Raw genomic sequence first — 288,358 nt, 5'->3', positions numbered from 1 at the left:
TGTGTGTGTGTGTGTGTGTGTGTGTGTGTGTGTGTGTGTATTTGAGAGGGGGGCAGGGAAGGAGGGAGAGAGAGAGAGAGAGAGAGAGAGAGAGAGAGAGAGAGAGAGAGAGAGAGAGAGAGAGAGAGAGAGAGAGCATGAAAGGCCATGAAAAGCCAGTATCCACTTTTATGTCTTGAGATGGAGTCTCCCATTGAACCTGCAGCTTGACTAGGCTGTCTAGACGATGAGCTTCAAGAATCTACCTGCCTTTGTCTCCCAAGTACTGGAGCAAAGAAATCTCTGACTTTCACCTACATTCTGGCATTTGAAGTCAGACCTTCATGCTTGAACACTAGGCACTTTACTGACTGAGCCATCTCCTGAGCCCTCAAGAGAATCTCTGAGAGGTTGTTATGGTGCTTTCCTTGGAATGCATACTAGTCAGAATTTGTAGTTGATCACTTCAAATGTGTGGAATTTTTGTATGTAAATGATACCCTAATAAAGTGGACTTAAAAATATCTGGCACAGGACTGAAGAGATGGCCCAGTTGCCAAAAGTATTTGCTGTTCTTGCAAAGTACCCAGCTTCAGTTCCCAGCACTTACATCAGGCAGCTCACACCTATCTGTAACTCCAGTTACATGGGATCTAACCCCCCTCTTTTGGCCTCCAAAGATACCTTAACACATATGATGCACATACAGGAAAGCAAGCATGTACACATAACAAGATAAAATAAGCAAACCTTTAAAAATCCTAGTAAAATACAATACGTAAGTAAGTGCTTAGTAAACATCGCTCTGCTTTCCTGTCGGGTGGTTCTGGGGACAGTGCACATCACCTTCTCTCTGTCTTATATTGATACTGGAGCCCCAAAGCTTGTGACTGAGCCAAGTCTGAGTTTTAAAGTGTCTCTCACACTCCTGACTTTCCTGTATACTCCCGTCTAGCTTTCAACTTTAACATCTGCTGACTTGCCTTAGTCAGCTTGGGCTGCTATAAGAAATAACACTAGAATACTAAGGGTTTACATATACATGTTAATGTCAGATGCTTTGCGGGGTGGAAGACTGTCATTAGGGCACTAGCATGGATAGCTCTATGAGGGAACTCTATCTTGCTTCTATCTTGCTTGCAGTTGTTTTCTTTCTTTCTTTCTTTCTTTCTTTCTTTCTTTTTTTTTTCTTTTCTTTTTTTTTGAGACAGGGGTTCTCTGTGTAGCTTTGGCTGTTCTGGACTCACTTTGTAGACCAGGCTGGCCTCGAACTCACAGCAATCAGCCTGCCTCTGCCTCCAGAGTGCTGGGATTAAAGGTGTGCACCACCACCCCCCGGTGCAGTTGTTTTCTTGATCAGCCTTCATATAACCTTTTCATTGAGTATGTGTTGTGCCCCTTTATTACTCTTATGTGGCCACTAGTCCACTGAGATGTACATATCATCCCCATCTAGCCCCCACACTCTCCTATAATCTCAGTTTCCAAGTACAGTTGCCTGTGAGATCAGAGACCCACCAACTTTATGGAGATACCTGGGCTTGCTCAGCACCCACGCTGGTGTCTTCTTGCCTCATGCACCAGAGTTCTGTCATTCCAGTATAGGACTATACTTCCATGTCTCACTCAAATATGCATTGGGAGGATTGTTAGATACACCCAAGCTCCTTTGAACATGTAAGGTTGTAAGGTTATGCTCGAAATCATTTCTCAAGATATGCCTCTGGAATCAAGTATTGTCACTGAATTAACCCTTGGTGTCACTAGCCGGCCTTTCTGACCTTTATTCTTGCTGTATACTAAAGAAGCCATTTTCCCTCGAATCACTGTTTCAGGATGTGGTTCTAGGAGAACCTAAATTATGACAGTGATAGTGTAGACCTACACAACTGACTGTAAGTCAAGTCAAAATGGATAGAGGGGTCCAGTGGATGCACATACCACAAGTCATGAAAAGATGGATCAACTGTGGGGAGAGAAGGTTCTAGCATAGTTATCTAAGAATGCTTTTTGGAAGGAGTAGAATTTAAACTCACATTGAAGGATGTGCAATGTTGACAAGTAAGTGGGTAAGTCTAATGGGATGCAAAGCAGGCAGAAGGGGAGCAAATGTGAATAGATTTTGGACACACAATGTGGATCGATTGCAGTCAGTTTTCTCAAGAACATCATGGTTTGGCAGGAAATGGAATGATTGATAGTTGGAAGTCCTTGTCACCTGACTTCTCCAGATTCCCTAACAAATCTGTCCAGTGTCCATAGCTGGAGACAGCCCTTGGTGTGACACAGCTGTAATGAGAGGGAAGATGGAGCTTCCAGAAAGCACTTCCCCAGCTTGGTTCTAAAGTTCAGGGCCAAGCTCTCTGTCTTGTTTTGGTGGCTTTCACTAAATTCATGTTCATCATCTGATTTACAGCTTACAGTGTTAATATTTTGTACATTGGGCCAATTCTCTAGTGATTTTAATATTTCATTTGTCGACTGATTTAACTTTTAATAGTACCCAAAGCCATCTCATTACAGTACAGTGCTGAAAGAGGGCATTGTAATAGTGAGCCCGTTGTTGAAGTAAATTCAATTTGGACAGCCATAGCCCAAGGCAATAGAGAATCATAATCTCTGGAATATTTTCAATTCTATGTTCCAAACAAGTATTAGCTTATCTGTGTGCATGACTTGAGCATGATAAACACATTTCTAAAGATCTTGGAGGATCAGCAGAGGAATGGATCTGGACCAGGCCAATGGCCATAGTCACATTTGGGTACCTGTGTGCTGTGTCCCCCTGCTAACCATAGTCAGGATGCTTACAGAAAACTGAGTGTGCTGTTAATCTCTGAATCTACACTCTACAAGGCAGGGGCTTATGAAATATTTTAATTAAACTGGACCCTAACTCACCCTTCCAGGCCCATGGTGAGCTCTGTCCTTGGTGCTGAACAGTTACCCTTTTCAAGCTGTGTCTTTGGTGGCTTTTTGGAGGAAATCCTGTGTCTTGTAATGGTGGTAAACCAGGAGGAATTACAAATGCACACGAATAATATAAAAATGGCTTCTCTATAGTATTGTATCCTCGTTCTAATAAACACTGTAACAAATAGGCAACCTCTGCACAGAATGCTCTTGGGAAATCATTACATCATTCTTTTCTGAATATTGGGCCCAAGAGACTCAGTGCAGACATCAAAGGTTGTTCTCAAATGAGTGCATAATTTTAGTCCTATATTACATCTGACAATCTGTTTCTCATAAGTAATCAGTGGGGACCAGGGTGTCTGCTGGGAGAGTGTATCTTCAATATACGGCAGGGGAGCTGTTCTCAGGACACCTCAACATATAGTGGTTTAGATAGCTAGTTGTCTAAACAAGACTGGAAAATGACAACACTAATTGACATGCAACCATATATGGAGGAATCCTCACAAGGCTCCACCCTTAGATGGAGAGTTAAAGATAATTTATGGTTGGTGAAAGAGGGAGAGTCATTCTTCTCCAGGGTCAAGGCCCCTGTAGGTTATCCTAAGAGGTCAGCCCTAAACACATATGAACAACACTAATTAAATTTAGCAGGTTCCATATTATGTATATATATGTATATATATGCATGTGTATATAATTAAAAAATAAGAGGCCATGTATTTGAGGAGTCAAGGGGGCAAAGGAAGAGTTGGAGGAGGAGAGGGAGTGGAGGATGATATAAATACAGTATTCATACATGATGTTATCAAAAGGTAAATAAAAATAGGTACTTAGTAGAAGAGGTAGGAGATTTGGGACAGTATAAAATATTTTAATATAATATTTTAAAAATGCTTTGAGGTTTTTATACAGTCTATTTTGATCATCTTTGACACCCTAGTTCTCCCCTAGCTCCTCCTAGGTCTGCTTACTTCTGAACAACACCAACCTCTTAAAAAACAGCTCTGTAGTTAAGGGTCAGTTCAGTAATACCATGATTAAACAGTCACTGGAGAGGACAATTTTAATTTTGATTATTGGGTAGCAATCAGCTTTCAGACCATGCAGGTGACAGTTCTGCTCTAATGTGGTATCTGTTTCTCTGCCTCGGTCTTGGGATACATGCCAGCTTCTTGTATTAAACACTAGAATGAAAACCTCAGGTGCAAAAATACAGCCTCTCTGGGGATAGAAAACATTACATAACATTGAAATCTAAAAATATTTATTGAGATGTTTCCCTGTGCAAGGCATCTCTGAGGAGGCATTGTTAAAGCTTTTGGGGATTTTCTGAAAGGAAACAGAAGTTCTTGACACATGAGCAGTTTCAGGGAGAATGTTCTAGACCCGGGGACATCAAGGTTCAAAGTGCAGAGGGAAGTTTTAGAGTATGGGTATATGACATTACTGGAATGTTCCACCACTCTCAATTTCTGGGCTACTGGTTATCGATCCCAAGACTTTGTGTGTGCTAGGCAAACACTACCAACTTAACCACATCCTCCACCCTTATAGCGATTTCCTAATTTACATATACTAATATGCCAAACATATATTTTGATACATAAAATAAAGGTGCAAAATACATATGTATTATTTTATATACACAAATATAGAACTTTTAGAAGTTTAATTTAAAGATAACACTGATAGTGCCCTAGATTGCCTGAGTTAAAAATTATTATTTGTGCCACTTTCTTTGGTGATATTGAAGTTATTAATAATAGTATACACTAAGTAGTAAGATAGAATATGCTTCATTATTTATGAAATTTCAGTGCTTTATGCAGTGAGGTATTAGGGTTCTAAGTTTAGTTATAAAAAATATTCTTAGTTTTAATGGCTGTCAGGGTTTAAAAGAATTTCTCACAAAGAGATGTTGATGCCAACAAAATAAGGGCATTGGTGGCTGCATTTACTCAATCATGATTCTCAGTTTTCAGTGCTATCCACCAATTACGCAACGACTTCTGTTGAAATTGGGATAGTAAATTTCCATCTTCCTGACGTCAGACAGTTATTCTTGCAAACTAATTGGAAGATATTTCATCTTTACATCTTTAAACAAATGTGTCCCTAACCCATTGAAACTTCACTGTAAGACTTTTAAGTATGCTGGAAACTTCGGTTTAAGTGCGCATATGTGAATGCCATTATCCTGACTATTGTATGCACTAGCTGTATTAGCCCAAAGCATCCATCATATAGTGATAGGAATGGTTTTAAAAGTGCTCGTGAGCACACAGATCTCTTTAGAGAAGCAGACACTTTCTCACTCTTAACCTTGAAGGGTCAGATAAAGTGTGTTTATTTGAAAAAGTGTATCTAATGCTGGCACACCGGGAGAGCTATTTGTCATCACAGAAAAGGTCCCCAGATCTGACACCCTGTCTCTTTATAAAAGAGTAATACATAACCCAGCTTCAAGCACAGCAACTGTCTCAAGTACATTGCATGTTGTAGCTGAACTTCACACTCACACCCTGAATCATTATGAATTTTTGTAATAATTCTCCCATTCAAATTTCATTTTTTCCACTCTGTACTATCCTACCAATGGTACTATGGGGCACATTTACTTTTAATTTATACTTTTTGTTATAATAGCCTGATGGGATTTTATTTGTTATGCTCTCTCTTTCTGACATTACTCTAAAATCTTTGTCAAATTCTAAAGGTTATTTTTCTGTGGTGTTCTTGTAAAGCACTTATTATTGCAGAGTGAGTTATTGAGATTGTCTTCTCCAATGCAGGATCACACTAAATCAGTCACCACAGTGTTCACCACACAAAGTCAGAGGCACATGATACATAAACAGCAATATGAAAGATGCTTCCTGGATTTTCATTAAGTGAAAAGCTAAAATACATTATATAAGTAATATGAGATAACTATATTTTTAATGTCTAAAAGATATCAGAAGTCTTGCTTATTTCTTTTTTGAGTATCTTAGATGGCCACATCACATTTCTGATAGCAACAAATGCTCCGCCAGAGCTCAATGATTTTTAAAAATATAGGTAAGTCTTTATTTTCATGAAAATTATATGTTTATTATAAATATATGGAAAGTCATAGAAAGTATATGATGATAAAAGTATACCTCTGAGAAACTGTCATAAAAATCTTCATATCCATCCCCCAAACTTTTAAACATTAAAAAATATATCCAAGATCATAGTATTTGTATAATTACCTCTCAGATTTTTCACTTAATAAAGGGATCCTATACCTTCAGAAAATTTTTTTGATTGTTTGAGATAGAACCTCACTATATAGCCTAGGCTAGCCTTGAACTCACTATGTAGTCAGTCCAGTCTGATTTTGCACTTTCAGTGACTCTTCTGTCTTAGGTATCTGAGTGTTGGGATTACCAGTGTAAGATACCATGCCAAGCTATAGTTTAGAAACTCTTTGTAACATTCTGGCAATATTTGGCTAGTGTAGAGAATGTATTGTTTTGGTGTCATCTAGATCTGAGTGTGCATCCTGGCTGTTTTTCATGACCAAAGGGACATCCAGACTGACAGCTTTAACCTATTCTTGTGAAATAAGAGTAGCAATACCTCCCTTTAGAGAATAAGTCAGGTAACACATTTGAAGTGCCGAAATGTGGTCTATGATTATTAAATCATCATTTAATCATTTTGTAAGAGTCAGACACTGTAATATTTGGTGCTTCCCCTTGATTTGTAAGTAAAGCTTTATTGGAACATACCATTGCTCATTTGTCAGTGTATTGTCTGTGGCTACTTTCACACAAAAACAGGGTGGTTGTGGTATACATCCTGTGGCCCACAGAGCCTGAAATCCTACTGCTTGGCTGTAGTGGACTGAATATTTTGGTTCCCCCCAAGTTCACATGCTACATTTCCAAAACTGAAGCTAATCACATGAGTAGGTTGGGCCATGGGAAGAAACGAGGTGATGAACCGGTGCTTTCACGAATGGTTGGCATTGTCATAAAGTCACCTGGGAGCCCCCGCATTCTTTTGTTGCCCTGTGGAAAGAGCACCAGGACGATAGCTGGAAGAGAGGCCTTGCCACAGCCCGACCATAGCAGATCCCTCCAAAATGGCAAGCAACACACTTCTGCTGTTTATATGCAAACCTGCTCTGTGAAAATATGTTAAAACAGCCCCAATGGATTAAGACATTGGTCCTTAACTGGGTGTGGTTAGCTTCAATCTCAGTGCAAGTTTGACACAAGTCTCCTCTCCTCCCAAAACACTGGTCTCTGTAGGAAAAGTTTGTTGCTCTTGACTTTAAAAAGCAGCACTAGTTACTCCTTACGACTTGAAAGGCTTGGCCAGGAACCCTCTCCCCCTCAAGCCTCCACAGTGGGTAGGGCTTTGGGGCAAGCCCATCACATAAGGCCTGAACTGGGCTCTGCACATAGGCTTCTCTTACTTCCTGCCTGGAAGCTGTCCTCTTCCAGGGACATCCACGGAGATTCAGGTAATGCCATTGATTTACACCCCCTGCCCCAAGCTCTCAGCCAGTGACTGACAGGAGATGTTAAGTGAATACCTTGTCAGCGCAGATCAACTAACTCTTCCCTAGCTGACAGAGGTGCCTGGCATTAAACTTTACCCACTGTCTGGCACCTTACTCCCGTCTCTTCTCAATAGCCACTGCCTGGTCCCTGTGGTGTTTCCCAGGACCCCTTCTCGGGGAGATGATTTTGCACCCACATCTTCGCTTCAGGCCTTCCACTTGTCATTCTTGATAGCATACTTATCACCACCTGTGCTAGGATGGTGGTTAGCAGACACCAAGTGGGTCACTAATACCACATCACATCTTATCAGAGGTAATGTGACTGATCATGCACGAGAGCAGAAACAGGGAAACAGGAGTAACACTGAAATGTAACCATCTCTGGAAACTTCGAGCTGTCACTTAATTCTGTGGCACCATCCTGCCTGTGGTGGTGGCATGGGGACCTCTAGACCCAAATGCTGGAGACTACAGAAGGGAGGTATAACCCATGAGGGCCTAGGCGGGGATGAGCTTATGTAACCCAGGACTCTTCTAGCTTCTGATGAAACCAAAGTTCTTGCTGTGATTTCTTGTTTTTTTGTTTATTTTATAGAGACCTTTTTTTTTTTTTTAAGCTCCTGGAATGGCTTCACTAAGGGCCATTGATGATGGCATTATAAGCCCCAGAGGTTGGCTCCAGATGTCCTCTATATCCTTGAATCACAGCAGGAAGGGCAGATAATTACATAATTTGTCTTTGTCTTGAATTAACTAGTTGGTATGTAGGGAAGCAATATTGCATCTCCCTTTAAAGAGCTAGTCAGCTGGTCCTGAGAAAGCATAGAAATGAGCATGAGGCTTGACAGTGCTTAGGCTAAGGGCAGCTGGTCTGGCTTCTGTCTGAGCTGAGCTGTTTGATATAAACTAAGGCTGGCAGCCAAGACTGGAATTATGGAGCCATTTCCTCAGAATTGACATATTCCTCCTTGGAGGGAGGTTCCTGAGACTCAGGAAATAAATCAAATTTACAAAGTCCAGAAAGTATTCAAAACTTACAGGTCCTAGAGAGCTCCAGAAACTTAAATGGTTCACAAGGTCCCTCCCTAGGGTGATGTAAGTGACCAAAATTACTGGGGGGCGGGGCGGGTTGGGAGAAGGAGACTGCAAATCATGCAAAGAGCTCCAAGAATGCAGCTTTCCCGAGTGGTCAACCAGGCTTTGGTGGACTTTTTGGTGAAACAGCTGTCTTTGAGTTACCTACACTCCTTAAAGTAGCCTATTGTTGGGGCTGGAGAGATGGCCCAGCAGTTAAGAGCACTGACTGCTTCTCCAGAGGTCCTGAGTTCAATTCCCAGCATGGTGGCTCACAACCACCTATAATGTGATCTGATGCCCTCTTCTGGCCTGCAAGGGTACATACAGGCAGAGCAATGTATACAGAATAAATAAATAAAATTTTTTAAAAAAGTAGCCTATCGCCCGCCCACACTCTAAGTTTCCTAAGCTAGACTTCTGTAGCATCTCTTCTTTGGTTTGACGTCAGTACCCTATTCCTTGGTAAAAGGTACCCAATAGCAGGAATGGCAGAACTGAGAATTGAGCTGAACCTGTGTTTACTGACCCCTTGGCAGCCTGCCGTGTACTCCAGCCCAAACTGAGACATCGCCAATGGAGATGTACTGGCTCCACATGTACACTCCGTGGAGACGTATTGGCTCCAGATTGAGAACGGCTTTGGAGCAGCTAAGCCTGATGGTCGGTGGTCAGTGGCCATTCTTTGTTCTTCTTCTAGGACAGATGTCTTCATGGAAGGCTTCAAGGGCAGACCATATATTCTCTCGGCTGCCCTCTGGTCTGAGAGCAGAAGCCACCTAGAAAAGCTGACCACTGACTAGAATTGCAATGCTTTCAAGCGAAACTCAGGTGCCATGTCGGGACGAGAAACCACCGATTAGGTGAATCATGCTCAGTGGGAGGAGCAGAGGTTGTGGAAACCCACAAAACAGGTCCCGGATGCTGTCTGCTTCTGTGTCATGGGTGAAGGCAGAGTGCGACCATGCAGAGTAGAGGATGGGCCTTATGAATGCATGTACGAGCCATGACGGAGCTCTTTAGAGGCCAGACAGCTGGAGAAGAAGGTGGCAGGCTATCAACACTGATCCAAGCCAGATTTGGGCAAGAGACACAAACTCAAAAGTACTTGCTGTCATCTCTCCCTGGCAATTGTTTCTGCTGGTATAACTTTGGGCCAGGTCCATGTGAATCTGCTCCGTTTCTGGACCTTCTTGAGATCTAAATACTTTCTTTCTTGAACAGTGAACATTTCATTTACTTCCTGAGTCTCAAGGAACCTCCCTCCACCCCCTGCCAGGAGGAATTGATTCAGTTCAAAGGGAATAGTTACATATACACTGCTTTTGCTATGTGCTTTGGTTTACACCCACCGGGTCAGCCTAGGCACAAGCCTGGCTAGTTGCCCTCAACCAAAGCGTATTCTAATCCCACATTCATTACTGTGCTTTCTCGAGACCATATGACTGGCTCTTTAAAACACAATGCGGCTTTGTTTCCTCATTTACCAGCTCTTAAATCTGCTCATTGTAGGAAGCTATGAGTATACAGGAAAGTTAAAAGGCAAAAATTCACTCTATTCATCAAACCTGTGACAACTCTAAGCACTTTAGCATTGTTTTTGTGGCCATTTAAAAACAAATCTCATTTTGAGAGTATAATGGAGGCAACAGTGCAGGAAGCTCTGTTTTTTCCATGCCCTCCTTTTATATTATGGCACCTATGCTCCTTCACTTTGCTAAAAGCCGTTATTAAAAAGATTCAATACCAGAGAAGAGAGCCATGATTTCCTCCTTTGCATCTGGCCAGCATCCTCACCGCTATATCTCCCTAAGTCTTTATCCTCCTAGGAACCTGGTTTATGTGATAAGCCCAGGGGATGCCTGTTCTCGCTTTCTGTCTGTGGTTCCAGTGCACCGTGGATATAGACTCAGAAAGCCTAAGGGAATATTTTTGGAATTGTGGGCACCACAGAGCTCAGGTACCTGAGGGAAGCTGGAGACCATCTTTACAGCCCATCCGTCCCCATCTCTTAAGCCTAAAAAGCTCTCAGTCTGCCAGGCTTGAACTCAAGGCCAGAGGCTTGGCTTAGCTTCTATTACAAATGTCTTGAGTCATCCAGACTCTTAATAAGAAAATTGATTCAGCCCCAGGCTTAATCCCTGAGGTGCATTTTTCCCCCATGACAGCAAGTTCATGGCTCTGCAATATCTGATTTAGATGTTTTGAAAATGTATTCTTTGACAAGGCTTAATTAAAGTGGATTGCACCTAGACGGGAACACCCCTACCATTTCCATAACAAATGCTATTATTACCAGGAGCAATGTATTTTTTTGTTCTATTGATGTCTTTTATGGAGATATCATAAAAAGAGGATTATGACTCTTGTTATGAGGCAGATGGAGAAGAAGAGGCATTTTGATTACCAGAGAAGGGAATGTATTCTTTCCACACGTTACCTTAACAGCCAGTGAGGGCTGGACAGGGCGCAAAGGGGAGGGCTAGGCAAATGACTTTTTTATGGTCCCTGCTTTATTGCAGTTCTCTTTCTATGTTTTGAAACGAGATCTGTCAAATGTGAAGCTGATTTCTCACTTTGGCCCACAACCCAGGCCTCTAAAACTGATATGTCTTTCTGAAACTATTAGTAACAATGAACAAAACTTGACTAATGAGTTTCCCCATTTAGTAACTGGCAACTAGGCTTATTTTAGGAATCCATTATAATTAAGTAGCACTTTAAATATATAATGTGTTGCGAGAATCATTCACTACAAATATGCTTTGAATGGGAAGAGCTGACCATTTTTTCTTTTCACTGCCACAGATTGGGGTAGGGTGGGAAGAGCCCACTTTTATACTTAACAGGCCAATTGTGACTCCTCCCATTGTGAGCATTTTCTCTACATCTAATTATCAGTTTAAACACCATTTAAGTAACTATGTGTATTACATTGACTTTGTGGTTATAAAGTAACCGATTTAATCAGCTCCTTTTAAGTTGAAGGTTTTCCCTCCACATTTCCTATTTATGTAAATAACACAGACAAACCTCCTTGCAGAAAAGTCTCTGTTGGTTCTTGTGGTTTGGCATGTTGCCCACAGGCTCATGTTATGAATGCTGTTTACAGGCTGTTTGGGCTTAGGAGGCGGGGCATAGCTAGGTCACTAGGGGGTTGCCTTGGAAGGGTATGTCTGCCTCTGACTCAGACTGTGGTCTCTGCTTCATGGTGTGCTGCCATGTGAACACCTGCCACCTCACACTCCCTCTGCCCTCTCTAGAGCTGCCCCCTCTGACTCTGCCTTTCCCCCAAGTTCATGGTTAGCGTTTATCATCAACTTGATATCCTCAAGTCACCTGGGGAGAGAGACTCTCAACTGAAGAACTATCCAGCACAGATTGGCCTCTGGGCAGTCTCAGGGATGTTTTCCTGACTTCTGATTGATGTGTGAAGGCCCAGCCCTCTGTGGGTGGCACCATCCCTATGCAGGTGGACCCGGGCTGGAGAAAGTCAGCTGAGCATGAGCCAGTAAGCAGCTTTCCTCCGTGGTTGCTGTTTCAGTTTCTCTCCTGAGTTCACCCAGTGATGGACTGTGATCTGGAAGGAAAGGCTGAATAAATCCTTTCCTTCCTCACGTTGTGTCTGTTGGGTATTTTTTCAGAGGGGTACAAACACAGCTAATGCAGACTGTCTGATTAGCTTCTTGGAGTCAACTCACCAAGATGACTAACAGGGCTAAAGCATGTCAGCGTGTTGCCAGTGAACTTCCCCAAAAGTGTGTGCCAGTTTATACTTCATCTACAGGTATTTAGAGGATATGTTAATATCTTGTCAGTATCGACTAGGCAGAAATGCAATTGAGCCTTATTTTTTTTTTCTGTGTCCTCGGTGAGAGACTGAAGAGTTCTGAGTTGCCTCCTGTGATTGGAACAGATACTTATTAATGTGTATGTACATGTGTGTGGGCGTGTGCACATGTGTAGGTGCATGTGTGTGGGCGTGTGCACATGTGTAAGTGCATGCGTGTTGAGCCCAAGGTGTTATATTTCCTTGGGAGCGCTCTACTTTAGGTTTTTCTGAGACTGTCTCTCACAGGCCTGGAGCCCTCTGCTTGGGCAAAGCTAGCTGGCCACTGAGTCCCAGGAATGCTCCCATCTCGATCTACCTCCCCAGTGTTCTGATTACAAACGTGCCACCACACCTGACTTTCTATGTAGGTGCTGGGAATTGGACCTCATGCTCGCATGGCAAACACTTTATTGACTGCTGGGTTTGAGTAACCTTCTAGAATAATTCAAATTCTATTCTGAGCTTCCATAAAGTACAGTGCTATGGTGGCTGTTTTTCCTCTTCCTCAACCATTCATCAGAACTGCTGGTGGTGAGTGATCCCACCAATGTAAAGGGCAATTAGTCCTCTGCAATTGATTTCAATTTGAACCAAGAAATAATCCTGTAATATGCAAATCTGTGAAGCCCAAGTTAATATTTTATCTTTTCCTTCCTTCCTTCCTTCCTGCCTTCCTTCCTGCCTTCCTTCTTTCCTTCCTATTTTTTAAACTCTGCCTTCATATAGAGTCAATTATCCTGAGCAGACTATGTTTTCAGTTTGCACTAATTATCTATGAATTGGACATCCTGGAGGAAGCACTGGCTGTGTCTGTAGATGGGAGAATCAGCCAGGGAGGGGAAGCAAATCACTGTAGGGAGCAGGAACTTCAGAGACAGCCTGACAAGCCCGGAGGACCGCCAAGGCTCGTGATGGTATTTGCAGAATGAAACAGAGGGGAGGAGCAAACTACTAGAGGCAATTAATACATTTCTTTGGAAACTAATTCACGAATCTTTACCACGAACTCTGAAGTCTCATTCTTTGTTTCTGGTCCAATCTGCTTTATGTTTCACATAGTTAATTAATTAGAACAGTCATTGCACACGTTGCCAAGGGTGCACAATTTATCATGCCCTGGACGCTGAAACCATCACAGGCAAATTTTTTTTTAAGTGTCTTCTACTGGCTCCCATGGGAGGCATTGAAAGTGCCCTTTTCCTCACTCGACGCTCTTTAAAGCTAAGGGGTAGGTGGGCATTTTACTGACAGACATTGAAATGGGAAAACAGCGTGGTACATTTGAAGCCTCATAGCTGAGCTCAGATTCACACTGTGCTGCTGTGACCGGGGCTTCAGCTTTTCCCATTCAGTTACCTGCATCTGGGCTGGGACAACTGAGTTCGATGATTTCGGAGGGAGCTCAGCCACTAGGCCCAGGACTGCAGAACAACGAAGAAGGTTATGCTTTCATGTACTTCTCTGGAATTTTCCAAGCATGGGAATCTCAGAAAAAGCTACTTTGTCTCTAGCATAATTTGGGTTTCTGATGACAGTTGTAAGGACCAGATAAGTACCATCACTTTTGTCATCACTCAGGGCCTCAAAAGCACCCCGTTGACCCCCTGTCAACCTGAGGCTCTTTGCAAGGTGGGAAGCTCCTAAAGACTGTGAAGGCCCCATAAGGCTGGAGTGTGAAAACCATTTGAAATGCCTTTTATCTAATGCCACAGGGCTCAGAAATAAAGACCTCCTGCCTGCTGTGGCTTCTCCAAATATAGTCTGGGGATTTTGCTAAGTGTAACTGTCAACGTGAATATACCTCTGTGTGCCAACCTTAGGAATGCCCTACACTGAGAGATTTCCTAGCCTCGGACAGGTTTTCAGAGGAGAGGAAACAATCAGATGAGGATGTCTTTCCCTGTTTTAACTGCCTGTCTATCTAGAGCAGAAAACTTCAAAGATATTTTATTAGTTTTCAACAGTAGAGAGAGAGAGAGAGAGAGAGAGAGAGAGAGAGAGAGAGTGTGTGTGTGTGTGTGTGTGTGTGTGTGTGTGTGGTGTGTGTGTGTGTGTGTGTGTGTGTGTGTGTGTATGTGTGTGTGTGTGTGTGTGTGTGTGTGTGTGCCAGGAGTCAGTCAGTGTTAAAGGATATTGTCTTCCTTTTCCTTTGGGTTTTTGTAGCTGGGTCAGATCTAGTTCCACTTGCAGCACTGGAAATGTCTATCTGCTCTGGGACCAAATTAAACTATGAATGCCAGGATCAATGCCCAAGGATCTCATGCACATCTCTCTCTCTCTCTCTCTCTCTCTCTCTCTCTCTCTCTCTCTGTGTGTGTGTGTGTGTGTGTGTGTAGGTCCAAGTTTGATGCCAGGTGTCTTCTTCAATTGTTTCACATTAGTTTTTGAGACAGGGTCTCTCTCGGAACCTGAAGCTCACAGGCACTTGCTTGTATGACAGGCCAACAAGTCCCAGGGATTATCTTGTCTCTGCCTCAATGGCTCTGGAATGGTGGCCATGGATTTCCATTGTAAGCTGCTTACATGTGTGCTGGGGATCTGCAATCAGGACCTCCCGCTTGTGGAGCGAGCACTTTGCTGATGGAGCTGCATCTCTGGCTCCAGTGCATACGCCTTATCGAGGTTACTTATGATAATGAAGCCAAGCTCATGTTATCATTTATGTTTTATATGATCTTCCTGAGTTCTTGTGGCTTGATCCCCAGCTTTTGGTAGTATTGGGAACAGTGTGTGTGGTTTTTTAGGAGGCAGGTGTAATGGATGGGACTAGGTCATTGCTGGCGTGTCATTGAAAGACACAGTGGAACTCTGTGGGAACTCTGTCCCATCCTTTATCCTGTTGCTTCTCAATCTCTACAAAGTGAGTGGTTTTTATCTAACACATGATGTCTGTCATGTTGATCAGCCCTGCCACAGGCCACAAGTGACAGGGCCAAGTAACGATGGGGCAAAACCTTTGAAACTATTAACCATAATTAGCCTATTTACATTTTATTTTATTTTTTATTTTTATTGAAAAATAAAATCATTCATATTACATCTCAATTGCTATCCCATGCCATGCATCCTCCCATTCCTCCTTCCCTCGCGCTTTCACCCCATTCCCCTTCCCTATGACTGTGACTGATGGGGACCTCCTCCCCTTGAATATGATGCTAGGGTATCAAGTTTCTTCTTGGTAGTCTGCTATCCTTCCTTCAAGTGCCATCAGGCCTCCCCATCAAGGGGACATGGCCAAATAAGGGGCACCAGAGTTCATGTGAAAGTCAGTCCCCAGTCTCCACTTAACTGTGGAGAATATTCTGTCCCATGGCTAGGTCTGGGTAGGGGTTTGATGATGATTGCACAAATTGTCCTTGGTTGGTGCCATAGATTGAGCAGAACCCCTGGGCCCAGACCTGCCCATCATAGTGTTCTTCTTGTAGGTTCCTAGAACCCTCTGGATAAATCTATTTCCCTATCTCCTATAATTCTCTCACCTTAGGATGTCCTCACCACTATCCCATTTTCCTGATAAGTGAAGACTTTCATGAGACATGCCCCTTGGCCTAGTGTCCAGATATAAGTGAGTATATACTATTTGAGTCTCTCGGCTTCTGGGTTAGCTCACTCATTACCTATTTATATTTTAAGCTAATATTCTCAGGTATTTTGTCATAGCATTGGAAAGCTAACTAGCATATTTGAGGACATGGTTACAGAGGCAAACTGAATCATCACAGAGGACAGATTTACCCATATCTTGGTGTGTGGTCCTCAAGAGGAAAAAGGCACAATCTAGTCATCTTTTTAGTTTATCTCAAATGTGTTGAAAGAGACAGCCACAAGGTCCAAAGTGGTGAGTGGGTGCTTGTGCTGTGCTTCCGTAGTCTGTAGCTGGGGTCACAGTTCCTACCTGTGTTCTTAGTTTGAACAAAGTTTTTCAAACTCACATCAATTATTATACCAACCTTCTAAAAGTCAGCGATTTCTCTAAAACTCTAATTTCCAGTCTCTTTTTGGAAATTATCAACAACGCTGAGCCAGATTTTCCCATGGCAACGGCTGCAGAGCTGTGTGTGGGCTGCTCTCAGTACCTGGCTCTGGCACCTGCTGCTCTGGATTCAGTTTCCTTCTCAGCACTCTCCCAACATCGCTTGTTGCACACCATGCCTATGGCTGTCGTAGCTGGTGGCTCTGGCTCTAAAGCAATGCTGTGAGCACTAGTCTGGACAAGTCTTCGCCCCTCCTTGGTGTCCTTTCCCCAGAGGCAAATTGATGACTTGACTGAAGAAAGGGGCCTCAAACTCAGATGTATGATTCTAGGTGGGTAAGGAGTTTAAAAGTACTTTGTTCAGGAGTATATCAGAAGGCAGTTACATTTCTCCATGCATAGGCAATGCTAATATTCATGAAGTATTTACAAAGCCATTTGTACTGAAAGAGTAGAGCTCTGCCTTGCAGGTGCTTATGGGATCTGGGATGGTGTGTGTGTGTGTGTGTGTGTGTGTGTGTGTGTGTGTGTGTGTGTGTGTGTGTGTTTGCTGTGGATTTAGCGTCCAGCTTTTCTGGTGCCCAGGTGGTTTCAGAGACACCTGTGAGTTATACTTGTTTGGTATTGGCTGAAAATCCAGCCGAGGTTCATAGATCCTTGTTAGTCTTGTGGACCTGATTATGATCCCAAATTCAAATATCTTGTTTTTATATCCAAGTTAGGTTTGAGATGTGAGAAGAAGCCAGACCTGGGTGGCCTTGGTCCTGCCTCGGACCTGTGATTTCCCCATTCTCCTGGTCCCATTTATGTCCTTCTGTTTCTAACTCTGAAAGGGGGTGGGGTTATTTCTTCTTTTCCTAACACTCTGTGTTCTTAAGGGTCATCTTATGTTCAATGGAAATGTTAAGGAAACTCCCAGAAGAGAAGCTAGGTCTCCCTCCACCCACCTTCCGCCCATAGTAGCTCTGTAATGTGTAGGGCTCTACACAGAACAAACACAGTTTTTGTTTTTTGTTTTTTTTTGGCAAGTGATATTAGCCAGCCTTCTGTTGCCAGAAAGAAATTAACATAGGAAGACAAAAGATTTACTCATGGCTGACAATTCCAGACATTTCAGCCCACCTTCAGGTGACACTGCTGTTTTCAGGCTGTAGCCAGGCAGCCTACCATGGCTGATAGTGAATGATGGACCAAGCTTCTGGCCTCACTATGTCAGGAAGCAAAGAGTGAAGATGGAACAGGCCTTACAATTCCCTCTAAGAGCACACCCACAAGCTGGGCAGCAGTTGTGTGGAGCATGCCTTTAATCTTAGCACTCAGGAGGCAGAAACAGGTGGAGCTCTATGAGTTCAAGACCAGCCTGGTCTAGGACAGTCAGAACTGTTATGCAGAGAAACCCTGTCTCAAAAAAAAAAAAAAATCAACAAAACAAAAAGAACATACCCACAGTGACCCTAAAACCTTTTTCCAGTATTTCTACCACTGCTGGATTGTACCAAGTGGGGTGGGTGGGGGTGGGTGGGTGGGGAGCTAAGCTTCTATCACATGAGTTGTTATCTCTCGTTTTGTGGTAACAAGTGGTGAGTTCATTCCTGACACTTTGACTCTGGCTAACACTATGTTATGTGGGAATAAGCCACTTAAATAATTAATCACATGATTACTCATAAGCCTTTATATCATTTGATTATAAAGGTAAATGCCATTGTTCAATGCTCCCTTTGTTACAGTCACTATGCTGTATATTTTATTTGTTATATTCAGCCTACTTGGTATCTTTCCTTCTTTTTCACAGACACATAAACTACAGCTCAGAGGCATTATGCTACCTTTTCTAGGTTGCAGAGTTGGTAAATCCAAAGCCAAGAAGAACACCTACAGATGTTATAGACCCAAATGAAAGCACTATGGTCTCTGGTCTTAAGAACATCTCATCAAAGGGAAAGGAGCATCCATGTAGTGGTATGGGAAATTTTGGGTGTTGTCTTTGAGGGTTGCAGAATTTTCTTGACCCTTGGGTGGGCTTTTAACTCAGGAGTTTAGGGAGCTGGATGCTCACACTCACAGGACTGTCACTGAGTCAGTGGATTCTTGCAAATGTAAGAATGAAATTCACCAACCAAAGAGGGATTCAGAGAAAATTCTGATTCATAGGTGGGAGCCAAAGAAAGGGAGAGGGAAGAGCTCATGTATAGGAGGAGAGGTCCACCAAAGCAGGACACAATGATGACTGCTCTAGGGGCTGATAAGGACATATAACAAAAACCTGCGGTGAGGCATGGGGTAAGGAGAGCTGGCCAGTCCAGTTGACCCAAACACAAGGTGTTCAGGTACTGCTGCTCAGTTTCAAACAAGTCCTCATGTGCACTTTCCAGGTAAGAGTGAGAGGTGACATGGCACCATGACCCAGAACTCTCTCCTGCCACTCCTGGCCTCCAACATGGGCTATTCTCAGAACTGCTGCCTTGGGGTCAGTGTCCAGTATGGACAGTTATTACCTCCCGTCCTCATCAAAGCCACAGAATTGCAAATCATTCTTTGTCTTCATTGTTTTCACTTTAAGGGCCATTTGTGTTCCATACTTGGGCCTTTGCAGAGAAAAAAAAAACAATAAAAAATGTAGAAAATTTAAAAATCCTGTCAAACTTCATCCCTGTCAGATTCATTCTCCTGAGCTCGGGGCTCCCTGCCCTTGGCTCTCACTTGCTCTCATGCACTTGCTGACGGCTAAGGAGTTTTCACCTCACTTAGTGTCCGTCTCTCTGATGCCAGGACAATCTACTTAGCCAGAGTTAGTGTTTTGATCCCCTGTCACAGTGACTTTGAATGTAGCCCAGGCTCAGCAAATATCTGTGGAAAGAAAAAGTGACCCAATGACCCGGAATGAATCTCCAGCTAAAGGGAGCAGGTGTTGTCCGCGCCGCAGGAGAACCCCGCCCCCACCTGGTCCTCTCCAGCCTTTGCCATTTCCCAGCGGCTAACTTTTGCTTTTCTCTTTTCTGTCAGTGCATCGGAGGAGCAGTCCCTGCTCCAGGGTGCAGTCACATGGAGCCTTCCAACATCCTTTGAGGACGAAGGGATCTCATTTTCAAGGTGTCTTTTCTCGCTGCTTCAGGGGCTGAGCAGCTGATGAATTCCCTGAGAACAGTTCCTATTTTCCTTCCTGGGTGCACAGGAGAGGTGAGCAGGGCTGGTCCCTCTGTCTTTCTTATCTGCAGTGCTGTGGTTAAACATCATTGGTCTGGCCAGTTAAGGATGAAGGGCAGGGTGAGGAGAGAGAAAGCCTGATCACACACGCCACGTTCACCGATCACATCATTTATCTTCCCTAACTACTTTCTAGGTGGCAGCAATTGGTACAGAGATCAGAGGCCATTTCCTAGCTGAGCGCAGTGGAGAGAGGCCCCTCCTTAGGAGGTACATTACCAGAAAGTGGAGCTTTCTGGGCTCTGCTGAGGTCCTTTGAAAGCAAAACCACCTTTCTCCTTGTCAAAAGAACAGACTGTAAATTCTACCTATGGCCTTGCTGGTCTAAGCTACTCAAAATGTTATATACACTACTGGTTCCTTTTAAGACAGTGCTTCCTGCTGTCTCTGACATGGAGCCTGTGGCCTGCTTTTGCATCACTTTTCCCTAGCTGGGTTGCCTTGCCTGGCTTTAGTGGGAGAGGATATTCTTAGTCCTGATGCAGTTTGATGGGCCAGGGTAGGTTTACAAGGACGGCCTCCCCTTTTCTAAGGAGTAGAGGAAGGGGGAAAGGGGAAGAGGATAGGAGGATGGGACCAGGAGAAGAGGAAGGAGGGGGCCACGATCAGGATGTAAAGTGAATAAATAAATAATTAAAAAGAAAGATAGTGGTTCTCAACCTTTCCAGTGCTGTGATCCTTTAGTACAGTTCCTCATGTTGTGGTGACCTTGACCATAACATTATTTCTCTGCTACTACATAACTGTGGGTTTTCTACTGTTATGAATAAATATCTGATATGCAGGATATCTGACATGTGACCTCTGTTGGGGGGTGCAACCCACAGGTTGAGAACCACTGTTTTAAGAGCTAATCTAGCTGTGCCATCACTACTTGGAGCCCAGCCTCGGAACACTGGCTCATCTGAAGAGGGGAGGACTAATTATCCCCTTAATGTGTTAATGAATCTATCTTTTCCAGCAGCCCCTTGCTTGCTCAGACAGACACTGGAGTAACTAACACTGCAGTGTCTTCTTCTGAGTCCTGAAACTTCAACCTTTCCTTTTCTTTTTGTTTTTTTCTATCATTGCTTCTTTAAGATTCAGGCCAAAGTCTAACCACACCTTTTCTGGTGTTCTGGGCTTTTTTTCGGAAGCCACCCCCTCACCTTCTACCACACAGATGCTTGCCAACCTCCATTGCAGAAGGCATGGCCTTTTCTTTTCCTCTTTTCCATCTCCCTCCTCCGGGCTGATGCCAAGATTTACAGCTCTCCAGGCCTGTTTTTCTTCTCTGAAACGCTAATAAAATCCCCCTTGAGCTTCCCTCCGAATCTGCTTTTAAATGCTTTTATTGACAAGACTAAACCCAATAAGAAAACCTCAGTTTTTCTCAGGACAATAAGATAAAGTTTATCCCAGACTTTCCAGGCTAATCTAATCTGATTTTGCCAGGAATAAACCATTTGAATGGTGACTTAATCTAGTAATTAAAAAGATTCCATATTATCTCTATTTTCATAAAAGTAAAAGCCATTGTTCAATACTTCCCATGTAGTATTCACTTTGGAAAATATTTTACATGTTTTTTAACTTAGACTGATTTGCAGAATTAATGACTGTATTTGTCTCTCTTTTTTATATGTGCCTGCATGAGCGCGCACGTGTGTGTATGTGTGTGTGAGTGTGTGTGTGTGTGTGTGTGTGTGTGTGTACATTCAACTTTCTATGCACCTATGGAGTCCAGAGGTTGACTTTAGGTATTATTTCCCGTCATTACTCTCCATCTACATGTTGAGCCAAGGTCACTCTGAACCCAATGCTCACCATTTCACCTACACTGGCTGGCCAGCAAGGCCCACACATCTGCCTGTCTTTGTCCTGAGGTGCTGGTGCCTACCTATTTTCCATGGATTGTAGGATTCTGAACTCAGGGACTCAGACTTGCGTAGGGAACAGTTTACCCACTGAGGCATCTGCCTAGCCCCGTTTCTATCTTATAGATGTTAAAATTGTATCTCTGAGACATTGCAGAGCTCATGTGTCCAGAGCTAACAAAGGCATGTTGCTCTTTTGACCTCACAACTCAGACTCTCCTCCTGCAATTTCTACTTAGAGAGAATACGCTGAGGGCTTATACAGGCTGCTCAGTCAGTCTTGGAAACTTCTTAATGGAATCTCTCCCCTCCTCTGGACCCATCCACATGAGTTTGGGAAAGCTATGATTTTGTTGTGATGGATGAAAATGGTTTGATGATTCTGTATGCTATGTTGGTAAAAGCAGGCTCTACCTGCATCAAACATCTGTTCATCCCTCATCACAGCATTATTCTGAGACTGAATAAAAATGCAGAAGAGGGCAGATAATTTTAGCCTACAACAATTTTCAATTTTAGAACACTTTTGCAAATGATGCTGAAAGAGGTACATATTCCATGTGGAATAGACTAGGACATTTTGTTCCTACCAAACAAACCTGGGGAAAAAAAGGAGTGAGTCTAACTTTTGCTTTAAAGGCATTAAAAGGGAGCTGGTGTGTACTACTCAGGCATCAACTTTGGGTACCCTTGTACAGGAGGCTAGACACTGGAGTTAAAGAGGAAAAGAAGATGGGTCCTGCCTGGTGTCACTTAACTAGGCAAGCACTGTTACAAGAATTTCCTTCAGACTAGTTCAAGGACAGCGAGACTCTTAAAGAAAGAAAGCCTTTTTCCAGCTCTGTTACAGGGGTGTGATGGGTCCTTGGGAAGGTTGCCGCTCTTTCCGTGTCAAGGGTCTCCATAGTGTCCCCTCCTCTCTACTCCACATGCCTTCTCCTTCTGTAGTATAACCCCTATTAACCAACTAAACCGCACACTGTGGGGAGACACAGGCAATGAAAACGCTGTGAAGGAAGCTTAACATTCACCCCCAAAGGAGGGAAGCTATCCATTAACTTTCTGTGTGGCTTTGTTCATGTCTATTCTTATATTTTTTTTATATTTTATTTATTATTATGTATACCATGTTTTGCCTGCATGTACACCTGCACTCCAGAAGAGGGCACCAGATCACATTATAGATGGTTGTAAGCCACCATGTGGGTTCTGGGAATTGAACTCAGGACCTTTGGAAGAACAGACAGTGCTCTTAACTTCTGAGCCATCTCTCCAGCCCTATTCTTATATTTTTAATACCTACCCATAGTCTTCGGTTGAGCCAATGTAACTATTGGACCTCATTTCCCTCTGTTCTAAATTGAAGACTCTGGACCCCATACTGTACTGCCTTGGAGAAGTAAATGAAAGAATGCGTGCGTAAAGTGCATGGCGGGGTGCCCTGTTAATGGTGGTTGTTGTAGTTTGTATAGCTTTCTAACTTTGAAGATGCAGTCTGTGGTGTGGGGTCTTAGGTGGCTAGAGTGGAGTAAATGCTGGTCTCTGGCAGATCTGGCTTTGACTTGGTGAGCTCTATTTTTGAAAGAGCTGTAGAAGAGGAACTAGAGAGAGGATTAAGAGTGGAGCTCAGGAGAGATACTGAGAGCTGAGCTGAGGCAGGGCCTGGGCAGTAGGGCACAGAGAAAGTAGAACTGGCTGAACATGGGGTGAGTCATAGGAACCATTAGGAAGGCTCTCTTCCTCACGGCTGTATTCTTGGTTCTGACACATGCACACTACATTATAGTGACTCAACAAACAGTAGTTATGGTAAGAAATTATTGGATGCTCAAGGCCAGAACGTGGAGTGCTGTGAGAGTAAATGAAATCGAGGCAGTTGGAACGACATGATATAGAGTTGTGGGCATGACCAGATCATGGTATGACAGGGTTTAGGGTCATAGGCAAGTTAACTGATCAGGTAATACCACTGCACCTACCACCATTATCACCGCTGTCATCACTACTACCACCAACTACTAGTACCATCAGTACCATCAGCATCACCGTTACCATCACTGCTACCAATATCATCCCCTTATCATCACTAACACTGCCGTCATACCACCACCATCACTACAGCAACACCACCAAGACCACAAAACCACCACCAAGACCACAAAACCACTACTTCCATAGTCATCTCACGAATAGCTAGTATTTTTAAAAGACACTTTGGAAGAACATTCTATGCTAAGTTATTCTGTTTTATCTAATTCTTACAGTTTTCAAGCTTTGTTGCTCTTGTTACCCTTACTTAATGGGTGTGGAAATGAACATTAGGGGATTAACAACCTTTCTGAGGTTTATATGCCTAGTGCATGCAAGAAATACAATTCAGCCCAGATATGCCTGACTCTACACAGTGTTGTGTCTGTAACATATGCCACATATGCAGCCTCTTCATGTAGACAAAAGCAATGAGCCTTCCAGATGTCAGCCAAAGTCTAATGCAAATTGTATATGACACATTTTGTCTTAATCACACCAGTGACTCAGGGAGCAGATGGTAGTCATCTATAGACAGAGAAGAATGGCTTTGGCTATGGATTCATGACAGAAAGGTTCCAGCTATATCTATGCAAAGTAAGAAAGAGGTGAAGGGTAGAGGCCCTAGGTCTGCATTGTAGCACTCTCTAACTGTTGCTTTATCATGCTCAGTTATCTCCAGAATAGAATTCATGGCCAATGCTTTTGGAAGCACAAGCATATGAGTATCAGGGAAGCCTGTGTACTGCTGAGTGGGTTGAGTTAGAGTCATTGGGTAGGCTCACTAGACTATTCTTCTAAAGTCACATCATAGAGGAGTTATCTACCTATTTACCCACCCCTCACCCACCCATCTATCATCTATCCATTTGAACAGAAGATAGAATGAATGAAAATAGAATATGTTCATGAACAATCTCAGGAGACCTATTCCTTGGACAAATATATTTTGAGTATATGCTTTTACAACTCACAGAGTTAACTTGGTAAGAATTAGAATGAAAAGTGAAGAGCCAACCATTATTTGGGTATGTTAATGTGAATAGTAAAAAACCTAAAATTAATGTTATGATGATCTCATCGCATAGCATAGGTCATTACACATTTTAACTATTTGGGTTCACAAGGAAGGTACTCTTTGCTTGTCTTGTCTTAGAGATAACTTATTGATCTAGGAGCCATGAGTACAGATATGAGAACACCAAGAAACACCAATCATTTGGTGTGTGTTGGGGGGGGGGTGGGAAGGGAGATGATACAGCCACCTTCTCTTGATTGATTCTTTGTCTAGAATCTATCAGGTGGTGATTGCTTCTTTGTCTAGAATCTATCAGGTGGTGATTGGTTCTTTGGCAGTCCTCCAATCAAGAACTGGAATTTGATTCCACCATCTGAATCCAGGTGTGCTTTATGACCAATGAAATGATCTTGAAGTGTTATTATTAAAGACTCTAAGACATTGTGAGCTTATATTTTCCGAGTCTTAAAGAATCTTGAGATCTTTAAGCCATCATATGTGTAGAAGTCTGTTATCCTGAAAGTTCACAGGTACACTCTTCAATACCAGTTTATCTGAGCCCAATCTTCTAGCTACTCCACCAATGCGGAAGACACTAGAATGAAACCATCTGGCTTTTTAGACCAACCTGTCCCAAGTTGAAGTCCACTCTGCAGTTTTAGTTGATGCTACATGGAACAGAAACCTAATCCAGGTAAACAGCTCTCTTTTTTGAGGTAATAAGGGCTATATAAACTTTGGGGAGTAGGTAAGGGTTTGGGGTGTGAGTGTACAACACTGGCAGGGGCCAAGGTGCTTGGAATGCTTCGTTTGCATCAAGAGGAATTCTAGGTGCTTTCTGGGCATGTCCTTATAAGGAGAAAGGAAGTTTAACTTAAAACCTGGCCACAAGGCTACATGACTACCTCAAGGGTCACAGAGGTGGTGGTTGTAAGAATACGTGGGCTGGGACATGCAGGGCTAGAGCAAAGAGGAAGCAGTCCTGCTCCTGCAGGTCTCAAGATGAGGTTTTCTGCGTTAGACACATTTTGACCTCACTCTTGCTCTGGACTGACTCCTCTGGTTCCATGACTTTCCTGTCCCCCCATGATTTTCCAAAATTCTTATGCCATGGAGTGAAAAAAAATGCCACATTGTTTAAAACCCACTGGCTTTCAGAGTGATGTGTGCTTATAGAACACATCCTTATTCTTGCCTGAATCTAGGAGAGTTTTTAGTGTTGATCAAACAAGAAGCATGTTTCTGGAAAGGGGCAGAATGTTGAACGAACGCAGCAGAGTGTTTAGGGACAGCCGTGGCTCTGAACATGAAGCTCTGCATACTGAAGCATTATTCTCATCAGCTCAAACCTAACAAGTTATCCTAGGTGCCTATGAGCCCTTGATGCCCTAGGGGGATGGGTTCTACATGATCAGATGCTCTGGAGTTCTGGAGGAGACAGGGCCACCCTTCACACCAGGATCCTTGCTGGTCCTCTATGCTAAAGGATACAGCCTCTCCTGCTTGTCTAGGTCATGTTCAGGGTGCTGGGCATGTGATGGAATTTGCTTCTTGGTCAGAGGGACTGCCTCTAGGGTGTAGGAGTGGATGTTTGCCCTCAGCATCCTTATTAAGTAAGAGTTTTTAGAACTTGAAGGGGGCCCTCTGTTTTTTTTTAAATCCATATCAAAATAAGATGCATTTAAAGAAAAGAACTACTCATCTTTCAACATAACAGTTATAAAGAATCATGCTAAATACATTCTAATGCCGTCTCTAAGTGTGTGTTGGTTATTTACTCTGAGTCTTACATTTGGAGCTAAGAGACAACTGTATTCTAAGAGCTCACAATCCCTTATGGGATTAAGGTTTGCAGGAGAACTGAAATTCTGGGCAGTGAGTACCACATGGAGGACAATGACAGAGCCTGCAGAACGACAGGGGAAAGGGACAACTACTGGGAATGTGTTGGCGAGTTCAGACAGTATGGCATATCAGTCATTTTTCTTGCTGCTTTGATAAAAGCCCCACCTGTCAAAGAACTGGAGGAAGGAAAAGTGTTTTGGGGCTCACAGTGTGAGGGTACAGTTCCCCTCAGCAGGGAAGGTGCTGCAGCAGGAGCATGATGCAGTTGGTCACACTGCATCAGCAGCCAAGAAGCAGGGAACAGTGGATGCTGGTGTCCTTCTGTCTTTCTCTTTGTTGCTTGGTCTTGGAATGTGGCCTGTGGCATAGCACTTTCCATATTTACAGCAGGCTTTCCCACCTCAGTTAGCCTAATCTAGACCCACCCTCACAAACATGCCTGAGGGTATCTCCTGGGTACTCCCAGAGCCCAGCAAGGTGACTGTCAATATTAGTCATCCCATGTGTGACTGTGAACTCTGATGGTTACTACAAGACCTTCAGATACCGAGTGTGTGATTCAGCCTTTGATACTTCAGAGGTCATAGCTGTGGAGAGGGTGAGAAACTCAAGTTCATAGTGATCACAGTGGGCATCCTGCAACCTGGGGAATGTGTGTGCAAGATGGTGGCCCTGACAGATCCCACCGGCTGCCCCAGATATGAGTGATGGTTTCTGCTCCATTGCTTAGGGGCCTGGAGGTAACAGAGAGGGTGAAGATCATGAGTAATTGGAGGGCTTACTGCACAGTTACAGCTCTCTCTGTCTTAAATTCTTGAACATTCACGAGGGGATTTAATTTCACAAAGGAAAAAAAATGGAATCTTAAAGTAGTTAAAGGTCTAATGAAAGCCACTGTACTAGTTAATGGCTGAAGGTGGGTTCTCATTTTAGCCGAATCTAGTTCAGAGCTGCCATCTCCTCTCCTCAGAACAGAAAATGGCCTGATTTACAGACTTTTCCACTCAGCTAATCCAGGATTTGGAGGGGATTCTGAGATCGTCTCAGCCATAACTTAAAATGCCCCTGCATTTTCCGTGAGAGGGAGTCACAAAGTGACAGAAGAGATGCTGGTCACTCATCAGCAATTTTCTAGTCTTCAGACACCATTGATCGACAAAAATGACCCCGCGCTGTGCTTCCACAGCCCTCATATGGTCTGCCCACGCTCACGACCCACGCCTCCTGCTGTAAGACTGAACTTTACTGGCATCCCAAATTGTATATTCCCTTTGATGCTGGTTTTCTTATGTGGTCAAAAGGCCAGAAGAAGCACATATTCACAGGTTAAAAGTCTTCACTTCTGTGTTTTTAATGTCCATTTTTATGTTTAAAAAAATATAGCCTAGGGGTTTCTTTTTCTAACAAAAGGCCCACAGTTTGGAAATGCTGCATCCGGCAGTCTTTACCTCAGGTCTAGAGCTCTGCCCACTCAGGAGATCCAGGGACAGTCCTTCTCTTTGCTTAGAGTGGGTGAAATTGACAGAGATCAAAGCCTTCCTTCATTGTAATTCACACAAACCGGGCTTGAAAGTATCTGTGAGCACCCAGTGGAAGTGTTATTTTCCTCACCCTCTCTCTGAGGGATGTTGGAAAAGATTAAAGAGACAAAGCCCCCAAGTTTCTTTGAATTTCCTGGGAGAATGAGCAGATGTGGGACAAAGTGTTATTTATTTTGAGCAGTAGGCGAAGGTGCCTCCTAAAGTGACATGCACTGGCTTGGGTTTATTGATATTCAGCCATTGTGTGTAATGGTGACACTACAATACTCTCTCCAGGCCAATTCTAGTGCCAGCTGTCAGAGGAGGATGCACCTCTGACCCTGTTAATGTCCTGCTGGAAAAGCCTTTCAGGGCTCTGGATTGCCTGCCGTGTAGAATGCATTCTGTGTCAGGGAGCACAGACCGTCACGTGACTGAGTCTTCTCTGACGGTTGCCCACAAGTCTAGCTCTAGCTCTGGGTTTTTACGTGTCTGCCTGTATGCGCTTTTGTGCTCTACCCTCAAAGGAATCACATCTCAGTAACCCAGCACTAACCCCCATCTGCTCCCACTGCTCTATGGAGCGAGGTAGGCTGTGTACACTTGGTTCCCCATTGGATTACCATGTCTTTGATGGAGAGGGTGGAGTCTTTTTCTCTTTATGCTCTCAGCACATGGCTGGTACAGATTTGCACCAAGGAAACGTATCGGCAAACTGAACTGCTGAACTGAAGTCTGGAGGAACAGGAGGGTCCTAGCAGAGAAAACCTTGACACAAGCGCAGGATCAAACACTTAATTGGGAGGAAAGTGAAAGTTTCTTTGTGTTGTTAACAATTTGGTTGCATACATAGTGCCATTTGAATTCTAACACAATGAGCTCAGCCTGTTGATGGCTGTGTCAGCCATCATGACTGAATATTTCCTTAGGAAAACTGCTGTTCCATGTGCAAATGTGCATTCACACATGTTTGTGTGTGTGATAGAGTGTACAAGTGCATGTGTGTCTGTATGTGTGTGTGTGCAAGTGTGAATGTGAATGTGTATGTGTGTGTGTGTGTCCAAAAGACGGAGGGAGGGAGGGAAGGAAGGAGAGAGGGAGGGAGGGAGGGAGAGTGAGTGGGGAGGAGAGAGAGAGAGGAGAGAGAAGAGATGTGAGGGAAGGAGGGATGGGAAGAATTGGACATTGAGGCTAGATTTATATACACGCTTGGCAAGTGATCCAACATAGGACTATATTACCAGTCCCAGATGTATGTTTTTTGATCTTTCAAATATTGTATGACTAGATTCTTAGATGACATGAACACTCTCACCTTTTGAAGTTGTTCCTGGCACAGAGAATAAGAGAGAAAACAAAGAGACTAAGTGGCTCTAGGTGTCAGGAGTCATGCGTCTAACAGTAGTGATTGCTAGAGTAGAGATTGTGAGAATAGAAGTGTAATGTTTACTGTGATGGGGCTTGGGTGTCTAACATTATTCTATTTTGAAAACAGAAAGGGACTTAATGCAGAGTGACAGATTTCTAATTCTGTCTAATTCCACTTTTCAAGATACCTCTATATTTAAAGGGAAATAAGTTTTCATTTGGTTGGAGAGACCTCAATTGGAATAAATTCATCAAAAGGAAAGTATAAAACATATACTACTCTTGAATTCTTTGAACTAATTCCATCATCTAGAGTCATAATTCTCTGTGTCCTTCCAGGAATTTTCTCTACATGTATTGTGTATGTGTACATGCATGTGCATGACAATTTGGGGGAGTGAATCCATAAATGGCATGGCCCTATAGGAAGATATCAGTGTCACAACAGGAAACAAATGGCATTCTTGAATTAATATGACATGAAAAGTGTGTAGTTAATTACAACAGATTCATCTACAAAGATATTAAGAGAGAGCAGACTGACCCAACCTTCCCTAAGAACACCAGTTACTGGTTAGGAACATAAATAGGCAAAAACCCTATGAATGTAACATTTATATAATTCCTGATTGTTTCATGGTTCTTCTTGCTGTATGTAGTTTAGTAGTTTATCATATATATGTATAATAATATAAGTGTATATGTAAAAGTTAAAAAAAGCATTTAATGGAAAGAAAAACAAAACAAAAACAACAATAATAACAAAAACACATGTAATTTCCTATGTCTTTACTGAGTACCCCTTAGGTTTGATATTCATTTTGTTTTGTGTATGCTGTATGTATGTATGTATGTATGTATATGCTGTGTGTATGTGTTTATGTGAGCATGTACGGGTGGCTGTGCATGGGCCATAGGTGGGCATTTGTGCATCTTTCTCAATTGCTTCCACCAACCTTACTTTTGAGATGGCTCTCTCACTGGAGCTGGACATCACTGATTTGTCAAAGCTGGCAGGCTAATGAGCTCAGGGGAATCCGTATTTTCAATTAAAAACTTACCATGAAGTAAGTAAATGGCACGAAGCAGGGTTCATTTAGTTGCCTACCAAAACTGTTTAGATTAATTATGACTTTTGATATTACTAACAATTGCATGATGAGTTTTTTGTAGATACCAGTTTATCAGTAAAATTAAACCCTTGAAGCAGAATTGTTCACTTAAAGGATAATTGGATTTTAATGAGAGTAGACACTATCAGACCACCATAAACTTTTTGATATGCCCTCAGCCACCACTATGCATTTCTATTATTTATGCCATTTAAATCCATGCCATTCTGATCAATAAAACCCACAAACCATGCCTCCTTCACTGTGAGACCCATTGACCATTTTTAATACATTCATGGAAGATTTTTTCATGTCTGTGTGTAGTACATGTAATATGTTACTCGGTTTTCTCTTTGAATTCATTCATATATAAAAATGTGGTGGGAAGCTCAGCTTACTTTTACCAGATGGCTTGCCAGTCTTGAAGGCAGTATTGATTGGATCAGCTTTTATCATTGGTTTAAAATACCTCCTTTAATCTTGCATGTGCCTTCAAATGGACTTAAATTTATTTTTGAGCTCTTTGTAAAACCCTGTTGCTCTCTCTATTCCTGAACCAATACTCACTTATTTCTATTATTACAAGTTTACAATGTATTTTTAATATTGGTTTTTATGTTCCCATTATTCCCAAGAGATTTTCAAGTTCTTATTTAGTAATTCATTGACTTTTGTTCATGTATATGTGTGCATGCCGTCATAGATTTATGTGCATCATGTACATGCAGCTACCCGTGGAGGCCAGAGGGTGTTGGAGCCCTTGACATTGGAGTTCCAGGCAGTTGTGAGCCTCCCACTGTAGGTGCTAGGAACAGAACTCAGGTCCTCTGTAAGAACAGCAAACATTCTCCACCAGTGAGCCATCTCTCCCGCCCCTGAGATGTTTTTCCTAAACTGTTAAAGTGTTTTTAATAAATCGTAAACCTATCCTGTTTTATTCTAAAAATATCCTGTTGAAATGTTGATTAACTCTTGCAAATTATTTTGGAGGCAGGCACAAAGCATTGTGATACATGTTAAAAAAAAACGTGATCCAACTCTGAATACCTGTTAAAAAGATGGCATGTGTTTATATATATATATGTATGTATGTATGTATGTATGTATGTATGTATGTATATGTGTGTATGCACATATATTTGGTTTTTTGAGACAGGCTTTCTCTGTGTAGCCCTAGATGCCCTGTAACTACTTTGTAAACCAGGCTGGCCTTGAACTCACAGAGATCTTCCTCCTTCTGCCTCCCTGAGTGCTGGGATTAAAGGCATGCACCGCCACTGCCCAGTGTTTCAAAATTTAACAATAATTATGTTACAGCATGTATCACTCAGGAGAGAAAGGACATTCTAGTCTATCATGCATTGCAGTAGAGGACTCTTCCAAAACAGCACTGGGAGCAGAGCCAGGATGATTGCAGGGCTGGCTGGCTGCCAACTTACCTTCCAGATCAGTGTGAGGTCTGTCTAGAAGGACTAGGTAGGGCAGGCCACTCTTTGTCTTTCTCCAGCCTTTGGGTGTAAGGATGGAGCCCTCTCCTCACACGGACACCACACACATGTACTCCTCTCCACACAAAGAAAAGGTACATCACAGAGGATGGCAAGGTTCTATGTCTAATCTCTGTGTATGCAACATAAAGAGGAGTTATAGTACCTGATTAAACAGTACATGTGAAAAAATGCATGAAAATGATAAAAACAGTTTGGAATTGTGCAGTTACTTGCAGTGATCTACGGAAAGGACATAGGTCACAGGCAGGCACAGGTGCAGTCCCCTCAGCTGAGACTGCTGTGTTTCTTACAGATAACATACGAGAGAGTGTGCTGCCTTAGTTTCCGTATCTTCATCTGTTTGTCATCAGTTCTGAAAATTGTTTTTTAATTGAAAAACTCTGCTGAGTCCATCAATTATCCTCAGATGGAAAGAGAGCTTTATTCTCAGCTGAGCAGCATTATATCATGTTTTCTGTTCTCTGCATCTCCTCATCAGGGGATAGATGATCATTTTCCTTAACACATTGTGTCAGGACTCTCAAATATTTATGTAATTAACAACTCAAAAAACTGCAAATATCAGACCATGGTTGAAATGGACAAACATTTGCCTAATTGTTTAAAGAAGAGTACTTTATCTATTGGAGATATCACAAAGCATTAAATGGATTTGATTAGTAAAAAAAAAAATCTTAGTGTTACTAAAATGAGGTAAAGGGTCAAATGGTAAATGATAAAGTAGAACAATATTTACAATAATTTGATAAAAGATTTATATATACAGCTATGCTAAGTGTGTATGAATGTTTGCACCAACCAATAAAAAACAACAATAATGACAAAAGAAAGCAAAACTGATCAACCAAACAAAAATCCTAACACTCTAATGTCCAATGGGGTGCTAAAAACTTGAACAGGAAATTAACTGAAGCATAAACACAGATAGTCAGTCAGAAAAAAAAAAACAAAACAAGTTTAATCTTATTAAAGTCATTAAGATGATGAGGTGAATAGTTTAGTAAGCTGATAAATAAGGAAGATTAAAGGTGATGTCAAAATCCTGGCAAGAGCCATAAGCAGATTCTCTCATACATTGTTAAATTAAAACTTTTGGAAAGCAATAAGAAAGTATCTCCAGAGCCATAAAACAAGTCATTTAAAAAAGCACTATGCCTTCTATGGTGCCATCCAGAGTAAATGAGGAAAAAAAAATCAGACAAATGTTAGTTTGCGTGGAAGTCTGACTGAGTTTTTATATTTATTTTCTCCACTCAAGGACAATGATTTAATCAATACTCTCTCCCTGGTAATGTTTTCATTGCATCCTTCGTCATTACATCTCTGCTGCTCTCAACCATGTCCTCCGGGTTACAGAGCCTGAGTGCAGTCACAACTCGACCTCATGAGAACAGTACATGAGCTAGGGCTACGTTGCAAAACCCTGGAAGCCACTGCCCGCCGTGCCTGCTTTGCAGTTGGTTGTCTGTCCATTTTCCAATCCTTTACTTTTCCTTCTAGAAGGTGAAAAGCTTGATCTTGGAGGTGTGGCTTTTATGAAGTGTGCCAAGGAGGTGTAAACACCATCACAAGAGAAGGGGCTAGGAAGAACATTCTCTTTGTTCTTGTTAAAAATATCAGTTTCACATTTTGGTCTTTTAACTGAGTATTGAAACCACGTGACCAAATGTACATTTTGCCAATATTCCAAGGATGCTGATTCTACCCTCATGTGAGAAGGGATGGGTTTTTCCATGGAAGAGAATAGTGAGGAGAGCAGTTAGCCATATGGTAGGATACTTGATTGACATTTGGCTGGATGAAGACCACAGGACCTGGAGTCAGAGGCCCCAGGGAGCCACGGAATGCTTCTACTCTTGCCGGTGAGCCCCTCTTCATATGTGGCTGGGTGCACAGAATCAGCTATGCCGGTTGGGGGAAGGAGTAGGGAAACACTTAACGTATAGCTCTTCTGGATGGCCGTTTTTATTCCATAGAATGGAAACGTTTCCAGGAATACTGCAGAGATATCCATCAGAAAAAGCAAGTCAGGGAGCACCTGGGCTGTTCCTTTAAGCATGAATGAGGAAAGAGCATGCCAGAGGTTCTGCAGCAAGATGTCCTGTTGAAGGGGTGCTCTTGAACACACTTTATCTGAGTGAAAGGGAGCTTTGTTTCCCTGAGCCTCTTAAAGTGCTCTTCCGTAGTCTGTGTTAAGGTCTACACAACTCCATGTCAGAACATGACTCCTTGCTGCTGTATTTTAATGCTTTTCTTTCTTTTCCCATAGATATTCACAAATAAGGCCAAACACTGGTCTGCCCCACACCAGAGCCCTATGCAGCTTCTGTCACAGACGCAAACTATCCTTAAGAAGTTACTTTCTTCCTCAACGTGACTGAAGATATTAAGGAGCTATGGAACTGAGAAACATCCCAAACCATTGGCCCCTTAAAATATAAAAACTAGTTTGAACAGTCATTCTCCATCTTTGCTATCAGTTTCTAGAGTCACAGAGTCCACTCCTTCCCGAGAATACTATGGAAACCATGGCGAGATCTGCACACAGCTCCCAAGACGAGCCTGGCTGAAAAGCTAGAGCTGCAGACCCTCCCTGGGAAGAGCTAGCTCTGAAGGAAATCACGCTGAGGTGAGCACGAGCTTTTGTCATTTCTGAAGGACTCTTTTGTCCGTGCAACGTGGCGGTTTCCAAAGCAGCTTCCCCACTGAGCACAGTAATCAGAAGCTATTTCAGGGAACCCCGAGCGCGGCACCCAAGGGCTTTGACAAATCGGATAGGAAAAGGCTGAAGATGTGTGTCCTCACATTCTTTCTTCAGGTGGATAAGGAGATTGTATCTGGGCATTTCAAAAGTCAGAAAAAGACAACTTGAGTGCCCAGTGGGGCTGCCAGGACAATTTCACCTGTCATTTAGAGAAACAAGTCAGTTGATAATAATTCCATTGCCCAGATATCTGCTAGCCATTATTGTTATATCAACACAGCAGCTCTGAATGGCCATGAACTAGTGTAACAGGCTCCCAGGTCTTGGTAGACCCTGAGACCTTAGCATAGCTGGCACCATGTCAGAGAGACTGTTCTGATCTTAGAACCCAGCACATAGGTCCCAATACCTAACAAAACCTTCAGGGTCTGTGAAAGCGTCTGTATGAACTAGCCTTGCTTTGTGGATTCTGTAGTTTTGCTTCTTGCCAGCTAAAGTGTGTCAACTGGGATGTGGGTCTTGTGCATAAAAAGCAAAGAACGGTGAGACTTGGGGCTACATGGTTTGGCCAAGTTCTATTGGCTTCAACAGTCTCTGTGTTAGCCGGGTGTGGAGGCACACACCTGTAATCCCAGCACTCAGGGAGGCAGAGGCAGACAGATCTCTGTAAATTTGAGGACAGCCTGATCTACAAAGTGAGTCCCGGATAGTCAAGGCTGCATAGGGAAACCCTGTCTCAAACAAAAAAAACCAAACAAACAGTCAAACAAACAAGAGTCTGTGTGTTCTGAAGGACTACCTTGGTACACTAGTCCTTAGGGAGCAAAGATGAGAAGGAGGATGCGTGGGCTCAGCACTCTGACTACTCCTTGGTGGTCCTAAGCTCTATCCCTTTCCACACTGGGAAAGCATGCAATGTCATTGCTGTTCACAGCAGTTTAGGCTAAGACTAGATGAGTAGATGTTCCAAATATGAAACAAAGCAAAAAACAAAACAAAACAAAACAAAAAAACAAACAAAAACCCCAAGCTCCAAGGACTTTAAAGAACTGGCCCTGTCCACACAGATAGTAAATGGAAGAGCATATTAGTCAACTTTAGATAATTTTAGACCTTATTAACATGCCTCTTAAAATTGGAGATTAATTGCCCTCTTTTTAAATGTTAAAAGTGACCTTCTATTTCTTTTATGTATGTATTGTGTTCATTGATTCCAAATTGTGTCTCAAGAATGTGTCACTTTCCCTTGTTTTATAAATTGTTTATTAAATTCTTTTAGGAGTAAGGATAGTGTCTCAGAGGGCAAAGCCTTTGCTGTGCAAACACGAGGACCCAAGTTCAAGTCTTCAGGACCCACATCAGGAGCTTTGCACATTGCAGCACACACCTGCAACTCTGGCCTGGGAGGCAGAACCAGGAGGCTCTGTTCTTAGGGCTTGCTGTTATGTTGACTGAGCTTCAGGTATAGTGAGAAACTTTTTCTCAAAAACTAAAGTGGAGTGTGGTTAGAGAAGACATTTAGCATTGGTCCCTGGCCTCCATGTTCATCTCAATGTAGACACACACACACACACACACACATACACACACACACACACACACACACACACGTACACGCACACACACACACAATCTTGTTCTTAGGGGAAAGAGCTTCAGGTTTTCATTGATAAGATATTAACTTATATGAGTTATATGATATTAACTTATATATGACTTTTGTTCACTTTTAATAACTTCATTCAGATAAAATAATTAATTATATTATTTAAGGTATACAGCTTGATTTTTTAATGGGTCCACAACATAATTTATTAACAAAACATTCATAATCTGGAAACACTATATGCCACATACATCAAGCCAATACACTGGGCCAAATAACCAGCGGACACAGATTAAGGGACAAAATTTAAATTCAGAGCCTTGCACTGGGTGTGGTGGTACATGCATGTAGTGCCCAATACCAGGGAATCTGAGACAGGACTGAATGTGGTGGATCCCGGATTAGTGGTGCTGTGAAACTAATTAAATAAAACGTAGTGTTTCACAGGAGATCCCAGGGGTTGCTCAGAGACAGAATGGCAGAAATCTAGATTATCTGTTTAGCAACCACAGGATTGAAAGAGAAATAAGAGAAAGAGAGAGGGAGAAGGAGAGGGAGAGGGAGAGGAAGAGAGAGAGAGAGGGAGAGAGAGAGAGAGAGAGAGAGAGAGAGAGAGAGAGAGAGAGAGAGAGAAGAGATATGTCTTCAGGTTGTCTGATAAAAAGAAAACCTGGGCATACACAGTTGTCCAAGTGGGGCCCCCAACCCAGTGATAAAAAAAAAACCCAAAAACCTCCATTTATATTATAAGGCCATTTACAAAACAGTATTACATCGCTTAGGAATGCATAACCAACCAGCAAAAGAATCACCACATGGCCAGCTACATGGCTCCAGGGCTAAAGCATCACCACCAACCCGATGCTCCTGAATCTGATCCCTGGGATCCACGTGATGGAAGGAGATCATCTCACTGCCACATGTGCCTCACACACACAAAATAAATAAGAAAAACAAATTAAAAAAAATAAATATACACATATGAAAAGTGGAGGAGATAGACAGGACACTTGGGCTGTGTGGTAAATGGTGCCTGTGCTGGGTGGAGCAGGGCATTCAGGAGGCCTTTTATGGACATGGAATCTTCATTTGTGGTTCTGGTGCCTGAACCCAGGGCCTTGCCTATAGTTAAAATAAATTGTAAAAATTATAGTACAGACATTTCAATACAATGTAATTAGTGGTTCAGAGACAAACAAGAGAACCACGTGTCTTAAGATAGGGCAAAGGGTGTACCTTATGGCTTCATGAAGGAGTGTGGTCCCTATCACTGGAGATGTGTCAGAGAGGTTCAACAACAAAGCCTGCTAGGCCGCTGACCTCTGGATAGATGTATTGGCTGCCTATTATTTTTTAGAATAAATATTTATTAGAATATAAGTGTATCCAGTTCTTTAACACAAAGGTAGTCATTACATGGTTGAGATGTTACAATCTACAAGACCTGGGATGGTGAAATGGCTCAGAGGTTAGGAGCACTGGCTATTTTTTGAGAGTTCTTGAGTTCAATTCTCAGCAAGTACATGGTGGCTCATGACCATCTATAATGAGATTTGGTGCCCTCTTCTGGCCTATAGGCAAGTATACACATAATAAATAAATCTATAACAACAACAACAACAACAACAACAACAACAACAACAACAACAATAATATAAACAATCTACAAGGCCTAAATATTATTTGGACATTTTACAATTTGTTGACAACTGTTTTAAAGGTCTTTTGGCATTTGCAATGAGTTGGGCTTGATGAGCTCACGGTTTTTCCAAAGGGGGGAAGGAAAAGTTTGTAGAAACTACAGGGAAATGCAAAATCTGCACTAACGTTTCGGAATAACTTTTCTGAAATAATTTAACCTTGATTCAAACAAAAGACTGCTTACCAATCTGAGATGGAGCCCGTGGTTTTGACTTGTAAGGCCAGTCTAGTATTTGTATGACATAAAAACACTCAAGCTATTTACTAATTAGTGCATATAAAACTGACCGTAGTTCCTACCTCCTCCCCTCAGAACAGGCTGCCCAGCACTCTTACTGGCCCAGAAGACTAAACCAGAAGCTGAGCCCCAGAGACCAGCAGGCAGTTCTCAGCCGGCCCAGCACCCTACAGAACTGCCGGACACTGAAAGGTTGAGATGTACCTCTAGAGCCCCTCTCCCAGAAATCTGCATTGAAAGTGTAGAAAGAGGGGACGTCGGAAGTTACAGTTTTAAAAAGAGAGTGTGATACAGAGGGAGAGAGGAAGCTGCTCGTCTGCTCCATGGAGGGATCTGAAACTAGCCAGCAAAGCACCCAGTGGACACTTGGGCATGAGTGTGCGAATTCAATTCTAGGCCCCTGGACAGAAGAAAACAAAACAAAGCAACAGAGGTGGGGATAGTCACAGTTTTAATAGTGATGGGGTTTCAGCCAGCCCACGGCCTCCTTCTAAAGGACCTAGATCTTCCCACTGTCCTTCCATTGAGGTGATTTCAGTGTCTGTCTGGCACAGATTTCATTTGGCAAGAATAGATGTGATCCGGAAATTTAAAGGGTGATTGTTTTTAATACTCTGAGCATCTAAGACAAGACAGTGGCCTGTGCTAAAAAGAAGAAAGACCAATTCTTTCCTGTTCTGGAAGCAGGAGCCATACAGAACGTGGAGAATGGGATTCCCAGAGTCAGCTGTGATTCTGCAGTGACCTTGGCAGCCAACCTCCCAGGGGGGAGACCAAACTCCATCATGGGAAGCTGGTTCTCAGCGAAACCTCCCTAGTGGGTCACAGGCAAAAAGGTTCTTCAAGTCACTGATCCCTGCAGGCCCCAGGACCAGGAGAGCCTGTCACAGCTAAGGCTCTACTGCTCATGGTGAGAGGCACGTGTCATTAGAATGCTTCCCAAGGGACTGACAGGGGCCTAGCATGGGTCTTGGTTCGTATCCTTCTATCGGCTAACGTGAAGACTGAGAGTCTCCACTGTGCGGGCTGAAATGGTTCATAGAGCAGGCAGCCTGCTTTTGGCCACATTGGAAGGTAGAGATGGACAGCAGGGTGAGGTCTTGCCGCTCCTCAGCATGTTGGACCAGGTACATGTAGAAAAACTGCTTCGCCTCTGTGTTCTTACAGGCCACATTCTTCATTAGTGCAGGCAACAGGTCCGAGGCATTCTTCCCCCGGGCGATCATCGACACAATCCTCTTCATGACCTCTAGCTTGAGGGAACCCTTGTTGGTGTCCAACATCTCTTTCTGGTCATCATGCCTTAAATTTGGTCCCTTCAGGCTCATTCACTAAAATGGCCCAGGGACTTCAAGACAGATGAACTCCGACCTCCTGAGAGCCCATCCTGGTCGGGGGTGGAGTAGGGCAATGGCCTGCAGCGGGCATAGCAGACTCTGTGTGTTCCTCCTGAAGCGTCTTCTGATGTCTTAATATATGTATGCACTGTGAAGTGGTCATACTCAAGCTAGTTAACATATTTTATATGGTCTTTATAATTCTGCAGCAAGTATCTTCTAAACCTAGTTTCCTACCTTTGTGTCTATGTGTGTGTGTGTGTGTGTGTGTGTGTGTGTGTGTGTGTGTGTGAAGAATGTGAGTTTTGTCAATTTTTTTCTGTAGTTATTGAGATGGTTGTGTGACATTTGCCCTTCATCAGTGTAAGGTGTTGTATTACCCTCATTTGTTGTGTTCAGTTGAGCCATCCTTGCATCCCAGGAGTAATTCACTCTTGGCTTTTGCATATGATCATTTTATTTTTATTTATTTATTACATTTTTAGGTATCAATTTACTATAATTTATTCAGATTACATCCCAATTGTTATCCCCTCACTTGTATCTTCCCATTCTCACCATCCCTCCCTCTTCTGCCCTGTTCCCCTCCCCTAGACCTCTGACAGAAGGAGACCTCCTCCCCTACCATCTTACCACAGCCTATCAGGTCTCATCCTGTGTGCCTCTGGGCCTCCCCACCAAAGCAAAGTGGTTAAATTGGGGGCACTGGAGTTCACATCAGAGGCAGTCCCCACTCCCCACAACCATGAGAATGATGTGCTACTGAGTTCAGTTTGCAGAATTTAGTCAAGGAGTTTGGCATCTGTGTTCATTGGAGAGAGCCTGTGTTAGTTGGTACACGTTGGCTTTGGTGATGTTGCCCTCTTGAAATACATTTGGAAATGTCCCTTCTGTTTCCAATTGATTAATAGAGTTTAGAAAGGATTGATGCTAACCCTTTCTTAAATACCGGTAGACTTCATCAGACACACTCACTTGGCCCTGGGTCTTCATTGGGTGGACTATGATTACTTCTTCAAACTCCTCTTTTTTTTTTCTTTTAATGTTGATTCAGTTCTCTCTCCATGATTCAGTATGGGTAGGTTATGCAATGCTAGGAATTTATCCATTTCTTCTGGGTTATGCAATTTGTTGATATAAAATTGCTCATAATAGTTTTATGATTCCTTTTTCCCCATGGTGTCAGATGGAAGTACTCTTCTTTTACTTCTGGTGTTATTTATTTGAGTCTTTTTTCTTTTGTTCTTAGTTAATCTAGCTGAGGGGCTTGTCAAATTTATCTTTCCAGAAAACCAACTCTTGGTTCCATCGATTTTTTTCCTATTGTCTTTCTATTTTCAACTTCAATTATTTCTGCTCTAATCTTTATTATTTCCTTCCTCCTGCTAACTTTGGGCTTAGTTTGTGGGAGACTTCAATACTCCATTTTCAATAATGGATAGAACATCCAGACAGAAAATCAATAAGGAGACAGGAGCCTTACACAACGCTACTGACCAAATGAGCCTAATGGACACACACAACATTCTGTTTCAGTTTTTCTTCTGTGTCTCTGCTTTCCATTCAGCTCCTTAGAGGAGATCAGACAGAGAAAGGGAGATTTTCCATGTCACAACTTATGTATTAGTTTGTTAGAGCTGCCATAACAAAATACCTTGGAGTAGATGCATGACTAACAGAAATATGTTTTCTCACAATTCTAGAAGGTGTAAGTCTGAGATTAAAGAATTTCTCATGCAGTCACTTCTTGGTTACCGATGGCCACCTTCTCTCCAAGTCCCCACATGGCCCTTTTCTCTTGCTGTCTGGTACTTTTTTCTTTTATTAAGATGTCAGTCATGTTGAATTAGGGATCTCCTTTTAAGACTTTATTTAACCATCATTACTTTTTTTTTTAGAAGTCCTGTCTTATAAGATATTTACATTCTGTGATATGCTGGAGGTGATATGTTGGACTTGAACATGTAAGTTATGGAGAGATGAAATTCAGCTCAACCGATTGAACCACTTCTGTGCCCCCTCTCAAGTTGAGAGCCTCTTTTTCGAGTGTAAACAGTCTCAATGCTGACCACTCTTTGTTGGACAACTAACAAGGGGCTCATCCTTGGGATAAGCTAATTTTCCTCCCACTGTGTCATTAGTTTTGTGTTGTTTTTAAAGGCAAACACACACACATGCACATTTTCATCCTTCATGAACTTTCACTATTCCTGGAGACCTAAAGGAAGGTAGGGGTGGTGCAGGGCTACACTAGTCAAGGGAAGCTTCTGTGATGAATTGGTGTATAAGGGGGAAAGATGCTTCTGTATTTCTAGAAGCCAAAGAAAAGATAGTCCTTACAAGTCAAGTAGCTGTGAGACGTCAGCTCCTCGTCTCAAGCAGCCTCCTTACCATTGCTCAGGGAGGCCCTGTATGAGAATACAAGGTCTTGCTTTGGGTTTGTCTGTCTTCCAGGAGAAGGGTGACATCAAACTACATCAAGAACTGATACTGTATTTGACAGCTAAGGACATTTAAAACCAAACCATCCCTCTGTTATTGCCTCGTGTGGAGCTGTGTCTGGGAAAAGCCTTGCTCACAGCTCTGAGTTCAGTGAGTACAGATTTCCGCGTGGACTTGTGGCTTCATCTCTATCTCCAGTCTTCCTGACATACTTCTCACCTGAGTTCCTTTCCCTGACAGTCCTGTTTTGATGGCACACTTTAGATTTTTTTTCTTCTGCTCTTTAGTATACATGGTGCTCAGATATTAGAGTTGCTATGGCAGGACCTTGTCTTTTATGTGTTCTTATTTGCAAAGTTCAGCCTCGATGTGTGATGCCCTTCATAGACCATGAATGTTAATCAGTTTGGGCTTCAGCCACAACAGACTTTGGCCTGATAATGTCTGAACCCTGACAACCACAATGCAAAACCATTGTCCCCAACAGTCTATCATTTCTACTAATTGCTCTAATATGCTGGCTCCTCTTTTTGATTGTGTGCCCTTTAGAAGAAAACCATTGATACATTAATTATAGCTTTCATCTGGAGGTTCCAGCATTTCTAAACACTTATTTGGACTTCATGCCAAACTGGGGATAATTGCATATAAAAGGATCATGCTGGCTTAGATTCTGAGATGGGGTTTTCAGCTATCTCACCTCTGGTATAAATAGCTCAGTCACCTCATGGCTCTGTGCAGCTTGAACAAGTCCATTTTATGCTCAGTGATAACAGAGGCTAATAGATGATTGTCTGAGACCAGGTCACCTTCAAGCTTGATGGTTAAGACAAGTTTTCTAGTTCAGTGGTTCTCAACCTGTGGGTCTTGACTTCTATGGGAGTCCCATATAAGATATCCCGCATATCAGATGTTTATAATATAATTCATAACCGTAGCAACATTACGGTTATAGAGTAGCAACAAAATAATTTTATGGTTGGGGCTCACCACAACATGAAGAGCTGTATGAAAGGATCACAGCATTAAGAAGGCTGAGAACCACCATTATATTCCAAGAGTGCAGACGTGAGAGTGTAAAGTCCCATCTTAGAGATATGCCAGAGTATTCCAGGCACAGGGGCAAGCTACATGTCTTCAGGCTTTGTGCAGTAAATTCCAGAAAGATATTTTTGCCAGTGTTGGATGATAGGCTGTTGCCTAGATCAGGATAGCCCATTTGGATTCTGACAGATAGTGCCTTGTTGGGGATATTGTTCCTTAAAGTCTAGAGAATGTTGCCTGGGGTCTCTGCTGGCTGTTCATCTTGGGGGCCCTGATAGTCACTATCTTGCTCTGTGGTTGGTCCCTGTTCTTCTTTCTCTTCCTTTCCCTCCTGGCCTGTGTGTGTTTCTGCAGGTTCAATGGGGTCACAGTGTCCTTGTCTTCATAAAGATTTGTTACCTTCCCCTCTGGAACTATGGATAGAGAACTGCAAACTGAGCTATTAGTTAATGTTGTGCTAAAAAGGGAGTGTGGTCAGCCAATGCTTCCAGATTCTTTCCCTCTGGAATTTCACCACCAAGGGAGGAGCTGCTTAGAGACCCTAAGGACTTCCCCAAGCACTCTGATCGGAGTCCTGGGTGCTATAAGTTGCTTGAGATGCCTTTTCTGTTAGGCATGGTGTGCACTGTGGATTCCTACTCCAACCTCCATAACTCAAATGATCTTGAGGTTGTCATCTGAGTGGCCTTCATTTCTACCAACGCACAATGGCATTTTAACGTTCCTACATCCGATAGTTAACAGATACGGGCTCTCATTCCCAAAGTGCATTACCGAGTTCTCACCGAGTACTCATCATCATATTAGGGCATTTTACATACATGAGCTAACTGAATCTTCATGGCAGCTTTGGAGATTAGATATGAGCATCAGAGAAAGCCTGATATAATTTCACAAGAAAGCCTCAAGTCTGGGCTCCCTTCTTTAATTCAAGGTGTCTCTTAGCTGACACATCCAACCCAAGGAGTTCAACAGTGAGCATAAAATGTCTCATGAGTCATGTGAGTGTGTGTGTGTGTATGTGTGTGTGTGTGTGTGTGGTGTGTGTGGTGTGTGTGGTGTGTGTGTGTGTACGTGCACATGTGCATATACACATTTGTGAGTTTGTGCACACATGAAAAAGACTCATGTTTTTATGTCAAGGGAACGAGTTACATATCTGTTTTCAAATGGCTCAGGGCAGAATTTTGTTCTCTCGTCCCTAGTACTGGACAATTCTTCCTTGAAGAGATTACTGAAATATTTTCATTGTCTTTATTTTCTGTGTACATGCAACACTGGGATGTTTAAAAAAATTGTTACAGGATAATGGAGTGCATTTACCTGTCATTAATTATGCAGCTGATTTATTATTCTTTCGAGACTCTGACTTAGCATTTGATGTTGTAATAGTTTTACTTACCCGGGAGCTGGGGCAATGTAGCCCTGCCTTACTAATCTCCATTCTCACTAAAGCTCTGCCCTTATCGCCTTAATTCCTCCCCAGGACCTCTGAGGTAGAAATTACCACCATCTCCTTAATTTCACTTTGAAACACCGAGGCTCAGATGCATTACAATATTTGTTTCAAGTCAGCCAGAAACTTCCAGTATGAGATTGTTGACATTGTAGACCAGAGGCCCTGGTTGGCCTTGCGTATGCTCAGCTGGTGGCCAGTGGTTTTCAGGATCTCAGGAGTAGTAGACAGGGGCTCAGCAGGCCCATGTTCTCTGGTGGGGGTGTCTTGGGGACAGCCCCACATGGTCCTCAAGTTTCATTAAACCAAGCACTCTCTCTCGGGCTTGTCCTCAGTAAGAGGAAGTTTCCCTATGCCCAGAGGGTGCCACTGTGGAGACAAGGGGTGGGGAGCTGTCATAGAGATGCAAAGCTGTTCCAGAGACATGGTAAGGTGGATGGACTGGTTCTCAGCACACCCATACCCTCTCTGTCCCTCCTATGCTTTCCCAGTGTAAGCTTGCAAGGGTCTGATCACCTGTCTTTTATTATTGATGGACCAGAGTCCCAGTGACATGAGGTGACATGCTCACTGTCACTCAAGTGGTGGCAGAACAGCAGTCTGAGTGAGTCTACTCTACACAAGGTATTAGTTTGATACGTTAAATGTCTGAATGGACATTTAATTTTGTTTAAAGGGACCTTCGCCTTTTCCCATTACTGTTAGTTCATGATTACTAATAGATACTTTCCCATAGATTCACCTCACCCTGACTAATGGTAAGCTCTCCTTACACTGTTCTGGTGTCTCCCCTTCATCTTAATTTAGCTCCCACAGCTTTCCAGAATTCATGTGTAGCCTGAGTCCTTCCCTTTTGGGGTCATCACCTTTGACTCATGCCTGGTGTACTCCTAGGAAGCAGGAAGCAGTTTAGTTTCTGCCAAGATTCTTTCCTGTGCATCGGATCCCAGATGCATGTGCCAAGGTGAATAAAGTTCAGCTTTGTGGGTGAAGTAGGTCAGCGCACACACAGAGAGCTCTGTTGGGTCCCGGGGCTTCAGGGGATGCAGTCTCTGGAAAAGACCCTGCATATCACACATGGGTTTATTCCCAGGAAGTACTCTCTGCTGTTTCTAGTGATTGCCTCTGAGCATCAGCATCAGCAAGGAGTAAGTTCTGAATGCCAATTACGTACAAGGTGGAGACGTGGTAATTGTCCTAATAATGATTTGCCTATATTATTCTACATAGTCAAATCTACAGAATATCTCTGGTCCTGGTAAAATCTACCACTAGATTTGGATCAATGCTAATTCAACTGTTGCCATCCAGGTCCATCCACAGATGCAACAGTGGAATTAGCATTGATCCAAATCTAGTGGTAGATTTTACCAGGACCAGGGTTTAGAAAAAATGAAAGTTGCTGGAAACAGAAGCCAAAGCAGAAGAGTTTTGAAGCATAGGGTTCTCAGGTGTGTAAGAAATTGGAAGGACTGTAAAAGAAGACACTGAAGGTGATATTTAAGCTTCGACCTGGGGAAGAGGAATTTAATTATGTCTCTTTGTTGGATACCAAATTCTGGTGTTCCTCACCCTTTGCACTGTTGACTCTTTAGCCTAGAGAGATAGTGTAGCTAAGAACTCAGTGCAAACTACTGCCTGCAGGAAATCAGTGGATAGTGTGGGATGGTTCTCAGGATGTCTGCACGAGATGGTCTGTCAATGAAACCAGCGGCTTCTGTGGTAAAATGCTTACAAAGCTTGGTCTGCAGACTTCATGCCCCACTTCCCCATGATTCCTCAGCTAGCTAACTGGCTGGCCACTGAGCGAAGCTGCGTTGTGCATTTTTTTTTCCTAGGCTTAAGGCTGCTCTTTTTCCCTCCTCCCTTCTCTGATGAGTCTTTGGTGAATGTGTAGACTTAGAGGCTACCAAAGGTATCCTCAGGTCCCTCTTGATCACTAGATTCTGAAGAGACTCAGGATCTGCAGGGGCAAGGACACCAGGTCAGTTTTGTCCCCATCTTTTCTGGAGTATCCATCCTGAGGGGATTTGTCTCAGGAGTTTAACTTGGAATATTACATCTAAGCTGGGGATGCTTCCTAGGAAATTGGGTGAGAAAGTATTTTAAAATTAAAGAGTCATAATCTTCTGATCTACATCTCCCTTTTCATGAATAAACTGAGGTCCCTGGAGGAAGGATACTTGTTCAGGGTCACACAGTGACTTAGAGACAGTGCTGGGCCTAGAATCTGGGCCCTGAGTTCTGTCCTGTCTTGCTCTTTACACATGCTGTGTCCATTTCTTTGACTTCCCACCTCATGCATAGTGTTGCCTTTATCTGTGCCAGCTCAGATTACAATAGAGAATTTGTTTATTAAGCATAGAACCCAGAAAAAGGAAATATAGCATATCCTACAATAATTTTAAATTGGTACACAAATATAATCATGATTATTAGTAACATGCAAATGTAATTTCTGGCTTACTATCGGGTAATTATGTGAAGTTACAAATGACTCACCACTTAGTTTAATGTATAGAATATAAAAACTTTAATGATGTCATATCCATTATTACTAGTAAAATGACAATGCATAGGGTATACTAGTCCATGAATAGATGGTGATAGTGATGGCAATGATGATGATGATGATGATGATGATGATGATGATGATGATGATAGAGGTGCTAGGGACTAAAACCAGAATTCTGTGTAGGCTACGCTAATGTATCATTCAACCATAGTTCTAGCCATATCAAGAGGCTACTTTTAAATAGTTGCAAATTACATTATTATTTTTTTCTCACCGAGTTTAATTTTCCATATCTCTTCCCTTTCAAAATTTAAATGGGCATAATATATTTTATATTTAAATGTCTTTTGTTAACTGCCTTGTCATACATCCTTGTATCAAAATATGCACATAATTTGAAATGTAAAAACCAATTTTCCCTGTCTATTAAGGCTCTTTTAATGTTATCATTATTTTTCTGTATTGGATTACTATTACAATTATTTCAATATGCAATTCATTAGAAAAATACACATACTGTGAATGAGTGTATCTATTAAATATAAAACATAATTGTGATTGGTACCTATACCTCAGAAAGATGGGAGGAGGAGGAGGGGGTTTAGGATGCCAGGACTCAGAGACCTGTGAACATTAGTGGAAAGTGTTGGAAAGCTGGTCATGTACTCTAGAGACCATGCCAACTGGCAAGCTTTGAGATGGGAAAGGGGGCGTGTCCTTCTTTTGTACTGAGGGAGAAGAATGGGCATGGAAGAGAAGGTGGGAAATGACAGCAGCATTATGCCACCTCTACCCTAGGATATTTTCTGTAGAAAAATTGCAAGCAAAGTAGTTATAAGTTCAGAACTAAGAAATGGGCATAACTGATTCTGTTCCCCATGCCCTGGGTGCTCTGGAAATATCTGGTGTTTCGCCAGAATTACCTGTTGTAAATCATCAGGGTGAGAAAGCACATGGGTGTGGTTCAAGCACATCACTGCCTCCTGAAAAGAGAGGTGCCATGCAGCCTGTGTTCATTGCTTGCTGCTTCCAGCACTCTATGGAGCAGTCGTGTCTTCTCTTCCTCACAATTTTTTTTCTGTATCAGGATCATTTAATTGATGGGAGTGCTTTATGTATCACTGTCTGCACTGAGCACCATAGACAAGAAGAGGGAACACTGGCCTCTGCCCAACCCCCACACTCCTAGTCAGAAATGTCCAAAAATGGACCAAGTCCACAACCATAATCAGATGTGGTCAGGACCTTACAGGAGCATAGCAGGAGGAGGTTATATACAATGGAGGAATCAAAAGGTCTTCCTGCTGGGCCTGTCACTTAAATTAGGAAAGACTACATCTAGAAAGATGCACAGACCAATCTGGGTTGCTCTTGAGTTGGTGTCCGGATCCATTGGTCACCGATGGAGACTTATCCCACAGTGACACTGAGGATGCTATTAACAGGTAGGTGATGAGGTTTCTGATACAAATACATGTGTTTTAAGGGAAGCACATCTTAAAGCTATTAAGCAAGATTTGGAGGTCTGGGAGGAGTACAGCCCTTTGCTTTATAGGGCAATTGCCTGTAATGTGCAAGAACAGCACCACCTTCCTTTTAGATGTTTACTTTATATTTTTAACACATATAACCACCCCGAGAAGCAAGTTTGTATAAAAGAAGACACTGAGTTCCTTGCAAGGTTACATCCCTCACCTCAGGATCACAGCTAGTAGTTGGGTAGATGTGATTTCACAACTACACATGTCCATTAGGAGTCCTATGATCCTGGAAGCAGCTGTCACTCATGACCTCCTCCCCTGTTTATGTCCGTGAGAGTCAGTGTGTTCACAAAGTCTATGTGCACTCTACCTTGCCAGCTCCCTGCATGCCATTCAGCTAAGATCACTATTTGGCAGCTATTTTTATGGTGGTAGTGATGGCATAGAGGTTGGTGCTTGGATGACAGAGAGCTTTATACTGGTCGGGCCTCTGTCTTGGGTACACAAGCAGGTGTACGGCACATTCACTGTTCAACCATGCCAATAATTACTGAGAGAATTCTCAACAATTCTTTTGGTCACTCATTTCTTCAACAAAAATTTACTAAGCCCTGGTTATAGGTAGGCAGGTCTTTCTAGACATGGGGGATACAAGGAGAAAAAGCCTAGTGTGTACTCTGAGGGCACTTTTGCTGTGAGGTTCTATTGATGTGAAAAGATACCATGGCCATGGCAATATTTATTTAAAAAAAAACATTTAATTGAGGCTTGCTTATAATTTCAGAGGTATAGTACTCCCATTGTCTGCCAGAGATTGTGTGCAGCCCCCCTTCACCATTTTGATCTTAGTCAGATCTAGCCCATTCTGGGGGCTTATTCACATTCATGGACTTAGCTGTGACATTGCTAATGTGTTTGATAATGGAATGGCCCTTATGGCCTTGATGGATTTTATATGATATATGTCATATGAGACTGCTCTCTTATAGTTTTAGTGTGTGTATGTGTGGGCATGCACACATGTACATGTGTGTGGAGGTGGAAGTCCAGCCTCAATATGTGAGCACCTCAGTTTTTAAGGGTCAGTCTGGTCTGGACCCCACTTATTGGGGTAGGCTGGCTTCCCTGTGAACCCATGGGATCCACTTATCTCCCCACTGTGGCAATGGGATTACAAGCGCACACGCCACAGTGACTTCATTATGTGGGGCCAGGGCCAAAGTCATTCCCTCACGCTTACATGACATGTGCCTTACTGACTGAGCTATCTTCCAAGTCCTTATTCCCATTTAAAACCAGAAAAAGCCTGGAGTCTGAAGCTCCGTGGGTTTTAAATAAAACATTATGGACCTGGAGCAGGTACTGTTTTGTTAGAGGAAGGTTTCAGAGGAGACCTGCTACAGGTCCATAATCTGATAGATATCAGAGATTGGATTTGGGGAGAGGAGAACAAAGTAGTAGGATCTGGTGGTGGTCCCTTAATATAATTCCAGGATAAGGTTCCTAGGCTGAAATGCATCCAAGCCATAGACAGCCTGAGTGACAGAAGAAAGCTAGATTTTCCGATAAATCACAGATGACACTACATAGACCCAGACAGGAGAATTTACCTTAAGTCACACATCCAGTTAGAACTGAAGATGGGCTGAAACTCCTCTTGTAAGGTTTCCTGGGTCAGGGTTCCTAAGGCCTTTCCAGCTGTGCAGCTGTGGCTGAAATAAGCTGTCTGGGACGGTTACGAGCACACATCACAGTTAGTGTATGGAGAATACAAGTGTGTGAGTGCCTGTGCACACACTCACATGCACAAAGCTACGATCTGGCTGTGCATGCGTGTGTGTGTGTGTGTATGTGTGTGTGTGTGTGTGTGTGTGTGTGTGTGTGTGTGTTGTTTGCTTGTGTCTCCCTCTGTCAGTTTCCTAGGCTCCTGCTTGGCTGCCCAGTGCTGTTGTTAACTTGTTCACAAGCCCCCCCCCCCCCGCCCCCATGTTCCTTTGGCTGAGCTGCTGAAGGCAAGGGTGCATGACTGGCCTGTAGCTCCCATGATGGAGGCATCGGGCATACTTGTCTCTGACATCAGGCCCCAAAGCACTCATGGATCTGTCAGACTCTCCTGGATGCTCCCCACCCCTACTGACTGGCAATTCAATGCCACTTGAGAGGAAAAAAAAAATAGCTGTGAGTTTTCTTTTTTTAGCTGAACAAGCCTGTGTTGCTGACATCGTAGGAGGAAGGTTGGAACCCCTGCATTCCAACAAACCTCTCCTTTTCTTGTCAGATCACACAGGGGCCACATGTGAAGCTACTGAGCACTGGTTGGGCAAGAGGGAAATCTCTGGCTGTTGGAGATTTGAGGGACCCCAGCAGGAAAGACCCAAGGAAGATAATGACAGAGAATAGATGTAGTCTCTATGGGGGGGGCCAAGAATGTGGCAGGAGGGAGCAGCAGTGGCTCTGTAGATGGTTGCCTTGGCAGCAGGTAAGATCTGAGCTCTTGGTAAGCTGATGACATCCCGAGGGAGCTGTGGTGTGTGTCACCTCCTCGGTTTACCTGCAAAACATCTGCACCTGGTTGACTCCCCAATTAAAGATTCTGCCCGTATGGTTTCTCAGTCTGGACCCAGATCCATGTGTTTGGGTTGGGTTACTCTCCTGTGTTTCCCCTAGGCTCACTGTTTTCTTCCTGCCACATGTTTACCAGTGCGTTGTATATTTACCTGCAAAGGATAACAGTGAGCTCATTGAGGAGGGTAAAATTCCTTGTCCAATTAAGTCTTAATGAGCAGGCCAGTACCTAAGTAGTGTGAGGCTGAGATTCTCTGTCAGTGGGAGATCTTAGGAGGACAAGGAATGGAGGAGACGAGCTGTGCATGTTAGCCAGCTGCCACTGTCACAAAATACCTGAGGGAAAGGTATTACAAGGAGAGGTTTATTCTGGCATAGGCTTTCAGTCGGTTGTTGGCTTTAATCATTGTTTCTGGGTCTCTCGTGAGGCAGAAAATTATGATGGAAGAGTCTGGCAGGGAAAAGCTGCTCACTTTGTGGTAGATGGAAGCATGTACACACACACACACACACACACACACACACACACACACACACACACACACACACGTATATATATATGCAACCCTCATCCCTACAAAGGTACATACTCGGTTCGATATACCTTGGGTAATCTACCCCTTCTAACAAGTACTCACTTTCTAGAGCTCTGCCACCTGCTAATAATGCTGCTAGTGAGTGAACAAGACCTCTGGTCTTTTTCCCTTCCACTTTCCGTTCCTCCCTCCGTCCCTCTTTACTGTTCTTCTTTCCCTGTCTCCTCTCTCTGTCCGTTCTTCTATCCTTTTCTCCCCTCCTTTCCCTATTCATGTCTGCTCCCTCTTCTCTTCTCTTCTCTTCTGTTCTCTTCTGTTCTCTTCTCTTCTCTTCTCTTCTCTTCTGTTCTCTTCTGTTCTCTTCTCTTCTTTCTCTTCTTTCTCTTCTCTTCTCTTCTCTTCTCTTCTCTTCTCTTCTCTTCTTCTCCCCTCCCCTCCCCTCCCCTCCTCTTTTGTCCCCTCTCTTCTCCTTCCTTCTCATCCCCTTACCCCTCCCCTCATTCCTTATTTTCTCTGCTCCCCTTCTCTTTCCTAGTCTCCTTCACCTTCCCTTGTCTTCGGTCCCTTATCCACCTCTTCTGTACAACTGACTAAAATGAAATCACTTTCAGTGTTAAAGTGGTGAAAATAAGTATAATAAAAATAGAACGCCTTCCCATTTCCACATCATAAGAATTCTTGTGGTTCAGAAGGGGATTTTTATTTCTGTTTCCCTTCAAATTATCCTCATTATAAGTATTGCCAGAGCCTATGAGTGAAGCAATGTTCAGGGTGTGTTGGATTTAAACGGCAGCCCTTTAAATTCTATAACTGTCCATATACAGTGCTTAAGATGGTTTGTGGTGTTAGATGTACGGTGAGAGCTTTAAACGTGTTTTTTTTTAAGTCTTGGGATTTATGTGAATTTCAAGAAGACATTTCAGTTGAGTTTTTAGCCCACTCAAATTAAGCCTCAAGATCTAAAATAAACATTAGCTGGAAAAATATGTCAAATTGAGCTTCATTAAGAATGCAGAGGTCTGGAAGGAATGGAACCTTACAATAGAAAAAAGCTGGGCCTAGTGAAAATCCGTGACTGTCTCTGAAGCCCAGAGAGGCTGCATAAATAGAAACCAGAGGAAAATCCATGGGAGACAGAGCCTGCTGGCAGGAGAGGCATGAACCTGTCCTTACCCAGGCAGGCAGGTGTGAGTGGGCGCAGTTCAGGTAGAGGGCCTAATAAACTGGTGGAGGTTGAGTGTGGGCTAATGGGGCAAGAAGCCCCTGGAGTTGCTGAAAGGTGTTAGGACAGATTCCTTGAGTGCCATGGACGCAGTTGGGATGTGGAGACAGGAGGAAGGCTGAAGGACACAATTCCACTCTACCTGTATCCCCACTGCAGATCAGTGCAGATCTTCAAGGCTGTGCAGTTGTTTCTCTCGCCACAGCACAGGTGACAGTCCCTGCTGCAGCTGAAGGAAAGCTGGAGGAATGCTGTTCCTGGAGGATGGGAGGACCATGCTCTGATGCGAAGAGAGTGTGTTACAGGGTCCCAGGCTTGGATGCAGATGGAGACGAAGGATTCTCTCTGTATTACAGTGTCTGATGTGATGTCACGAAGCAGGTGTGTGTGTGGGGAGGGGGAGATAAAGCAGATAAATTCAGAAAGTTTGCCGGGCGGATGGCACGAAGCCTGGATTTTAGAAAAGGCAGCAACAGAATGCCTTCACACTGCTGCTCTGGGCAGTGAGTGTAGAGCTCACAGGGGATGTGTATATGAGGGGGCAAATATGCACTTGAGATGGTTAGTCCTGGTTATCCACTTGACATACGGTGGGAGAGGGACTCTCATTTAAGATTGCCTCCATCAGGGCTGGCCTGTAGGCATGTCTGTGGGGACATTTTCTTGATTGGCAGTTGATGTAAGAGGGCCCGGCTCACTGTGGGTGCTATCTCCTTGTCTAAGTTAGGGTTTCTATTACTGCAATGAAATATAATGACCCAAAAGCAATTTGGAGAGCAAGGGGTTTATTCAGCTTAGGCTTCAGCATTGCTATTCAGCACCAAAGGAAGCCAGGACAGCAACTCAAGCAGGGCAGGAACCTGGAGGCAGGAGCTGATGCAGAGGCCATGGAGGGGTGCTCCTCACTGGCTTGCTCTCCATGGTTTGCTCAGCTTGCTTCCTTATAGAACCCTGGATCACCAGGCCAGGGATGGCACCACCCACCGTGGTCTTGGCTCTCCTCCATTGATCACTAATTGAGAAAATGCCCTTACAGCTGGGTCTCATGGAGGTATTTCCTAAATGGAAGCTCCTTCATCTCTGATGACTCTAGCTTGTGTTAAGTTGACACACAAAACCAGCCAGTATGCTCTCCTATGCTGGTGGGCCTGGAGTTTACAAAAAAGGTAGAAGGTACATAAATGTGACTCTGAAAGCAAGCAAGTAAGCAGCATCCCCCTACGGTCTCTGCTTGAGTTTCTGCCTCAAGTTCCTACCTTGCTTCCTCAAGATCAGTGGTGCTCACCTTTCCTGATGCTGTTACCCTTTAATACAGTTCCTCATGCTGTGATGATGCCCAGAGATAAAATTATTTTGTTGCTACTTCATAACTATAATTTTGTTATTGTTATAAATCATAATGTAAATATCTGATATGCAGGATATGTGACATGGGAATCCGCAAAGGGGGTCAGGATTCACAAGTTGAGAACCACTGCCCTAGATCATGAACTGTGACCTGTAAGTCAAAACAAACCCATCCTTCTTCCAAGTTGCTTTTGGCGACTGTTTTGTCATAGCCACAGAGTAGCAAACTTGGTCAGCACTCTTACACTGTACATCATGAGAAGAGGGTTTCCCTCTGCTAGAGGAAGAAGATAGGTAAAAGAAGGGAGGTTGGATTGGACTAAGAGATTGTTTTCTTTATTTTGATATGTAGCTATCTGTACACATGTAAATGTGCATTACTACATAGATGCAGAAAGGCAGGTGTCTATACTAAAAAAATATGTTCTGGAGCCCACTAAAATGCCAAGTAGACATTGGGACTGTTCTGAATGGGCATTTAAAAATTATTAAAATTTTTACATATACATTTATATTATTACACATATATACAATAAACTACCTATAGCAAGAAGAATCATGAAACAATCAGGGATTATGTATATATATGTTACATTCATAGTGTTTTGGCTATTTATATTTGGCAGCCTTGAAGAAAACATCTTTCCTATCTTGGTGAGTCTAAAATTCTGGATGTAAATCAATATCTAGAATATCTCATCATTATCAACTTAAAACATCTATCTAGACCTAAAAACATCTTAACTCCTAAACAACTAAGCTTAATTGTAAAACTAAACTATCTGGTCTCCAACTCCATCAGAGACTTGAGAAAGAATAAAATTAATTACCTAAGTATACAGGGAATGCAAGTTAGAAGCTTCCCAAATGAAAACATGACAGAGATGGTTGGCTGCCTGAACAGTCACCCAAAATTCTCTTTATATAAGGTTGGAGCATTATCTTCAGCCTTTTGGCCTAATGTATCTGACAGACATATCTGTAAGGCAGAAACTATTGAGGACTAGCTCAGCCTGTCTTGGCAGAGTTTGGCCATTGACTCTTCCTGCATCCAAGCTTGCTCATTTTTAGGCAGAACTCAGTTTGTGGTAGAAATGAGGACATTTTACCCAGTGGCTTGTTTGTCACATTTAAAGCCATGTCCATAAGGAGATTCTTTGGTGCTCATCATCTTCATTGAGGTAGGCTGGGTATTGCCAGGAGTTAACCTGTCTTATTATCAAAGAACATTTAAATAATGAAAACATCTTTAAATGTTATATTCTATATGTCTCTGTGGGTTTTTAAAACCTTATTTAACTATTTTACCTTATCTGTCATAGAATCATACACACCTGTTACACCTAGGATGTATATTCTTGTGATTAAAAATAGACTAGTAATAGATATGACCATGATTTGATCAACTAACAATTAACTTTTATTCTTAATTATCATAAACAGCCTACAATAGCACTTTCAAAGTATTGGAAGTAAACCTTGTATTATAATTGAGGTGTTTGGGTACAATACTGAAAATTACAGTAGAAATATATATGATATGTGTGAAGAATAATCTTAAATTTGAATTCTCTACCAATATATCTAAAATTAAACTGATACTGCATCTATATAGAAAATTCTATACCAGTGAATTAAAAACCTTGTGATTAACAATTAAGGCATTAAGTTGAGGAGTAGATTCACTAATCTACTTTTAGTTCTATCTTCCCTATATATTTCTATATTCCCCTTTCTTTCTTTTCGACCCCTATCTCCAAACCTAAGAATGAAAGATAAAGGAAAATGGAGACATCCCTGAGTCTAACCTAGTTTTCTCTCTAAATAATACTAACAATAACTTATAGCCAACTCCTAATGAAAATAAACATCTATCACCCAAGAAAGCAACCCAAAACCTACCCAACCCCCTTAAGGGAAATGGGATGTCATTCTCTAAAGGTTTCTTCTGTCTGATTTGGGACAAATAATAACTTTGTAGGGGCCTAAATAAAATTGGGGAAAATGGTTAAACAAGCAAGGAATTGCATTCGTAGTCCGGTTGAGAAATTCTACGCTTAATTAGAATCCTGTGTAGGACAGTCTGAAATGCTGGACTAATTGGGATTGGAAGCTTTCTTTAAAGCTGTCCTGGGAGTTGTCCTGTTCTGATGAGGCACAGTAACCGAAGCACTTGGTGCTGGAACATGAAGGATGCAGCATGTCAGTGTCCAGCATGCTGAGAGCAATGAATCTTGTCAGTTCTGATCCAGTGTCTGTGTCCAGCTCTTTTGTTCTGCAAACATAAAATTTCTCACAAGCATTATGTAGTCCTAAAATTATGAATGCATAAGGTATGCGCAATGCACAGAACAATTAAGTCTGGTTCTCTGCTCTTTGTACGTGCAGAAAAAAAGACATCTGTAAATCTTCATTCATGCCACATGAAGAATGGCATCTAGTAATAATTCACAGGGATTCTGTAGCCAACAAGAAGCATTGTCTATGCATAGACACTGAATGTGGAATTTTTAATAGTGATGTACAAGGTATGAGTGTTCTTACTGAACAAATCTAACAAGATCCATAGGATTTAAACATCAAAAGGGAGGAGGGAAAAGTGCATCAAACATCAAGGATGAGGTGGCACCAAGGATAGGGTAGCTCAAGCTTTGCTGAGTTTGGGGCCCTAGTCTGGAAGAGGGTGGAGAGAAGTCCGGCTTGTTTTTGGTTCAGGGGATTGTATATGGGAGACTTGATGATAACCTTCAGCCAAGCAAAATGAGCCAGGGAGAGAAAGGCAAACTATACAATCACACAAATATGATAATAAACAAGTTCCAGAATTCCTGGTATCTAAGGGCTGAGATGTAAGTGGGTGGGGAAAGGAGAGATGTGGCCAAACACAAACTCTCTGTTACAGGATGGATACATTTTGAGGGTATACGATATAGTTTAGTGTTCATGGATAGAATGCTATATTGTGAAGTTGAAATTTACCAATTTGCTTCTTAAACCACACTCCTACCACATGTGCACAGAGGTGACCTGTGAGGTAATATATATGTTCACTAACTTGGTCATGGCAATGATTTAATCACGCTGGGTAGCATAACTATACACACTTTTATTAATCAGTTTAACAGAAAATAACTCCCACCTCCACCCCCACTGGGGCTGCAATCTCATCTCCATCACCAAAGCTGCACCTCCCTCTGAAAAGAACTTGCTGCTTGAGCTACCACAGGTGCAAAGACTTGTGCTTCTGAGTGGAATGTGTGTGGCTTGTTAGAGGAGCCACATAGGCAAAGCCATTTCTAACCTTCAGGACCTTTGTACTCATATCAAAATCACCTGTCGTAGAGTCGTTCCATGCGGATTTCCTGAGCTAAAGCAGATGACATGGTGTGAGTTGAGTAAATCTCAGCGTAGACCTTCAAGAAATAGCCCGTATTTTCTCTAGCATCTTGGTTAGTCTTTTTTGTCAACTTGACACAGTTAAAGTCGTCTGGGAAGAGGAACCTCAACTGAGAAAATGTCTCCAGCACACTGTCCTGTAGGAAAGTCGGGGGGGGGGGCGTTTTCTCAATTGATGACTGATGTGGGAAGTCCCCGCCCACTGTGGGTGGTGCCATCTCTGGGTTGTATAAGAGAGCAGGCTGAGCAACAAACCATGGGGAGCTAGTAAGCAGCCTTCTCCCATGACCTCTGCTTCAGTTCCTGCTTCCAGGTAGGTTTGTGCCTTAAGTCCTTTCTCTGACTGTCCTTCATGACATGACAAGGACTTATAAATTGAAATGAACCCTTCCCTCCACAAGTTGCTTTTGGTCGTGGTCATTATTATAGCCATTGAAATATATCTAATAGACCTCATCTTGGAGGGATAGGAAAACCCATGGGCGTGAAACCCATCCATGGAAGGGGGGCAGAGCCCAGGCCCTTCTATTCCAAGTTGAGAAAGGCATTTCTGAGTGCACAGAGGGATGAGGGAAGCATCTGTCTGTGGTTTTAGGCAGCAGAATAAAATATACACAGGCTATTCCAATTACACTGTGCCCAGTGTGCTACCACGGGCTGGAAATTATGCACAAACTAGTCAGAATGACCTTCCACTTTGCATCCTCAGCGCTGTGCTCAGACCTCACTATTAGTGTCTCTCACACACTGGGAGTGCTTTATTTTCTCAATCACTGCCTGTTGGTCTCTGAGCTCAGGATCATAACATATGGTATTTTTAGCTCCCAACACAGTGCCCAACATAATGTTGGCAGTCAATCAGAACTCCGTGGATTGATTTGTCTAATTTGAATGCTCCAGGAAATTTGGAAAATACATGATTGAGATCCTGATATTTACTTTGGGAGAAGATAATATTTAGAAATTGATCAGTCTTTGCTAATCGTGCAAAACAGGCCCTTCCTTTGAAATCTGATTTCGATACACCGTCCCTCAGGGAGATCCTATTAGCATATGACATTTCATTGCTGTGTGTCAGCCTTTCCCCAATTATGCCTCTGTGCTAGCAAATCCATTTATGTTTCTTTCCAAATAGAAGGCTCCATGCTCAAAGCATTGTTTCTGTGTGGGGAAGATCAAACTGTCCTCTAGTGAAAGGTGATTGCCAGACTGAACAAAAGTGTAAGACATTCGTGGTGGCTAATTTCATGTTAACTTGACACAGGCTGGAGTCATCAGAGAGGCGAGAGTCCCAGCTGAGAAAATGCCTCCACAAAAATGGGGCTGTAGGCAAGCCTGTAGAGCATTTTCTTCATTAGTGACTTATGTGGGAGAGCCCAGCCCATTGTAGGTGGTGCCACCCCTGGGCTGATGGGCCTGCATTCTATAAGATAGCAGGATGAGCCAGCTAGAAGTAACAAGCCAGTAAGCAGCACCCCTCCACCTCCTTTGCACCAATTCCTGCCTCAAAGTTCCTGCCCTGTTTGAATTCCTGTCCTGACCACCTTCAGTGATAGACTGTGGATGTCGAAGCATAAGACAAATAAACCCTTTCCTCCCCAACTCACTTTGGTCATGGTGTTTCATCATAGCAATAGTGACCCTAAATAAGACAGATAGTGTAGCCCATTGTTAATTTATAGTATTCAGCCCATTAAACCTTCTCAGAACTGTGCAGTGTGAAATGATACAGGTGACTGTGCCCACTGTGCAGATGAGAAAACTGAGCCTCATGTAAGTGAATGACTGGCTGACTACTGAACTAGAACAAATCCTGTGAGTCCAAATGAGAGGTTCCTTCATATCCCTTGGCAACATTAGGGAATAACCCGGCTCTTCTAGGCATTTTCACTCCTTGGATGCCCTTGTCAGTATGCTTTGCTGCCTTTATTTTTCTGACTCATGGAAACCCTCATTAATACAGCCTCACCATTATTCTTCTGAATGTGCGGTGTCAATTGGCTTGAATATAGCTGAAATAATTGGACTGTGGGGGGTTCCAGGCTGGGAGTTTATTGTTAAGTCAGCTGTCACCAGCTCTTCATCAACTGGAGGGAAATCAGCCATACAAAGAACTGTCCCTCCCCCTCCCCTGTCCTGTGCAGCGTCAGCATGTTAACAGGTGGTCTTAAGGAATACCGATTCTGTCCCCTGGATTCCCAAGAACGAGAAACGTCTTCTGGGTCAGCACAACCATGGACTTGTTTGATCTCTGTGTTGCAGCCAAGGCTGCTATTCTTTGCTCAGCCTAAGCCATCTGTGAGGATTAATCTTAATAAGGTCTAGAATCTCCCAAGAGTCCAACCTCTTACTCTATTTGTGAGGAATTTTCCAGATTGGCTTCTTTGAGATGGGAAGACCCATTGTGGTGGTCTGAAAAAAAATGGCCCCTCTAAGCTCATAGAGAGTGGCACTGTTAGGAAGTGTGGCCTTGTTGGAGTAGGTATAGCCTTATTGGAGGAAGTGTGCCACTTGGGGGTGTCTCAGATGCTCAAGCTAGGCCCAGTGTGGCTCACTTCCTCTTTGCCCTGTCTATCAATCCAGATGTAGAACTCTCAGCTCCCTCTCCAGCACCCTGTGTGCCTGTGTGTTGCCATGCTACCTTCCATGATGATAATGGACTAAGCCTCTGTCTGTGCTTTAAGCCAGCCCCAACTAAATGTTTTCCTCATAAGAGTTGCCATGACCATGGTGTCTCTTCACGGCAATGAAACTGTAACTAAGGCACCCATCTCGAAGGAGAGTGGCACAATCCATGGGCTGAGGTTCTGGACTGAATGAAGAGGAGACAGAAAACTGTATCCATGTTCCCATGTTTCATGATTACCATGGGGTCAGCTGCCTCAAGCTTTTGATGTCCTGTCTTCCTGACATAATAGACTCAAAGGGTGAGCCTCCCCCAACCCTTCCTTGATTAAGTTGCTTGTATTAGGTATTTGTCAAAAACGTTAGAAAAATAACTAATGTATGTTTATTATAAGAGGCCCATGTTTCCAAAATCATTACTGAAAGAAAATACATTGATTGCATTGTTCGTTCATTCATTCATTCATTCATTCATTCATTCAACCAGTCTTCATTGTTTCTGTGCTTGGTAGCAGGGACCTGCCACTGCTTGTGGATAGAAAGGTAAATGAGGATTTCTGTCTGATTAGGTCAAGTTTACAGATAATACACAGAGGTACACACTAGATTGTAGGGATTTTTAAAATCCAGGGAGCCCTGACAGCCTGGGATGGGGTGGAGTCAGATGGTTATCTTCCAACTGAGTCCATGGAACTAAGTGTGAAAGACCTGGCTGGCCAGTAGGGGGCCACCAGGCTCTTAATGAGCCAGATTTAGAACCCGGGTTTTCATAGTTCCTGAGGATTTTAGAATCCTTTACACCTTCCTAGGGGGCTAGCAGAAATCCTTGTGTGAATAAGAACTTGAGGCAGGGGTTTTGGGTCTGAAGAAAGACTTGTGGCTACAGTCTCTACAGGCCCTGTGGGATACTGAGGAACATTTAGCAGAGTATGACATGGGAGAAATTCTAATCTGTGCAGCTATGCAGTCATAGAAAGCAGGATTTGGAGTGAGGCATAGACACTTGTGTCCAAGGAAACATTCTAGGCAAGTAGAGAGAGTAGGACCAAGAGCCAGATCACCAGATGTGCCAGAGCCTAAGACACAAGGATGTCCAGGCCTGATTTTTGCTGCCCACGGATTCTGTGGTCTTGAACACAATATGGCACTTGTTTTTAACATTCTATCTGTCTGTCTGTCTGTCTATCTATCTATCTATCTGTTTATCTATTTATTTATTTATATCAATGTAGCCCGGTGATTCCTTTATAACTGTCCTCGCATAGCACTGAGATCAACCCGTTACAAAATGAGGATGGAAGATGTGCGTATAGCAGGGCACTGAAAGGTTGGATTGACTATCATTACTTAAAGTGGAGGTTGGCAGGCTAGGGCCTGGAGACTAAATGCAGCTGTTGCCTGCTTTCTTAAATCCACAGCCATACTCCTGGTATGTGCATTGCCCATAGCTGCTGTCCTTCTGCAGTGATGGAACTGGTACGGCACCAGAGACTCCACAGCCCTTCACAGCTGAAATACTTGTTATGCAGCCTTTTATGGATGAAGTTTGCTTTCTGGTTTAAGTCATGGACTGTGCCATGTTTAATTATTATATGGTGAAGGAAGATTCCAGAATATTCTTCATTAGGATCAACCCCTGCAGGGCTCCCTCTTTTAGCCATGGATTGGGAGGATCTCTTAAAAGAAAGGACCCCATGGCTTTGCAGCCCTGCCAAACTCTTCTCCTGTGCAGAGTTCCCAAGGACCTCCAGTCTGGGTCTTGCTTCTTCAGAAGGAATGCAAACAGGCGCATAGCCATGGGGCTTGCTTTGAAGCACTCAGACATTTTGCTCCCTTTTTTCTCTCTTCTTAGCTGGTAGTAATTTTAACCTCATTGTTGGTCATTTCACTCATTTCCCAATTTCCTGGAGTAATTTTGTTTCTCGCAGCAATTTTCTTCTCTCTATTCCAATTAACAACCTGTGTAATAATAAATGGAAACTAAACCAAATTATGGTCATTACTGCCCCAGTTTTCATCTCCAGCCAGCAATGACATTGTCATTTCTTTGGTTCAAATCTCTTGGCATTTTCTAGCCTCCAAGGATAGCAATTACACATTTATAGTCAGAAAAGAGCAGAGGGGAAACCCGCCTCCCAGGTTTGCCTCTTACCCCGCCGTTCCTCTTTCCTACAAAGGAAACCAATTTGGACTAAGTTTTTATGTGAAGCTTCCAGCAGTCCTTAGCTCCAGAAATATCAGGAAGATTTAGACGTGGTACGTGCTATTAAATATTGTCTGTGTTTAAAGCAAACAGTGAAACGTGAAGCCCAGGCACAAATCACCTTTATTTCTCACCTCATTTTCACTCACTAAAATAAAGCCTGCTCCCAAGCCAGTGGTGGAATGCACTCTGGAGCGGAAAGATGCCCTTACTGTCCATATCTATTTATAGTAGACGTGGTGGCGGGAGGTGGTGGTGGGAGGAAAGAGATTTGGTGCTGTCAGAGCCCATGAAAGTGAGACTCTCTGTGTGCACATGCATGTATGCACGTGTGTGTGTGTGTGTGTGTGTGTGTGTGAGAGAGAGAGAGAGAGAGAGAGAGAGAGAGAGAGAGAGAGAGAGAGAGAGAGAGAGAGAGAGAGAGAGAGCGCTCAGCCCAGATATGCCTGCACTGTTACTGAGTCACTTAGGAACTTCCACTGAACAACTGGAGACAGGGGAAGGGGTCTTCCTCCTCTGCTCAGGACTTATTTGTTCTTCATCCCTGTGTGGGGTCAGAGCAACCTACCCACTCTGGGTTTCCCTGCTGCATGTGGTCAGGTAGGCTGTCTCAGCCTTTGCCTGGCTTTACCCACTGAGGTGCACTAAGCCCTTCAGTCTGGATCGGTTCTCTTTCTAACAGCTGCTATCTCCCCAAGGGACTGGCTGTTTCCACGGCATCCCACTGGCCCTATCACTGGTTTTTGTTGTGAAATCATGTCTGTGGGAAAAGCCAAGGATGCAGGAATGAGTGTGCTAGCGCCAAATGTTTCAGTGGCCCAGTCTTTGTCAAGATCGGTGTCCTGTTTATGGCACCTCGCCTCATTCTCTCTGAAGATGGGACCTAGATGTCCCCAATTACACCTGCTCACTTCCTAAGTCCCACCACCTCCCACCATGAGAATTAGCCTCTCCTTTATTTCCCCATTCACATCTCTCTTTGCTAGCCAATCCTGACCGTCCCTCAGGTGGGCCAGCTGTCCAATGGCATGGGATCTGCTCTCTGCTTGGAGACCATAGGTGGCTCAGTTAGGCCCATTCAGAGGGCTGAGAATCCTGGAATAAGGAGCCTGGCCTTATGCAAGGGGAAACTCCTGCCAGAGAATTTTGGGTAGGCGTTGCCAAAGCAAGGTCAGGCTTTGGACCATGTAATCTGACAGTGCTGTGGAAGTTAGATCCCAGAAACAGTAAAAGCAAACAAGGAAGTGAGTTAGGCTTTAGACATAGTACCACCTCGAGTTTAGTCTTCAGCTCAGTAGGTAGGTACCACCTAACCCACCACAGGGCTTAGACATCATGGGGAGGGGGGGGGATGCTTCAGTCTACTGTCAAAGGGTGATTGATGGAAGCTGCAATGCTGGGATCACAGAAGCCCAAGGATGGGTTTCAGCTCTCTAGCTGAGGCCTGCCTGATGAGTCACCAGTGCTAAGCCTTTCTATCACCCAGTTCAGTGATTCTCAACCTTTCTAATGCTATGACCCTGTAATACAGTCCCTCAAGTTTGGTGAACCCCTACAATAAAGTTACTTTCATTACTACTTCATAAATATAATTTTGCTACTGTTATAAATTGTAATGTAAACGTCTGTATTCTCCTATGGTTTTAGGTGACCCTTGGGGAAAGCACCATTCGAGCCTCTTAATGGGGTCATGACCCACAGGTTGAGAACCTCTGACCTAAGCAGTAGTACAAAATCACCCCAGGTGGTTTTCCAGTCAGATTCCATCGACTTCCTTCACCAGAGCACTGGATGCTTGTCCCCCATTCTCAGCGACAGGGATGAGTCATGTATGTCCAATTCCATACACACATGCCTAAAACTCCTGGAGACCCTGTGGGAACCAGAGGGCCCTCCCCCACTATGAATCATTTTAACCTCTGAGTGACCAAGGGATAATCATTGGAACATTTGAGCCTCTTTTCCCACCCATACCAACATGTCCTTGTTGGATGATGACAAGAATCCGATGAGATGCGTTTCATGCTTTACCACAGCACAGTCCAGGCTGGCAATAAGTGTGACCACATAGCACAGGGCACAGGGTGGAGGTGGGGCAGTTGAGAGCAAGAGGGCTCTCCATTGCCTACCAGCGTCCTCCTCCCTGCAGGAACTCCATGCCCCATGAGACTTCTGGGAACAGTTGAGTGGAGTCAGTAGAGGCTAATCCCTTCCTCATTCCACCATTGTGTCTGCCTTCCTCTTCTGTCCCTGGATCTGCCTTTTCCTACTGAGACGGAGAAGATGGATTGCCCTCTTGAAGACTCATCAGTCACTTCACCACCCTCCTGACCTGTGACAAGATTTAAGCTGTCACCTAATTTGCTTCCCATTAAGTGCAGGCACCTCTTCACCCTTCACCTTTGGCAGAGCTTGGGGTAGGAATGAGGAAAGAAGTCAGGAGCCAGGGAATCACCAGCTTTCAGGGATGCCCTGTGAGAGTTCCTGCCCTCTAGCGGCTATGCAGAGATTCTCAACCTGGGGTCAAACGACCCGGCACAGGAGCTGCCTAAGGGAAAACACAGGTATTATATTACAGTTCACAACAGTAGAAAAATTGGTTACGAAGTAGCAATGAAAATAATTTTATGATTGGGGGTCACCACAGCATAAAGACCTGCACTGAAGGATCACAGCGTTAGGAAGGTTGAGAGCCACCAAACTAATTAGACTTACTTGGGGCAGGGCCTGGGTTACTCTACCGACCACCACTCAGAAAAGGCCATTTGGCTAAGAGAGCTGAGGAGAGTCCTCTGGGAGTCACTGGACCTGTGAAGTCCTAGCTTCCTGGAAATCTTTCTGTCCGGTTCCCTTGAAATGCTTATCTGAAAGATCCTGGCCTGTGCACAGACTATCGAGCAGTCTTCACTCCCCACCCGCTGGGCTCCTGGGATAGGATTCGAAGTAATCAGCCTTTGCATTTCCAGAAGCCCTAAATCCTCTTTGACCTGCAGAGATTAGCCTGTGAAAAATTGCCTGTAACTATTTCTTCCAGTTCTTTCCTGGCTCACTCATTTCTGTGGGGATGCTGGACCACATGTTCTGGGATGACTGCTCCTGAGAGGCTGCTAGTCTGGGCAGCAGAGGACTGGCCTCAGTAGTTACCTCCCCTTGTTTACTCGGCCCCAATTGTAGTGGCTAGGAAAACATTATCCTTGTGATGGACGTGGCCTCAGAAGATTATACCATGATTTCTATTTACAGATTAGGAAACAAAATTTCTCCCTAAAATTTAAAACGTTATTGGAGTGTGTGTGTGTGTGTGTGTGTGTGTGTGTGTGTGTGTGTGTGTGATGCATACACACATGGGGGCAAGTGCCTTTACCTACTCAGCCATCTCAGCATCCCAGGAAACCAAATCTCAAGCTTAAGTAAGTGACTTATGAAAGATATTTGTCCAATAAGAGCCAGAAGCTGTGAGAAAATTTAGGTCTTCTTGCTCCCGTGCTGCCTGTAGTGACAGAGATTAGTTGTTGCTACAGATGTGTAGTTCTAGGGTATTTCATAGAAGCAGGATTGTTTGTAGAGCCAGAGTAGAGCAGTTTACCATGAGATCCAAGAAATCGAGCTGCAAAGTGAGTCCTCAGCACTTGTTCACAGGACCTGGTCTTTCTGTTGACTTTGCCTAAGTAAGCTGTGAGCTCCTACACGTACAGCTGGGGAAGAGCTGGCCTCTTTCCAATCTCACATCCTCATCTTCTTCTCAGGCCAGGCAGTTGGTATGGTTGTGGACCTTCTGAGACTAGCCATGAAGACTTCACATGGAGACCCTTGCTTGGTTGCAACGGGGTGTTGCAGCATGGTCTTTATCAGCTTGGTGGGTGTCATTCAGTTACCACCTGATTGTCTGAGATCGGAAGGAGTTTCAGGAACTCTGTATGGTGGTTTGCATTAGAATGGCTCACAGAAACTCCTATTTTTGAAGCTTGGTCTTCAGTTGGTGGAATTGTTTGAGAAGGATTATGAGGTGTAGCCTTGTTGGAGGAGGTGTGTCTCTGGAGGTAGGCTTTGAGGTTTCAAAAGCCCATGTCATTCCCAGTCTCAGTCTCTCTCTTTCTCTGTCTCTTTCTCTCTCTGTCTCTCTCTCTGCCTTGTGGTTGTGGATCAAGATGTAATTGTTCACTTACTACTCCAGTGCCATGCCCGCCTACCTGTTGCCATGTTCCCCATAGACTCTAACCTTCTGGAAACATAAGTCTTTCTCTTATTTATTTTTAAATTGCTAGGTTACTATGAAAAGACACTATGAACATGGTAACTTATAGAATAAAAGATTTATTGGAGGCTTTCTTCTTGATTTGCAAGCATAGGGCAAGTAGGTAGAAACAGTGAGAGAGCAAAAGAGAAAAAGAAACTGGAAATGGCATGGGCTTTTGAAACATCAAAGCATGACCCCAGTGACATACATCTTCTAGAAAGGCTGCTTCTATCCTTCCCAACCAGTCCTAACAAGTAGGGACCAAGTATTCAAATGTATGAACCTTTGGGGAATTGTTCTCATTGAAACCACCACAGACCAGAAATTAAAGGCTTTGGTCATGGCAATAGAAAATTAACTAAGACACCCATTCTCTGTTTCCTGTGTTGACCCAGATGCAGCTAGATTACCAAGGCCTTTGGCCAGAGGTCACACAGCATGATAAGGAGTCTCAGAGCATGAGACGTCAAGAGTCAATGTGTGGTACATGAGAGATGACAATGAAATGCACAGCGGCTGAGCTAGTCTGGGGTGATGTCTTCCAATCCTGAGCAATTCATGGTACGAATGAGGTACTTGCTCTCAGCTGATAGATAGGTGGAGTTCTCTTCACTTAAGAAAATAGCCAATGCCATTCACCTACCACTCTAAACTGTTTGCTTTATACCTGTTTGTCACACTTGTGTGGCTTTCTGAGAACTATGCGAACTGGGACATTTCTGAACCTTATGTTACTGTGTGGTATCCAAGCCAAAGTTGGACCCAAGCCACAGTTCATGGAGGGCTCTTAGGCTAACAGTTACCCAAGTTGCAGGTGCATCTGACTGCAGATCCACATGGCTTTACTGTCACAAATCCCACCACTTCAAACCAAGTTTTCATCATCCCTACAGAAGAAAGGCAGAAATAATTGTTTTTTGTTTGTACATAAACAAGTCTAACAAGTCATCGTCATGCCTAAAGATGATCAAAGTGTGAACAGCCACACAGAGTAGAGGGAAGATGATGGTGTTTGAAGTAGATAATCATAGACAAGAGGGCTGCTTTGTTCTCTAGATTTTTCTGACATTCACTGTGTCTATCTGTTTTAGATGCTTTATTCCAAATTCCACATAATAATCCACCTGATGTTAGTAGAAGGTCCATTGAGAGGTAAAACTTTCAGGGTTTTAGATAAACTACCAATCTTTGGCCAGAGAGCCAGTAAATAAACAGTAGAATTCCCTGAACATGCTTTCAAGGGTGGAGACATGGTAGAGATGGGAAGATGTAGAAAAGGGTGAGCGTTGAACTTCTTGTGCCTAGAAATGTCTTGTTCTGTCTTCTGAGCGTCCTTAAATGAAACACCAGAACAGAGACCAGGGACTGCTGTTTGTTTTTTATTGATTGATTGATTGATATGTCTTTATATTGAGAATGTCACTAAGTTGCCAGTCTGATCCTGTACTTGCCCTACAGCCAAGGCATTCTTCCCCAGCTTCCCACGTAGCTAAGATTACAAGCCTATCCCACCAGGCCTTAATAAGGACTTTAAGGTTATCGAAGGAAGAAGAGGCTACATTTTCATAGCTTGTTCTCCTTCTGTGATGAACACCATGTCTCAAAGCAACTTGGAGAGCAGAGGGTTTATTTTACTTACACTTTCACATCACAATGGGCTTACATCTAGTTGACAAAACTGCCTGTACTCAAGATTAGCAGAGAACATCTCATAAGGTCGATTATGTGTGAGGAGCACTCAGGAGGCATTTCTTCATGCGTTACAGAGAAATATTGGCATTAGTGTCATTTGGTGTTGATAGTTGGAACATCGGGTTGATTAACTGTGCTTCTTTCCCATGACCCCACCCATGAGCCGATCCCATTCCCTTCCCTGAGTCTTTTTTCTTCTTTCCTTGTATTCCCAGCCTGTAGGCATCTTCAGGAAGTATTCCAATCATCTTTGTGCTCAGGCCTCCTCGTGGCCAGTTGGCAGCTTCTACATCAGCCAGCTGTGCGTTCTTGAGTAACTCATTAGCCCGCTGTGATTCAGGGATCTATGTTTTCTTTTCTTTTTTAAAAATGTATTTTATTAATTTATTCATATTACATCTCAATGGTTATCCCATCCCTTGTATCCTCCCATTCCTCCCTCCTATTTTCCCCTTACTCCCCTCCCCTAGGACTGACAGAGGGGGACCTCCTCCCCCTGTTTATGCTCCTAGGGTATCAAGTCTCTTCTTGGTAGCCTGCTGCCTTCCTCTGAGTGTCGCCAGGCCTCCCCATGCAGGTTCTATGTTTTCAAGTCAAGGTTGGCAGTGTCAATAGGAACCTTGCCCTGTCTACCTAAAATGCTGTTTTGGTTTCCCGAGTGTAAGAGAGGAGAGAGGGTTTGGTGAGCTGTGTGTTGGTAACCAGCTGTCACTCTGCTTTCTCCCTTGTGCTTCAGATCCTCCCTTGTGCCTGGAGTAGGTGTGGTGTTAATGATTTTGAGACTCCTTGTAGCTCTCTGTGTGGGGAAGGCATGCCATCAAGATCTAGTGAACAGGGGCTCCATTTCTGGAGTCAGACTTGGGCTGCCAAAGTCAACAGTCCTATTGGTTGTACGACCTTGAGGAGCTACTTAATCTTTCAGGGCTCCAGTCTCTCCATTACAGTGAGGGAAGGAAAAATGAATGTTTGAGAAAGCAGTTCACGGAATTAATGAGGCCATGAATATAACGTGACTAATATACCTCCTGGTGTTATCACTCAGTAAATGTCTCTGTCCTTGCATTGTATTTGGAAGTTCTGATAAAAAAAAATCACCTGGTATTTGCCTCATTTTAGTGACACTATTAGGTACTAAAGGATGTAAGAATAAATGAGTCTCAAGGTCAATGGCAATTAAAAAATGAGAATTAAAATAAGTTATTAAAATATAGCATATCAGAAAAATATCAACACTGTGAATTCTTTCAAAGGGTAATGGGGTTGCCTTTCTTATTGTTAGTGGGAACACAAGTTGGATATTTGGAGGGAAAGTTCATAATTTCTTTCTTTAAATCTTCTTTTTGGAATTTTGAGAAATAACCTTCCTAAGTAGCCTACACAGTCCTCTAGTCACCATCTTCCTGCCTCAGAGTCCTATGTGCTAGTATTACATGTGTTGCCTATAATTTCTACTTGAATTTAAAATGTGAATGCACTTTGAATCTAGCAGTCCCACTCTCAGTATCTGCCCTAAGGAAAACATTTGCATATGCAAATTCTGAGACATTTACAGAAGTTTCCATTGCAGTATTGCTTATGAATAAAACACTGGAAAGATAAACCCTAAATATTTATCAGCAAGCTGGGGCAATACATGGCCCAATTATACTATGAAAGACCATGAATCAATTAAAATGAAGGGATATCTGTGATTACTGACATGAGATCTCACAATAATTGTATTAAGCATAGAAATAAAATATTGTATGTAACATTTATAATCCTCCCAAAAAGAAAAAAAAAAGGACAAATCCTCTTGATTTTGGGTTTCTAAGTGAAACAGAGAGAAAAGCTCGATGAATACTGTGAAACTGACAACATTTTCCCCCGAGGAGTGACTGGAGTTGCAGAGGTCAAGGGGGCTTTTAAAGTACTTTCTTACCATTGCCTTAACTTTTAACAAATTCTTACATTCATATATTATTTGAGTAATAGTAAAATAATGATAAATAAGTAAGCTCTCAGGAATTCTGCTGTAATTATCAATGTGACTAGAGCAAGGATTTGTATCTTGAAGCTGTTTTGACATTCTTTTTTTAAATTTAATTTTATTAATTTATTCATATTACATCTCAATGGCTATCCCCTCCCTTGTATCCTTCCATTCCTCCCTCCCTCCCATTTTCCCCTTACTCTCCTCCCCTATGACTGTGACTGAGGGGGCCTTCCTCCCCCTTTATATGCTCATAGGGTATCAAGTTTCTTCTTGATAGCTTGCTATCCTTCCTCTGAGTGCCACGAGGTCTCCCCATTGAGGGGACATGGTCAAATATGAGGCACCAGAGTACGTGTGAAAGTCAGACCCCACTCTCCACTCAACTGTGGAGAATGTCCTGTCCATCGGCGAGATCTGAGTAGGGGTTTGAAGTGTACCGCCTGTATTGTCCTTGGCTGGTGCCATAGTTTGAGCGGGACCCCTGGGCCCAAGTCTGCCTGTCATAATTTTCTTCTTGTAGATTTCTAGGATCCTCTGGATCCTTCAACTTTGCCATTCTCCCATGCTTCTCCCATCTAGAGTCCCAATAGGATATTCTCCCCTCTGTCCCAGTTTCCTGGTTAGTGAAGACTTTCATGGGACATGCCTCTTGGGCTAGTATGCAGATATAAGTGAGTATATACCATTTAACTCTTTCTGCTTCTGGGTTAACTCACTCATTATGATCATTTCTAGTTCAGTCCATTTGTCCACAAATTTTGGGAACACCTTGTTTTTAATAGCTGAGTAGTATTCCATAGTGTAAATGTACCACAGTTTCTTTATCCATTCTTCTACTGAGGAACACTTAGGCTGTTTCCATGTTCTGGCTATTATGAATAAGGCTGCTATGAACATGGTTGAGCAAATTTTCTTGTTGTGTGCTGGATCATCTTCTGGGTGTATTCCAAGGAGTGGAATAGCTGCGTCTTGCAGAAGCCCTATTCCCAGTTTTCTGAGATAACACCAGATAGATTTCCAAAGTGGCTGTACTAGTTTGCATTCCCACCAGCAATGAAGGAGTGTTCCTCTCTCTCTACATCCTTGCCAGCATGTGGTGTCACTTGAATTTTTGATCTTAGCCATTCTAATGGGTATAAGATGGAATCTCAGAGTTGTTTTGATTTGCATTTTCCTGATGACTAAGGCGGTTGAGCATTTCTTTAAGTGTTTCTCAGCCATTTGATATTCCTCTGTTGAGAATTCTCTGTTTAGTTCCCAGCCCCATTTCTCAATTGGGTTATTTGGTTTGGTGGTGTTTAATTTCTTGAGTTCTTTATATATTTTGGATATTAGACCTTTGTCAGATGTAGGGTTGGTGAAGATCTTTTCCCAGTCTGTAGGCTGTTGTTTTGTTCTGTTGACAGTGTCTCCTGCCTTACAGAAGCGTCTCAGCCTCATGAGGTCCCATTTATTAATTGTTGACATTAAGGCCTGTGTGTTAGTGTTCTGTTCAGGAAGTTGTCTCCTGTGCCAATGTGTTCCAGCCTCTGTTTTGACATTCTGCAGTGGAACTTTTTCTCCTTCACTTGTTATGGTTTGCAGAAGTTCGTGCTGCTGTAACAAAGTGCCAGGGACTGAGTAGCTTATAAACAACAGGGATTTAGTTCCCAGGAGGTTGGAAGTTTAAGATTAAGGTGCTAATATGCTTGGGTTCTCCTGAGAGTTCTCTTTAGGGTTCAGAGTTCCAACTCATGGTGAATGAGACAAGAGAACGAAGCTTCTCTCGTTGCTTCCTATAAAGATTCTAGTTTCGTTTTCAGGCTCCTTTGCCATGAACTAAATGGCTCCCAAGGCTCTACCTTCAAACATGATCATATTCAAGGTTAGAAGTTAACATACATAATTGGGGGCATCTCACTCCCAGCCCAACAGATTCATGTCCCCCTTGCACCCAAAACATATCCATTCTGTCCCAACAGTTCTGAAAAATCTTACTCTCTTCCCCTATCAACTCTGAAACCTAACATTCAAATTCTTATTTAAATACCACCTCCATCAGTTAACGGTGAGACTCAAAGTACAATCAATCCAGAGGTCAAATTGCTCTTTGACTGTGAATCTGCCAAAGCAAACTGACAGTGTGCTTCCCACAGGCAATGGTGGGATAGAGGTGTGATAGGCATTTTTCAATCCAAAAGTAGAAATGGACAAGTAGGAAGTAGGAAGCAGCCATTACTCCCAAGTCAGCCTAACCCTTACCAGGGCAGAGCCAGTAAACTTTGTGTTTTAGAAACAATTATCTTCAGATTAGAATTGAACCATCAGGTCCACTGAGGCAATCCACCCACCAAAGCTCTGGCAAGCAGAAGTCCAGTGCCTAGGATTTAGCTGGGTAGTGTGGAGTCCCCAAGATTTTGGGCAGCCTGGTGTCTGTGACTTTGGGTAGAGGCTGATCTGTTACAAGTGGTATGATGGCTTCCCACCGCCTACTGATCAAAGGGGGGCAGCTCTGATGCCCTCTAAGCTGCCTCTAAAAATTCTTCCCATCTGGAAGAACAGTTTTTTCGTAGATGAAGGAGATCTGTGCTGTCTGACATGAAAGCTTTTCTGTAGTTCTCTTCTTCAAGCCCTTCAATTTAAACTTGAAAAGGTCCTGATGGAGTACATGATGAAGAACGTGGTCCCACCCAAGAGACTCTTCTTGACAAATGTTCTCCAAGCCATAGGCTTATCACTGTCAACCACACCTTTTCACATTTTCCTATATGGATAGGCTGAGAATTTCCCAAATATTAAAGTCTAGCTCCTTTCAGTTAGAAATTCTGTCTTCAGGTTACTTTTCTTGATTTTATTATAAGCAAAAAGGAAAAGCCAGGCCCATTATTGCAATATTACCAGTATTCAGAGGACTCACACAGCCCAAAGTTGCCATGTTTCTTGCGTCTCTGCATTGAGGCTGGCACATTGGCGATTAGACTGGTGAGATGACTTTGTCTAACGACCTACAGACTGTCTGTCAATCCAAGTACAATGCTTAAGTTGCATCAGGGTTGAGAAGCCATTACTTCAACCAAGCTAGAGGTGTAAGTCAGCAGCTGAGCTCTCAGACCATATCCTCAGGGTACTGGGCTCCCTATTCTGAGAGTCAAATGCTGTCTTTGGAAGCATAAGTCCCACAATGAAAGTATGGTAGCATCAGTGAGAAACACTTTTTGGGGGGCTGCAGGGATTACTCAGTAGTTAAGAGCACTGGCTTCTCTTTCAGAGGACCATGGTTCGATTTCTAGGACCCACATTGTGGCTAACACCCAACTGTCACTACAATTCTGGGAGGGGGTGTGTCCTGGAGCCGTCTGACCCCTCCCCCCATTTTGGCCTCTGATAGTACCAGGCACATACATAGTGTACATACATGAAGGCAAAACACTCAATACACCTAAAGATAATAAAATAAAAATAGAAATAATCACTCAGCATGAGGAATTGTACTAAAGGGTTGCAGCATTAGGAAGGTTGAGAACCACTGCTCTAGAGGAACAGAATCAAGAGAACAAAGACCTATCTATCTATGTATCTATGTATCTATGTATCTATGTATCTATGTATCTATGTATCTATGTATCTATGTATCTATGTATCTATGTATCTATCTATCTATCTATCTATCTATCTATCTATCTACCTATCTACCTATCTATCCATCTATCTATCCATGCATCCTACTATCTTGTCTGCCTGTCTGTCTATCTCTATTAAAAGTGGTTTAGTAAATAATCTTATGCAATGTGGTCAAAACAATCTAACAACAGGTGCTGGTGGTCTACCTGAGGGGCCGACAAAGCTTTGTTCTTGAGGCCAGGTGCCTTGGCAGTCCTAATCTAGAGCATTTCTGGAGAGCCATTTATTCTCACTCCAGTATAAGACTAGAAAAGCTGGTTACAGCATCAGCAAGAGAGTCTGCATACTGAACTGCCATATGTTATAGGAAACTGAACTCTGATCCTCTGGAAGAGTAGCCTGCATTCATAACCATTGAGCCAGCTCTCCTGCCATGAAACATAATTTGTAACAAAAGGTTTCCAGCTATGCTTAGAGAAGAAAGCATTTCCCGAGAATCATCATTTCTTTTACTAGCAAGGCTGCTGCAGAGTCCCTCCCTCCTCCTCCTCACTCTACACTCCCCCCACCCCACCTTGTGTATCCTCTTTAAACTATCTGTTACTGAAGGTGCAGGACAGTTTTGCCACAGCCCTCTCTTGTCTCAAGTCGTGGCTCTGAGCCCATGAACTCTCGTTCCCTCACAATGGGAGGAGAGCACATCATAGCTGGGACTGAGCCTTCAGGGTAGACGCTAGGCTCATTCTTTTGGTCTGTTTTCAGTTTTCTTTGACTCTGAACTTGTGTTTTGCTGTTGTCACCTGCCTCAGGTTGGTGACCCTCCAAAAATCCTGTATACTCTACAGTCTATGCATGGAGTTTATCCAGTGGAATAAATTCTATGTACATCTTAGAGGGAAAAAAGTATGTTTAAAAAGATCAATTTCCAAATTCTCCCACAGGATGGTTTTTCTGGAGACAATAGACAGCTGCTTAAATTAATTAAGAGCAAAAACCGCACAAGGATGAGTCTGTTCCCTGTTGGGCCTTGGAGTCTGGGAGGCAAAATTATTTTTTCCATGCTAAAAAGGTTCCTTTTCAGAAGACTAAATTACTAACTTTTAAAAAGAAAGGATCCCTTTGAGCAATGTCATCCTTGAACCTTTAACTCTCACTTGAGAGAAGAGTGAACAGTTTAGACTTGTGAGTCAGCACCACGGGCACCTGACGTTCCCATTCTCCTGTCTCTATTTGCTAGAACACTCTGGTTGGCATCATGCAGTCTGCCAGGTGGTTGGTGACAACCTGACCGGAAGACAGATCTGGGCTTTGCCCAATCCCCTCCATCCCTAACTCTGTGTGTGGAGTTGGTAGATTGCTGGCCTCTCCAGTCTTCATCTGACGTGTACAAAATTGTAGAGCAAACAGGACGGTGGCTCGTTCCCTGCCCTCAGTGTGCCATTCCTTCCCGAATGGCGCCTCCCTCATTCTTGTCCTGCTTCTGTACTGCCTCCACTGTCTGTTCCCCACACCTCAGAGCTACATTTTGTCATAATCCATCAGCAGAATGCATAGGTACAAAAAGCCAGAATCATCTCGATGATGACATCTACTCCCTGACTCCCTGCCACACACACATCATGCCTCTATACACTGGGGAATTGGTTTTGAGGTCTAACAATGGGCTCCTTGAGATTATTTTCTCCCTGTCTCCAGAGTTTGCTGAAATTGCCCTAGTTCATCTTGTGCATTTTCTCTCTCTCACTTACCCTCTTTTAGCCTTCTTAGCCTAAGTTCATCTTTTCTTCTGTTGCTGATAAGCTTTATCTATACAGTAAGGAGAATGAAGGTGAGCCCGTTCGAAGGCAGAGGTCTAAAATCAGGTGACCATTTACAACTCACTTTGCTAAAGGATTTACCATGGTTCTATGGGTGGTCACGCTTTTAGTAGAACATGTTTATAATTTCCCACCTATTGGAACTTGCTTCCACAGGCCAGACTTAGCCGTCTTCAGAGATCTCTACAACCTTTAAGAGAAATATTTAGACCGTCAGTTCTTTATTATGAATACTTTGTGGAGCTGAGGAAAGAGCAACAAACATTCATTTCCTTATCCAGGGGTTGTGTCCCGAGCATGCACTTTATACCAGGCTCTGGGTGTTGGATTCAAACTAGACCACATCGAATCTCCCAGAAACCCGAGACTCATAAGGGAATCAATTCTCTCTAGGTGTCATGGTCCTGTGCTGAGAATTTAGTTTAAAACTAATTTTGTATCCAAAGGTCGAGAAAGTGAGCTCCTCTCTGCTGAGCCGGTTGGGTTGTGGGCTTGGGAATGATAAGAACTGAGCAATGACATAAAGTAGGAAACATCAGGTAGTGATACTGAGGGGACACTAAGCCAGCCTGAGCATGGCAAACATGGCTCAGGCAGGACTTGTCCTTCTCCCCCCTACCCCCCCTTGCTAAAACCCATTAGATTATAGTCCTGAAGCTAGCCACTGAGGTCTGTTCCTCAGGCTGACTACCAAATTCTAGAAATCAAAATCCCCGTTTGGCTCACCTAATTAACATGCCCAATTAAAATGAAACACCTCCTCCTAACACAGGACTTCCCCCTTTACCTTTATAAATTGTCGTTTGCCTATGGGCATGTCTGTCTCCTCTCTGTCCAGAGGCAGTCCTTTGTCCCCCCCTTTAGGACAAATATCCCATCCCATTCTCCCTTGTCCCCTATGTCCTGTCTTTGTCCCCTATGCTTGCCTTTGTGCCTCTGGGGCAGATAGATCTCCTTTGTGCTGAGAACTTGGTGTTGAGGTGTCTTGTGCCAATATGGGCCCTTTTATATAATGGGTGAAATGTTACCCAGTATTCTGAGTGATGGGAGAACCATTGGGGTCTCCCTTGGAGCAGAACCCACCTCAAGGAAGGGATTACAGGTGAGAGGAAGAGCCAGGACCATAAGGTAGACCCAGTTCATGTCATCTGATCAGGTCCCAAGAAGCTGTGGCATAGAAAGATGAGGTCACGCGAGCATGACATTCTGTATATATTATGTCATGTGGAACCTCCTGTGGGCTAGAGAAAGGAATTTGGAGTTTAGTTGAGGTTCCAATGGAATAAAACTTCTCAAAAGTTTTAAACGGGGAAGTGATTTTAAAAAGAAAGAAGGCTCAGTTTTGTAGTTTCTTCATATTTTGGTATTAAAGTTGGTCTGGCTGCACAAAATGAACTCAGAGCTCTGTAAACATTTTAGAACAATAGTTCTCAAATTGTTTCATGGGTCAGAATCACCTGGAAAGCCAGAGAAGACCACGGAGACCCAGGCTCACTGGAGTAGGCAAGGGTGGGGCCTCTGTTCTTTTCTGTTTCTTTTCTCCGACTTTCCTAGATGATTCTTATTCATAGCCAAGTTTGAAAATCACTGGGTCAGAAAGCAATGCAATTATTTGCTATTTAAAGGTTGGATGAAATGCAGCTGTGAGCACTTCAGTTTCTGATGACTCTCCAACGCTGGGCCTTTAATTATCTTTCTAGTGTCTTCTGTGGCAATCGATCTATTCAACACAACCAAAACAACAACAGCAACAACAAAACCCAACTGCATTCATGAATATAAATGCAGAAGTGGTAAATATGTCAGCCTGTTCCAACAATGCATCCAAAGGATAATAAGTGATGATTGGCACAGAGAATGGGGAAAACCCTTGAAGAGCAAAGTCCTGAGTCTTGTATGTTGTTGACATGGACACAGCCATGACTCCAGGGTCTCTAACCCATGGGAACTGGCAATGTTGGTCCCCATTTGGGTCAGACTCTGAAAGGCAAAACTACCTCAGTCCAAGTACCAGTTTTAATGATGATTGATTACTGTGTACAAAAAAACAGACAAAACAAAATACCCCCCCCCCCCAAAAAAAACTAGCAACCAAAGCTTTCTTCTTCTCCTGGGTGTTTATGGCCTATTGCTCACCTATACAGACCTCTCACAGAGACTACCTAACCTGACCTCGCCCCCATATTATGTAGTAAATACACTGAGGTTCCTAGTGCCAAGTGTAGTACCAGGGTGGCTCCATCAAAGCGTACAACACAATTTTTGTATATATGTGCCTGTCCTTTCTTCAAACCCTTGCCACCCCTATTCAGGGTTACTGGACCCAAGCTGCAGGGAATGTAGCAGAAATGGGGAGTTGCTTACCATTAAACAAAGGCATAATGCCAGTTAAATACGTAAACATTCATTTGCTAACGAAACCAAGGTAGAACACCCATGCACCCCAGCAAATGCTGAGAAAACTTTGATGAATTCAGTGTCAGTCCCTAATAACAATGCCCCCAAATGACCTAAAAGCTACAGAGGCCCAAATATAATAGTTAAACAATACTAACAACTGAAAATCAATGCTAAGCACTAAGTGGGGAAAAGGGACAGTTAAAATTGGGAGCTGAACAAGGTGCCGTGGCCCAGAGATGAGGTGTTATCCCAGTACGCAGAATCCTGTGGCAGGAAGATGATAAAGTTGAAGACAGCCTGGGTTATACAAGGAGACTCTGACTCACAGAAACGATCAAGAACTATGTGGAAAATGTCCTTTTCTTGTAATCAGAGGGACCTGAGTGAAGGTGAGACATTGTGGAATGAAATAATTGCTCTAAGTCTTTGATGCTAAAACCGTATTTTAGATGATGATATACTTTATTTGCAGTGTTTGGTACTGAACCTAAGGCCCTTGTTTGCTAAGCAAGCACTCTGCCACTGAGGTGTCCCTCAGCCTCATAATGTTCCAGTATATATCTGAAAACCCAGAAGACTTTGATAAAGCCACTAAAGTCAATAGATTAGGGTGCTGGATGTGGTGACATACCTGTAACCCTAGCCCTCAGGAAGTCAAATCAAGAGAATCTCCAAGTGCTTGTGGCCAGCCTGGATTCCATGTATCAGGCCAGTCTGTATAATGTAACAAGCACCCTGACTCTAATAAGCAAAACCCCGAACAAAAACAGATTGTGATAAAGTCTTCCTGTCATAAATGTTTAATGTGTAAGTTAATTATATATTTTAGGCTGTGAAGCACAAGCCTTGAAACTAGGAACAGGAGAGGGGCACAGAGGTTGATGAGAATGGGAGGAGTCATAGGCAGATAAGACATACTTTACCCACACCCAGTTCACTATGCAGGCAGACGCTGACAGGTACCCAGGCATATGGCGGGCACACAGGCCACCCACAAGCAGGCACAGGCACAGGCACAGGCACACACGGAGATTTGCATATAGATGCTGGCTTGGGGAAGGTACTGGAGGGAGGTAAAGGCACTTATTTCTGACCTCAAGCCATGTTCATACAAAACCCCATAAAAGCAGCATTAATTTACATGACATATTACATCAACGTTTGCCGTGTGTTCCTGCATATTTAATGTTAGCCACCTTAAGCTGACTCATAGTCCCCTCCATCTTCATTGTCAGACATGTTTTAGCTGCCTCATACTGGATTCCCATATTAGCATCATGTTGTCTAAATATAAACTGTCTGGCTTTCTGTTCACACTTAATATGCCACACTTTTTGGAAGGAAGGGACTGAAAGGCAATAATAAAGTTTCTGTGAAAGAATGAAAGATGGAGAGAAAATGTCCAAGAGATGTAATGAAGAAGAAGAAGTAGAGATTTCCCTCAGTAGATGTCATTAACCATAAAACTATCACAGCCAAGTCAGTAGGTCACTAGTTTATGGATGTACAAGCAGATCAGGGGAAAACAAAACATAAAACTCATTTCCAATGCATACAGGACTTTATGATTTAGGATTTGATACTGGAACAGCCAAGTTCCTTCACCAGAAGGAAAATCAGAATTGTATCTAACTTAAACCCATTTTAGTCTGTTTCACATATAATCAAACACTGTAGATGAGTTAAAATACTGTGTGCAGATAAATCTACAATGGTAAAGCTGGGACTTTTTAAAGGAGCCACCAAATCTTTACAAGCAGGAAAATAATTACTAAAACAAAAGGCCTAACTTTTTAATTAAGGGAAAAGTAAGAAGCCTACAACTTGCTTCTTGGCAAGTGAAATGGAAATTACAATCACAATAAGATATATTCTTATGCATAGTGGTTGGTGTCTCAGACTGTCTCAGTTGGGTATAGGCCCATTGAAGTGTTGGTAGGCAAAGATAGTCGAGTGACAAACAGACCAACTCAGGATTGAGTCTGCATCTGAGTGTATTTTGGAGACAAGCAAGCCAGGTTTATATACACATTTTAAAACGGGGCATTTATTCATGGTTACATTATTTTTCCATACAACTTAAAATACAGAATGTAGTGTAATTATGTTATCATCAATCTTGAACGATCATTCATAAGTCATTAGATTGGTATCAGTGCATGCGTCCTCTTTGTCAAAGGTCACTGCTCTCTCATTATGTCAAACATCTGTGAGTCAAGACAATTTTTTTTTCTTAGCTTATCCACCGTTATCTGGAGCTTTACTCAAATTTTTATTTGTAAATCATAATATGAATTATGATTAATTCTTAGCCATGTTTTCATTAGCAAGTGGAATGGAACTTAGTGGTAAACTTGACTGAATGACTCTTGGTTGCAGTTTCAAGTAAAGGGTTACCTAGTAACACAGTTACATCTGAAAAGTTTTTTGATAAAAAATAAAAACAAAGATGGAAAGAGAAAACAGTCAGAATGTTCCCTCACAATGAGTGAAGAGAAAAAAAGGAGGAAGACTGTAATTAGCTACTCCTGGCAAGAACATCAGACCCGTTTTCAGGAGGCTCTCTCTATGAGTAGAGGTTGTCGCCCCGGTTCTGTGGTAACGTTTGTCACACAGACTCCACTGGAGGGGTCCTGACAGATCGGCAACACTTAAATTACTAAGGCACCAGCCAAGTACAATACAGGCAGTAAACTTTAAACCCCTACCCAGATCTAGCCAATGGACAGGACATTCTCCACAGTTGAGTGGAGAGTGGGATATGACTTTCACATGAACTCTGGTGCCTCATATTTGACCATGTCCCCTGGAGGGGGAGACCTGGCGGCCCTCAGAGGAAGGACAGCAGGTTACCAAGAAGAGACTTGATACCCTATGAGCATATAAAGGGGGAGGAAATCCCCCTCAGGAACAGTCATAGGGGAGGGGAATAAGGGGGAAAATGGGAGGGAGGGAAGAATGGGAGGATACAAGGGATGGGATAACCATTGAGATGTAACAAGAATAAATTAATTAAAAAAATTTTAAAAACTATCTATTGTATACACACATGTATGGGAGACTCTCTCTTTCTACTCTTCGTGCTCCGAGGATCTAGCTCCAGCATGAGGCTTCATGGCAAGCAACTTTCCCACTGAACCATTTCACCTTGCTTGTCCTGACTGACCAAGTTTAAAGGCAAATGAAGAAATATAAAGCCAACAGGCACTGGGATGAAAGGATGGCAGCGCTTTCTGTTTCAGCTCTGAGAAATGCCATCACAATGGCTTTCTACAGCAGTGAGCTGGCCCCTGCCACAGCACAGTGGTTTACTTCCCTTACTCTGTGGTGCAATGATGCTCAGCGGGGGTGGGGTGGGGGTGCATATTTAAGCTGTATACCTGCCTATTCCATTTAGAAATTAGTTTTGGGGAACCTGAGCCATCAAGGTCACAGAGAAGACCATAGAAATGCAGCTTTTCTAAAAGGAAATAAAGTTTTCTTTCTCTGGACTCAAGAGAACCCCTGGACAGACTCTGTGGTTCTCGGAACTGATTTCCAACGGCTGTGTTTTGCCAGAAGCTTTAGCGTGGTTCAGCAACCCAAAGCTGACTCACCATGTGCCTCTCTAGGCCAAGAAGTTCACATCTGTTGCCTCAAAGATGACTCTATGTCCTGTCAATTTTTTGGCTAAGGAGGGTGAATATTTAAATCATCTCCAGGAGGGGTGTTTAATGGCTCTCCTAACCAGACTGGTTATAGACTGCAACTGCCCTCCACCTCTGCCTGAAAGCAGGCTGTTCGTCTTTCATAGACCACCTGTCCCTTCCTCTCCAAACCCTCTTCCCTCATACAGAATCAACTAATCCAGCTAACAACATATAAGAGTGCCAATCCTCCTACAAGGAAGGCCCTGGAGGTGGCGTAATGATTTATCCTCAGTGTTTGTTCCCCATTTTGGTCCTCCTTTCAGAGCACACATCTTGGGTCATGCCTTGATCTTCCCATTAGGCTCTGCATCCCATATTCCAGAGTCACCACTCTTGGGCTTTTGTCTGTGCTGAGCAAGTGCTGGGTAAGTGGCAGTTGGCTTTAATCTGTGGGAGACTAAACTCGTTTTTCTGCTTCAGAGTCCCACATTTTCACTTAGCTGCCTTGTGATGCTCTCTCCCTGGCGCGTGTCAACTACTTTTGTCTTAGATGTCTGAACATGAAGGAGACATCATCTAGCAGTTATTTTACTGATGAAAGCTGCTTCTCATCTCCTGGCTCGGAGGACTTGAAGCCAAAATGGCTGCATTCTGTCTACCTCTTTTGAACGTGCTGTTCGGAAGAGAGCACTCTCTTTGCTCTGCACTCCATATCAGACTCCCTGACTCCTTACTTTACTGTATTCTCCTGCCCTGCCCTCTTCCTCTCAAGGCCAGCTTCCCTCCAGATGCTGCACACTTCCCCTGGGTCCTTGCTTCATCCATACTCTCTCCTCTTGCTTTCATCTTTATTCCCATCTCAAAGCAAGGACCTTTGAACTGCGCTACTCCTTGGTCTCCTGTTGCACACTTGTCAGAAGAGTGCCTCGGAGTGTTTCCATCCGTTGTTTCTCATTTCACCCTTTACAACAAGGTCCATTTGCTTGTGGCGTCTACACACTTGCTCCAGGAAATATTACTGCCAGTTTGTGACCCTCAAAACTAGTCTTTATTCATGCAGATCTGATAGCCTTTACTCTCTGTGGAAATTACTCTCCTGGGAACATCCCCAGCATCGATGGGGTGAAGAGCATGAACTTAGGGGTGAGATACAAGGCAGCCCTCTGTTCGGTTCTCTGATGGTAACTGTTAGGACATTGGCTGGCCTTCTTTTTAAGCCGTTATTTTCTCCTCTGTAAAAAGGGGGAGACAACAGTACAGATGATATGGGATCTGCTGTATTTCAGGCTGTTGTTGAAGGCATTGCAGACTTGGTAGATTCTAAGCAGCAGAATTGATTTTTCAGAGATCTGTGAATTGGTATGCAAGACCCAGCTGCAAATACCCTCAGGCCCTGGTGAGTGTCACTTCTTGTCAGATTATGGACTTCTTGAATCACCACATGGTAGAAAGAGCGTTAGCCTAGCTAGTTCTCTGGTGCATGGTTGCGGGGTGTGTGTGTGTGTGTGTCTGTGTTTGTGTATGCTTGCAGAGGCTAGAGTTGTCATTAGGTGTCTTCCTCAACCACCCTTTACCTAATATTTTTGAGGTAATATCTATCACTGAGTATAGAGCTCATGGAGTTGGCCAGCTAGACCCAGCGATCTGCCAGTCTCTACACCCCATGTTGGAATTAGTGGCGTGCACCACCACACCCATCTTTTCTCCAGGGTCCCGGGGATCTGACCTCTGGACTTCATATTTACCTAGCAGGCACTTTACCAAGAGAGCATTCCCCTAGCTCCAGTGGCCTCTTTCTATAAGACTCTACCCTCATGACCCAATCATCTCTCAAAACCACTACCTCCAAATATTGTTACCTCACAGGTATATTTCAATGTGAGCATTCTGCAGAATATTCAAACGCTCACCACATAATAGTCACGAGGTAAAAGTGAAATGATGTGCTAATTTGCCTGTTTCAGAGACCTTCTGCCACACTATTGTCTCTTGATTTCTGTACCTCTGGCTCTCTTTGTCTCTCTGACCATAGCTCCTTTTCCTCTGGTCACTGTCTACCTGAGTGTCTCAGTGACAATGTATAAAGGGATATGAAGAAAGGATTTTGAACTTTATATCAGGGATCTGATGAGCAGCTGTGAATACAAAACATTTAATACGTAATCTCATGAATTTTGTTTTAATTATTTACCTCATGTATAATTATCTTTAAAAAGAGTGCTTCTAGTATTTCAACATTATACCCCAATTCATGGCATTTTGCAACAATTTCTAATGATTTTGCAACAATGTCTGTATCAGGACTCTGATTGTAGAGAACTCTTTAATCTGTTGCCAATTTGACTATTTACTTATTATGCATTCAGGGTAAATGTAAATTGTCTTATGTTCCTTGAGAGGAATTAGACATGGCTTGATACATTAATGAAATCATTACCATTTCATTAGACTGCTTGCTTTGAAGTGGACCATTCTGTAGCTTATTGTTATGCAGAAAGAGCATTTCTTTACCTGCATAATCACACCTGATGGATAAATTTACAATATGCAAAACTGCAAGTTTTTGCATGAAATACTTTCCTGGATATGCATGAAATGTCATGAAAAATGGCTAAGAAGAAGGTTTAAATGAAGAGAAAAATATTATGCTAAGCACATTTTTATTTGACTAAAAGAAAAGATTTGTTACCTGGATCTTAGAAATCTAGTTTCTCTTACTTGGATGCTTGGAAATTATTATACAAAGGAATAATTTTCAGACTTTCATCTATAGGTTCAAAGATCAGAAATATTCTTGCACAGTAATTGATAGTACCAGGTCATTGATTAAAACCTAAATAAAAAATCAAAATCAAATCAAAACAAAAGAAAACAGACAAACAAACAAAAAAAAAAAACCACCACCACCAACAAAAAGTAGTTAAGTGTATATATAACTCGATTCTTTTATTTTTACATTAAGGTAAATCACTTAGCTTTTCTAGAACTAAAAGTATGGTGTTACGTTTGGCAAACAATTTTCTTTAGGTAATTATAGCTGTTGATAATTGATTTGAAAGTCCCAGGACAAAGTGAAAATTATTTACTAGATTTTAGCATCTCATGGTCATACAGCCCAGGACATAGATGAGGAGCTAGTGCTGCATCCCATCACGGTGATAGAAATTGCACATGGGAATAAGCTTAGATCATGGGTCACATGGCTCAGCATCTATGTGTGATCTCATTGCTACTGGTCCACTTAGAATCATGTTTGATTTCCTGTCTGAAACAGGGATAATTTAGTCCCCCATCTAGAGCTCCAAAGCATTGTCACAGTATCAAAGATTATGTTAACTGTGAGTGTTTCTTATAAAATTATGATTTACCATAAAACATAGCAGGGAGTCTTTATGGAGAAACCAGGCTGGGCCAGAACAGGGGTGAGGTAGCTCCCCTTGAGGGTCACACAACTAGCCACCAGGACTAGGTTGAAACATTTTCATGTTCTTTACTCTCTCGTTAGGAGGCAGGTCTTGACGTTGTAAGTGGAGGAACCTAACAGCTACTGTTGGATGCAGGGAAATGGGATCCTCTCAGGAGCTCATGGACTCATAAGGTCCCTAACCCAAGGGTGTTCACTCATTCATTCTTTCCTTTGTTGGGCTTGAGAGTTGAACACATCACTTGGGTTCACCTGCTCTGTAGCCTTCTGTTCTCATATCTTCCTTTATCTCTTCCTCTTTCCTCTAGTAGTCTTTAAACTTAAACTGGTGAACCCTTTTCTAATAGGTGCTTCTTTGCCTGTGTAGAGTTTTCCATCATTATAATTAAATGCCTGACACAAGGTACTTAGGAAGTAAAGAAAGGGCTATTTTGGCTCATAGTTCTGAAGGCCAGGTGGTGGTAAGCATAGCTATTTCATCACATCATGATGGGAGCATGTTAGAGCCAGCAGTTACATCTCTAGCATAGGATGGTAGGACAGGGGCAGAGAGAGAATGGAGGATTGATGGATGGATGGAGGGGGGAGAGAGAGAGAGAGACAGAGAAAGAGAGTCAAAGAGACGGAGGGAGAGAGACAAAGACAGAGAGATAGACAGAGACACAGAGAAACAGCAAGAGAGACACACATAGAGAGACATATACACACAGAGATAGAAAAAGAAACATAGAAAGGACAGAGAGAGACAGAGAGGGACATAGACACAGAGAGGGACGTAGACACTGAGAGATACAGAGAGAGACACACAGAGAAACTAAGAATGAGAAAATGAGGAGGAAAGGGGAAAAAGGGAGGAGAGGAGAGAGACCTTATACCAGATTCTTCAAGGGCACACCTTCAACAGCTTTAGGAAACTTAAACTTCCTAGGAATCTCCTAATACTCCCACCTTGGACATCAGATCTCTATATATGAGGACCCATTGATAGCATACAGGAAGGAAACAAACCTGAGACGGAAGATATCTGCAACTTAATGACATCCCCTGTGTAGATTATTTAAAAATAGTACTTGGGATGTTTAGGGATTTATTGAGAGAAGACATTCATCTTTTTTTTTTCTATATTTTCAGACCATTTTGAAACAAGGGATATGCTTTAACTTTCTGATATTTGTGACATTTTCCAGTTACCAAAGGTCATTCTTATTAGTTTGAGGATGATGTTGGGCTCAGAACTCAGTTCAATGCAAAAAAAACTCTAGTCAAGCCCTTAGCTAAAATGTTTCTGGGATGAATGAATGGACCAGAAAGAAGCCACTGGGAAAGAGCGATTATGTCATAGATTTGTCTTGGTATTGGGAAAACTGGGAGAGTACTGGAGTTGTATCATGATTTCCCACTGACTTAGCCTCCAGTGGAATGGGTGTTAGAATTCTACAGCTCAGACCCATGGAGCACTATCTGTTCTACACACACACACACACATACACACACATACACACACACACACACATATACACACACACACTGTGTTCCTGTGGTAAGGAAGCAGGAGATGAGAGACCCATAGAGAGTCTTTAGTGGATGAAAATTGTTTTACTGTTTTCACTTCTGCTGATTGTCATTGTGACTCTAATTGTAAGAGTTTACCCTAGATGTTAGAGAGTTTGTCAGTGGGATTCAGAACTAGAGCATCTTTTGCTCAGTGTCATCTTACTGAGGTGGAGGGACCAAATGCTGTCATGTCAAACTTCCTGTTATGCTGTTAATACTATTAAAACATTATTTGTGAATGATGTAAATCAGGGATTATCACCCACTGTTTACAGAGGTAGAAAGCAAAATTCGGGTTTAATATGGCCTGACAAAGTCATGCTGTATAGTGTATCATAGAGCTGGGGTTTAAACTCACATGAAACTTAAAGCGCAAGATCCTTTAATCTGCAACACGTCTTTGTCAGTTGATGGTCTTCAGGTCTTACTGTTATCACTTTGAGAGTCATTCTTGCTATCTAGAATTGGGTTGATTTTTTGTTTGTTTGTTTGTTTGTTTCTACTGAGGGGAAATAGTCATTATTGCCCCTTAGACAGTCTGATGAGATTAGAAGCTCAGAATGTCTGGGTTGAAACCCAAGCCCTTAGCACAGATGCTTTACATTAAGAAGATCTACTGATTCCTGGCAAAACCTATAACTGACAAAAAAAAAAAAAAAAAAAAACCCACACACAGCAAGGAAAATGACTGTAAGCTTAAAAAGAAGTCTTTCATCTCTCAGAAATAAACAGCATATTTTTGAACATCAGAGTAACAAAGATGGGGAAATTATAAGATATGCCCAATTTTGAAAATCATTAAAATATTAAAAGAGGAAAATCAAAACCATCGATAGAATTGGCTTCCGACCTTTCGAACAGCGTGAAACTGAGTGAGTCTCAGCATCTGCTGCTGGCTTCTAAGTGGAATTGCCCATTATGTAGGAAGGAGGATCGTGGCAGTGCTCAGAGACTGGCCTCAGATAATTGGCTTGCCTAGTGGATCCTGATAACTTAGTTTTAAAATTGGTCCAAATTCTATGAAGATGAAAAACAGGCCATGTATTGAAAATGCCCTTGGAAGAAAAAGTAGACCTAAATGATAAATGGTCCTGTGTTCCTGCTTGGCATCTCACCCAGGGTTCCCCTGGGGTGGTTGAGAATTCCTGACCAGCTTAATGTCTGCTTTAATGATGATAAAGAAGGAGTGAATGGCATTTAATGATGTTTTAAATAGATCCTAAATGGAAGCTCATGGCCAACACCAAGACACGGGGAAAACACAAGTGAATGTCAGAGGCAGGGCAATAACCAGTAGCTACCCTCCTGTGACAGAAGCATTAATACAACTCGGGAGGCACACACAGATCTGAGAGCATCTGTTGGCGTGTCCCAATGACCAGGTGGCACCTTTGGACAGCTGAATGTGCAAAGAAAGTGCCTAGAGAGCTGGAAGGGACATTCAGGAGGTTGTGTTTTATTCATGGTAATAGTGGCTATTTAAAGAAAGTTGTATTTTATAGGAAGAAAATAGATGAAGAACTGGCATTTGGGTTATTGCCAAACAGAAACTTATAATTCCCCTTATTATATCCATGATTCCTGTTCTTGTCGTAGGATAGATTTTAAAAGCATAGATGTCTTTTATAGCTAGACCCCATATTATTTTATATCATTTCCTTGTCATACTATCTATATTATTATACATACCTTAGAATACTTATAAAACCTTAAATGTGATAAAACATGGTAAGCCATGCCTTGTCTAGATGCTTTTTAGAATCAATGGTCATTGAAATGTCATGATAAACATTGTGGTGGTTTGAATAACAATTTCCCCCAATAGATTCATATATTTAAGTGCTTAGGGAGTGGCGCTACTTGAAAGGATTTGTGGTTCTCGATCTATCTAATGCTGTGACCCATTAGTACATTTTTCAGCTTGTAATGACACACAACCATAAAATTATTTTTGTTGATACTTTGTAACTCTAATTATTGCTACTGTTATGAACCATAATGTAAACATCTGATATATAGGATATCTGATATGCGACTTTCAAAGGGTTTGTGACCTACAGGTTGAGAACACCTGGATTAAGAGGTATGGAGGACATGGGACACTGAGGATGGGCTTTGGGGTTTCGGATGCTCGAGCCAGGCCCAGTGCTGCTCTCTGTTCTCGCTGCCTGTGGATCTAGATGTAGAACTCTCAGCTCCTTCTTCAGCACCATGTCTGCCTGCACGCTGCCATGATTCCTGCCATGCTGATAATGAACTAAACATCTGAAAGTGCCATCCCGCCCCAATTAACATTTTCTGTGGACGTTGTGTCTCTTCACAGCCATGGAACAATGGCTAAGACAAGCATCTTAGTGCACAGAACTTACTTCCTTGAAGACCTGTTACTCTGCAGAGGCAGAATTCTGCATTGAAGAGTATAAGACTGATGCACGTTGACACTGTTCCTCCAAAAGACAGCCTTTTTCTGGTGTAACATGTGCACATCTGGAATTAACTTCAAACCAGTCCAAGTAACCATTTCATCCTCCATATGCTGTCACTATTATTCCGAAAACTGTCACCCTCATTAACTTTCTCAGATTCATGTAGTTGGACAGCGAAGGCTCCCCTGAGGGTCTAGATGGCAGACACAGCATGGCTGCGTTGTCTATCTTTCCTTTACATTTTACATAGACAGTAGAGGAAGGATGAGCCCTTTATTGAGTTGTTCCTTTCTGGGCTACTTTTGCCAGTCATTTAGCCCAGTCTCTGGAGTACTGATGTAAGTCTACTGCAGTCATACTCACCTGTTAGAGCAGATGTGCGTATACAAAACAATGCGTGAAACAAATGCTTCTAAGTAAATGTCTCTATAGCTTGAAACAAGAGGCTCACTAAAGTAGGTAAAGGTACCGAAGCCAAGGACAGAACAATGGCTCCTAGGGGCTCAGGACAGGTGATAGTGGGAGATGTAACACTTTGGTCTAGTGAGACTAACACATTCTACAGATGTGCTGTGCAGCATTTTGTCTAGCAGTGCTTGCTTCACAACCTGTTAAAGGGCAGACATGACGTTAAGCATCCTACTACCATAGAATTAAATACAAAAATCTTAATTCTCATGATTTTTTAAATAAGCACAGAAAATTAGATTTGTCCAAATTTCATACCATAGATGATAGCATGTTTAAGAACACTGTCACTAGTTTGGCATCGGGTAATGTCTTAGTGCCAGGTGATTTCCTCACTGAGGCATCAGTATCCTTACTGTCTCATCAAAATCATTTTAGTATTGGAGATAAAGACTTCATTGTACACCACAAGCCGCTCAACATCATGGTCCTTAAAAACACTACTCTAAGCGATAAAAACAACTCGTCTCCTCACTCACAGTTTGACATGTAACATTGCCACATGCTGGTTTTGGGACTTCATTCAAGGATTCTTGTTTAAGGCATTGAAATAAATATAAAACTGAAGACAAGCTGCTAGTAAAACACAGAGAATGTGGCTGGTAGGCAGCAACTTTTCCTCACTTTGAAGAGAAGAGATTTTCAAAACTCTTTAAAAAGTATAAATGGTATACATTAGCAGGCTTAAAAATCACTTATTTTGAAAACTTGACATTACTGCAGAAAATTTAAGTGTAAAAAGATCACAAAAGCCTATGCTGGGCTAAATGAACTGGAGAGTAAAGAAACTGTTTTATATGTTGGAAGAGTCTAAGTTTATTCATGACCGGAGGCCAGGAATCCAATTTGTGAAGATAACATGAGACTGTTTATATGAATTCTTAGCTCTAAAACATACTGTTAAATGTTACAGATCTTGGTGACCTAAAAAGAATTTAAAGTATGTTCCAATTTTTTAAGTAATATTTAAAAAATAGATGTCTGGATATAAGTGGAAATTTCTCAACTTGATTTATCTTTCACAAGTCACAAGAGGAAATCTGATTTTCTGATACCGTGTCCTATAATTTTTTTTTTGTTCAGGCATGGGAGAGAATTCTAATTAAAATTAATCCAGTCACGAACTTGAAATATCAGATGCTATAATGTGATTTGCTTCTTAACAGCCAAGACTATCTTGCCATAAATATTTTACACCTGGTTGGTTAAAATCTAATTCAAAAAAATGACAGTGTAGCAATGGCTTCTAGGAAGCTAAAGTCTCAGATTCCATCAAAGGAGAATAGAATGTAATGTTGGTGAGGGAGGTTAGGGGGCTCTGTGACCCTCCTTTTGAGGCCACACACAGTGGCTTCTCTTTAGGGAGAGAGAAAGAAACCTCCACCAGCCTTTTCATATAAAAAGATACAATTCACCAGGGCCTCATTCTGGTATCTGATTCTTTCTTTGTAGCAGTGATAGCTGGAAGATGCAGAATGGATATTCTAATACGTTCTATTTTCTCGACACTGGCATATAAGTTCTGTGAATGCAGGAAATGGTCAAGTATGTTTGCCTTGCATTCACAGCATTTAGGACTGTTCTAGGCATGCACAATAGGAAGGTACTCCCCACGTGCTTGCTGAATGAGTGAGGAAAAGAGAGTAACACAGGGCTAGGAAAACAAACCCCATGGCCTTTCTATGAATATAGACCTTCTTTGATCATTCAACAGGCACAAAATAGTGTGCCCTTCTATCCAAACTTATTTTTCTTATTACCAATGGTCATATCTCAAAAGCTCAGTTAAAATGTACATTGTCTAAATGTCTGCCTTGAGCTCTATTCTGCAAATCAATCCCCCCCCCTCTCTGAATAGCTTGAGCCTATAAAAGATACTTTATAGTACATCTGTGCAACACACATTCACACATGTGCGCGTGCACGCACACACACACACACACACACACACACACACACACACACCCCTTACATGTAAAGTAGACTATTCTTTTGTTTAACATTGCAACATGGCATATTTCCACATCACAATAAAACTATTATAACTATATTAAAACTATATTGGTACTCTAACTATATCCTTCTAAAGTCCTCTAAGATAAGAATTGCTTGAGTTGTGTTGTCATGTTTCCTAATATGTCCAATATTCTCCATCTTATATTGTAGATATTCTGTAAAGGGTTTTGTGACAAGTAGTCAGATTATGGCATGTGCAAGTGCTAGCTGAAGCAAGCTCTGGCAAGTGGATCAAGAGCACAGTGAGAAGAAGGACCCTTCAAAATCTGTTAAGAGAGCAGACCTTATGTTAAGTATTCTTACTGTCATAAAAGAAAATACAAAAGTTAATTCTTTCCCTTGAGCAAGCATTCCTTTTACTTTCATGTCACATTGCCCTCTTTCTCCTCTGCTCCTGCCTCTTCACAGTCCCCTTCTACTCTCATGCCCTTCCCACATTTATATATGTTTAAACTTAGGCCCTCCCTTCACATAGGAAGCAATGCGTTTTTTTTCTGAGTCTGACCAGTTTCACTCAATGCTTTAGTTCTTCTCATTTTCTTGTAAATGCCATGACTTAGTTTTTCTTTAAGGCTGAATAAAGTTCCATTATGTGTATATTCTGTAAATGTTTTCATTTCCTCAGATGGAGGGATGCAATGAGAGCTGTACCCAAGCTTTACTAATCCATGGCTAGGGTTAAGCCCAGAGCAATTCTTTTTAACTAACCCTAGGCCTAGGCCTGGAAGCTTCTAGCTACCTTACATTCTAATCTTCCGCAAGCCTGCACCTTGAAGGCTTCAGCTTCCATCCTCTGTCTGCTTATCTAGCTGAATGTTTTCAACTTCCAAGACTTACTGCTGGATAAGTTCACCCTTTCTAGCTCTTTTTGAACTCTGGGTGGCTGGTTCAACTCAGCTCTTCTGGCTTAAGCTCCTCTGAAAGCTGATTGATTCAATCTAGTTTCTCTCAGTTTCTGACCGAATTGCTCAGCTTGGAAAAACTGCCTCTGAACCCCATGAACTGAACTGCATTGACTGCATGAACTGAATGGAACTGCACTCAGCCTAACACCATCAAACTGCATGGCACTGTACTGTAGTGTCTCCATGAACTTCCTGTACTCCTGTACTGTACCCACCTCCACAGCACCACACGTTCTGTGCTGCTCTTCAGTAGCCTCTCTCTCATAGAGTTGAGCGTTATCCTATCTCTGACTCATTCTATCAAATCTTTCTCTGATTTATCACCTTTTTTGTCCCTCAAATGGACATCATTGTTTTGGATTAAAGGTGTGTAGTAAAGGCATGTCTGTCTTTAAGCCAGAGGGATTAAAGGTGTGCATTCCAGCTTTGAATGTGATCACTTACTTGCCAGTGTAGCCATGTTCCTGGGTTAACCTTTCTCTATAATATGCCATATGTTTTCATTGTTTGTTTATCTCTTGCTCAACTCCTAAGGTGCTTGTGTATTCTGGCTACTGTGAATAGTGTCAGAGTAGACACAGATGTACAAATACCTGTGCGGCACACTGACTTAGAATCCATTAGTTGTTTTCTTCAGCGTTGAGCTGGATGATATTGTTCTAATTTCATTTTTTTTTCTGAGGAATCTACATGCTGATTTCCTCAGTGGTGGCACAGTCCACATTCCCACCTAGCTTGGATTTTAATGGCATGTCAAGCTCCATGTACTGAAGGCTTGTTTGCCGGCTGATGGCACTTTTGTGTGGTGGTGGAGGAAAATTTAGGGGTTGGACCTAGTTAAAGGGACTAGGTCATTGGAAGAGTACTTTGCCTCAAGTTATATTGGGAGATTTCTCTATCACTTCCCTCATCCTCTCCTCTCCCCACCCTCCATCCTCCCCCTCTTTCCATTCTTTTCCTCCTCACTGACTGGCTTCTGGCTGCCGTTAGGTGTGCTCACCATGATACTTGACCTTGCTGAAGATCCAAAACAAGGAAGTCAAGGAACCGAGAAGTCTCTGACACCATTAGCCAAAATAAACATTTCTAGTCCTTACGGTGTTAGCTTTAGGTATTTTGTCACAATGGATGAAAGCTGACTGGCATAGTTCACGTATTTATAAAACAGCAAAGCCAGATGTTAGTGGCACACATCTTTAATCCCAACATTTGGGAGGTAGAGGCAGGCAGAACTCTGTGAGTTCAAGGCCAGCCTGGTCTACAAAGGGAGTCCAGGACAGTCAAAGGCTACACAGAGAAACCCTGTCTCAATAAACCTACATACATACATACATACATACATGAATACATAAATAAAACAGTGAAAGAAATTGTCACTCTGTGGGACCCTGCTGAGAGTTAAACGGGACCTCTGCTCACTTTTGTCATTGGGATGTGGCCTTTTCAGATGCCTCATACATTCCATACATTTTTCATCTTCATGGGGTATTTTCACCCTAGAGGATTAGAAATTCCACTTATTTATTATCTGTCACACCGCTACTTTAATATTTGTCACCAGCTCCCTTACAATCTCTTTGTGACATTCATTATAATCATAATACCTGAGAACAGCTACGCCCAAAAGAGGCAAGTGGGACAAGCACCATAGGAAACACTCAACTTTGGTTTAAGTTATCACAGTTGTGACTATTGGTGATTATGTCCTTGGGAGCTCACAGGGTTGCACACAAGTGTATATGGTCTCTTTGGGTGCCCACTGGGAGCATCCACCCAGCCTCCTGTCTTCTCTATGACATTGACTCCATTGGAATCTCTTTCCTTGGCTGGGTTAAGTACCAAATTATCTGAAGCACAGGATCAAGAAAAGAAGTTATGCTTGGAAGAGGATGCGGGCAGTAAAGCACTTCCTAAGTATGAGGATCTGAGTCCATGCCCTCAGACTCCACGGGAGGCTGGGCCCTGTGGAGTGCAGTTATGACCCCAGAGGTCCTACAGTGGTGAGACGGGAAGCTGAGACGGGCAAATCCCTGGAAGTTAATGGGTCAGCTAGGCTGGTGTAGGCAGTGGCAAACTATAGATCTGTTTCAACATGGAAGGTGAAGACTGATATCCAAGGCTGTCATCTGACTTTAACGTGTGCACTGTGGTATACACTCCCATAAACACATACACACACACACACACACACACACACACACACACACACACACACACACAGACACACACAGACACACAGACAGACACAGCCACACAGACACACAGACAGACAAATACAGAGACAGAGAGGGAGAGCACAAAATTCCATTCTGGCACAACTATTCAATTTCCAGGAGCAATAAAGGATGGAAAGAAAAAAAAAAAAAAAAAAAAGAAGAGGGACCACATGTGTTGTTGTTTGTTGTTGTTTTCTTTCTCAGAAGACTCAGCAGCATGGGGGGTGGTAATACGGGCCAAGCAATGTTTAAGTCTGCCTTTTGCACAGTCAGAAGTTGATAAGGTTTGTGCAATGACTTCATGTGGCTCTCAAGGGCTTTTCCTGTTTTCAGTTAAAGTATGGGGATCTTTGGCCAGACCTCAGTTGCTAGGCCCAGGCAGAGGTGTTACTTTAAGAGAGTTTGCTCCCAGTTCAATTGAAGGCACCTGGGTCCCTTGTTGTCCAATCTTGCTGTCCAAGTGAAAGAAATAGGTTGTGATGTTAGCTGTTCATGAGAACACATTCGTAGTGTAATAAGAGCCATGATCCTCACTCACAGTTCAGCCAGTAGGCCATGCACCACTGTGGCATCACTGGCACAGGCTTATGTTTATGCATTATTAGTTCTTTCCAGATGAGAAATTTGCGACTCAAGGCATTTAGGACATTTGTGGTGGTGCACACAGGCAGTACGTGATGGACATGAGAGATGAACTCAGCCTTCTGGCTCCCAGCCTGATGATTTAATGAAGAGATAAAAATGATTTTTAACATTACGTCAACTCAAGCCATCCTGTATCTGCTTACTTGGCAGTTAACAGCTAAGTTTGTAAATGGACTGCTCTGAGGTGCCCCAGGACAAGGCTACCTGCAGGATAATGGCTTCTCTGCAATTGTACTTAGGAGATTCGTTTGCAAGCTTTTTCTTCCATAGAAAGCACGGTAAATTTGAGAACTTTTGTGTCATTATAAAAATAGCATTCTTGGAGCCTTTAAAAAAATAGGTAGCTGCCTCTCTCTTCACAGGTGTGTGTGCTTACATATATGTGGTAGTGTATGTGGAGACCAGAGGACAGCGTTTACTGTTTTCCACTGTGACATTTTGTATTTCCTTTTCTGACAGGCTGTCTCACTGCAGCTAGTGTTTGCCAATGGATTAACTCCACTTGTTTGTTGTCTCTGGAGATTCTCTGGACTCTGCCTGCCCCACCCTCCATCCAGCACAAGTGTCACAGATGCTTATTACCACTCCCCCACCCCTGGTTTTTAGTGGGTGCTGGGGTTCAAACTTAGCTCTGCAGGATTGCACAGCATGCCTTGTCTGCATAGCCATTTCTATAGCCCTCTCTTCCCAAATTTTCAGATACCTAATAGAAACTTGGAAGGGGGATGGTGGTTGAGTGACCCAGAGAGGGTCACATTTTGGGAACAGACAATTGTGGTCTTGGGGGGGACATCTCAGCTCCAAGAGCCAAGGAGAAAAGTGGCTCACCCAGCAACCCAACTTCGATGGCTCACTGCCATTTGCCTACTCAGAGACAGCTCCACAATAGCTAGTGTACTATGATTATCCTGAAAGATCATCAGATTTGGAAAAGCCAGCCTGCTCGTGGGATGTGCATCCTATGAGGACAGCTTCCGCTTGCTGTCTTCCTGTAAATGGAAGTGTGTTTTGCTTCAAAGATGTGAGGGTAAAATTTTAATAGAATAAAAGGCAGGGAAGTCTCCAGGATGGTTCCCATAGCAACTCTCTCTCTCTCTCTCTCTCTCTCTCTCTCTCTCTCTCTCTCTCTCTCTCTCTGTGTGTGTGTGTACATGCTTGGGTGTGCATTTAAATTATACATTGTCAGAGAAAAAGTAGCAGCTCCTTTCAGCACACAAGTCTAAAGTGTGAAACTGACACAGGGAGAGTCATGAGTGACAGAGAGAGTCAAAAAGATAACTACACGTCTTTTTTTTTTTTTTTGGTTGTGTGCACTTTTCCCTCACTGTTGGAGTGTGAGCTGTATTCTTTTAACTCTCCTCTTTCCTTGACCTCACATAGGGAAGATGGCATATTGTCCAAAGACATGAAGGACAGAACAACTGGGCTTAGGAGGCAAAATTGTACAGCAGGTCTCTATCACACTGGCATTTGCTCCTAGAGCTTTTTCAGCCACACGCTCACTAGGGGGCAACGGGGCCTGACTTTGTCTACAGATAGACCAGGGCAGCCCCCCACTTCCCGCAGCTTGTAGTTGCTACTTCTGTGTATGTGGGCATCTCATCCTTTATCTGTCTACAGCTTCTGTATTCTTTTCTCTTTCAAAAATTCTGAGGAAAAGTAATGCTACTGCCTAATGTAATACTGTGTTAGGAAGAAAAGTTCAGGTATCAGAGTCTTTCTTCCTTCTCAGGAGCAAGTAGCATTGGACCAGAGGCCACTATGACCTGTAAGGTAAGATGTTGTCATGTCATGGTAGGGACAGTTCCTGATAGGCCACAAGTGTCCAAGTGTCCTTACCAAAGGAAAAAAGGCCCTTATGTGAGGTGATGGGTGTGCCATGTAGCATGGCCATGGCAATCATTGCCGTATACCATGGGGCATTGTGCTGTACACTTCAAGTGTGTACATTTCTATCAGTTTTAGATCAACGTCGGGGCAGGGTTAGGATGATGCTGAGCTCAACAGAATCTGATGACATTCTCTTGGCTGTAGGCCAAGGTCATGTGCCAGGCTAGAAAGAGAAGAAAAGCAACTTAAAAAAATTATGTCCTTTGGCACCATGCTATTTTCATAAAACAGAAGGATGAAACTTCTGTTATAGTCTGAAGTTGGGATGTCAGAGATAAGAGCACAGGCTTGTTCATTTCTAAATCAGCCTTAATGTTTTTTTCCTGTTACTTGGAAAGCTGTTTCCCACATGATTCTGATGGGCTGCTTGGGATGGAGAGCAGAGACTGTTATGAGTATGTCCATGCTGGAGAGAGATCGGAGGTGGCTGTGACTTTTTTCTCCAAGTCCTTGAAACACTTTGTACTTGGCTTATCCAAGGAGTGCTCTCTCTTAAAAGTGGCATCTGTTGTCATACTCCTTAGAAGGCGGGGGGGGGGGGGGCTCTGAGGTGCCCAGCAGACAGGTCCTTCTTACAATATTAACTTCAGTCCTGACAAGCCAAGGATTCCAACATTGTTCTTAGCACTTGGGAGGCAGGGTGGGCCTGTCATGGCAAAGAAACAGCCATATCTCCTGACAGCTTGGAGCAATTAATGGTAGAAGTGTTTCCCTCTGGGTTGTAATGAGCAGGTGGGCAATGCAGGAACAGATGTCCCCTCACTGGGCAAAGAGTTTGACCTTGGAGTACAACCTGGTGCTGAGTGCAGTCTCGGGTGAAGACCACCTGGATTGAATCTGGAATCCACACACATGACCCTAGACAAGTTATAACGGTCCCTTGGCCTTCGTTTGCTCATTTGTAAATTAGAATGAGAATGGTGCTTAAGTTAAAGAATCCTCGGGATGCTATAAGCTGACACACAGGAGTCTTCAAAAACAGTCACATATGTCAGTAAGTGCTGTCATTGTAGATATCCCAATGAACCTAATCAGTACAGACTGCCAGTGGGCCACTTTACTCTCCTATGTGTACAGACCTCACGGAAAATGTATTGGAGTTCTAATGCATGCCAAACACATGCTGTTGGCATTATACGTTTTAACTGCAGATGAGAAGAGTGGGGGACATCACTGAGTCTGTTCATGGGATAGGCCAGTCTTGGTAGGTTTAGAGCCTGGGGGTGGGTCGGATATAAGGCATTACTGAGTGTACCTGGGTGGTGTGGGAGAGAGTAGAATGATATGGGTTATAACTGTGGGCTGCCAGGTTGGGCTCTAAAGAGGAAATGGAAGTTGCCCAGATAGGCAAGCTCAGGTAGGAACAGCTAAACAGCAGGGGGGATGGTAAGAGACAATGAGTTCAGGCTCAGGTGTGCATCTTTCAATTGCTAGGAGACACACCCTGTGTGAGGCTGGGCATCATGCAGACTTGAGTTGGGCAGAGGCAGGAGCCTCTCTGGCATGATGATGTGGAGGCAGAGTGATCACAAGTGTGGATGATTCTAGCTTGGTAAATAGGCTTTAGAACACACACAAAGTGCTCCAGACCTGGCCGTCTCTCAGAAACTGCTGGGCCCTGACAGTGAAGGTTCCTCTGACACACTTAGCCTACTTGGTGAGAGTCTGGGGTTCAAAATAAGAGCCAGGCACTTTGGATGAGTCCCCATGATTGTGCAGTGGTGCAGGCCTGAGTTCTAGGGATGGGATGTGGTCCTCACTGTAGACAAAGCAGCTCCCCACACAGTGCTCACTACATGCTCAGACAATGCCAGGCTCTCAGGGCTGAAGAGTACCCCACCTCTACTGAAAGCTGAGAATGTCCTCCTCTGCCCTGGCAGAGATTTGTCCCAGGTGGGACAGATGAATGTTTAGAACTGAGGAGATAAGATATGATGAAGAACAGACGTCATCTAAGGAATGCAGATGCTAGAGGCTGTAGGGCAGCAGCTCCCAGTCTTCCTAATACTGCGACTCTTTACTATACTTTCTCATGTTGTGCTGACCCCCAGCTTATAAAATTATGTTTGTTGCTACTTCATAAGCATAATTTTGTTAGTGTTATGAATTGTAATATAAACATCTGATATACAGAACATCTGACATATGACCCCTGTGAAAGAATCATTCAACCCCCAAAGGGGTCATGACACACAGGTTGAGAACCAATACTGTATGTTGTACTCTCAGAGCTTGGAGCAAATGGCCAGTTTGTGACTCCTCAGAAACATTACTGGAAGAGAGGAGAATACCAGCCACATGAAAATCTTCTTGCTCTAGATGGGGAAGATGGAATCCTACACATTCTGTGTTCTCTTCTCACCAAGTCTCTCTGATTTCTCGTTTTGACTTTCCTGGAGTAATGAACGCTTGCACTGGGTGTCATGCAAGTCCTCTACCACTGTGCTACAGCCTCGGCTCTGCCTCTCTGATCTTTTATTAGCTTCAGGAAGCAGACACCTGCTAGGCTTTGAGGACATCTGAGGAATTCAGTGGGATAAAGCTAGCACCGAATACAATTGTACTTCTTAAAATACCTTTTATTTAATCACTATCATTTATGAGGCCAGACACATTTTCTTGCTGTATTGCATTGCACTCACTGTCTACAGTGGGTGGTTAGGAGACTGCTCTTCTTCAGGCCACCATGGCTACCAGACTGGACAATCCTGAAGGGCTGATGGAGAGTGTGCAGATGGGGAGGAGGGCTGCCTGATGCCGTCTCACACACAGTTCCCAGGCCTGATGTCAGGTCCTCCACTACCAGGTGCAGAGCTTGCTGCCTTCATCCGTTTTATCCCCAAATCCCCTTTGGCTCTGCATATGAAGTTTTATATTCTGTGGATCATCAAAGTTTAAAATATCAATAAATAAAGAGTCTGGTCTCCAAACAACACCTATCAAAGTTCTGTTTATTCTATTGAGAATTCAGCCAGTTCCATCAATCAAACATTGTCTTTAGAAACCCTGACTTCTTTCCCTTGGCAGGAGCCATGCCCTCTGTCCTCTGAGTACTGAGCTTACAGATGGGGTGCCAAGACCAAGTGTGTCACTGTTGGAGGTAAGAACTCTGCTTCCCATGCTTGCATAGCAGGTACTTTAACCATCGAGCCATCTCTCCAGGCCTCAAATTCTGATTTTTGAAAATCTTTTAGGCATTCATCTATTACTGTGTGTTTGTATGTGCATACTGCATGTGCAGGTGTAGGTGCACATACCTTGGCATACATGTGGAGATCAGAGGACATTTTTAGGAGCCTGTTTTTTTTTTCTCTCTCTCTCCACTGTGTAGGTTTCAGTGATTAAACTTAGGCCATCAGGCCTGGTGGCTTAACTGTATTTCTGTGCATGTTTTCCTCTTTGACCTGAGTATGATATTTATAGAGCTCTAAGGACATGTCTCACTCATTTTTTAATGCTCTACCCTTTGGAACAATAGGTGAGAAACACAGCTTTTGCTCAGCTCGAGTTGAATTCTATACAATATTACCTCATTGATAAATTTATTTATTTGACTTGACTCGAGATGTTTGGGAACTTGGGAATATGCAGTATAATGGAGTATTGAAAATATTGATTTAGGAGGGTTTATGTTGGGTTTAGTTTTATTTTTTTGCAGAGTGACTGGGTTTTTAGTAAATATGCTGGCCATAAGGAATAAAGAGAAAATACAGTTTGACTGTGTTTTGACAACTACAAAGGAGAAGAACTTGCCAACTCTTTGAAAGCGGATGTTTTCTGATACAGAATTACTTGGAACATTTAGAAAAGAGATTAAAGTGAGTTGACTGTTTTTTGTCATAGTGTGGCATTGTTCTACATAGTGTCAATGTCTTCATATGCCCAGTGAGAGCATGAGAGTGTAGCATTACCTTAGAAAAGAACAGAGGTGTGGCAGAAGTAGAGAATGAGAACGAAAACACCCTACAGATGGACGGCAAGGCTGCTGACTCACTCTTGTGTACGTAGGAAATGGAAATATAAGTGGAACACACGTGATGAAAGTTGAGGTCTACACTACTCTAATTTGTGACTTGAGTAGTTTGACTTCTTCCAGAGCCAGGTTTATCATCTGTGACAAGGAGAAACTGCTTTCATGGGGATATTTCAAGTGAGCTATGGAAGGATGGGGCATATAAAATGTCGCCAGGGACATATGACATAGAGCATGTACTCAGTAGAGAGATACTCCCTTCTTACCACTTCCTACGCTGTGGAAAGCTCAGGAGCACCCATAAATAGTGAGGGAGTCTCTCTAAGAAGCCTTACAAAATAATCTTTTCTGAGGAGTGAATGCACACTTGTTAGTTTACTCAGGAACAGAGTTCATAGACATGAATATGAAGTCGGTTCATTGCCAGCTGTTGGGAATTGCTGTCTCTGTTGAAGGGGGAGGACGGAACTGAGATGCTGAAGTTCACGTTGTTATTGATCTAGAATGGTGCATTGTGTTGGGGCCTCTTTCCCTTCCATACTGTGCAGAAACCAGTGACCACAAAGGCCATCTGACTAGTTCAGAACCAATAGTGATTGTTGGTCTACGGTCATCTGGAGAGTGTTCACTTCAAACATACATAATGGATTGATGACATGTGAGAGGTGTATAATATTTGGGCTCTAGGGACTCATAAGAATGTGTAACCCATACCTCTGTGATCTGCGTGTTATCATAGGGTATCTGTAGATGTGGGCCACTGCATTTCAGATGGCATCATGTCACAGTGTGAAAGGCTGGACACCCTGATTCCAGCAAAGAAAATATTTGGATTTACGGCTGATTCCACGCAAACTGGGCTCAAAGTTCTGGCTCATCTGAAACTGAGGAAGTCTCGTTTTCATTTTTGAAGCACTGTAAGGTCTAGGTTTTTCATTATCCGAGGTTGAGTAGAGATGCAAACTGTGCTGGCATGGTAGGCAATGCAGGATGTGTGGCCACACTGGTCAGCTCAACTGTGCAGAGGATGCTTTGCACCACACAGCATTGCCTGGTGTCAGCTCCATCATTTGAAAAGACTTGAGCATCAGGTGAGTTCCCACCCTGACTTGGTGATTGCATTTAGTTGGCATTAAGAGTTTAATTCGCTAAAGACTCCTTTAAGATCCATGAGGACCTGTGAGGGAAAAATAGAAACACTCCCACTTGTATAATGATTTACAGTTTACACAGCATTTTCACACAAATTGTATCATCAATCTGGACCTCCTCCCTAAACTTCAAAACTCCAAATTTAAGCTCGCTGCTTCAGATGTAACCTGGCCAATGCTCGATTTGTTGTGCTGCTATGTGCCCCAGCGCCACACTTCTTCTAGGAGGCCTCTCTCATCAACCCATGGTTCCCACAGAAGATAACCTCTGGAGGTCAAGGATTAAGGATACCTTGAAAAAACCTTGCAGACAGATCTGGGATTCATTCTCTTCTGTATTCTGAAGGCCAGAAGAGGAGGAACTGCAGGGTATTTGTTTATTGTAAACTTAGTAAATCCAGATCAAAAGGTGCCTTCCAGACTCTAAGATACGTACTAACCACACAGAGAGCTTGTAAAAGTAGGAGTCTCCTACTGGGAGGGCTTTGTGAGGTCTGAAGACCTTGATAGTATAAAGAAATCTGCCATGCCATCCAACGTTCATTGCTCCCCTATAAAGCCAGGGAAGAAAGCACTAATGGTGGTTTATACTTCTTGGGTTGACAAAGACCTTTAACATAATCTCATTGGTTCTTACAACCCCAGCAGGAGGCACCTATTTGTCTCCAGATAACCAGCCTTCTCCAGGTGATCTTCATAGAGCTGAGTCATTGTAGAGGTAGGATCTTAGTTTTAATTACTTTAATATATTCCCCTGCCCCTGGATGATAGAGAAAGTCCAAAGCTGGGGAACAGAGGTTCTGAGTTCTAGTCCTAGCCCTGGCAATTGTTTAGGGTGTTTCTTGCTGTTAAAGAGCATTCCTTTCCCTAGGTCATGTCCCTTGTCAGACTTTTATCCTTTTGCTCAGTGGTTCTCAACCTTCCTAATGCTGGGACTCTTTCATAGAGTTCACATTGTTTTAACCCCCGACCATAAACTTATTTCATTGCTACTTCATAACAGTAATTTTGCTACCGTCATGAATCTTAACATAGATATCCTGTATGAGACACGTATGAAAGAGCCATTTGATACCCAAAGGGGCTGCAACTCACAGGTTGGGAAGCCCTGCTCTAGCTCTTCTCTGCCTTGATCCAGATGGAGGAAGGATGAGCATGTCTCATCCTTTGCCTGACCCTTTCTCTACCTATCAGATTCCCACTCACTCTCTCAGTCCAGGCTCAGCTGCCCCTGGTCTGTTAGGCAGTCTTACCTTCTCCCACATTCCGCCCTCTGTAGTCATCATTCGTGTCTATTTATTCCGTTGCATCTTGAAAGAAGTGTAGGAAAATTAAAAGCAGGATACACAACTGGGATATTTATAGTTAGTGGTAATTGCAGTTATCTAAGCATTGAGTTTTTACAGTCATACATCACACAGTGATGCTTTGGTTAATGATGGACTAGCTGCGGCATAGGCATAGTAGTTCTGTAATACTATGTGGTCTTGTGACATTATGGCTACCTTAATGTGTATAAGTATTCTTTGTGATGTTTGCAAATTGATATTTTTTAACATGTTTGGTACAGATCCTCCATATATCCTATTATAATTATATTTTATACTCCTTGCAAGATGTTAAATTGTTTATGCATTTCGTCCTTTAAGTTTTTCCAAGAAACAAGTATTCTTGTTATATTAACAATTTAGGGATTATAAAAAATTAACTAATTAGGCTCTTAATTAAATTAAAATCATCAAAAGATAAGGAATAATGGAAAAAGAAAAATTACCTGTAATATTATCACAGAAACATAACTGGATAGAATTCTGATGTGCTTCTTTCTGGTCTGTCTGATGCACACAATGCTGTTAAAGCAGATTGTAAGGTGTTCTCTATACTTTATGCACCTGCTTTCATTTGGAACTCTGTCATATGCATTCCATCTTATTCTGTGATTGCATCTGTGAGCATCCTTTTTAGTTGCAATGTTATATGCTGTCAAGTGTATAGACCACATTTTGCATATGCACTACCTGGCTGTGGTGCATGGAGGTTGCCTTCAGTTTTTCTCCACATTGAGTGGATGATAAGGTGAAGTAAGGTGCTAAAAATATGTTTAAATGAATTTAGGGATACTTCTTTGAGCCAGTATCACTGTCTTTTGAGGCTTCCTCCACCCTCTACACAACTTATGCTATTTGTCCTGCTATATTTGGGATTAACCACACATTGCCTCATTTAAAAACCAAGCCTTATGCAGTTTTAAATTCTGGTTATTTCAGTCAGTTAAGGGGCATGTCCCACGAAAGCCTTCACTTACCGGGAAACTGAGACAGAGGGGAGGACATTCTATTGGGACTCTAGATGAGAGAAGCATGGGAGAATGGCAAAGTAGAAGGATCCAGAGGGTCCTAGAAGCCTACAAGTAAAACATTATGATAGGCAGATTTGGGCCCAGGGGTCCCGCTCAAACTATGGCACCAGCCAAGGACAATACAGGTGGTAAACCTTAAACCCCTACCCAGATCTAGCCAATGGACAGAACATTCTCCACAGTAGAGTGGAGAGTGGGATATTACTTTCTCACATACTCTGGTGCCTCACCTTTGACCATGTCCCCTGGAGGGGGAGACCTGGTGGCACTCAGAGGAAGGACAGCAGGTTACCAAGAAGAGACTTGATACCCTATGAGCATATACAGGGGGAGGTAATCCCCCTCAGGAACAGTAATAGGGGAGGGGAATAAGGGGGAAAATGGGAGGGAGGGAAGAATGGGAGGGTACAAGGGATGGGATAACCATTGAGATGTAACAAGAATAAATTAATAAAGGAAAAAAAATGCCCCTTTACATTAGTTCTCAAACTACTAGGAGTTTGAGGAAGCATCAAAGGTCATTGTAGCTTAAAGGGTTATCTGTATCTTAAAAGGATTTCCTTTGAACTATGCCCCTTGGGTGACTGTCTTAGCCAGCTTTAATTGTCAAAGTAACACAGCCCAGAGTCACCTGAGCATAAGCCTAGATGGAGAAAGTGCCTAGATCAGGTTGGGAGCCTGTGGACCTGTCTGTGGGACATTGTCTTAATGCACAAAAGCCCACAGTAAGAAGCACTTTTACTGAGCAAGTAAAGAAAGAAAGAAAAAAAAAGAAAAAGAAAAAGAAAAAGAAAGCCACGTAGCTGAGAGCAAGCCAGCAAGTACAATCTTCCACATATTTTTGGCTTCAGTCATTCCCCCACAATGAACTGTAACTTGGAAATGTAAGCCAAATAAATCCTTTCCTCCCCTAAGTTGCCTTTTGTCATTTGTTGTGACAGCAACAGAATGGAGCATTAGCAGTGACTGGTCTATATCTCTACATACATACATACATACATACATACATACATACATACATACATAGGACTCTGGTTCTGCAGGATGCCAGTACACCATTTAATGACTTCCCAGTGAGCAAGAGCTCAGCTGAATGTACTGATCTCTGAGAGCTCAAACATCTCTGACCATGTGACTTTAAAATTCTTTTCTTTAAAAAAATGATGTGTTATGTCTGATTTACAACTAGACAAATGTAGGCAGAACCAGCTTCTGCTGTCTTGCTATATTCACGATCTTATTACCTGCTTCTTAGCACACGATAGCTTTTACAGTGGTTTTATTGTGGATGTTGAGGTCCCACTACATACATCCATGTGCAATGCTTTACCTCAAATTTCATCTCTAGACGGCTATATTAATTGGATTGTGATTACATTATTTGGTGTACATATATTTATTCCTTTTTGAGATAATTTTGTAGAGTAAACTTAAAGGAAAGAAGTGAATGGGTCAAATGGGCTAAAACATTTATATGTTACATGTTGTGAAATTTTTCTTAAGGAGGGTTGAAAATTGAGTGTTGTATCAGTATCTGGAAATCACACTGGCTTGGGAAATTTCATGCAAATAGTGAGCTGGATAAAGCTTTGAGAAGTTTTTATTAACTAATAATTACAAATGTGTACCCTGTGTTTTTAATTTATACTTTATAACCAAATAGGCTAAATATTAAAAAAATATTTACCAATTGTCTTTTTTCTTCTATTAAGTTAGCTCCTTGTCTTTCTTTACCTAACTGCTCCCTTAATTTCTCTGCTTTTTAATTCTTATTTTTTTGTAATTTTCTTCTGTTTGTATCTTGGTGGTCACAAAAAAGTTTTTCAAGGCTCCTACTTGGATCAAGAAGGAAATGGCATTAAGTCATCTTAAACAATAGTATGTGTGGTAAGTCAGAGATGTCTCCATTGACAAGAAGATGCTTTCAGTAGCTAGGGTGTCTGTCTGATATAAATTTCAAGGTTAAGTTGTATACATAGGCAGGTATAGTCTCTCCATTTAATTGAAAATAGAAATTTCTTACAAATGGATGTGGACCACTTTAGTATGACTGGGCTAAAATCAAGAGGAGAATTGGTATAACTCTTAGAAAAAGTTTCTTGTCCTCTCACCTAATTCTGGAGGAAAATTCAGCGGGAGAGAGGGGAGGTGGGAGGATGATACATTATCTGTTTCTATAGCAATGCTTTCATCATGATGTGTGCCAACACCTTTGGCCCAGACCTGCTTCAGAGCCATAATGAACAAGCCTGGACATACAGATACTCAATGTAAATCTTTTGTCACATTAATTGACTGGTTACATTCTAACTACTGTAGAGAATAGGAAGCCAGGCTTAGGAGGAAGAGGAAAGGAGGGTAGGTTGGGAAACCACTTAAAATTTCATCCAAATTGAGTACTAATTTCAGGTATCAACTGTAAAAAAAATGCATAGAAACAAAGAATGCCAAAATCTATTCAAACAGTTTCCAATGCTGGTATTTGGATGAACTGCAACTCTTTCTTAGCTCCATGTGTTCACGAAAACCTTTGCATAGTGAGTTTGTGGCTAGGAAGGCTTTCCTCTTTATCTGCTCTTTTCCTGTTTCCATTTTTGTAAATGTCCCATCTTTAAATATCAAGTAAAATATTATATTAAAACTCTGGGAATCAATTTCCTTCCCTAGTTGTTTATTTATTTATTCTTATTTACCCACAGTAAATTTCTCAAAAGAGAAGTATATAATGTGAGGCAGCCTTCACTTCTACAGTCCTGGATGTTTATGATATGTATTATATTTATCATAAAATAAATGCTAAATCTGTGTAATGTAGCATTTGACAAATGCCACCCAATTCAGTGACAATCTAGCACACAAAGCTCACAAAATCTGAATAAAAGTAAAACAACAACCAGCAATATCTGATGAGACACATCTATAAAATCAATAATATTACTATAAGGACATAGATATTATTGCTTGAAATTTTTGCTTTCATAAATAAAGAGCTTGCTGCTATGCAGCAATTGAAGCTGGTCTATGTAAAGTCAATTTTTTCTAAATAATCAAGTATGCATGTTTGTCAAAGTTATGGTTATCTTAGATGTGTGCACTACTTCACAGGATATAATATTTAATGGGATACATTATAATAATAAAAGTAACAATATTTATTATTAATATTTTATTCTGAGCTGGTTGGAATATAGAAGTTTGGCTATTTGAAAATTCTGTCATATCTATTTTTAGATCTCTACTTATAAAATAATTAGGTAATTAACTTTCTGGGAATAAACTAATGGCTCCTTACTAATGGTTTCAGTGTTTATTTTAGGTATTTCAGAATTTTTAATTAAAAATCATGCATCACTTAAAGCTGAGTAAGTTCTATGTTATGGAATTTGAGATCTCATGCATTGACTTAACGGTGGCTTATTTTATTTGTATATGGTATGAGAAGATTCACACTTTATTGCATGGATTTTATATTAACATAGTCTCCATTTGAAACCCAGATGGCCAACAAGTCTTGTGGGAATAGTTTGCATCAGCTTCACTGGGAAAGCCTGTGTCAAAAATAAGGTGGATAACGATTGAGAAAGACATATGACAATGTCTGGTCTCCACGTCCGAACAAATAAATGTACGGGTGAGTGGTGGGTGAGTGCCCCCCCCTCCACATGCAGGTGCACATACAACAATCTGTACATGTATGCACACATACAGAAATGATAGGAAATGGCAGCCTTTTAAAACAGATTAGTATAAGGAAGAATTCCTGATGGTCTAGACTCTGCAGCTGTGGGCTAGATTCAGGGGCGTGAACTTGAAGTTAGACACTGTGATGTATTTTGTGCCAGAGAAGCATGTTAGTAACAATTTCTTCACATATGCATGAAGACTAGCACATAGGAAAGGTCTTGGCGCAAACATCCGTATGTTAGGGTCCTTTGAATAATCAAGAAGTGATGGGGAAATTTAATTCTGCACAAAAACCTGGTTTTCTTTCCACTGTTTGAAGGTGTTACATTGCAAATGAGACGCTATACAGTGTATCCTTATGGGAGGAGGACTCAGCGTGTTAGATTAATTTTTTAACAACATTCTACTTGGTCGTGTTAAATGCATTTTCTCTTTGAACTGTTGTGAATTTAATGGGCCATTCTCTGTGTTGGTGGGAGATATTATTATGGGAATTACAATGGAGCATTTCAATCCATATATTTTTAGAGAGTTGAATACAGCTTTTCCCCCATTATGCTGCCCCAAGATATACCCATGGGGGATTTAAATCTCTGAAAATGAGCAATGCTATTCTGCACTGGAATATTTGATAGATAACTCCTAGCTAGAACAAATACTTTAAATAGTATTTAATAAAGCAATTAACACCTATAATTTGCTTGTGAATTCTACCCAAATGTCTAGTACTTAAAATTAACTTCAACCACCCCATGGGCTAAGCTTAGTTTCACTTATACTTACCTGAGAATAGCATAGGATCTTGTAAACATGTCAGAAATGTATTAGATTACTGTTAAACTTAAATATGCCCTTGGATATCATATACAGAACTATACTAGTTTTGCAAATTCTTTCAGAATTAATAATACAAAATTTAAATTCTACTCCAGGTTTCAGTACCACATAGTGTTAACCTGAAGTTAACCTGAAGGGATTCAGAAGTTCAAAATGGAAACCCTTGATATCATAATTATTTAACAGGCTATCTTATTTACTTTTTTGTTGCCATAACAAAACATCATAACCAAGGCAACTTATGGAGGCTTTAATTTGGCTTATAGTCCCAGAAGGTCAGAGTCTATGATGGCAGAACAAAGGAGCAGCTGAGAGGTCACATCTTGAGGTAAAAGAGAGAGAGAGAGAGAGAGAGAGAGAGAGAGAGAGAGAGAGAGAGAGAGAGAGAGAGAGAGAGAGAGAGAGAGAGAGAGGCAGGCAGAGAGAGACAGAGAGGCAGAGAGAGGCAGAGAGAGACAGACAGAGATAGAGATCTAATCAGGAATCTCATGACTCTTTTGAAACCTCAAAGGCTGCCCACAATGACACCTCTTCCAGCTACATCTCCTAATTCTTCACAAACTGTTTCGTCAACTTGGACAGAGTATTCAAACACAGGAGCCTATGACTGCCATTCTCCTTAAACCACCACACAGACGCTCATTGAATTAGGCACTGTACTGGTTTCAATCGTAAATGAATAATTTCGACACCAAGTTTTTAATATAGGTGTGTCTGTATCTATTCCACAGATTTCTCAGTTGAAACAGCATTAGTTGCTTCCTTAGTCTGAGTTTTGGGAGACTCAGAGCAAAATAATTTATCCTTATTCTTCCTTTGTCTTCCAAATGGCACCCTTTCTCAGCTTTTCAGCGGTGCTGATTTTATTTATCCCATTCTGGCATGTTACTGGAAGCCTTATTTTCTGTCATCTTTACCTTTTATAGCAGTGCACATATTTCTAGCACCCCGTTTATTTCTATTGACTGTTCTTTTTCAGGCTGCTAAAGATATCTTTAACTATTTCAACCTGACCTGTAGTTGCCTATGTTTTTCCTTCATTATAGGTGGTATTGGCAGTGTTTCTGGCATGGCAGTCCCATCTTTTATTGTTGGAGCTTAGGATCCAGCCTAGGGCCTTACACATACTAGGCAAATTCTCTACCACTGAGCTAATCTCTCCTCTTTCTTTGTTTCCTATTTGATTACAAGATCAAAGAAATCCAGCTTCAAACCCAGGCCTTTTCTTCTTGGTTCTGACATCCCTTTTCAATCAGTAATGCTCTGTACCCTTACCAAGCATGGAGCCTTCTCTGCTCTTTACTGTGTGCACTTAGCCTTCGCCTCTGATGAAACTGAACCTTTGAGTTGTCGTATTCCACAGCGAGGCTCCAAGGCTTCACTCTTATATCACAGTCTACAACAATTTCATGACATTTTCTACCACGCCAAGTCTCTGAAGATGGACCATTCTTAACATCATAGGTGTGCTATTCATTATTTTGATCAGAAAGTCCACACTCCCTCCATGATCTAGGCTCACAGTCTGAGTCTTAAACCCTGAACACAAACACACACCAGGGCAGCAAGATAGATGGAAGTGAGGAGATAGCCACATCCCTATGTGTGAACTTTAATATATCTATGGCTAGTCAACATGGAATGGAAAATGCCCAAGTCGATGGTTATGTTCGCTCTGCTGGGGTTGAGGGATAGAAGTGAAGAACAAGGATGGAAGCAGAGTGGGGGAGATGGAATTATTGATCGATCAGACTTTACACTAGGGCCTGTCTGTAATTCAGACTTATAGTCACCACCCCTCGAGGCACATTCTATTTCTAAACAAGGTTATTTCTGGGACTTTTCAATTCTACTTCAGTTCCTTCATTTCCTATGTAAGGCAATGGGCTTCTGAAAGAATTCAGTTATTTTCCTGCTAACTAAAATGTTCTTTCCCTCATTTCACCTTCCATGATTTTGCCCACTAGTTGAGATGCAAAGGGCGCATCCTCAAGCAGTGGTAAGCCATGGAACAGTGCCATGGTCCTGGTGCCTGGCGGGAGGCCATAGACAGAGCCAAGTCAGGGGAAAGGTAGAAATGTAGACCAAGGATCACAATGTGCAGTCTAACTGGAGAGGAGATGAGGAGTGACAGGAAACCAGGTGCATATCGGGCTTGGACAGAAGGTTCTGGATGGCTGACAAAAACACTGGCTCCTAGAGCACAGCGTAGCTGTATTTTGAGCTCATGACAGGATTGGTGCTGGCAGATGCCCTGTGAAGGCCAAACCCCCACCAGGTGAAAGGTTCATGTTCTTGAGTCACGGACTTCAGTAGCAGCAGGTGCCATGTCTGTTGCTATCTTGTTGTCAGAATCAAGGGAAGTCAATGTGCCTGTGGCTGTGAGCTCATGTTTAAACCCATCAAGAATTGACATCCAACACCTCTGTCCCTCCTCCATGAAGCCCTAACATGAGCAGAGTCTTCCTTTCCTCAAAGCCACATTAGCTTCTTGTGTCTCCTCTAACCACAGAATTTAAGGGCACATCATAATTTTTCCCTCAAGTTTTCTTGCCTTTGAAAACCCAAACCGAATGCATTTAACCTTTCCTCATTATGCATGTATTTGTTCAGTGCATGTGTGCTTTTGGTTAAGCCATGCTCTATAGCTGGGTAACGGAGGCATCACTGAACCTGGAGATCACTGCTTTGATTAGAGTAGTTGGCCAGTAAGCTCTTGGAACACTGGAGTTATAGGCAGTACCCTTGGTTGTGGCATTTATGTGGGTGTTTGGGATCCAGATTCAGATTCTTGCAATGGTGTTCCAAGCATTTTTACCAACTGAGCCATCTCTGCAGACCCCTATCCCAGTTTTCATTTTCATCCAAGCAATCCTTACTCATTGGTTAAAATAAGACATGGCAAAGACAACATTGAGAGAATGGGCATGTGAACATGTATGCCCTCTCTCTCTCTCTCTCTCTCTCTCTCTCTCTCCCTCTCCCCCCCCCCCCGTCTCTCTCCCTCCCTCCCTCCCACTCTCCCCCTCTCTCCCTTCTCTCTCTTCTCGTGCTCACTTCTCTCTCTCTCAGTGCTAGTTATAGTTCTAAGTGTTTTACATATGTTAACTCATTTAATAATGACAGCTTACTATTATTGATTATCTTCCAGATAGGACACTGGGTTTGGAGAAGATTGTTTGCATATAAAAGTTTGAAGATACTGCAGTGGTAGTGTTGAAATGTGGACAGGCAATATAGCATGGAGATTGTGTGTCACTGTGTTTGGACTTACAGCATAAGCAACACCCTCCCTGCACCGGGGCCACCATCTCTTTCATCCTGAAACCTAATTCCTTTCCCCAGAAACTCTGGGTTTTTTTCTATGTGTATTTTTTCCTGCTTCTATATTTCTAAGTAATGTATAGTCATAGATATTTGTAGTTTGTTTTCTTTCTTAGCTTTTGATAATATCTACTGAATGCCTGTATGTGAGCTGATAATAGTTTTGATATTGCACATGCTATCTTTGTTTCCTCATTCATGTTCTCCATTTTGTCTCTGAATTGCTTATCCATCAGCATTGGCCTTATTTTAATTATGCAAATTTTATGGTAAACTAGGTTACTTATATCCATTGTATTTTCTTTCTTATTCAGTTTTTATTTCTTGGGATGAATAAATTGTCCATTTTTATTTATTTGCTTGTATCTGAAACTATTTTCCCTTTTCAGTTTTAGAGGCTATCAGATACTTTTTTCCTATAGATGTTCAAGTATGTGAGATAATGCACCCAGCACACATTTCTACAGAGCTTTCTCTGACAGAGGAAATCCTCACAGTCTCACTGCTGGATAGAGCAGTCCAGCGCTGATACCAGGACTGTCCTTTTTTGGTCTTGTTTCCTAGATCTCATGTCTTCCTTCTCCAACTGACTCCTTGCTGTGTTATATAAGTGTTCTTTCCCATCACTGCATCATAAACCATCTCAAAGATCATTGGCTTGAGGCAATTTCTCTTCTCTACTGTTCAGTAGCTTCACTGGGTCTTTCTGTGCCGTGGGAGAAAGCCTAGTGACTGGGGTACCGTGAAACTGGCAGTCATCATGAGCCTTGCTGGCTTCTCAGAGTGAGGATGGCTCCCTCACACAGCTGGAGGACAAAGCTGACTGTTGAATGGGAGCTCAGCTTGGGCAGTCAACCAAAGCACCTACATATGGACTCGCCATGCAGTGTGGGGTTTTTACAGAATAGATTGGTAAGAAATATATAAATTGTTGAGGTAGAATCCAAAGAATGAGCTTTTAAAGGTGCCCAGAAGTTGTCTGCAAGGTTTCTCATTATTAGCCATGGGTGGCTTCCAATCTCTCTTTGCCTGCATTTTTCTACTAGAGAAATTGCAGCTATGGTTTGGATTTGGAATATACTCCAAATGCTCATGTGTTCAAGCTTGGTCTCCAACCTGTGGTGCTAATGAGAGGTTCTAGAAATTTTAAGAAGTGGGAGGTCTGATGTCACTGGGGCATGCCATCTAGAGGGATTTGCAACATTGGCTCACCTGTATATATGTTTTCTCTCCCTGTCTTCCTTTTACATTCTTCTTGAAAGCCAGAATGACGTAAGCAGCTTTATCCACCACACATTCCTACTGTGATATATTATCTTATCACAGGCACAAAGGCAACTGAGATCTCCAAACCCTGGGTCCAAATAAACCTTCCTTCTCTCACAATTGAATGGTTTCCTGTTGTTTGTTGTTGTTATTGTTGTAATAACATTAATGCAGTGAAAGAGAAGTACAGCCTCCATGGAAAGTCAGAATGTGTATATACGGATAGAAAGTCTGGTTGGAAACCATCTGTGAGACCAGCTGCCACGGTTGCCTATGTTGCTGTCATAGGTGAACTGCAGCACTCCTTCGCTTTAACACAATGATAGTTTTATTTCCCACGTGAGTTTTTCTTCTCATTCTTTCCAGTGTTCATCTTCACATCCTCCCAAGGACACTGGAATCCTATGTTTTAAGATGGAGGATGGAGAGAGAGAAAGGATGTGGGCTACAAGAGAAATCTTTGCTTGCTATTATTTTTGGACAAGAAATACCACACATCACTATACTTTCATCCTATTCTCCAGGAGCAGGTAAATGGCCAAACCTAGACAGAAAGGGGTCTAAGAAAAATAATTTGTGTGTGGAGAATAGCTGCTGAAGACACGTCTTATAGATAGAAGAGACATTATGGCTTTCTGTGGCTAGCTAGTTGTATCTACTATTCCCCTCCAGTTCCTATTTGTTGGCAAATTTACCAAAGCCAGTGCTTGGAAACTTTTCCGAGCTTATTCCACCAACCTGCTTTCTTGTTAAACATGGCCCAGGAGTATTAGTAGCTGTCCAGGGTGAGACAGCTGGAATGGTGCTGTGGCTTCCTTCTCCTTGACCTCTCATGCCACATCCTTGCATTCTCTCTGACTACTGTCTTACCATTTCTTCAGGGGACACATTTGAGGTTTCCTCACTGTGGTATGTGGGTAACATGGTTATCTTCTGGTTGCCCAGGTCTGACAAGAGGTCCCTGGGGAGATTCTCTCAGCGAGCTTCTATGCTAGAGCCTCCTGGCTAACTCTGGCCTGACTAGCAATTTTCCCAAGTCCTTACCTCTTTAGAGTTTTATTCTGCAGCTCTAATGCATATTCCTGCTGCTACTGCAGACATCACTTTTCCCTTGGTTTCGTATGTTTCGGTTTGGGGATAGTTTGCATGCTGGCATCCCTTCTTCCAATCCATTTGTAGTTATGGGTTTATAGGTTTTTATTCCTTCCAGATCTTTTGTCAGAGCTTGGGGAGGAACTACAGGGCTTCTCATAGTTTAGGGTCCCCACAGTTACCAAGCTGGTTATGTCTATGAGATAACATGGTAGGCTTAGGAGTCTTCCTATGAACTGAAGTCCAAGCCGGCAGTGACTTCAATGGCATCTGTACCATGGACTGTGAGTATCTTTCTTCTATCTGTATATATTTTCCAATGTTTTGCTGAAGCCAGTTCGAGGTTGCTGGATAAGAGGTCTTGCCTGAGTGGCAGGTTACAGGATTTGTGCTAACTGGTCATGGGTAGACTCTTAGCAGAAAAGGTCAAACCCTTTGGAATCATAAAGATGAAGTTGTGAATTTCCCCGGAATAAGCCTCAGTTTCCTTATCTGTAAAATATTAATGGTACCTCTACTGCAAAAGCTATTGGGAGGATTTAAGGTAATGGTGAGAGAAAGTGGTCTTATCATGAAGTGTAGTAAGTTATAACTGATTTGATTTCTACTTAAGTATGTCCCTGACTATCAGTGCAATCTGAAAGTTTCTAGAGCTACTGGCAATTTTTTTTTTTTGCCAGTCAAACATCAGGACAGTATCAGACAATGGCTATTTAAAGAAAAAACCTCATTTAAATACTTGAGAGGAGCTGGCTCCTTATCTTTCCCATAAATCTTATTTGCTTCTCATAATGCAGAAATGAGTTCCAGGCTTGGAGATGGCAATATCAGGACAATATTTTATGGTGTTATTGCATTTTGTATCCAAACATGCCCTAAGGATTTTATAAGCAAAAATGAAATTTCTTCACATCCCTCTGGCACAGGCATTTCATTACTAAATTTATAGACAGATAAACAGTGACTCACAAAAATGAAAACTTTCTCCCCCAACCTTGGCTGTGACTAATGGGATCTTGCAAAAAAAAAAAAATCAGCTCTCTGCACACACCTGTGAACCTCATATTCAAGTTTTGTAACAGGAATCCCCCCTGTACCTTGAGAACTGTGAGAAAGGGAAATTAAAGAGGAGACTTTTCATAAAGATGCTGGATATGGGGTTGTATTGGAGTGTGGTGAGGGGAGAAGGAAGGTGGAAGGAGCATCACTGAAATGCCATGTACTGAAGACTGGATTTTATTGGCAAATGAAGGAATGACTTGGAGTGTACCCAAGAAGAGAACCCTGCCTCCACTTGCTGTATGAATTGACAACTTTGCTCAACTTCCCTGAACTTTAGTTCCCTTATCCATTTGTCTTTGGTTCTTCTGATTACTAAATGCAGTTCTGATCTTTCCATTCAATTGGCAAAGTGTTAACTGTCTACATACAACTTGCCAGCCATACCTAAGGCTATCACTCTACTGATCCCCGCCCCCTTACTTTTGTTTTTGTTTTTGTTTTGTTATCCAGAAAAGATATTTCTTTTAACATCCTCCATAGATCTTGTATTGGAACATATAGAATTCTTTGAGATTAGCCTCTCCTATATGAAATTTGATTGTTTTCAATAAATATCGATCAATTGTTTTATGGACGTAGTTTTACTAGGCAGGATCAATGGAGGTTTCAAAGATAAATATGCAGCTGTGGCTCTTCTGAAGCCAGCATTCAGCACTAAAGACAGCTGAGGAGGAAGAACCTCCCCACATATCTTCTGGGAACACGTGTTCTCTCTGAAAGAGCTCTCAAACTTCTACAGTGGGAAGATCAGGAAAAGACCCTGCCTGGAATGTCCTCCCACATTGCATCAAGGAGATTCTTTTCAGACTGAGCAGCAGCCAAAGGGGTGTTGGAACTTTGGTAAAAGATGAATGGAAGAGAAAAAGATGTAGGTGGAGGGTTGGGGTAGCCTGCCACATGAGGCGTGATGTAGGCATGGACACGTGTGAAAGTAACAAATGTCTGGTTAAAACTAAGAGCAGTTGGCAGTTAAGGAAAAACACTTGTGGGGTTTTGTTTGTTTGTTTTGTTTTGTTTATCTTTTTGGACACAAGGTCTCTGTCCTAGAACTTTTACATAGACCAGGCTGATCTCGAACTTAAGAGATCCCCCTGCCTCTGCCTCCCAAGTGTTGAAAGTGTGTGCAACCACCACCTTGGAGAACCACCTATGTTTTTAATGTTTCACTATCCCCTTAAAGAGAAGCAAAATAAAAAAATACATACCAAAGGCTCCTACAATTCTGTAACTTACTCTTTCTGAGCTCTGCAAGCCAAAAGTAAAGTTACCAACCTGTAATACTGCAGGTGCTACTTGCCATGGGGGTTCAGAAACACCTCCTGGCCTCCTCAACTTCTGGAGCAGCGGCTTTCAACCTTCTTAGAACTGTGACTCTTTAATATAGTTCCTCATGTTCTGATGATCCCCAAGCATAAAAATATTTCATTGCTACTTTATAGATGTGACTTTGCTACTGGTATGAATCATAATGTAAATATCTAATATGCAGGATATCTGATATGTGACCCACGTGAAAGGGTTGTTTGACCCTCAAAGGGGTCACAACCCACAAATTGAGAACCACTGTTTTGGAAGCTCTCCCTGTTCCTTGACTACTGTTGATATAGATATACCTGTGACCCCTGCCTTTATCCTTATATGGCCTGCTCTGTCAATGTCTTTCCCTCCTCTTTCTCTCACATAAGATTACTTGTCTTGACTTAGAGCTTACCAAATATTCCAGGATGATGTCATCTAGAGTAATCCACAAAGGCATCATATCTATAAAATTATATTTTCAGGTAAAGCCATATAGGTTTGAAAGTTTGGATTATAGATATTTTGGGGGTAGGTGGGTGGGTGGAGGGAAAATGGAAGCCATGTTAGATGTGTCTATACGATATACACACATCAAATGATACCAGCCCCATGGTACACAACCTTGTAGGTCTCACTTGAATGCTTGGAATCCTTATGAACTCCATGAACTCTATATTCCGCACTTGTTCCTGTGTGTCTGCACTTTGGTGGATGTTATCAATCTGTACATGTTAGTACTTAGACTTGAGGAGATCTATTATGCAAATATGCAGATGTATAAAGATCTTTCTCTATGCTGCTGCTTGTTCTTTGACACCATAACCTAAACGGTCTGGTAACCATCCTCAGATTCTTCTATCTCCATACTCAGCCAAACTACCATTCCTGCATGGGCTCTTTCTTTCTGTAGTTTGAAAAGTATGTCTAGAAAAAAAAACTAACAAAATCAAGATGCTTCCCCTGTGTTCTGTATATCAACTTACACTTACAGCCTTCTAGATTTGAATGTGCTACCTTTATTGTAGGGCACAATGACCCAGAGATAAGGAGGTAGTGACATCATATCAGTGCAAGTATGCCAGTTTTTATTGCTGACAAGCCTCTAACTTCTTCTTTTAATTATCGTAGTCCATGGGCCAATGAGATGGCTCAGCAGGTAAAGGCAAGTCTGACAACTAGAGTTCCATCCTGGTACCCTCATGTGGAATGAGAAAAGTGACTCTCACAGGTTGACCTTTGACCCCCACATGTATACTTTGGCACGTGAGCATCCCTCCTCCAATAAATGTGATAAAACTTAAAACATATCATTCAGTGCTGATTATTATCCTATATCTGTGAAGAGTTTCTTTCATACACCTTTCCTGTTTTTATAGTTGCATGCAGCAGGAGAGCTAGTTAGTATAAAGTTATTTCATTATTGTCAGTAAGAAGTTTCTTTGTAAGCATGCATATCTATACCCATGCATATATGTGCATAAATTAAGGAGGATCTTGGAATGAAAAACTCAAAAAAAGCTTTTCGTTTGCTTATTTTCCCATGCTGTGAAAGAACAGTCTCTAATTTGGAGGTATGAGATCCGTCTCACTTTCTCTTGGGAGTTTATGGATATCAATTATCTGTATCTATGGACTTAGGCTTTGAGCTCAAAGAGGTTGATGGCACTGGTCTAAGACATTCAGAGATGTCATAGTGTCTATAAAGGGTCCACAAAGGAGCATTCGTGTGTGGTGCTGCACTTCATTTGTCACCTGGAAAAGAGAGGCTGTGCTCACAGGTCTGTGAATACAATGATAAAGCCACTAAGTCGGGAGGGATGAGGTAATCTGCAGAGGGCTAAAGATGACACTTGAGGCCCATCTTTAATTCTTGAAAAGCTATCACATGGAAGAAGGGCTGTGGTTCTTTTGAGTGAACCACATGGTAGGCGTAAGCTTGATAGGGGCTATTGAGAGAAGAAGAATTTGTTGAGCTGCAAAACCAGCTTTCTACTAAGTAAAGCTCTCTGAAGATAAGCAGTGATGGCATATCAGAAGATGTGTTGCTTTTGGATTGTTTTCAAGCAACCACGGACAACCCCAGATTTTGCTGCTTAAAACAGTACCCTTATTACCGCAGATTTGTGGTAGGCAGAATCCCAGGCAGATTCAGCAGGTCCGTTCTGATGCAGGTTTACAAGGCAGAAAGCAAAGTGCTCTTTTACCTGTGGAGACACAGGGGAGATGCATGTTCCAGCACATTAGGTCGTTGGCAGCAGTCAGTTTTGTGAGGTTGTAGCACTAACCCCTGGCTCCTGCTGACTGCTTACCCAGCCTGTGTTTGGTTACTGAAGGTCACCTGCATTGTGGTCACCTGCGTTGTGGTCACCTGCACTATTGTCTCCACCCTCTTGAGGACCAGCATTAGAGGGTAGAATACTTCTTGTGCTCTGAATTTCACTCGTTCTTCCTTCTGACGTCAGCTGGAAGAAATTCTTTAGGAAGTTTTAAAGAACTAGATTCAATACATTTAGGTAACCAACGCTTTGAATGATCAACTGTGTGACACAACAACACAATAGAAGGCGTGTTTGCTCCTCACATTGACAGGCTCCAGGGGCTGAGGAAGTTCTGTCTACGTCCTGATGCATCCCAGCAGTGAGGGGCTGATCATGCAATACCAGATCTCCACGCTTCTCCACAAAGAAAGGCCCTAAGTAGGTGAACTTCACGGCTCAAAGTAAACATTGAATTATATCAGTATTTTATTTTATTTAAATGGGATTCCAAAATTTCATACTGAAACTAGGATGGCAAATAGGAACACTTTGGGAGACACTGTATAAAGTAGTAAATTTAACTGCTCTCAGGTAGCATTGGCTAACTCCCCTATAGTGCAGCAAGTAGTTTTGGTTGGTAATCCCGGCTCTATGCATTTTTTTTTGTTTATTTTACAAGAAAAAGGATTTCTCTTGTTGCACCTTACTACTGTTCCTTCTGCCCCTCATCTGAGATCCTGCCTGTGCTGCCTGTGCTGGTCTGAATGTAAATGGTCCCGATAGGCCCACAGGGAGTGGCCCTGTTAGAAAGTGTTGCCTTGTTGGAGTAGGTGAGGCTTTGTTCGAGGAAGTGTGTCACTTGGGGTAGGCTTTGAGGTCTCCAGTGCTCAAGCCAGGTCCAGTGTCTCTTCCTGCTGCCCGCCAATTCAGTAGAACTCTTACCTATCTCTCTAGCACCATGGCAACCTGCATGCTGCCATGCTTTCCACCATGATGACAATGGACTAATTCATCAATTAAGCCAGCCCTAATTAAGTGTTCCTTATAAGAGTTTCCATGGTCCTGGTATCTCTTCAAAGCAATAGAAACCCTAACTATGATACTGCCCCCACCTTTCTTTGTACCAGGGATGCTCACTAACTTGTGGCTTGGACCTTAAATGCACCCCAAATGCCACAAGCTGAAGGTTTGGTTACAAGCCTTGAGAGTGACAGGGAGATGATGGAACCTTTAACATGTGGGGTCCATCTTAAAGTTAAGTCAATGGAAGGCAAGAGATCTTAGGAGGCTTACCTTTTCTGCCATTTCTTGCTTCCTGGCCACCTTGAGGTAAGCAGCCTTACTCTGTTTATATTCGTAATCCCATCACAGCCTTTAAAGTAGTGGAGCTCACTGCTGATGCCCTCAAAACTGTGAGCCAAAAAAAAAAATCTTGAAGATTTGTATCTTATCCGTTTTTTGTTACAACAATGAAAATACTGACACAATGTCAACTTTGATCTACCCATTAGTGTCTTTCCACCTTTCTGTGCGAAGTTCTTTTCTAGATAATTTTATGTTTCCAAGGAGAAGAAAGACAGGGCACTCTCACATAAGAAGCTCAGTGTGCAGTCGGGATAACAATTTATTTATGAATAGTTATTTTTAAAAACTGCAAGTAGCATTAAAGTTCATCAATTATAGGACTACATGGGCAAGATATCTTATAATTAAAAGGAGATGGAAGATTTGCTTTCCTGCCCGTACCCCCTGGGGGCAGTTAGATTCTGTTCTGGATCTTGAAGTATAAGAAGGCTTGAGGCATGAGATGAGGTAAGGAGGGCATGGTAGTTAGAGGCAGTTGTGGATAAAACCAGAGAAACAGGCTGGAGTTTTGTAGGGACTTGAACGAGCAAGCTTGCACCTGAATCAGGAGACAGCTGGAAGCACCGTGCTAAATGTGCATAATGATGGTGGTACCTCCTCCAAAAAGAAAAAAAACAAAACAACTTTGCAGAAACAAGGAAATTCAAATGTTCATAAAGAGCATATGCACAGTGCTGTAACGACACACACTAAACTTTAACAACAGATAATAAACTAAAAATATTCCCAGGGAAGATAGCAGGCCTAGCCTTCTTCCGTTTGCTCATTTCCTTCGCCTTTGTTTCTCATTGATATCGTTCTGTCCTAAATCTGCTTTTCCTGTTTGCCAACGAAGCTTGCGTGACGCTGTGAAAGTCATGGGTATGTTTTTCAATTCTCCTCTTTTGTGTTTTCTTAGCTGCCTTCCCCGCATCTCTCAAAAGCATATTGTGAGTCTCATGGAATGCACACATTCAAAGGCAGCTTGAATAGTCTGTTAAAATCAAGTTGGTTGTGAAGGGTTATTTTGTCAGTAACTGTAGAAAGCACATGGTTCAGGGTTGGTGAGCTAAAGCATGCTGCCTCTGGGCACAGCCAAGGGCTTAGGGGACAGCTATTGTAATCTTTTGTGTAGACCTCTCATCAAGTTGGGTTTCTGGAAATCAAGGCCCTCTGCAGTCCAGCACCCACTGCCTGCCTCCCTCGTTTGAGGGTTCTTTTCAGGCGACTTACTGATAATACTGCCATCTTTAGAATTGCAGTGACTTGGACTTACTTCTGGTTACATAGTATGCCAGCTTAGGGACACCCTTATGCTCCAACTTCTTTTAGTCTTTTAGGACCACTTAAGGAACAAACATCACTCATGCCTGGTTCCTGATTCCATTTGTGTTCATCGCTTTTGAAATGAATATCAATTTTCACTTTTTAAACCCATCATTTGTGGTGCTGCTTTTTTTTTGTTTTTGTTTTTTAAAAATTACTGCTGCTTTTTTTTTTTGCTTTGTTTTGTTTTTTAAAATCAGACTGGCTGCAGTATTTGGCAAAGGGCAATTGACATTTTTCTGTGTACAGATACCTGCATTTGGTATGGTGAAAAAAAGATGAAGTATCTGGAATATGTCTGTTTCAAATTTGCATGAGTGACTACATTAACTCTGGAGTCTGCCATATCTGGTTAATGCAGCCATCACTGAAGACTAAAATTTTAATGTCATGCAGTATGTTTTTTCATAAACAAATGATTGCATACTGTATGTTGTCATTGTCAAAGACCCAAATGCATTCCTTCAAATGTCTCATTGAATTCTACATCCATCCGAGGATACAAAATCTACACTAGAGAGCTATGAACTTCTCAGGGACAATGCTCATAGGAGATGCATATTAAGGTACCAGGCTGTTGAGAATATGATTTAGTAGGTATAAATATTTTTATTCCCTCAGATGAGCAGATAAGATGAGAAATATTACCAAGACTTTCTTGCACTTTCTGGTTTCCCACTGGCTGATTCAACTCAGCTGTTCTGGTCCAAACTTCTCTTCAAGCTGACTGATTCAAACCTGCTTCTCTTGGATTCTGAGTGAATTGCTCTGCCTGGCCTCAAACTAATTTTGGCAATATATTTTAACCTTCTGGCTCCTTCTCATTCTCTGGCTCACTCTGTCTTCACATGTGCCTAGCTTGTTCTGTCTGGGTAAAACTGCCTCTTCCCTTTCCATGTGCTGCTCTTAAGTATCCTCTTTTTCATGTCCATTTCTTGTCTGACTTGGGCATATCTTATCTCTGACTCATTCTGTCAAATCTTCCTCTGATTCATTACCTTGTCTGGCCCTCAATTAGACATCACTTTCATACATGGCTGCTTCCTTCTATAAACTAGCCTTATATCCATTGTTTGGGATTAAAAGTGTGTATTAAAGGTGTGTCTGTATTCCAGCCAGATCACATAAATCTACAAGGACTTTATATATGATCCCTTGCCAGAGCAGCCATGTTGCTGGATTAATGTGGAGAGCCACAGATAGCAGCTCCCCCTGCTGCTTCCCCGGCGCAATGCACCCTTGAGTGAGCCCCTTATGCGCATGTCTGAAGGCATAGCGTGAGGTGGCGTGAATCCACACGCACCAATCAAGAGTGACAACGTGGCAGTCTCTGATAGGACCACGCACACTATAAAGGTTCTGTGGGAGCTTTTCCCGGGGTCACTCCGGTAGTCAAGTTTCCTGAATAAACTGTTGCAAGAAGAGTTCCCGGTGTTGGTGTCTTTCCTGCTGGTCGGGGGTGGCATCGACAGATTAAAATTCCTCTATTAGTAGAGACCCAAATTACTGACTCTTCTGAAAACCTATTTTAAGCATTCACTTTGAGTGACATTTTATGTTGGGGAAAGTTACATTGTTAAGAGTCTGTGGTCTTGCCTGGAGCTCTTCTCATGTTGTCAATAGCTGTTGCCCTTCCTGGGGCTTTGTTTCTTTACCTTTTCCCATCTTTATTTTATAAAGATGTATAACTTACCTTACTTTTGTACATGGGGCAAGGAGATATGAATTGGGTACGTTGTTTTACTAGTTTTTGCAACTCTTTTTTTGATAAGACTGTTACTTTCTCATTGAATTTTAAGGCAGCTTAATTTTATTGAGATATGATTTCCATACTGATCTGTTCACTCATTAAGTAGATGATCAGATATGCGAGTATAACCCCAGATTTGTTCAATTATCATCACAATCAATCTTAGAACATTTTGTTACTCCAGAAGGAAACCCTAAACCTGCTAAATAATTACCTCAGAGTCCCAATACTTGTAGTGCTAGGAAACCACAAATCTACACTCTGTCTCTATAGATGTCCCTATTATTTGACATTCCATGTAAATGACATTATGCACCATAGTCTTTAACCCTTTATTTCTTTCATCTAATATATTTTTGAGATTTATACATATTGTACTGTAAGCCAGCATTACATTCTTCTTTTATATATACGATAGTTAATTTGTGGCTATGCCACATTTCACTCATGCACTTGTTTGCGGACAGATATTTAAGTAATTTCTTCTTCCTGACTATTGTGAATCATACTTTCATGTTTTAGTATAAGTTTTTATGTGTGTATGTTTTGTTTTCCTTCCATGTGTACTTAGCCATGTAATTGTTTATATTTAAACAATTGAGAGTCTGCCAAAACAACTTCCCCAAGTAGATGCATCACTGTGTATCTCACCAGCAGTGGATGAGGACTCCAGCTTCTCCTTGTCCTTGCCAAGACTTATTATTGTCAGCTGTTTTAAAGTTACACTAATTCCAGAAGGTATGAAGATCTCTTTGTGCTTTTGATTTGCATTTCTCAAATGACTCAAGTTGTTAAGTATCTTTTTTTGGGTTTCCATTTGTCATTTGTGTATCTTTTGTGAATGAATGGCTCTTCAAGTCCCTTGGCATTTATAAAATGTCTTTGAATTATGGAGTTATAAGTGTTATATATTCCCACTCTTGAATTTGGATTGGACATTAATTTTGATGTCCCCTGATATTATGGCCTTGACATGGGATAAATCAGGGTCCTCTCTGGGGCTCTTAATTTCATTGATAAAGTGATTTAAGAATGAAATTAAATGGAAACACTAGGGTAGTTTTATTAGAATTTACAAGAAAAAACTGGCAAGGCAGTCAAGATGAAAACTTCAGCAGCTTCACAGAGGATGAGAGAAAGGGAAGGGAGAGAAGGGAAAAAGCTATGCCATTTAAGCTGGCACAGAGGTCAGTGCATGACAAAGAGTGAAGCTTTAGAGAAAGAGTAAAGAAGCCCAAAATGTTGGGGGTGGGGGATGCCAAACTGGCAATGAAAGCATTCTTAGCAAAGGTAGAAAAAAAAAATGAAAGAAACAGTTATGTTTTTCTGAATAATTACAACCATACTTGGCTATGGATTATAAGCTACTGCAAGGGGAGGGGGTTCTGGAAGGGAAAGTACAGGACAGTGTCTCATTAAAGGAATAAATCAGCCACCTATCCCATTAGCATGGCCTCAGGTGAGCCCCCCTTTCTAGGTGTGATCACTCAGCTGAAGTGACTGTGCCAGCTCAGCTGGAGCATTAGGTGTTTGCCCAGCCAGTGGTCCAATTCTCATGACCAGGAGGAGCTTCTTCAAATCTAACAGTTTGAAAATGTTTCCTAAATGGTCACATTTTGGAAATTTGATCATCCGATTCATTCAGAAGTGGAGTCTTTGGGGATTCGTGAGGATCAGATGAGGTAACAAGGGCATGGCCCCTAGTTGATGCAATGGCCACTCTATGTGAAGAAGAGTCAGAGCTCAGAGCTAGCATCTGTGATGTTTTGTCAAATGGCTGCCGCACCATGGCCTTGGACTTTCAACTTGCTGGAAGCATGGGTCAAATACTGTCTCTTTTACCCACATGGAGGACTGAACCCAGGGCCTCACACATTTAGGGGAAAGACTATTTTTATAGATGGCCCTGACTTGGGTATCATGATACAGTAACAGAAAAGAGACTAAGTCATAATCCATCCACCAAGAGTGTGTGAATGCCTTTATTACTCACACAATTGAATCTTTTGGCGAGAGTAGGAATGTCTTCCCAGAGAATTCAAAACGTCTTAGAGAATAGGTAAAATCAATTGGTTTGTCTTTTATTGTGGTTAGAAGTGGAGGTAGGGGAAGCGTTTCTATGTATCTGCCAGGGCCTTGTTTGTTTTAACTCTTGTCAGTGGCAGAGAAGGGAAGGAAGGAAGGAAGTGGCCTAGAATGGGGAAGGAGGAATGTTAGCGCTCAGAGTTGTTAGTGGCCAAAGGTAAAAAACAGTCAGTGTGGGAACTTCCTCACAACCAAAAATTGTGTGACTGTATGTGACTGTGAGATCACTGCTTGGGATATATCTGAAGGACTCAGAAGAGCATGCGCTAGAGAGACAAGAATGCTAGCATCAGGTGTGGTAGTGCATGCCAGAACTGGCCCTCATAAAGCTGAGGCAGGTGGATTACACTAAGTTTAAGGCCAACCTTGGCTACATAGTAAGTTGTAGGCCTTCCTGGGAGAAAGAGTGGGCCATTGTTCCAAAAATAAAATAAAACAAGAGGTACTTTTCATATCTATATTCATTACTATAGTATTCACAATAGCGGTTATAAAATCAACCTATGTGTCCAACAACAGATTCTTCAGTAAGGAAAATATAGCATATATAAATAGTGGAACTTTATCAGCTATAATGAAGACAAAATTATGTCATTTTAAGGAAAAATGGATAAAACTTGAGATCATCATATTAAGTAATATAGACTTTTAGAAAGTAACATATTTTCTATTATGTGTAGAATATAAAAAAAATAAAGACATGAAAGTAAAAGGGTGGTTTTAAAAAAAAAAGGTGGTTTAAGAGAAAAAGAGACATGAAAAGGTGATGTGAGGAGGCATGATCAAATCACGAGATGTCCATGTCTGAAAAGTCACCATGAAACCTACTGCTTGATACAATTTGTTAACTTAAAAACATAAAAAAAGATAAAAAAAATAGTCACTCTTTTTACTGCCTTGATCCAGTTCCTTAACAAATGGATGATGGATAAGTATTTTTCTCATTCCCATGAATTATATTTACCTTTTCATTATGCTATCTGCAGCATAGAACTTTAAAAATTTTCAGTCCGGCTAATCTTCTGTTCTTTTGATCTTTTGTAGTTTTAGTGTATCAAAAAGACCCTTCCAGAGCCCAAGATCAGAAAGATTTGCTCCCATGTTTGCTGTGCTCAAATAGATATACAATTTTAATTTTGCCTTGAAGTATATGATTAATTTTAAATTTTGCAATGTTAATACTCTTCGCAGAAGTGATATTGTACTTGGTCAAATATTGGTTGCTACAGTCATTTGCTCTCTTTTTATGGGTTTTCTATTCCGTTTCCTTGATCTTCCTTTCAACCTTTATGGTAGTAGTATCTTGTGCCAGTTATTACAGCTTTAACAAAAAATGTCTCAGGCCAACAGGATGGCTCTCCTTAACTGAGTCTGATCCTAAGCTCTCATGACGGAGAGAATCTGACTTCAGAGATTGCCTTCTCATTGCTCCTTGAGTATGGCCTCTATGACATATGATATATGAATGTGCCCGCTCTCCCTCCCACTGCTTATAAAGACTACAGGCCTTGAAACCAGGCAGTATCATTCCTACAACACTGTTATCTTTGTAAGCTGTTCAGTATTTCTGTACCTTCATTTTAACCAGAATATTGTAAATTTCTACAAAAAAGTCTTGTTGCCATTTTATTGGAGTTATTTTGAATACACATTCTATTTTAGTGGAGAACCGACATCTTGGTCTTCAGTATTGCAAGCCAACTGCATGGTGTATTTCTCCATTATTACTTCTTATATAACCTCAAGAATGTCTGGTAATTTTCCCAGAATTGGTCTTGCCAATTTTTTTTTGGCATATCTAATATTAAGTACACATTTTTTATATTACTATAAATTGTATTCAGGGAATCTGTTTATAATTCATTACTGCTAGTATAAAATATAATTGATATTCATCTTCTGATTTGTTTCCTTGTGTTTCCATTACATATTAGTTTTAGTCAGTTTGCTGTAGATCTCCTTAGTTTGTCTATATGTTCATGAGTACCATAATGTTTTTTAAAAGCATTTTTTATTGTATTTTTTAAAATATAAATATATATTATTACACATAACCAGAACAAACTACATATAGGACTAGGAACCATGAAACAATCAGGAATTATATAAACATTATATTCATAGTGATTTGGCTACTTGTATTTGGCAACCTTGTAGAAAACATCTTTCCTATCTTGATGAATCTAGAATTCTGAATGAAAATCAATATCTCTCATCTCTCATCTCTGTCAACTTAAAACATCTATCTAGACCTAAAAATATCTTAACCCCCAAACAACTAAGCTGAATTGTAAGACTAAACTATCTGGACTTCAATCCCATCAGAGACTTGAGGAGGAATAAAACTTAATTACCTGAGTGAATTGGAAATGGAGATTTGCCAATTCCAAAATGAGAAGATGACAGAGACAGTTTGCTGCCTGAACAGTCACCCAACATTCTCTAAAATGCTGGAGCATCCTATTCAGCCTTCTGGCCTAATATATCTGACAGATATATCTGTGAGGTGGGAACTGTTGAGGAATTGCTTACTCTGTCTTGTCAGAGTTTGGCCATCGACTCTCCCTGCATCCAAGCTTGCCTATTTTTAGGCAGAATTCTGTCTGTAGTAGAAATGAGGACATTTTCCCCAGTGGCTTGTTTGCCACATTTGAAGGCATCTCTATAAGGAGGTTTTTTGATGCTTATCATCTTCTTTGAGGTAGTCTGGGTGTTTCCAGGAGTTAACCAGTCTTGTCAAAAAATAATAAAAACATTTTAAATGCCGTATTCTGTAGGTTTTTAAGGCTTGTGAATATATATATATATATATATATATATATATTAAACCTAGGATATATGTTCTTGTGATAAAAATAGACTAGCAATGAACATGACCATGATTTGATCAACTAACAATTAGCTTGTATTACTTTTTAAAAAAGATTTTATTTATTTATTATTTATCCAGTACTATGCTCCCATATATGCCTGCAGGCCAGAAGAGGGCACCAGATCTGATAACAGATGGTTGTGAACCACCATGTGGTTGCTGGGAATTGAACTCAGGACTTTTGGAAGAGCAGACAGTGCTCTTAACCTCTGAGCCATCTCTCCAGCCCCTAGCTTGTATTACTTAATTATACTAAACAGCCTATAATACCACTTTCAAGGTATTGGAAGTAAGCCTTGTATTATAATTGAGTTGGATGGGTACAATACCTTGTATTAGAGTGGAAATATATATGCTGTGTGTGAAGGATAATCTTAAATTTGAATTCTATTCCAATATATCAAAATTCAACTTATTTTGCATCAATATACAAACTTCTGTACCAATGAATTAAAAATAACCTTATTTGTGAGTAACAAGGCCTTAAGTTAAGGAGTGGATTCAATAATCTACTTTTTGTCCTATCATCTCTATATATTTCTATATCCCCCTTCTTTCTTTTCAACCCCTATCTCCATGTTTACAAAAGAAAGATAAAGGAAAAGAGAGACATCCCTGAGCCCAACATTATTTTCTCTCTGAATAATACCAATAATAACTTATAACCAACTCAGTTATAATAAGTATCTGTATCCCAAGAGAGCAAAGAAAAACCTACCCAACCCCCATTAGGGGAAATGGGGTGTCATTCTCTTAAGGGTTCTTCCGGCTGAATTGGGACAAATAATACCTTTGTAAGGGCCCAAATAAAATTGGGAAAATCGTTAAACAAGCCAGGGATAGCATTTGTGGCCCAGTTTTTAAATGTTGAGAAATTCCAGGCTTAATAAGAGTCCTGTGTGAGACAGTCTGAAATGCTGGACCAATGGGATGAGAAGCTTTCTTCAAAGCTGTCCTGGGAGCTGTCCTGTTCTGACAAGTAACAGCAACTGAAGAACCTAGTATGCTTTAATTCATGGTGGTCTGATAAGATGCAGGGGATTATTTCTCTCTTTTTGTATCTGTTGAGGTTTGCTTTGTGACCAAGTATATGGTCAGTTTTGGAGAAGGTTTCATGAGGAGCTGAGAAGAAAGTGAATTCTTTCATGTTTGGATGAAAAGTCTGTATATATCAGTTAGGTCTGTTTGATTTATCACATCTTTTTGTTTCATTGCTTCCCCATTTAGTTTCCACTGTGATGACCTATCTATTAGGGTTTGATGTATGGTTAAGCTTTAATAATGTTTCTTTTTTGAATGTTGATGCTCCTGTATTTGGGGAATAAATGTTTAGAATTGAGACATCATCTTGGTGTGTTTTCCCTTTGATGAGTATGAAGTGTCCTTCCCCATCTCATGATTAGTTTTGGTTGAAAGTCTATTTTATTAGCTACTAGAATGAAAACTCCAGCTTGTTTCTTGGTTCAGTTTGCTTGGAGTACCTTTTTCCATCCATTTACTTTAAGGTAATGCTTATCTTTATTGCTGAGGTGTGTTTTTACATGCAGCAGATTGATGGGTCCTGTGTTTGCATCCATTCTATTAGCCTGTGCCTCTTCATTGGGGAGTTCAGGCCATTGGTGTTGAGAGGTATTAATGACCAGTGGTTATTGGTTCCTATTATTTTGATGTTGGTAGTTATTTGTGTGTGTGTGTGTTTGTATGTGTGTATGTGTGTGTGTGTGTGTGTGTGTGCTCACACCCACATGTGTGTGAGCTTCCTTTCTTTTGTTTTTGTGGATGTGGGGTGGATTTATTTTTTTTATTTTCCTGTATAAAGTTACGCTCCTTTGGTTGGAGTTTTGCTTCTAGTATCATCTGTTGAGCTGGATTTGTGGTTAAGTATTATTTGAACTAGGTTTTGTCATGGAATATCTTGTTTTCTCCATTTATGGAGATTGAAAGTTTTGCTGGCTATAGTAGTCTAGGTTGGCATCTGTGGTCTTGTAGTATCTGCATCACATCTGTACAGATCCTTCTGGATTTCATAGTCTCCCATGAGAAGTCAGGTGTAATTCTAATAGGCTTGCCTTTATATGTGACTTGGCCTTTTTCTCTTGCAGCTTTTAATATTCTTTCTTTGTTTTGTACATTTAATGCTTTGATTATTATGTAGTGGGAGGATTTTTTTCTGGTCTAATCTATTTGGGGTTCTGTAGGCTTCTCATATATTTATGGGCATTTCTTTAAGTTAGGGATGTTTTCTTCCATGATTTTGTTGAAAATATTTTCTGGGTCTTGCAGTTGGGAGTCTTCTTTTTCCTCGATCCTTATGATTCTTAGGTTTGTTTTTTCATAGTGTCCCAGATTTTTGGATAGTCTGTGTCTGGAGTTTTTTAGATTTAACATTTTTCTTTAGATACTGTATTCATTTCTTCAGGCATATTTTCTATCCCTAATAGTCTTTCTTCCATCTCTTGAATTCTGTTGGTAATGCTTGCATCTGTAGATCCTGTCCTCTTCTCTAGGGTTTCCAATTCCAGGATTATGTCAGATTGTAGTTTCTTCATAGCTTCTATCTCCATTTTTAGGTCTTGAAATCTTTTATTCATTTCCTTGTCTTGTTTGATTGTAGTTTCTTTAAGTGATTTGTTCAATTCTTTAATCTCTTCTTTGTGTATTCATATCCTAGTTTGAGGTATTTGTTTTCCTGCTTTAAGGCTACTATCACTTTCATGACCTCAGATTTGAAGCCCTTCTCTTGTGCATCAGCTGTGATAGTATCTCCAGGGCTGGTTTCTGGTGGTATCACACGATCCTGGGCATCGTTGCTTGTGCTCTTATGGTAACCTCTTCCCATTGTGATATTTCTGGTTGGAGCATGTGCCCAGTGCTTTCTTGGACCCTGGAACTTTCTATGATTTGCTGAGTGACCTGAGGTCAGATCCTCTAGTGTTCCCCACTATGGTATCTGCTCAGTGCTGGAATGCACAGATGCTGGTGTTTTTGAGGTCCCTGGCTTGCTATGAGCTCTGGGGAGTTCAAGAGCTACATGCTAGCCAGGCATTTGATGGTAGCGTGGAAGCCTAGGGGCTGCTTAGACCACTCCTGGAGCTTTTTGTGGCATTTCTAGGTGACCTGAGGTCAGATCCACTTATGTTCCTCACTGTGGTGACTGCTCAGTCCTAGAACCCACAGATATTGGTGTTTTTATGAGCCAAGGCCCACTCTGCTCCCTGGGATTTCAGAAGCTGCCCACCAGCCAGGCTGCACACCAGTTTCTTTGGGGGATGTGGGATTTTCCTTTGGGTGGCTGGAGGCTGGACCCAACAATGCTCCACACAATTTGGAGCCCTCTCCCCTGTGGGGCACCAGTACTAGTGTTTTGTGGTTCTCTGATTGGTCCTTAGGTTGCTGAATAGTCACTGCTGTCATGCTGATCAAAGAAGGTGTGTGTTAGGTATCACCATCTTGGATCTCTCTATAGATGACTTTTGTTTTTTTTTTTTAATTTTTATTAATATATCATCATTCTAGGGCTTTAAATATGATGCAAAATAGAATGGACATCCCTTTGTTGCTATGGAGAAGCCTTTCTACAGTATTTCATTGTTATATATGAATGTTGTGGGTTTTTGCAGAGAGGTTCATGTCATTCATTTTTATTCCAATTTTTCTCAATATCTTTATCTATCATCGATGAGACAATCATATTACTGTGGTCATATCATAAAATCTATTTATTTATTTCCAAAGGTTGGCCTAAATATGCCTTGAAGGTTCATTGTACTGACTTCTTAGAGTAGATGTAAACAAACCACCACAAAATACAAGTCTGAAAAACAAAACAAAAAAACAACAGATACCCACTTCTTCCAACTCTGGATGCTAAAAGTCTGTATTCTTAATTGTCCCTGGCTATGCTACAGGGAAGGGAGCTCTTTTCTCTTACTGTCTTTATTTTTTAATTTATTATAATTTATTCAGATTGCATCCCGATTGTTATCCCCTTGGTTGTATCTTCCCATTCCCACCTTCCCTCCCTCTTGTGCCCTATTCTCCTCCCCTAGATCTCTGACAGAAGAGTACCTCCTCCCTCACTGTATGACTGCAACCTATCAGGTCTCATCCATATTGCATGCTTCCCCTTTCTCTGTGTGCCCACTGGGATTCCCCACCAAGGGAAACTGATCAAATTGGGGGCACCACTCCCCCACAACTGTAGAGAATGATCTGTCCATTAGCTATATCTAAACAGGGGGTCTAGGTTCATTGAATGCCTTGTCCTTCGTTGATGCAAACAATTTGTGAAGGCCCTTCTAGGTCCAGATCCACCAGCCTTGATGGTCTCCCAAAGGGGCTCCTGAACAAATTGTGTCCTTCCATTTCCCCATTCTTCCATATAACTCTTAGTGCTCCACCCAGAATCCAGTAGGGGGTCTCGGCATCTGTTCCGATCCCCCACTGGATGGAGTCTCTCAGAGCACATCTATGTTGGGCTAATATCCACTTATAAGTGAGTATATACCATGTGTGTCTTTCTGGGTCTGGATTAACTCACTCAGGATCATCATTTCTACTTCCATCCATTTGCCTAAAAAAAAATCAAGATTTCCTTGTTTTTAATAGCTGAGTAGTATTCCATTGTGTAAATGTAGCACAGTTTTTTTTTATCTATTCATAAGTTGAGGGACATCTAGGTTGTTTCCAGATTCTAGCTATTACAAATAAAGCTTTATGAACATTGTTGAACAAATGTCTTTGCATGGTAGAACATCTTTTGGGTATATGCCCAAGAGTGATATAGCTGGGTCTTGATGTAGCATTGTTCCCAATCTTCTGAGAAAGGGCCAGATGTATTTCCAAAGTGCTTGTATACATTTGCACTCCCACCAGCAATAGAGGAGGGTTTGCCTTTCTTCGTATCCCCACTGGCATGTGCTGTCAATTGAATTTTTGATCTTAGCCATTCGGATAGGCATAGGATGGAATCTCAAAGTGGATTTGATTTGTATTTCACTGATAACTAAGGACACTGAGCATTTCTTTAGGTGTTTCTCAGCCATTTGATGTTCCTCTGTTAAGAACTAGCTGTTTAGATCTGTACCACATTTTTAATTGGATTATGTGGCTTCATGGTATTTAATTTCTTGGGTTCTTTATATATTTTGGATATTAGCCCTTTGTCAGATAAAGGGTTGGTAAAGATATTTTCCAAGTCTATAGGCTACCACTTTGTTCTGTTGACAGTGTCCTTTGCTTTACAGAAGCTTTTTGGTTTTGTGAGGTCCTGTTTATTAATAGTTGATCTTAGAGGCTGAGCTATTGGCATTCTAATCAGTAAGTTATCTCCTGTGCCAATTAGTTAAAAGCTCTTCTCCACTTTTCCTTCTAACAGATTTAATGTGTCTGGGTTTATGTTGAGGTCTTTAATTTATTTGGTATTTAGTTTTATGCAGGGTGATAACTATGGATCTATTTGCAATTTTCTACATGTAGACATCCAGTTAGACCAGTACCATAAATTGAAGACGCTATCTTTTTTCCATTGTGTGGATTTGACATCTTTGTCAAAATTTAAGTGTCCATGGGTGTGTGGGTTTACTTCTCGGCCTTTTATTTGATTCCATTGATCAACCAGCTTATTTCTTTGCTGGTACCATGCTATTTTTTTTTTTTTTATTACTGTTGCCCTATAGTACAGCTAGAGATCAGGGATGGAATTCCTCTGAAAGATCTTTTATGGTACAGGATTTTTTTAGTTATTCTGGGTCTTTTGTTTTTCCATATGAAGTTAAGAATTTATCTTGCATGGTTTGTAAAGAATTGTGTGAGTATTTTGATAGGAATTGCATTGAATCTATAGATTGCCTTTGTTTAGATGGTCATTTTTACTATGTTGATCTTCCAGATCCACAAACATGGGAGGTCTTTCCATCTTCTGTATCTTCTTCAATCTCGTTCTTTAGAGACATGAAGTTTTTTTCATACAGGTCTTTCATTTTCTTGGTTAGAGTTACACCAAGATACTGTATATTATTTGTGACTACTGTGAAGGGTGCAGTTTCCCTTATTTCTTTCTCAGCCTCTTTGTCATTTGTATACAGGACGGCTACTGATTTAAAAAAAAATCAATCTTGCAACTGGCCACTTTGCCGAATGTGTTTATCAGCTGTTGGAGTTCTCTGGTGGAAATTTTGGAGTCTTCAAGACTTTAAACATGAATGGTTGTTGGCTTTTAAAAATTTTTTTTTTTTTTGGCATCAGAAGAGATGGTCAGCCTATTGAGTGTTTTTGCATCAACATTCATAAGAGAAATTGGTCTGAAATTCTCTTTCTTTGTTGGGTCTTTGTGTGGTTTAGTTATCAAGGTGACTGTAACCACATAGAATGAGTTTGGTAATGTTCCTTCATTTTCTATTTTGTGGAATAATTTGAATAGTCTTAGTATTAACTCTTCTTTGAAAGTCTGGTAGAATTCTGCACTGAAATCATCCGGTCATGGAATTTTTTTGTTTTGTTTTGCTTTTTTTTTTTTTTTTTTTTTGTTTGGGAGACTTTTGGTGACTGCTTCTATTTCCTTAGGGTTATAGGCCTAGTTAATTTGTTTACCTGATCTTCATTCAACTACGTTAAGTTGAATCCATCATGAAAATTGCCCGTTTTCAATTTTTATGGCATATAGGCTTTTAAAGTAAGACCTAATGATTCTTTGGATTACCTTGGTATCTGTTGTTATATCTCCATTTTTATTTCTTATTTTCTTCATTTGGATAGCGTTTCTCTGCCTTTTAGTAAGTTTGGCTATAGGTTTGTCTATCTTGTTGATTTTCTCAAAGAAATAGCTCTTATTTTGTTGATTCTTTGAGTTGTTCTTTTTCTTTCTAATTTATTAATTTCAACCCTGAGTTTGATTATTTTAAATCTTCTACTCCTGTTGGGTGTGTCTGCTTCTTTTTTCTTTTCCCTTGGGCTTCCAGATGTGTCCTTAAGTTGCTTGTATGAGATGTTTTCAATCTCTTTATGAAGGCACTTAGTGCTATGGACTTTCCTCTTATCACTGTTTTCATTGTGTCCCGTAAGTTTGGAAATGTTCTACCTTCATTTTCACTGAATTTTAGGATGTCCCTAATTTCTTTCTTTCTTTCTTCTCTGACCTGTTTACCAATAAGTAGAGAGTTAGTCAGTTTCCATGTGTGTACAGGCTTTTTGGTATTTCTGATATTGTTGAATTTTATATGTTATTAGGTTCAAATATTTAATTTTACAGAGTGATGTTCTTGTTTCATGATGATGAATGTGATTTTAAAATTCTAGGGATTTATGGTTCATGGAGAAAACAAAAGATGATTAACAATGTCCAGCTTTAATCCATAGTAGTCTGATAGGATACAAGGTATTATTTCAGTCTTCTCATATCTGTTGAGGCTTGCTTTGTGACCTATTATATGATCAGTTTTGGAGAAGGTTCTGTGAGGTGATGAGAAGAAAGTATTTCCTTTTCCATGTGGGTGCGAAGTTCTGTAGATATCTATTTAGGTCCATTTGATTCATGACATTTGTTGGTATCATTATTTCTCAGTTTAGCTTCTGTTTTGTTGAGTTATCTTGGTGAGAAGAGGTATGAAAGTCTCCCACTATTAATGTGTGGAGATCGATGTATGGTTTAAGCTTTATTAATGTTTCTTTTATAAATGTGGGTGCCCTTGTATTTCGGGCATAGATGTTCAGAACTGTGATTTTTATCTTGGTTGATTTTTCCTTTGAGTGTGCTTTCTCATCTCTTTTGATTAATTCTGGTTGAAAATCAGACCCAGGAACTTTTCATGGATTATTTGGGTGACCTGAGGTCAGATCCATTTGTGTTCCAGTCCATGGGGTAGCCTCTGGGATAGAAAACCCAGACACTGTGTTTTGAATTCCCCAGTTCTGTCTGATACCTAGTGTACTGGTGAGTGGCTAGAGTTTGGAAAGTGTGCATATGCCCACAGGGACCTAGAGATTTTTTCTGAGGATTATCCGGGTGGCCTGACATCAGACCCACTCTTGCTCCACATAGTGTGGACCTCTTTTACCTGAGAATCACCAGCATTGTGTTTTGTAGTTCTTAGGTGGTCCCCAGGTCACTGTGCAGTCACTGTTTTTCTGATCAGACATGATGTGTTTTCAGCACTGTCATCTTGGAAACTTTTTCTTCCTCTCTTCTTTCTGATTATTATCAACCTGAGCCTTCTTTGGCTTAGTGTGTGTAAACCTAGTCTCTGCCTCTGTCATCATATGGTGCTTTCCTTGTCTGTCTTCCTCCTGTTGAAATGCCACCCTCCCCACAACTCCTTTGAGACAGGGTCTTATTTTGTAGCCCTGGCTAGCCCAGAACTCACTGTGTAGACTAAGCTGACCTTGAACTCACAGAGCTTTATTGCCTCTGCTTCCTGATTTTTGGATTAAAGTTCTGTATTACCACACCTGGAAAAATGTTCATTTTTTATAAAGACACTAAACTCGCCCTAACCCACTACAACTACATCTAAACATGGCCATATCTGAAGAGATTTATTTCTAAATAAAATCATATCCCAGATGTCAGGGTTTCAAACACATCTTATTTGTAGACAAAAATATTACCTTTGTAGTCAAAATGTAGTAATTAAAAATATGTTGTTCAATCAATTTGTTAAAAAATCATTTCAAATATTGCATTTTGATCATGAAATACATTATACAGTTTTTGCAATAGTGTCTTTCAAAATCAGGACAGTGTTGGACTTGGAGAATGATTGTGAAGTACCCACTTCTATCTGCTGGGATCTATTTGGTTGGATTAGCAATATTTCTTGCTTAAATATTTGACAGAATTCTCTAGTGAGGCCATTTACTCTGAAGTTTTCTTCCTGCAAAGGTTGTTAACTATAAATGCACTTGCTTTAATAGGTATCGAGTCATTTGGTTCATTTCTTCTTGAGTGAACTTTGGTGGTGTATGTCCTTCAAGGACATTTTGCCCATTTCATCTCAATGGTTGAATTTATTGGCATGCAATCATTTTATATTCTTTCATTCTTTTAACATCTGTGGAGTCTATAGTGATCCTGGTTAGTGGTAATTTATGATTTATTTTTAAATCAAATCCATTCTGGATAGCAATAGTTTACCTGTTTACTAACACTATAATTGGATTAATTTTAGCTTTATATAGAAGATATATAAATCTTATAAAATCCCTTACTCCAAAATATTTTTAAATCTATTTTTTAAAATAACTGCTACTTAATAGTGTGTGTTTGTGTTTGTGTGTGTGTGTGTTCATGAATGTGCTTAGAGAGTCAGAGGACAAGTTGTAGGATTCAGTTCTTTCCTTCTGCCATGTTCTACCATACCAGGAATGGAATTCATGTCCTCAGGCTTCTGGGTAAAAAACATTACCTGCTAAGTCATCTCACCAGCTCATGGCTTTTTATAAACCAACAAATCTGGGTAGAGGTGTCAATTTTATTGATATTTTAGTTACCTGGATTTGTTATATATTTTTTAATTGTATTTGTCTCCATTGTGATTTTAAATTGTCTGCCTGTTTCTTTTTATGGTTAATTTGCTTATCATTTGTTAGTTTAAGATGAAGTCTAAGAGAAAGGATTTGAGGCTGTGTTCTTTCCTGACACAGGTGTTGAACATTGTGTATTCGGTACTTTTTAATTTCCCTTTTGATTTTTTTTTTTGAGACAGGTTTTCTCTGTTTAGCCTTGGCTGTCCTGTACTTGCTCTGTAGACCAGGCTGGCCTCAAACTCACAGTAATCCACCGGCCTCTGCCCACTCAAGTGCTGGGATTAAAGGCATGTGCCACCATGCCTGGCCCTCCTTTTTGATTTTTTATTCAAAGTATAGAATATTTAGGAATACCTTAATACCTGAGAGTTTCTAAATGTCTCCCCATTATTAATTCTAATTTTGGAAAGGTTAGAGTGAATTATCAACTTGGCAGAATCCAGAATAAAGTGGGAGATGAGTCTCTACACACACCTGTTGAGATTATCTTTTTTTTATTGTTACTTTTAGATTATATGCTTTTTTTTATTAATTTATTCTTGTTACACCTCAATGGTTATCCCATCCTTGCATCCTCCCATTCTTCCCTCCCTCCCATTTTCCCCTTATTCCCCTCCCCTATGACTGTTCCTGAGGGGGATTACCTCCCCCTGTATATGTTTATAGGGTATCAAGTCTCTTCTTGGTAACCTGCTGTCCTTCCTCTGAGTGCCACCAGGTCTCCCCCTCCAGGGGACATGGTCAAATGTGAGGCACCAGAGTATGTGAGAAAGTAATATCCATTAATTGAGACTCATATATAGTCTGTGGGTGGCACTGTCCCTTGGCTGGAATCCTGGGCTACATAAGTGGAGATGTGGAGCTGAGCAGCAGCAGGCATTTCCCAGTCTCTGCTTCCTCACTGTCAGTGTCACAGGTCCGACTGTTTCACTTTCCTACTGCTGTCACTTCCCTACCCTGGTGGACTGCGGGGTTAAATTGTAGGCACAAATAAGCCCTTTCTCTCTTAAAATTCCCATGTTAGGTTATGAGGAACCATGACAGCAAGGAGAGATTTATTTATTCATTTATTTAAGCTCTCAGTGCCAGCTCTACTTCATTACCTGCTTGGGCTCATTTGCTAGAGAAGAATATTAAAGAAGAAAGAGTGCATGGCAAACAAAAAGCATAGTGTAAGGTCCAAAGGAGGGCTGGCCTGTAACTCTTAAAGGCCACACTGAGTAGGTAAATGCAAAGTTTTTACTGAGGCTTAAGGCCATGTTCGCCGTGAATCCCTATAATTTTTTAAAGACAACTGTATACTCACAATAGAAAAAATAGTGTCTTATTTAGAGTTTCTATTATAGAGTATCTTTGATAAAACACCTCAATTTAAAAAAATAACTTGGAGAGGGAAGGGTTTATTTTACCTTACAGTTTCACATCACAGCCCATCATAGAAGAAAGCCAGGGCAGGAACCTGGAAACAGGAATGAAGCAAACTCCATGGATGGGCACTGCTTATTGACTTGCTCCTTCTGGCTTGCTTATACAACCCAGAACCATCTGCCCAGTGGTAGCACCACTTACAGTGAACTAGGCCCTCCAACATCAGTCATTAATGGAGAAAATTCCCCCACAGGTCTTCTCTCAGTTGAGGTTCTTTCTTCCCAAATGACTATCTTGTGGTCACATTAACAAAAAATTAGTGGGGACAAACAGTACAGAGTAAACAGTTCCATTCCAAAGGGGATGAATGGGAGAATAGCAAGTGAATTTGGATCAGAGCAAGACTAGAATTTATCATGGCAAACACTGAATGTTGTAGCTCTGTGTCTAGTATCCAACTGTATATGATACTTTTTCAGCTCTCTCAGATTAAGGAATCCTTGCCACTATGGTCTTACTGGCTATATATAGCTCACGTGGTCTGTCTTTTGAGCTGGCTCTACTTGATGCCTTCAGCTTACTTTGGCAGATATTCCATGTTCCCATTATCTCTATCACCATGGAATGTCCATTCAAATATAGACTTCACCTTCAAAGCGTCTTGCATAACCCTGAAAGGTCTTAGAGAAGTTGGAATATCACTTTGCTATACATTGACCTGTGATTCCTTCCTTAAAAACAATGAATGTGAGACTCCAGTTATGTAACCTGCCAAACCAACAGCTAAGGCAGTGGTCTACTGTCAGCTCTAATTGTTGCCAGGTTCTCTTGGAGCTTGACTGCAGAACCCATCTGGCTTTCCCCTCCCACATGGGGGTGTGTGGAGATATTCTTTTATCAAGGGAAACATTTCAGGTGACTTCACAGTTTTACAAGCTGGAACCTGTGCGAAGTACAGTCCCGCTAGTTGCTGACATTCCCTCAAAGTGTTTGTACGATGGCCCCAGTGAAAAATGGTTGGCTTCTCTTTAAGGAGACATGCCTCTTTAATTGCTCTGGTTTCTTAGTCTAAAGTTTTAAATGTATTCTTTATCTGATGAAACTACATTTGCCCATCCCTTTGTTCTACTGTTTGTGATTCTCACTGGAAACATGGCTAAAAGCAATCAGCAATCGCAATGCCACAGCCTGAACAAATTTCAGTCTTGAAATCTCTGCTGCCAAATTAATTAGTCCATTACATTTGACTTCAGTGTCATTCACATCTTGGTAATATGAGCAAAATATTATCAAATTTTTGCCAGAATGTGGCATATGTTGCCTCTAGTCAAATTCTCAGTACAGTCAGTCTTTTCATGTGACTAACTGCCATTCTATTGGTGATCTGCTTTTTAAAGCCCCTATTGGCATCAGCCGTTAGACTTTGCTTATAGTATTCTAGGGCTTCTTTACCCTAAAGCTCCAGATTCTTCTAAACGCCCCTATACATAAGGCCTAGGAACCACACAGCTAGTTTTAGTCATAGAAATGACCTACTCTCACTATCATTTTTTTTCTGTCTGTATTGTATTTGTATTGATACAGCAATTTCTTTCTCATCGCAATGATCCAAATACTTGATACATGAGACTTAAAGGGGGCGGGGCTGATTTATTTTGAGTCATGAGTTAAGAAGTCTCAATCCCACATGGTGGGGAGTTTGTGGCAGAGCAGAACACTTGAAATCTCAATGGCAAGGAGGCAGAGAGAATTAACCAGGAAATGTCTATGCACAACATAACCCTAGTGATCCATTTCCAGTGATCTATTAGGTGCCATGTTCCAAAGTTCCCAGAATCCTCTGAACAAGGAAGACCAAACAGTCAAAACATCAACTTATAGAGGAAATTTTAGATCCTAATAATTACAGTTGGAGAATATACTTTCTAAGACTGGAATTCTTTTAACATTATTGGGAAAGATTGAGGACTTACAGCATGGACTATTATGTTCTATGTATGTCCACTTGAAAAATATGTGCACTGTGCTATTGTGGAATGCACAGTCCATAATGTAAAACAAATTACTTGGAGTTACTTTCAAGTCTTATGTTTCCTTTTCATATTCTAGATTCTTTTCTGCTTACTTGTTTATTGTCTATTATTAATACAAATGTTTTGAAACACCCCACTGTGATGTGTTTGTCTGTTGTCCTTATAAATCAGGGAGTTTTCCCTTCATGTATTTTTTTCTTGTGTTATTAAGGGTACAGTGTAATATCGCTGTGTTTTTTTGATGAACTGAACCATGTGTATGCATATGCATTCATGCATATATGTTTGTCATTTTCTATCATTACTATAGTTATGCTGTTGAGGATTTTTCTGTAACATTCAATTTGTGTTAATTCCACAAAGTGTACATTATTTAACTCAGATGTTAAGATTTTCACTTTTAAAAGTTTTATTTTAAGCTATTGACATTATTCTTATATCTAGTCTTTCAGATATATGAAGTATAGTTTAACAACAACAGCAACAACAACAATAATAATAATAATAATAATAATAATAATAATAATAATAATAATAATCTAACATCTTTCAGTTCTAGGGAGTTTTATCATTGGTTTATTATATGGGTGATAATTCTTTGAATGTCTGGTAACCTTTGATTTGATGCCAAGCATTGTGAATTTTCCCTTAGTGAATGTTGAATTCTTTGTACCTATAAATATTATTGACTTTTTTTTCTGTTGGAGTCAGTTGAGTTGCTTGGAAGCAGTTTGACTCCTTTTGTGTTGGTCTTGCTTTTAAGATTTGTTTGCTAGGACAGAGCAGTTTTTAGTTTAGGGCCAATTATTCTCCACTCCTAAGACATGACCTTCCAAGGACTTTACTCAATGTTCCATGAATTATGAGGCATTTCTGTCTGGCTGGTAAGAATCAGGTAGAAGGACTCTCAGGATCAGCACATTGCCATCCAAACAGGATTTACTAGTGTTAAACTGCCAGAAATAGTACAAGGAGCAAGGGAAACAGCATATGGAGTGAAGACCTGGGTAGGCGATTATGCAAATTTACAAGAGTCCTGCCTCAGTGGAATCATACAGGATGGGTTTAATTCCTTTATGAACGTGTATGATAGGAAACATGAGATACTGTCCACCATGAGAGCCCCTTAGACACTCAGCATCCAAGGGTCATATCAACATCTTTGGCTTGCACAAAGCATACTTCAAGGTTCCCACAAGGAAAGCAAATGTTCAGCATAAACCATTGTTCTCTCTCTCTCTCTCCCTCTCCCTCTCCCTCTCTCCCTCTCCCTCTCCCTCTCAGGAAGAAAATTAAAACTGTGTGACTTGAGAAAGTACAGAATGACCCTGAGTAGTGCAGCACTGACATAATTTTTCCCACTCAACTGTGGTACAAAAGTGAAAAGTGTTCAATAGAAACCATACTGGAAATTTGAATTTCAATCTTTCCCTGTCTACAATGTATAATAAAGCATTCTCCCATGATGCTGGTAGAAGGGAGAAGCTGAGGACATGAAATCAGTGGCCATGAGAGAAACATCTGATGTTTTTCAGCACACCATGTTGCTAAGATAAGATTTGGTAGGTAGCTTGATTTTGAACATTTTCAACTCATTATGTACTTTTGGTTTGTATCTCACTACAAACTGAGAAACATCTGAGTATTCTACTATAGGGATGCACATATTTTATTATGTAAAGGACTATGTAAAATAAACTTATATGCCAAAACACTCCCTGCATCAATTACTTAACATTGTTGTAATAACAGCAAAATAGTTGGGCTTATTTGCTATTATATATTAAAATGATTAGTTATGCTTTTTTGTCATTTTATTGATATTTTTATTTTATCATTTTACATGCTGATTGCAGCCCCCTCCCTCCTCTCCTCCAGGTCCCACCCCCCCACCCTCTTCCTCCCATTTCCTCCTCCACCTTTCCTCAGAAAAGAGGAGCCTCTCTTCTTACTAACCTGCCCCAGCACATTAAGTCATATCAGAACTAAGCACATTCTCTTCCATTGAGGCCAGACAAAGCAGCCCAGCTAGAGGAAAGTGATCCAAAAACAGGAAACAGAGTCCATGCCAGAGGTATCCCTGCTCTTCTTGGTAGGGGACCCACATGAAAACCAAGATTCCCATCAGTTCCATATTTGTCAGAAGCCTAGGTCCTCTATGACTACTTTTTGTTTGGTGCTTCAGTCTCTGTAAGGCCCCATGGACCTAGGTTAGTTGACTCTGTTGGTCTTCTTGTAGAATTCTTGTCCCCTCTGGGTTCCTCTATGCCTCACCCAACTCTTCCACAAGACTCCTGGAGTTCTGCCTAATGTTTGCCCATGGGTCTCAGTATTGGTTTCTGCTATGGGGTGGAGCCTCTCCGACGACGGTTATGCTAGGTTCTTGCCTGCAAGCATAGCAGAGTATTATTAATAGTACTAGAGAATGGCTATCACCCATGGGTGGTTCTCAGGTTAGGCCAGTCATTGATTGGTCCTTCCCTCAGTCTCTGCTCCATCTTTATCCCTGCATATCTTATAGGCAGGGTAAACTTTGAGTCAAAGGTTTTGTGGGTGGGTTGGTGTCCACCTCCCTCCACTGAAAGTCCTGCCTGGCTAGAAGGGGGCCACTTCATTCTCTGTATCCTCTGCTTCTAGGAGTCTCAGCTAGAGTCACCCACATATCTTCCTAGGAGCCACCCTGTCACAGGCCTCTATCTTGTCCCAGAGATGCCCCTCCCTCAGTTTCCCTTCACTCTCCCAGATATCTTGCCTCCTACCTTTACTCTCCCCACATCTGATCCCCACCCTTGCTCCCCTCCCCACATCCACCAAGTTCTCTCTCTTCATTCCAATGTCTGTTGTATTTCCCCTTCTGAGTGAGATTTAAGCATCCTTCCTTGGCCTCTCCTTGTTACTTAGGTTCTTTGGGTCTATGGATTGTAATGTGCTTGTCCTGTACTATATGGCTAATATCCTTGTATAAGTGAGTTGCCTTGACACCTAAACCATATAAAGATTCAACTAAGAAAGAAAATTTTAGAACAATATCCCTCATGTACATTGATGAAAAATACTCAATAAAATACTCATAAACAGAATCTAATACATCACAAACATCTACCATGATCAAGCAGACATTATCTTGGGGATGCAGGGGTGGTTCAACATACAAAAATCTACCAATGTAGTCCACTATATAAACAAACTGAAAGAAAAAACACAGAATCATGTCATTAAATACTGAAAAGGCCTTACAAAACCCTACACCCCTTCATGATAAAAGTCTTAGAGACATCATATATACAAGGTAAACATAATAAAGGCAATATACAGCAAACTGATATCTAACATCAAATTAAATGGAAAGCAACTTAGAGCATTTCTGCTAAAATCAGGGACAAGACAAGGCTGTCCCCTCTCCATATCTATACAACATAGTACTTGAAGTTCTAGCTAGAGCAATAAGATAACTAAAGGAGACCAAGGGTATAAAAATTGGAAAGGAGAAAGTCAAGGTATCATTATTCATAGATGATATGGTAGTATACATAAGTGATCCCCAAAATTCTACCAGGGTGCTCTGTCATCTGACAAACACCTTCAGCAAAGTGGCTGGATTCAAGATTAATTTTTAAAAATCACTAGCCTTTCTTTATACAAATGATAAATGAGCTGAGAAGGAAATCAGAAAAGCAACAACCTTCACGATTGCCAGAAATAACGTAAATATCTCTTTCTGTAATTCTAACTAAGAAATGAAATACCTGTATGACAAGAAGTTCAAGTCTCTCAAAGAAATTGGAGAAGATATCAAAAGAAGGAAAGATCTCCCATACTCATGTATTGGTGAGATCAATATAGTAAAAATGGCCATTTTACCAAAAACAATCTACAGAACTAGTGCAGTCCCAATCAAAACTCTAACACAATTCTTTATAGATCTTGAAAGAGAAAATTTCAATCTCATATGGAAAAATTAAAAACTCAAGATAGCTAAAACAATCTTATACAATCAAAGAATTTCTGGAGGATTCACCCACCATCTCTGATTTCAAGTTGTACTACAAAGCAATAGTAATAAAAACTGCATGGTATTGGCATAAAAATAGAAAAGTTGATCAATGTAATCTAACTGAAGATCCAGCAATAAACCCACACACCTAAGGACACTTGGTATTTGGCAAAGAATCCAAAATCATATGATGGAAAAAAGAAAGCATCTTCAACAAATGGTGCTTGTCCAACTGGATGTCTACCTGTAGAATAATGCAAATAGATCCATATCTATCACCCTGTACAAAACTCAAGTCCAAGCGGATCACGACCTTTACATAAAACCAGATACACTAAATCTAATAGAAGAGAAAATGGGAGAATAGTCTTAAACTCATTGGCACAGGAGATAACTTCCTGAACAGAATCCTAACAACTTAGGCACTAAGATCAGCAATTAATAAACGGGACCTCATGAAACTGAAAAGCTTCTGTAAGGCAAAGAACACTGTTAACAGAACAAAACAGAAGCCTAGAGATTGGGAAAAGATCCTTACTAACCCCACATCAGACAGAAGGCAAAAGACATAAGGAATGCAAGAAATTAAACAGCAACCAAATAATCAAGTTAAAAATGGGGGTACAGAACTAAACAGAAAATTCCCAACAGAGGAATCTCTAATGGCCAAGAAGCACTTAAAGAAATGTTCAATGTTCCTAGTCATCAGGGGAATGCAAATCAAAATGACTCTGAAATTCTGTCTTACACCTATCAGAATGGCTATGATAAAACACTCAAGTGACAGCATATTCTGGGGAAGATGTGGAGCAAGGGGAACGCCTCTCCATTGCTGGTGGGAGTGCAAACTTATATAGTATGCATTTTGAGCATGTATGTATTGTACTTTGATAAAATTCACCTGTCCATTGTCTTCCCTTTCTCCTCTTCCCTCTCTTGCTGGCCGCATTCCTCTCCCGAATAGTTCCCTTTTACGTTACATTTCATTTTGTTTCTTAAATCACACAATTATTAGGCACAGTTTTCTTTTGCAGTAGCAAATGACAAACGCTCTCAGTTTATGTACCCAAAATGCCAGTGTTCTCTGATGCAAGCTTATTTTAATACTTGTAGAAAAAGAAGGGGTGGGTTTGCTGCCAAGGTGGGGCATTGATGTCTAATGGCCCACTACCTACATTTTCATTATGAAAACAGCTTCTCCACTCTATTTTGATATGTTTATTTTGTGCACAACTTTAAGCTTGAGAAAAAGTGAGAGATGATTTATCAACTTCCTGTTAAAGTATGAAGAGGGAATTGTGGAAGGAAAGAGAAGAACGTATGCCTCTTGTCAGCCTTGACTTCACAATAATCATCTCACCGGAGAACACACAGGGGTAGCTTGGGGGAGGTACACTCATGCATTCTACCTTTCAGGAGTCTTGTAGCTGCTGAAAGTTCTTCAAGGGGCTTGTGGGTGACTCTGATCAGATCTTCGGAGTAAACAACAACCTTTCTCTGTTGAGTGACTTGGTCAGTGGTAGTTGGTATAACATCTTTTTCCATGAGTTTTTTTTTTTTTGCTGGAGGCTATTCTTACTTTTCAATGCATATTGTCAACTCCTCCTAGGTAAATAAATGCACACATGCATGTACCTCCCTTTCACCCTAGATCAGCTTCTAGAGAAAACTTGGAGTTGATACTGCTTCCTTTCAAGGTAAAGAACAATATCATTCTCATCTGTAATTCTGAGATTTAGGGGACCACAGACATAGTTATAGACACAGAATTTTGTCTATTTAGCCTTTCTATATTTTGGTTTCCTTAAATTTAGAATAGGAATCCTAACAGAGCCTAATTTGGGAACAGTTGAAGATGCAATCATTGTTATTATCTGGGTTTCATTCCCGCTTTTCTACTTTCCTCTTCAGTTTCACTTCTTCAAGACTGGCACGAAGTTTTATTCTTTCAATAATCTTTTATGGAAAATCAGTGTTCATCCTGAGTGAGGTAATCCAGAGCCATTTATAAGTGGATATTATTTATATAATACAGGATAACTATACTATATTATACTATACTATACTATACTATACTATACTATACTATACTATACTATAATCCACAGACCTAAAGAAGCTAAATAACAAGGAGGACCCTAGGGAGGATGCTTGATTCATGTTTAGAAAGACAAATATAATAGACACTGGGAGGTGTTAAAGAGAAGCAGCAGGATGGGAACCTACCATAGATGGCTGTTGAAAGACTCCACCCAGAAGGGGATCAAAGCAGATGCTAAGACTCACAGCCAAACTTTGGGCAGAGCTCTGGGAGTCCAACGGAAGAATAGAGAGATAAGACCTGGAGGGGACAGGAGCTCCACAAGGAGATGATCAAGGTCCACAAATCTGGACCCAGGGGTCCTGCAGAAACTGATGTACCAACCAAGGACCATGCATGGAGAAAACCTAGACCCCCTGTTCAGATGTAGCTAATGGGCAGCTCAGTCTCCATGTGGGCCCCCTAGTAAGGGGAGCAGGGGCTATCTCTGACATGGACTCTGGTGCCTGTTCTTGATCACATCTCCCAAGTAGGCCATCTTACCAGACCACAGAGGAAGAGGATGCAGGCAGTCATAATCAGTGGTCAGATGGTAGGGGAGGACGCTCCCCCTTTCAGAATACTAGGGGAGGGGATGGAGGGTGGGAACAGAAGATGAGGGAGAGGGTTACAATTGGGATGTACTGTGAATAAATTATAAAGAAAATCAGTGTTCGATGATAGTCATATTATAAGAACTCAACTCCTCCAAAAAAATTGTCTCCCTCAAAGGAATTTTGAACCAGCTGTTGGGAAATCATTCTTCCATCTTGTTGTCCTCAGTGTTGATGGGTGATGGCTTCCTTATGTGCGTGGGAGTTCTAAAACTTTTTTCCCTTTTGGAAATCAAACGTTGCACTCAAGTGCTGCACACCGATCAGTTTCTGCAGCTTGAAAACTGGACCACTAGTTGTCAACATCCTGTTGCCGCAAACACAGCAAATTATACTGGCAAATGTCGCTTAGGAGCTGGATTGGAAAAAAAAATTTGGAACTCACTTAAGTCATCTTAGCTTCCATAGAGCCTGGGGCAGATATTTGGCCACGGAGTGATTGTCTAATGAGTGTTCTCTGAATAAACAACTCAGCACTTACGTTCATCTGTTTTATTTATTTCTCAAAATGAGCCAAAGGTTAAAGATCCATCCATTACGCTGGGACTCATGCATGGCTTATTTATTCAACTCGAAGGGCAGAAATAGCATATGGTTGGTGTATGGGTTTTCTTATTACAATCTCTTGCTTTTAATCAGACTTCTCTTTTTGCTCTGGAACTCAGACTTTTATATCTCAAGAGTTGGGGTACTCATAGTGCCTGTCTCCTTGGCTTGTTGTGAGCATTAAATAAACCCACCCATGGCGTGTGGTGGGTTAGCACAATACGAAGTATACAGAAAGTGCTCTGTAAGTGTAGCTCTTACTATTTGTCCAGTGACCATTTCTGAATTGAGTGTCAACATGGCTCATAAAGTGGACCAGGTGCTAGAAAATGTGGAGATGAATGCATGCATAGGCCCTGGCTGTATGGCTCTGAAGGCCTTCTGTGGTAAGCTGTGAAGAAGATGGCAGTAAGTGCTCCATGGAAGCTGCGCTGCAGCTGTGCTGAGAGCAGTGGGAGAGCACAGAAGGGAAATCTTATTCAAATGTTAAGAGTCTCAAATTAACAAAAGCCCTTGAAATTTCCCCGTGAATCTCTTACATTTACAGAAATGTTCCATATGGCAGATGATGATCTATAAATTATATCCATTTCTTTAAAAAAGTACAATTAAGCCCTACTGAGTATTGTAAGATTAAAAAAAATACCCTGCATTTCAAGTGCACTGACCTTGGAGCTACCAACCAAACAGACTTTTCAGGGATACCAAGGAAAGAACAGTTCATGAAACATTTTTTTCCCTAAGGAAACTGGTATGCATTCCAGTGTGAACAAATAAATGTTTTGGTAAAAATCAAAGGTAACAGAAACATTAACAGCCTAAGGGGACTTGGAGAATGCTTCTTGGGAAGATTTTATTTGAACTTTGTATTGATTGTCTTTGAACTGAGTACGAGGGGTTGAGTTAGATCTCACCAGACAGGAAAGCACACTGGAGGGAAAGGAGCAAGCACACAGCGTCCCAGAGTCCCAGAAGAGCAAAATGTCTTGAGGGAATTTGAAATCCTGCAATTTGACTGCAGGTTAGGGATTGCAATAGGAAGTGGTGAACACTGTTTAGACATGGAGTCTGAACAACAGGCCTTATAGAATCTTGGGAGGCTTGAACTGTCATCAAGAGATGATGGGAAGGGTAGTAAGAAGGGGAGAGCCTTGAATGCCGTAATAATTTGGAAAGATTTGCTCCGGTTGACAAGGGATCAAAACTGAAATGTGACACACTTACAACAGCCAAGGGAAAGAGATGAGCTTTAGAGAAGCCAAGTGCCGTGGGGATGGACACTTACTGGATTTGATGCCACCAGACAGTTGCTACGATGATTCCCTACTGTTTTAAGATGCTGTGTGGCACATCCTAACTTACCTGGTGCATTGCAAACCTTGCCTGCACAGCACTAGGGCAGTTCAGTTAGAGCAGGTAGGAATTATGTTATACCCTGAAAATGAAGTGGCAGTTTTACTAAGGGACAGTGGCTCATTCAAGGCCACAGGGTAACTGGTGGAGAATGTGGGAACAGGGATGGGAGCATGGCTATCTGGACTTCCAACCTGATGTTCTTTGTCACATAGCCACACGGTTCTTCCCAAACTTTTCCTGCATCATGAAAGACGGGCACAACAATCCTGAATTTAGACTACGCAAGCCTCATCAGTGTCACTCTAGCCTGTCTGCTCTCCCCTGAGCCCCTCATCTTTCTCCCTGATCCATGTTCTTTACCTTTTGATTCCTGATGTTCTGGTTGTCTTGTTTGTTTTTCTAGAACCCCAGTATCTATGTATCTAGCAGAGTCTCATTGTCTCACGTTTTTCTTTATACAAGAGCCTGTCTTGAAGGACAGGGCAGACAGCCTGTCTGTCCTATTATGTATCATGAACCTCTCTCCACAATTGTCTATTTGATCAAATGCAAAGCTCTCTGGGAGCAGTTCTCAACATGTGGGTTGCAACCATTTTGGGGGTTGAACAAACCTTTCACAAGGGTCTCATGCCAGACATCCTCAATATCAGATATTTACAGTAAGATACATAACAGTACCAAAATCACAGCTATGAAGGAGCAACAAAAATAATTTTATGATTGGGGGGGTCACCATGACATGGGGAACTATATTAGAGGTTGCAGCTTTAGGGAGATTGAGAACCACTGCTTTATAAAAACTGTTTTTTCTTTTAAAATACATTTTATTAATTGTTATCCCATCCCTTGTATCCTCCTATTCCTCCCTCCCTCCCTCCCATTTCTCCCTTATTCCCCCTGTATATGCTCATAGGGTATCAAGTCTCTTCTTGGTAGCCTGCTTTTACATATAAGCCCTTGTACGAATAACTAAAGCAGAGGCCCATGTCTATTGCTCCTTAAAGGATTCTGTCCTCTTTCAGGTCCTCACTGCTCATATTTCATTTACATAATTGAAGTTCAGGATGTAGTGACAGAAGATTAGTGTATCATTGCCATATGGTCTGGTCTCAACTCCTTCTCTCTTGCTTTATACTGCTTGGCAGGTTTCTCGGTAATTCCCTTTTTGCAAGCACATCAGCTTCTGTGTCCCTTTGTCTTTTGTGACATAGCCTTTGCTGCCTTAGTCTTCAAGTATCAAAAGAAAAACTCGAGGTTTCTGTGTCCAACCACATTTAAGAGAAAACAAAGCCTCTGTAAGTGAAAATGGTTTTCCAAGGATACCTGTCTATGGCAGTTTGAACAAGATGCCCCCCAAAACCTGGGCATTTGAATACGTGGTTTTCAATTGGTAGCTATTTGGGAAGGTCTGGGAGGTGTGGCTTTGCTGGAGGAAGTGTGTCACTGTGGGTGGTCTCTGAGGTTTCAAATGACTCACACTATTTTGAATTACCTCCTTTGTCTTTCTGTTTATGGATCAAGATGTGAGTTCTCAACTGTTGCTCCAGATGGGTACCCCAAGTCTACTATCACAGACTCTAAGTCCCTAGAACTGTAAGCCCAAAATAAACCCTTCCATCTATAAATTACCTCGGCCATGCCATTTACTCATACAATATAAAAAGAAACTAAGCCATTTGACTACAGTTTTGCTCCTTCTCCTGTACCTTAACCTTTCCTTATATTTTTTTTCCAGCCTCTAGCTCTACATATAAAACATCAAGTTAAATTAAATGAGACTTAGAGGCAGTGATGAGAAGTAGAAAGCATGGGTTCTGATTCCACAGCCTGGCTGGGTACAAAGTTCAAGACTCATGTAAAGTTAAAAGAAAGGCAAGCTCACTATATGAAAGAGATTGTTTACAAGAATAACATTGTGATGGGCAGATCTGGGCCCAGGGGTCCTACTCAAACTATGGCACCAGCCAAGGACAATACTTGCAGTAAACTTCGAACCCCTACCCAGATCTACCCAATGGACTGGACATTCTTTACAGTTGAGTAGAGCGTGGGGACTGACTTTCATAAGGTACTCTGGTGCCCCATATTTGACCACGTCCTCTGGATGGGGAGGCCTGGTGGCACTCACAGAAAAGATAGCAGGCTGCCAAGAAGAGACTTGATACCCTATGAGCATATATAAGAGGGAGAGCTCCCCCTCAGTCACAGTCATAGGGGAAGAGAGTAAGGGGAAAATGGGAGGGAGGGAGGAATGGGAGGATACAAGGGATGGGATAACAATTGAGATGTAATATGAATAAATCAATAAATTTTTAAAAAAGAAATATTGGGGGAGGGCAGAGATGAGGCACAGGTGTGCAGATTAGATAGCTCCAGAGGTAGCTAGCAGCAGACTCCAGAGCCAGCGTGACATTGGGTTCAGTCCCAAATTTGACACCTTAAAGACAGGGGAACTTGGCATTTCCCTGATTCTTCTGAGATTAAAGTTGTTCAGTGTCAAGGCAATGAAATAACAGATGTTTTAGAACTCAATTCACTCTCAATAACCAGTAGCTAGAAATATTCCTTGGTAGATAGGATGAAAGCGATATAGAAAGTAGAACCAAATGTTATAGAAAGAAAGGAGGGTTGGAATTGTTGACAAGGAGGAAGGCTAGAACCAAAGGGACAATATGATGGAGCATAGGAGGGGAGCAAAGAAGGAGGCAGTATGGCAATGGAGAAGAGTTTAGTAAGAGTCATGGAGCCTGGATAGAAGACATGCAAGGCACGTTAGAGAAGGCTTGGAACTTTACCTGAGAAAAGCTTCAGATTAAATTCAACAGATTATATAAAGCTCAAGACAGAGGGGCCCCAGAGACACCTAGCTCCAGAAACCAAAGGGAGGTTTGTGTTACCTGGGTTTGATGCCAAGGTCATAGATTTTGCTTGGCCTATTCCCGGCCTTAGCAAACTTAAATAAATTTCTTCCCTTGGAATTTCCTTTCAAAATCTAATGTTTATACTGAATAGTCAAGAAATAAGATTACTGTTTTAAAAGTGTATATGATCTCAGATTACAGCTATATCTTAGGTAAGCACCAATAAGATCTCCTATATTATCCAGAGAAACAAGACTCAAAATAGCCCCTTTGCCAAATGGCCATAGAAGCTAGTGCGAGGCTCCCTGGCCAGCTCTCTTCTGATCATTACCATATAGTTGAAAGTGATGCTCACCTTTCAGAAGTCTCCAGAGATTTAATTTAGGGCCTCTGCTCCTTATTACTTTAGATTTCTTTGATTTCATCAGCAAAGTACAGCAGACTAGGACCTCAGACAAAAGCAGCTTAAAGCCTCCAGGTTCCATATGCTGAAAGTCTGAGATGAAGATGTTTCCAGAGTGATCTTTTCTAAAGGCTGTGAAGAAGAGAATGTTCTGGACCACTTCTAGACTTATGGGTTATGATTTTTTCTCTGTGAGCATCTGTGTTCAAGTTTCTCCCCTTGATAAGGGCATTAGCCATAGGCTTATAGATAATTCTAAAGAATGCACTGTAACGTGGTTTTATATATATATATATATATATATATATATATATATATATAATATCTGCAAATGAAATCATATTTTGAAATACCAAGACAAGAATACAGGATTCAGCATATGAAATTAAGTTAATACTGTTCAGTCTAGGAAAATCTTCAATATTTTATTACTTATTAAGGGCCAAAAGAATGTTTCCAGAGGCGTGGCCAGCATCTTATTAGATGGTACCATGGTGCCCAGAGTAGGCAGGAGTGCTCCCCCTCCCCACCACCTCCAGGCTTAATTCATTCAGATGTAATCTACTGCAGTAAAGTATTTAGCTCATAGTGTTCCTACTCCTGATATTCAACTTGTGCTTTCTCAGTATCTATTTTTACAGTGATTACAGATTCATGAGATAATTTCAGCTTTTATATCGACCAACACAGTGTTGGCATGTACTATGCACATCCACATTCATCACGATATTGAATCAGGACAGGGGATGTTGGTCCTGTTTTATTTGTGGAAGCTCTATATTTTATGGAGGTAACAATTTGTCACTATGACTCTTGTCTCTCAGGTAAGTGTCCTTAACTGTCCAGTCCATGGAACAATACCAATTACTGTGAAGCATTACTTCCGATACCTGTTTCTTCCCAGTACATCTGCCTTGTCCCGACTTCAGTCTGCCCACTTCCACCATCTTATCTGCACCAGTGCTCTTGCTGGCATTCACTCTTGTGCTGGTCTCCCCTTTCCTCCATCACCTTTATCCACTTGCAGGGTTTCTTTGATGCTGGCCTAAAACCTGCATATGGTGAAGGTGAAGGTGAAGAAACTTGTGAGACCTTCAGCCAGGACTTCCTATATCTTCTGCACATCTAGGTGGGATGGGATATCCAGATCCCAGAGAAAGTTGGAGGCAGCCAAGTGCATGTGCCTTAATGTGCCACTCCAGGGGCCAGAGAATGGTCACCAGGTTGGTAGTTCCATGGTTAGAAGACAACTTTGCTTGAACCTGGAAAAGCAGGGGGGAATTGTGTCAGTGAGGAGACTCCTGCTGAGATACATGGCTTACTCAATGCTCTCTCTCTCTCTCTCTCTCTCTCTCTCTCTCTCTCTCTCTCTCTCTCTCTCTCTCTCTGCTTTACCTAAAGTTCACTAAGGCAGCAACTCACTGTCCCATCTTTGTGTGTCCTTCTAATGACCCCATCTTCAAACACGCATTCTTGTTTGAACACAGTCTCTATTTCCACTTTGGGCCTGTCATTTATCTTCCTTTCATGGGCATATTTATCCTACTGTGGCCCAGATGACCTCTTTACCAGCATGTCTCCTTGCTCTAGTTTCTTCTCACTGCAGCCACTTCTAGTGAATGGATCAAGTATGGCTCATATATTGCTCCAGCTTTACCCCCAGCTCCAAGGTTTTTTCAGCAGGAAGACTGACAATGTGGAGTGTTTTCGTTTACCTCTGTCATTAGTCTGTATGGTGTCATTTGCCCTGAACATTCTTTCTAAGCCTGTGCTTCCTCTCTCTGTGCTCCATTTTTCTGGTGAACCATTGCTTCCCCTATCATGTAGCTTGGTGGCTGTATCTGATACCTCCAGGCAGGTGAGTTCTGCCTCATCCTCATACATCTGTTTCATTCACTGATCACTTGTTCACTTGCCCCCTGCTCTCCTGTGGTCAGGATTCCTGAGCCTGGCATATAGTTGCCACTTTGAAGATGTTGCAGGCATTGGTGAAGTCCATGACAGGCACTCTGTTGGATGTCACTTTCCCTAAACTTGATAATGTTTGCTTGTGAGATGATTATCCTAAAGTACAATAGTCTTGAAAGCATACATTACTAGTATTGTCAAGAACAGTGCGGTGTAAAAAGCATCACTAACCTAGCCTAACTGAACTGCCTTCCCCTCTATCTCTAGAGGAGTTATATCTATATATTTCTAGAACTCTGATGTCATCTCTGATTCCATCAGCCTCTGCTTTTCTGATTCCAAGTCTTTTTCTAGGCAGACCCTGAATTATTTCTAGATTCTTCTTACTGATGAGAGTCTGGAATTAAGTAGGTGCTTAAATATATTTTTGCATGATTTAATTTCTGAAGATCCAGAGGGAGAGGAAAAAGAAGACTTTCCATATCTGCTGTCTGAAGAAATGAAGAAGACAGGAATATGCTAGGATCTTGTACAGTCTTTCTCCTGACATCACATGTCTACACTGTCAACACCAGTGGCTGGCAGTTACACTTCTAGAGCTATTTATAAAATAGGATGGTAGCTCCATTAACGTTGTGTGTGTGTGTGTGTGTGTGTGTGTGCGTGTGTGTGTGTGTTGGGCATCAGGTCGCAGGACCAAGGCTTGATATTGGTGAATGACTTTTGATTGAGCTGAAAAAGGAAAGTGGGAGGTTTGTGGAGAGACAGGAAGCACAATTTTGGGTGAAGGAAGATGAAATAGTTAAATGATGTCATGGATGTTTCACACCCCCCCCCCCCACCTTACCAATGACATGGAGACATTTTTTCCCTTAACTGGATTTCATAGACATCTAGAATATTTCAGGACTGAGAAGAGTCACAAAAAGAAGATCAAGGGCTCTGTTGTCAAACTGTCTCGGCTCAAAAGCAGCCCCAAGAGATGTAAAACTCACCAGCGACTTTCCTCCTACTTTAAGGGCCATTATTTAGTGGCCTAACTTCCTTGGGTGCATGGGATTCATAATTGCCTCACTGCCTGGCTTTAAGGAGGATATATGACAATATCAAGCAGTGATTCTATTCTCTGGCATAAAGGTAGGCTTTGATGAAAGAGATTTCTCCCTGTCTAATGCGGACATCACAGTTGATATATGAAACAAAGAAACATTAAACTTTGGGGAAAATTTAAATCCACTGGTTGCTGAGCTGGATAGCTCAAAGATCACAGGTCTTTGAACTCGGCTGTCAAGAACTGCTAAGCTAATCACACTTAGGTCGTCAAACTGATGCCAAGTTTGAGTTGGATTCACAATCATTCTTCATAGGAAATAATCACCATGACTGCCCAGGGAATACTCAACAGATAAATTTCATGCAGGAGCTAGGTGCTGGGGTACCCACAGGAGCTGGGGCAGTGAGTATACAGGGAAGGTAAAACATGGCTTTGTCTTCTTCCAGGCAGCTTTTGTTGTTTGTCTTAATTTTTGTGTGTACATTGTGTATGTTTGAGGGCCCATACACATCTCCATGTGTGCAAATAGAAATCAGAGGAAAACATTGAGTGCCCTGAGCTGTCACTCTTAACATTATTATCTTAAGGGAGGGTTTCCTCCTGACCTGGAGCTAGGCTGGAAACTCATAAGCCTTAGTGATTTTCACCCCTAGCAAATATCTGATCCTGATAGTGTTGGAGTATATAAGTATGCACACATCTGTGCTAAGCTTTCACATGGGTTCTGGGGAATTTGAACTGAATTCCTTTTCTAGCAAGTGCTATTACTTACTGAGACATCTCCCCATCTGTGAGGCCCTGGGATTTTAAAGCTGGAGAGGGTTGGTAGATGTGTTGTGGTTTATGCTATTTCTGGGTGACTTTTCTCCCTTGGATACTTATGTCCTAGTATAACGATGACTTAGAAACATATTCTACCTATATTTCCTCCACATTTTTTATTGTCTTCCCATTCCTTTTTCTTTAATGTAGTTAACATTGAGCAGAAAACTTGGACCCATCAATGGAGGCCAAGTGGTATGGCTTTAAGTATGAAATCAGATGAAATCAAGATAATGACTTTGCAGTGTGAATAAAGGATCTTGAGGATGATTCCTTTATCATACAAGAACCCTAATCAAAGATAAATAATTCTTTTCCATGCCTGCAGGAATCTTATGCAGGAGGTGGAATTGGGTAGCTTCCTCTTCAAGTATTATGGAAACAAACACCTAAAATTATCTGTGTTTAATATAATTAATGACATCCATTAGGCATTGTATTCAAGAGGTGTGTTTATTCATTAGGACAGTAGTTAAAGAACATTGAGTGAACTGCTCTACCACTCTTTTATTACTGCCCTGAGGCTAGGCAGGTGGCCAAGAAGTCCTAGCAACTCTTCATCCCAGTAAATATCTCCCCCTCTTAGAGTGTTGGGGTATCAAAACATGTGAGGACCCATGCCACACTTTTACATGGGTTGTGGGGATTTGAACTAAAATTCTTCATGCTTGTACAGCAAGTACTCTTACCACTGGGCCATTTCCCTATCTGCCAGCCAGAGTAGGGGTTGTTTGTCTCCCGGAAAGAGGTTTCACACAGTTCTGAAAACTAGTCCACTTTGCAGGAGACACTGGAGCTGAGGCCATAAGGATGAGCCAGACCACACCTTGACCAGGACTGAAGATAGTTCTACCTGTTGCTTTTTATTTAAACTAAAGCCCAGTTTGGACCCCCAAGATTGACTTTGTTCCTCTTTCCAATGGTCTCACACTGAGGAAATTTTCCTCTACTGTTCACTTCCTTCTTTGCTTCACCGGCCTGTTGGGGATGGGTTTCCTGTCCTCTGATGCTAGGGCGGCCAGAGCCAGGGCTCTGACCACTGATAACAGTCACTCCAGCTGAGGATACAGGAGATAAAAATTGGCCAGGCAGTTTTAGGGCAGGAGCCCTGAAAGGGAACAGTTCTAATTCTGGTTCTTGGCCGAGAGCTGTAAATGTCCTTGTATCTTGTATCTGCCTTAGCTCAGATGTCAGGTGGACACTCTGATATCCAATTCCTGGTCTGTGTTTTTGTTTCTGTTTCTGTTTGTTTATTTTTTGTTTTGTCTTCTAACCAGTCTAGCTGGTCAGTTATTGGGGGGCCGAGGGAGGTCGCAACCTGTGGATAAAGTAATAGGCGAGAGAGAGGCGTGGCTCAAGGAAACAGTAGCTTGTCAAGAGCCGTTTATTGAAGGTGAGGGCAGGCTTTTTAAAACCTGCTTTAGGGAGGGCGGGGGTAAGCGAGGAGAGTAATGGAAAAGTACAAAATCTTCTGGGGTTGAGCCCCGGGAACATCTGCAGGGGGAGGGGTTTTCCTAGGTGGGGCAAAGCAGGATGTCTCTGTGGTTATCTCAGGATCGGATCGCTCTCTTCTCAGGGCTAAGCCGGATGCCTTGCATGCCTAATGAGTGGCCAAGCAGGATGTTTGCTGCAGATGCTGAATGGGTGGGGGTCGGCCACGGGCCGTTTGGTCCCTGGCAGTCTTCCTTCCCCTTAGGCCACCAAATAAGCACCTCTGTCTAGCCACTATATATAAACATGTTACCAGAACTGAGGCACCTGAGCACCTTATAGGTCGATGGACTAACTCTCGCCATGCACCAACCCACTTTCTGCCATAGTCTTATAAAAGTCCCTAGACTAACAGCTTGGCAGTACCCCATTTTGGAGGGTCCTCTCCTAATGCACAGGAGCTTTGATTTCTTTCTCTTAAGCTCCTACCTATAATCCTGTAATGGAATGAGTTTCATTCTTTCATTTTTTTTTAAAGACAAATGACCCAAAAAACATTGGCCCAAGTTGGCTTAGTGGCCATTATCTCTCTGGCATCCTAGCACCCTAAGTTATGCTCATTTGAGGCAAGAAAGAAAGCCCCTGTCATCGTGGGAGATTCCAGTTTTTCTTGTGCACCAAAAAGGATGGCTTTTTATTATGTCACATATGGCATTTTTGAGTCCTCGTTGAAGTACAAGCTTTTTTAGCCTGTGAATAGTGAGGGCTTCTTTTTAATGTTGTATGTGTTCTACATACAACTTCATGAATTTTACATACATTCACAGTTTGTTCTACATACAACGTCATGAATTTTACATACATACGCAGGCTATTCTACACACACAACCTCATGCATTTTAAATCTATACCTAAGGGTATGCAATTTTAGTTTCATAATGAGTCATACATCATGTTTAGACATCCTGGAGTGCCTCTGCACTTACAGCAGTGCTGGCATCTAGCTGACTAGTGACATGATGAGCCATAGGTTATTGTCAGATATTTGTGCCTCTGACATATGTGCGCTTGGGCAGGTCACTACTTCAGTTTCTACAGATGTTAAATTGGGGTAGAGATTAGTAATCAGTAATCATATAAAGGTGCTTTGAACAACAGTTGTGTACAAGGAGCTATGCTAATTACTAGGTGGGATGATGTATCAATAAATGTAGATGAGCCCAAATAGTTTCTTTCAAATAGTGATTCTGTGAATTTCAGGGCTTGGCACTGCAATGAAATCATTTAGCTTTTAGCTTTTAAGAATTAAGGTCTATAGCTTGTTTCACAATACATACAATCATTATTTTATAATGTTTGTAGCCTCTGGGAGTAAGTCTAGCATTAATATAGAAACACATATGAAGTCACCAAGACGTTATATTGTTAGTGGCCCTTTTAGCTCTGCTCATGCGTGGAAGTGAGGAAATAAGTATCTCTCTGACACAGGTGTAGTCAGGCTTGCTGCCAGCCTATCTGGTGGCCCTTCATTCTGAGGCTTTCAGTGAGTCACTGAGACACTCTGATCAGGAACATGACTAGGAGCCTTGCTTCTGAACAGTTCACTTGATAACTTATGCATGCATTGCAAAGTTTGGAGGGTGAATATGCTAATAGCCTCATGCTGAGAATGAGTAAAGAGGGAACATGTTGTTCATTAAGCATCATAAAACCATAAGGAGACTCAGTCACCTTTGTGCTCCTTTGCTGGAGGAGCATTCTGAAAAGGTAGCTCTGTGGGGGAGGCCTTCCCATTCAATATGAAGTTTGCTTGGGGTTGCAACCCACAGGGCCAAACCTCTAACCACATCATCAGCATACATAAAAAAATCATTTCCCCTTTAGATTTAGGTTCAACTATCACAAGTTGAGCCCCTACTCTATGCCTGAGCCAGGCCTTGCTATGCTGTGTTCTCTATCACTTTCTCTGGTCCTCGGCTTCTCTGTGTGTTGACCTTCTACACAGCACAGATGGGACCCACAGTCCCATCAACATCACAGCAACTCTTGACACTAGTAAAAATGGTACTGAATGAGGCAGTCAAAACATTGCGGCGTTAGCTACAATTTCAGAGTAACTTTTGTAAAAACTACCTCTGCTTTCACCTCAGAGTCTATATTGTAAAATAAGAGATTTGGAACAGAATTTCTTGAGCCATCGTGTCCCAATTTGATGCTCAATGTTTCATGGCTTGGAATATCTGAGAAGCTGCTGGATAGGCTCCCGGTTAGCCTGAGAGAAATAACAAAGTTGCCAAGCTCATAAAAGAAGCATTGTAGCTCATCCACCAGCCAGCAGAGCCTGTCCCACTGTGGCTGTGGATTTTATGTTTGCACACTGAAAAGCAAGTCCAGAATGCAGAGAAGAAGCAAAGGCGCTGAAGGGAACAGAGATGCTAGATCTGGAGTCAGACAGTAGTATTTAGCTCAAAACAGGAGGCCAGTTCCCAACCCAAAGCAGCAGAAAGCAGCAACAATCGATCTTCCATCACTATAACAGTACGTATCCAAATTAAGCTTCATCTTCTTGGGGGACTGGGTGATGCCCAGTAGGGCCACAAACAGAAACCACTGGGCATAAGGAAGCATGTCTGAGCCTAGCTGAAAACCATACGTCTGCTCTCCCTTCCTCCTTCCCGGTATGTGCAAGGAAGCCCAGGGCTGATGGCCAGAAGGATGTATTGAAAGCTTTTTTAAGTGCCTGGCATTTCAATGAGGTGTGTGTGTGTGTGTGTGTGTGTGTGTGTGTGTGTGTGTGTGTGTGTTTTGAAAAGTCCATGGGAGCACATGTGGGAGGAGTAGCAACCTTTTCTGAAGCCTGCAGAGGATCATAGGTGCACGCTCTGCCAAGATGAACAGTTTGAGAGGAGGCTCGTCATCCTCCAAGAGGCTTCAGAGCACTCTTGCAAATTCAACTCATTTGCGAGTCCTACAGATGGAAGGATTGTCCACAGAGTGCAATCATCTAGCAGTGAACTGAGACTTCCTTTGGCTTTCACTTGACTGTTGACTGACTCCATTCACTCGAAGGTTTTGCATGTCACTAGGTAACAAAAGCGCCTTCTTTTCCCTGACTTTTCATTCTTTTGAGGAAGGTTTGTTCTAGGAGAACAAATATTGTGACCTTTTGTTCCCAAATGAATATCCAGTGATTGTAAACATGCCTGGCACATAGTAGGTTCTTAATATTTAGGCTAAGCTTGATACAGTAATATAAGTAGACGATTCATCCAATGCCTGAGGAATTTGAGCTGTAGTACATATTTATTGAAGATGGTAAAGACTCAGGCAGGCTTGAGAGCTACTTTGGGCCTGGCTAGATAAGTTTATTGTTTAGTTCTTTTCTCTCTCTCTGTGTGCATATGTATATGTATATTCATATGTATATGTATATATACACACATATACATACAGCCTATATATGTAAAACACACACACACACACACACACACACATACACACACACATACACACACATATATATGTCTGTATATATATGTAGACTGTGAACTGCTGGATGGGTCATCAGGCAACCATATCTCATGAGTGAGAGCTTCTGGGCAGTAACATCTTGAAGACAGAATGTCATCTTTTATGGATGTCCCAGGAGTACCTCCCTGGACATGTGAAAGAAGAGTGTGGGTACCAGAAAAAAATTGAGCTAGAGTGGAGATTGCAAATTTAGTTTCCTGTATGCTGGTCCCATGAGCTGTTACTTGGCTACCACAGGGGTAATGCCCATGGCCTGAGGGTGTGGTGAAAGTGAGGTATATTTATTTAGTCAGAGATCCTTTAGAGTTTTTTCTTTAAATATAGAACCAGTTGCCTGTAAGTTTCCTTCCTAGTCCTCTGTCCCGTACTGAAGCTAACTTTCTGGCAGTTTACAATAATGTTTTATGTTGACATCTAGAATTTGAGGGCCAATGAGGTCTTTGACATAATTTCTAGAATTGATTCTTGACATTTTGTACATCTTGGGGTTAATTTAAAATATCACAAAGGCTATTTCTCAGGAAATTGCACTTACCTTCTTACAATGAAATGCCTGCAAGAAGGCTGGTAGAGTATGCTGTTTCTATGAGGTCCACTGTAGAAGTTCACCTTGGTCGGTGGACTTTAAGCCAAGATGACAGGGCTAATCACACTTGGAGCATTGTGGCTAAGAATATGTGGAGTCAGAGGTGCATTTAGGGAGAGAAGTCCACGAAGCCTGGAAGCACGAGGCTTTACATCCAAGTCTTGGCTCTGCCTTTCTTAGCTGTGATCTTGGACTGCTGAAGAAAGGTTTTACACAGTAGGCAATGAGTGAATTATTAAAACATTATAAAGGATGTGTTTTCATGTCTTCTTAAAATAGAGATATGAAAAGATGAGCCATGAAACATTGGAAATAGCTAAGGAATCACTGCATGTTAATGGAGAGGAAGTTTAATGCCATGATCCAACAGCCTTGTTCTGAACCCGTGGCTATGATGGCACTGGGCTGACAAGGCATAGCCCTGCCTTCTACTTGAGGACAGCCAAATGGTGTTCCCCACCCTTCAAGGACTCCTAGATGACTACCCTCTGCTTATTACGGGACAGTGTGAGATGAGGCTATGAAACCAAGCCTGCCTAACAGGTACTGTGGCTTTAGGGGACTCAGGAGCCTGCTGGGATGCATTATGTAATATCTTCAAATAGCAGTGAGAGGCAAGACCTAGAGGGCTCAAGAGGCCACATGGGGTCATTCCAGGTTGAGGTGGAATTTCTGCTTGTACTGCTCTGATGGGGTAGAAGCTTCTATTGAACTACAGTGTCTTAATCTCTAAATCACCCCAGTGGCTCCAACAGTGCCAGCTGCAGGAGAAAGGTCTCAGCATTAATAGCTCAGGGCATTTAAACACGAAGAACCATAGCTTCTTTGTGGAATACAGTTCACCACAGTGGCCCCATTGTGTTAATGTTAAAGAAGGTGACCCAGGAACAGCCAGCCGCTTTGTGGCTTTGCCCAGGGCGGGGCAGGGTGGAGGCTCGAGGAGGTGATAGTCTTCCTCCTGTCATGGCAGGTGTGAGGTTAGGCAGTAGCCAGGGCAGCGTGGAACCTCCTCCTCGTGCTCTTTACATACTGTACGTAAATCAGTTAATCTCCTAGAGAAACATTTTGCCGCCTATTCCTCTCCTTATTAATTGTCTTATTGAATGGAGATTTTTGGCATGAAGCTGATCAGATTTCAAATTTCGGAAAGCTATTAGTGGAGCAAGTGTTATGAAGCTATTTAATTTCCTTAAAGCACAGTTTTCTCCTGGGCATAATAACCCACACTTCAAAGGGTTGTAGCGGAAATCAAATGAGAATGCATGTGGGAGAGCGTCTCCATGAACAGCAGTGATAATCTGCGTGTATGTGTGTGTGCTTCCTCCTCAGAAGTTTCATGCTGCATTTTAAATTTATGTTTCTTATGAATATTTATCAATAATAATTATTATAGAAATGCTAGGGACCTGGTGTGTGTGTGTGTGTGTGTGTGTGTGTGTGTGTGTGTGTGTGTGTGTGTGTGTGTAATGCTTTCAGTGTCAGAACATCATTTATATCGCTGTCGAAATTACTAAGGACAACTCTGTGAGGTAATTGGGATATTGACAGAGAGAAAAACCACCCAAATCACACTTCCAGCAATTGGCAAAGAGGGTTTTCATCTCAGAAAGAGTGTGTTGGTTCGCTGTTTGTCAATTTGACACAAGATATAGTCATTTGGGAACAAAGGGTCTTAATTGAGAAAATGCCTCATAAGATTGGCATGCAGGCAAGTCTGTCAGGTATTTTCTTGGGTAGTGATTGATGTGGAGGGGCCCAGTGCACTGTGGGTGGTACCCCTGGGCAGGTGTTCTGAACGTATAAGAAAGCAGAACTGATCAAGCCAGCGAGAGCATAGCAGCAAGCAGTGTTCCTCTGTGGCTTCCCTTTCCGTCCTGCCTCCAGGTTTCTGCCTTGAGTTCTTAGCCTGATTCCCTCAGTGATGGGCAGGAAAGCAGAAGCTGAAATACGTGTTTCCATTCCCCAAGTTGCTTTTGGTCTTGGTGTTTTATCACAACAACAGATACCCTAACTGTGACAAGTTGATGTTTTCAGCCAGTTTTGTTCACAACTCATCAGAACTAATCAAGTGTTTGCTACCCCGTGTGGCATGTGAATCTTCAAACCTGGGCCTCTCAGCGTCCTCTGCTCTTCTTTCACTACCTCCCTACCACGTTCCTCTGTTACCTTGCTTTCCTTCCCTTAAGGTGACAAGTCTGCCGGATCTCAGGGATTTTCTTTTCTTTTCTTTCTTTTAAGTCAGCAGCAGCCTTTTCTAGAAGGCACACTCACACATTCCATAAGACCTTGTTTACTGGTATTATGTTAAAGTTTTTGCAACCAGCACTAAAGCATATTTCTCAGAAGTCTCTGGGAATTGTCTTTGGGTGTTTATGGAATACATACACCCTCCACCCAGCTGGCTCTACTCCCACTTTTGGGGAGAGGTTGAGTTTTGGTAGAGCAGGGCACTAGATTCAACAGCTCAAGAGAGACAGACAACTCACTCCAATACAGTCTTCCTTCTTTTGTTATTTTCCAGCATTTCTCCTGCCCCCATTCATCATTCCTCCCATTTGTACATGTCCTAATGCTGTTGGTAAAAGATGAGAGGCATGGGTCTGGGGAGATGGCTCTCTCTGTAAAGCTCCCTGTCACCCCAGTATTCCTACCATGAGACAGAGGCAGAGACAGTGGAATTCCCAGGAGCTTGCCGAAGAGCCAGGCTGGTATGCACAGTGGCCAACAAGAGACCCTGGCTCAAAACAAGTGGGGTAGTCAGGATCGACACCCAGGGCAATCCTTTAAGCACCAAATAGTTGCTGTGGTGTGTGTGACACACAGGCACACACACACACACACACACACACACACACACACACACACACACACACACAAACAAGAGGCAGGCAAGAATATGCTTATCTGGCTGGGTATTAGTGACTTTGATTGGGACTAGCAGTGGGACAGAAAGCAGTGGTGGAGCTGCACTGAGCTGAGCTGAGCTGTCACCTCCACATCCCCTGTCCCATGCCTCCACTGAGCTGAACGGATTCCTCATGCTTTTGTAGCAAAATCCATTCACAAAGCCCCAGAGAAACCCAGTGTGGTCATCTTAAACACACTGCAGTGTCTACATCACTGACAGGTCCAGCCTGTGTGCTTTCTGATGGTATGTGACTTTCATTGTTATTCTCTGTAGCAGAAGTAAGATTTTGTTGGCCTTGGGTCGGGTTGTGCTGTGGCATTTTCTTTTTGTCCACAGTTCTGCCCTGGGTTTGCCTGATCCATGTTTTATGCAGAGATAGTTAGGGACTCACTTTTATTTTTGGTTCATCTGTAGATGTTTTGGCTTTTCATATTCTTTTGGTAGACTCTCAAACTATTTTCCAGCAGGAAATAATTTCAGGCTGGTGTTATCTCAGAACAATTTGGAAAAAGAGATGGAAGGTTGTACCTGTGCCATTCATTTTGGCTTCTTTGTTCCAGCAAGGTTGAATTGGCTACTGATGAACTGAGAACAGACTCCCACTTCATTTCCTCCTTTAGTTTGGCACTCAGGGATGGGTGAAGACAAGTCTAGCTATAGAGGCATGCAAGCACAAGGAAGAGTCTGGACAGAGCAGATGCTCTGTGTCTGAACACCTGTGCAAGATCTCCTGCTACAGAATTCTGAATTATCAGTAGCAAAGCATGTGGTGGGGCCTAACCACTTATAATGGACATTTAAACAAAGCACTACTGAATGGAAACTGCTGATAGGCCGAAGTATCAGGGAAACTATAGCAATTTATGTAGTGAGTCTGCACTGTTCTTTATTCATAAGTGTAATAAAAAACTAAGAATTATGAGGTATTTGAAATCACCCAATAGCATGAAGAACTAGAGAGTAAATACAGGTGACCAAGATACATATAAACAAACAAAAATTTATTTTCTTTAGATTTGAGAACTTGCTTTATCAGCTAGAGTATAATATAAAAATTAGCACATTATTGAATTAACTTTGGATAGGGGAAATTTTTTAAAAACACAGTTCTGAAATTGTAACATCTGTGGGCATCTAAAGAGGCACATGAAGAAAACCAAATACTAATTCCAAGAACAAAGTCAGACAGAAGAGATGGAAAAGAGGTAAATTCAAAAACATGAAGGATAGCTTTAGGGCTTTGACATCCACGTAACCAGAATTCTAGAAGGAGAAAACAAAAGTAATACAGGAAATGAACTCATCAAAATAAAAGTGGGAGATATTCTTCTGAGCTGATAAAGCTGTTTCTTCGTGTGTTAAGGCTTATTCAGGGCCAAGAGGATTTGTGAAAACCAGTAATTACATCCTGAGCTACTGGATATACTGGATATATATATATATTTCAGATCATAGGATAGAAAGAAGCACTAACAGCTCTGAGAGAGACAGAAGCATATGGTACCCACAAAGAGACAAGCAGTCTATCAGCATGAGTTGTTGGCGTGAGCAGCTCAGGTGCCTCACGTGCTGTAGGATGTCTGTAACATCCGGAGAGGACTTGTTCAAATCTAGATGCGTAGTCAAGCTAAGGACAAAATAAAACACTTCTAGACAAACATTTGAAGTTTAATTTACACACACACATACATGCACATACACGTACATGCGCACACACGCACACGCACACACACACACGAGAAAGACTAAACCAAGCCCAGGCTGGAAAGAATCCTGTGAAGACTAGCTGGTCTCTGGAAAGGGCATGACTACGTGCTGTGGAAGGATGGAGACAACATGTGGTAAGAGTTGTGTTAGAAATGGCAAAGTTCTCTTGTATAGCAAGAAGCATTTTTTGTTTTCCTTTGAGAGTCCAATTGCATTCTTTTTCTTTTTCCTGAGGCTGAGGCTGTGTAGCTTTGGCTGTCCTGGACTTGCTTTGTTGGTCAGGCTGGCATTGAACTCACAGAGATCTACATGCCTCTGCCTCTTGAGTGCTGGGATTACGCATGTATGCCACTGCACTGACTCCAATTACACTCTTGGCTCTGTGTTTGAATGAGCCTTCATACTAATATGGAAGACTCTAACTGTATGAAGAGGAACTACAAATGACAAAACCTGGAAAAGTATAAATAATAACCAGTAAAGGAAGGAGCGAGAGGAAGGAGATGATGCTGATATTTGAATAATGTGATGATGCCTTCATCATTTATATACATATATTAGGCTAGAAATTCAAAGATTCCTTTGTGCTATTCACAGAGGAGGAAAAAAGAGATTCGAGTATATCAGGTCACCAAAATGTAACCACAGCTGTTAATAATGGTCATTTATGGGACTATGCATTGAGAGCATGGGCTGGATTTTATTCTTCATTTTGCCTTGAAAGTATACACATTATCATAATGCAACATGACCCAGCCTTTTCCTCTAACACTACAAGTTGAAGTTTAAATCAAGTTTGCTCTGGCAATCTCCCAAGTACATGCTCCTCAGATACAGCATGATTTTGTTTCCTAGTAAAATGGCAGACTGGGGTCTGGTGGGGTGAGAATCTAAAGTTAGATTTAACTTCCAAATGAGTGAACGTGTAGAGGAACACACAGAAAGGTCCTTTAGAGCCAAGTGTGTTTCTTTCTAGAAGCTAAAATTGCCAATAAAAGGATGGTGTGGGGCCTTTTCTTTCTGTTGATTTTAGATGTTTTGTTTTATTATTGTGGCTGTTTCATTCATTTATATAATGCATTTTTGTCATTTTCATCCTGATTCTTCCCTGTCAGTGAAACCTTTATTCCCACCAAGTATCCCTCCTGTTTTCATCTGTTTTGTGTGTGTGACTCACTGTGTTAATTGGTTTCTTGCTTAAATGTGGGTTCAAGGAAATTTACTGGCACTCAGGCAGCATATCAGCGGCTACAGCACTGAAGAAAGTGACACCTTGTTCCCCAACAACCACCACTTTTCATTTTTACTTTTCTGTGTAGACCAGGCTGGCCTTGGACTCTTGGCAATGCTTGCCCAGCCCTTGGATTATGGTTGTAAAGCATTACAACTGGCAGGATTTCCCATATTGGATTGAAAATAATTGCAGAGCAGACTCATGTAATAAACTCATGATTATGATGGTGGAGGAGCTGACAACACAGATCAGGTACAATCCCCTCTTCCTAATTAATTCCCATTGGATATATTAAAGCTGGCCACCCTTGAGGATGGGTGCTCAACCTAGATTTGCTAATTCTGTACACAGGCTAGAAAGATAAAAAATTTCAATCAATCAAACAATCAATCAAACAAACAGCCCTTCTTTTGTTTTCTTTCTCTTTTTAAATCAGAGTATTTTATTCAGGATGCCAACCCCCCACCCCCACCCCCACCCCCAAAAAGAAGAATTACCAAACTAATGATTATCTATGTAGTTTGCATATAGTACAGGAGATTAATCTTTGTTAACTACTTGTTTAATGTTATAGTTAATAATTAGTTACCTTGTCACCCTGGACCATTCATCATCTTATTGAGCTTAAGGTTTATACTGTTAAGCATAGTTGTTTATCTTTTCTTAGCATGGCTTAGGTTAAAGGAAGCATAGGCAGCTCTTAAAAGAATGGTTGATGTTTGAAGAGTAAAATATATAAAATATTTTGTTCCTTACAGTGTGGATTAGGAGAAGATAATTGGATTCAAAAGAACAGCAGTCTAGGAACCAGTTGCAGGTCCCAGATTGTTTGTTACAGCCATATTTACCTGGAAAATACCTTCTGAACTTTCTATTAAATGACAATGTTGAACTAGAAGACCTCAAAAATTTACCCCGACTTTACCACTGTAACTGTAAATGATAAACCAGGAATAAAGTTCATTCATAGATAAGTCCTTTTTTTCCCATACAAAATAGCTTGCAGGTAGCTGTCTGCCTTAACAATAGCAGTAAACTGCTACTTCCATGCCTACAACATCTTCAGCCCCCAACTAAACATGCCCTCCTCCCACTTTCTTTCATGATCAGAAGTTACTATGGAAACTACACTGACAGTAGTTATTGTAAGGAGCCTTTAACGTTTAAAAAAAAAGGGATTTAGAAGACACACCAACAAAAAAGGAGGCGGAGAAATAAACAATGGCTTTTCTGCAGCTGCCTTCACCTTCAGCAAGTCTTGCCACAAGCCAGGCATGAAACATTCCTACAGTTTCTTTCAGGTGGATTAGGCATTCAGGTCAGGCAATGGCAGTCGTAGGGAGCTAGGGCATGTTCTGGTCATGCTCGTTTTATGCAGACTGGGGCAAATAGCTTTGGCACTTCTTAGCGTGAGTCCAGACTGTACGTGACAGGCAAAAACCCAGAAGGATACAATGGAGAAAGCTGGGAGCCTGGCTCCCAGGCTCTTCTGGCTTAGTCATCAGCAGTACCCAATACATGAAGCATTTCAAAACAAAACAAAACAAAAGGCTGATATTGAGGGAGTATTTGCTATTTCTCTGTTGGTTGGTCTTGCTTATTTTTCACCAGATGACAAAATAGTCTTTAAAAGGCATTGAAAGAGTAGCCTGGAGGATTTCAAGGACCAGTTTTGAAGGTTCTTCCAAGACAGCTCCTGACAGGGCACTGATGGTCAAAGACAGGAATGTAGAGCACGCGTGGTCTTTATCCAGAAGGGGCTGAGAGGAATTCGGGGGTGATGTGAAGGACCCAAATGCCTGAGACATCTTTCTGCCAGAGTCCTGAAAATAGAAAGGCATAATTTAGGCCTGGGATATCTCCTGAAAGCCAGCATGTTAATGTTTTGGCTCCCAGCATGGTACCACTTTGTTATAGGACTGAGAGAATCTCCATCCTACTTTCTGTTAGAAAGTATAGATACCCAGTGGTAAAGCTTAGAAGACACAAAGAGAAATTAACAGTCCATCTTCCCCTACCCTTTGTCTTGGTTTCTCTGTTATCATCATTACCACCATCAAGTTATTTGAACTATGCATGAGTAGTATTAGGAAAAGAGGTTATTTCATCTTTCAACTAGGCCTGGTGGTATAAGTCCTTAATTCCAGCTACTTTAAAGGCTGAGGCAGTAAGATCACATCCTAGAGGCTTTCCTGGGCAACAGGAGGAGCTCAAGGCCAATGTAAGCCATTTAATTAAACCCTATCTCAAATTAAAATAAAATAAAATACTGCTGGGAGGTAGCTCAGTGGTAGAGTGTTTCTTAGCAGCCATAAGACTCCTAGTTTTAATCTCCAAAGAAATAGCAAGAAGGAATATTTCTCCAGACGGTAGGTCAATAAAATTATCCATTGTTATCCGGAGTCAGTTTGTTTTTCTCCCAAGTCAGTGCTCAACCAGATGTCCAGTGTTGACAGCACAGCCTGTATTCAGGTTTATTTGTCCATTCAGAAGTCAGTGCCAAGAAGCACATGTGATCCTCTGGTGACTACAGGGCTTTAGTTGGCTTGTAAACAGGACAGAATCAAGACAGTACAATCAGTAGAATTTAATCTCACTACATTTTGCTCCTCAGCTGTGTCCTGAACTCAGTATCCTTTGATGGCACTGCTACACCATCTTTTGTAGTTGTTCTCAGGTGTAATAGCAGCTTAGTTTGTGGTACTGAGAAGCCCAGTATAATGTTAGCCAAGATATGTATCTTTCTTTTTAAATTTTCATTATTATTATTATTATTAATTTATTCAGATTACATCTAAATTTTTATCCCCTTGCTTGTCTCCTCCCATTCCTCCCTCCCTCCCATTTTCACCCTATTCCCATCCCCTAGGTCTGTGACAGAAGGGGACCTCCTCCCCCACCATATGATCACAGCCTATGAAGTCTCATCTTGGTAGCCTTCCTATTCTTTCTCTGAGTGCTACCAGGCCTCCCCAGCAAGGGGAAGTAGTCAAATATGGGGCGCCAGAGTTCATGTCAGAGTCAGTCCCTGCTCTCCATATGACTGTGGATAATGCCCTGTCCCTTGGCTAGATCCGAGTAGGGGGTTTAATATTTACTGCATGTGTTATCTTTGGTTGGTGCAGTAGCTTAAGCAGACCCCCCCCCCCCGGGTCCAGATCTACCCACCATGATGTTCTTTTTGTAGGTGTCTAGGACACTCTGGATCCTTCTATTTCCTATTCTCCCATACTTCTCTCACCAGGGGTCCAAATAAGAGGTCCCTGTATCTATCCCAATCTCCCAGTAAGTGTAGACTTTCAGAGGACATTCCTGTTGGGCTAGTGTCCAATTATAAGCGAATAAATACTATGTGAGTCTTTCTAAGTGTGGGTTAACTCATTCAGGATGATCATTTACAGTTCCATCCATTTGCCCACAAAATTTTGGATTTTCTTATTTTTAATAGCGCAGTAGTATTCCATAGTGTAAATATACCACATTTTCTTTATCCATTCTTTGACTGAGGGACATTTCGGTTGTTTCTAGATTCTGGCTATGACGAATAAGGGTGCTATGAACATGGTTGAGCATATATCTTTGTGTGGTGGAACATCTTCTGGGTATATTCCAAGGAGTGGAATAACTTGGTCTTGAGGAAGCCCTATTCCCAGTATTCTGAGAAAGTGCCAGATTGATTTCCAAAGGGTTGTACAAGTTTGCACTCTCACCAGCAATGAAGGAGTGTTCTCCTTTCTCCACATCCTTGCCAGCATATGCTATCACTGGAGTTTTTGATCTTGGCCATTCGGATGGGTGTAAGATGGAATCTCATGGTTGTTTTGCATTTCTCTGATGACTAAGGACATTGAGCATTTCTTTAAGTGTTTCTCAGTCATTCAATATTCCTCTGTTGAGAATTTTCTGTTAATTCTGACCACATTTCTTGATTGGGTTATTTCATTTGGTGGTGTCTTTCATCCTAGTCCATGCTTGTCTTCAACCCTAGTTCAGGATGGCTCTAGGACAGCATGTAGATGAGCACACAATGGCTTTTCCTCCTCCTTCTCCATCTTGTTCTTGTGAGCCTGTTTTCTTGCTTTTTTGATGTTTCCACCCTTTCAGGATTTAGGTAGGGAACAGGACATGGAAAAGAACCTAGTCTTCACTTGACTGATATAGTCTGGAATGCACAGCCTATATACTTGGTGACAGATTTATTCTTGGGTCTATTCTGAAATCTCCCCACCTTTCCTCTGTTCTTCCTTCAATTGATCGATGTGTTCTCAGGCTAACATCTGTGTCTCCCTCTCAGCTAACATCTGTATCTCCTACTGTTTGGCCCACAAAGCTCTGTCTTCTTCAAATCCCTTGCCCTTCCAGGAACAACTTGGGCATTGGAAAACCTCCTCCCAACTCTCCTCTAGGTAGAAGAGATGCTTCTGATGAAACCTTCTGTATTCAAGTCTGTGCCAGCCACACTTCTTGAGGACTGAAGGGAATAACCTGTCCTCCTGTCCCACTGTCCTTCGGGCTCAGTTGCTAAGATTCTTAGGATGTTCCTTAACTTTAGTTTTACAAAGCTCCTTTCAATAGATGCTTAGAACGAAGCTGTGCAGTTCTAACATAAGGCTGCTGAGTAACTGCAACATAAGAAAAGATTCACTAAAACTTTGCTTTCCTCAGCTTCAGGTTGGGGTGGGGAGCAATCTCTGCTGGAAGAGGAAGTAGAAACGTCTCAGCCCTCACTCTGAGCAAGTTTGTTAGACCTTCTCGTGTTCTATTATAGAAATGAAGCAGGCAATAGAGTGAGACGTGATGAGCTAAATTTGCTGTCCTTCAGGAACGTCAGAGCATAGCCCAGAGCTTCTGCGTGGACTGTGCAGGTGTCCCCTATTGTTCTCAGCGCAAGAAGTTCAGCAGAAGCTTTAGAACAAACAAATGCTGCTTAGCATCTGATTTTCAGAGAGCTGGGAGAAAATATCATTTGCCTTTCACATGAAATCTTTGCCATAATAGGGAAGATTTTTGGCCATGCAGGTGTAGCGGGACACTTTAGCCTGGAGTTCTGGCACCACTGACAAGTAGAGGCGACCGGGTAGGTTGTCTTCAGCACATCCATGGATGTTCTGATCCAGTGGGTTTGGGATGGGCCAGAAATCTGGCCACTGGATAGGAATCACCTCTTCTTTTTATTCTAAAGTAGAACCTCTAAATATAATAGGACAGGCAATTCTCATGTGTGTGTGTGTGTGTGTGTGTGTGTGTGTGTGTGTGTGTGTGTGTGATATGTATGTGTACACCCATGTGAAGGTCATGGATCAACTTCATGTATCTTTCTTCAGGGATGCTGACATCTTATTTATTTATTTGACAGGGTTTTTCTGGTGTACAGCTATTCAGCCACACTAAGATGGCTGGCAAAAGAGCCCCAGGGATCTGCTTCTCTTTACTTCCCAGAACTGAGAGGACCATGCCCTGGGATTTGCATGAATGTTCTATGGACTGAATTCAAGTCTTCAGGCTCATGGGCCTGGCCCTTTACAGACTTCCCCCACAGCAGGCAGTTCTGGTGCTGTCCAGCCTTCAGTGGTGGCAGGAGTCCAAGTTAGTCCTATTCTGTGCTGAAAATAAAATGCCAGGTTGAGAAAAGACTGCTTAGCTGGAGCCACATCTTTCATCTGGTTCTCCCCAGGATTAAGCTCCAATCCTGGTCTCTGTTGTTCCCTGAAGTCATCAAGAGCTTGGTCACAAGTGAGTGACCGAGTTCTATGCAGACCCATGCTTTTCTTGGACTTACAGCCTCTGTCTCTTCAGGAGATTGAAAGTGAGGATAAGAAAGGGGTTTATGAATGTACAGCAACTGATATTCCAGCCTGTGTGTTCAGAAGCCAAGGATCTTTTATTACCTGGCACAAAACATTGTTGCCCTTTGGTACTAATTAACTGTAGCATTCCTAAAACTTTATGTAGTCTAACAGTTGATGTCATTGTGAAATATATGGTCTTTGAAATCAAAACTAGAACTAAAAACTTTAAAAAGTAAGAAATAAAATAAAACATACAGCAAATAAAAGAATCCCCCAGATGACTAACTTCTTAGATTGGTTTGTTTTTAATGTCAAAATGTTAGGGTACTAAAAATACAATTCAGAAAATTTCTCATCATTTACTAAAGGGCACTATCAATACAGTTATATGGTATAACTACTTTTTCTGGTATTATTTGCCCAAAGCTTCCCATACCTGTGACATAAACTTTTTAACAATATTTAATTTCTGTAGTTTTCTTGCCATGGAGAAAAGCTTTTTGTTTGCCATTCATGTGCTCTTGAGAGATGATCTTCCAGAAAGAAAAAGTCATTTTGGAATTCCAGGCAGGATGTATTTACTGAACCTGTATGTGGGATCAAAGCAGAGTGTTTGGGTCATTAACTCTTCAGGACAAGTTGCTAGGGAGAATAGGGAAACATAAATGATTTCCTACAGAAAAAGACTCCTCATTTGCATGATTCTAAAATAGTGCAATACTAACAACGGCAAGACTGAGATTTCTTGAAAACATAAATAATGGGGAAAATTCACTAATTGAATTTAAAACAGCAAATACAAAAATATGAATAAAGAATTGAAATTTAGATTAAGAACCCACAGAAGAAACCCATAATCTTGTTAATAATAAATGTCACTCTGTAACACTTATGACACAATTAACAATAATAATAACAACAACACTAATAATAATAATAATAACGACAACAACAATAACTTACAACTGAATAAAAGGTAGACAAAGGACTTATTTATATAGATGTTTCTCCAAAGAAGATGTATCAATGTCTAAAAGCACATGGAAGTGGATACTAATACGCCTTAGTGAGGTTTCATGGCCACTGTGAGGCATTTCTTATCATTAAGTTTTCTATCATCATCATCATCATCATCATCATCATCATCATCATCAGAAAATGTGCTGATAAGGATATGATGTCTCTTCCAAAAAGTCTGTAGCCTTCCTATACACAAATGACAAGCTTGCCGAGAAAGAAATTAGGAAAGCCACACCCTTCACATTAGCCACAAGCAATATAAAATATTTAGGAATTACTTTAACGAAGCAAGTGAAGGACTTGTTTGAAAAAAATGTCAAAACTCTTAAGAAAGAGATTGAAGATGACATGAGAAGATGGAATGATCTTCCTTGCTCATGGATCGGGAGAATTAACATAGTAAAAATGGCCATCCTACCAAAAGCAATCTACAGATTCAATGCAATTCCTATCAAAATACCTATACAATTTTTTAAAGACATTGAAAGTTCAGTTCTGAACTTTATATGGAAAAACAAAAAACCCAGAATAGCTAAAACAATCTTGTACAATAAAAGATGCTCCGGAGGAGTCTCCATACCTGATCTCAAATTGTACTATAAAGCAATAGTAATTAAAACAGCATGGTACTGGCACAGCAACAGGCTGGTTGATCAGTGGAATCGAATTGAAGACTCAGATATGAATCCACACACATATGGTCACTTGATTTTTTGACAAAGAAGCCAAATCCATTCAATGGAAAAAGGATAGCATCTTCAACAAATGGTGCTGGTCTAACTGGATGTCTATGTGTAAAAAAATGAAACTGGACCCATATTTGTCACCTTGTACAAAACTCAAATCCAAGTGGATTAAAGACCTCAACATAAAACCAGAGACACTAAGTCACTTAGAAGAAAAAGTGGGGAAGAGCCTGGAACATATTGGCACAGGAGACAACTTCCTGAACAGAACACCAACGGCCCAGGCATTAATGTCAACAATTAATAAATAGGACCTCATGAGGCTGAGAAGCTTCTGTAAGGCAGGAGACACTGTCAAGAGAACAAAGCGACAGCCTACAAACTGGGAAAAGATCTTCACCAACCCTACATCTGACAAAGGTCTAAAATCCAAAATATACAAAGAACTCAAGAAATTAAACACCACCAAACCAAATAACCCAATTGAGAAATGGGGCTTGGAATTAAACAGAGAATTCTCAACAGAGGAATATCAAATGGCTGAGAAACACTTAAAGAAATGCTCAACCTCCTTAGTCATCAGGGAAATGCAAATCAAAACAACTCTGAGATTCTATCTTACACCCATCAGAATGGCTAAGATCAAAAATTCAAGCGACACCACATGCTGGCGAGGATGTGGGGAGAGAGGAACACTCCTTCATTGCTAGTGGGAATGCAAACTAGTACAGCCACTTTGGAAATCTATCTGGTGCTATCTCAGAAAAATGGGAATAGGGCTTCCTCAAGACCCAGCTATTCCACTCCTTGGGATATATCCAGAAGATGCTCCAGCACACAACAAGAAAATTTGCTCAACCATGTTCATAGCAGCCTTATTCATAATAGCCAGAACATGGAAACAGCCTAAGTGTCCCTCAGTAGAAGAATGGATAAAGAAACTGTGGCACATATACACTATGGAATACTGTTCAGCTATTAAAAACAAGGAATTCCTGAAATTTGTGGATAAGTGGATTGAGCTAGAAGTGATCATATTGAGTGAGTTAACCCAGAAGCAGAAAGACTCAAATGGTATATACTCACTTACATCTGCATATTAGCCCAAGGGGCATGTCCCACGAAAGCCTTCACTTACCAGGAAACTGGGACAGAGGGGAGGACATTCTATTGGGACTCTAGATGAGAGAAGCATGGGAGAATGTCAAAGTAGAAGGATCCAGAGAGTCCTAGAAACCTACAAGTAGAACATTATGATAGGCAGATTTGGGCCCAGGGTTCCCGCTCAAACTAAGGCATCAGGCAAGGACAATAGAGGCCGTAAACTTTAAACCCTTACCCAGATCTAGCCAATGGTCAGAACATTCTTAACAGTAGAGTGGAGAGTGGGATATGACTTTCTCACGTTCTCTGGTGCCTCACCTTTGACCATGTCCCCTGGAGGGGGAGACCTGGTGGCACTCAGAGGAAGGACAGCAGGTTACCAAGAAGAGACTCTATACCCTATGAGCATATACAGGGGGAGGTAATCCCCCTCAGGAACACTCATAGGGGAGGGGAATAAGGGGAAAATGGGAGGGAGGGAAGAATGGGAGGATACAAGGGATGGGATAACCACTGAGATGTAACAAGAATAAGTTAATAAAAAATAAATTTAAAAAAAGGATATGATGAAGTTGGACCATTGGTTCATTGCTAGTAACAATACAACACAAAACAATACAGCCACTATGGAACATGGCATGTCATACCTCATAAAGTAAAATAGAATTAACATAGATTAGTAATACTGCCTTCAGATATAAAAAGAAGTGAAATCAAGGATCCAAGTGTACAACATCTGCAGTAACATTATTCCCAGTAGCCCCAATTGGAAAAAAGGAACTGACAAGTAAACTGTGATAGACACATACAATGGACTACTCTTCAGTATGAGCAAGGAAGACTATCTTGAGACCTGCTCAACATGGCTCAACTTTAAAGACATCCTCTTAAGTGAAATAAGCCAACCACAAGTATTGTATAATTCTCTGTAATAACCAGGATTCTGCAAAGAAATAAAACCAACAGGATATAGACTTTTATAGGAAGAGATTTATTTTAACAAGTTGTCTGATAAAGGCATGGCCAGTGGAGGATATAGCCCTATAGGAGAGGACAAGAGGATGAAGACCTTGTATTGCAGCAGATGACATTCAAAGGCTGTTTTCAAGGGGAACCCAGAAAGAGCAGATTTATAGATGATGTACAAGCAGTCTTCTGGAGGTAGATCTCCATCCAGCCCAGCCCGGGGGAGATCAGCCTTTTCTTTTACTCAGGACTTCATTTCATTGAACAAAGGTCACCCACAATGTAGAGGGCAGAGTGTTTTACATTCAAATTAACATTTGCTTAAATATTTGGGCACTATTACTGTGGTCTACTCAGTTAAAAATATACTGCTAACTATCACATGCTGAGTTCAGTCATCTTTCTGTTAAAATGCCTGAGATAATCAACAGAAAAAGCAGAAAGATTCACTTTGTGTCATCTTCTGAGCTTTCATTTCATCATCACTCAGCTCTCTTGTGTTCTGTCTATGGTGCCCTAAACATCATGGTGGAAGCATATGACTGATAAGGCTGTATCACCTGTACCAGTCATGGAGCAAAGAGAGAGTGAGAGTTGAGGTTTCATTATAACTTTCAAGGATACACTCCTAGGAACCTTACTTCCTTCTGCTAGGTCCACCTCACTATATATAGCTCGCAGATTCAGCTATCCCATATGACTGTCAAAACACAGAAATCCTGTCTCTGACTTCATAGTCCTAGGGTTACAGCCAAATGTCACCACAATTAGCCTTTTTAAACGAGTGCTGAAGATCCAAATACAGTTCTTCATGCTTACACAACAATCATTTTAGCAACCTAGCCATTTCCCAGTTTTGATGTTCTTTTTAACCTACCTCGTTGCTGTTTAAACGGCCTTACATCCTCCTGGAAAGCCCAAGACAAAGCATCTGTTGTGTGGAGGAGGAGCCATGGTAGGCCTAGGCCTGTGTAGGGTTAGCTGAGCTCACTGTAAGCGCTCTGTGGCCTCCTGGTTCAGCCTCTGTATAAAGAATGCATTCCAAATGCAAAATATGGCTCTACCATTCTCTTTCTAAAAATTTGCAGTTGTCACGTTACTGGTAGATTCTCACACACACTGAAGTTTCAGATTTTCTATACTAGGAGACAATGGGTACATCCCAGAACTGACAGGATCAGGAGAAGCAGCAAGTAAGTATGATGAAGGCTTTGTGAGCTCTAGTCAATGGACTCTATGCCCTTAGTCCTGAAACTCTAGATGGACATTAATGTGGGAAGCATGATCAAAATGGAGGATGGAAAGTTTTAATGAATAAATTCAATTCCATAGTATCCGTTTATCTCAACTTTTCAGTTCAATTTTTTTCGATAGTGTGAAAAACTGGAATGATACACATGTCTTGCCCTTTTGCAGTTCACCATCTAAGTTCAAAGTCAAGAACATATACCATAAAACTGTGTATCAGGAATCTATTAACCTGTGGATCCCAGAGGAAGGAGTGATTAAAGCATTGCATATGAGTGGGTCTTGGAAAATATTTAGTTGACCCAGTCATGTTGAAGAATAAATTCTATTTTGCCATTCTAAAGAGATGGACCTGCTGGAGTCAAGAAGATATGAAAGCCCACAAGGTGTTTTTATATGCTTTCTAAATATGAATATACCATAATTTTATAGGCATATTTAATATTTTAAAATAAGGCTCAATGAAATAATTCAATTAATAGATGAGCTAATGAGAATAGAAAGCCTAGTAGTCTTGGCAAATATCAATATGAAAAAGGAAGTTCTAGGGCTTATAAATATCCCTCACTGAAAAATTTCTAGAATAATACCTCTCTTATACACAAAACTTATACATGTATACATATATAGCTACATACATACATATATGTGTATACCTCCTTGTGAAATTAACTGAGATCATCTTTTTTAGAATTCTGCACATTTAAGTGGGGAGTAAAGATGTGAGGAAATTTCCTAGATATGTGCTTGAAATAAAATTAGTAAGACCAAATTGTTGTTTTTTGATCCATGTAACTCAGGATACCAGGCTTTAAGTTAGGAAACAGAACTTGTTCAATCCATTTGTCCACAAATTTTGGGAGTTCCTTGTTTTTAATAGCTGAGTAGTATTCCATAGTGTAAATGTACCACAGTTTCTTTATCTATTCTTCTACTGAAAGACACTTAGGCTGTTTCCATATTCTGGCTATTATGAATAAGGCTGCTATGAACATGGTTGAGCAAATGTTCTTGCTGTGTGCTGGAGCATCTTGAACTAGAAATGATCATAATGAGTGAGTTAACCCAGAAGCAGAAAGAGTCAAATGCTATATACTCATTTATATCTGGACACTAGCCCAAGGGGCATGTCCCATGATAGTCTTCACTTACCAGGAAAGTGGGACAGAGGGAGGACATCCTATTATGACTCTAAGTGGGAGAAGCAAGGGAGAGTGGGGAAATAGAAGGATCCAGAGGGTCCTAGATGCCTACGAGAAAAGCATTATGATGGGTAGATCTGGACCTAGGGGTCCTGCTCAAACTATGGCACCAGCCAAGGAAAATACATGCAGTAAACTTCAAACCCCTACCCAGATCTAGCCAACGGACAGGACATTCTTTAACGTTGAGTGGAGAGTGGGGACTAACTTCCACATGAACTCTGGTGCCCCATATTTGACCATGTCCCCTGGATTGGGAGGCCTGGTGGCACTCAAAGGAAGGATAGCAGGCTACCAAGAAAAGACTTGATATCCTATGAGCATATACAGGGGCAGGAGGTCCCCCTCAGTCACAGTCATAGGGGAGAGGAATAGGGGGAAAGCAGGAGGAAGGGAAGAATGGGAGGATACAAGGGATGGGATAACAATTGAGATGTAATGTTAATAAATTAATAAAATATATTTAAAAATTAAAAAAGAAAACAAAACTTGGTGAACTTTTTTTTGAAAATGCACTATTTTTTATTAAGTACCAGGGCACTGAGAGTTGATTTAGAGAAATCTCTTTCATAGTGGAATTTTAATCAGATCTAAGGAAGAAGGTAATGATGACATTTGCAGGCAGCATGGAACTAGAGATTGCCATAGTAAGAAAAATAAACCAGATTTGGGAAGATAATGACTACATCTTTTTTTACATGTCCAATTTAGACTTTAATATACATCTATAGATATAGATATATGTCACATGAACCTGGGAAGGGACCATAAAGAAGAGGAAGAAGTCTATAGGGAGGGCAATGATATATATGATATCGTATATATGATATATTATATCATATACATATATGTTGTATATATAAATAAAACAGGAAGGCTGTGTGGGAGAGAAAGCATGTGGCAGAGGACAGTAGGGATGAATAAGAGCAGAATATAATAAAATATATTGTATATACTATATAGAGTATAGTATATATAAATATATATAACGCATTAAAATGAACAATGGGGAACTAATCACTTTATATGTTAACAAAATAATTGAATATAAGCAAAACTGGAAAAAGAGAAAAGGCAGAAAGAATCTCCTTACCATTATATAGATTTTGCATATGCCTTTATTGTCCAATTTGTGACAGATTCTAGCCAGGTGCCTGGGTTATTGGGTTAAAGTGGGACAGCAGGGACATCTCACTATCTGATAGTCATAACTGCCTCTTGAACGTGCCCTTCATGAGTCTAATGGCTCTCTACTGGAGAAGTTAACCGTATTAGCAAGGTGGACTATTTAGAGAAAAGATACCCGCAGCTCTGAACCGCGCAAACATGAAGCAGGGGCTCTGGCAACTCTCCTGAAAAGGCCTGCCGATGGTGGAGTTAATAGGCCTTTATTTGAGAAAAGGAAAATTGAAGCTCACAGGAGGTCATTTTTCTGGTCAAACGGAACCCCATAGGTACTGGTCTTTACAGATAATCAAGGAGTATTATTGTATATGAGATACGATGGGACGTCAGAGATCAGACGCAGAGTGTCTCAGCGGCACCTGGGAGAGCATTGGGATCTGCCTTAAATATGCTCAGATTTCACTACTGAAGTCTGATAAATTAACTCACACTAGGAAGTCTTTTTCCATATATTTCAAGAGCCGAGCATAGGCAGGGCCTGTGGCTCTGTGGCTTCAGCTGTGAGGCATTCATAGGAAAAAGGAATATAAAACAACTTCTTCCTAGCCATTTTCCCCAATGTAGAATTTCAAATGAGCCCCAGATAGACGCTTGCATATTCCTGAATATATTTATGGGACGTTGAAATCGTTTCCATCATCTCAATGGCAGTAATTTGCGTTTAACATTTTCTAAAGTTTTAACGGAAAAAAAAAAGCTGTGCGGGGGTGGGGGTGGTGGGGAGACTCTGGAAGGACTCTACTGAATCCTCTTGTTCTTAGGCTGATTTTAGTGTGTGCCATTCAAAAATCCCCTCTTAAATTTCAAAATCCCCTCTTAAATCTCCCAATTGTTTCATCCTATACATTTGAGTACAGAGTCTTGGAAATATCAGAAGAAAAATGCAATGTAGCTTAAGTGTGGCCATTTAACTGTGTGTCAGAGAGCAATGCGAAAATGATTGTATCTGTGAGGAAGAGTGCAGGCAAGGAGAGAGATGGGGAGGAGAGAGGTTTGGAAGTGTGGTGATGGGCTACATTCTCCCTAGCTACAGACCAAAGTTCTTCATTAACGCTTGTGAGCTATTTGGTCATAGCAGAGAGAAAAATAATGCATGCAATATTATCTGCTCACATGTAGAGTAGCCTTGGATTCTTTCCACTCCTGTCTGTTTAAGGGCTATACAATATAACCTAGACATTGCTGACACCATTTCTACATCGGCCTGCCCCCTCGCATCCTCTTGCCTCTGTCAAAAATGTTGCTATTCCTGGCAGTAACTTCTTCCTGCCACTCCTTTCTGGTTACATCCTGGCATTTCTTATCCCCACTGGGACTGATTTCCCATCAATCATCATGCAGGTGCCTCTGTCACTTCATGTTTCTCTCGTCTACACTTCTCCTCCAGCCATACTAGGCCCCTAAGGAGGTTTTTCTCACATGTCACCCCTCCAATTTTCCCCCTTTCTAATTCTACATCCTACTGTTAGCACAGAGAACTTTCAAAGAAAAAGGCAAAACCAAACCAAACCAATGATGGACTATTGTTTGACTACTGTGGTATTGCAATACTTGTGTTTAGGTACCACTAAGTTTACTTAAAATTTGGACCAAAACACAAAGGCAATTTTATTACAACATATCCTTACCACTGTTCTGTGTTACATTACTTATTCTTGTCAGTCTCCTGTGATATATATATATATATATATATATATATATATATATATATATATATATGGATTCAAGGGGAGCCTGTAATGTTGGTAAACTGTCCCAAAGGAGAGAAAATGATAACAATCTAAGCTCCATCATCTAGAGGCCGCATCTCTACAGCACACTGTCCATAGCTGGTTCTTGAAGTTGGAATGTAGTTTGTAAGAGAAAGTACATGAGTTGGGTACCATCCTTCCTTAGAAGGCTAGGACTGGAACTTGGGTGTGGCATGTTATAAAATAGAGATCACATTTGTATTTGGCTCATACATCTGATTAATTTGGAAGGGAACAATAATGCAAGTCCCTTAGTGGAGCTCCCTGCCTCTATCTCTGCTATCTCTTCAGGTTTATGCATTTTTGAACTCAAGGTTACATGTCTAAAATAGGATAAGATACTAACCCATATTCCTCATCCTGCCTTGATGTAGTGCTTTTTTTGGGTCATGTGACTTGGAGAGCAGAGTGATGTTCATCTTCTCATTGTCCCCAGCACCTAACGAGGACTGAGTCTCATTGTGGCATGTAAACTCTAAGGGTGCCCTCTGGTCATGCCTACTTTCTGGTATTCCTACCAGATGTAATCCTTGACTTTGCTTCGAGCTGACATAGAGTGGAAAAGGTGGTGAGATGGCCATCTTGTGATTAGGTTCCAAAAGGTTGCAATTTTCACCTGGATTGTCGATGCTCTTCTGCTGTGGTACAGCAAGTTGACAGGGTGATTAGGCAGAGGAGAGACTGGCCTCTGGCTAAAAGTCAGAAAGAAGCTGAGACCTCCAGTCTGAAGAACTCTTAAAAAACAGCTTTAAGAGTGATGTCTGTAGTATAGTATCCCCCGGTGAAGTCTTCAGGTGGGGCCCAGCACAATGATGCTCACGAGCCACCTTGAAGCTGAGGAAGCAAATAAGTCACCCTTGATCCTAAGTCAGCAAGTCTGCAGTATTCATGTCGCCTTAAGCTGATACATGCAAGGGAGAAATATTAGTTTTAAAACTGCTGCTTTTTTTTTTTCTCTGTAGATCAAACTCATAAGAAGGCTTGGTCCAGCCAACATATGGTTTACTTCCAGCAGGAACATGAAAAAGCGCATGCACTGTTTTGGTTTCCTGTGTTATTCATGGTTGACAAGGAGGGGTGTTACAATCTGGCCCACCTTCTGGACAGAGACTTGAGAACAGGCTGGGAAGAGAACCACAAACACTGTGTGTGTCTCTCTCTCTGTGTGTGTGTGTGTGTGTGTGTGTGTGTGTGTGTGTGTGTGCTGTGTGCATTGGATGCGACAATTGTAAGGAGATAACCTCAGACTCAGACTGAAGGCTCAGCTAGATTTGGACACACAAGGCATCTGTTGAGGCAACAGAGAAGAGCCAATATATTATCAAATGGATTGTAGCAGCTAGCCATCCCATGGCAGACCATCTGCCAGATAGGATTGCTGAGCAACGTTACAGTGGTGACTGAAAAAAGTCAGCTTATACAAATCTTACTGTGTGTGCGCACGCGCGCATGAGTGTGCATGTGTGTGTGCATGTATGTGTGCATGTGCGCATGTGCGTGCATGTGTATGTGCATGTGTATGCATGTGTGTTTTGTGTATTAAACTGAGAGCAATCAAAGCTAGATATTCAGATATGCTTCAGAGTACTGTCACTGGGATTTATGAAAGATGAGATGTGATTTATTTTGGTACTGACAAAGGGATCTCTCTTTTTTTTTTTTAGAGGAAAGTACAAAAATTTTTCTGTATATTTGTAGTATGCTTATTTTAAAGCCTTTAAAATGTCATGGAGTATTCTTTCTTGGTAGCAGTTGAATCCTGAAGTGTTTCCTTCACACACTAGTGATGGACCAACTTAGCAATCAAGGACCATCTTCTTGTATAGATGGGAGGGAAAAACCCAGAACAGAGAGTCCTGGATATTCTCTTTATCATTAATCTTTATTTGATCCTATGGCAAACTCCAGTTCCAGGATTTGTACTTTACACATAGAAATACAAATCTCAAAGGCGTTCTATGACTAGTGCCCAGTCACACAGTTCATGAAGGAGGAGCAGAGCCTGCAGTCAAGGGTACTCCTTCTTACAAGATCATTCTGGCCTTAAACCTCCGGTCAATATATCCTCCCCATGTCACACTTCTAAGTAGCACTATAGATAGTTAGTTTTTTCATCAGAAACCTTTGATAGCAAAGTAGATATATAAAAATGGGAAGGCATGAAGCTAAACCCCCTCCAGACTCCTTCCTCTCCTGCTTTTGCCGCTGGAGGGTCGGTCCTATCACCACCAGAAGGAATTGGCCCTCATCTTCCTTTCCACTGTGTCCACAAGGAGAACTCCTTATACCAGTGAGATTTTGATATATAACAAATGCCCCATAACCAGGTTTCTCAAAACAAAACATAACATAACATGCCAAATAACGACCAGGTAAATAGAAAGGCCCAGAAGGTAAAGAGTGAAATGTCCCTGACCTTCTAGGTATTTATAACCAATTGCTTATTTAGTGCCTCCAGCTTGATGCATAGACATTAATACTCAAATCACTTCTATTCTGTGTGTCCAGAGTAAATATAGTATGATGTTAAGCTGTTCACCTTCTGAACCCTTAAAGAAATGTGCTGTTACCCACCATTCCTCAAGCCAGAAGCAACTCTTGCATTGGTGATCAGGTTTCCAATGCATATTTTGTTGGAGATACAGCCAAACCATAGCATTATATCTTTGCTTAATATCCATTAGTGGCTTCCCACAGCTCATAATGTAGAAGCCAATCTTAGCTTAGTTGCTATGGTTTTTAGTGTTTTCAGTTTTCCCGCTTTGCTTTACCTGACAGTCTGGGTAGTTTAATATTGATCATCAACTTAGCAGATCTAGAATCAGCCAGCAAACAAACTGGGACCGTAGCTATGATACAGATTCTATGTTAGACTAATTGAGATAAGAAGAACCCTTACATAGGAATAACACCATTCCATGTAATATTCTGCCCTTCTGGCCTGAATAAAAGGAAGGAAGCTGGCTGAGTACCAGGACTGATTCCTCTCTCTGTTCACTGGAGATACACTGTGACCAGCTGCCGGCCACTCCTGTCTCTATGCCTTCCCCTAACATGATGAACTGTACCTTTAAACCATGAGTCTAAATAACCCTTTCCTTCCCGAAGTTTCTTTGGCTAGATATTTTGTCATAACATCAAGACAAGTAACTAATGCAGACTCTACTGCCCACCTGTTTTACCTGTGAGTCCTGGTAAACTAGGTCCCCGGACCTCTTGGGTCAGGGTTTGGGAATTAGATTCTTCCTCATGATCAAGGTCTTCTCTTTTCCTGCTTAAAATGTACTCATCTCTAAAGACTGTCATCTTGGAGTGCCCTTCCAGGGACTCTCTTTGTTCACCTTTCAGCATCACCCTCTGAATTCTAAGTACCCGCCAGATGTAGGTATATCCAGCACAGGCTTATAGCCTTCTTCCCTCCTTCACAGGCCCCTTCCCTAACAACAGTGAGTACTAATGTTAGTCACAACTCTTGGCTTCTAAAAGACTCACTAAATACTTGTGACGTGATGAGTGACTACACAATAACGAATTCCAGCACCTGTGAGCGCTCGTCTTCACCCACATGAGTGTGACTCAGTCTCTCATAAACAGGTTTTGTCAAAGGTCTAACATTCTTTTTCTCAACTCTTCCTTGATTATTTCATACCCATATTAACCTGATTTCAGAAGAAACTGTTTTGCTCAATTCTATTTTCAAGACATACATTTATAGGGGCAGGAAATGAGAAATTGCTCTTTCAAATGCTCTTGGGAAATACCAGCCTGTTTCTATCATGTTATTTGAAATAAAATAGCTGCAGACCATGATATAGAACGGGCAGAAAATAAAACAGTGAGTCAAACCATTATTTCAACTGAAAATCCTCATGTGGTAAGTGAATACTGCAGGACCCTTGTATTAGCTCAATGAAAGGATTTCTAATGAAAATATAAGTACATGAAGAGAAATTCCAGTCTAAAACAGAGAATGCAGAACTGGCAGAGGATAAGTTGGGATGTATGGTAGGTGATGGGAAAGATATAAACCAGAAAACTAAGAATGCTGTGGCCATTTGTAATGTCTAATTCTATCAGTCAACTTGGTGTGACCAAAGACCAGATAGGAAGAAGGTTTCAATGGGGGATTATGTACACAATGGTTTGCCCTGTGGACATGCTTGTGGAGAATTGTCTTGATTGTTAATTGATGTGGGTAGACCCAATCCACTGTGAGTGGCACCATTTTCTAGGCAGAGATCTTCAACTGTTTAAGAGTAGAGAAAGGGAGGGGAACAGAAAGCATGCATAAATTCATTTCTCTCTGTTCTAGATACTTCAAGTTTTTGATGCCTTGATCTCTCTGCAATTATTGTTTCTAAGTTATAATTATAAAGTAAAAAATCTTTCTTGTTTAAGGTATCTTTTGTACATTTGATTGCAGCAACATAAACAAAACTAGAGTATCTTTCAAATTTTTTTTTCTAAATTACTGGGTCATTTGGCATGATCTGTTGGTGGGACTCTTTGTTTCTACCTTCTGTTTGTATGCATGTACTGGAATAGATTTCCCCAAACCATAATACTTTGTACCTTTGTGATGATGTAATAAAGGGTGACATTTAGGGTTGTAATTTCCTACACTTCACTGTCTTGACTAGTGCTGCTTCACAAGCAGAGTTGTAATGGATTTTGGTAACGGGTGTGTCTATTTGCACTGTCGTAAGCACTCTCCAAGCAATGTGCTCATTTAATGCTCGTGATACTCTGTGAACTAGGTACCATGGTTCTTTCCATTCTAGAAGAGGAAGTGGGGGCTCTGTGAGCTTGGGCACCATATTCAGAGACATACACATAGGAGGATCCCCACGTGGGATTTGAATCAAAGTCTCGCTATTGAATTTGGATGCTTAAACAATTAGACTCCAGAAGGGCACTTTGCAGCATTCTTACTGAATGGCATCAATGGGACTTTAATTGTTTCCTTTAGTGGCTAACAATTTTCTTCTATTTTTATAACAGAAGCAGCTTTGGCCCAGAGGTCACAGGGAAAAGCTGTCTGTGGTGGAGCTGGGCTATGATGCTTTGTGACTCTCTCTCTCTCTCTCTCTCTCTCTCTCTCTCTCTCTCTCTCGTCTATATATTGCACTGTCCCATCACTGTAACACCTATGTGACTCTGAGTCAGTGACTTCCAAACTATTCTGTGCAAAGAACTACCATGTTCATTTGTCTCTTGTGCATTCATACCACCTGGGTAGATTTCCACGGTAGACAGGAAGTGCTACTTTCTTGTCTTATGGGAGAAAACTCTTAAGCTCACTGTAGGAGTGACTTGTTCAAGGTCAAATAAACTGGGGATGAGACAAAGGCACATTTTCTACTTCAAGACCAATGCAATTTCCACTTCTTCTCAGCTCCTTCAGGGCTGCTGAGTGACAGCTGTGTTGAGTGATCTTGAAAAGCTCGTAGATGGTTGGAAGCTTTGATTTCCACAGCATCTTGAAAGCTAAATGGGAGGGGAAGGTTCAGAAAGGCAACTTTGAGTTTCTTTGTTCAAAGGAAGGGAGAGAGAGACAGGCTTTCAATCCTCGAGTGATTGACTTGGCAGAAGAGCAGTTGATTTTGCTCAACTTTTTCAAAGTTGTTATCCAGCCAAGCCATTCTGGGTAATCCACTGACTTAGCCTCCTGTCCCCTGCCGCATGCTGGGTAGGTAAATTACCAATGAGTATTGGGATCCTTATCTCTTGATTCTTCACTATGTCCAATACAATTTTGAAGTCTCTTATAATGTCAAAAGCCTGCCTTTGCAAATGGTAATAAACAGTTGGCCCCACTGAAGACAAATCCAATTAAATTTGCTGAAGAGCCATAAATTAAAAAGTAGGGGGAAATCAGATGTAAAATCCCCGGACTCAGATTCTAGCCACTATAAACCAAGTTTCCATTTGGCAACCAAATAATTTACTCCAAAAGGCAGCTTACATTCTAACCAACCCAAAAAGCACAAAACCAAATTATGTTGTTCTGGGCCCCTCCCTCTGTTTGTCTCTCCCCTATACCCTCTCTCCTTTACTAGGAGCCAGGAAATCCACTTGAACTTATTGAGAAACTGTGAGTCTATAGGAATAGACTGTAGGAAATATATCCTCTTCTATCACAGTTGAATGAATTTATGTTATAGATTCACAGGGCAAGATGAAGCTCTGGGAAACAAAAAATCCTCACTTTATACAAGACTTTGAGGATCAGAGCAGAAGAGTATTTTTATGGAGGAGGAAGAGGCCAGGAAAATTAGGTTTAAATTATGCTTCACCCTAGTGTGTGTGTGTGTGTGTGTGTGTGTGTGTGTGTGTGTGTGTGTGTGCACGTGCGTGTGCATGTGTGCACATACAGAGCAGTAAAGGATATTGGATTACCATAAAGCTGGGGTTATAAGCAGTTGTGAACCCACTCATAAGGATGCTGGGAACAGAACTGAAGTCCTTTGGAAGGACAGAAGGTTATCTTAGCTAATTAGGGAGCGTGCATGGGACTGACCTAGGCCCTCCTCTGAGACTCCTCTAACAGACGGAACAGCAGCTGCCTCTGACTCTGTGGCCTGCCTTTGGGACGCTTTCCTCCTACAGGGTTTGCTTGTCTAGCTTTAGTAGAAGTGGAGGTGCTTAGTCTTACTGCAACTTGATATCCCATGACTGGTTGACATCCATCCAGGTCACCCTTGGCCCTTTTGTATAGAGAAATGGAGGAGTGTGTGCTGATGGAGGCTGGGAAGAGGAGAGGGAGGGGAAATGGAGGTTGGGATGTAAAATAAATAAAATTTTAAAAAATTATGAGACAATAGAAAATTAAGGGTTTAATTTGTCCCATGGTTTGAGGGGACAGTTCACTGTGCTTGGGAATTCATGGTGGCAGGACATTAAGGCTGCACAGCTGGCCACATTGGATCCATTCAGAAAGCGGAGAGGGGAAAATGCTGGTACTCAGTACACAGTCTCCTTTTTATTCACCCAAGGGCCCCAGTCAGTAGAATAGTGCTACCCACAATTAGGTTGAATTTTCTTACGTCAATTAATGCAGTTTAGAAAGCCTCTCACAGCTTTGCCTTGAGATTTGCTTCCTCAATGATCTTCAGTTTCATTCAGTTGACAAATGACACAAACCATCACTTACTAATGGCTTAGAGCACTTGGTCATGTTGGTGCCTCAGCCCTATCTCTTTAAGATGGAAAGAAAGTCATACACTTAAAAGACACATAGCAATCGGTATATTTTTTCCAGTGGGCAATGTCAGGTAGAAAGAGTGTGCTAGCCCTGGGCACGAACTCCCAAGCTTCTGGCATAATCAAAACTTTGTTCGTGCTTTATATCCCCTACAAGCAGCCAGCTTCATCTTTCTCCTCTGCTTTTTGCCTTTGCCAAAATCTTTCCAGTCTAGTCATTTTTCCCTCTTTTGCAGAACAGTTAAGGCATATAAAATTTTTCTGTTTTTTTTTTTTCCAATATGAATCTCAGGTGAAGCCCCAATTCTCCTATGCAAATGAAGCAGAGCTCTTCCCCTAACCTGATTGCCTGTGGAGATTCGCAGTCTCTAGGGCAACCAAGCACCAGAAAGGCCTCCAGTACAAGTCTCAGGCAAATGCACCTGTTTTTAATTAGTGGGAACAGAAACAATTCTGCCAACATCAAACAATGCAGAGTAGATCATTTTTTTGAGTAAGCCAACACTTCCAAAGGACATGGGAAAGACCCAAGATCAACTGGACTGTCTGCTGCTGCTGGACATCCAGATACCACCATCACATTTCCTATAAACACCTCTGTCCTGCTTTTTAAAAAAGATTTATTTTAATTATTTATTTTATTTTGAGACAGGAATTCTCTGTCAGCCTTGGCTGTCCTGGACTCACTATGTAGACCAGGCTGGCCTTGAACTCACAGCGATACACCTGCCTCTGCCTCCCAAGTTCTAGGATTAAAGGCATGTACCACCATGCCTAGATTATTTTCGTTATTTTGAGAGAGAGAGAGAGAGAGAGAGAGAGAGAGAGAGAGAGAGAGAGAGAGAGAGAGAGACACAGAGAGAGAGAGAGAGACAGAGAGAGATGAGAGAGAGACAGAGACAGAGAGATGAGAGAAAGAGAGCCAGAGGACAGAGGGACAGACAGACAGAGAGACATACAGAGACAGAGACAGATTGGGTTGTGATTGTATTTAGCCAGCTCCTGCAGATGGACTGTCACCAAAAGCAGCTCATAAAATATAGTACTTCTCCCTTGTCCCTGGAAGAAAGTCACTCAGGAGACACTAAGACACTTAGAAGGCTTGGTTTATTTTCATATTTATATTCATTCATGAGCATGCTTACCGAAACTGCTTTTCATTGAGCTTGGTCCTTGCCATTGGCTCAAACTTCCTTTCCCATCTCTTTTCTTTGCCTTTTCCTATATGTTGATTTCTTCACCGTGTGACTGTGTAGTTGTTTGATCCTCTGAAATAAATGCAATATTATTTTCCTCAGAACAGCTAATTTACTTCTGGGTGGGGGCAGATTTTCCCTTCAGATTTTCTCATTGTTTAAGTCCTACCTACTAATTCCAATCCGGGTCACTTTCTACGTTACCTCCTACTGCTCATCCTGAAGTTGCATTTCCTTCATAGCCTTTTAGAGGTCTGATGATTTTGATACCTTGAGTCTTCTTCTAATTATTAACTACTCGGGGCAGATTGAAGCAATATTGCCAGGTTACTAGTAATGCTGCAGTGGACCACCTTTCTGACCATTTTTCATGGACTGGTAGAATCCCTTCCCACAACCCTCCTCTCCTCCCCTCTCTTTCTGTCAGTGCACATCTGTACATATGTATACTGCACATACTTGTATCATTCCCCATTTTACCCTCTTGTCTTTTCCTCTTATATCTAGTATACAAAAAAAAAAAATCAAACAAAGAAAGTTAGAGAAGATAGAGGAGAGAAAGATAGAAGAGAGGAAGAACCTGCCGATGGATGAATCGACACCCACCTTGCAGAATAAAGTAAACTGAAGTTTAGAAAGTGCCTTATGGGGCTGGAGAGATGGCTCAGATGTTAAGAGCACTGACTGCTCTTTCGGGGGTCATGAGCTCAATTCCCAGCAACCACATGGTGGCTTACAAGCATCTATAATGTGATCTGATGTCCCTCTTCTGGTGTGAAGGTGTACACGCAGGCAGAGCACTGTATATGTAATAATAATAAAGAAATATATCTTTAAAAAAAAGAAAGTGCCTTATGTTGCAACCTGAAGGACTCACTAGGTCCTCTAGCACCGCGGAAGGTCGCGACCCTACATCCAGACCAGTCTCACCTGTGTTCCCAGCGTGTTGCTGCATCACTTCAGGGCTGCTCTTCTGTGGGCTTGCTCTTCCCCAGAACCTTAAGCCTGTCCTGTGAGACATTGTTTAAGGAGCCAAAGCAAAGGGAGAGATATCTAACTCTGCTCTGATTTTTTGGTGGAGACACAGTTTCCGAGGCTTGGGGCTTCCTATTTAAACATGATGACTCAGTTTTAAGGCCCGGTCCTTCTCTAGGTTTCTACTGCTATTAAATATTTTGCAAGAATTGTATTACTCCCTAAGAATCTAAGTTATTTCCTCTCATTTTTCCTGTAAAGGATGAGTTCAATATTTCATGTATTCTCATTTATTGTTAATTCTCCTCCTGCTCATCTATTAGAAGGAACTTGTGTGTGTGTGTGTGTTTTATTTTTTTCTTCCCTAAAATGTTTATAAAACTCTCCCCAGATTATTAACCACTTAAAAAGTCATCTTTCCTTGTTTTACTACCCGAATCTATCTGGTTTGGCCTTTTAGCAGAGAAATAATCAAAACCTTTTATTCAGATCCTCCTTCCATGCTAAATTTCTTTAACCTTACAATTTTCTATTTCTCTGTTGAAGTTACAATGGCAGTTCCAACTTTTGCATTGCCTCGGTGGATAGTGCAGAAATTTTAGTTAATTTAACAGAATAAACTTTTATTGGGCGTCTACTAATCAATGCAAGTGAAGTGACTCTCACAATTTATGTCTGTGTGGTTTTATCATTTCCACGTTCTGTGTTGCCTAATTTTATGCTAAAAATGAAGGTGGCTTTTCTATCTAACCATGAAAATCTTTAGTTTCTGAGATGGTTCTTAATGCTGTGTTAGATCCCTATCCTATTGTGTACCATGATCAGAAGTTACTGCCTCCTAAGCCACAAGTCACTGAATGAGTTCTTTGAATTAATATTGTGGAGACTTAGGTCATGAGGTTTCAGACAGAAACAAGGACTTTACTAGCAAGTGTGTTAGAGAGTGTGACTCTGCTATTTTGATAAAGAACGCCCTTGTCCTAAGAACTTGTCTACACCAAATTTAAAAGCATTTCAAGACAACATAGCATTGAGTAAGTGGTGTGGTTGGTTATTACTGATAACTCTTATGTAAGTCTACAGTGAAAAAAGATCAAGTCAGGTGGAAAAACATACAAAATATCCAGATGGAAAGAAAAAGAACACCAGGGAGCTTAAGTAGGACTTCAAAGCTTATGCTGAAAAGAGGCTGCTATTGTTAAGGAGATTAGTCCTGTTAAGTAGAGGCTTCCTGTTCTTCATTGGGGCACAAGAAATGTGTCCCAAGTCCAAGGCTCTGCCCAGCTAATCTTTCAAATGGGACAAAAAGGCCTAAGGAACTTTATTTCTTCCAGCAGCGTACAACACCTGGAACAAATGAGATTCAAGGGAGCCAAGGTCGATCCACAGCCAGATGTCAAACTTGGCCTTATTGTCCACATAGGCCACATAGGATTTGGAAGCATGAAAGATGAAAGAGTGAGGAGGGTCATGGCTTCTTCCTCTGTGGTTTCATAATAGAGCCACTGAAGACAGGTAAGTTATGGCAGTGGTGAAGTCACTGTGAGAAGAGGGGCCTGGGAGGCCATTGTGTGGAGTTATAAAAAAACGAAGCCCAGGTGGCAAGGGAGATGCTAAGGTGGTGAAGATACCAGAGTCACATGCCAAGGAGTGCTGCATACAGAGAGTGGAGACAGCCCAGGAGAGAAAGGCCGCAAAGCTACAGGGTCTACGCCATCTAACTAAGCCTGTAGGACTCTGACATGGAGGTACAGGATTTGGTGTTCAGTGTGCTGGATTTTGCTCTTGATTGGGGCACTGTTATCTCACCCTGGCCCCTTTCTTCAATTTTGGAATGGGACTGTATATTCTGTATCATTATATGTTGGAAAAGTATAATTTGGTTTTTTATTTTACAGGAATCACAGTTAAGACTACAATAAGTCTCAGAAGAGATTTTGAAGTTTTGCGTAGTGTTGAGATTGTGAAGGACTATGGGGATTTTTAAGATTATACTAAATGCATTCTGCATTGTAATATTGTCATGAGTCTGTGTGGGGAAGACAGTGGAATATGGTAGTCTGAATAAGAAATGTCACAGGGCATAGGTGTGCACGCTTTTAATCCCAGCACTCAGGGAGGCAGAGGCAGGAAGATCGCTGTGAGTTCGAGGCCAGCCTGGTCTATAAAATGAGTCTAGGATAGCCAAGGCTACACAGAGAAATCCTGTCTTGTAAACAAACAAACGAAAAGCACCCAAATTAAAACCAAACCAAACCAAACCGAACCAAACAACCAAACCAAAATGTTCCCTATTGGTTCAGATGTTTGAACTCATGGTCTTCATTTGGTGCTGCCGTTTGTTGCTGCTATGGATCTTTTAGGAGATGCATCCTGGCTGGAGAAAGAACTCACTTTCAGTTCAGTTTATCGGCTTTGTAATTTGTGGTTAGAGTTGTGATCTCTCAGTTTCCTACCCTGGCAGCCAGCTGCTATGCGTCCCTCACCATTGCAATTCTCACCTTCAGAACTACAAGCCAAAATAAGCTCTTCCAGAAGCTGGTTGTGGTCATGTTATTTTATTACATCAACAAAACAGTAATGAATACAGATTCTTTTTTTTCTTGAAGTGGAGAAGACTGTAATAACATTTTCTATTTGTCTAAAAGACATGTTTAGATGCATAACAGAGCATTATTCATACATTTTTCCCTCTGTCGGTGTCTGCTGAGCCTGAGTCTATATCTTGTAATAGATGCTTAGGAGGATAAGATTGTTCGTGAAAGGCTGTCAGGGCATCGTGAATATTAGGCTAAAATATGAGTCTACAAAGTGAGCAAATGGGTGAATAAGTTGTCAGTATTTTGAAAATGAGGGCTCAGTTTCAAGTTCAGTTGGTTGTGACATGTCAAGGCTTATTCACTGTAAAACTCTGGGTGGCAAAATCTGCCGTGATCCCTCCAGAAGACTGTGAACAGCTCTTCAGCATGGTTGCTGCTTACATGGGTGTTGAAAATCATTGCTGCTTACATGGGTGTTGAAAATCATTTGTCTAAGATCCTGAGTGCCACAGAGTTCTTTAGCATTTTAAAGGCCTCTGCCAGGGAGCCAGTCACAGACTAAACTTTAAATCGAGCCAAGAACTGAAATAAACAAACAGACAAATGAACCACAAACTTAGACCTGGACTGAAGCAGCCATTTATGCTTTCCTTCTTGTTATTTATTTAGTGAAGATCTTCTGTGCAGCCATTGAGGCATCTAGGCAGACGGTTCTGAGGGCCAGGGCAGCTCTTTTGTCCTTGCTCTTATATTTTGGCTGGGTATGGGATTTCTCTGCCACAGGATATGGAGAAAGTAAGATTCTCAAATTTTGAGTCAAAGCCATAATAAAAGCCACTGCTTAAGCATCTATCTTCTATGCTGGATCATCTGCTAGTGGAAGAACTGAGCTACCACATGAGAGGTCTGGGTATCTTGCTGAAGAGATCCTATGGGGAGAAGAGTTGAGTATCATGAGAGGAGCACAAGAGACCCAGTTATCCTTATTTTTCATTAGAACTTCTATATTGTACCTCATATACCCACCATGTGACTAATACATGTCAGTTTCCAAAGCAGGGCAAAGAGGAGAATGCCATAGTTGGGTGTGCACTGTAGAACCAGGAGAAACAACGATGCAGTCGCTGCCTTAGGCTGCTTCAGTGTAGAGCAGCTTCTGGGAAAGCCATAGAGAAGCAGGAAAGCTCCTCTGTCAGGGCAGCTTCCTGTTGTTTTTGTCCTGATGCTTTCACTGCTGTATCTTCACAGGAGGACCCTTGTCCACATGGCTATCTGTGGAGATTGAGATCAAAGTACCTCCTGTGTCTCCCTGTGAAATGCTACCCATTTTTTGTATTCGTAGGAAATAACCCATACATTGTAATTTTCCATCTTTATTCCTTAAAGAAGAGAGAAATTCTATGTATCTCAAGGACTTACAGGCACACCGTAGTGTGAGACATAGGCAACCTGACTCCTCACTGTGATATCATTTATCTGTTTTTAATGTGTTAACTAGGCAAAGATTAAATAAATGACCCAAGCTTCATGCTCTAGTAGACCACTGAATGGCATTGAGTCTATTTTTAAACCTCCTGACTTTAAATCCTCAACATATCCCATTAGATCAGATCTTATGTTATGCTGAAGGGACTTACAACTCCCCATCAGCATTGCTGCCCCCACTCCCACCCCCAGAGTGGCCCAGCCAGGGATGCTATGAAGATCATACAAACCCAGTATTTCCAGGACCCACTCTTGTCCTTTTGGTAGATCTCCAAATTGAACCATTCTGTGTCTGCCATAAACATCACAACCCAATGTTTCTGTCTTAGTCTGTGGTGCTGGAGATCAAATTTATGCCTCCTTACACATGCTAAATAGGTATTCTACCACTGAGATATATCCCCTGGCCCCTAGTCTAATGTATAACCACTTCTGTTCTAATGCAGCTCACATCTCTTGGGGATTGGGAGGTCTTATTTGGGGTCAATAATTAAGTGTGTGTGTGTGTGTGTGTGTGTGTGTGTGTGTGTGTGTGTGTGTGTGTGTGTCTGTCTGTCTGTCTGTCTGTCTGTCTCTCTCTCTCTCTCTCTCTCTCTCTCTCTCTCTGTGTGTGTGTGTGTGTGTGTGTGTGTGTGTGTGTGTGCGTAAATAAAAGGTGCTATCCACCTTGTTTTGGGAGATTTGGTCTTTCATCGGGGCCTGGCTAATTAGGCTAAACTTGCTGCCAAGCATCCCGCTACCTATGTCTGCTACCTCTTTACTAGGCGTGCAGGTGCAGGCAACAACACACTCTGAGTTTTACATGGGTTCTGCAGATTGAACTCAGCTCCTCATGCTTGTACAGTAAGGGCTTGACTGAGCCATTTCCCCAACTACAACGATGGCATATTCTTATCTTTAACAATTCTGTAAAAGACATCAAACAGACAGACAAACACCCAGAAGCAGATGTGTTGAAATACTGAAGCCTAACATTTCTGCACAGTGCCATGTGCTATCTTAAAAAAAAAATTGTAGAAACTATGTCTGAATTTGTGCTTCCTGAACAAAAATTATTCTGAAGTTGTAGAATCATTAAACTAGGGTGGAGACGAGAGCGAGGGCAATCAATATCTCATTACATCTCCCGGGGTTTCCAAAGCAATGGCTATGGGAGAAGAGGTGCTCTTAAGAAGAAGGATGATGCACATAAATGGCTCAGTAAAATAAGTGTTTCCACATTTTACTTAGAAAAAAACATAGTGTACATTTTAGTGGATATTTAAATAATTTATCAAACTTCTTTCCTTGGGGAAAAATGCAGAGTGGTAACATCTCCATAATTCTCTAGAATGGGCTCCATTTTTAGTTTCCATAAGTGGGAATGGGCCTGAAGTATGAAAGGCAGAAAAAGACATTGGAAATGAGTGTTTCTTTTCAGCTCATCACTGGTGATGTAACTCACCACCCTAGCAGCAATGGAGGCATTCACACAAGAGGCACTTGTATCCTGGGCTTGACCATCAGACTTCCATAATAGTGGACCACCAATTTGAACTTTTCCCAGCAATGTCATGCTGGGGAAGGAAAAATCTGGGACTCTGGTATCAGCCTGCAGGGGAGCTGTCTCCTGGAAAGAGATTTCACACAGCTCTGACAACCTGTTATATCACCTTGCAGGAGAGGCTGAAGCTGAGGTGATGGGTGGGGTCAAGCTGAGGTCAAGGTATGCCTTGATAAAGACTGTGTTGTTATAAATACCCTGGCCCTTTAGTTAGACCTAAAGCTCACATTTGAATGCCAATGATAGACTTGGGAGGGAGGGGTGAGGTGACACTGCTTCCCTGGACCCCTTTTCCAAATAAATTCCCATTTTTTTTTTTTACTACTATTTGTTTAATTGATGGCTTGAGAGCAGGTGGCCTATTGTGACTTGCTGGGCTGTCAGAGCCCAGCTTCTGGGCCCAATAATTCTGGTAACTGCTAGCCCAATGATGCCTGAGGAGTTCCCTTCTCAGAAGGCTTAGTTTCTGCATGTGAAGGATGATGGGAAAGAAGAGCAACTCAAATACTGAGGCGCAAATAGGTCACAAGGTCCCAGCCCACACCTCTTACTACGACAGAGGCTTCTAGGTGTTTCCCCTGAAGTTCTGGCAGCTTCCAACAGGGGCTTGGAAATTTCTGTACTGGAAGAGCTGCCTTTTACTTTGGTGTGTATGAGTTGTATGCTCTTTTATTAACACACAGGACATCTGAGGTAAAATACTTACAGACTGTTCACAGTGCCATTGTGTAAAGCAAAAGTAGTGGTGTTCACTGAGAATCACTGTCCGCTCCCTCCTCAATGGTGCGAAGATTCCCCTGACCAGCAGGCAAGACTGGAGGCCTCCGCCGCCCCCCAACTGATGTCCCACAGGGTCTGGAAGAAAGTGGTGGCTTGCTGCAACACAGATGCACAATCCCACATTCCCTGTATGCTGCGTTGTGATTCACACACACAATCTGAGTCAAAAGAAAAAAAGCACTCACTGCGCAGTGCTTTTCTTAGCAGCTAATTGGTTTGTTGTGCTCAGGATGAGCTTCCAGATATATGCTGTGTGTGAACCTCCCCCACAATGCTGAGGAAAATGTGCTCTGTGTAGGAGTATGAGAGGGGGAATGACTAAGGGAAAAATTAAATTGCTGTGAGAAACAGAATAAAACTGCTCTTTCACTTCAAGCACTTGATGATCAAACTGAAAAAGTCTGATGCTGAGAATATAATGAATATTGATATTATTAGCACACAGAACAGCATTGTGGCTGAGCTGAAGCATGATTTCTGACACCTTTGAGGGTCAGAGTTGGGTCACGACTTGCCTCCCCATGTGTGCTGAAGAGCCTTATGGGAAATCTCAACTCACTACACTGTTGAAATTAAGATACAAAAACCAAATCTTGCAATTCACACTATGACACGAATGACGTCACTCTTTCTAGAACAACTTTGTTGTTTTGTTTCTGGTTGTCTGGTGAAGGAAAGGTGAGTTCCTTGGTTTTCTTTTTCTGGTTTTGGCATCGAACTTCTTAGCAAGGTATTATTTACACAACACAACAACCAAAACAACACTTCTAACAGTAAAGTAACACAGCGGTTCTTCGTTCCTCTCTTCCTGCCTTCTAGAATGAGCTTGTTCCAGTTTTATAAGATGCTTCTTTTAGTGTTTCTCTCCTTGTCTCTGTATAATATACTTACGATGCCATGATCTGACTGTTAAATGAGTAGTATACATTGATGTTTTAAATGTTGCATGGCTACTGACGTGTACTGTGTGGTTGGGATGACCACAGCCAGGTGAAATAAAGGGTTTAGTGTGCCTGTGTCTCCTCTCCATGCTTACAGATTTCACCCTTCTCCTCCACTGTCCTCAATGTGACACATTCCAGGCTTTGGTTAAATCCATCCTCATTACTGATCTTTTAGTGTTATGTAACACTGCTCATAGATGAGCTACATAACTTTCTATGTGTCTTCCTTCATATAACTTCCCTACTTTGCTTTTAGCTCATCGTGCCTCTATTCTTCATTTGCTTTGTTATGGAGTGGCTAAGCACTCTTAACTTGTCAATTGTGAACAGAGCCAAGCATAGTAGATGTGCCTATCCTCCTGCTTCCTTCCATACACATCTCTGGCATCTCAGGACTTACCTGCCAATCGTCAGGGATGCCTTCTTGGCCCTGCCTGTTAGAATCCCTGTTTTCTGTGTCTTACATACTCTTGTTACTTGGTTTCCTTTTTCATGCTTGTGTAGCACATACTTTAGTAACTTTCTGAGTAAGGCATGTACAAGAGTTATTTTTTTTTCTAGTCTCCACAAGCCTAAGGATAATGAAAATATGATAGGTGATATAGTCTTAAACTTTGAAATTAAGAACTATTCTCCCAGGTGATCTTTAGATGCTAGGTAACAAGTAGAAACTAATTTTGAAAAAAGCAAATGTTTTAAGGAAAAAGAAATTTGGCAGATCAGTCAGTCACCGTGGGAAATAGGCTTCCACTTAAGTTTTCCAACTTAAGACCTTATTAAAGTAACTAAACTCCAACTATAGTCTCCTTAAATATTTCTATGGCATTAATATATGACTGCCTTCAGATACCAAGACCTGAGGATGCTCCAGTGTAATTAAACTTACACATATTTTCTGATACATTAAAATCATTTCTAGATATTTATAATACCTAGTTCTATAAATGCTATATAGCTAATTGTTATACTGTTTTTGTTATAGAAAAGTGATAAGACAGAAGGAATATGTTCAGTATAGACCTGGCTATGATCATCCCAAGCACACGGTACACGTCAGTAACCATGCAACGTTTAAAACATCATTTTTCATCTGGGGTTTCTTGAAACCAAGGATGTAGAACCCATAGGTACAGAGGCCAACAGTGTTTATAGAGTTTTAAACAATGTGACCGAATATTGTAAAGATTCACAACTCTTATACAGGTTCACACATCCATCTTGAAGGGGAAAGATGAGAAAAATGTCTGGAGAATGAAATGTGTGTTGGAACTAAGGATGAGACACCACCCACTGTAGGAGCTGTCACACGAAGGGGTGGGGCTTAGAGCATGTCCTTTCTTTTGTCCTCTGATTTTCTGTTACTCCTTCTTCCCAACAAAATTTTGGGATGTGGTCCAGGAGACTGTGGGTTACCAGTTCATGGAGGCAGAGTGTCAGTAGCATAGACATGGCAGGGCAAGCACTGTAGTCATTCCTCTTATTTATAAGACACAACTAGGTCTACACTGCATGGGATATTAATTGTCTCAAATATATATTTTAAAAGAAACAAGACAACAGACAAGTAAACAAGCAAACAAACCGATACTGGAATTACCAGCCATCTGAAAAGATTAAAAATGTACCAAAAACTAGTAAGAAAAAATTTGAAGATAAATTTTGGCATAAATAATATAAAAGGAAAGCAAAAACAAAATGGGTATGTATGTCTGTCTGAAAGCATTTTTCTTGGAAAGCTTTAAAAAATAGATAACAACCTTAGAACTTTTTGAAGTAAAAGAGAAAACATGTTTATAAATAAAGACGATAGCTGCGTTGAACAAAAAGAGGTTCCATGGAATTCTAATTTTTTAAAAACATTAGAGCTGGAAAACAAAGAAGTCACCTGTTGTAAAAACACATAAAAAGAGATTATAGAGAACAAAGAATTGTAATGTTGATTACATGGTATTAACTTTACAAGACTTCTAGAATCTGTATTGACACTGGGAGGAAATATTAGTCCCATTCTACAGAAGAGGAAAGTAGGTTAACTGTAATGATGTTTAAGTGATTTTTGCCAGAATATAATCCTTGGAGACTGTATTTGAGTTGACCTTACTTGGTTCTGAGTTAGGACTATTCGTAACTCACATATTTGTCCCCTGCCTTCATGATAATGTTAGATAGTTTTATTGGGTCAGGTAGTCATGATCCTTCTCTGGCCTCCTTGCCAAACTGCATTCTGGGTGAGAATCTTAACAACCTGCTGAGTGAAGGGAAGGGTGTGGGCATGTAATGGAGTTCTGTGCTCCAATTAGATTGTGTTCACTAGGCATGGCCATTTGGACAACTTCCTTTGCTCTTCCACACTCCATTTCTTATTTATTAAGTAGGGATGACATTATAAATTTCATAGGTAATTCTGAGAATTCGGTAAAATTATATTGGTAAAGCATTTGGCAAAAATGTTTGTTTAATAATCTTCAGTAGTTAGGCATTCTCTTCCTTTGAATTAGGATGACTTATGTTTTTCTACAACAAAATGTTTATCTAAGGGTATTTCTTATTACTTTTAAGTGAAAAGAAGAGATAATTAAAACATGCTTCCCATTAACCCAGTTACTTTAATTTTTTTTTCAAAAAGGAGAGAAAAAACCATTTCAAAGAACTTGTGTGTACCTGTGAAAGAGAGAGAGAAGGGAGGGAGACAAAGGGAGTGAGGAAAGGGGAAAGAGAGTGTTCTACAGGCAAGGACAGTGATTGGCCACTGGTCTTCACCCATGGCTTTAAAGCATTTTTATCTTAATAGTTTCATCTTTCTCTCTACATTTTATTTCTATCAAATCAACTGTCAGAAATATTTTCTTAGTCTGGTATATCTGGGTTTAGAATAGAGACTCCTGTGCCCCACTCCTAGCCCTCTGCTTTGTCCACTGATCCATTTTGCTTTTTTTCTTCTTTATTCTGGTCTCCATGGACAATTGACAAAAGATACAGACGTGGTATATTAATGCTAATACTGCTATTTTAGGACCATTCTTTTCTTCCAGCTTCAAATCTCTTAGGAAACAAGATGACCTGAAAGCAGGGAATGATTTTTCTGGAAATTAGTAGTAGTAATCCTTTTATTCTAAAAAAGATTTGCTTCTAATAATCTCTCTCATTTACCAATGGATATTTTTCAAGTTGAAGTCTAAGGCAATTTACACTTTAATTTTTGTGCCTGCTATTCTAAAAGAACATGATTATCACTACCATTAATAAGTTTTTAATGTCAGCAAAATAATTTGCAAGTTCCTATGGAAGCTACATAGGTAATAGTCTCACCACCAAAAAGTGCTTGGCATTGCTAAGTAAGGCTAAAACTTAGGAGATATACCATATGCTAAGCATTATATGTTTTTGTTCTGAGGCCATTTTCTGGCAATGAGAGAGGTTTTTATGCTGTGTGCAAGATATGGAAATTTATATCTTACATCATGATACATTCAACATACTTGGCTAAAAATCTTTCATTATCTCTTTTGTAAAATGAATCTTTAGAAAGTATGAATAAAGGATATGTCTTTCTTTTCATGGTCTACTAAAATGAGGGGAAATGAGTCAGAAAAGATAGGTATCAGCACCCACAAACAGGAGGTTTTCTGAGGACAAAATGACTGGAAGTTTTTGAGAATGCTGTATTAGGGGTTTGAACACTAGTGTACTTTGAATAAACTGCTCAAAGTAGTTAGTTATTTAAGAGCATACCATGGTATGATTTTAATGTATTTAGAATACATGTAATCAAATACAAATGTACATGTATTAGATGACTATTTAATATTCTCCAATCTCTCTCTGTCTCTCTCTCTCTGTCTCTCTCTCTGTCTCTGTCTCTCTCTCTCTCTCTCTCTCTCTCTCTCTCTCTCTCTCTCTGTGTGTGTGTGTGTGTGTGTGTGTCTGGATTCCCCAGTGAAATGCCTCTTAAATTTATTATTCTTAGGCTAGGTAGTAGCTCAATAGATAAAATGTTTGCCTTCAAGCTTGAAGACCAGAGTTCAAACCCCTATGGCTCATGCTAAGAATTCCAGCACTGGGGAGGCAGAGACTAGGGGCATCTGGAACTTTGGTGAATAGCTAGTTCCAGGCCAATGAGAGACCTTATCTCAAAAAATAATGTAGGGGCTAGAGAGGTGGCTTGGTGGCTAAAAGCATGTACTATGCTTTCAGAAATTCCAAATTCAATTCTTAACACCCATATAGGTGGCTCACTAATTCCTGTAACTCCAGCTCCATGGGCTTTGATGCCTCTGGACTCCAAGCCTACCCATACTCCCAAACACATGCATCTACACATATACATACATATGTGCATACACAGAATTCAAAATAAAATCTTTAAAAACAAAGCAAATGAATGCAAGCAGAGCTGGAAGAATGACAGCTGACATCATCCTCTGGCTTCCACATTCATGCCTATGTGATCAAACCTGGCTTTTACAAGTTTACATGATGCTGTTCTCACTGGTTGAGCTAAAATCATTGTGGATATATTGAAGGGGTATGGAGAGAGATAGGAATGATTACTTTAATACTTTCCAGTACCTGTTCAAGCCTTTGAGAAATGGAATAGCCAGCAACAGGGCAGGCTAGTCTGTGGAAGGCATCTAACAACAGATAAATTTGTGTAGGAAGGCTGTGTAGATTTGTGGGTAGAAAACTGCTAGTACGGAGATCCTGTGATGGCCTGTGTTGGGTAGTGTATATGCACAGGAGTTCTGACTTGTGGAAAGGAAATGAGAGGTTCTGCAGATAGCACCCAAAGCTGGTAACCTGAATGGCCAAGGAAGAATTAGGGTAAGGCCCTGTCTCCCAGGAGGACCTGTGCACAGGCAAAGGAGATACCGCCCTACACAGTGCCTGCTCCACGTTGCTGCCTTCCTTGCCTTCTGCATTTCATGGATTTCTTCCCATTAGCAACTTGAGAAAGAGAGAATGTTCTAGAATGTCTGTCATCTAAAAAAACCTGCCAATCAAGAGTAGTTTATTCAGAAAAGATTATGAAATTTCTGGGTGTTTCTAAGTATGACACGACAAGTTCTTTTTCCTGTCAATCAGTTTAAGAGGATGATGATGATGGTGGTGGTGATGATGATGATGATGATGATGATGATGATTGTTGTTGAGATTATGTTTACACATTTGGATTTTACTTCAAGTGAAACAAGGACCACATTCTAACCCTTGTAATTACAGGGCTTCCTCTTAACTATTGGGAATTGCAGACCTGGGTGATATGAACTTGCATGAAACAGGAGAATGGACCCCAGCTCCAGAAGTGCAGAATTAAGATGTGCACATGCAATTTTGAGATCCTGCTGAGCCTTGGACACTTTATCCTACCTTTGTTTAGTATACCTTTCCCATTTTATTTACCTTAGGCATTGTCATTTTAGGACAGTTGGTATCACTGAGAACAGAATGATTTTAGAGCTGGTCAAGGTACAACAGAGACATGAAATCTCAGGTAGTCCTATTTGTTTATCTCACTTGTACCTGTAGGCCACAGACCTGCTAGCTATTCAGATGCAGAGAAACACAAAATTTCTTCAATGAATGAACCCTTCCCCAGTGTCGTTCTGTGACCAGCAGGAACCTGGGTTTTGTGGGGTTCTCTCCCAGGAAGCTCAGGTTCTCAAGCACCAAACCAGAAGTGTAAGCTCTGGAGCAAAAAGGGTGGAGTGCAGGGTCAAAGGAGCTCAGGGCTCAGGCAGCAGTGAAGGCCGGTCTGGGTAAATCGGTGGCTGCTTCCTGAGCTGCCTGTAATAGAGGCTTGCTTGGAGTTCTGGAACAGAGAGAGGCATAGCTGGGAGCCCAGTTTTGACTTCTTGGACAGAATGGTTACCGTTTGCTCCTGAAGACAGTGATGGGCTGAGGGCTGGCGGAAGCAGTCAGTGCCTTACCTTTCAGATCTTTCAGATAAAAGGACATCACACCTGAGGAAGCGTCTTCAATAGCCATCCCCAATGTGATCTCCCACTTTCCTTTTCTTGTGTCACCCAGTTTGTTTCTTTCCCAGTGCTTGTTACTGCTCAAGTACATGTGTGGTGTTGTTGTTGTGTTGTTTTGGTTTATTTTTAATTATGTGCCTTCTCCCATGGACAGGTAACTTGCTTGAGGAAGAGCTCTGGGTTACAATGTTTACCATAGCATCCTCAGAGATATCTTAGGTATTAGGACAAAAGGTTTTTTGTTTGTTTGTTTTTTGAGATAGTGTTTCTCTGTGTAGCCTTGGCTGTCCTGGACTTGCTTTGTAGACCACACTGGCCTCGAACTCACAGCAATCTGCCTGCCTCTGCCTCCCAGAGTGCTAGGATCACAAGGCCCATGCCCGGCAAAAGTTTTTGTTTTTGTTTTTCACAAATTAATACTTATTGTTGTCAAATACTCAATTCCATGTGACAGATTTTTTTAAGCAGAAAATGTCTTAGTAACCTTTGCCCTTTTGCTGTCCTCTTCACAGTTTCTGATCTGGTTAGGTTATGGGATGGGTTCTTTAGAGACTGGGTTCTTCAGTGATGTGCATGAAGCAGCTCTTTTCTCTACCACACACGGAGCTTTCTAGCTGTCTCTACTGAGACACAGGTTCAGGCTCAGTCTGCGATGCTGGTGTTAGTAGGTTTAGGGTTAGTATGAACATGTCACTCCCAGAGCCACTTAGAGAACATCATGTTCTGTTTCACTTGTAACACAACTCTGTTTTACCTTGAGCACAAAGCCTCACTTTATAGGAGCTGGTACACGGTGTACATCTTTGTGTGAACTTGTCTTCATGAGAAGTTAGCTAGATAGGCAGGTGCCAGGAACCTAAGGGAGTCTATGTTCTCTTCCCTGCAAGATGATCCTTTCTCTGCCTCTGGGTGCAGAACAGCTTTATCTATATGACTCTTATTGAAATCCCTTCATTTTCTAGCCTGATATTTTAGGGACAGTGGAGGAATATGGTATGTTGGCCTATTAATTCATGGATATGCTGCCCATAGCTTGGAACTATTAGAATTCTTGTTTCTTGATTCCAAAGATAACTGAACTTTCACCAAGACCTGTTGTTCATAAAGATTTCCCCAAACCTCTGGAGCTGGTTCCCTAGTCCCCCCACCTCCCTGTTATAAGAGAAAGATTAATATTGGCTTGGTTTCCAAGATCTGAACACCTCTGACCAAAACATCCACGTTATTGTATTTTTCTCATACATATGACAAGTTAAAAGGAAATGAAGGAGATTACAAGAAAAATGCATTTAAGTCGTTGAAATACATTATTTGGGTTAAATAAACAATGTATTAATGGCAGCATTAATGCATTGAGTTTGTAATGCACACACTTAAGATCTCACTTTTCCTGTGTGTTGGAAACAGAATCACTTTCTTCTTTGAGAAAATAGAAACAAAATTGCAAAGGAAAAAGGAAAATGCCTATCAACAAGAGAAATGTGCATACCTTGTACTGATTTGTGTTTTCTTTATCCCAAAAGCACAAAAATTACCATGTCTTTCAGTCAAATCTTTAATATGTAAATGAGAAATTATGCAACTGCTTAAGCTGGCATATTTCATGCACATGCTACCAGTTACACACATGGTTGACATTGTGCTTATATACTCTGTTACTCCTAATAAAACATAAGTTTAGTTTTTTTATACAAATATTATCATCAGAGGATGCAGAGGGGCTCACATAAACATTAAAATAGCATGCCCATGGATGGGTAGCTTCAAAGAAACCTGCAGCCTTGACAGGACTTTCTGTGGACCGAGCAAGAGAGGATATTGCTGCACTTCTGACATGATCATTACCATAGCAGTGAAGTTCCTTTGGAGAGCACGCACTTTGTTAATGTGTTGTTCTTTCTCTGGTTGATAGACAGCTCTGTTCTCTCTCCTCCTGGGGATAGATCAAGATAATATTTTCTTTCTCCAAGTTCCCATCCTGCCTGGATGAACTGCCTTTCTTCCCCTGCTCAGCTATTGGCTGTCAGCTCTTTATTAAACCAATCAGAAGGCAAGGGAAGTGTGTTTATGAATATACTTTAAAGATTCTAGGTAGGTCTGTCTATCATAAATATCCAAGTCTTATTTTAAGAAAGTGTTCTGGATTATAATTTTAAGTCTTTTCTATTCTCTTTTTCCTTTTAGAAACTATATTATATGCACATACATATATAATTTATATGCTACATACAAACTATATGTAACAAACCTATAATACATGAATTCTATATGGATGTACTTTGGTTATCTGTAGTATTTCTTACTTCCAGATGCCTTTTAAGCCACATTGTTTTATTTTTGTTTTGGCTATCTGCATTACACTTTTCTATAATTTTTATAGTTTCACGCGAATCATGTGTCCTTTCCTCTGACATAATAATTTAGCTTTTATTTTGAACATTGTTTTTGTCTTTTTCATTTCTTGAGATCATTCATATTTTCCTCTGCTTTTATCTGGATGTTTGGATTTAAATAGAGTATTTAATGAGCTTAAAATTCTTAATGCTCATAGATTATTTTTACATAGAGTGATTTTACACACAATTTTCCATGAAATTTTGTATTTTCTAGATCAGAAATGGGTAATATATGTATGAAATGGTCTGGGGGCTTCAGGATAGCTACTGAATGTTTTTAATTCATGATTTCCTTCTTCTGCATATTTTAAGAAAATTAATGAAAACTTCCTTTTGATCTCTTTGCTTTCTGTGGTGGCAGAACTCATGCATCTTTTGCTTTAAACACAAATCTCACTCAAATCCCCCAAAATGTTTATCCTAGACTCCCTGACCCTAGACCACTATCTTTAGCTTCACATTAAACTTATCCTTAGGGGAAATGTTACATGTATTTTATAGTTTGCTGACCTGTATGCTATTGGTTAGAGACCACACTAGATTCTAGACGTTTCAGCTATAGAACCAATCCTCAAGGTCGCATGTACTTTGTAAGGACATTTCTATATAGTCACACCTTAAACTTTATGCTGTACCTGGGATTGGAAAGATTGTTGCCTAAAAGCCTATTTCCAAATTTGCACTGTGTTTTAAATACACTGACAGTAAACTGTCTAGCATTAGACTTCCTGAAGTCTGATCCAGGGTAATTAAGTCAGTCTGAACTTCTGTCCCCTCATGGGTCACTTCTTGCCCTCACCTCCTTCAGGGTCTCCTTCATCCTTGCATCTGTTGATCGGTACAAAGTCAAGGAATGACTCTTCCTGGTTGGTTGTCTCTGCTCCAGAGTGTATACCTTCTCAGAGCATCCTTTTTTTTTTTTTTAACTCTTAGTGAGGACGGGATTGCCTTGCTTTACCTTCTCCTGCAGCTAGCCTACCCTTTGTAGAAGTTTTTCCTCCTATTCAGGGTGGGATCCTTTCTGAGCAGATGTTACCTGGGTTTCTCTATCACTCAGTGTAGGAGACGGTCTCCTCTTCTGTGAAGCTTACTCCCTTATCTCTGTTCTTGGCTAAGCCTTGAAGCTGTCTCTATTGGCTTTGGATCTTTATTTCATCTTTTTCATAAATATTAAATTCTGTAGTGTTCTAGTTATCCTGTGGGCATGCTGGAGGCATGTATTGCTTATAGCTTTGTTGGAGTTTCTTTTTAGTCTATGGATTATTCTATTACTCTAGGAGATCAGAAAAATGAAGTCTTCCCTATAGTTCTATTTTTTTTTAAGATTTATTTTAAATTTTAATTGTGTCTGTGCATGTGAATGCATTTACCTACAGGGACCAGGTATGTAGGTGTACTGGATTTGGAGTTTCAAGCAATTATGAGCCACCCAACATAGGTGCTAGGATCTATACTTGGGTCTTCTGAAAGATCAGTGTACACACAACTATAGAATTCTTTGACCAGGCTCCTGGATGCTCAAGACTTTTTATAATCTATATATTATTGTTATCTTTATGTCTTGATTAATAGATACAAACGTTGTATCAGAAAACATATACACTCTCAGGGTGATTAATGATAAAGATGGGTTCAATTTTTGCTTATAACTTTTTATGCATTGAACTATTTTTGTTTTTTATTTTTTAATGCAGAGGGATTTCGTTGGAAGGATATATTTGAGTTGAGGCCTTGTAGAACCGGGAAACCACCAAATAGCCACAGACATGTTTCACCAGAATGTTTTTTAGAAGTTTTATTGCTAGATGATAAAACTTGGGGAAGCAACCATAATTTCCTACAGTAGATGGATAAACTCTGGTTTGCCCAAACAATAAAATATTATTTAGTGTTGAAACAAAATGTGCTCTGAAGCCATGAAAAGGTGGAGAAAACCAAAACACATGCTGTCAGATGAAAGACATCTGTCTGAAAGTTTACATGCTTAATAATATCAACTGTATGGCATCATAGAAAAGGCAAAATTATGGATCGATTAAAGAAACCCATCATTTCTGAGGGCTAGTGGAGAAAGAAGTGTGAATGGGGAAATCATGGGGAGCTTTTGGGGCAGTGAATCTATTTTGTATAAATCTAAATTATAAATGGCAGATACCTATCACCATCCACTTATTCCAACCTATAGACTATATGGCAAAATAGGTGATGCCTCACTGTGTATTTTGGACTGGGGTGGAAATAATGTTGATTCATTAACCACAACAGAAGACTCACCCTGGGAAGAAAGATTTTGGTGTAGAGAACCATGGGTGCAGGGAGTTCAGGAACTGCCTATACTCTCTATTCATTTTACTGTGAACCAAAATCTGTTCTGAAGCAAAGCCTATTATAAAACAGAAGCACACTTTGATGTCATGCTCAGACGCCAGGCTTTGACTGAAGCCCTTCATCTACCCAGCTGCTAAAAATATTGGATACTGATCATTCAAAGCCAAGTTACTTCTGGGAATTGATTGCTCTTGTGCAAACGGAAGCTAGCTAGCCACTCAGTATTATGACCAACACTCTTAAGTTCTCGAATGGAAATATTTGGGACATAGAAAAAAAACTGACATTGGTTCCTTGATCTCTAAAGACAAAATGGGAATCTCTGAAATAGCCTCTTTCCCAGAAGCAGTAATGAAAACAAATACAGTATATTCCACCAGGACTAGGAGAGGTTAGTATAATATCACTCCAAATGACCCCTGGGATTCAGAAGCAGTGTTTTTTTTTTTATCCCATCCCCATTAAGTTCCTGTGTGACCCTACAAAACCAAGAAGGATTCAGGAGGACTCAGCCCAGTAACCCTAATTGCTATGTCACATGTATCTTTGCAGGAGCAAAATCAGTCTCAGGGACAACTCACTATGTATTTTTGAAGGATGTTTCTCCTCCTCACCTTTCAGAAGGAACTAGAAGCAATTTTCTCAGGGTCCAGCAAGGCTGTTATTCTTACAGTCACTCCCTAGTATAAATCTGAGTATCAGAGGTGTTAACTATCAACTATCTCATATCTTTAGGCATTTCAAACTTTATTTTTAATGTCCCTTTATTTTTTATCTTATGTTCTCTAACCAGGTCAATCTTACCTCTATTATGAGAATGCTAGATATAGTGTTTTTCATTTATTTCATATATAGACAGTCACAAGCTCTGTAATCTCTGTTTTCTTTCCTTGTCTTGTTAGTTTATCATAACTAAGATCTTATAATATCTCTTTTTAATGTAAATAGTGGTGCTTACTTTTTTTTTTTTTGGTGTCTGCCTGATGTGAGAAAACACTCTCAGTCCATGCCATTATGGACAATGTTTCTTGCAGATCTTGGTGGAAGACACAGGCCACAGAACGTAAACTTCTCTTTCACTTCTAGTTCTCTGGGAGTTTAGTAAATGGACATTGACTTCTGTTGAAGTGTTTTTTGTTTATTTGTTTTGTTTACTGTTTTTGTTGCATCTTTGGAGATGCTCAAATGATGTTTTTGTTAAAAATGCGTATTACAAAGTGAACTGAATTGAGATTTCCTACTGCCAACTCAAACATAATTCTTAACATACGCCCTCTTATTAATTACTATTTGTTATTTGAATGTAAAATGTCTCCCAAAGGCACATGAGTTTGAACTCTTGCTTTCCACATGGTGTTGGTGTTTTGGGAGGTTTTGGAACATTTAGGATATGAGTTCTCACTAGTAGAGGTAAATCACCAGTGGTGGGCCTTGAAAGCTATGCTCAACACCAGTCCTAGTTTGTGTTTTCTGCTTCTCTGTAGGTCATATGAATGGTAACTCTGCTCCCTGCTCCCATTGACTCACCAAACTGTTCCCTCCAGAGTGCCTTCTCTGCTATCATGGCTCAAAACTGTGAGCCAACAGGGATCTGTACTTCTTTAAGTTGCTTTCGTCAGGAATTTTTCTATAACAGCGGGGAAGGAACCAATGTATCCCATATTATTAGTTTTCAATGCTTTATTTGCCATTTCTATAAAACTTTCATTTCATGTATGCTCAGAATAGACACTGGTTTGTAGTTTTTCCATTTCATAATCACTTAGATTTTATTGTCAATCAATGCAGAAGAACCACAGAAAGAACTGAACATGGTTTCTTTGCTAATTTTTCAGGATTTTTTTTATATATAATCACATTATAAATTTATCTACTTTTTGAGTGAGCAGATATTTTTCAAGAGGTTTCTTTAATCTAAAATCTCAATTTGCTCATCCTAAAGATCTTGAGTAGCTGGAGCTACTATGATTCCTCTCAGCTCATTCCTGACAAGGCTAGCCAATGCAACAAGATGACTGGGTTGATGAGGACAAAGTACAAAAAGGAGGAAAGCATAAAGTAAGGCTTAGCATCTGCAGCATGGAGGGCACTGAGGATGGAGGGCACTGGAGATGGAGGGCACTGGGGATGGAGGGCACTGGGGATGGAGGGCACTGGGGGTGGAGGGCACTGGGGGTGGAGGGCACGGGGGATGGAGGGCACTGGGGATGGAGGGCACTGGGGATGGAGGGCACTGGGGATGGAGGGCACTGGGGATGGAGGGCACGGGGGATGGAGGGCACGGGGGATGGAGGGCACTGGGGGTGGAGGGCACGGGGGATGGAGGGCACGGGGGATGGAGGGCACGGGGGATGGAGGGCACGGGGGTGGAGGGCACTGGGGATGGAGGGCACGGGGGATGGAGGGCACGGGGGATGGAGGGCACGGGGGATGGAGGGCACGGGGGATGGAGGGCACGGGGGATGGAGGGCACGGGGGATGGAGGGCACGGGGGATGGAGGGCACGGGGGCTGGAGGGCACGGGGGCTGGAGGGCACGGGGGATGGAGGGCACGGGGGATGGAGGGCACGGGGGATGGAGGGCACGGGGGATGGAGGGCACGGGGGGTGGAGGGCACGGGGGGTGGAGGGCACGGGGGGTGGAGGGCACGGGGGGTGGAGGGCACGGGGGGTGGAGGGCACGGGGGGTGGAGGGCACGGGGGATGGAGGGCACGGGGGGTGGAGGGCACGGGGGGTGGAGGGCACGGGGGGTGGAGGGCACGGGGGATGGAGGGCACGGGGGATGGAGGGCACGGGGGATGGAGGGCATGGGGGATAACTTCCAATGCAACACTTCTCAGAACAACACAAGAAGATGTTCAAGTTCTTCAACACTCATCTGGAGACCATGCTGCCTTGTAGATGAATGTTCTAAAGTAACAGATACGAATGGATTCTGAGGAGAGTAATGACTTTGGCAGTACAATAAGGTTACTGTTAGGAGAGTTTTTCCGAGTTCACCTAGAACAATGACTCAGAGTGACTTTGGGGTTGAGTTGTTCCTTGTGCCCCTCCCCCACTTTAGAGGACCTTACCTGAAACCAAATCTAACCCCACCCACCACAACCTTGCCCCAAAAACCAAACCCAAACCCAAACCCAAAGTCTATGAAAATTAATCTTGCCAAATCACATAGAAGAAATGTTAACAACCACTCAAAGTGACAATACCTTCTGACTGTTAGAGCCTGCCTGTGAGTTTCTGCTGAGTGGTAGTGCCTGCCTTCTCTGGAGGTCGACCAGTTGTTATCATTCTTCTCAAGGAGGAAGATTTGTCAAAGTGACACAGTAGAATTTTTTCTGCATGCTCTTACATTTGCTATCCTTTCGAGTATTTTTCACATTTCGTTTGCTTCTCTTTTTCTCTTCTTTTAATTTTGACCTCAGCCTCTACTTTTCTGATATAATAGCTCAGTGAAGTGGGTTTTCCCTGAGTATTACCTGAGCTTTATCTCAGGCATTTTGATATGTCATGCTTCCATAGTTTTCGCTCAAAATATATTTAAATATATTTAAAAAATATATTTAAAATTATTTTTTGACCCATGAGTTATTTTGAATTTTGTCCTTGTATAAACACTTAGGTATTTTTTTTAATCTGCCTCTCATTTCTAATTTTCTTTTGCTGCAAGTAAACTCATTTTGTATTATTCCTTTAAGTTTATCAAAATCTGTTTTACAAGTTAGAATGCAGTCTATCCTGGCATACGTTCCATATGCAATTAACAAAGAATATATATCCTGCTTTTGTATTTGTAAATGGCGATCAGCTGGCTTTGTTTAGAGAGTCTGTATGCTTCACCTTATGTATACCTCTTCTATCAATTAGAACATTTCTAATATTTTTCTATCTGATTTTTAAAGAAATTGATTCCTTTCATCTAAAACCTCAAATTTATTGTCATAAAGACCTTGATATAAATGTGCTAGCCTTTTGTCACCTATCAGATCTTCATTAATTCCTCACAGCTCATTCCTGACAATGGTAGTCAACACAACAGAATTTTTATTAGTTTGAGCTTCATATATTTTAAATCTCTGTTATTAAGCATTGATATTTCGACTTATTGTATACTTTTTACCGTCAAATAATCTTTCTCTTTCCTAAATTTATTTTTGTTTAAAACTACTATCTCAGATATTAATAAGTTACTCCAGGTTATTTTTGCTTTATTTTACTCTCTTTCTCTCTCATAGCACATAGGAACAGCTATATTAGATAGATGATTGACAGGTGATAGATAGATAGATAGATAGATAGATAGATAGGGAGGGAGGGAGGGGTGGGGATGGAGAGAGAAATACAGAAGTAGCTTTGTGTGTGAGTGTGGTTGTGGGTAGGTGTGCCATGGCATGAGTGTCGAGGTCTGAGGACAACCTTTGAAGTATTTTCACCTTCCCCCTTGTTTCATTCAGGGTCTCTTTGTTTGTCAGCATGCTGCATGTGCCAGGCAGATGGCCCGAGAGCCTCCTGGGCCTTGCTTGTCCCTTCCTGTGCTCTGACTAGGAGCTCTGGGAATACATGTGTATATTCTCACATCTAACTCTCCTTTGCATCTGGGGATTCAAACTCTCACAGCTGCATGGTAAGCATTTTTCCCACCAAGCCTTCTCCTAGGCCCTCAGTCTACTGTTTCATTGCTTCCTATGTCAATTTTCTTTCTTTTATTGTTAACCTCTCTTGCCTTCGAAATGTGTGTGTGTGTGTGTGTGTGTGTGTGTGTGTGTGTGTATTTTCAGCAAAATATATGGCCTTTGCTTTTCTATTGAGCTTGAGAATTTCTGCCATTTGTTTGCATTTTGCTGTGTCAGGAATGGTAGAAGCTGTACGTGCTAGGTAACACTCTGCCACTCAGCTACATCCCTCATCAGTCTCTGCTGATAATGATCATAATTAGGTAAAATACATTTCAGAAGATAATTTCTAATGGGCTTCGAATCCACCATTCTTCTATTTGTGTTACCTTGCTTTACTTTCTTTTTTTCTTTTTGTCCATTTCTGCCTTCTTTTGAACTGCATAACTTAAGAATTCCCTTTAATGTTCGGTTTTGGATTCGATCGTGATCTTTTGTTATTTTAAAGTTACTTCTCAGGGCTCTACAGTACACACAGCTCATCCTTTATGCAGGATATTTTATGAGTGGTATTTGATGTAGATAAGGATCTCACAGCGAGACAGTGTACTTCCTGTCTCCTCTCTAGACATTATTACTGGTCTTGTCAAATATTTTTATTTCGATGTATGCTACACACTCTAAATAAATCATGGTCCTTTTTTGGTTTTTATCTCTTAAAGATATTTTAAAATAAAACAAGGTTTATATTAAGCCATGCCTTGTGGATTTGAAGCATTGTGTCTGATATAAATAAAAGTTTCTACAGAGCCTCAATGGCTTATGCCAGAAGTCCTCACACTTACATTTTCCATGCTGGCTTGCTGGTGATGTAGTTTTTTCAGACGCAACATGTCTAAAAGAGCTGTTATTTCACCTTTGGACCTGAGAAATACTTTTACTAGATATGGAGTTCTAAGCTGACAGTTCCTTCCCTCCAGTAACTTTATCCATGATTCTTTGTCCTTGGTGGTTTATGTAATTTCTGCTGAGAAAGCTGCCACGCGCTTACCACTTTCCCATGTACATGAGTGCGTTCGCCCTCCTCTGACTGATCATGATTCCACTGTGTCCTCTGTTCAGTAGCTTGGGTGTGATGGGCACAGCAGAGGTTTTGTTAGTGCTTTATGTCACTGGCTGAGCTTCTTATTTCTGTATTTGTTGTCTTCAAATGTGTTCATGATGCCATCTTTATACAATTATGTTAACTGAAATATAATTGCATTGCTTTCCCCTTCCTTTTCCTTCTTCCAACCCTTCCAAGCTATCCTCCCTAGTGTTCTGTATATGTTGTTGAGAATGAACTCTCAAATTGATAGATTCTTTTTCTTTGAATATTATTGGTGTGTGTGTGTGTGTGTGTGTGTGTGTGTACAAGTAGGTGAGTCTGTTTTGTTGTTTATATGTATATGGTTTCAAGGCTTACCATTTTGTATTAGACAAACAATAGCCTCCCTGGGAGAGTTTAATTCTCTTTTTAGTAGTCTGTGTCTAGGGATGAGACCCTACATTTCCCCGCTTCCATGTTTCATGTTCATTCATATTGCCATTGTTCCCATGGTGTTTACGCCAGCGTTTATGACAGGCTGTGTCACAGCAGGAGCTGTGATGTAGTTGTATCTACTGGGCCAGGCTCCTCATGATCTATTAATCTCTGCATTGTGCCCAGTCGTGATTCTCTGTGAAGATCTCCATTTGCTATAAAGAGTGGCTTCTTCAGTGAGGCTTAGTAGCTGCATTTTGCACTTATCTGTGGTATGAGGATAAGATTTAGAATGTAGTAAGGAATTATCCTGGCCTAACAAAGTGGCAGTACTAGATTATTTTCTAAGATCCACCACCTTACTATTCTTAGAAAATCAGTTAGGTTTCCTTTACCAGGCATTAGTCCTTGAGGCTTCATCAAACACCCTTGGTTGCAGAGAAGTAGAGGTAAGAGAGGAAAAGGAGATACTATAGCATATGTTATATAATATCTATAGATTATATATGATATCTATTATATAAGGAGATACTATAGTATATACTATATAATATGTATAGAATATATAATATAATATATATAATATAATATATATCTATATATAATAACATATAACATGTGCTATAGTATCTCCTTTTCCTCTCTCACCTCTTCTTCCTTACAACATCCAGTTATGTATTGTCAGGTCTTTGAATGTTGCTTCATAGCTAATCAAGGTTTTTTTTTTTAGCCATTTTTCACTGTGTTTCACTTTGGATATACTTATCCATGGTCTTTTAATGATAATTATACTCATCATGACTACTCTATGGTGTTGAATTTGTTTCTAATATCATTCAATAGGTTTTTGTTATTTTAAATCTCAAGTATTGTTTTTTTTATCTCCATAAATCACACATTGTTTTCCTGGTCTCTTTTATTTTTGACTTTATCAGGCCATTGAAGTTTACTTTCTGATCTATAGAGGTATGGTTATTATGGATATGTTGATATCTTTGTCTATTAGTGTCTGTCATGTGTATAATTTGGGGGTTGTTTCTGTAGATTTTTTCCTCATTGTGGATTAATTTTTCAAATTTATCCACAACTGGAATTTGTAATGGGCACCCTAGATTATATATCTTATAACATTGCATGCTGAATTTTGAAGGGATTAAAATATTTTTTGCGTTTTCCTTTTTCTTGGACATAGTCAAATTACTGGGAAATAAATTGATTAATTTGAATGTTGCTCTTAAGTTTTCTGGCCGAGACCTGCCATGCCTTTATTCGAGGACTGTTCTGATCCAGGTAGAGGCACCATTCTTCCCAACTGAGCCCAGATAAGTGGCCTTTCTACCCCAGCAGCAGATGGACATTTCCTTCAGGTTTCTGTGCATTTCAGGGTTTTCTCAGAAAGCTCATTTCAGGTAAGTTCTTATTAGACTCGGTTACTCCTTCATGCACACATTCTGGCCAGGCTCAGCCACTGCCCAAAGCAGCCTTGGCAGCCCTCTGGAGCTCTCTATCTCTCTTTTTGTATGGTCCCTTCTGTTCTTGGGAGCTCTGGCCCATGAATGCTAGCCACATGGACCCACTCTATGAAACACATAGTTTACTTTGTTCCTGCTCCTCTCCAGTGAGGTTCCTCTCTTGGCTGACAGTTGGGACACTGTGGGACCTGATTTGCTTTCCCAAGATTTAAAAAGTATTTATCTACATTTTTTTCCAATTTTATAATGATTCTTAAAACACAGAGACAATGAGTTCAAGGCTCTTCTTCATTTTTCCTTTTAATAGATTTAGTATTTCTGGTTTTATTTTAAGGTCTTTAATACACTTGAACTTGAGTTTTGTGCAGGGAGATAAATATGGGTCTATGTGCATTTTTTCTACATGTAGACATCCAGTTAGACCAGCACCATTAGTCAAAGATGTTATCTTTTTTTCCATTGAATGGTTTTGGCTTCTTTGTCAAAAATAAACTGTAGGTTTATTTCTGTGTCTTCAGTTCAATTCCATTGATCAACCAGACCATTTCTATGCCAGTACCATATCGTTTTTATTACAGTTGCTCTATAGTATAGCTTGAAATCAGAGATGGAGATTCCTTCAGAAGATTTTTTATTGTATAGGATTGTTTTATCTATTCTGGTTTTGTTTTGTTTTGTTTTCCACATGAAGTTGAAACTTAAACTCCTTGGCGTAGGAGACAACTTCCTGAACAGAAAATAGACAATTCAGGCTCTAAGATCAATAATTAGTAAATAGGACCTTATGGAACTGAAAAACTTCTATAAAGCAAAGGACACTGTCAACAGAACAAAATGGCAGCCTACAGATTAGGAAAAGATCTTCACCTACCCTAAATCTGACAGAGGGCTAATATCGAAAATACATAAAGAACTCAAAGAATTAGACACCAACAAACCAAATAATCCAATTAAAAAATGGGGTACAGAGCTAAATAGAAAATTCTCAAGAAAGGAATATCGAATGGCCTAAAAGCTCCTTAAGAAATGTCCAGTGCCCTTAGTCATCAGAGAAATGCAAATCAAAATGACTCTGAGATGCCATTTTACACCCTTCAGAATGGCTAAGATCAAAAACTCAAGTGACAGCTCATGGTGAGGATGTGAAGAAAGAAGAACACTCCTCTATTGCTGGTGGGAATGCAAACTTGTACAACCATTTTGGAAATCAATCTGATGCTTTCTCAGATAAGTGGGAATAGCTTTACCTGAAGACTCAGTAATGCCACTTCTGGGCATATACCTGAAAGATGCTCTCCCACACAACTGGGGGATTTGCTCAACTATGTTCATAGCAGCTTTATTTGTAGTAGCCAGAATCTGGAAACAACCAAGATGTCCCTCAAACAAAGAATAGATAGAGAAATTGTGGTATATTTACACAATTGAATACTACTCAGCTATAAAAAACAAGGAAATCATGACAATTGGAGGCAAATAGATGGAACTAGAAAAGATCATCCTGAGTGAGATTACCAGACTCAGAAAGACATGCATGGGATATACTCACTCATAAGTGGATGTTAGCTCAACATCCCCTGAGATTCTCCACCCAGCAGGAGGTCTGGACAGATGCTGCAACTTGCATCCGGGTGTAAGTTGGCCTCTTGGTGGAGTGCTGAGAGTCTTATGGAAAAGTGGGGGCATGGAAGGACAGGAGGGTTCAAGACTTCCACAAGGAGACTATCAAGGCCAAAGGACCTGGACCCAGGGCAATCTGTACAAACTGATGCACCAGCTAAGGACAGACAATGCATGCAGAGAGCCTAGACCACGCTGATCAGATATAGCAGATGGAAAGCTCATTCTCCACATGGAAAGCGTGGGGAGTGGGGACTTCCTTAGGACATGAACTCTGGTGCCTGCAATTTGATCACTTCTCCCTTGGTGGAGCAGCTTCGTGGGACCACAGAGGAAAGGGATACATGCTATCCTTAATCAGACCTGACAGGTGATGGTCAGATGGTGGAGGAGGAGGGCACCCCTTGTCAGAGGACTAGGGGAGGGGAATAGGGTGAAAGAGGAAGTGAGGGTGGGTATGGAAGGATATGAGCAAACAGATAATAATTGGGATGTAATGCGAACACACTATAAAACATTAAAATTAAAATTAAAAACAAAAATCCCCATAGAGACAAATTTAGTTTTGTCATTTAAGCATGGCTAAAATAATCTGTGTAAATTTTAAGGGATAAGGCACATGAAACAAGGTATCTATATTTATCTTGGGTTGGCCTGGAAGTTTCCATTCTTCTAATCCTCTGGCATAAATGTTGTTATTACAACCAAATACATCATGCCCAGCTGTCACACAACATTGTTCTATGGTTCATGCTCATTTGCTTTGATTTCTTATAACAAAACGTCATATAGAACAGGAAAGGAGCCACTGGTCTGGCAGGAGTGACTGACCCTAATCAATACCATTTAGCAGTGGCCACAGAGAACACACCAAATATCCAGCTAACCAAGTTGTATATATTTTTGTACATTTTTCTTGGTTTAGAGGTAAATGTTCAATAGCAGCACCCTAACAAGGACATGATGATGGGGACGTTGCCAGATGAAGGAAGGGGAATGTAGAAGGTTTGCAGAGAGGTAGCCTGGTATGGAGCACTTGTGACTTTCTGGAGCTAGGTATAGTAGTTGGGGGACGCAGTTTATTTAATTAAATAAAAAGGCCCTGGATCACTTCCCATGTGAGAATTGGAAAAGTGAGATGTTACAAATTAAACCAATGAATGATATTTACAAGCTTATTATCACAATGGATAACTTTCACTTATGTTCCAGAGCCTTGTCTGAATTGCTTCTTACTAGGTAGAAGGCTACCAAAGACTACCTGCCTAAAGGAGAAGGGAACAGAAGTGTTTCCCAGAGAGGGCTGGATTCTAGTTTGGGTTGATTGTCGCCCTGGGCACATTCAGGTTTTATTATTTCCGTAGAGCTCTGCTGATGTCTGAGCCCTGTGCCAGAAGCAGAGAACAGCCATGTAAAAGGAAGCTGCTGGAAGATGGACGCAGAGAGAAATCTCACCAGGCTTGAGGTCAGCACAGACAACAATTAATTTAGTTCTTATCACTTTTTACTAGCTATAAGGACTATGAAGGGAGTGGGCTTCAGTCTTTCAAGGGCTTCTATATTTTTAATTATGTATAAGCACTTTCAAAATATCTGTGAGCTAAAAGATGTACAGGAGAACTTTTTTTTCAGAATGGCAAACAAACGCCAAATAGATGAACAAACTCCAAAGTCTAACTTCAATAAGTCTAATATCTACCATTGAGGGAAGTTGGGGCACACAATGGCTTATTTATTTTGAAAATGTTTTCTCTGCCATTAGAAGGATTTTGCCTCCTTTTTGTATGTCCCCAAGTCTTCATTTTTTAAATAGTGTCTTAAGTTTCTTGCAAGTGTCAGTCATGGTCTCTTATTAATTTATCTTTGTGCTTGTTGGAACATTTTTATTTCTTTTTTAAAAAATCAATTAATTAATTCTCTTTACATCCCAGTTGTAGCACCTTTTCCTTCCTCCCCTCCTGGTTCCACCCTCCCTCCCTCTTTCTCCTATTCCCTCTCCCCTACCTGTCAGAAAAGAGGAGACCCCCAAACTACCCACCCCAGCGTACCAAATCGCATCAGGACGAACTGCATCCTCTTCCACTGAGGCCTGGCAAGGCAGTCCCTCCAGGGGGATGTGATAAAACATGTACCAAGAAAGGACCAGACCTAGACCCCCTACACATATGTACCTGATGGGTAGCTGCATGTGGGTCCCCTAGTACAGGGAGAGGGGGCTGTCTCTGATTTGGACTCTGTTGCATTTTTTTTTTATCACTAATCTGGTTTTTGTTCTATCTTTTCCATATATTTCTATATTCCCCCTTCTTTTTTTCAACCCCTATCCCCAAACCTAAGAATGAAAGATAAAGGAAAAGAGGGACTTCTATAAGTCCAACCTTGTTTTTTCTCTATATAAGACCATTAATAACTTATAAGCAACTCCCATTGAAAGTAGCCCTTTATAGGCCAAGAAAGAAACAAAAAACCTACTCAACCCCCTTAAAGAAAATGGGGTGTTGTTCTCTTAAGTTTTTTTCTGGCTGATTTAGGTCAAATAGTACCTTTGTAGGGGCCCAAACAAAATTTGGGAAAATGGTTAAACAAGCTAGGATTAGCATTTGTGGGCCAGTTTCTAAATGTTGAGAAATTCCAGGCTTAATTAGAGTCCTGTGTGGGACAGTCTGAAATGCTGGACCAATTGGGATTGGAAGCTATGCACAATGCTGTCCCGGAAGCTGTCCTGCTCTGATGAGTAACAGCAACTGAGAGATTTATTCATGTTCCCTTTTAAGGACTCTATCAACTTTATAAGGTTGGATTTTAGATCGTCATCTTTTGCCTCAGTTGTGTCGGGGTGTCCAGGGCTCGCTGGAGTAGGATAGCTGGGTTCTGGTGATTCTGTATTGCCCAGAATCTTGTTGGTTGTGTTCCTCTGCTGGTCTTTAGCCACCCATTTGTCCTGATGTTGGCTGGATGTTCCTGATGCTGGCAGGACTCTTCAGCGAGGCAGGCTGAGTCTTGAGCCTGATAGTGTAGTTCAGGGACTAGCAGACTTCTCACTTCTGCTGGCTGGGTGTTCCTGAGGACCAGCAGGCTCTGATGTTCTTATGCTAGCTATGTCCCAGGTGGGCAGGAGAAAGGCTGGGCAAGCTCTCACCCATCTCTTTCTGGGAATTCACAGGCCTGGGTGATCCTGGGGCTGACAGGCCTCCTCCAGATGGGAGGTTATGCAGCTCTGCTTGCTGTGTCTCCCAGAGGCAGGAGAAAGGCTGGGCAGGTTCTTGGGGACCTGCAGACCTGGGTGGTCCTATGGCCCACATTTTTGTTTTATTATCTTGTCTCCAAGCTTAGGTATTCTGTTGATTCCTCAATCCATTCTATTCACTATATTTTCTATGGAGCTTCCTATTTGAATTATGTATCAAACCTATGTAACTTACAAAGCATTCTAATCAATGACAGCAGACAGCCACTCTGTGTAGTTATCTATATTTTAGCATGCACAATGCTCCCACATGCCTCCAATGCTCAGCAGATGTTTGCTGAATTGCCTAATCAAGGATGCAGGGCAGCATCTACAAGTGTTAGATTCAACGAGAGCCCCTGCCTAGTGATCTTATTTGTCTTTGACTGAGTCTGGAGAAACATAAATTCATATTTAATCTCTGTAATACTTGCATAGGCTTTCCTTAAGTATGAGCCAATGCCATGCTTCTCTGGACATTTCAGATTGTTTGCAAATATAATTTATCTAACAGTCTGCAAATTGTCAACACAACACAGATATGAACCCATTGAAGAGTGTCTTGTATTGCTTTCTATTCAGAAAATTGTTGTGGCTCAATACAGAATTTTCTGACTCCTAATCTTGTCCCAGAAGAGCTTGTAACACCACTTGATAATATATCATCTAGCTTAATTTACTTAACAGGAGATTTATATATTACTTTTAACCTCTTATAATTTATTGTTTGCTTTTCATTTCTCTGCAACAATATTTAAGATATTTAAGATCTTTTGGCATAAATTTGCATGGTGCTTCTCTGACTAAAACAGCCAAGTTTATATAGTGCTTACTCACAGTGTCACAATCAGATGTGTGATTTTGTAATAATCTTTTAGCATTGATTTTTCCATTTCCTGAATTGTGTGAATCTGACTGAAGCATTAATACAAGGCCCATCTTGGATCATTTGTGTTTTATATTGTTCAAATAGATATTGGCAGCAGTTGTTGATTGTCACTCAGTCTGCTTATCAGTATTTCTCAGAATAAACCTCATGCCTGGAGAGCAAGTCTTGAATCCTTGGTGGTCAAATTTCAATCACATAACTTCACTAGAATATTGCCTTTTAATCAATACATGGCCAAGTGAATGAATGTAGACAATATGTGACCAAGCATCTTGAAATGTGAATTCTACTTATATCTTTTCCACTACAAAGCTAAGAGCTATGACTTAGCCTTGCCATTCAGCATCAATTGGTGGCCTGGCTGTTGCTTCCAGTGGGCTGGCCTAGGCATTGCTTCCTTCCAGACCACAAGGTCAAAGGAACAATTTTCCTTCTCAGGAACGGTTAGAGCACTTTAGGGCAAGGCCCATGTGGTAGGTCTTAACATGGGAAGTTGGAAATTATTTTTGAGCTGGTGTTACACTTTAGCTCTTTTAGAATGAAATTGCTGGTATTAGACAACAGTAGAAACTTGGGAGCTCCACAAGGCTGTGATGATACTGAAAGTGTTACATCCATTTGTCAAGCTGCTGCACTAAACACCACAGAGGAAGCAGATAGATGTCTGAAACTGGCTGGCAGGCAGGTCTGGTAAGAAGCAAGCCCAGCAGTGGTGCATCTCTGGTGTCAACACTGAGGTAATAATAATGGAGTAGGCTTTGGCAGCTGCCAAGGCAGCTCTGCCATCACTGTCTTGACTGCCTTCGACCAGTAGTCAAGCCCTGGGTATCCAGCAACAGCTCTTCCCCATAATAAGTGAAGTTTCATACAGTAACGGTGGTGGAACAGCATGAGCACCAGAAAGCAAGTCTGTCTACCTTTATTTATACACCTTGGGCTGTGGGGAGTGTTTAGAGGGTGAATGTGCCTGATTCACTGGGGCTGAGAATTTACATGCAGTAGTATGGGGTCCTATCACAAGAAGAGAACACAATACTTAGTTTCCTATGGGTAGGGGAAAAACTTCCGGGTAGGACTAAAGGTCATTTGCTCAAGGCTAGGATCTCCTTAGCATAGGGGATCACTTACAGGAATCCCAAAGTGCTTGCTGAACAGGTTCTAAGGGAAAAGGGTCAGACCTGCAATCTTCCCTGAGGGCTATGTGACACTCTTTACAAGATCTGAGGTTCCCCAGAACAGGTGAAGAGAGAATCCCACTGAAAAAGGGAGTCAACTGTTATAACCAAGCTCAGAGGCTATCTGGAAATATCAGACCTTACCATCAGGGATCCATAGAGCATCTCTGGTGTTTGATTTCTGTATCTAAAAAACTAAACAAGAGAAACTCCAGATAAGTAAATAAATAGCTAATGTGGTATTCTATCATAAATATTATAATATATTCTAGATATGTTTCCATTACATGTGTAAAAAAATATCCCAGTAACCAAGTATTTTCTGCCCCATTGCAATAGGCAACTACCGAGAAAGAGAAAGAGAAAGAGAAAGAGAAAGAACGAGAAAGAGAAAGAGGAGGCTGGCAGCTGGAGAGCAGACATTACCAATGTTTCTAGTTTGCAGAACATGGGCTGTTCTATAATCAGAGGCAATCTTCTCATTACCTCCTACTCCGTGGTGCACTCAGAGCTGCTGATCTCTTCCAGCAGAGGCAGAGCCCACACACGATGAAGCTGACTGTGTGAATGAAGCATGGCCACCCTGAGAGGACAGAATGAAAATGGCCATCAGAGCTGAGGACCAGACTCCTGTTCTGTACAGCAAGCAATAGATAGACACTAGTCCATTGTATATTTGCTAATGACACACAGCATCTCACTTCCCAGGGGTGGACTGAGAAACTAGACCTACTACTCTGATAAAAAAAATTTTCTCTGAAAATAGGACAGCTCAGAATAAATTTTGTCCAAGGATTTATTTGGTTTAAGAAAAGGGAGAAGAGATAAGGAGTGAGGTGAACCTTTAGCTTCAATCTTACTCTTTAGAACTTTGTTAACTTGTAGGAAAACTGCTCCCTGAGCTCCAGTTTCCCTAGTATCAGAGATAATCATGACAAAAGGCCCAAAGGAAGGACTGTTTCGAAGAAGCAATAAGATCGTATATAGAAAGTGCCTAGACATACCACAGGCACTGCATGTGTTATAGTCTTCTGTGACTGGAGCACTTGTTGAATTGTAAGTTACTTTATTGACTCAATACAGTCATGTATTAAAAAGATACCCACGGCATTAGGTGAATATAGATATTTTGATTAAGTCAATTTCCCACATCAGAGAAGTTCAAGAGTACAATAGCAGGTTTTAACATTATGGGAGATTTTCATTTTATACCAGTTGAAAAATAACCTGGCCTTTTCTTTCCTGAGGGGCGGTGCTTTCTACCACTGACCTGTCTAGGTCAGCAAATTGGGCACCTATGCTCTTATTTAGCTTTGGGTGTACACACTGCACACAGAATTACACACACACTCCCATGTTCCAGAGCTTTCTTATGTCCTTCCAGCCCCCTACTCTACCTGCTATAACTTCCATTGACATTGGGATGCAAGTGTCCAGGAAAAGACTATAGCGTGGCGGTTCATTACTGTATAAAGAAGGTTATTGTTTCCTCTTGCCAATCCTTCACTGCCATCATTTAGCCCAATTGATGAGTACACTGAAAGCCCAGAGAGGTGAGAACAACTTTCCCAAACTTTAGTGTGCTTAAGAAACAAATAGCAAGAGAGAGGGATGTAGTTTCCATTTTCTCACAATGCAAAATCCTTTGTTGGAGAAATGAGACATAAGCAGAACTATTGACTAATAAAGATAAAAGGTAAGTTACACATGTGAAGGTGGGTAGGAAGTGAAGAGCTTCTGATGTTTCCTGTCCCTTCCCAGAGTTCTGTGGGCAGACTTCCCAATAGAGGGACTTGATGGTATGTAATTGTGGAAGATGACACTATTTTTTTGTATTCCTCTTTCATGTTTTACATCTGTCCACAGTATCTCTTCCAACCACTCCTCCCAGCCCCTCTCCTCCTGAACTTCCCAGATATACCCTTCCATTTCCCTTCAGAAAAGAGCAGGCCTCCCAAGGGTATCAACTGAACATCACATAACAAGTTACAACAACAGTAGATACAAACCTTCTACCAAAGCTAGGCAAGGCAACCCAGTAAGAGGAAAAGCATCCCAAATAAGAGCAGGCAAAAGAGTTGGAGACAATCCTACTGTTAGGAGTCCCACAAGAACATCAAGCTAACAACCCTAACATATACACAGAGGGCTAGGTCAGAACCATGCAGGGTCTTGAGTATTACTTCAGTCTCTGTGAGGACGGTGATCTGATCCTTGTAGTGTCCTCGACCCCTCTGGTGGACACTGACATGCCTCAGTCCTTACCAGATGCCAGGTGCTATTGGAGTGCATTCTGTGTATTATCTCACTGAGTCTGCTCTTGATTCCTGGGATACAAAGCCATCACCATCCTCGACAGCTCAAGTGGCTGCCTGTACTTTAGGCTGTCCATTGCCAGGTTCTGCGTTTGCTGCTTTGTTGTATACTTTTTCCCCATCTTAATTCTCAAAACCACAGTGAAAGTCTGTAGAAAAGCGATCTGATGTAGTTCAAAGTTTTGATACAACTCAAATGTCTTAGGATCTGGAGTTGAATCTTCCTATGATGTGACCCTGAAATCACTAATCAGATGGCATACATGTCAAGAACAAAGGAGTCTTGAGTTAAGTCTGTGGTTTTTGGTATTTTTTTTAAAGCAAATTCTCCCAGAGGAAATGTTCTCCCTTCCTCACTCCATTACTATAAATGCTACTGTTTCCTGGGATGAAATATACATTATTGTTTTGAGAAGATAAGAGTCCAGGGATGTATTTCTATTTTTCCACCCACTAGTTCCCCTACAGGATGGTAAGGACTCCTTAAAGCTCATCTCCTCACCTATAAAGACTGCAATTTTAAGTGTGGAAGATAATTCTCTTTAAAGCTCTCATGTTTACACATCCGTATTTTAAAAGCCAATTTGTTTCAGGCTACCCTATTGAGAATGTTTATGTAGGCAAACAGCCTTGGAAAGATGCAGACCATGGCTCCTGTGACAATTTTAATCACATTTGGGATGGCAGAGATGTCTTCATCTCCTTCTCAGAACAGTTCTACATTTGAGGGTAAATGGACTTACAGTGCCACTGTGGAGAAAGGTAGAAAAATTTTCTAGAACACCCAAGTTCCCAGAGATATCCAAAAGCAGAACTCTTAGAACATGATACTGATGTGTCACTTCTGGATCACAAAGTAGAAGAGTGGGCATGCCTTCTTCTCCAGAATTATCTCTGCCCTCACTGGTCAAATGGAAGAGAATATTAGCAAGTGACAAGAGAATAGTGACCAGAACCCACAAGATACCTTGTACAAGTGTTTTTGAATGTGAATATTTAACTTGCACTGCAGTATGAGTGAGCAAAGAGTTTTTATTGGGTGAACCACTGAGAATTCAGGCTTTATCTTCACAGCATCTAATATCACATGATACTATCTGTGGCAGGACAGTAGCATTAATTAGTTGCCTCTTATATGTGAAACACAGCGCTAAGCAATTTTACTCCAACCATCTCCCTTATCTGTGGGACAAACCTTGAAATGTAGTTATTATTTTTCATTTCACACATGGAGAACTTGAAATCTAGAAATACAACTTACTGATTTCTTTTCTTTTCACTTACAGTATTATAAAGGTAGAAGAGGTAATAGTGGGAGTGAAACCTAGTTTCCCCAGTTTCAGAAATTATAGCATCCCAACCTTCAAAGGCTGATTATTGGCTGATCATTTAGTTACAGATTCTTTACTGAGTCTGGCAGCCCTAGAATATCCAGAGTGGCTGAGTGTAGATGCCAGCAGCCTGCAGCATCACCTACATTCCCCATCCTGGATGTGCCTTAAGCTGTTGCTCCTTGTTTTCATGTGTTTACACTTCTCTTCTTGTTGACCCTTGGCTCCAGATTCTTCCCCAAATCGTGGAGCATCATTTTTGTTCTGCCGGGTTTGGCATGCAGGTCCTGGTCTCTTCTATCACCCTAATCTCAGTCCTTTGACTTTAAACACAGAGAACAATGAATGTGGGAAGCAGCACCTGCCACTCTGTCTTCTTAGAGCCTATGGTCTCCATGACAACCATACTTCCTCATGAGAGAGAAAGAGTAATATTCATATCATGAAAACATTTCCAAGGTATTTCACATTGCCTGTTTTGCAATGTGATGCCAGACTCTTAGAGAATGCAATGTAAAATTTTAGGCCCAGTAGTAAAGTATAGGTTGCCATATAATAGTACACTTAAATTATTGAGGGGATAGCATCATCCTGAGATTTCTCAAAGGAGCACTTGCTGAAGAGTTATGTCTGCTCAGTGCAAGTTCTGAAAGCAATAATGTGATGTAAAGTCTGCGTTTTGAAAGAAATAGAAAGGAAAAAGTTCTGTTTATATAAACTGGCACCTGCATGTTTGTCTTCTGTACCCAAGTTGGAAACTTCCCCAGTGAGCCATCATGGCTTCCCCTTCTTTTTTCCTCACTCACATCCAGGCTGCAGGTGTACCTGTACTAGAATGCTCATAAATTAAGTGGGTCTTATTCGTCCTTGGAGAATATGATAACTTTTCCCCTTAAGCATCAGTGAGATAAACAAGGTTCAAAAAACAAACTGCATGCATATTTTGTTGGGATTCAGTATTCACAAAGAGTCCCCAAAGAATAATGAAGTTATTTCAATTAGAGTAATTGGAAATGTGTAATGTGCAGGTCCAAGATGTATCTTGAAATTACAAATGAGTAGACATCAAAGTTTGGACCTTCTTGGAAATTACTTTACTGGTTGTGATGTTATATGGTAATAGGGGCAGTTAGCCTTCACATAGGCAGTACTCAAGGAAGTATAGAATAGGTTACATGTGTCCTTTGACCCAGCATGCATGCTCACACACACACACACACACACACACACACACACACTTCCTTCCTTTCTTCCTCCCTCTCTTTCTCTCCTTTCTCATTTCCTTCACTTCTCTCCTCTCTCTCAGTTCTCCCCTCAGCAGAGTTTCATGTAGCCTAGATGGATCTCAAGTGTGAGATGTAGCTTAGGCTGGCCTTGACCTCCATATCCTACTTGCTGTACCTATTCAAGTGCTGATTGGAAGTCAGCTACCACATTCAGCCCCTTTCTATATCTCTTTTTCAATATTATTTCTTCAGTTTTAGAAAACCTTATTTTCTCTACCAATCTATGGATTCCATCTTCAGTGTCTGCCAAATTAATAGACATTTAAAATCATTATATATTTGTTAACCTCCTCCTTTTCTTCCTCTTTTTTCTCTTCTTTCTTTTCTTCTTCTCCATCCTCATCCTCCCTTTCTTCCTCTTGTTCTATCTCCTCCTTTTCTTCTTTCCTCCTCCCCACTTTCATCTTCAGTTCACTGTCAGTTATCTGTAAAGCAGAGGGAATACTACTTTCTAGAAATTGTACTGACATGATTTAAGACTGCTGATACTGGCAGACATCTGGAGAAACAACTCTCTAGATATAGATAATGCTACCTCTAAGGGCTCAAAATATTTCTACAAACACCCTTTCAACAATATCTGGTTTACAAGCAAAGATAACAAAACAGATCAAGAAGCAAGGCAGAATGAATGAAATGCCAGCCACAGCAGTAGACAATGGAGACAGACTTGTAGGAACCACAGACACTGAGATGATTGAAAAGAACTTCTAATAGCAATGCTTAATATGACTAATCAGATAAAAGAGAATATTTTTTCCAGTCAGATAGAACTTGCAAACGGTGAGATGAGAAATTTGAGAGAAGACAAAATTCAAGTTCTAGAATGTTAGAAAGCTAGACACAGGACAGAAAAATTCATTTCTATCCTGTGTGAAGAGACCAGCATTGGCATCTATAAAGCCAAATGTATTCTTTAGGAATGAAGATACAGTAAGTACTGTCAGTTAACAAAGAGAACTATTAAACAAAATTCTCCATCATCAAGACAAATGGCATTACTCACATAGATGCAAGAGCCTAGCAAAGCTTGGGGAACACCAGACTAGGGGATGTTATAAAGAGAATAGATCCATTTTTATCACCCTGAAAATCACACTTAAGTCCAAGCGGAGCAAAGACCTCAACATAAAACCTGATACACTAAACCTAATAGAAGAGAAAGTGGGGATTAGCTTTGAACTCATTGACATAGAAGGCAACTTCCTGAACAGAACACTAACAGTTCAGACACCAAAATCAACAATTAGTAAATGGGACCTCATGAAACTGAAAAGCTTCTGCAAGGCAGAGGACACTGTCAATAGGACAAAATGGCTGCCTACAGAATGAGAAAATATATGCACCAACCTATATCTGAAGGAAGGCTAATATCCAAAGTATATAAAGAACTCAAGAAATCAAATACCAACAAACCAAATAATCCAAATTAAAAATAGGATACAGAGATAAATGGAGAATTCTCAACAGAAGAATTATAAACAGCCAAGAAGTACTTAAGGAAATGTTCTAAATCTTTAGTCATTGGAGAAATGCAAACAAATTGATTCCCTCTGAGATTCCATATTGCATGCCTCAGAATTGCTCTGATTAAAAAAAAAAACGCAAGTGACAACACATACTGGAGAGGCTGTGGAGAAAGTGCAACACTCCTCTACTGCTGGTGGGAGTGCAAACTTGTACAGCTACTATGGAAATCAATGTGGAGGTTTCCTAGAAAATTGGGAATAGCTCTACCTCAAGACTCAGCTCTATAACTCCTGGGCATATACCTGAAAGGTGCTCTACCACTCAACAAGGGCAGTTGCTCAACTATGTTCAAAACAGCTGTGTTTGTAATAGCCAGAAACTAAAAATAACCCAGATGTCTCTCAACCAAAGAATGGATAAATCTACCAAGAAACTGTGGTAGATTTACACAATGAAATGCTACTCAGCTATTAAAAACAAAGACATCATGCAATTTGCAGGAAAATAGATGAAACTAGAAACGATCATCTTGAGTGAGGTAAATCAGATCCAGAAATACATGCGTGGTATCTATTCACTTATAAGTGGATATTACCTATAAATTACAGGATAACCATGCTACAATTCACAGAGCCATAGAAGCCAAGGAGGGCCCAAGGAAGGATGCTTGAATCTCACCCAGAAGAGGAAATAAAATAGACATCTAAAGTGGATAGATGGAGGGACCTTGGTGGGAGAAGATAACTGGGGTGGGGATCAGGTGTGGGAAGAGTGGGTCGGGGGAGTGGGAAGATCGGGAGAGAGAATGTAAATCTCTGGGACAGGGGAGGCTCCCAGGAAGCTATGGAGGGTGACCCTACCTGAGACTCTTACTAGTGGGGGGATATGGAGACTAAAGTCACCACTCCCTATAGCCATGTGAGATTTCCAATGGAGGGAGGAGGAAACCAACCTTCACATAAAACCACTGACCCAAAGTTTGTCTTGCCTACAAGAAGTGTGGGGATTAAGATGGAGCAGAGATTAAAGGAATGGCCCAACTTGAGACCAACCTCATGGGAGAGAGCCAACTCCTGACACTATTAATGATACCCTACTATGCTTTATGACAGGAGCCTAGCATCACTGTCTTCTGAGGTGCTGACATACAGCATCTTATGGAAATAGATGCAGAGACCCACAGCCAAACATTGGCTGAGCTTGGGGAGTCTTGTGGAAGAGTGGGAGGAAGGATTGAGGGAGCTGTAGGGGTCAAGGGCACCACAAGAAGACCTACAGAGTCAACTAACCTGGGCCCATGGGGGGTTCACAGAGACTGAAGCACCAACCAAAAAGAATGCGTGGGCTGGACCTAGACCCCCTACACATATGCAGCAGATGTGCAGCTTGGTCATCATGTGGGTCCTCTAACCACTGGAGTGGGTGCTGTCTCTGACACTGTTGCCTGTCTTTGGGTCCCTTTCCCCTAGCTGGGATATCTTGTCTGACCTCACTGGGATGCACTTAGTGCTGCACTTAGTGCTGCTGTTACTTGAGGTGCCAGGGTAGATTGGTACCCCTTGGGGACCTCTTCCTCTCTGAGAAGGAGGGAGGGGGTTATGGGTGAAGGATAGGGAAGGGTGGGACTGGGAAAAGGAGGAAGAGGACTGGGATCAGGCTGTAACCTGATTAAATAAATAAATAAATAAATAAATAAATAAATAAATAAATGGGATAAAAGAGATAAGGACCCAAGTTGACTATCATTTGAATGTGCTTTTTCAGTCAAGCAAGGTGACACACACCTGCATGCTCTGCACTTAGGCAGCTGAGGCAGGAGGATAGCCATTAGTTTCAGGCTAAGTACAGCTATATAGTAAGACTCAGTTCCAATAGAAAAAGAAGAAAAAATTAATACTCTGAGATATCTAATTTGAACATGATAAATATAATGGTCTTTTTGATATTTTTATGTGTAATGATAACTTCATATAAATTTTGTTTAGATTATAGCATGTATATCTATGAGCGAGTTTTTCTATATAATTTTAGAATGGAAGAATACTCATGTTTTACCATTTACTTTAACTCTTAGAGGCCTGTTTTGTATATGAAAAAGTAAAATAATAGATAATAATTATAAGAGCCAAAGCTAGAAAGTAAGACTGTCACTATTTTCCGCACATATGGTTGTCTAAATGACATAGCTAAGATAAATTCTTAAAATTAAAGAATGAATTTAACAAGGTTACTAAGTCATACAAGATCAGCAGAATAAAATACTTTTTATATGTTATGATAAAAATTTGCAAGAAAGATAAATTTTAAGAAGTTGCTCCTTGCTATCAGAAAACACACTTCTAGGAAATAAAATAAATCTGAGATATGTGAGTCATTTATAAAGGACAACTTGGAGAAATGAGTGAAAGCTGAAGCAGGTGGAAATGTATTCCGTGGCCATAGATAGGAATACTCAATATGATAAAACTATCAGATCTTCCTAAGTTACTGTACATACCCAGTGTGTCCCCTAGCAACATCTGATGACTTGAGTGACTGCAGAATTTTTGTATGGAGCCCTGGAGGGCCCCAATAGCTAACATTCTCTTGAGAAGGAATGTCCTCCAGTAAACATAAAGGCTTATATTAAAGCCGTCGTGTTGAGATTGGTCAAATCAAAACAGACAACTCAGAAAAGAATGGGGCACATGGGAAAAAGAGCACTTGGCTGCCAGAGCTACAAGAAATGGCCACCACAAGAGAAGAGAAGAAACTGCCATCAACCTTAGGCTGCGCAAGAGGTCGAGTCCAGATAAATTGGAGACTTACAGTCAAAACAATCTGAGGAAATTTTAGGGAAATATCTTCTAAAGTTTTATCTTTGAGGAAGGTAATTGTTTGTGTTATGTGTGTGTGTGTGTGTGTGTGTGTGTGTGTGTGTGTGTGTGTGTGTGTGTGATGTGTGTGATGCATATGAATCAATTTAATTTTGGTGATAAGGTCTCTTCTGAAATCGGACATTAGCAGTTCAGCTAGACTTGGCCAGCAAGGCCCAGGAATCTTCCTATTCCTATGCCCACACCCCTGAGTATGCTACCACACCCAGCATTTTACATGGATTCTGGGGGTCAGAACTCAGGTCTTTATACTTGTACACATTTTATCATCATTTCCCATTCCCTGGAGTAAAAGTTAAAATATATACAAGCACTAACCCTGAGAAACTATTTTCTGACATCAAAAATAAGAACTTTTATTTACCACTAGTCACTACTAAGAGTATTAAGAAACCCTAAATAAAATAAAATTGACAATAAGAAACATGTAACTAGTAAAGAGCTATTAGCCATAATATATGAAGTTTAACTCTATTTCAGTAAAAGGAAGAGAGACAATCCAGTAGAGGCAAGATTGCAGAACCAGCATTGCATTAAGGGTTCCGAAATGATTGACACTCAGCTGGGAAGTGGTCAGCTTCATTAGCTAACAGTGAAATCACACCCACTGGAAATGCAGAAATGAGAAAGGGACAGTGTCACACGTTAGTGGAATTGACATATTGCTGGATTCTTTTTTTCCTAAGTAATTAGCCATATATTTGTTTTTGTCCAGTTGCTCATCCTCACAAAACTAAATGTCTTACAGCGTGCTAACACTATACAATATATATTAACTTGGCATAGGATGAATGTTCACAAATAATAGTTACATTTAAGTGTCAATCTGACACAATCTAGAATCACCTAGGATCTTCAAATAAGCAATCTTCTTGGCTAGACTGGCCTACGGACAATGTGACTGATAATTGAGTTACAAAGACCCCTCCTGAACATGGGTGGCACTATTTTATGACTTGGTCCCAGAACTATACAGGACTGAGTGAAAAAAGTATGTGAGTAACCCTTTAGATAGCTGGGGTCTTTTGATTTCTTATTAAAGTGAAGATTGCTGTTTTTTTCAAATTCTATAGCTAATTGTTATTGTTTCGCACCTTCCTGGAGGCCTAGACGCCTTATGTGTGTGGGGAGCAGTGGGGGGCAGGCCCCTTCGGGGAGCCACTGGTGCCAGCTGTTCGAGAAGCAGCTGCCAGACTCGCCAGAGTCAGGCTGGGCCCTGGTTGCCACCTGGCTCAGGTTCCAGAGCCCTGAGCTCCCCTTTGCCACTTGGCCTAGTGCCAGCACCCAAGCTAAAAGAACAGTAACATTTATTGCAGAGAAAAATCTTTTCCCGCATCCCTGGCTGGACCAGAGATCTTGCAACACAGACTTCTTTCCGTGCTTATTCGAGACTACTTGCTCCATCCTTTTCTGCCTGCAGAATGACGTTTCTAAGACAACTGGATTCTTATTTACTGCTGCTAGCTATGTAAATTGGGATAGTGGCTTTTTTTTTTTAAAGTATGTTACCACTTTTCTACTCAAGTCGAGGGTGCTGTGTAATCAGTTTGCCTTGGCAACCACATTCTAAGTTAATCTTACAGTGAGCCTGTGCTCATAACATCTTGATTCACGAGGGCAAAATGCATGACTTATCTCAAATGTCCATCAGTAATGAAGAAATCCAATACCATATCCCAGCCAGAACAAATAAACTACCGTGACACCTACCAACAAGGATATAGTGCACAACATTCTTGAAGAATAGTACCAGGCATAAAAGAATGTACCCTGTAAGTCCCATTTATATAAATGTCAATACAGGCTGAATTAAGCAAGAGTGATTCAGAATACATAATTAGTTGCTAAAGGTGGGAAAATGATTAACAGAAAATTTGAGATACTGGTAGGTTTCTATTAGATAGGTTTTTTTTTTTTTTTTTAGAATTTAGAAATGTTCTGTTTTTTGCCTGTATGTTAATATTTATTTTATTTTTAAAGCTTTACTTCTTTTTTAATTTTTATTTTTAACATATACATTTATATTATTAAACACACACACACACACACACATGCACACACACAGACAATAAACAACCTACAGCAAGAAGAACAGAAAACAATAAGGAATTATATAAATGTTACATTCATAGTGTTTTGGCTATTTGTATTTGGCAGTCTTGAAGAGAACATCTTTCCTTTCTTAGTGAGTCTAAAATTCTGAATGTAAATCAATACCTATCATATCTTGTCATTATCAAATTAAAACACCTATCTAGACCTAAAAACATCTTAACCCCAAACAGCTAAGCTTACTTGAAAAACTAAACTATCTGGTCTTCAACTCCATCAGAGACTTGAGAAGGAATAAAACTAATTACCTAAGTATACAGGAAGTGCAGGTTAGCAGCTTCCCAAATGAGAAGATGACAGAGACAGTTTGCTGCCTGAACAGTCACCCAAAACTCTCTATAATGTTGGAGCATCATCTTCAACATAAAAATAGAAGGAACTAACAACCACTGATCATTAAAATCTCTCAACATCAATGGTATGATAATATTTAAATCAATGTTTAGTTTATAATAATCTATATAGCTATTTGTTTGCTTGTGTGTGTGTATGTATGTATGTGTGCATGCATGTGTGTGTGTTTGTGTGAGTGTGTGTGCATTCATGTGTATATGGGTGTATGTGTGCATTCATGTAGAGGTCAGAGGCTGAATCTGGTCTCTTCCTTGTTCTCCACCTTGCTCTTTGAGATAAGCTCTCTTACTAAACCTGCAGCTCATTGTTTGTTTAGACTAGCTGGCCAGAGGGCTATGGGAGTCCCCAGACCACTGTCCCTTTTCTTCTTGTGCCTAGCCCTGGGATGACACACATGAACACCTGGCTTTCTTTTCTTTTCTTTTCTTTTCTTTTTTTTTTTTTTTGATATGGTGCTGGGGTCTGAAGTCAGGTCATTATACTTACAAGGAAAACAATTACCAGCTGAGTGCCACCCTTAGCTCCCTGTATACTTATTTTATGTGCTTCTTTCTTGTGTGTGTTTATATTTCACCAGGGTATTTTAGGTAAACACGTGTTTATCTTATATCAATTTACTGAGTATATGGCTTTCTTGTTGGGTGCTTGACGGGCACTTTACCTGGTCTGCTCTGATGCTTCAGATTCAACATGGATCAGGTTCATTTGAGCTTTTCTCCAGGATCTGCTCACCATCTTGATTGTTAAACTTGAGGATCAAGGTTCCATTTATGAGCTCATGTCTCTTAGTCACCACATTCAATAAAGTTCTGTGTACTTTACCTCTCTGTGATTTGTGGACTGGTCTCTTACTATTGCCTTTGTAATTCATTCTTTTTACTTCCAGAGCCTTCTGTTCTCCTTTCTCCTCTAGACAGTTTTCCTACCATTGTCTGAGCTCTCCTCTGAAATGCTGATCTGATCAAGTCCACTTTCTCATTAAATTTGGACTGTTGGATACCAACTCACATGATTCACCTTTTGCCTTTTTCTGTAAGCTTATTAGTTGTTCTTCTGTCTGGTCCACACTTCTGAAATGCTGTCAACTTTATAGAAGAGTCAGTAACTTGAGGAAAAAGTTGTGACATCAGTTGCTCCTCTCTTCCCCAAATTGATGCATACAACCTGATCTCAGACTATCAGTGTAGCAGGTAATCCTATAGTTCCATGTAGACGTTATGAGCCCTTTTGCTATTAGCTTTGGGGAATATATCAGGATAGGAACTTAACAGCCATGTAATGAATATTCTTCACTGGATGAATTCAGAGGCAAGAAGTGTCACTTCTTCTCAGGAGAAGATTCCAGAAATGTCATGACCCATTTACCTGAAGGCCTCAAGTGCTGACAGAGCAATCACAATGGCAGAATTCACATAGACAGGTGCAGAGGCAGAAGTGCAAGTGGCTCTTCACTAAGGACTGGGGCCATTCAGAACCGACGTGGACAGGCTTCATGTCAGAAGATTGATTTCTATAAAGAAGCCTGCTGTGTCTGCACTTAGGCTTTCAGTATTCAATCTGACTGGTGCTTGATGGGAGGCATTATTTTCCATTGATTCTTTTTATTCAATATGTGACGGAAAGGACCACATTCCTGAACTGGCAATAAAATCATGCATATTTAAATCCAAGTTATTTGCCAAGCAGAGAAATAATCAAGTCACAATAGCTAACATATACATTTGGTGACTTGATAATGATTTTTTTACAGCTCTAATTTGAGCTCTGTAACAGTTCAGTAAAGAGTCCTAGAGATGTATGGGGTTTGTCATACTGTAGTGCATGGTGATCTCATGTACTCAGGTTCAAAGAAGGCTCTAGAAAAGAGTTGTATATGCTTATTTCATACTAATAAAAATGACGTATGTAGAAGGAAATCTGAGCTACTTTACAGCTCACATCTCGTTTACTACATAGTGACAGAGTGTTAGAGGTGAGGTGGCTCACTTGTATATTTACATGTTCATATCTAATTAGGATGAGCATCCAGTTTCTCCACCCAGTGTGTGTGAGGATCTTTCTTATTCTGTGAACTATAATGAATATATAAATTTTGTGTCTCAGTTCAGTTAGAGAAGTGAGGGGAATGGCTTGCTGTGTTTCTTTTTATATTTATCTAATGCAGACACACAGACCACATATTCACACAAATAATCATAACAACAGCAGTGTGGTTTTTGGTTGTTTACCTAGGGTGTGTGTATGTGTGTGTGTGTGTGTGTGTGTGTGTGTGTGTGTGTGTGTGTGAGCAAACATCCTCATATGTCTTTTTTTTTGGGTACTGTCCATATTCTTTTTGAGACAGTCTCTGGGGTCTGGAGACCACTTGCCAAGCAGGCCAGCAAGGCTCATCAGCCAGACCCAGGAATTCGCCTATCTCAACCTCCCTAGCACTTGCATCGCAAATGAAAGCCACTAAACCCAGCCTTTTTTTTTTTTTCCACGTGGGATGTGGGGATATAAATCAGGTCCTTGAGCTTCTAAGACAAGCACTTTAACCTATCTCCTGGGTTTCCTACCATCTCTTCAGTCCTCCCCACAAGACTATAAATTACAATAGTTTGTACAGAAGTCATCCTAGTCTTACAAAGGTCAAAGAACTTGTCAAAGGTAAGTCACATGGCTTGTGTGATGTGTCTGAACTGTTAGCGTTTGTTTCAGAATATCACCACATGAACATGAACACACCCAAATAAAGCCCGTTATGTACTAACATACACTTAGGTGAATAGTAGGGCATTTGGTGGCCCTGGATCATAATAGCAAGTAGGGGCTTTAAAAATATTTAATGTATGATTAGAATTCAGGGTGTTTAAAGTGTAGTAGTTATCATGGCTACTGATATATTGGTGTATTTAATAAGCCTTTATGAAATACACACAGTCTGAGAGATCTTGACCTAGGCATTGAAACGACAGAATAAGAGGCATAATGACAAAGAATGCTTCAAGCAATAGGAAAAGTGTGAGTTCTGGGGTCTATGCAACCTACTGACAATTTTAGTTTATCCTATAGTACAATTATTGTTATCGTGGGAGTGTACTTTTCCCCAGGGAGCACATGCCGATGTCTGGAAATGGTTTGGCCACCAAAGTGGGAAAGCCATAAGCTCCTAACCTATTAACGAAAACCTCAAACAACAATGGACAAGCCAGGTAAGATGTGAGTAGCACTGAGGTTGAGAACTGCTGATGGTGGCCCTTGTGCTAGCATAGGTGGAGTCAGAGCCATGTACTTCCCACAGCATGACACAGAGGCCTGTTTCTCAGTTCTAGTCAGTCCCAGTGTAGTGTGGGTTATCCCAGAGAAGTCCCCATCTACCTTTCCTCTGATAGCTTATATTGAGAGACCAACCAGCATCACTGAAGGATACAGTTCATAGACAAGTGAAGGGTAGTAGATGGTATGCCAAGGAGATTGGTGAAGCATAGCCTGGAATCAGACAATTCTCAGCTTCCTGATGCTCAGGGTGACAGAGTCCTCATCTTTCTATTATCAAGGGAAGAGTCTCATCCTCTTCTATGCAAAGTAATCCACCATTTCCTCCCTGTTCCTCAGCCTGCTGTATTTTAATCTATATGAGAAAAGAACAAACACTAAAAAACAAACCAACAACAACAACAACAACAACAAAAAACCCAACAACAAAACCAAAAAACAAAAACAACAACAACTACAACCTCAAAACATAAAATCAAACAAAATCAGCAAGCTGTTTCTACTAACAAAGCAATAAATAAATCCACACACCAAAGAGCCAAAGCACCTCGTGTTGGCAAACATGGAAGGAACCTGCCCTTTGCCACTGAAACCAGGAGGTGCTTTTCTTCCAGGTCCTCATAGGTGACACTATAGGAGAGGTTGAATGGGGTTGCGGGCAGCTGAGAACCAAGCTTTGAACTGGAGGAGGATGAGTGGACAGGGAGGAAACACCCAAAACAGCTAACACCATAAAAATACAACAAATTAGCATATCTTCATATAGGCTTGACGGGAACTGCTCACTGTATGTCAATTCCTGATTTCCTTTACTCTGAGGAATTCATAAAGTGTAGCTGTGATAAGTCACTAATCGGTTGGAGATATGACCATAAGCATTTGACTCTGAGACTACACAATTGACTTAGTGTACCCTGCTTATGTCTATGGCACATTTCTGTGCTGAGGACAGATATGAATTCTTGCATTTTTATTTCTATGGTGCACATAGGAACTGTTATTTTCTTCATGCTACCTATAAGGGTACTATAATTAGGCGAGGTCAGAAGACAGAGTCACACTTTTGGCAAGTGGCAGAGTTGTGACTCCATATATACAGCTTGACATAAGACATGCTTTGTGTATATGTGTATGCATATGTGTTTGTGAGGGTGCATGTGTGCATGCATGCATTTGTGTACCCAGAAGACAATCATGGGTATCATTCCTTAAGTTCTATCCATATTTTTCTTTCTGTTCTCCTTTCTTTCTTTCTTTCTTTCTTTCTTTTTTTTTTTTTTTGAGAAAAGTCTCAAATCGGCCTAGAACTATATAAAACTGGCTTGTCAATGAGGCCCAGAGATCAACCTAGCATTACTTCTCCAGTGCTAGAGACAGACAGACAGACAGAACACACACACAGACACACACACAGACACACACACAGACACACACACACACACACACACACACACACACACACACACACACTACCACTACCTCTGGCTTATTTATGTGGGTTCTGGGAATCAAACTCAGGTCCTCATGCTTGTAAAATTTTACCAACTAAACCATCTCTCCAGCCCACTATGCTATGCCAGCTGCCTTAATTTGTTCCTCCATACTAAGGGAAAAATTACATGGTTGTATAATATGTTGCTTAAGGTATCTCTATATTATTAAGTAGAATCAGTGTGAGAAAATTTTCTAATATAAATCTTGTGCTTTCAATGAAACTCAATGGTATAATGGTTTTCCTTGACATTATTTGTAAAAATGATTAATTCTTTACTTAGCCTTTTTTGAATTCTACTTCTTTTATGTAAGATTTTCTTTCCCACTAATGAGTAATAAATTGTAGTAATGATAACCGTTACCTGAAACACATGAAGTTTCTGTCCATTATTAGTTTTCAAGTGGGATATTATTCATAAAAAGTACAGGTTCTGAAATAGTGATTTAAAGGTCTTGTGCTCAAAATACAATTATCTGAGTTTGTGTTCAGAATTCCTTATTTTTGTGAAATCTTGCCATTTTATTATGGGGTTCATTTTGATGCTTTCCCCCATGTAGAACCAAGTGTGCTTCCAGGAGTGACTATCCTGTAGCTGACTCACTATTCTTTTTTTTCCATTTTTATTATGTTTCTTTTTTAAAAGATATATATATGCTATTACACATAAATAAAATAAACTACATGTAGCAGGAAGAACCATGAAACAATCAGGAACTATATAAATGTTGTATTCATGGTGATTTGGCTATTCGTATTTGGCAAACTTGAAGTAAATATCTTTCCTAACTTGTTGAGTCTAAGATTCTGAATGAAAATCATTATCTATAATATAATATAATATATATAATATGATATTAACTTACAATATCTATCTAGATCTAAAAACATCTTAACCCCTAACCTACTACGTTTACTTGTAAGACTAAACTAACTGGTCTTCAACCTCATCAGAGACTTGAGAAGGAATAAAACTTAATTATCTGAGTGAACCACAAGTGCAGGTTAGCAGCTTCCAAAATGAAAAGATGGGACTGACTCGGACATGAACTCTGGTGCCCCCTATTTGACCACTTCTCTTTGGTGGGGAGAGCTTGTGACACACAGAGGAAGAGGAAGCAGGCTACCAGGAAGAGATCTGATAGAATGTGATCTTATAGTGGAGCATGAGGTCCCTTTCTGTCACAGACCTAGTGGAGGGGAAATGAGTGAAAGAGGGAGAGAGGGGGACAGGAAGATACAAGTGAGGGGATAACAACTGAGAAGTAATCTGAATAAACTAATTAAATAAAAATTTGAACAATAACAAACAAAAAAAGAAAGAAAAAAAAAGAAAAAATTGACAGAGACAGTTTACTGCCTGAACACTCACCCAAAACTCTATAACATTGAAACATCATCTTCAGTCTTCTAGCCCAATACATCTGACAGATATATTTGTGAGACAGGAACTATTGAGGGCTTGTTTACCTTGTCTTGACAGAGTTTGGCTGTTGACTCTGCCTGTATCCAAGCTTGCCCATTTTTAGGTAGAATTCTATCTGTGGCAGAAATGAGAACATTTTACCCAGTGGCTGCTTTGCCACATTTGAAGCTATCTCCATAAGGAATTCTTTTATGCTCATCATCTTTTTTGAGGGAGGCTGGATGTTGCCAGGAGTTAACCTGTCTTATTGTCAAAGAATATTTAAAATAATAGAAACATCTTTAAATGCCATATTCTGCATGTCTCTGAGGTTTTTGGAGACCTTATTTATTTTACCTTCTATATCTATAGAATCATATCTATCTGTTAGATCTAGGACATATATTCTTGTGGTAAAGTTAGACTAGTATTTGATATGACAAAACCATGCTTTTGTTAAACTAACAATTAGCTTGTATTAGTTAATTATCCTAAATAAGCTGCAACACCACTTTCAAGGTATTGTAAGTAAACCTTTATTATAATTGAGTTGGAAGGGTATAATACCTCATATTAGAGTAGTATATATATATATATATATATGTATATAATGTGTGAAGAATAATCTTAGATTTGAATTCTATACCAATGTATCAAAATTATACTTATTTTGTATCAATATGCCAAATTCTATACCAATGAATTAAAAATAACCTTATTTTTGAGTAACAATTAAAGCCTTGAGTTGAGGAGTAGATTCAATAATCTACCTTTTGTTCTATCATCCATCTATTTTTCAATATCCCCCTTTCTTTCTTTTCAGCTCCTATCTCCTTACCTAAGAAAGAAAGATAAAGGAAAAGAGAGACATCCCTGAGTCCAGCCTAGTTTTTTCTCTGTATAAGACAATAAGAACTTATAGCCAACTCCAGATAAAAATAAGCATGCTGGATGCTGACATCCTGCACCCAGCATGTTCCAGCCCCAAGAGCCTCAGTTGCTGTTATCCATCAGAACAGGACAGCTTCCAGGACAGCGCTGTAGAAAGCTTCTGGTCCCAATTGGTTTAGCATTTCAGACTATCCCACACAGGACTCCTATTAAGCCTGGAATTTCTCAACATTTGGAAAATGGACCACAAATGCTATCCCTGGCTTGCTTAACCATTTCCCCCAATTTTATTTGGGCTCCTTCAAAGGAATTATTTACCCTAAATCAGCCCGAAGACCTTGAGAGAACGATGTCCCATTTCCTCTAAGGGGGGACGAGTAGATTTCAGTTTGCTCTCTTGGGCTCGCTTTCAAGACAGCTGATTGAGAATATACTCCCAGCTGTACCTTCAGTGGTATTAGGCCAATAGCTCAACTCTGATGTTGGTAGGAATGTTTACACTAGAACAATTAGTAGTCCACAAGCAAAAAAATGGTTATCAGGCATTTATCTGCATATTTACAGGCACAGTGAGGAGAAAAGAACTAGAGGATAAAAAGTTAGCTCTTGCCCTGCTTATCTACAACGTCAAGTCTACTCCGTGCATTGGGATCCCGATGTGAAGAGCTCCCTTGCTCATCCGAGCAGAACTGACTTTTGCCTCTAGCTTCACTCATGGGCTCTGTCTTGAAGCAGTCATCATCTGTTAATCTCTACAAAGGCAATAAATAGGTTAACAGAAATCAGGAATTCAGGGCAATGGTTGCAAATTACACTACCCATCCCACAGTGGATTTAGGACTTTTAAAGTTTTTTTTCTTTGGGTGGGGGGTGTGCAGGAGCATCCAATAATGTCACTATTTTTCCACAGTAGCAAAATTTGGTTCTGTCAGGGTCTTTACTGACTCAGGGAAGGTAATTGAGTCTCCAACTCCAGGAATCAATCATGACTCACATAAGCCAATCAGTGTAATCACCTGTGATTTGTTTAAGGGTGGGCTCATGATCCAGTCCCGATTAATTACATGAAGCTGATTATGTTAATTACAGGAATCTGATTATGTGAGGCCATGTCTGCTGCAAGGCTTCCAGAGAAGCCCTACCTTCTAGAAAAAGACAAAATGAAAACTTGCCCCTTTAGCTTCTGCACTGCTGGATACTATACACCAGAAGCTATTCCATGCCTTGAATTGTTGCAACTGAGTTGGACCATGGAGGAGCCAGGTTGACAACAGAGCTCATATCCCCAGATGGTGTAATAAATGTATGCGATGGAGAAATAATATATGCTTCTCACACGGCACAACTGAGGCCTTGGATGAACCAACATCTAGTGCCTTTGACATTCTTGATCATTTCTTATTCCTTTTCTGATACTTGTAACTAAAAACAATTTAATCAATATATATTGAAGAAGGGCTAGAAAAATGTATACTGAGTGCTTTCCAAATGGTTCTAGTGTTTGGGAAAGATATGTTAAGAAGTGAATACTCTCAGTTTTTGTGTAGTTAACACTGACACACACACACACACACACACACACACACACACACTGCACAAGGAGCAGTGTCAGGATTATTCTTGTTCATACAGTATCCTATAAAAGTCTCACCTTCTATGTGTGATCCAATGTAGAAAAGGTTGGAAAATAGCACTGTGGTGTTCTCTCTCTCTCTCTCTCTCTCTCTCTCTCTCTCTCTCTCTCTCTCTCTCTCTCTGTCAAATAGGAAATAGGATAATTGGAGCAAATCAGCAAAAAGCTGTGAAAATCTTTGAAATGCACTTTCTCCATTTGTTTCTCAGTTTTATCCTCTATAAAATTACATAAAGGTGGTTATTTTGATGACCAAGATTGAAAACGGTGAGGAAACATGACAATTTAGGTGTGACTTCCCAGTCACCTCATTCTGTGTTCCCTTTCCTATGCTTTGAGTGGCACCTGCATTTATGCTACAGGACCCAAAAGTAAGGAGTATGTATAAATTGCTATAGTTCAGCACAAACAGGTGTTTGCTGCTAGAAATTAGACCAGCCAAATGAGCACATGGCTTAAGGACCCATCTACTTCTTTCTATGGTTTCCCCTTTCTACTATGACAACATTCATTAACCCAAGCCCCATTCCTGTCTTCTAGTTTTTGTCTCCATCTTGTTCTGACAAAGACCTTAGCCTTCCTTGGGCAACGTTGATTCTTGGCTCTGCCAAAACATAAAATGGCATCACCCAGCAGGCAATTGGACAGAAAGCAGTAATTGTATGTTTCCATTTTAAAATAATATCTAGCCCTCCCACCCTCCAATTTATTTATAATACATATTTTGGTTTGAATGTGCAAAGTCCTTCACGTGCTCAGGTGTTTAAAGACCTGATCTCCTGCTGGTGGCACTGTTTTGGGATATGAGGCCTAGCTGGAAACTGTATGGACAGATAGGTGAAGCTTTTGGGTCTTAGAGGAGCCACTGTCTAGTCTAAGCTTTCTGATTTCTGATCTACTTACTGAAAAGTGAGTAGATGGGCATATCTGAAGGGCAGTATTTCTTGAACCTTGAATCAAAATGAATTCTTCCTCCATGTTGTGTTAGTTGTGTGTGTGTGTGTGTGTGTGTGTGTGTGTGTGTGTGTGTGTGTGTATGTATATGTATAAATGTATATATGTATAAACACACACACACACACACACACACACACACAGTATATCAAATTGACATAAATTACTGTAATCTGGGAACAGAGAATGTTGATAGAGGACTTGCCTCCACCCGGCTGGCCTGCAGGCCAGTGTGTGGAGGCATTTTCTTGACAAATGAATGATGTTGCAGGACCCAGCCCACTGTCCATAGTACCACCTCTGGGTAGGTGGCTTGGGTTGTATATGAAAACAAACTGGACACTTGTTGGGAGGGGGGGAAGCAGTAAGAAACATTTCTCCATGGTCTCTTGTTGACCATGGTCTCCAGGTTTCTGTCCTGCTTAAGGTTTTGCCTTTCCCTCCCCAGGTTGCTTTTGGTGATGTTGTTTGTCACAGCAATAGAAGGCAACCTAAGACACTTCGTGAGGCTGGTTAGTTTTAACCTAGCAACAACTGAGAAGAAAGTTTTAAATGAAAATATTCTAATTTAGATGGACATCTTTGTGGAGAATTGCCTTGATTATCACTGACCCAGCCCATACTGGGCAACAGTGTCCCCTAGGCAGGTAACCCTGAGTGTGTGAAGATGAAAGAAGCCAACTGAGCATGAGCACATATACAACATGAGTTCAGTTTTTTCATTTTCATCTTTCTCTTCTGGATGTTATGTTGCTGACTTCTTTGAATTCCTGCTTTGGCTTCCTAGCAATGATGGACTGTGACTTGAAAGTGTAACCCTTTCTTCTCTAAATTGCTTTTGGTCAGGATGCTTGATCACAGCAATGGAAAAGTAACTTGGACAGTTCCTTTAAGTCATATCTACCATGTATCCTTTCTGCACCATGAGATGATTAACCAAAACACCTGAGCATCCTTATGACTATCTTGTGTTATTTTCTTTTGATTGTTGTTCTAACCAGTCTGCTTAATTTTTAACGCAGTTCCTGAACTCATGAAACAGAATGATTTTTCCCTTGGTCTCCCTGCCATATTACAATTTACCCATCAGCAAGCCCCATGGCGTGCATTCAGGGCTAATCCAGTTCACTGGTTTCTTTCCTTTGTATTGTCCCAGCCACTACTTACCACCAGCGTTTCTTGCTTAGCTCTAGTGACCCTGCTCATCTTGTTTGCATTCTTGCTTTGCAGCATCTGTTTTATTTTCACTTAGTCACCACAGTGTTCTTTCTATATGCTGTTTAGACTTTTTCCTCCCCTCTAAGCAACTCCCAGTACTGGTCAGTGAATGTGGAATGAAATCTAGATCTTTCTCAAGTGGATTAAAAGGCTCACTGAGTCTGATCCTGCTGTTTATCTCCTCAACCTCCTTACCATTTTCCAGATGTTTAACTCTTAAGAGCTTGACATTTCCTCATTTTCTATGTCATTTTGTGGGACTTTAATCCTTTGGATTTTGTGTGTGACAACTTCATGTGTGTGTGTTTATGTTTGTGTTTGTGTGTGTGTATGTGTGTGTGTTTGTGTGTGTTGCATACAGACATATGTGTAGACTACATAGCTGTGCTGTGTAAAGTTCAGGAGATCATGTCAAATGTTTCATTCCATTGCTTTGCACTCTGCCCCCTTGATAGAAGGTCTCCCTCTTGGTCTGGAGCTAGATTGGTAGTCTGCAAACCCTATTAACCCCTCTGCCTCTATCCCCCACATCAATGGGCTTATAGATGTGTACACAGCCATGTCTCTTTTTTATGTAGGTGCAGAGGATTAAATTCAGGCTCTCATGGTTGTTCGGCAAGCAGTTTCACCTAGTGAGTCATCCCTTGTCTTGACAAGGCTGTTCCTCTTGACTGCATAATTTTCCATCTTCCTTTTATGACAAAACTTTTCCTGTTTACTGAACCAAGGCACCGTCTCTCACCACTTGCCAATAAACCACATTGACTTACTCCTTTCTCAGCACTCATTCCAGCCATTTAGGTTGTTTCTATGTCTCAAAGGGTTGGAACATATATCTTAAATTAATATCATCCTAATGTAACAGTGATGCTTTCTTAGAAATAAATCATGAACTCAAATTAAGATTTTCATTAGTATGATGTAGAGTACATTTCTTGATTTGTTTGTTTGATATTGGGTCTTGTTCTGCAGTCTGGTTTGGAGCCTGTTATAAAGAATAGTCTGGAATTCTCTGTGTAGCCCAGGCTGACCTCAAGCTCACGGTATGCCTACCTTTTATCCTGGGTGCTGGGATATAATGCAAATTCTTCTGAGTTCATAGCACCATCCTGTTCTTGCTTTATGATGACTCAACCACTTTATAGGTTTTCTGTCTTTGGATTACTGCAGATCCTAGTGTATTGTGCTGAACTGTGTGTATTTGGAATGTCAATGATATGCTAGAGACACACATATCTCTAGTATTTTATCCCTAAATATGCTTAATTACATCGTACCCTCAGAGGCAGTGAGAACTCCAACCCAGAGTGAGCCACTGGCCCTGTGCTGCAGCCTTGTTTGGAAGGTATACCTGACTGATTACTAGTACAGGATTACAATGAGCCACAGTGTGCTGGACATTCGTATTGAAAGGCAATGTCTCTAAACTAACTCAGACTTCTGGAGGTCTTTGAGACTGAAGGCTGAGACTTGGGTCAAAGGGTAAGCACTAAGGCTCCAAGAGAAGTCCAGACAAAGGGTGGTGGAGCACCTTCAAGGACATCTCCTTCAGGGCTGTCTACAACACTGGAAATCATGTAGGATCTGTGAGCTCAAGTCCTTGACATGGTGGTGGGGGCAGAGTTCTTCACAAAGCTGTTGGACAAAGAGACAGAGAGTTGTTTGATGATAACAGATGACTGGCAAGTCACTGGGTTCCTCCTCATCTATAAACTGGAGATGGAGTCTTCATTACATCGTGCTAGTGTATGCTATTTCCCATACTGACAAAAACAAAACAAAACAAAACAAAATATGGCATCACACACATACCAGACATCTGTGTTTACAGATACTAATGTGTCTGTATATGTACACATTTATTTTTTCTATGAAAGTTGGTTTATTTAGAATGACTATTAACTATATAACTAATCATGAAGTTTTTACAATTTTTATTAAATATTATTTACACATACATTTATATTATTTTCCATCCACACATTAAAACTACCTACAGCAAGAAGAACCACAAAACAATGAATGAGTTATATAAATGTTTCATTCTTAGTGTTTTGGTTATTTGTATTTGGCAGCCTTGAAGAAAACATCTTTCCTATCTTGGTGGGTCTAAAATTCTGAATGTAAACCAATATCTATCATATCTCACCTTTATCAACTTAAAACATCTATGTAGACCTAAAAATGTCTTAACCTCTAACCACTAAGCTTAATTGTAAAACTCAACATCATGTCTTCAACCCCATCAGAGACTTGTGAAGGAATAAAATTAATTACCTGAGTAAATAGAGAGTGCAGGTTGGCAATGAGAAGATGACAGAGACTGCTTGCTGCCTGAGCAGTCGTCCAAAATTCTCTATAACGTTGGAGCATCATCTTCAGCCTTCTGGCCCAATATATCTAACAGATATATTTCTGAGACAGGAACTGTTGAGGACTTGTTTACCCTGTCTTGGCAGAGTTTGGCTGTTCACTCTGCCTGCATCCAAGCTTACCTATATTTAGGCAGTATTCTGTCTGTGGTAGAAACTAGGACATTTTGCCCACTGGCTGCTTTGCCACATTTGAAGCTATCTCCATAAGGAGGTTCTTTGATGCCCATCAACTTCTTTGAGTTAGGCTGGGTATTGCCAGGAGTTAACCTGTCTTATTGTAAATGAATTTTTAAAATAATAAAAACATCTTTAAATGCCATATTCCCCATGTTTCTGAGGTTTCTGAAGACCTTATCTATTTTACCTTAACTTTCTATAGAATCATATCCATCTGTTAGACCTAGGATGCCTATTCTTGTCATAAAAATAGACTAGTAATTGATATGACCATGATTTGAACAATGAAAAATTAACTTGTATAACTTACTTATCCCAAACAGCCCTAAATAGAACTTTCAAAGTATTGGCAGTAAACCTTGTATATAAGCATGAATTTTAAACTATTTTTTAAAACCCCATATACCAATTAAAAAGTATGTTAAAAATATAAAATTAGAAAAATTTACATGGTGATGATGACTTATATTCATACAAGTCATTGCTAATTTTTTCCTGCTTTTGAGTGCTGGGGAGAGCAAAGGGAGGTCAGGAGTTCTGAAATGTAAGCTCCATTCCTTTCATGGTGTATCAGTTATCTATTGCTGTGTAAGAAATTGCCCCTCCCACTCATATTCAGCTGTGTGAAATGTACATTTCTTACCTCACAATTTCTGAGGATATTTTAGCAGTAAAGTTGCATTACAAACTTCTGGTTTCTAGAATCATCTTTTTACCTAAACGTTTGCAGCCCTCAGCAGTTCCTGGCCACTTACATTTCCCCAGCTTTCAGCAAATACCTTTCTCTGCCTGGAATACCCCAGTTCTTTCCCACATGTCCACATAACAACTAGCTGTTGACACAACCTAATTCTCTAACTGTGCAGAGTCTCATTACGTTCTCTGATTTGACTATAGATTTCCTTTGTCTGAACTCCCACTAACGTCCATTTTTCCCTATGATCACACATCTTACAGAATTTTAATTTGTCTTGAGATTAACTAGATATTGTGTTAATATAAGGAACATTTTCTTTTGATTCCCAAATTCACAGTGTCCTGAAAAGCTCTACACGAGGTAAACCTCAGTAAATGTGTATCTTATGACCAATTGGCACCCTGGCTGGATTCGGAGGCATATTACTGAGATATTCTACTTGCTGGATTTCTGGGTGGTTTTCACTGAGTTATTGATCTTAATATAGAACCTGGACCATAGTACAGCATTGCCAGGTAGACTGTACCTGCAAGTAGCCAAAGACTCTCTGTGTGGCTCACTCAAGGAGTATGTACTCTATCTGGCTAGTGGTAGAGTCAGAACTGTAGGAGATTCCAGGTGTATGTTACTCCCATGTGCATCCAACTTTTCGCAGAGTACACATACATGCTGAGGTTTTTTGTTTGTTTGTTTGTTTGTTTGTTTTTTGCTGCGAATTGAAATATTCTAGTGGAGATTGTGAACTTAGGGTATAGCAAGAACACAACAAAGAAAACACTAAGCATTGTTCTTTCCACCATCACCTTAGGCATCACACACTGCTTGTTGGTCCTGCTTGCCTATTCTTCCCCTAGCTTACTGCTCAGGGGTAGGGGTATAAATATTTCCTCAAAGGAGTCCAACCCATAGCCTTCTGGAGGATCAGTCAAATCTCACTGCTTCCAAGTGTCCCTCTTATCCCTACAGCTCCCTTGATCTTTTTCTTTCTGGTACTCCACTGCTGCAATTCTAGGTCTGGCAGAGGACCGAGCTCCTAGATGTTTATGGCTTGCACATCCCTTGGTGGACTTATAAGCAGTCAGATTCTAGTCCAACAGGGCTGGATGAGGTCTGGAAGACTATTTCTAAAACTCCCTGACAGTGCCATTCTGGCTGGACCAATAACCTCACCAGAATATCAATGGTAGAGACTTCCTATCTTTGAATGTTTTTCATAGCTCTTCCTTCTTTCCTGTCTGCCCTCTGAATGTTTACTGGGTTCCTTCTATATTTTATATTTAGTGTGGTGGTTTGAATAGGTATGGTCCATATTAGACTAATATGTCTGAATGGTTGGTCACAGAGAGTTGAACTAATAGGAAGCGTGGCCTTGTTGGAGGAAGTGTGTCACTGTGGGGGTGCGCTTTGTTTCTCCTATGCTCAAGCTACATGTAGTGGCACAGTAGCCACCTGCTCCCTGTGGGTCAAGATGTAGAGCCCTCGGCTCCTCCAGAGCTATGTCTACTTGCATACTGCCATGCTTCCTGCCATGATGATAGTAGACAGAACCTCTGAAACCATAAGCCATTCCCAAGTAAATGTTTTCCTTTATAAGAGTTGCCGTGGTCATGGTGTCTCTTCACAGCAATAAAACTGTAACTGAGACATTGATGGCATGTACTGGCATTAAAGTACGAACTCCTTTAGTTGCTTCATTTTTATTGGACTTGAGTTTTCCTTCATTATCCATTTATTTTGTTATAACGTCTTTGAATATGGAGAAGCTCACAGAAACAGAGACAAATCAACTGTAGCTCTGTATCTCTTTTTAGTATGTGTGAAAGCTGGGGAGATTTCACAGCTCTGTGGCTCAGTTTGGCCACTCAAGGCAGTGGGCTTGATAGCACTGTGGATGTGGGATAAGAGGTTATCTGCAGAGTAACTGCCTGGCACTGAAGTTGTTTCCATTGAATCTGGACAGCGCCTGGTCTTCCTCACCTGGCAGAAACTGATCAAGCATCCTGGAGTTCAAGCTCAAGGCAGGATAGGTTGAATTTCAGGGAGAAGTGTCCATAAAAATTTGTTTTTCTCCTGCTTTGCTTAAATAATTTCACATTATGTTGGTGAGCATTGACATTTTTCTTATTTTTACATTTTATTTAAGACCATGCTTTGAAGTTGCCATTCTAAACTAGGAGGAAAGATGGTTGATATGGTAACTGAACCTGAGGGAAGGTCATACATTTCATGGAATAAGTAAAAGAGGAAAGTCTACTTTATTTTTCAGTGCCTGTAAATTTACTACTGAAGCCTGGAGTTTTTTCAGCCTCCTTGACTATTTTCTGCTATTTCAGTTTGCTGTTATTTATTTAGTTCATTATTTACTTACATATGTATGTTTGTATATGTCTGTACGAGGTAGTATATACACACATGTATGTAGGTGTCCATGGAGGCCAGAAGATGACATCAGGTCACCTAGAGCAAGAGTTACAGTTACTGCCAAGCCACTCAACATGGCTTCTAGGAACCAAATATAGGTCCTTTACAGGAGCAGCAAGGGTACTTAACCCCCATGCCATTTCTCCACCCCATGGTTTTCTCTTAAGTATAGCAGACTGAGGAGTCATTTAGAAAAGTTTAAACCATCATAGAGCTGTAGTAGAATATGGGATAGGCCCTGGGCTTGCTTCCCAGAAGCAGATCCGAATTGTAAGCCTGGCCTTTGCAATACCTTACTGTGATATCTTCATAAAAGTCACGTTTTAATATATCTTAACACTGTTTCCTCTTTATGAACCCAGTAGGTTGGACTAAATGACCCATGAGCTCATTTTCTACTCTTAAAGAAAGAAAAGCCAACCATGATTCTTATTAATTTAGTTACAAGAGTTGAGGAAATGAAAACTTCAGTCAAGTAAAACAGCTTCTTCATAAGTTTCACAAATGAATAGTGTAAATGAGAGCATAGAGAGGGACGTTTAAAATGCTTGAGAGGACACTTTAAAGCAATTGGAAGCAATTGAAGAGCATAGATTTAGGTACAAGAAATTGATTGGCTAATTGCAGACCATTCTTAACTACTCATTAATGCATACTGAAGAACACAGTATGCTTAAATTAAGTCCCTATAGATTTTTGACAGGACTAAAAGTATATTTTGCTAAAAAAACAAAAACAAAAAAAACCCAACCCACCTTATCTGCAATGCATGCTTGTTTTGCTAATTCAGCTGTGACAGAGCAGTCTCACAGGAGCTGTAGGCACTGGTGCCCATGCTTGACTGTAGGTTTAAATTCCGACTCTGTTGCTGTGTGGAGCATTGTTCAGTCACTCAGCATCTCTTTAGATGACACTTCATCAGTGTCCCCTCATAGGGAAGCAATGGGGAGTTTGTAAAAGGTTGAATTTGTGAAGTTACTTAATGCATAGTGTTAGTGTTCAGTGGATTTGGCATTAATATGCAAACTTCACTTTGATGACTTAAATGTGATCTATATATAATCTTACATCTAGCTACAAACTCATTTTTTCTAATGAGATTTGTCAGTAGAATGTCATTCATTTGCTCAAGTTGCTCATCTTGGTGCAGTTTTCATTGGGAAGTCATGTGCTGGGGGAACGTGGAGAGACAGGACCAAGGTTCAATAAATCCCAAAGGAATTTTATTATCTTATATTTACCTAAATATTACATATACTATGCATAAGTGAATACATACAACTCTCTCTCTCTCTCTCTCTCTCTCTCTCTCTCTCTCTCTGTGTGTCTTTGTATGTATGTATGTATGTATGTATGTATGTATGTATGTATGTATTTAAAGGAATTTGTGCCTTTTGACTCCCAGCAAGAACCATAGCCCAACAAAACCCCAGTACCATGCACAAGACATTTCCTTTTAAACAGCTGAACAGAATAGTGCAAATGCCTGCCTAAGCAATATAGACTATTGATATTGTCCCTGGTTTGTTCTCAGAGGTCAAAGGTAAGCCCCTATTGCTGGAAACATCATATATGTAGGACACACGACTTGAATTATTCAAGCTGGCTCTTATTTGAATGACTCCTTTCTGTGGCCCAGTTTTCCTAGCTCCATAAAATTATATGCAAGGTGCCAAGGGAAAGAATCAATTAACTGTCTTACCCAACACTCATATCTATGAACCACGACAATCACCAACAAGGCAAAAGATCCATAAAGGTCTAAGAAGAGGCACTCACAGGCTAGTAGTAACCAATAGCTGTCTAATTGGATTTAAGACCCACTCAACAGGAAGGAAATCATCCTTAATGCTAGAAACCTAGCCAATTTCTTGTGGCTAATGAGGTCAGGGATCTTAGAAAAAAAAAAACTACTACTGCCACTTTGCTAGACCAGCACAATTCCTTACTACATTCTAAATCTTATCCAAATAACCACAGACAAGTGCAGCTACCACCCCTTAGCAAAGATGATTCTCTTTATAGCAAATAGAGACCTTTACATAAATCCACCACTGAGTACAAGGCAGATCAAGGGATGATGGGGATCCCAGCCTGGTGAGCACATCTTCATCAAGGCTCTTGAATTTGTGTCTCAGGGTACATTACAGAGGAGGGAGTAGAAAGATTGTATAAACCAGAATACCAGGAAGTCTGCTACGAAACAGTTTCTCATAGAAATGGCTGCATAAACAAGACCTGAACAGTGGTGATATGAATAGACTTGCTAATGTGGAAAGAGGAAAACATCCTAGGGTTCACCCCTATAACAAAAGCTACAGGAAACTAATGACTGCAGAGAGAGGGAACATTATCTTCTCTCAGGCATGACTTCCCTCACTGGCTATCTAGTACAAAAGGGTAAGTTCTGAAACTATATATGCACAAACAAAGATGGACTCAGCAGGTTGGATTTGTATGTTTATGCATATATATCCACATGCATACATATGTGTAAGATGATAGTAAGAGAAAAGGATGTTATTAATGTGAAAGTGAGGAAGGACATGGAAAGAGTTGTAGGGAGGGGTTGGATGGAGAAAAATCAAGTGGGAAAGTGATATAATTCTATCTTACTTAAAAGTATATTAAAAAGAAAATTGGACAGAGAAACGCAAGTGTCACTTTGTATGAATCATATTTAGCATGATATTTTAATGCATGAATAAAATAGCAGTCAGAGTAGGTTAGATTTGACTAACTGGAAATTCATAGCCTTGAGAGATCTATAGTGTGCCTGGGCAAGATTGAACGCTAATGCCTATGCCATGTCTTAGATTCTCAGGTGAGTCTAGGAAATGTTAAGAGTATTCCATGCCATGGACCTTCCCCTTCTTTTTGGCTCTACAATTTCATAACTACAGAACCCTAGAATGTTCATGACATAATTGAGAAATGAATTTTCCTAGGAGCCTTGTGATTGAGGTGGTTTCCTAGCAAAATAGAAAATTGGTATATTAGCCAGCTTCATTATTAGCTATTTTAGTAGTAAAGTCAAGAAAATGTAGAGGCTGTATTTATTTAATAATTTTGAATGTATGATATGAAATTTTTATAGATATATACAATGCACCATAATGATATTTATCCTACTGCCCATATCTCCCCATTGTCCCATATAGCTCATAGCTTCATGTCACTCTTTTTCATAACTCCATGAGTTCAATGCTGTCCATACACATGTGTGTGGGATCACCCACTGGAACATGAGTACCTTGTCAGTGACCCATCCTCCGTAGGCAGCCATCAGGTGCTAATTGCTCCTCAGTTAAGGGAGAGGGCCTAAGGAGCCCTCCCTTTTCATGTTGTAGTTTTTAACTGGTTTAAATTTGTGCAGGTCTTTGTGCATATTTTCAATGTTACTGAATTCATGTCTGTAACAGCTGATTGGCATGTGGCTAAACTTGTCCTTCTGTTTAAATGAGACCTATTGCCTATTGAGTTTGTTAACTCAGGGCTTATTGTACAAGTCTTGACACACTTACAGTAGGACTACATTTTAAAAGCCTCTTTTCTAGATTTTTTTTTGTGGTTTTTCAAGACTGGGTTTCTCTGTGTAGTCTTGGCTGTCCTAGACTTGCTTTGTAGACCATGCTGGCCTCAAACTAACAGTGATCCACCTGTCTCTGCCTCCTGAGTACTAGGATTTTCTAGATTTTTTTAAGCAAGAGAAGAGTGTAATTTTGCTCAGGTTCCACTACTGGTTGGTGTGTATGTTAATTAGATAAAATTTCTCTTGTAGGCTGTGTTGTTATAGAATATAGAATATTTTCCTGCTGGAAGGATGTGACAAGAAGGACCTGGTCATAATCAAGCCTGGGTTCTGAACCAGGGAACAGAGAAAAGACTTTGAAATTAAATAAAGTTGGGGCCATGGCAAGTATTCCTGAGGTTGGATGAATGATGCATACTAAAGCCATAGGGAGGAGGTAGATATTAGGATCAAACGGTCAGAGTCTAAAGTAGGATTCTCATCTCCATCAGCATCACTTGTTATATAGTGCCAAGTGTGCGTTAAAGCTCTCATTCACACATGAAAACAGTTAGGGCCCTTGACTGTGGCAGGTCCATTAGACAGCCTCAGTGGTGCCATATATGTGTGTGTGTGTATATATATACATATTTCTGTCCCTGGGACACATTTGTAAGGCAGGTATGAACACTCTAATGGAATGAGTAATGTTGAGATTACTCTTTGATAAGCAGTTGACTCTTTGCACTGCTTGTCCAAAGAAAGAATGCACAATGCTGCTGTAAGGTGTCCTACCTGTGTATTTCTTGTCAGAAGTTCCTGAGGATTTCTTCCTGCTGAGACTTCTACAAGAGAAGAAATTGGGTAGTTTGTCTAATATCATGATATGATTACTTATATTTATTAGATTTATGAATATCAAAGAATATATGAATACCACATGGCTCTTCATAGATGGTGGTGCTGTGGCCTAGGAAGTGATGGGGAGAATCTATGACCAGTTCCTACTCAGACTTTCTGCTTCTTTATGTACTGAGGTCTTCAGAATTTCTTCACTTCTGCATCTTACATTTCCCCATCAACTGGCTCCTAATTTCACACACTGACCCCTTCATACATTCTTAGATGGTGTGTAGAACAGTATTTTGGTTTTTTCCATTTTATTTATTAATTAATAATTAATCAATTGTTATCTCATCCCTTGTATCCTCCTGTTCCTCCCTCCCTTCTGCTTTCACCCTATTCTCCTCTCCTATTTCCGTGACTGACAGAGCCCTCCTTCCCCACTGTATGAGCACAGGGTATCAAGTCTCATCTTGGTAGCCTGCTTATCCTTTCTCTGAGTGCCACTAGGCCTGCCCAACAAGGGGGACTGGTCAAATATGGGGCACCAGAGTTCATGTCAGAGTCAGTCCCTGCTTCCACTCAACTGTGGATAATGTCCTGTCCATTGACTAGATCTGAATAAGGGGTCGACATTTACTGCATGTGTTGTCCTTGGTTTGTGCAATAGTTTGAGCAGAACCCCTGGGCCCAGATCCGCCTGTCATGATGTTCTTCTTGTAGGTTTCTAGAACCCTATGGATCCTTTTATTTACCCATTCTTCTCTACTTCTCTCACCTAGAGTCCCAGTAGGATGTTCTCACATCTATCATAACCTCCTAGTATGTGAAGACTTTTCATGGGCTAGTGTCCTATTATATATGAGTATATGCCATGTGAGTCTTTCTGCATCTGATTAACTCACTCATTATGATCATTTCTAGTTCAATCCATTTGTCCACAAATTTTGGGATCTCCTTGTTTTTGATAGCTGAGTAGTATTCTATAGTGTAAATGTACCACAGTTTCTTTATCCATTATTCAATGGAGGGACATTTAGGCTTTCCATGTTCTGGCTATTATAAATACGGCCACTATGAACATGGTTGAGCAAATGTCCTTGTTGTGTGGTGGAGCATCTTCTGTGTATATTCCAAGGAGTGGAATAGCTGGGTCCTGAGGTAGCCCTATTCCAATTTTTCTGAGAAAGTACCAGATAGATTTCCAAAGTGGTTGTACTAGTTTGCATTCCCACCAGCAATGAAGGAGTGTTCCTTTTTCTTTACATCCTCGCCAGCATGTGGTGTCACCTGAGTTTTTGATCTTAGCCATTCTGATGGATGTAAGATGGAATCTCAGAGTCATTTTGATTTGCATTTCTCTGATGACTAAAAACGTTGAGCATTTCTTTAAGTGTTTCTCAGCCATTTGATACTCTTCTGCCAAGAATTGTCTGTTTAGTTCTGAGCCTCATTTCTCAATTGGGTTATTTGGTTTGGTGATGTTTAATTTCTTGAGTTCTTTATATATTTTGGATATTAGACCTTTGTCAGATGTAGAGTTGGTGAAGATCTTTTCCCAGTCTGTGGGCTGAGGCTCTGAGAACAGTATTTTGTAATTCACATTAATATTTTCTATTAGAAAAGAACAAAATAGAAATCTTAGAATCTTGGAGGCCTGATTCTGCAGATGTGCTTCCTGTAAATTCACTGTCCTGGGCTATTTGGTTTGGGAGCATTCTGTAAGGTGATGAGGGGGTAAAAAATTAAAATAACTTCTATGTGGGATATTCCTAGAAGCTTCATTCATTCATTCATTTGTTCATCCATCCATAAATATATTGAAGCATTTAACACTTGTCAGACATCCAGGTTGCCATAAGAAAACAGAAATCACTTCATCTCTTGAGGAGCATAGGGCCAAGTGGTAATGAAGATGTAAATTACAGACAGTGACAGCCTAGGGTGAAGACTATGAGGATGGAAGGGGTATAGGAATGGCATAGACCACATGCTGCTTAGGGAAGGCTCTGCTCCAAATAGTAGATGCCAGTTTCTCTACATGTAAAAGGAACAAGTAAGGCATTTCCAGCACATATAGCTGTCAGCAGATCCTGAAAACAGGATCTAACCCAATTTCACAGAAATGCGAAAAAGCCTGCATTCCTTGGCATAGTAGGATGGACACATCATGAGGTCTCCTTTCTGGATGTCACCTCTGAGCGTCCTCCATATCTGGCCTTCTTTGTACAGGGCTCATTGCTCCCCACTGGCTGCTTTACTTATGTTGGTAAAAGGCAACTATATGTCCATCATCCAGGTCTTATGCTGAATTGGTAGAGAATAGTCAAATGACTAAGCAGTTTTAATGACTCTTTGTGTAAAGACTTTGTTTTCAGATATATATATATATACACACACACACACACATATATATATATATATATACACACACACACACATATGTATATATATGTGTGTGTGTGTGTATATAAAATTTACGTTGTAAGGGACTTCTGGGGAGAGTAGATTACAACAATAGCTGTAGGCAGAAGGCCCAAGATTAAATCCTGACTGTTCTACCATCTAAATTCACCCTAGGAGTCTACCCTGAATCTCTGCTTCTTCAGAATGTGTGAGAAAGAGTAGTGTCTCCCTGAAAATTAATTGGAGGAACTAAGTGAGATAGAGGGTGCTGACACAAGTCTGAGCAACTGGGATATTCTAATGGTGGATGCTTTCATTATAAGCTGTTCACCCCCATACACCTTCAGATGTACAAAGCCTAGCTTGCAAGTCGATTTGCGTTTCTCAGAGGCAAGTAACATACAGCTCTTTCTGAAGGAGGGTGAGAAGACAGCTCACTGGGCACTGAGTAGGAGGCGATTCTCAGAGAAGCCATGCTTCCATGGAGCTGATGGACAGGAATGAGTGTGCTTGGAGAAAAATCTGACCAAACAGATGGAGCAGAGGCAAATGTGGAGGATAAGTGGGGGTGTGTTGGAACATGGTGGCAGCTTGCTGATGGCCGAGACAGAAAGGCTTTGTGGGTAGAAGGGACAGTGGCTTCATGGGCTCAGAGATGTTGACAGCAAGAAGGAGTCCAGGGGAATGTGAATATTCATACCTTCTTCCTACCAGTGATTGAGATTAAAGCAGGTAATATGCTTCTTGTCAAACAACAGTCAACTGCCCTGCTGAGAATTCAGAATTCTAACTTCCATCTTTACTTCTCACTATTTCATAACACTGTCCTAATTAACATGTTGAGAGTCCACCATCCATTCTGACCGTCATGACTTCAAAGAATCAATTTAACATAGGAATATAAAATGTATTTTTTCTTCTCTCCTTTTAAAATTTATTATTCATTAATTTTATTCTTTGACAGTTTCATACATATCTGTAGCACATTTTGTTCACTCACATCTCTACCTCTCTTATCTCCCTTCCACTCCTGGTACACTCCATCCTCCATCCCACAGGTCCCCTTTCCATATTTATGTATTTTCTTTTGTTCTGAGACCACCTGATTTTAACTGGAGCAGTCTGTGTAGCCACAAAGTTAAAATCATCTGTTGGATCCCGATGAGCACACCATTTGGTGGACAACTGAAAGCTATGAGTGCCTATTGGTTGCCAGTGGTTTAGCAGTGGTTGATGAGACCCTAAGGGCCTCATTTTAACCCACAATTGACTATTGACCAGCCCAGTTTTATCATGTATATGCATCGTAGGCAACCCTGGTGGCTGAAAGACTATGTTTGCAAGGGTTACATGAATGTCTGTTTGGTTCACTTCTCTAATATGGACTGATAGTATCAACTTTCAGTCCCTCTTACTCCATCAAATTATTAAGTTTTTTTTTTTGCATTCTAGGCACTATAGAAAGCAATAGAGATATAAACATGAACAAAATCCTATTCTTATCCTCAAAAATTTATGGAGTTATATAGAAGGCAGGCAGACAGACAAGGGCAGTATTCTTTGTTGAACACAAAATGAAGGTCCAATTTCTTATGAGATAGGTGAAAGGGCATCTCAGAGGTAAGAGTCCTGGTCGTGGGTCTTGGGGAGAAGCTAGTTGGCCAGGTAGAAGCAGGATGTGAACTTAAATGCTAAGTAATGAAAACTTATAATCATATAGGAAGTTCTCCACGGCTTAAAGGCAGAGCAGCACTTCCCTGACAACATGTGGTAGAATTATAAGACGGGGACACGAATAAGCAATTTGGAGAAGCATTAAAGTCTCAACCCTGTGAAAGGTGACTTAATGAAAAAGATAAATGACAAACATTTTCTAGTCCAGAGAAAATCATCTCTCTCATCCTCAGGGAACAGGCTAATTATTTTAAGAAATTACCTTCATCTTATGGAACCTTGCCAGATGGAGTAGTGCTTGTCACGTTTGTTTTTCCATTCAGGTATGGAAGGAAGACTTTGATAGGATGAGTCCTTTTCCCACCCATTAAGCTTTGGCATTGGAGACTGGCTCCACAGCTCTGCACAGTTCTAGGCCATGATGATGACACAGTTTCAGAAAAACTCAAGTGATATCTACTGATCATTGGGAATGCAGAGATGTAGGCAACATGACCTCTGCTCTCTATGAATAAATAAAAGATATATCCAAGGGGAAACTCACAAAGCTAGGAGTACAGTCCATTGAGGAGAATTGTAGTTGCTGAGGCCAAGATGAGGTTTGAATGTTGTTTATGTTTCTAAGACAGAATCATAAAAAAATGGGTGGGATCTCAAGAGTCAAGAAAGAAGACATACCTCTTCAGAGAAGAGATAGAAAAGTGAAATGCAAGGTGAGGCTGAGGCAGGATCACGCCAATCCTTAGAAACATCTTAAATCTCAAGGAGCTTAGACTTCAAAGTCTGATGTTCTCTTTTCTGTAGTATACTTGACTATAGAAAAGAGAAACAAATTAAACAGGAAGGCTGACTCTAGTGAAACAAGTTACCCAGTAGTTACAACCAACTTAGAAATGTGAAGAGGACTAAATTAGGATACTTAAAAGGGAAGAAATTAATTGCAGATTGTTGGAGAACTGGAAGTATATGAAAGGAGTGCCACAATGCTTCAAAATGACAAGTTTGGGCATAGAGAGATGTCTCAGTAGTGAGAAGCACTAACCGTTTTTTCTCAGAATCTGGGTTTGGTCCCCAGCATCTACGTGGTGGCTCACAAGCTCTCATACAGTTATGAGGGATTCAACACCATCTTCTGACCTCCTCAGGCTTCTATTATAAATATGCTGCACAGGCATACACTTATTGTTTGGGAAACAGAAAGGAGGGAGAGAGAGAGAGAGAGAGAGAGAGAGAGAGAGAGAGAGAGAGAGAGAGAGAGAGAGAGAGAGAGAGAGAAACAGAGAAACAGAGAAACAGAGAAACAGAGAAACAGAGAAACAGAGAAACAGAGAAAACTGAGGTTTGGGCTTCCAGGCTTTGAGATGCTTCTGGGTTCTCTGAACTTAGCCAGAATTGGTCAGGAGTTGAGAGGAGATATTTGTGCTTGAGTTAAATAGACACTATTAACACATACAAAAATAAGTCATAGAACATTATGCTACATAGAGAAGAAAAAGTATCAGACCCAAAGGCAGGGATATATGTTATGAAATGCTGTACTTGGTAAATATATGACCTGACAGTCCTGGGCTATTTACAATGGGTCCACATAAGACTGGGCCTAAGACCAATCAACCATTGATGAAGAGGGGTGCATGGGGTCCTGATTCTCCATGCTAAAGTACTGAGTACTTATGGATTCTGGGGCAGGGTGTAATTGTGTTCAATGTGTACCCACTAGGGAGCCATTTAAGGTCCAGTGGAAACCATCCAACCATTTGGATGATCCTGGTTAAACTTGGAGACTGGGGAAGCCCATGCAAGAAAGAGAAGAAAGACTGTAAGAGTCAGAGGGTGGGAAGACACCAGGAGAACATGGCCCACTGAATCAACTAAGGAGGGCCTCAGAGACTGAAGTGGCAAGGACAGTCCCAGCATGGCTGTGCACCAGCTCCTCTGCACAGGTTATAGCTATTTGTCTGGTGTTCTGTGGGATTCCTAATACTGACAGTGGGTATATTTCAGACTCCTTTGTCTCTTCTTAAACTCTTTCCCTCCTATTGGGTTGCCTTGTCCAGTTTCGACATGAGGGCTTTCTCCTTGTCTTATTGTATCTTGTTTTATCTTGTTTGGCTGTCACTTCTTGGATGCCTGCTATTTTTTGAAGAGGAAACAAAGAAGGAGTGGATTTGTTGAGGTGAGAGGAGATAGCAGGGGAAGCTGGAAGGAGCTGGACGAGGGGAGAAAGCTTCCATAGTATAGTAGATCTGTTTCGTAGCTACTGTGTTTATTTATAACTCTGATGATACGAGATTGATACAAGATTCTCTCTAATGTAGGGTTAAAAAGTACATTACCAAGCATGACAAAACAAGGTAAGATACAGGAGGAGAGAGGAGAGACAGGGGAGCTAGGAGGAGTGGAGGGAGGGGAATCTGTGGTCAGGATGGATCATATAAGAGAAGAATATATTTTCAATAAAAAAGAGAAAAGCAAATCAAACAGAAAATCCACAAAGACATGAATGTGATAAAGGACTTCCAGGAAAGGGGAGTGATAATATGTGCAGGAGGGAAACTAGAGAGGGCCAGGGTGATGGGACTCAGAACACACATATGTGCAACTGTCAAAGAACAAATTCAATGTGAATTATTTTAAAAGTAGAACTGGATGCAGGCAGCACTGAGATTTTTAAGGTCAAATGAACATGGACACCAGACTGAGTGACTTGCTCTATCTGAAATGATAAATTGGTGCTGTCGGACTTGACTGTTAACACGGCTTTCTGATGTTTTCCCATAGGGTCAACTTTGGTTGACAACAGTGTGGATTCCAGGAGATGGATTGAGCCTGTGTGGAACTCTGCCAGATGTGGGGAATGTTTTGCTCTGTATGGGCTTATGTGTCCTTTCATCTCCAACAATTATTTTCATGCTGTTTTGATGCATGAAATCTCTTCAGACTATAGTGCTTTCTAAGTTTGGGTCTGAATAAGTCAGAACTTTTACCTGGTCTAGGAACCAGAGACTAAACAAGTTTTCTTTTCTTTGTGCCACAAAAGTAAAAGTCATAAGAGAATTTGTGATTTTTTCACTATACTTTTCTCTTTTCATTTCTTTTGATTCTTCTTCTACCCTTTCCAATGTGTGGTTGAATGAATAGTAATAAAACACCTCTAATGCCATGGGTAATATTGGAGATTTGATAAGCATAGAACTATCATGGCTATTCAGGATTATGGACTACTAAGGAAGATGGCAATGCCATCAAACAGACACTGAGAAATATGCAGACTCTGTTGCTACCAGAGCTGTTAAGGTCAAAGTATGGACCACAGGTGCATACCAAGCTAGAGTCAGCCACCTGTCCTTATCTGGCCAGTTAAGAAATAAGTACTAGTAAAAAGCAAGGAAGGTTTATTTATTTAGTCTGGCCTTGGTTGGAAGAGGAACAATTAGGAGATCCAGTGATCCTCACCCTGAGTCTATCGTCACCACCCTGACATGAGGTTTAGGTGTCAATACAGGGTAAGGGGTGTCTAGGTCAAGGTGTGGTACTTCCAGTTCCATTATTAGCCTGTCATTGTCTTGGCTCATCTCTCCAGAAAGGTTGCTTGACAAGTTTTCAAAACTATGCAACATCTACTTCTGGGAGACAAGTCCCCACTTTAGGCCTCTTTTCTTCTCCAAACATGATATTCTCAGTGAAAATCCAATTTCCCGAGGAGTCAATATTTTAATAGTATGACATCCAAATATAAGGGTACATGTACTCGATTTAGATCATCTTTTCTTTTGCCAGTGTTGATACACTGTGTTCCAGGAGATGTATTATTTTGGTGTCTTATGGTCATTTTAGGTGTGCCCTTTTCACACTAACTCTTGGCATATAAGGTCTTCTTTGACACATTGCACAGCGACAATAATCATACGAACAGAAGCCTGCTAATCACTGGCACAATGGATCGTGTCTTCTTAGAGCAGTCCATTTTACAACCGGGTTACCACTCTGTGAGAAAGGCAATCTAGCCATGTGTATTAACCTAGTTCCAATGGGCAGATTTGTGAATGACACCATTTCTATCCTCCCATTGCTCCAGCCAATAGTTGGTGAAAACAAAGCATCATCACTTGATCAGCACACACAGGCTAGTGATGAAAATGAGTCCGTGTCTCAGTACAGTGCTTTGCCTTGCTTTGCCTCTACTAGAGGATACCAGCTCCTGCTTTCTCATTTATGGTTACTTCAGTCCCCAAATGAGCTTAGAATGCTATCTCTTCCACACCATTCCCTACGTAGTGTCCTATCCTAGCCATCTCTCTAGCTTCTTCTGGGTTCTGTCATTTGCACTCACAGGTCCAATGATTTCTCATGGGTTGCTTACCTCTGCTATCCTGTGATCTCACTATTGATGACTCTTTCAGATCTAGGTTTCTCCTGCATGATATTTTGGCCCAGATCATTTTTTGTTGTGGCAATGATGTTGAGGATTATTTTTGGGACATTGCAGGCCATTCATCATCATACAAGTCTCTACCTTTCTAGACATTAATTGTCTCTAGATAGAGTCAGACATCTACAAAGGCACAAGGTCTCAGCCTGTGGGTAATGATCCCTTTGGTGGGTGTGGGGGTCTCATGTCAGACATCCTACATATCAGATACTTATATTATTATTTATAACAATAGCAAAATTGCAGTTATGAAGTAGCAACAAAATATTTTTGGGTGGGGGTACACCACAACAGAAGATAATGTGTTAAATGGTCACAGCATCAGGATGCTTGAGAAGCACTGCCCTAAGCTATAAAACTTCCTCTAGACAAGAACCTCTTTTTAGTAATACTTGTACATGTGTTTTGATCAACTCTATCCTCACTCACTCCCCTCTAATTCATATACGTAACTCACTTTTCCTTTCAAGCTTCGAGTAATTGTTTATTAAACCAGCTGAACCCACTTGATGCCACCATTCTGCATATGGGTATAGAGCCTGCTATGTTGTGTGGTCAACCTTTCAGGAATATCTCCCCAAAGAAAACCAGAACTCTCCCTCCTCAACAGCTACTGAATGCTAAGAATGTCTCAGCCAGGGGTAGGGCTGCATATGAGCCTGTATCAGGACACTGAGATTTTGGATCCTTGCTCCTGTGGAGAGGACCTCTGTTTAAGACTTGATTCCAACCCAAATGTCTTTATTTCCTGCTAAAATAAAAGTTCCAAAATTTCCTTTTCTGTATTTCCCAAGTGAGTGCCACCTCCTGACAGGAAAGTGAGTGGTAAGGAGAGTGCACTGATGATTTAAATGTGCTCACTTCACTTTGGGTCTGAGATCAGGAGTTCCTTTTAGCTGCCTGAGGTGTCTGCTCCTGGGCAGAGGAAGTCAGAAGTCAAAGTGGAGACAACGAGTCTCACTCATCCTGGTTTGCAAGAAGGTGCGGCTGGCTTTGGGTTGCAGCAAGATGCCATTGTTTCTACACACCAGATTCTACCAGCTTTGAGTTCTGGGGGGAATTGTCATATTTCACCTTTGTGACATCCCCAGAGACACATGGGATTTTATTTCTATTTTTACAGTGAGAAAATTTAAATCATGCAACTTCTCCTAATAGCACTAGCTATGAAGCTCATAATTTAGATTTGAAGTAGACCAGCAATTAATCAATTGACGTATTGATCATTCTCTCTTTCTCCCTCTCTCTTCTTTTTCACTCTTTCTTTGTATCCCCCTTTGTCTCTCTGTATTCTGTCCTTGCTCTTTCTGTCTCTCTCTCTTTCTGGACCTGAAAAGTTTTCAACTAAAAGTGGCTAGAGAAAACAAGAGGTTGCAACAGGAATGAAACAATTCTACGAGAAGCACAAGAGAAATCCTTGCTTCATAAGACACAAGCATGCTGAGACAATAACTTCTTAATCATCCTTTCTAAAGCTCAACACAAATTAAGCAATTGGGCTATGGAGGTGGCTCAGTGGGTAGAATGCTGTCAATGCAAACATGAAGTTCTGAATTAAAGAATCCACATAAAAATAAAAGCTAAATATCAAAACAAGCACCTAGTTTCAGCAGCATATGCCTATAATCCCGGTTCAAGGGAAACAGACACTGGAGGAGTTCGGAGACTTGATGGCCAGTCTGTCTAGATGAGGTTCAGTGAGAGATCCTGACTCAGAACTTAAGGTGGAGCGGGATAAGGATGACGGCAATGTTGATCCTCTATTCTCTATATGAACACACTCAAACACACACACACACACACACACACACACACACACACACACACACACATATTCACACTCATGTGTACATATGAGTATGTACACATAGTAAAATACACTTAAAATACAGCAATACAAAGAAAGTGAAGAACAGCTACTAGTTGAAGAATTTAAAAAGTTGTGCTTAGACCAAAGAAAGTACTAGGCCTTGGGGCCACTTCTCTGGTAAAATCCAAGTAAACCAGAGACCCATCTAAGCCACTTCCTTCTTTTAGGTTCTTTGTTATTGCTTTCTGTAGAGAAGCTGGGAAGTTATCAGGAGACCACAATGAAAACAAAAGAAAATATAATGCAGAATTTTATAAAAAATAAATGAGCTGAGTAGAACACGCACCCCTAGGGAGATCTGACAACAAACTGAGAATGAAGTGGAATAGATGTTATGAAGAAAAAACTGCCTCATTGATGTAATGGAGTGATCGGCACCGGCTCATACAGGCCGAGGAATAAACAAAGCAGGGTAAACAGCATTGCAGCTATCCAGGGTCATTTAGGGAGCTTTGTTCCATCCCTTCCTTCTGGCAGCTTCCTCTAGATGTCTGCCTTTGAGCCCGTTAGACATCAGAACATGGCACACACATTTAAAAATGAGCTTCATGGCTCATTATTCTAACTACTGTGTGGGGTATTGTTTGATGTGTCATTGGTCTTATTTATAGTGGAGAAAATGGAAGATTATAGCTATAGGATACATTGTCATGGGTAGGGCTCTTCCGGGAACCCTGAATACTCTCCTGGAGAGAGCAGGTATATGGTAGATGAAGTGTGCAATCACTCTTTTAATGTGTAAGGAGATAAGGCAATCCAAATGGCAGTATATGCCCCAAGTTCTTTTGTTGGGTACACCAGAGAAGACTGCTCAGCCATGAGTTTAAGCCAATGGAAAGTCTTTATTAGGCAGCTGGCAACAACACTGGATGCTTGGGATCCCAGTATAACCCTGAGACTTTTACACAGGGTGAGTGAACCTTTGAGCACAAAAACCATGTCCTGGGCTGACGTACCTCAGTTAACAAGAACAGTTAGCTGGTACTAGGACTATCAAAGCTTAAAAGCAAGGTTGGTATATTTAGAGGCTTTCCCAGAACTGGCAACTTTGACAGATTGGATGAGGTCTTTGTATTCATGTTGGCAGAAGGTGGGACCTACATGCTGAAGGTTATGGCCTGAATGCCAATTCCATCATCTAGTCAATTGTGCTTAGGGTTAATAGTCAATAGGGTTAGGGTTAGGGTTAGAGTTAGGGTTAGGGTTAGGGTTAGGGTTAGGGTTAGGGTTAGGGTTAGGGTGCACATTCCAGCTGACACAGCTCAGATGTATAGTATCTAAACTTATGGGCTTTTGTGTTGCAAAACTTGTTTTCCAGCAGAGGCTTCTGTTTGGGAGGTTGAGGAACCTTTAGGAGGCATGGCCTAGCTGCAGGAAGTGGGTCATTGTTAGGTTTATAGTCCATCCCAGCTTCATCTTCACTTCCTGATACCCTGGTTATGAAAGAACAGCTGGAAGCCGCAGCTGCTGCGGATAAGAGCGCTCCTGATACCGTGTCTTCCCCATCAATAGGGACTGTGCTTTCAAACCATGAGCCCAAATAAAACCTTCTTTCATTAAGTTGCTTCTTGTCAAGTATTTGGTTCCAGCAAGAACAGAAACTCATATAGAAAAGCTTAGCATTTGTGAGCTATGCTGTCCTATGCAGATTACTATTATCTCACCTGTGTTCCATTGCAGCAACTTCCCTGCTGTCCTTTTGCCTCTAGGATGCTTCCTATTAAAACCACATTTCACACGCCATTGAAGATACTCAAAATTACAAATCTGGCCATGCCATTCTCCTGAAGAAAATCCCTTCATCGTCTTGATTGCTTGCAGAGTACACCCCAAGCCCCTTGGTCTGGCATGTAAGGTCTTGCGTGGTTACTCATGTGTCCCTTTTTATCTTTCTGTCTTTGGTTTTAAGCCTCCTCTGGGTCTTCAGTTCCCCAGTGACATTTCCTTGGCGGAACTCCTATTTAACTTAGTCCTATATTTCTGTCTCTAAGGTATTCCAAATGTGGTCTTATGCTTTTTATCTTCTCTCCCTTTCTCCAAGCTGACAGGAAGATCCTTTCTACAACATTCTGGGAACATCTCCTTCACTACTCAGCTAGTTACTGCACTGTGCTGACATTGCTTCCTGTTCTCCGTTCTGTCTCATTCTGATTCTGGGGAGGGTGAAGACTCTACCCATGTGCAGACCCCAGATCTGGGCACAGGACCGACCATGTCAGAGGTGTGGAATACATGCTTATTGAGGTGATAAACTAGAAGGTGTTTGCATTTCTACAAAAGATTCTGTGAGGAAAACCTAAGGAACTTATCTTGCTCCTATATTGGACAAGGTCATGCAATTCAAGGGACCAGTAATGCAGGCAGATAATTAGCGATTCTGAACATCCTTCAGGCTGTTCTTTTTCTTTGTTACTTAACCTTTCCAAGTCCTTGACACTAACATGATTATATCCCCCTAGCCTGAATGATTTCTTCCCTTTACCAGACCGAACACAGCATCAGGAACCTTGGTCAGATTGTGGATATTGATCTTCTTTACAATGAGCTAAAACACACTCTATTCTCATTATTCCTGGTGCTTGTATTACATAGGCCATGAAACCAAGTGAGCGCTGAGCTAGCAACTAAAGAATGATTTCTTCTGCCATAGACAGAAGGGGAGATACTGGTGACCTCTGGCCACAGTATTTTTCTTCAACCATGTGATGCTTAAGCCTGTCTCTTTTTTCAAGCTTATTTATGTGAATGTTGTAAATGCACGCATGTGTATGCTTGTGTGCACTTGTTCACACATTTATGCCTGTGCCCATGGAAGCCAAAGACCACTGTCAGGTGTCTTCCACTGTCATTCTCCACTGTATCCTTTTAATAAGGTCTCTCACAGAATTCAGAGCTTGCTATCTTAATCCCTGTCTGCCTTTGCTCTCCATCGGGAAGACACGTGTACCACCTTGCCCGAGTCTTACATGGGTACCTCGGGTAGGAACTGAAACCCTCATGCTTCCTAGTCAAATTCTTTACCCACTGGGGCATCTCTCACCCACCAAACTTGTCTTCCTCTGTATTTCTCTAAAACAATGCCTTTCTACTAGTGCATGTTAGTTTATTTTGTTCATCCCCTAGCACGGAACTCATAGCCAAGCACTATGCTCATGGATGAAGGAAGCTTCTCCAGCATACTACAAGTTGAAGTTATACATATAACTATCTGTGTGACAGGAATCTGAGACGACACTTCACCCTTATGCTTGGGGATCATTTTGAACAGCATAATCACTGATCAAAAACATAAAACATGGAAAAAATCACAGAACTAAAGTGGTTATTCAACAGAACTGAAACAAGAAGGCAAAAGTTAGTCGAGCTGGGGACCTACTCATTAGATTACTCCGTGTTTGTTTGTTTCTTTGGTGTGTGTGTGTGTATTCTGTTCTGTGCATATATATATATATATATATATATATATATATATATATATATATATATATGCACATGTATTGATTTTAGGCTTTCAGTTGTATTTTAGCAAGAATATTAGTTCTTCAGTCACAGAATCCATAAGTAATGAACATCAGCTAAGTGTGCATTTAAATAAACTGTTTTAAATGGACAAAGGAGGAGTACAAAGAAGCAGAGTTGCTTTCTCATGGATTAAAAACAAACCAAAACAGAACACCGGTACAATGATTTTTCCAAGATATGGAGTATGTTGGTCTCTGAGTGATGAAAGCTGCTGAAGTGAGTTCCGTGCTATCTCAGCTCACTGCCTGTAGGATTCAGAGAGCACTCAAGAGAAGTCCAGTAGAGAGCCTGGACATCTCTAATGATTGTGAAGAAGTTACAAGTCTTACCAACCAGGGTAGCGTATGCAAGGCAAAGGACTACAGAGGCGAGGGGTGCACAGAGAGCCCCCTTGAGTGTTCAGCTGGGATTCATCATAGAGGTGTGAGTGAACCTGAGATCGATCAAAGAGAATCTGGAAGGACATAGGGGATAATCATTATAGCTCAGGCAGTGCCAGAACAGTGTTTGTTCCCTGCCCCTGCCTGTTAGACTAGAAAACTCATTTCATAAAGCACTGATAATAAAGGATTCAGAAAGCATTTGTCTGAGATTATTTCATTCGTAGTCTAAATACTGCTGTGATTCAGATTAGTAAATCTTAACAGAGTTTTAAACTGCTGGACTATTGTAAAATAACCATGTCTAGAACAAAGCTCTAAAGTATTTATTGGAATGCAAATGCACCCACTATCCTACATAATAGCATTCACTTCATCTAACAGCCAGTAAAACTTCCAGGTAGGGGGGAAAAAAAGACATGATATATGATGAAAAACAAGACGTTCTCCATGAAAATTAACCACCAATCAGCACAGAGGTCAAAATAGTGGACTACTTAACAATTACTGAAACTGCATCTCAAATATTCAAGAAGTTAAAGCAGAAATTGTATTCAGAGAAGAAAGTTACGAAAAGATAAAAAAAATCACTTTTAAAGGTAAAAATGAAAGTGTCTGGAGTTAAACACACAGTGTATGAGATTAGAGTACGTCAGACATTGCAGAAGGCATCACTGGAGGAAGCACAGAAGACTGGAAGAAATGACTAGGGTTCTGGAGCCCCTAACTTTAAGTAACCACGTAGATGAGTAATTGTAGTTTCTAAAAAGGTGGGTGAGAGGAAAGTTATTAGGGGGAAATATTCAATATTCAGGTCCAACCTGATTGGTACATTCCTATAATCCTAGTGTGTGTGTGTTTGTGTGTGTGTGTGTGTGTGTGTGTGTGTGTGTGGGCACGTGTGTGTACATGTCTATGTGCACAGCTTGGGCTACATGGCAAGATCCTGTTTCTAACAAATATGTAAAATCTCAATGTCCTGGTTAGATTTTTCTCAACTTGATACAAGCCAGTCATTTGAGAAGAGGGACTCTGTCAATTAAGACCATTTCCCAACTATGTTAGCTAGTGTTTGAGCCTGTGAGACATTTTCTGGATTAATAAATGAAAAAGAAGGGCCGAGTCCAGTGTGAGTGATGCTCTCTGGGGCTGGTGGTCCTAGGTGCTGTAAGAAAGCAAGCTAATATGCAGATATAAATGAGTATATACCATTTGAGTCTTTCTGCTTCTGGGTTAACTCACTTATTATATCATTTCTAGCTCAATCCATTTATCCACAAATTTCGGGAATTCCTTGTTTTTAATAGCTGAGTAGTATTCCATAGTGTATATGCACTACAGTTTCTTTATCCATTCTTCTACTGATGGACACTTAGGCTGTTTCCATGTTCCGGCTATTATGAATAAGGCTGCATATTAGTCCAAGGGGCATGTCCCATGAAAGCCTTCACTTACCAGGAAACTGAGACAGAGGGGAGGACATTCTATTGGGACTCTAGATGAGAGAAGCATGGGAGAATGGCAAAGTAGAAGGATCCAGAGGGTCCTAGAAACCTACAAGTAGAACATTATGATAGGCAGATTTGGGCCCAGGGGTCCCGCTCAAACTAAGGCACCAGCCAATTGACAATACAGGCGGTAAACCTTAAACCCCTACTCAGATCTAGCCAATGGACAGAACATTCTCCACAGTAGAGTAGAGAGTGGGATATTACTTTCTCACATACTCTGGTGCCTCACCTTTGACCATGTCCGCTGGAGGGGGAGACCTGGTGGCACTCAGAGGAAGGACAGCAGGTTACCAAGAAGAGACTTGCTTGATATCCTATGAGCATATACAGGGGGAGGAAATCCCCCTCAGGAACAGTCATAGGGGAAGGGAATAAGGGGAAAATGGGAGGGAGGGAAGAATGGGAGGATACAAGGGATGGGATAACCATTGAGATGTAACAAGAATAAATTAATAAAGAAAAAAAAAGAAGAAGAAAGCAAGCTAAGCAAACCAGGAGGAGCAAGCCATTAAGCAGCATTCCCTCAACGCCACTGCTTTTGTTCCCATATTGAGTTCAGATCATGACTCCCCTCAGTGACAATAAAGGACCTGAGAGTTGTAAGCTGATATAAACTCAAGTATACCCTTTCTTTCCCAAGTTTTTTTTATTATTAATTTATTCATATTACATCTCAATGGTTATCCCATCCCTTGTATCTTCCCATTCCGCCCTCCCTCCTATTTTCTCCTTACTCCCCTCCCCTATAACTGTGACTGAGGGGGACTTCCTCCCCCTTTATATGCTCATAGGGTATCAAGTCTCTTCTTGGTAGCCTGCTATCCTTCCTTTGAGTGCCACCAGGCCTCCCCATCCGGGGGACATGGTCAAATACGGGGCACCAGAGTTAGTGAGAAAGTCAGACCCCACTCTCCACTCAATTATAGAGAATGTTCTGACCATTGGATAGATCTGGGTAGGGGTTTAAAGTTTACCACCTGTATTGTCCTTGGCTGGTGCCTTAGTTTGAGCGGGACTCCTGGGCCCGAATCTGCCTATCCTAATGTTCTTCTTGTAGGTTTCTAGGACCCTCTGGATAATTCTACTTTGCCATTCTCCCATGCTTCTCTCATCTAGAGTCCCAATAGGATGTCCTCCCCTTTGTCCCAAGTTGTTTTTGTTTTTATCATGGTGTTTTACCATAGGAATAAAAAAGTAATTGAGTCAACCCTGTAAGAAGAACAGCAGTAAATCCAAAAAGGATCCCTTTTCCAATAAAATAATGAAGTGAATGATTATCATAGGCATTAGGAACACAAATGACATTTAGATGTAGCTTATGTGCACTTAAACAAATCAACAGTTTAAAAAGTAGAACCAGAGTGTGGGATTTCTTTAAAAATTAGAAGTAAAATGTAGGACAATAGGAGCAGGGAAATGAAAGTATGTAAAGTTCATAAACCCTAAGGAAGTGTTCTGACTTGAAAGTATCGTGCCATAGATGCATCTATCCTGATGAAGTCAAGGACCAAGTAGCTTATGAACCAACAAAAATGTAGCACGAAACTATCAAACCACTCAGTCCAGTCCAGAAGAGGACTGAGCATGAGTGAGAAAAGAAAAGAAAAACAACAAGGGAGATAAGGCTAACCTAAATAACTCCAAAGTGGAACGTTTAGATCCGTGCATGCTAATGAACACATAATCATGAATGACAACACAACATTTCATTTAGAAGGTGAAAGTTGACAGATTGGATAAAAACTAAGACTGAACTAGATATTGACTGTAAAACATGTTAAACAGAAAGATTAAAGTAGATTAAAATTGAACAGCAATGGTAAAAATACTCTGAGTTAGTATACAAACTAGCATCCAAGTAGATTTTTCAATGAGCATTTTTACAAGCGATAAAGTATGATTTATTAATGAAAATGTTGATTACTAAGAATGTGTATTGATTAAAACATTCCTGGCTGGGAGAAAGCCTAGCTGGTAAAGTGCTTGGCCTGAGATCCCACGGACCATTGTTCAAATACCCAGGATCTAGGCAAAAGCAGAATGTGCATGGTGGCCCAGCGGCAACCCCAGTGCATAGGAGGCAGAGAGAGGAAGTCTGGAGAGCAAGGCTTGCTAGCCACACCAGCTAAAGTATCAAGCGCAGAGGTCATAGATAGACCCTGTCTTAATATAAGGTGGAGAATGACTGAGGAAGATGCTTACTGTCAAGCTTGGGCCATAACATGCGTGTGTGTATGCATAATACACACACACACACACACACGCACACACACACATATGCACACATGCAAAAAATGCTTCAAAATGCATAAAGCAAAAGATAATAGAAGTATAACAGAAACAAGCATATAAATATAATGAGAAATTTTAGCATTTTTCTCTCAGATATTGATCAAATCAGTACATAGAACTGATAAAGATAGAGATTACTTTGTTAAACAGCACTTTAGTCAATTATAACAAATACTCATACTTTTATGAAAAATAGAGCTTCCTCTAAGAGAGACCTTAAGTCACACTAAATCAAAAGGATTCAAGTACAAATAATTTTGTTCTTTGACTTTAACTTAATTAAATTAGACATCAGTAGCAGAAAGATAAGTTAATATTTCTTAAACATTTAGAAGCTAAATAAGTGATGTCTAAGCAATATACAGGCCAAGAAAAAACTTGAGGAAGGAGTAGGAAACATTCCAAGTTGAATAGATTTACAGATCAAACCTATTCCAATCTGGTATCTCCAGTGAGGAGAGTTAGGTACTGACTGGGCCTAGGGGCTGTGTCATGGAAATAAATAGAAATATCCATATATATGAGTAAAATGCATCCCAAACCAATGAGCTTAATTTTTCACTCTAGAAGCCAAAACAGGTCAGAATAAATGGAGCAGAATAAACAAAAGAAATGAATAAAACATTAATGATAAGACAATTGAGAAACACAAGTAAACCAAAACCTAATACAATTCTCTGTGGGATGATAAAAAATTATCAGACTGCTAAGAGAAAAATATTACAAGTATCCAAAATAAAAATTGATATTATTGTAGCCTATATAAATCTTAAAACGATAATTACATTAATAAACTTAATAACCTACATGAGGGCTAATAAGTGCAAAAATATGATCAAAATCACTCAAGTGGCTCTGTATTTTATCTATCTACCATCTATTTATCATCTATCCATCTATCTTGTCCACCCATTTGTCTGTCCATCTTCCTGTCCACCCCCATACAAACTGTAACTAAAAATGTTTCCGTATAGAATTCTGTTGAATATTTTAGGAGAGGAACAATGCTGATTCTACACAAACTATTTTGGAAAATTGAGGAGGAGTGAAACTTCACAACTTCTCTTGAAGTCAAAAATATATTGATAGCAAGATAGCAAACTATTACGAAGAAAAGAATTAGAGATGAATATAAACTGTGATTGATCAACTTGATTGGCAAGAAAAGATTTAGAATCAGCAAGAGACAAACCTTTGGGCATGTGTCTGTCAGGGCATTTCCAAAGAAATTGATTTTAAATAAACATATTCATTTGCGTGTGTGTGTGTGTGTGTGTGTGTGTGTGTGTGTGTGTGTGTGTGTGGTGCAACTACCTGGGGATGCCCAAAAAGGACGATTTTGGATTCCCTGGAGCTGGAGTTACAGCGAGTAGGAGCTGCCCCTGTGTGAACCCCTGCTCCTCAACAAGAGCAGAATGCTTTCCTACCCCCTCTAAGGCATCTCTCTAGGGAGGGTTTGATGAAGGTTGGCAGTATCAGCACATGGACACCAACTCTGAAATGGACAAAAGAAGAGAAAGAAGGTTGGGTGCCAGTGTTCCTTTCTCTGATTCTTAAGTGTGATACAAAGGGAGCAGGGCTCACACTTGTCACCACCACACCTTCCCTGCTATAGTAAGCTACAGTCCTTACATCCTGAGCCCAAAGAAGCCCTTCCTACCCTCAAACCGTGAGCCACAACAATCCTTTTTCTATTTTAAATTGCTTTTGGCTGGCATTTTGTTACAGCAGTAGGAAAAAGACATACACAAAACTGACACAATATTTCAAGAAACTGACTCTGATACTATGTTTAAAAAGAACCTGAACTCATGACATTTCACCTGGGAATATAAAATTGAACTAACATTTGAATGCCAATCAATGCAATTCATTTTATTTGCAGTTTTAAAACTGAAGCCATATTAGCATCTTGACAGACTTAAAAAAAAAAAAGCATATGGCAGCATCTACTCTAGTAAATCTTGTAGAAAACTAAAACTCAAATAAAATATAATACATGACATCTATATATGAAACCTACAGTTAGCATTACATTCACTGGTGCATGCAATCTATATGAAGTCTAAGCCTCATATCCTAAGCAGCGATTGCAAAGCCTACAGTCAGTGTCACACAGTTCTGACACAGTCTTTGAAACAAGGCAAAGTGATCCCAGTCACTCTGTTTTTAGCTGTTGACGGCTTCTGGGAGAAGGGAGATTCAGTTTTCTTCAGTTAGTGGTTCCTGGCAGGATGGACCGCTCTAGTGGATGGACTCAGACCCAGGGGCACATGAGAAGCACAAATTGGACTCTGTGGTTTATTTAAACCAAACCAAACCAAACAAAAAATTAGAGCATCAAGTTGGGAGAGGTAAAGAGGTGGGGGTGAACCTGGGGAGCATTGTAATGGAGCTTTGTTTGTGGATATTTTAAGTTACAAACAGAATTTCCTTAATGGCTTGTGATGCTAAGATGAAATAAGATGATTATTTCATCTTATCATACTTTAGAGAGAAATGTTTCATTTCTTCCATGTTATCAAATTCATTAGTATGGAGTTCATAATATTTCCTTCAAAAAAATGGAGTAGACAAAATATCTGTAGTTCTGCTCTCTTTGTTAGTGATTAGTGTTTTCTTTTGTTTCTTTTCTACGCCTCCCTTAAAAGGTAGATTAAATTCCATTACTTTTCTTAAGTGAGTTTTTACTTGATCAACTTTCTTTTTCTTCTTATGACTCTATACCTTTCTGCTAGCACATGTTTTTTTTTTTCATGGTTTGGGTTTATTTTACCTTTGTTTCTGTACTCTCCTGCATGGAACGTTAAAACACTTAGAATGTCAGTGTTCAATGAGCTATTAATTCTCCTCTCAACACGTCTTAAACTATACCATGCATGCTTTGATATGTTTTGGTAACATTTTATTCAATTTTGCCCTTAAAGCTTTCCCCCCTTTTTATTCTTGGATTATTTAAAGTGCATTGTTAATTTCAACACGTTCAAAGATTGTCCTTTTGTCGTCCTGTATCAATGTCTAATTCAGTCTCACTGTGATCCTGGAACTCTCCCCTCAATCTCTTTACCTTTGTTGTCATTAAGAATGAGATGCCAAGCCGGGCACGGTGGCACACGCTTTTAATCCCAGCACTTGGGAGGCAGAGGCAGGTGGATCACTGTGAATTCGAGGCCAGCCTGGTCTACAAAGTGAGTCTAGGACAACCAAGGCTACACAGAGAAACTCTGTCTCAATAAACAAAACAAAACAACAACAACAACAACAACAAAAGAATGAGATGCCATGGAACAAATATGTTCTGGAGAGATTTATTTGGGAAGGGAAGGGGAGAAGAGTAAGGGCATGAGTGGGATTTGAGGGTAGAGAGAGACAGAGACAGACAGTGGAAGAGGTGGGTGAGGGAGAGCACCCCTTAGAAAGAGCGCAAGAGAGAGAGGAGAGAGAGGGAGAGAAAGAGAGACAAGGTGACAGGTTGGCCTTTTTATTGTCTGGCTCACACCTGGTGGCTGTAAGCAATGACATCGTAGGTTGCTAAGCAACCTACAGGCAACAAGCTATATGCTAACAAACTTCATTGAGGTTTGCATTTTCCTCTAAATATAATTTATCTTGGAAAGTATTCCCAGGAGTGTAGGAATAAAAAGCAACATGCAACTTGGCACTGTGGGGTAGCATGTTGTCTGTGGTCTCTGATTGATTGGTTTTGTTTGGGCTTTTTGAATTGTTCTGACTTCCTGCCAGTGATCCTGCACCTCTGAAAAGGGATGCTGCAATACCAATGCAAGTCTGAATTTTTTCATTTCTCTTGTGTGCTTTGTCAGGTTTCCTTTCATGTATTTGCAACCTGTATTGTTTAGTGTGCACACATTTATGGTTATTGTATGGTTTTTCTGCCATATTTATACTCTTATCCCTATGCAATGTTGCTCTTTGCCTATAGCAATTTTCTTTATTGGAAAGTGTACTTCATTGATTCTTAATGCAACCAGTCCTACTTTAAAAATGGTCTTCTGTCTTTTTGCTGTGAGTCTATCTGTGCATGAGTTTAAGGTAAATTATTTCTAGCTAGATACTATCAAGTTGTTTATTTTTAATACATTCTGAAAAATATGTCCATTGGTTGGTGTAGTTAGAATTTTAAAATTAGTTAACAATTTCCATGTCCTTAAGTCTGCCATTGTTATTTTATTTTTGATTTTTTTCTTGATTATAATTCTTCTATTTCTCTTTTCTTCCTACAGAATGCTTAAACTATATTTTCTTTCTTTCTTTCTTTTCTTTTCTTTTTTGTGATTTTTTTTTGTGGGGGGAGGGGTTTGAGACAGGGTTTCTCTGTGTAGCCTTGGACTGGATTTGTAGACCAGGCTGGCCTCAAACTCACAGAGATCTGCTTGCCTTTACTTTCTTCTGCCTCTCTGAGTGCTGGGATCATAGATGTATACCATCGCACTGGGCTTCAAACTATTTTTTAACTGATTTATTCATAGTGTTTTGAAGGTACTATTGGACTTTTGTACATTTTCTTAATAGTTACTTTGGATATTACATCAAATACATGTGACTTATAACAGTGCACCTGATTATTATATTTTACCACTTTTTAAAACTTTTTCTAAGTTGTATAAATCTCATTTTTATTGAGGTTATTGTATCTTTTCTACTTTTGAATGCCATTGGTGGGAGCTGAGATGGAGTGATCATATTTTATTCCATTCCTCCGAAAATATTTCTAAAACTCAAAAGGGAAAGGTCAGTGGTTTCAGTCATTGTATTTAAGATATTCCTGCTCCTCCTTTCTCCCTGTCTTCACTTCCCTCTTGTCCCACTTTTCTTCCTTATGTAATTCTCTCTTTGTCTCTGTCTCTCTGTCTGTCTCTGTTTGTGTGTGTGTGTGTGTGTGTGTGTGTGTGTGTGTGTGTGTGTGTGTGTGTGTCTCCAGTCAGTCTTCAAGAGTAGGTCAGTGTATTCCATTGTGTAAATGTCTTCTTTTGAGGGGCATCTAGGTTGTTTCCAGTTTCTGGCTATTAAGATACACAGGGACAAAGATGGAACAAAGATTGAGGGAATGGCCACCCAAAGAATGGCCCTGCTTAAGACCCATCCCATGGAGAGACTAATCCCTGACTTTACTGATGTTACTCTGCTACGATAGGCTCCTGCCTAGCATAAATCCTCTGAAAGGCTTCAATCAGCATCTGATGGAAACGGATGTATAGACTCACAGCCAAATATTAGACAGAGATCAAGAAATCCAACAAGAGAGCTGGAGGAGTGATGGAGGGAGCCAGAGCATTCAAGGACTCCACAAGACCTACGGAATCAACTAACCTGCACCCTTGACGGCCCACAGAGCCTCCGTGGGCTGTTCCTAGGCTCCGAACATAGCTAGTGTATGCATAGCTTTGTCTTCATGTGGCTCCTCTAACAACCGGAGTGGGGACCCTCTCTGACTCTGATGCCTTCCCTTGCATCCCATGCCCCTAACCGGGCTGCCTTGTCTAGCCTAAGTGGGAGAGGATGTGCCTGGTTCTTACTATTACCACCTGCCTGGCAGAGATGATTTTCTAGGCCAGACAAAAAGGTTTCTTTCCCTTGGGGAAGGTGCAGGTAGGACCCCTTACTGATGCTTTTGTTCGGCCCTCCCCCCAAGGCTAGAGTAGTTACATTTCAGGGGCTAACTCTGTTGTCCCATTGTTTTCCATTTGTCCTACTCATACACATTTCACATTATCTTCTTGCCTACATGGTGGCACTTGGCTCAACATTCTGCACGTGATAAGCTTTTCATTAATACTGGCCCAGAATTACTTCATCATTCATCAGTGGTGTTTGTAAAGATGGTCCATTTTTTACTGTCCTCTGATAGATTTGTTTAGGCAGCCACATGGTAATCATGGGCATCTCAGAGACTTTAGATATAAGACATGGATTTGATTTTTTTTCCCCTTGGTGAGGTGTTTGCTTTCATGGAAATGGGAATGGCTTGGTTATAATTTCCTGTTCTGTTGTGATTTTTTTTTTTCTATCACAATCTGCTTTTTAGGGGTGTGCGAGAAAAAGCACTGCTTTCCTTTCTTGGACTTTTGCAAAAGAGTTCTAAAGGATTTGAGCAAGAAGCACAGGTTTTTACATTGCAAAACAGGCTCTTTGGTATGAGAAGAATCCATAAATGGGTAACTGTTTTATCTCTTGTCACAGAGCCTGGCTCTGAAGCAAATGTTCCTTAATTACGGTTGATGGGACTGTATAATACGAGGGCTGGAGGAGACATTAGAGAACAGCTCGTCCAAAGCCTCTTACGCTACCCATGCAGAAAATGGGACTTATTTAAAGTAATGGTTTGTCTAAAATCACAAAGAAGTTAGCAGTAAGTAGGGAGTGTGACATAGTAGTTAAGCTTGTACCTTTGATTCCAAGAGCTTTGAGTTAGAATCCTAGTGCTACCATTTGCTCCTGCTTTTATTATTTTGTATTAGAACTAGAATTCATTACTTCACCTATCTCTTTTTTAAAGATTTATTTTTTTTAGGTAGTAGGGGTGTGTGTGTGTGTGTGTGTGTGTGTGTGTGTGAATCAAATGAGCTGGAGATACGTGGAACTTAACTCTCACCCTCTGGGAGAGTGCCAAATGATAGCTTTAACTACTAAGCTATCTTTTCAACTCCACTGTACTTGTTTCTTAAGTGGTGTGGACAATCAGCAAGATAATCTATGCTCTGTTCATGGTAATAATCAGAGGCTTCCCCCACTGTACCAGGACTATTCAGCTTACTCCAGATGGCTTCTGGCTCTGTTATGCAAACAAATTATAATTCTTTTACTGGGTCCAGGTTCTGGTTCTGCCTATAAATTCTTCATATCTACTGAGTGTCTTATATATACAGAAGACCTATAAGACACAAAGATGGAGGAGAACTCCTCTTCCCCATCATTCAGCTTGTGCTTTTGTGGGGAAGTGACCCCATAAACATGAGGGTTGCCATAGATACATGCTGGAGGATAACAGGTATCCGTCTGTAAAGAGTTTTTTTTTTATTTGTCATAATATGTTTGAGCTTACATGCACTGGCCATAATCAGCAAATGACTGTAAGGTCTGACAATTTCCATAAACTAAGATTTGTATTGAATTAAAAGCCTCTGTTGACATGTCCCTAGTACCTCAAGGAGACAATAAGTGGAGAAGTCCGAGGATCTCCCTGATTTGTCTTCTTACACTTAATGCTTAAGTGGAAATTTGTCAGTAAATTAAGTCATAGTAAAGTGGCTTGACATTCATTCAGAGTCAACCTGAAGCAATATTTTGGACTGAATATGGAAAGTGCAGTATTAAGAACAAGTTCTATATGTTGGCACAGGAGACAACTTCCTGAACAGAACACCAACAGCCCAGGCTTAAGATCAACAATTAACAAATGGGACCTCATGAGGCTGAGAAGCTTCTGTAAGGCAGGAGATACTGTCAACAGAACAAAGCAACAGCCTACAGACTGGGAAAAGATCTTCACCAACCTTACATCTGACAAAGGTGTAATATCCAAATTATATAAAGAACTCAAGAAATTAAACACCACCAAACCAAACAACCCAATTAAGAAATGGGGCTCAGAATTAAACAGAGAATTCTCAACAGAGGAATATTGAATGGCTGAGAAATACTTAAAGAAATGCTCAACATCATTAGTTATCAGAGAAATGCAAATCAAAATGACACTGAGATTCCATCCTACTCCCATCAGAATGGCTAAGATCAAAAATTCAAGTGACACCACATACTGGCAAGGATGTGGAAAAAGAGGAACACTCCTTTGTTGCTGATGGGAATGCAAACTAGTACAACCACTCTGGAAATCTATCTGGCACTTTCTCACAAAAAAATGGGAATAGGGCTTCCTCAAGACCCAGCTATTCCACTCCTTGGAATACCACACAACAGGGACATGCTCAACCACGTTCATAGCAGCCTTATTCAGAATAGCCAGATCGTGGAAACAGCCTAAGTGTCCCTCAGTAGAAGAATGGATAAAGAAACTGTGGTACATTTACACCATGGAATACTACTTAGCTATTTAAAAAAAAGGAATTCTCGAAATTTGTGGACAAATGGATTGAACTAGAAATGATCATGAGTGAGTTCACCCAGAAGCAGACAGAGTCAAATGGTATAAACTCACTTATATCTGGACACTAGCCCAACGGGCATGTCCTATGAAAGCCTTCACTTACCAGGAGATTGGGATAGATGTTAGGACATCCTATTGGGACTTTAGGTGAGAGATGTATGGGAGAATGGGAAAACAGAAGGATCCAGAGGGTCCTAGAAACCTACAAGGAGAACATTATGACGGGCAGATCTGGGCCCAGGGGTCCTGCTCAAACTATGGCACCAGCCAAGGACAATACACGCAGTAAATTTCAAACCCCTACTCAGATCTAGCCAATGGACAGGACATTCTCCACAGTTGAGTTGAGAGTGGGGTCTGACTTTCACATGAACTCTGGTGCCCCATATTTGACCACGTCCCCTGGATAAAGAGGCCTGGTGGCACTCAGAGGAAGGATAGCAGGATACCAAGAAGAGACTTGATACTCTATGAGCATATACAGGGGGAGGAGGTCCCCCTCAGTCACAGTCATAGGGGAGGGGAGTAGCATGAAAATGGGAGGGAGAGAGGAATGGGAGGGTACAAGGGATGGGATAACAATTGAGATGTAATATGAATAAATTAATAAAATATTAAAAAAAGAACAAGTTCTAATTAATTAATGTTTTGCTTAAGAAGGCTAAATGTGTATCATAGGGAGAAAGGGTGACATGGAAGGAGTTGGTGGGGGATGGGAAGGGCAGAAGTGATGTAGATGCTGTGTTCATAAATGAAGTTCTCAAAAATTATTTTTTAAATTTGATAACATTTAAAAAGAGGGAAATGGAATGATATCTCAGAATGATGATGTCAGGGGTTAATTTTTATTTATTATTCCAAGATGATGGCTTAGAAAGCAACTACAGGGGTTGGTGACCATTATAAAGAGCAAGAATATACTAGCCAATGGCACTTTCTGGTGTGAAGCAGGTGTCAGGGACAATCTATGAGTTGACTTGAGTCATGGACTGAAGGAGAAAGAAGAGCAGGAAAGAGACCAGCTTTGGGGGATGAAATAATCCAGGCTATGATGCTGAAGAGGTTGGACCTCACACTTTACACTGTAGGAAACAAAATAGAGGCAGAAAAAGTGAGAATTTTGAAAGTAAAATTCAGCATTAGCATTGTCAACTCTCTGTCCTTTGCCATCCCTTCATTTTTCAAAAGCAGGAAAATGAAACATATTTATAGAATGCCAAGTTTTAGTTGCCACAACAGTGTTAGAATAGAGAATACTTATAAAACCATCTTTGACTGGTTGCATGGGTGTATAATAAGGAAGGGAGCCCAATCTTACTATGGCTCCAAGGACTGTCATGGCAAGTACATGCCCTCAGGTTGATTGATAGCAATGCCAACTGGCCTGCTACAGCCCTTATGTCACACTGAATAATGATATCTTCCATCATTTTCAGGACAAGAAATGTCTAGGACGTGCTTCGCTATGTTAGGTACTTCCTCTACAAACTCTCGGGAACGGCCCAAGTGAGGAATGAAGAAAGAGTTTTTGAGATGGCCTACATCTAGCTTCAGCTGAAGTCCAGGCTTGGGACAGTCTTTAAAGAATGAAAATAAAGTAGCTGTTTTTTTTTAGAGATTAACTGTTTCTGGACTTTATTTGCACACACAAATTAATGAGCTGGAAAGTCTCATTTTTACAAGTGCTACATCCTAAAGACACTACAGGGACAGACGCTTCAGTGTTATTGATGTCTGTTCAAACTCGTGGAATGCCAAGGAAGCTTCTCAATTTAAAACATGCTGCCTAACTATTGGCAACAGCATTTCCTTTTCAGCAGAGGGGAAGATGGCAAAGGATGTCTTTCATTTTGTTTATTATGGATTTTCAAGCATGCATGCTTAACCCAAGTCACCAATGAGGCAGATTGTCTTATGAAATATGAGTTTCTAAAATTGATGAATTAAAATATAATGTAACACCTCTTTTGGAACAGCTTTCTTGATTTCCCTCTTCTTTCCTTTTTCTTACCCTGTCTTCCTCCTTCCCTTGCCTCTTTCTCCTTTTCTTTTCTTAAATATTTATTCAGCTCCTATAATAAATATGTCAATCATCATTAGTGACCAAATTTATAAGGATGAGAAATACAAGCTCTGTTCTTAAGAACTTTTAAGCTAGTAGAGAAGATGGGTGCATAATGCATATATGTATAGAGTCACCCTCCAGTGTGGTTAAGATCTGTTTCCATAGGACTGGGAAGATAACTCAACAGCTAAGAGCATTTGCTACAAAAGTATGAGGACCTCAGTTTGAATTCCCAGCACCCATGTCGAAAGCTGTGCATGGCCATGTGCACACATGTAGCATTAATGATGTTGGGGATAGGGAGAGGATGGTTGCTAGGGTTTGCTGCCTCTTAGCCTATCTCTATGTTTAGTGAGAGACTCTGTATCAAAGGAATAAGGTGTAAAAAGAGAGTAGGACAACCAGTACCCTCTTCCAGCATGCACCCTCACACATATCACATAACACACACACACACACACACATACACACACGCTTGCACATGCATTTGTAGGCATGAGATTATTATGTAATTCAAATGCTAATATTTGTACCCCACTTGTCCAGTTGTAGTCCTTGTTCTGAGAATCTCCTTTGTAAACACTGCTCCCCCATTGTCCCAATATGCCAATAAAGCAGCTTATTACCAGTTGCTGAGCAGGCCAGCCAGGAGAGGGAGGAGTTAGAAGAGGAAGAAGGGGATTCAGCCACAGGTGACTTCCAAGAGACATCAGGAGACGAGCTGGAGCAGGAAAGCTACAAAGTACAATTATCTCTGAGTTGTATACTGGGAGGAAACCAGATTAGCTTAGAGGGTTAAGAATACAGTAATAACTACTCCGTTCTTGTGTTATGAAGCTTGTTGAAATAATATAAGAGAGTCTCAATTATTTGTGTGATAGGTGGGTTAAGACAGAAGCCGAGAAACAAACACAGTTTTATAAAAATAACTTTAACACATATTTTGTTCTAGGTTATGAGTTCCCCTATATGACTAGGAGCAGATAACCTACCTCTATGTATCACCTTTGAATAAATTTAGAATTCCAGAGTGGAATGGTTCATCCTCTAGTAAGCATTTGATAGAATTAAACTTCCTAAAGGTGATCCAAAATATCATTTTCCCTAAAACCATAGTTAGCTGGATAATTCGGGAGAACCACTAATGGATGACCAATTCATCATGGCTACTTTTAAATAACTCTGTTACATATTTGTTCCAATGTGTAGTGCCATACTGGGAACTCCAAGCTCTTCAAATCAAGTAACATAAGAGTGGCAATGTCTCCTCCCCTAGACTTGCATTTCTGTGGGAACACAGAGAACAGACTTCCAGATGGACTCCCAAGTCCAGGCTCAGATTAGCTATATTGAGAACAACTTCATGATGAAATGGAGCTATCTGAGAGTAATCTACACGTCGAATGAGCACAAGTCCATAGAAGATTTACACTCATTCAACAACAAGTACATTTCATATCACACTCAATCATCAGACCATCAGTTTTGAAGTATAGGAGGAAGGCAGGTTTTCTCCACTTAACTGAGGTATTTACTAGGGTATGTGGAGATTCAATACTCTAGTTAACAATGCTAGTGAGGGACTGAGTGTGAGTATGTAGGAACCACTGTACTCTTCATTCCAGGTCTGTCATACTTAAGACCCACATACACTGGGGAAGAGAGGAGTCTGAGAAAGATGTTTGGAAGTCACTATGCCTAACACTTGTCAGGACACTGAATTTGAATGACTAAGTGCCAAAGAAATGGACTTTCCTCGTCACGAAAGAGTTACATACTCTAGCGTTGAAAACAGCCCACAAACAAAACTCCCACAAAGCTGTGGAAACCATCCATCCAGTGAGTCAAACAATGTGTTTTAAGAATCCCAGGACACACAAGAAGCCTTGCAGGCACTG

General features: G+C 41.1%; 1 long non-coding RNA gene across 1 annotated transcript; it reads left to right on the top strand.

The window, feature by feature from the left end:
• The first annotated feature begins 60,166 nt into the window (after nt 1-60,166).
• LOC311603369 lies at nt 60,167-286,028 on the top strand. Its single transcript, XR_014781075.1, has 3 exons — nt 60,167-60,299; nt 194,397-194,574; nt 285,832-286,028. It is a non-coding gene; the product is annotated as an uncharacterized lncRNA (long non-coding RNA).
• Nucleotides 286,029-288,358: the final 2,330 nt, after the last annotated feature.

The sequence above is a fragment of the Acomys minous genome, assembly GCF_964271855.1.
Source record: "Acomys minous genome assembly, chromosome: 8".
In the NCBI taxonomy this organism is placed as follows: Eukaryota; Metazoa; Chordata; class Mammalia; order Rodentia; family Muridae; genus Acomys; species Acomys minous.
The sequence above is the reverse complement of the archived record's forward strand: the minus strand, read 5'-3'. Positions and strand labels throughout refer to the sequence as shown.